General features: G+C 61.9%; 6 protein-coding genes and 1 non-coding gene across 15 annotated transcripts; 3 read left to right on the top strand and 4 right to left on the bottom strand.

Annotated features, from left to right (window-relative positions):
- The first annotated feature begins 2,803 nt into the window (after positions 1-2,803).
- On the top strand, positions 2,804-2,942 carry LOC119239700 (U4 spliceosomal RNA). The gene has a single exon (XR_005123966.1). It is a non-coding gene; the product is annotated as a U4 spliceosomal RNA (small nuclear RNA).
- Positions 2,943-17,288: 14,346 nt separating this feature from the next.
- LOC119238363 (ras-related protein Rap-2c-like) lies at positions 17,289-17,924 on the top strand. The gene has a single exon (XM_037502024.1). The coding sequence runs from the start codon at positions 17,297-17,299 to the stop codon at positions 17,897-17,899; it is 603 nt and encodes a 200-aa protein (XP_037357921.1). The 5' UTR covers positions 17,289-17,296; the 3' UTR covers positions 17,900-17,924.
- Positions 17,925-46,030: 28,106 nt separating this feature from the next.
- Positions 46,031-54,193, bottom strand: TNFAIP2 (TNF alpha induced protein 2). Of its 4 annotated transcripts, none has more exons than XM_037504054.2 (12): positions 54,118-54,193; positions 51,461-51,828; positions 50,636-51,266; positions 49,863-49,977; positions 49,613-49,735; positions 49,414-49,514; positions 48,944-49,042; positions 48,513-48,633; positions 47,743-47,865; positions 47,491-47,646; positions 47,274-47,395; positions 46,031-46,175 (listed from the first exon to the last, which is right to left on the bottom strand). In XM_037504054.2, the coding sequence occupies exons 2-12, from the start codon at positions 51,816-51,818 to the stop codon at positions 46,034-46,036; spliced, it is 2,091 nt and encodes a 696-aa protein (XP_037359951.1). In that variant the 5' UTR covers positions 51,819-51,828; positions 54,118-54,193; the 3' UTR covers positions 46,031-46,033. The 4 variants fall into 4 exon arrangements, with proteins under 4 accessions (XP_037359951.1, XP_037359952.1, XP_037359953.1 ...); XM_037504055.2 differs by lacking the exon at positions 54,118-54,193 and adding an exon at positions 53,874-54,107; XM_037504056.2 differs by lacking the exon at positions 54,118-54,193 and adding an exon at positions 53,556-53,773.
- A 7,387-nt stretch (positions 54,194-61,580) lies between these two features.
- EXOC3L4 (exocyst complex component 3 like 4) lies at positions 61,581-70,357 on the bottom strand. The gene is made up of 12 exons (XM_037502022.2): positions 70,248-70,357; positions 69,376-69,803; positions 67,981-68,632; positions 67,035-67,146; positions 66,655-66,777; positions 66,262-66,362; positions 65,969-66,049; positions 64,511-64,625; positions 63,889-64,008; positions 63,656-63,808; positions 62,796-62,917; positions 61,581-62,047 (listed from the first exon to the last, which is right to left on the bottom strand). Exons 2-12 carry the CDS (start codon positions 69,785-69,787, stop codon positions 61,855-61,857), a joined length of 2,184 nt encoding a protein of 727 aa, XP_037357919.1. The 5' UTR covers positions 69,788-69,803; positions 70,248-70,357; the 3' UTR covers positions 61,581-61,854.
- Positions 70,358-96,893: 26,536 nt separating this feature from the next.
- On the top strand, positions 96,894-161,809 carry CDC42BPB (CDC42 binding protein kinase beta). Of its 3 annotated transcripts, XM_054692823.1 has the most exons (38): positions 96,894-97,068; positions 118,291-118,382; positions 122,346-122,429; positions 124,153-124,248; positions 126,775-126,923; positions 131,387-131,480; positions 132,567-132,767; positions 134,033-134,281; positions 135,522-135,601; positions 137,035-137,201; positions 137,282-137,401; positions 138,431-138,564; positions 139,555-139,797; positions 141,744-141,854; positions 142,883-143,127; positions 143,211-143,316; positions 143,607-143,731; positions 144,042-144,147; positions 145,656-145,804; positions 146,853-146,947; positions 148,044-148,123; positions 151,019-151,102; positions 151,441-151,518; positions 152,008-152,113; positions 152,637-152,773; positions 153,178-153,317; positions 154,055-154,136; positions 154,867-155,083; positions 155,184-155,246; positions 155,923-156,519; positions 158,143-158,240; positions 158,325-158,409; positions 158,487-158,604; positions 158,686-158,803; positions 159,139-159,244; positions 159,329-159,399; positions 160,034-160,121; positions 161,638-161,671. In XM_054692823.1, the coding sequence occupies exons 1-38, from the start codon at positions 96,894-96,896 to the stop codon at positions 161,640-161,642; spliced, it is 5,094 nt and encodes a 1,697-aa protein (XP_054548798.1). In that variant the 3' UTR covers positions 161,643-161,671. The 3 variants fall into 3 exon arrangements, with proteins under 3 accessions (XP_054548798.1, XP_037359950.2, XP_054548799.1); XM_037504053.2 differs by lacking the exon at positions 160,034-160,121 and having other exon boundaries at positions 161,638-161,809; XM_054692824.1 differs by lacking the exons at positions 151,441-151,518; positions 160,034-160,121 and having other exon boundaries at positions 161,638-161,809.
- A 4,690-nt stretch (positions 161,810-166,499) lies between these two features.
- Positions 166,500-173,423, bottom strand: AMN (amnion associated transmembrane protein). Its single transcript, XM_037502021.1, has 12 exons — positions 173,381-173,423; positions 172,723-172,841; positions 172,604-172,648; positions 168,640-168,727; positions 168,346-168,563; positions 167,871-168,008; positions 167,671-167,779; positions 167,527-167,609; positions 167,270-167,447; positions 167,002-167,194; positions 166,769-166,850; positions 166,500-166,686 (listed from the first exon to the last, which is right to left on the bottom strand). The coding sequence occupies exons 1-12, from the start codon at positions 173,421-173,423 to the stop codon at positions 166,603-166,605; spliced, it is 1,380 nt and encodes a 459-aa protein (XP_037357918.1). The 3' UTR covers positions 166,500-166,602.
- Positions 173,424-178,097: 4,674 nt separating this feature from the next.
- TRAF3 (TNF receptor associated factor 3) lies at positions 178,098-257,680 on the bottom strand. Of its 4 annotated transcripts, XM_037504052.2 has the most exons (14): positions 257,631-257,680; positions 229,798-229,918; positions 217,541-217,642; positions 206,698-206,772; positions 201,936-202,195; positions 200,547-200,598; positions 198,346-198,450; positions 197,349-197,516; positions 193,190-193,270; positions 189,570-189,644; positions 188,077-188,169; positions 185,341-185,481; positions 181,595-181,769; positions 178,098-181,058 (listed from the first exon to the last, which is right to left on the bottom strand). In XM_037504052.2, the coding sequence occupies exons 5-14, from the start codon at positions 202,181-202,183 to the stop codon at positions 180,487-180,489; spliced, it is 1,710 nt and encodes a 569-aa protein (XP_037359949.1). In that variant the 5' UTR covers positions 202,184-202,195; positions 206,698-206,772; positions 217,541-217,642; positions 229,798-229,918; positions 257,631-257,680; the 3' UTR covers positions 178,098-180,486. The 4 variants fall into 4 exon arrangements, with proteins under 4 accessions (XP_037359949.1, XP_037359948.1, XP_054548796.1 ...); XM_037504051.2 differs by lacking the exon at positions 206,698-206,772; XM_054692821.1 differs by lacking the exon at positions 217,541-217,642.
- Between the last annotated feature and the right edge of the window lie 16,995 nt (positions 257,681-274,675).

Below are 274,675 nucleotides of genomic sequence, written 5' to 3'. Positions count from 1 at the left end.
CCCCTTTGCAGGCACCTGAGATGCCGTGATGGGCTAGACAGACGTGGCTACATGCAGACAGATGGGCATGGTGGACAGAGGCCAACAGGAGGCCAGATGGGCACGATGGGCAGTGAAAAGGGAAGCCCAGGGGCTGGCCTAGGGGGTCAGGAAAATGACCATTACACGAAGCCTAACTTCTGAGCAGGAAGTGGCCGGATGAACAGAGTGGGGTGGGCAGGGCTGCAGGCTTGAGAAGTGGTGTCACCAGGATGACGGTAGGGGTGCCACAGCTCGCTCCACAGAGGGGCGCACGCTGAGGAGGGCATTCTGGGGCTCTGAACAGTGACCCTCGGGAGCAGTGGCCTGGGTAGGTGGCACATCAGATGGCAGGCGGAGGCACAGGTGTCCCGGCAGGACTTTGAGCTGCTCTCTAGCTGCTTTTGCATGGTGTCCCCTAAATGTTGGCCCAGGACCAGGCACTGGCACCTCCTGGCCAGCCCCTGCAGGCCTCTCTACTCCGTGGGGGACTCTGAAGTATGGAGGTGTGGCCCTGGGAATGAGGGGGGAGGCCCTGCGGGCACTGCAAGGCCCCTTGGCCGCAGCTAACCTTGTTTCTGTGGCCTGCTGTGGCCGGCTGTGGCCATCCTGCTCGGGATGGGGCGTCCCTTGGCTCCTGTCCAGTGCTCCCCACCCCACGGGCCCAGGCTGCTTCAACAGGAGGGTGTGGTCAGCGTCGCGGCACCGTGCTGGTCAGGAGGACCTCCTCTCTGGCTACAGGCTGCCTGCCTGGCTGGTGCGGGTGGCTTCCTCGGGCCGGAGTGCATGGTCACCCTGTGCGCGGCCTTAGGTTTGCATGTCGTTGGCAAATAGCATCTGTCTTGATTTTTTTTAAAAAACCCATGAATTGGTGTTTGTCCTTTTGCTGGTCGATTTATCCATTTTCTTCACCGTCGCTCTTGGTTCGCTGGGACGCGCCGGCCGCCTCTGGTGGGCGAGCTTGTCCCGCTTTTTCTTTTTTCCCCATCTGTCCTTCAAATTTGCTCTTTTATGAAGTTCTTTTTTTTTAATTCATTTTTTAATATCTTTTCCATCACCATGTGCTCCTGTAAAACCCCCGCCACCGATCCCCCCGGGAGCGGACCCCCCGGGCCCTGAGCTTTCCCCTCCCTCGCAGGAGGCTCTGCCTCGTGGCTGCCGGCTGGTCTGGTGTCCTCGTTGTTGTTCTCCCCGATCCCGTATTTGGTTCCCCTATGTTCCTCCTACGAGCGAAACCATCTGATATTTTTCTTTTTCCTTCTGGTGTATCTCGCTGAGCGTGATCCCTCCCAGCTCCGTCCATGTTGCTGCGAATGGCCTGTCCCACGGCCTGTCCCGCCGTTTGAGCTGGAGCCGTCCTTTCTGCGTTTCATGCCTGTCCACGTCCCTTGCCGGGTGCGGGGCGCGGCGCCACGATCTCCGGGGTCCGTGGGGCTCCCGCGGGCTCCTCGGCTCTGCAGTCCCGCTGCCAGATCTGCTTTCCCCGTCAGCAGGCGGCCGTGCGGGCCTTGGTCGTCCTGTCATCCTGCCTTTCAGGCACAGGCCTGTCTTTCTAGACCTGGGAAGCTGATTCCCGCTTCCGTTGGGATATTTCTCTGTCGGGTAAGGAAAAAAGTCAGGCTTTTCTGCCCTCCTGCCATCAGGAGAGATGACGGACCCTGCGGTCCTGAGTGCATGCCTGATGGCGGCACCTGGAGTGGGGTGTGGGCCTAGGGAGATGGGGTTCACCTGGGCTGAGACTGGGCTTTTAAGGGCGGCGTCACGGGGACGCCAGCAGAAGCCGAAAGAGAAGCAAGAGAAGCAGAAGCCGAGAGAAGGCCGGAGAGCCCAGAGTGGAGACTTGCTGGGGGCTGGGAGGCCTGCCAGCCTGCCGGCCCCCCAGCGCCCCTGCCTGCCGTGTACCTGGTCAATCCCAATAAAACCTGCAAAACCACTGAGGGCTCTGACTCCTCCTTCACCCGGTCTGCTGGATCCTGGAAAACCTGCCCTGTGGCCAGTCCCGCCCCACATTCTCTCTACCGCTTTTTGGGTCTCCTCTGCCCGGTGGTGTCCTCTGATGGCTGCTTGTCTGGGCGTCCCCCTGCTCGCCCCACTCTGAGGCCCCGAGGTGCCTCCCGCCCCTCGCCCTTTGCCTCGGTGTCTGCCCCCACTGGGCGCTGGGTTTCGGGGTTCGCGGAGAGTGAGTCTGCTGCTGGCCTGCGGGTCCCCGGGGAGAGGGCAGCCTGGCCACAAGCCTGGGAAAGAATGCGCCGTGGCAGGAGGCCCCAGGGCAGGCTTCTGGGACCCGAGCGATGGGTGAAGGAGCGTGCTGGCGCTCCTGGCTTTCTCAGGGATTTTATTGGGATTGACCCGGGCCGGGCAGGCAGGGGTGCGGGGGGCCTGGAGGCGAATCTTCCCTCTCTCTGGGCTCTCCGGCTTCCCTCGTGGCCGCTGCTCCTCTTTCACTCGCTTGTTCGCCTGGCTCCCTGCCGCGCTCTCTACCGCTCCGCTGGGTCCCAAGACGCTGCCCTTGTAAGCCCAGCCTCAGCCCAGGGGAACCCACCTCCCCGAGCCCACACCCCCTCCAGGCCCGCCCTCAGGCACGCGTTTACTCTGAAGGCGAGAGGGCAGAGGAGCCTGACACTTTACCCTACAACGTGGGTGACTTAAAATTTGAATGCGGCGTTTTGGGGGAGTCAGCCGCAAGCTGGGAAGGGGGCTGTGGCTCAGGACACGGGGCCCAGTTTCCACTGTGGAGGGTGCCGTCTGCTCCCCAGCTTCCAAGCAGCATTGAAATTCACCCTGTAGCTGGGCGCAGTGGCAGCATCGTAGCCAATGAGGTTTATCCGAGGCGCGACTATTGCTGATTAAATTCGTCCTGTAAACCCTCAACTGCCCGGGAAACGTCCTCGTTCAAGCCGAGAATCTGGGTCAGCTGTTTACAAGAACGGTGCCTGTTGGCGGGAGCTGGGGGCCCGACGGCGGGGGGCTTCTTGGGGGGCCCAACGGGGTCAGGGGTCTGGCTGGGAGCCCACACATCCGACGCTGCTCTGGCTGCCCCTGGCGTTCACCTCCCGGGCGGTGCTGGTCCCGGCCTCAGCCCCACCGCTGCCAGGGTGGCCGCCGCCCGCGCTCTGTGCGCACGTGTGTGACCGCACGGGGCTTGTTCGTGCACCTGGCTGGGGTTTCTCCGCAGCGGTTTTGGGCAAGGGGCAGGGCTGCTGGCTGGGCCTTGGGGGTTCCTGTGTGCACGCTTCCCGCACCCTGAGCTCCCGGGGCCCCGAGACTATGTTTGCCTTTTTAAAGCTCCAACATCTATGTTATGGGCTGTCGCGGCAGGAAGGGCCGGAGCAGGCTCTCTGTGACCCGAGCAGACGGGTGAAGGGGTTGTGCTTGGAGCCCCCGGTGGCTTCTGCAGGCTTTTATTGGGATTTACCAGGCACACGGCGGGGGCGGGGGTGGGGGCAGGCCTCCCAGCCCCCAGCAAGTCCTCACTCTGGGCTCCCCGGCGTTCTCTTGTGGCCTTGTTCTCTGCTCCTTTCGCTCTGCTGTTCCGGCCTCTTCTCTCTTTTGTCTGCTCTTCTGTTCCGCTCTTCCACCTCGCCAAGGGCGAGACGCCGGGAGGGGCAGGAGCCCACGGCAGGCGCGCCCCTTGGCCTGCACCTCGGGGCCTCGGAGCCGGGGGAAGTCTCAGCCGCTGGACCTGTGCGGTCACCAGGCATCCCCATGACACCGCCCTTATAAGCCCAGTCTCAGCCCAGGTGAACCCACTCACGCAGGCCCACACCCCACTCCAGGTGCCACCCTCAGGCACGCATGCAGAACTGCAGATCCATCGTCAATCTCAATGGCGGGAGCGCAGAAAAGCCTGGTAATTTTTTACCTTACCCAACATGGGCTGATTGTGCCCTGCCCCCCGTTTACATGTTGGAGGCTTCACCCCAACATCTCAGATGTGATCCATGGGGCTCCATGCGCTTGGTGTCTGTAGGGTAAGGAAAAAACGTCAGGCTTTCCTGCCCTCCCGCCATCAGGATAGATGACGGATCCTGCGGTCCTGAACGCATGTCTGATGGCGGCACCTGGAGAGGGGTGTGGGCCTAGGGAGATGGGGTTCACCTGGGCTGAGACTGGGCTTGTAAGGGCGGCGTCACTGGGACGCCAGTAGACGCCAAAAGAGAAGCCGAGGTAGAAAGAGAGAAGGCCGGAGAGCCCAGAGAGAGTGGAGACTTGCTGGGGGCTGGGAGGCCTGCCAGCCTCCCGGCCCCCCAGCACCCCTGCCTGCTGTGTACCTGGTAAACCCCAATAAAAGCCTGCAAAAAGCCACTGAGGGCTCTGACTCCTGCTTTACCCGGTCTGCTGGATCCTAGAAAACCTGCTCAGTGGCCAGTCCTGCCCCTACAGTGTCAAACTCCCTAACCGAGGCCAGTCACCAAGCAGTATAGACAAGACCCGTCTAAAATGGCCTCCCAGGACTGTCCTTGTCCCCCTCAGACCCGGGGCCTGGGCTCCCGGTGGTGCCCACTGAGGAGGTGAACCCCTTGCGCTAGGCCTAGCTGGGGCGTACTTGGCTCCAGGCTGTGTGGAGTGAGGTCCCTGTGTGAAGTGCCCCATTCCTGTCCTGGGGAAGATTGTTCTCCACGAAGTGCCTACCGCCCTCTGCAGCCAGCAGGCAGTGGCCTCAGCTGCATGGCCCATCCCTCCAGCTGCCTGGCTGATTGCATGTTGGTGTCACAGAGCCCTGGACCTGACCCCTGGCCTGGCTGCTCGGCCTGGTCACTGTGCAGCTCGAGAGAGGGCCGCATCTCGGGTGGCCCTGGTGCTGCCCGCCTGCCCGGTCACGTTGGTCCTTCCTCAACATCGCGGCCGTACGGCCTGACGCACACATCACAGTTTCTGAAGCTTAAGTCACCATGCAAGTAACTTGCCGAGGTCTGTAAGACGAGGGGCGCGGCCTCAGGGTGCAGCGGGGCCTCTCCCGGTCTGTGTGCTCCTGGACCGCACCGTGGAAACGCCCCGTTGTCCGGGTTTTCCATCCCAGGGTGCCAGCCTGCCACCGCTCTGTCCTCCAGCCTGTTGTTACATGCAAGCTCTGGAAGGAACTTCACAGTTTTTTTTTTTTTATTTTAATTTTTTAAAGCTTCATTTATTTATGTACACAAGAGCTGGGGTGCAGGCTAGAGTTATGGGAGGGTGAGAAGATTCACCAGAGACAGAGTGGGGAGCAGAACAGGCAGACTGACTGAAATACACTGCTGAGGAGAGCCGCGGGGAGACAGAAGAGGTCCGCTGCACCATGTGGGTTGCTCCCGGGCTGGACGGGGATCGAACTCGTGCAGCAGAGGCTGAGGATTGCTTGGGAGTGCTGCGTCTTAACCCTGTGTGCCACCAGGGAGGCCCACTTCACAGTCTGTTTGATGGAGATAGCCTTGTCCACGACAGCCTGGTCTCGTTCTCCACTTCCTGATGACCCTGGTGTCCACGGAGCCGTTAACGCCCATTGGAAGGGCCGATTTCTCAATTCCGCCTCCTGTCTCCTCCCCGCAGCTTGGGTGCACCTGTCTTCAGTGACTCAGGGACCGCAGCAGACTTTGTTCACAAAGGCCAAGAAATGTGTGAGAATTCTGTCACGTGTCCATGGAAGGGACGGGCGGAGCTCTGGCCACGAGCCCTGGGCGGCTCTCTCCGTGGGCCGGCTGGGAGCGCGTTCCTTTTTTCCTTGGGAACCTGGAGCTGAGAAAACTCACGCAGGAAGGAGCAGCTCCTGGGCTCCCGGGGTCTCAACCCCCCCCCCCCGCCAAACCCCCCCCCCAGTGGGCATGGCCCCTGCCCCTGCAGACACCCCCTGCTTGGGGATGGCGTTGCAACGTTTCTCTTCTCCTTAGCGTCATGAGTGGGAAATGGAAGACTCTGAACCCTCAGCTGTGCTCAACAAAGCGGGGGGCTGGGAGAAAAGCGAGGGGGGGAGAAAAGCGGAGGGGGAGAAAAGCCTGCTCTGACGCCTGCATGACTTATTTTATTTATTTATTTTTAAATATTTATTTATGCATACAAGATCTGGGGTACAGGCCAGCGGTGTGGGGGGTGAGAGGACTCCCCAGAGACAGAGTGGGGAGCAGAGCAGGCAGATCCACTGAAACACATTGTTGAGGGGAGCAGTGGGGAGACAGGAGAGGTCTGCTGCGCCCTGTGGGTTGACTCCCTGGCTGGGGATAGAACTCAGGCCATGGCAGTGACAGCCTGAGACGGAACCCAAGGCCCCAGGGGAGGCTCTCCCTTAACACCTTAGTCTCCTCCCTGTAACTGGGAGGATTGGGGGAGTAATGATGAAGCTGTTCTCAGAATGATGACCATTTTAAGAGCAGGAAACCAGAACCTGATGCCACAGAGAGCTTGGGTTTGGAGAGGCCTGAGTGGGCCCGCGGGGTGGTGGAAGGGCAAAGTGGCTTTGATCCTGGTTGAGAGCAATAAGTGGGGCCCATGGGGGTGGGGCGGGGAGGTCTTGATCTGGACACCTCTGAATGAGCAGGGTCCAGGGGACACCAGGGGCTTGGTCCATTTCCCGGGCAGTGCTGGATGGACGTGGGAGGGGGCAGCTGGGGACCAGGAGCATGTCTGTGGGGAAGCCCTGGGCACACGGGCAGGCCTTTCTGCCGCGAGGTCCGCCCCGGCCGTGGACGTGCTCTCATAGCACTTTTTTTTTTTTTAATTTTTTAAAGATTTATTTATTTATTTATACAAGCACTGGGTACAGTCAGAAGCGCGGGAGGGTGAGAGAATTCACCAGAGCCAGAGCGGGGAGCAGAGCAGGCAGAAGGACCGAAGGACACTGCTGAGGGGAGCAGCGGGCGGCAGGAGAGGTCTGCGCGCCATGTGGGACCCTCACCCAGAGGGCCGGGGATCGAACCGGCACTGCAGAGGCTGCGGGCAGCTTCACAACCCAGCGCTCAATCGCTGCGCCACCGGGGAGGCCCTGTTAAATAGTCTTTGTGACAGAGAGGCCCTCTCTGATGTTCTGAACAAAGAAAATAGAGTATTAACACTTATTCTAATTTTTCCCATCAAAACCGGTTCCCGTCTGAGTCCGCTTGTTCAGAGGTGCGAGTATTGCGAGCGGAGCCCCGCGGCGGCCCTGGGCCTCTCTGCCCACCTCACCGGGCCGGATGAAGGCTGCCACAGCGCGTCTTTGGAAACGTGGCCTGCAGCCGTCAGCTCCGGGGCCGCGGGACGGCCACTTCCCGAGCCCCGGTTCGCAGGAAGTGACACAGCAGCTGTTTGTTTTGAACATGATTGGGGAAAAAACGGAGTAGAAATGGCTCTCCAGGGAAAATAAAACAAATTAGCAACGGGCAACATTTTTTCCTTTGCTCTTTGAGAGACCTCAGAGGAACGGTCACCAGCGTCAGGTCTCCCGTGTCAGCCCGCCGGGGCAGCCCGACGCCCAGGGCCTGGCCTCTGCGTGGAATGGCCCAGGGGCCCTCTTGGCAGTGGGCGCTTAAGTCAGGATGGGGCAGGATGGAGTTCGGGGTCCAGGTCTTCGAGTCCCTCAGTCTAGAGCATCACCCTCCTTAGTGTGAGGCGTGGACCCGCCTTAGGGACGGGGTCTCGTCCTCGGCGTGCCCCCACTTGGTGTCCTCCATTGGGGGGCCTCGGGCTGGCCCCATTTCCCCTGGTGTTGGGCTGGCACCCAGGCCTTGGTGGTGCTGGCACTTGGGGGTGTGGGGGGGCTCCCCTCTGTGTGGAGCTCTGCCGATGCCCCAGGGCCCTCCCATGGCGGGAAGCCGGGGGCTCTGGGCTCCAGCCCCAGTCACTCCTTACTGGTGTGTACTGCTGGGAGCCTTTGCCACAGACGGGGACGAGGGGCACTGCCTGTGGCCCTCAGAGTTCTCATGGGGGCCCAGCTGTCAGGACAGTTTGAGGCTGTGGCCATGGAGGGGTCCAGAGAGGTCACAGGGGTGTCAGGGCTCCCCCTTGGTCTGTCAATCAGGACGCCTGTGACTATGAATTCTTGGAAGCACCAACATTTGGCTCCAGGTGATGGAGATACCGCCCCATGTCGGGTTCCCCCACAGTGCCTCATTCAGTTTCCAAAATTTTTGGAGTCTCTTAAGTGTCGGCAGAACAGAGATGTCCACTTAGCGGGACTTGGGGGCTCCTGGGAAGTGAATAAGGATGGGCTGGTGGCCAGGAACCACCCCCAGCGGGTGCTTGCTGCTGGGTGCGGCCTTGGGGCACAGCTCTGGGGCGCAGCTAAGAAGGCATGTGGGGGGAGGGGAGCATGCCCAGGAAGTGCAAAGCATTTCCTGGCTTTTTGTATCAAAGTGTGATGGGCTTAGAGTCCCTGTGAGAGCAGCCCAGGGAGGGAGCAGCCTCACCCTACACCCAGAGCCTCCCTCTGGATGCCCGACCTGGAGCCTGGCTCCCAGCCGGTCCTGCCTCCGCTGGGTCGCCACGCCATCCTGCCCGGAATCCCCGTGGCGTCTCGAATGTCACCGGAGCCATCACAGCTGGATTGCACGGTCCGTCTGGACCTGCCTGCGGAGAAGCCTTCCCGCGGCCTCTGAAAGCACTATGGCTCCTCTCCGCATCCGTGTCTGCTGGGCAGTGACGGATGCTGCCCTGAGGGCTCCATGGTTTACCATTTTAGCATGTGCTTAAAGAAAGGAAGAGTGGGGCCTCCGTTGGGGCGTAAGGGGTTAAGATGCAACCTATGAAGCTGTCTGCAGCCTCTGCAGCACGAGTTCTTTGCCTGGCAGGGGAGCTGCCCCCAGGGCGCAGCAGACCTCCCCAGTCTCCCCGCTGCTCCCCTCAGCAGTGGGTTTCAGTCCATCCGCCTGTTCTGCTCCCCACTCTGTCTCTGGTGGATCCTCTTACCCCCCACACCTCTGGCCTGTACCCCAGCTCTTGTGTGCATAAATAAATGAATCTTAAAAAAAAAAAAAAAGAGAAGTCCCAAATCCCTACGGGGGAAAGGAGGGACTCTCTCAGGGCTGTGTGTGGTGTCGGGGAGACGCATAGCTGGGCATTGAGACCGGGAGTCCAGCAGGAGCAGGCCCGTGGGGCCCCTTAACCTAGAGCCGTTGCCCTCCTTAGCTCGGGATAGGGACAGACATGAGCAGGGCCTGAGGACACGTAGGGGTCCTGACATAGACGACACTCCAGGCCGGGGCAGGACACAGCATGGCATTTGGAACAGGAAGCGCTTCTAAGCCCGCTCCCCCGGCTGCGGGGCCCAGCGGTGGCCTCTGGGTGGAGAGGACACTGTGAAGCGGGGAGCCCCCGACTCCCAGAAGAGTGTAGTCAAGCAGTCTGTGTCAGCTGGCCCATGGCTCGAACAGCGGGAATCAGGGACTGGGGGGGGGGACGGGGCCCCCTCTGAGGGTCCTGGTGGCCCCACAGGACCGTAATGCTTGGCTTGGGAGGACGTGGCGACTGCAGCCCACGCGGACACAGCCAGACACCCCCATGCTCGTATCCCCTGACACTCACCTCCCAGCTCCTCGCGGCTGTGGGAAAGCTGCCTGGGCTGCCCTTAACTCGGCTCTGGCCGCCAGTAGCCCTGACCGGCAGCCACAAGCCCCTCCTGGAAGGCCGCCCGATTTCAAAGGCCAAGGTGGATGTTTTCATTTGGCCTTCTGATTTTTCCTTGGAACTTCAATTTTTCCCCAGCTCTGTTGAGGTGTAATCGACATATAACATCACCTAAGGTTTTTTTTTTTTTTTTAAGATTTATTTATTTATTTATACAAGCACTGGGTACAGTCAGAAGCGCGGGAGGGTGAGAGAATTCACCAGAGCCAGAGCGGGGAGCAGAGCAGGCAGAAGGACCGAAGCACACTGCTGAGGGGAGCAGCGGGCGGCAGGAGAGGTCTGCGCGCCATGTGGGACTCTCCTCCCGTGGCCGGGGAGCAGCCGGGGATTGAACCGGTGCTGCAGAGGCTGAGGGCAGCTTCGCAACCCAGTGCTCAACCGCTGCGCCACCGGGGAGGCCCCACCTAAGTTTTTTTAAACTATTTTTTAAAAAGATTTATTTATTTATTTATACAAGAACCGGGGTACAGGTCAGAGGTACGGGAGGGTGAGAGGATTCACCAGAGACAGAGCAGGGAGCAGAACAAGCAGACAGACTGAAGACACTGCTGAGGGGAGCAGCGGGGGAGACAGGAGGTGTCTGCCGTGCCATGTGGGAATCTCCCTGGCTGGCTGGGATCAAACCAGCACTGCAGCGGCTGCGGACAGCTTCACAGCGCTGCGCTCAACCCGCTGCGGCACCAGGAAGGCCCAATATCACGTAAGTTTAGGGTACGCAAGTACATTGTGAAATGATGGGGATGGGGCCAGGTCCTGCCTCCAGGGCTCACAGCGTCCCCCCCTCCCTGCAGTGACAGCAGCTACCCTTGGGGCGCAGGCACGCGGGTCTCTGTCACCAGGGCCCTGTTGGCTTCTGTACAATATGAAGGTGTGAGGGAAGGGATGGCCTCCAAGGGCTGGAGGCCCGCGGCTGACCGGGCGGTGGTCTGCCTTGCCAGCTGGAGTATTTCAAGCAATTACATACAGTCTTAAGGGTTTAAGCGATTTCACTGAAACTATTTTGTAAACCAGACTGACCATCAACCAAAGGCCCCTTTGAAACTATTGTTAAAATAGTTTGGCTATTTTATTAATTGGATTTTAAAATAGTACATATTTTAACATTGAATTTGAAGCTTATTTAGAAAAAAAAAAAAGAGGGCCTCCCCTGTGGTGCAGTGGTTGAGCGCTGGGCTGTGAAACTGCCCGCAGCCTCTGCAGCGCCAGTTCGATCCCCGGCTGCTGGCGAGGGTCCCACATGGCGCGCAGACCTCTCCTGCCGCCCGCTGCTCCCCTCAGCAGTGTCCTTCGGTCCTTCTGCCTGCTCTGCTCCCCGCTCTGGCTCTGGTGAATTCTCTCACCCTCCCGCACCTCTGACTGTACCCAGTGCTTGTATAAATAAATGAATAAATCTTAAAAAAAAAAAAAAGACAGAATAGCTACCACTTGTCACATATGCACAAGAGCCTTTGAAGAACCCCAAGACTCTGCGGTGAGAGGAAGAGGCTCCAGACATCCGGGATGCAGGGGGGGCAGTGGGGAGAATGACCTACTGGGATTCAGATTCCTCCACTGACCTTTCACTGTAGGAGATGCTGTTTCCCCTGTGAGCCCCACTGATAGCTACAAGTTTGCTTTGGGGGTTGTGGGCAACATTTTTCTTAAAGATTTATTTTTATTTATTTATGCACACAAGAGCTAGGGTGCAGGCCAGAGGTGTGGTGCGGAGGGCAAGAGGACTCACCAGAGACAGAGTGGGGAGCAGAACAGGTGGATCCACAGAAACACGCTGCTAAGGGGAGCAGCAGGGAGACGGGAGAGGTCTGCTGCGACCTGTGGGCTGCTCCCTGGCTGGGGGTCGAACTCAGGCCTCAGTGGCTGTGGATAGCTTGATAGCACTGAAACTTAACCCCTGCGCCACCAGGGAGGCTCCGGAGCCCTGTGTCTTTAATGACAGGTGCATCTGAACTCAAGTCATTGGTTATGGCCACTAGACAAGGGAGAGTATCTGGGCCCCCGAGTCCCATCCCACCCTCCAACAGCACAGGTGGGTAAGCTGGGAGCAAACCAGCGCTGCCCCTGCTTCACCTGCTGGACACTGGGAGGGCTCAGGGGTCCTGCTTCCAAGCCTGGGAGAGGCCCTTTAGACCTTCTGGGCGAGATAGACGAGTCCTCCACAGCCCCTGAGAGCTGGGCAGAGTGTCGGGTTGGTGGTGAGCTGCAGAGCGAGGAAAGGGCTCCGGAGACCTTGGGGTCTGAGAGAGCCAGCCTGAAGCACGGGCTGGGGTCTGTGTGGCCTCAGAGCTGGGGCAGGAAGGCAGACGTGGCCTTTACTGACCACGTCTGCCTTCCTGCCCGTGGACGCACAGGCCATGGCCTCCGCAGCGCCCAGAGCAAACCAGGCCTCCAGCCACCGAGCGCGGGGAGCCGCGCGCGCCCCGCCGGCACCGCCACCCACGGCCACCAGGGGGCTCCCGCGGGCCCCTTTCTCCCGCGGTGCCTGTGCGCGCCCCATTCTGCGGGGGAGTCAGGCCGCCCCGCGGCCGGCCGCAGAGCGAGGGTCGCAGGGCCACCCCCGCCCCCGCTGCCCCGGCGGCGGTCACCCCAGCCCAGAGGGGCTGCCCCGCGGGCAGAGGCACCTCGCAGCCGCAGGCACACCGGACCCCGCTCCAGATGGAACCTTTGACCCAGTGGGTCCCGGGCCGCCCCCTGGGGGCCAGGAGCAGGAGGTCGGCACAGCTGGCGGGAAAGCGCGGGTGGCAGAGCGGCCATGCGGGGGACCCCTGCCTCCCCAGCGCTGGCGGCCCTGGCCCTGGCCTCTGGCTTGGGGGACCCTCGGGGGCCACCAGCCAATGTCAGGTCACAGCCTCCGCCCCAGCCCGCGTCCAGCAGCACCTCGTCTGGGCTTGGCGCGCATCTCGGTCACCAGCAAACTCAGGCGGTGCCCCCCGGGCTGTCCGCCGGCGCTGGCCTGACAGGAAAGCGTGGCCGGCAGCCCCTCCCAGCCCCTGGTCAGCAGCTGCAGGGGGACCCGAGGCGGCAGCGGCCCGGGCTGGGCTGTCCGGGGCACTGGGGCCAGTGTGTGGGCCTGAGCTGAATGTCCACGGGCAGCAAGGGGGTAGGCCAGGAGCCCCGGGGCCCCCCAGATCGGAACTCTAGTTACAGACGGGTCCCTGCCCGCTCTGCGGCCCTCACTTGCAAAGGCCGCATTTTAATTCCGTTTCCCCTTTGCCTCCCGCCCTCCAGTCCAGGCTCTGGTCGTCTCCACGGCGCATTTGCTGCGAGTTCTCGGGAGTATCGCTGTGTGACGCTGGCCGGGCGCAGCCGGTGCCCGCCGTGGTGCTGGCTCCCGCCCCGGCCCGTGCCCTGGGCGGTCAGCGTATCTGCGAGAGGAGGCCCGGGCCGGGCGGTGTCCGTGGAGAAGCCGCCTCTGTTGCAGCTGGGCTCTTGGGGGCCGCCCCGCCGCCCGTCACCGGGTTCTCTGCTGCTTTAGCACCGCCAAGGGGTGCTCAGTTTCGACCCCAGCCCCTGGCTGAGCACCAGTCCTGCTGGAGTCCTGCTGGGAGTTCGGTCCTGGAGCGCCGTGGGCAGGGCGGGTCGGCCCCTCCGGCGGCCTGCGCCCTCAGCGTCCCCTCCCTGCAGCACGGAGAGGCCCCGGCCCCATCTGGGAACTCAGTGGGCTCCCAGCCTCCTCTGTCCCCAGAGCCTCTGGGCAGATTCCAGGGGCAGCCACTGTCTCTGCCACTTACTGAACTGATTTCCAGCAACTTCTCTGTTTGGGGGATTTCCTTTTTCCGCAGTTGCAGCTTCGGGAGAAAGGGTTTGTCAGATTTCACGCAGAGTTTCTAACCAGACGGTCCTTTCCAGTGTGTCACCTTCCGTGTGGTCGGGTGTGGTGGCTTCCGGCTGCCGGCCCTGCCCGCCTGGCTCGCCCTGCGGCAGACGGACTGCTGGCTTGTTCTGGGGTGGCCGTAGCCAGTGCGTGACCCGTGTTAGCGGCTCCCAGGGGGGTTGCCCAGCTGTTCCCTGCAGATGCTGCGGCAGCTGCCACCTTCCAGGGAGTGCCGCTGGCAAAGTGCAGCTCCCCCTACTGGGAAGACACTCTCCGGCCTGGGGTCAAAGGCTCGCTGGCTCCCTGGCCTCGGTGAGGGGCAGGCCAGGAGATGGGTGGGGGCACCTGGAACTTGGTGTGATGTTTGCTACCTCAGTTCCTGGGCATGAATTTCAGGGGTGCTCCCAATGGGGGGTTGCCCCCCGCTGGGCAGGTGAGCCCCTGGGGTCCAGGACTAGGCTAGCTGCCAGCCACTGCAGCACAAGTTCGATCCCTGGCCAGAGAGCTGACCCACAGGGGGTAGCAGGCCCCTCCTGTCTCCCCACTGCTCCCCTTAGCAGTGGATTTCAGTAGATCTGCCTGTTCTGCTCCCCACTCTGTCTCTGGGGAGTTCTCTCACCCCCTGCATCTTTGGCCTGCACCCCAGCTCTTCTATGCAAAAATAAATAAAAACATTTTTTAAAGAAAGGAACATGGGGTAACTCAGGCTCTTTTTTGCCTCCCGCCACCAGCCTCTGCCGCCACCTGTGACGTTTCCTCCCAGGTCTCGCTGCCACGCGTGACGGCTGTTATTGCAGGAGGCGCCTGGGAGCTCAAGCCGGGGACGCGCAGCTCTGACATGCAGATGCCTGGGCCAAGAGGCAGAAGCTCGCGGGGGCTGGGGGCTTGGGTGCTGCCTGCTGGCCTCCCCGCCTGCTGGTCTGGCGGTGCCTGGTCCCTGCTTCAGCACCAAGGCCTGGCAGATACTCCGCAGGCTCCCAGATCCTTTTTCCATTTGTCCAAATCAACCATGAACTTGCCCGGCCTGGGACGGTGGCGCCACAGACTTCAACACAGGAACTGGGGGAGACCCCTTTATGGAAGTCACACGAGCAAGAGTGAGCATTGAGTGGAATGGGGTGGGCCACACAGGCGCCTGCAGGAACAGGGCGTGTGCCGGCAGGCGGGGGAGCGTGCGGGAGCAGAGGTGAGAAGCAGAAGGCTTCCTCACCAGGGAGAAGCAAAAATTGGAGGAGAAAATCCTGTGGAGCTTATCAGAGACTGAAAAGCCGAGGAGATGTTTCCAAGAGAACCTGTAAGGTACCCGTAGACTAACAGGCAGCCCGGGACGGTGCAGGTACAGGCCCCTCTGCTCATCAGAGCAGGTGCCAGCGACCCCTGCTGCGGTGCAGCAGTCACCCTGGGAGCCCAGGGCTGCAGTAAGCCGAGAAAGGACACCAGCCACACGCATGACGGTTTGCAGATACTGTGCCCTGTCGGGTATTCCCTAACCGGGCAGGCCACCATCCTCGCCCTCCTGGCATGGACCACGTCCCACTGGCCCCGCGCCCGCGCTGTCTCCACCACAGGGTGCCCCTGCAGCTCGGCCTCCTGGCCACACAGGCCTGGGGTGAGCTGGGAGAGGGGAGTGTGCACAGCGGCCCTGGAGCGAGGGCGGCGGCTGGCTGGCCGCTGTGTGCGGGTCAGCTGCCCAAGGTGGGCTCCCTGACGCGGCTCCCCCTCCCCTGCTCCGGTTCCCAGGACCTGTCGGTGACCCCTGAGACCATTTCCAAAGATACACTATTGCATCTGCACACAAGACCATGTCCCAGTTATAGATTCTGCTTTCGGGAGGAATCGGAGTTGGAGTTCGTGCTACTTCACCAACTTCAGGGCAGGACTCTGGGGCAGGCCAGCTGGAGGACCCTCATGCTGGGGGTTGGGGGTGCCTGGGCCTGGGCAAGTCGCCTGGACTCGGAATGGACAGGCGCCTGGGCAGTGGGGGAGATGCGCCGTTTGTGTGGTGGGGGCTTCTGGGCCGCCTTGTGACTGGCGCGAGCACGTGCGTCGGCTTCGTTTGGGTCTCTTAGGCGGGCACCTAGGCCTGGATGTGCACCACGGAAGTCTGAGGCCTGGGCGGCAGGCGGGGCCCGTCCGGCGGGGCCAGTCCTGTGTGTCTCCCCTCCTCGGCCACGTCCCGGCTGCTGCTGGGCCCAGCGCGGGTGTTTGTGTTCACTAGGACGGCAAATTGTAGTTCTCGTTTCCAGAAGGCTCTTTTCTTTCAGGGATCTCAAACGGCTTGACCACACCGTTGTTGCCTCTTTCTCCTTGCGCACAATTTCAAGCTGCTTTTAAAAAGCGCCTTAAAGCTCAAAACAGTCCCCTGTGGCTGACACGCCACCTGGCAGCTTCGGGGCAGTCTCGTAGCTGTGCCCGTGGGCCCCACAGGCGCTTTGTCCTGGTGGCCTGGAGGAAAGCGGGTCGCCTGTGTCCCTCGAGAGTGGCCCAGGGGCCCCGCCGGGCCTAGGGGAAAAGGCTGCCCCAAAGCAAATTCCATACAGGCTTTGTGGACTCCACCCCCCCCCAGGTCAAAGCCAAAGACACTGGGAACTCCACATCCCATCACCACTAAAGGGAAGGTGTCTGGGACCTGAGGGTGGGGTTCAGCAGCCAGGTGGATACAAAAGGCAGACACGTGGGCTTTGGGGCTCTCTCCATTTTGGGGCCCTCGGCCAGCTGCAGCGTCCAGCCAGCTCTGAGAGTGACTTTGGGTTTCCAGGTCGTCGGATCGGGTAGGACGCATTAAAGACTTTATTTCCCTATTTTCTCCCTGAGTTGTACCTTTTCCTTATTTCTTTTTCTCTTGTAAATAAACCTTTTATTAACCCTTTGGCGTGTGTCTGTAGTGGAGTATTCATAAGTCCCTTTAAAGCGCGCGGGTGAGGACCCACAGCCAGGAACCCGTTTAATATCGGGGTTGCTCTATAACAGCTGGGCGGCACCTGCCCCTCCCCAGAGGGCGTGTGTCACGGTCATCACCGCGGGGGACGCTTTTAGGGTTGGTGGCAAAGCCGGGGGCTGGGCAGGGGCTGTTACCCCTGAGCCTGAGCTGCCAGAGGCCCAGTCAGCGCGGGGCTGTCCCCCCACGGCTGTGGGGCGGGGGGCACTGGGGCCCAGCTCTCTCGCGCCCCTCGCCCGGCCCCGGCCAGCGCCGGCAAGAGGCTGTGCCGGGGCGCAGAAGCCTGGGGACCGGGGCCTCCGCGGGAGGGCGGCGGGCGCCTTCTCGGTCCAGCGAGCGGCGTGGGCGGCGGGGTTGAGGTCGCGCTTCATTTGGGGGCGGCAGACGGAGGGCTCGAGGGGGGCGGGCGTGACCGACCCTGGCCTCGCCTCAGCCACGAGGGGCCGGGCAGGCAGGGCCCCCCCGCTCCGACAGGGGCCCCGGCGGCCCGGCCCAGCCGGCCCCGACCCGGGGGCCCAGCCTGGCGCCCCTGCGGCGGCGGAGGAGCGCCCCCCGCCTTCCCCCGGCCGACGTGGACGGCGCAGATTCCAGGCGCGCAGGCCGCGGGCGCCCCTGGGGGGCGGGGAGCGGGGCCGGCGAGGGGCCGGCGAGGGGCCGGGGCGGGGCCGGCCGGGCCGGGGCGGGGCCGGGCCTGGGGCGCGGGGCTGCGGGGCGCGGGGGCGCGGGGCTGGGGGCGCGCGGGGCGCGCGGCGGGGCTCGGCCGCGGGTGAGCGGAGCCCGGGGCGCAGCCGGACCGGGGGAGCGGGTCGCGGCGCCCTCGGGGACCGGCGCCCCCCGCCCCCGCCGCCCTCCGGGGCCCCCGCGCGCCCGCCCCTCGCCGCCGCCCCTCACGTCCGCCCCGCCCCGCCCTCGGGCCCCCGCCCGCCGCCGCCATTGCTCCGACCTCCGCCCGCGCGGCCATGGCCGGCCTGGTGCCGCGGCCCGCCCGGGGCTACCGCGTGGTGCTGCTCGGGAGCGTGGCCGTGGGCAAGACCGCGCTGGCCACGCAGTTCGCCTGCGGCAGCTTCCCCGAGCGCTGCGAGCCGTCGGTGGAGGAGCTCTTCAGCAAGGTGATCGAGGTGAACGCGGCGCCCGCGCTGCTGGAGATCGTGGACACGGTGGGCGCCGAGCACCTGGTCACGCTCAAGGACCTGTACATCAGGAACAGCGACGGCTTCGTGGTGCTCTACAGCGTGTGCAGCGAGGCCTCCTTCGAGGCGGTGCGGCCGCTGCGGGAGCGCATGGGCCGGCTGCGCGGGCCCAAGCCGGTGCCGCTGGTGCTGGTGGGCAGCAAGGCCGACCTGGACGCCGAGCGCCAGGTGCTGACGGCGCGGGGCCGCGCGCTGGCCCGCGAGTGGCGGTGCCCGTTCCTGGAGGTCACGGCCAAGAGCAAACGGATGGTGGACCAGGTGTTCACGCAGGTGGTGCGCGAGATGGAGGCGCTGGCCCCGCGCGTGGTGGAGGTGCCGGCCGCCCCCCCGGCCCCCCCGGACACCTGGCCGTCGGAGAGGTTCATCGGCTGACGCGGGGGGGCGGGGGGGCGGGCGCGTCGGGCCCCCCGGCGCCCGCCGGCCGCGGCCCTGGTGCGCGGCAACGCGAAGCGGCCCCTGACTCTCTGCAGATCTCAGCAATTGGGGGGAACCTTGCAGCTTTTTTGCATCTGACGACGTAAGAAGAAGTTCAGAGCCCGCTGCTTTCTGGTGTGGCGCGAGGACTGTGCTTTGCTTGGAGTGGAATTGATGGCGGGGTGTTTTATTACCAAACCTTCCAAGTGGCATCCGACGTGTGAGCCCGACTGAGGAACTGACGGGCTGAACCCCCGCCGCGGGGCCCCTGCGCTGGCCGCCCTGGCAGCTGGGGCGGCGACAAGCCCCCCGCCTGTGTCTAAGCGCGCGCTGGCATGCCGCCACGTGGGGGGTGCTGCGGCGCGGCGTGGGTCCCCCAGCTCCAGCCCGACTCTGCCATCCGCGTCTAGTCGCTTTCTGTGTCTGAATTGAGTGACAATAAAACTGCTTTAGAAGTGGGTGGTTTTCCTGTTTGCCTTCCTCGCGTGCAAAGCTCCAGTTCCTGAGGTTTCCATGGCCTTTCTCTTGGTTTTCAGTTCTTTTCCAGGACGCGTGGGTACCTGGAAGGAGAGGGCCCGCCGCTGCGTGTTTGTTTAAAGCAGAGCCCAGCCCTCGGGAGAGTTCCCCTCCTGCCCACCCGCGGGCGATGCTGACCCTGTGCTGGGGAGGAGCAAAGCACCGTGGACTCTGTTCAGTTTTCACGAAATGATACGGGATTTATCTTGGGGGGGCTTAAAACTACTAGTGTTCTTTTAAAAAATGGTGTTTTCTGTGACTTGCTGATGTGTGGGCACAGGTTAACCTCTTAACCTTGTCCACTATCACTAGTTCTTCAGGTTTAGAAACCCAGCTCCGTCTCCTTAACATCCTGAAAGCTTCTAGAGCTCAGAACTCTGCCTGTGTGCAGACTCGTCCCTTAGGGGAACAAAAAGTCATCCACAAGGGGCGGTGACACGGGAGTTTTATTGTAGGTGATGTCTGACCAGAAGGATGGCTCTTATTTATTAAAAAAAAAATTTTTTTTTGGTTAAAGATTTATTTATTTACTTATACAAGCACTGGGCACAGTCAGAAGCACGGGAGGGTGAGAGGATTCACCAGAGCCAGAGCGGGGAGCAGAGCAGGCAGAAGGACCGAAGTCCACTGCTGAGGGGAGCAGCGGGCGGCAGGAGAGGTCTGCGCGCCATGCGGGACCCTCGCCCATGTGGGACCCTCGCCCAGCGGCCGGGGATCGAAATGGCACTGCAGAGGCTGCGGGCAGCTTCACAACCCAGTGCTCAACCGCTGAGCCACCGGGGAGGCCCTGGATGGCTCTTATTTTAACATAAGATAGAAAATAGATAAGAACAGGGGCCTCCCCTGGTGGTGCAGTGGTTGAGCACTGGGTTGTGAAGCTGCCTGCAGCCTCTGCAGTGCCAGTTCGATCCCCGGCCACTGGGCGAGGGTCCTGCATGGCGCGCAGACCTCTCCTGCCGCCCGCTGCTCCCCTCAGCAGTGTCCTTCGGTCCTTCTGCCTGCTCTGCTCCCCGCTCTGGCTCTGGTGAATTCTCTCACCCTCCCGCGCTTCTGACTGTACCCAGTGTTTGTATAAATAAATAAATAAATAAATCTTAAAAAAAAAAAAAGAAAATAGATAAGAAGCAACAGGTGCCTGGCGGCCAGCCCATCGCAGACAAGGGCAGGCTAGGCCTCCCTGCCGCCTCTCCCTCTCCCTGGGACAGGGGCACATGGTGGGGGGAGGTGTCCCTCCTGGCAGTGTCTGCTGCTCATGCCCATTCAGGAGTTCAGGGGCCCTCATTTCTCCCTGGGACATTTCCAACAGTGGGGAGCAGGAAGGGGCTGGGAAGCACTTTCCATCCTCAGCTGTCTGTCCAGAGTTGCCCCCTCCTACAGACTCCTTGGGCCACTTGGGCATGCCCGCTCAGGTCCAAGCTTCCACTTGGGGGGCCGGGTCCTGGCTGGTCAGCTGCGGAGTGATCAGGCCATGTGGTCCAGTCCCGGGGTCTCGAGCGCTGGTCCCAAGTGACGGTCTGGGGTGTACACTCACGCACGCATCACGTACGCCTGGAGGACTCACTAGTTCCCTTCTCTTCCCGCGGTTCTCACGTCTCTCTGTTGCACACAAGTGGCCTGAGGCCCCTCCGGAGTCCAGTGAGGCCTACAGAAGTGCACTTGCAAACAGCAAATGTAACCATGTGGCCGAGGGCCAACATGCCCGAGCGCTGTGCCCAGCCGGGGTTCAAGAGATTGGCCATCCCCTGTGTGAGCTAGCGAATGGTGTCAGCACCCAAGCCCTTGGCACTGGACACTGGCAGAAGGCTGTGGGCAGGCTCAGCATGCCTGGACACGTGGGTGTGTTTGCAGTGCTGATAACGTCCACATGGGCAGCAGGAAATGTGAGCCTCGGCCTCTCAGCCCCTGGCCCCCTGCTCCCTAGGCCCTGGTCCCGGACCCCATATCCAGGGCTGAGAGGTTGTTTCCTTGTGATCAATGTGTTATGCCTTCAATTTGTGTCACTCAGATTGCTGGTGGCATTGAGAAATCTTGTGTGTGTGTGTGTTTTATTTTAAAGATTTTATTTATACAAGAGCTGGGGTACAGGCCAGAGGTGTGGGGGGTAAGAGGATTCACCAGAGACAGAGCGGGGAGCAGAACAGGCAGATAGAGCAAAGTACACTGCTGAGGGGAGCAGCGGGCAGGACAGGAGAGGTCTGTGCCAGGTGGGTATCTCCCTGGCCGGCCGGGAATTGAACCTGTGCTGCAGAGGCTGCGGACAGCCTCACAGCGCTGTGCTCAATGCACTGAGCCACCATGGAGGCCCACGTTGAGAAATCTTTTGGAGGTTTAAAATGATGTTGATTTCCTCTTCCAAGAAATGCCACCTTTAAAAACGGTGGGACCTGTCCTTTCCCTCTTGGCTCTTGAAGAGTCACTTTGTGGTGGGCAATCTCATTGGGGTCCCTATGACCCCCCCCCTTCTGCTACTTATGTCCTTGTGTGATTCCTTCTGCTCAGGTACAGAAAGGGCCAGTGACTCTCCTCCAGAGGACAGGTCAACTCAAAGATGAAAAATGTTGAAGTCTTTCGTTTTGGTTTTTGGTCCATTTTGAGTTAATTTTTGGTGTATGATGTTAGGTCAGGGTCTGTGTGGGTGTCCACTGTTTGCAGAATCATTGATGGACAATCATCCTTTCTCCCTCTGAATGGTCTTGGCACCTCACCAAAAACCATGTGATCCCATGTGTGAGGGCTAGTTTCTGGGGTCCCTATTCACCCTGCTGGTCTCTCTTCATGCCGGTGCCACACTGTTTTGATTGCTGTTGCTTCATCATCTGTTTTGAAATCAGAAGTGAGCACTCAACATTTGTTGTTCATTTTCAAAATTGCTCTGGCTATTCAGGATCCCTTGAAATGCCATATGAATTTTCGGGTGGGTTTTTCTATTTCTGCAAAAAAATGCCATTAGGATTTATAGAGATTTCAATGAATCTGTAGATGCTTTGGGGATTTTTTTTTTTTTTAAGATTTATTTATTTATCTACTTACGCAAGCACTGGGTACAGTCAGAAGAGCAGGAGGGCGAGAGAATTCACCAGAGCCAGAGCAGGGAGCAGAGCAGGCAGAAGGACCGAAGTCCACTGCTGAGGGGAGCAGCGGGCGGCAGGAGAGGTCTGCGCGCCATGTGGGACCCTCCTCCAGTGGCCGGGGGAGCAGCCGGGGATTGAACCGACACTGCAGAGGCTGCACGCAGCTTCTCAACCCAGCGCTCAACCGCTGCACCACCATGGAGGCCCGCTTTGGGGATTTCTTTTTTTAAAAGATTTATTTATTTATGCATATAAGAGCTGGGGTACAGGCCAGAGATGAAGGGGGTGAGAGGATTCACCAGAGACAGAGTGGGGAGCAGAACAGGCAGACTGACTGATGTACACTGCTGAGGGTAGCAGCGGGCGAGTCAGGAGAGGGCTGCTGTGCCATGTGGGTTGCTCCCTGGCCGGCCAGGGATTGAACTGGTGCTGCAGAGGCTGCGGATTGCTTCATGGTGCGGTACTTAACCCCTTGCGCCACCAGGGAGGCCCCACTTTTTTTTTTTAAGATTTATTGTTATTTATTTGTGCATACAAGAACTAGGGTGTAGGCCAGAGGTGCAGGGGTATTCACCAGCGACAGAGTGGGGGGTAGAACAGGCAGATTCACTGATACACATTGCTGAGGGGACCACCGGGTGAGAAAGGAGAGGTCTGGTGCACTATGTGGGTTGCTCCCTGGCCAGAGATTGAGCTCAGGCCATGGCAGTGATAGCACTGAGCCTAACCCCTGAGCCACCAGGAAGGTCTTGGCTTTGGGGATTCTTGACATTTTTTTTAAAATTTTTTTTTAATGATTTATTCATTTATACAAGCACTGGGTACAGTTAGAAGCATGGGAGGGCAAGAGAATTCACCAGAGCCAGAGCAGGGGGCAGAGCAGGCAGAAGGACCGAAGTACACTGCTGAGGGGAGCAGCAGGCGGCAGGAGAGGTCTGCGCGCCATGTGGAACCCTCCTCCAGTGGCCGGGGAGCAGCTGTGGATCGAACCGGCGCTGCAGAGGCCGCAGGCAGCTTCGCAACCCAGCGCTCAACTGCTGCGCCACCGGGGAGGCCCGATTCTTGACATTTAAATAATAAACTTTCCAATCCATGAACACGGATCCCTTTATTTGTGTCTTTAATTTTTTTCAGCACTGTTTTGTGATCTGTATTGTACAAGTCTTTCACCTCCTTGGCTAAGTTTATTCCTAGTATTTTATTTTTCAGATGTAATTGTAAATGCATTATTTTTCTTAATTTCCTTTTTGGATTGTTCATCATTAGTGTGTAGAAATGCAACTGATTCGTGTGTGTTGCTTTTATATCTTGCAACTCTGCTGGATTTATTAACCCTAATACTGAGTGTGTGTGCATGAGCATGTGAGATCTGCAGGGGGTTGCCATGTAGGGTCATGCCATCTGCAGACAGGATCATTTACATCTTTCTTCCCTATTTGGATGCCCTTTATTTACTTTTTCTGCCAAATGGCCCAGATAGGACAACCGGTACAAAGCTGAATACAGGTGGTGAAGTCGGCCTCCAGCCTTGTTGCCTATCTTCCAGGGAAACATTGTGCTCTCACCCATGAGCATGGGGCTTGCTGTGGGTTTTCATGTAGAGTTTTATTATGTTTAAGTAGTTTCCTTCTATTCCTCATTTTTTGGGTGGGTGGTTTTTTTCTTTTTTTCCTCACGAAGGGGTGTGGAATTTTATAAAAAAATTTTTGCATCAATTAGGTGATCAACAATTAGGTTTTTTCTTTATTAATGTGATGCATTACACAGTCAGTTTTGTATGTTAAGCCATTGTTGCATTCCAGAAATCAGTCCCACTTGGTCGTGGCGTACAAGCCTTTTAACAGGCTGCTGGATTCCGTGTGTAGTGTTCTCTTGAGGACATGGTTGATTTCCCCTTCCTTGATATAGAATTGACATTACCGAAATGGAAGGCTTACCAGAGATGGTTTGATACAAGTAGCTGTTAACAAATGAATATGAAAATAAGATTATTTAACATATCCTTCACTCCACACGATCACTGTTTGTCGTTGTTGTGATGAGAACATTTAAGATCCACTCTCTTGATTCAAGGGTGATTTTTATAATGTTCTTCTACGGTGTGGTCCAGGTCTCCGGCCCTCACCCAGGGGCTGGGGCTCTCACCCTCTAGTCATCAGACAACTCTTTCCAAAGCGTCCCAACCCTCAGCAGTTTTCTTCCATCCTCTGGCAGAGCTTGGTTCCCATAACACCTTGCTGTTGCTTGAAAGCGCCATAGGTGTCCGGAGGCACCAGCTTGGTCCCTGGGGTAATAGGGGAGGTGGGTCCCTCTCTCAGCTTGGCACCCTGGCCGTGGGCACAGCAGCGCCATCTACCTGTCACTGACGGAGATTAGGTCACCGCCAGCAGGGTGGAGCGGGGGGGGGGGGGGGGGTGGCAGTGCCCTCCCCAGTGGGTCCAGGCGGGTCTCCTGGTGAGTGAACAGAGATGCCCATAGAGTCGCACGGGAGCCTGCCATTCGCTCCCCTGGCTGTCACATCAATCCCTTGATCAAGGGAATGTTCTGGGGCACACAATGCCTGCAAGGCACACCGTGAATCTGTGACGAGCATTACATGAGGGGGGAACCCAGACCCAGACCACGGCCCATGCCGGCTTCCATGCTGGGGTCGCGTTCTGTCTCCCCCAGAAAGAGCCGCTTCTGAGGACAAGGTTCTAGCGGTGATGCGCAGGCCTGTGACCTCCCTCCATGGTGATCGGCCTGAGGGTGGGCCGCGCCGTGCAGAGCCGTGGGCGGTAGCTGTGCTGCGGGGGCCTCCTGGGTATGAGGCCAGTCATGCCCGCCCCACCCCAGGCAGGACCCCTGGAGGTCGGGTGCAGGAAACACGCTGTAGGGTCATCTGACCCCAGATGTTTATGGGGGTCGGCAGGGCTTGGCCTCTGAGCGTGACTTCCAGAGAGACCTGCGTGGGCGGCTCTGGGGTGGGTTCGTGCCAGCAGCGGGTCCAGGCTCTCTGGCGCCCGGGCGGGAACACTCATTGGGTGGGAAGGCGCCGGCCCAGATGACTGCTGCAGAAATGGCTCTTGGGATTGCGTATGACAGGGGGGCTGGGATGGGCAGGAGGACGCCTGTAGCGTGGCTGCTGGGCCGAGGGGCGTGGGCGGCCGCCTGGGCCCAGGGACCCGGGGTGTGGGTGCGGCCCCTGCGCCAGAGAGGGGGCTAAAGCACGGTGCCCTCGGGGCAAGAGCAGGAGAGGAGGGTGCCAGAGAGCCCAGGGAGGGAGTGCACAGCTTCCTGGGAGGCCGGTTGCCTCCCTGTGCCCCCATCCCGGGGTGCCTGTGCGCCTGGCCCCCGAGAGCTCAACCACCGAGGGCCTGGACCCTGCCCATCTGCCCGGGTGGACGGCGAGCTGCCCTGTGCATATTTGCGCGACAGCGCCCCAAACCAAGGGGGCCTCATAAGCAATGGGCACAGATATTCAGTCCCAGAGGCTTACAAGCCGCCCCCCCCCCACCCGGTGCCCAAGGGCATCTTGGGGAGGGAAGGAGGGCAGCACCAAGGAACGCACAGGCCTGTTTCCGGGCAGAGCTGGGTGGTGGGGCCGGGCCCCTGGTCAGGGCTCAGGGGGCAGCGGTGACTTGAGGCTCAGCTGGAAGGTCCACGCCTTCCAGGGGCCGAGACCCTTGAGCTGGACCCGCCCAGGTGCTGACCCTCTTGTGCCCAGCAGAATAGCAGCGGGGTTGCGGGTCCCTGGGAGGGGAGGGGCGCACTCCTGAGACAGGCAGACACCGCCCCCATCCCCGCGCCCCTCAGCCCCCTCTGAGAAACAGCTGACTTAGAAATGTGTTTGGACCCAAGTCTGCTGCCCCAGAGGCGGGACCTAGAACTCTGGCAGCCACAGCCAGGCAGGCCCCCGGGACAGCCCCACGATGGCCACGTGGCGTTCGTGTTCCCCAGGGAGGGGCAGGTTGGGACAGAGGCAGGAGCAAGGTGGCCGGCTGGACCCCCGCTGCTGACCAGGGCTCCTGGGGCGGCTTGCAGGGAGGGCGCCCACTCCCCAGGTGACCCGCGCCCTGAAGGGGAGGCCCGCGGTGAGCAGGAGGCACCGCTGGTACCTGGTGCTGATGAGAAAATATATTATTGAGCAAATGAATACAATAAAGACTCCAGCAGGACTTCCAGCCCAGGTGCAAGGAACCCGCCAACGCAGGCACCCGGCAAGTGCGCTTCCTTACAGCTCCTCCCTCTCAGGACCCATGGCCGCGGCCTCAGCACCCTTATCCACAAGGCCGGGCAGCTGGCCAAGCTGGTCCCTCTCTCCAAGGCCATCCCCAAGGCCTGCGTCTTCCCGCCTTGCCTGGCCCCCTTGTCTGGGGACTGTGCCGCAGATGCTGGTGCCTGCTGGAAAGCGATGCTGTCCCTGCAGCAGATCTGGGCCCAGTGGTGCATGAAAGGACCCCTTGGGCTTTACCGGCGCTCAGACCTCACGGGGCTCCCCAGGTCTGGGACCTCGTGCCTGAGTCATACAGCTTCTCCGGACCTCACCGTTCCTGAAGCACCGCTTCTTCTTCCCCGGCCTGGGGACAAGGCTAAAATTTATTTCTACAACATGCCGCCCTCCTGCCCGGGCTGAGAATTCCTTCTGGCTCGGGTTTCTGTTTTCCATGGAGTAGGTAAAAGCCACGGCTGTCTACGCCTTATCTGAAACTTTTCCTACCAGGGTACAGCGGTTAAAGACCCATTCCTGGCCAGGCCTTTGGGGGTTGGTTCTTAGCAAGCTGGTGACTGAGAGGGGCCTTGCTATGGAGCCCCACAAGCCCCACAAGCCGACTTTTTAAAAACGAGTTAAGGGGCCTCCCTGGTGGTGCAAGGGGTTAAAGCTGTCCGCAGCCTCTGCAGCATGAGTTTGATCCCTGGCCAGGGAGCTACCCACAGGGCGCAGCAGACCTCTCCTGTCTCCCCACTGCTCCCCTCTACAGTGTACTTCAGTCCGTCTGCCTCTTCTGCTCCCTGCTCTGTCTCTGGTGAATCCTCTCACCCCTGCACTTCTGACCTGTACCCCAATTCTTGTATGCATAAAACAAATAAATCTTTAAAAAAATAAATAAAGGGTCTCCCCGGTGGCGCAGCGGTTGAGCGCTGGGTTGCGAAGCTGCCCGCAGCCTCTGCAGCGCTGGTTCGGTCCCAGGATGCTCCCCGGCCACCAGAGGAGGGTCCCACATGGCGCGCAGACCTCTCCTGCCGCCCGCTGCTCCCCTCAGCAGTGTACTTCAGTCCTTCTGCCTGCTCTGCTCCCCGCTCTGGCTCTGGTGAATTCTCTCACCCTCCCGCGCTTCTGACTGTACCCAGTGCATGTATAAATAAATAAATTAAATAAATAAATAAATAAATAAATAAAAATAAATCTTTAAAAAAAATAAATAAAAATAAAAAATAAATAAATAAAAACGAGCTAAAAAGAAATCCTGCCCAAAGTCACAAGAGGCAAATCCTCCAGGAAGGACAGGAAGGAGCCTCCGGGGCAACCACGCTGCAGGCGCCTGTTTCACAGGCCGCTCCCTGCCGTTCTGCTGGTGCGACTTTCAGATATTCAAGAATGAAAATACTGAGGCAGCAAACGGCTTCTAAGGCACATTTGCAAAACTTGGGGCTACTTGTTTTTCGAAATGCCTATTTTGTTTCCCAGAACAGAACTCCCGGGAAAGTTAAAATGCTCTTCAGAAAGCACGAGAAAAAGTTAGCACACTTTTCATATAAAATTCCTACAAAGGTGTGAGCCCTTTATTTGCGGTGAAATAACCGATGCAGATGCTGACTAAAACTAAAGAGGACAAAACTGTCAGACAGAACTGCGCCCAGGTTGGCTGGACGGTCACTATTGCGGGGACACAGGCGCTCCAGGGGCGACTACCTAGAAAGACGCAGAAAGTGCCACGGGGCAGCTCGGGGTGCACACGGACGCTGAAGGCGCGGTGCCTTGTAGCATGAGGCTCTGGCTGAGCCAGTGGAGTGGCGGGAGCGCGAGCTCTGAGGACACATCCAGGAAGCACCCCATGTGTCCAGGACGCCCTTCGAGGCGTCGACACCCCTTCCCCAGAGGGAGCTGTCTCAGCGAAGCACAGTCACCTTGGTAACAACCTTAGTCAGTCCCTGGTCTGCACCTCGGCCCCTGCTATGAATCCTGCCTCACATTAGACCACGCACCGCACGAGGTTAGAATTGACCTGGGGGTTCCGTGACTGCTGACCTTTGACTCACTCCTTGGTGTGCAACTATACGACTCTCCTCTCGGTATGTAGCCACGTCACATCTGACCATGTACAGCTGCCGGTGCAAACCCACCCGTAACCTTGTAGAAACTGAAGGTGTACCCGCCTGCCTCCCCACGGGGCTCAGCGTTGGGAGGCGAATCTGCTGAGCCAGCGCCAGTGCAATCAACCTGCCTCCAGGAGCCCTGGTGTCCCAGTTTCCCTTCTGCCATATGACATCAGTGTCCAAGGGCACCACCCGGGGGGGGGGGATTTGCAAAGTGACCCCAGGTTGGAGGCTCAGTTCTCCATTTTTATTTTGTTTAAAGACTAATTAGCAGAGCTCAAATATTTTCTCCTTACAAGTGCTGAATGCACTTAAAGTCAATTGAAGCAGGAATCTAGAAAATTTAAATAAGGGACCAGGAAAATGAATATAAGAAAGTGAAAATCAAAATCAACAAAAAACTATGAACCAGAGACACTTTTTGAGGGGTGGGGGCGGGAGGGGAGGGATTGGGGTCAGAATGGGGCATTTGCAATTGTATGGGGGAATATAAAATTTATTATTTAAAAAAAAAAAAGTCAATTGAGGGCCTCCCCGGTGGCGCAGTGGGTTGAGCGCAGCGCTGTGAAGCTGTCCACAGCCTCTGCAGCGCAGGTTCGATCCCCGGCCGGCCAGGGAGAAACCCACATGGCACGCAGACCTCTCCTGCCTCGCCCTCTCCTCCCCTCAGCAGTGTCTTTGGTCCGTCTGCCTGTTCTGCTCCCCATTCTGGCTTTGGTGAATCCTCTCACCCTCCTGTCTCTGACCTGTATCCCACTTTTTGTATAAATAAATAAATCTTTAAAAAAAAAAAAAAAAAAGAGGGGCCTCCCCGGTGGCGCAGCGGTTGAGCACTGGGTTGCGAAGCTGCCCGCAGCCTCTGCGACGCCAGTTCGATCTCCGGCTGCTCCCCGGCCACCAGAGGAGGGTCCCACATGGCACGCAGACCTCTCCTGCCGCCCGCTGCTCCCCTCAGCAGTGTACTTCGGTCCTTCTGCCTGATCTGCTCCCCGCTCTGGCTCTGGTGAATCCTCTCACCCTCCCGCGCTTCTGACTGTACCCAGTGCATGTATAAACAAAACAAACAAACAAATAAATAAATAAAAATACATGCCTCTTAAAAAAAAAAAAAAAAAAAAAAGAAAGTCAATTGATTTTTAAAAAATTGCCCCTTGCATTTTGGGCTTTGCTAACTCAGAAAGCTCAAAGGCCAACTGATAAGGCCCAGTATCAATATGGGGAAACTGAGGGCCCTGCTCTCTGCCGAAAGACCGTGGGCCCAAGGCCTCTGCAGGAGGCTGACCCCTACCCAGCCAGCATGCAGGGGCGGCTGGGACCTCTGAGCTCTCCAGGCAGGCCTGCATCTTCCCCCGGAAGGACAGTAACTGACACGAAACCCCACACAGGACGCAGAGGAGAGTCAGGCGGCGGGAGGGAGCCCGTGGCTGGAGGCCAGGACTGTGGAGAGGCTGACGTCTGCAGAGCAGCTGAGGGCCCAGGGCCAAGGCGCTGTGGACACCGTGGTGGGCAGCTGCCCCGGGCTGGCCCAGGAGAATGTCTTCTCCACGACAGGGAGGAAGGCAGAAATGAACAGGAGGCAGACTGAAAATTCACAAAGCCGGGCCTGAAAACTTACCCCAAAATGACCTGGGGCCAGAAAGTCAAAGCGAAATGAGAAATTCCAACTTATGGGGTGCTGAGGAAACTAAGGGGGCTCTGCTGCTATAAATCCCTCCACTAGGACGTGTCCCTCCTAGAAAACTGGGTGGGGGGCGGGGCACAGAGCAGAGTGAAACCAGCAGCTGGAGCACAGAGCCGTTTTTTTTTTTTTTTTAAGATTTATTTATTGAGCAGAAGAACTGGGGTGTAGGCCAGAGGTGCGGGGGTGAGAGGACTCACCAGAGACAGAGTGAAGAGCAGAGCAGGCGGATCCACTGAAACCCACTGCTGAGGGGAGCAGCGAGAGACAGGAGAGGTCTGCCGCGCCCTGTGGGTAGCTCCCTGGCTGGGGATTGGACGCAGGCCATTGCGGTGACAGCCTGAGACTGACCCCTGGGCTACCGGGGAGGCCCGCAGAGCCCTTCTGAAGTGTTTATTCCAGTTTCTGCAAGCAGGGCTTGCTCTGTCAGGATGGCCGATGGAGAAAGCAGCTGGTCATGGCTCAGGACGGGAAGAGGCCAGAGCCCTCCTGCTTCCTTTCAGCCGGCTCTTGTTTCTAGAGCAAAGCCAGGCGCCTGGGCTCAGCTGCCTGTGCTGGGGACTGTGGCGCTGATCGCAGTGCAGGCTCCCTTTCCGGGCGCTTCGGCGCTAGGGACACTGGTGCTAGGGACACTGGTGCTGGCGTCGGAGGTGCGCCAGCGCTTCCTTCCGGAAGATTCCAATTCTGACCTGTAGCTTGACTCAGCTTGACAGATCTTTCGGGAAGAGCGAGGGCGTGACAGAAAACCCTCTGATGAGCGGCTGGCCGAGGCTGTCCTGCCCCTGGAGAGCGGGAGAGCTGGGGCCACCTGCCGGCACTCACCTGGAGCCGCCCGGAGACCGGAGACCATGCGCAGCTCACTGCGACTGGCTGGTTCCCCCGCAGCACCCCAGAGGCGGCTCCCCGAGCCACGCCCCCCCCACCCCGCCACAGGGCCAGCTCCACACAGGCTCATCTCACCCCCGCCCTGCCCCCTCGGGCCTCGCAGCCCCGTGTCGCTGCCCGCATGGGACCGCATGTCGCGGCAGAAAGCACGAGGAGCGTGGGCACGGGGCTCACACCCCCGTGACTACAGACACCAGCAGGGAAGGTGCAGGGGCTTTGGGCTCCCTGCGGGCTGGGGGACGCGTCTATCAGCTCCTGGAGGGGGTGTCCAGGCTCTCATCACACCCGAGCACCCAGCCTGCCCTCCCCCACGCAGCCCTTATCTTTCTAATCGTGGACAGACCCGAGTCTGGTGGACGGGGGGTGTGACCCCAGAGTCCCTTCCCTCTGAGCTGCTGCTGCTGACATGGGGTGTCCCGCCCTGGGCCTGGGGTACAGTGCCCCAGGGAAGGAGCCTCAGGCAGGACTCAGCCCTCACCGGTCGCTGCTCCCTCACGGGCCAGGCCCCTCTGGGCTTGCTCCGCAGGCTGGACGCCCGGCTGGAGAAGCGTCCTCACAGCCCGCTGCAGGCACGTCCACCCCGGCTTCTGCGAAGTCACCTCAGACTCCACATCTAGAGGCTGGTTTGCAGTGAAGTCTGCTCGTCGAGCTGCTTCCAAGTGCCACATGGCCTGGACCCTGCGCCCGGAGCCCCCAGGCGCTTAGCCTCTCGCCGTCATGGCCCTGCGCTTCCGGCAGCTGAGGGTGGGAGGGGAGAGCAGATGGCGGGCCTGCTCCTCGCGGAGACCCAGTCCAGCCCTCCTGGTTTTCCTTCCACTGGTTGTCAGTCCACAGCCAGGGACACGCGCTGAGCCGTCCGCCAAGGGGCCCTGCTGGGGAGCGGGAGGGCGCCGCCCCGCCACTTGGGCCAGGGGCCGCGCCTGGGAGGGCAGCAGCGCCCGCCTGGGGAGCAGGTGCGAGGCTCTTCCGAAGCAGGCGCCCAGCTGCCCCTGGGTGTCTGTCTCCCCGTGGTCACCCTGCCCCGGCAGCTCTTCCCTCAGGCTCCATCCCCCAAACTGTGCCACAGAACCGGGGCGTCGGCCTGCGGCTTCCAAGCAGAGAATGCCGCTGAAGAAACAGACAGGCGCGCAGAGCCCTGGCCCCTCCTGTGCGAGCCTCGGGCCCTGGGCGCCCCGCTGCCCCGCCCCAGTCCTGGTAGCTCAACCCGCAGCCGCCATGAGTGCCTGGGGCGACCCCGTGGCTCCCCAGATGGCAGGAGTCCGTGCCCCTCGTGGCCGATGGCCCTCGGCGGGTCCGGGCGGACGGTTTGCTCGGCTGGGCTCCCTCAGGGCCTCCCACCTCCCCCGGGCTCGGGCCAGCCAGGGCCACCCTCGGGCTTCCGGGTTCACCCCAGGCAGTGCCCTTGTCTCCAGGGGCGCCAAGGCCGAGACTGCGCCTCTGCTTGTTGACCGCTGGGCTGTGCCCGACATCCTCGAGGCCCACGCAGCTTTCCACAGTGACCTCAGAACCTGCGGGGCCGGAGTGGAAGGGGAGAGAGAATGCAGGAATCTCCTGGAATTCGGTGGCGCCTTTCAGGCCTAAGAGTGAATTTTCAGGGGCCTCGCTGGTGGCGCAGGCGGTTGAGCGCCATGCTGTGAAGCTGTCCGCAGCCTCTGCAGCGCGGGTGTGATCCCGGCCGGCCGCGAGGGTCCCACGTGGCGCGGCAGACCTCTCCTGTCTCCCCGCGGCTCCCCTCAGCAGTGGATTTCAGTCAGTCTGCCTGTTCTGCTCCCCACTCTGTCTCTGGTGAATCCTCTCACCAACCCCCCGCACCTCTGGCCTGTACCCCAGCTCTTGTATGCATAAATAAATCTTAAAAAAAAAGAGGGCCATTTCTGGGTCTGCAGAGGGGAAGTGACCCTCTATGGGAGGGCCCTGCATTGTAAACCTTGCTAGATAGAACCTTCTCCAGGAGAAGAGGGCACAGGGGTCACCAAGCTCCATGAAGCCAGGACAGGGGCCCCGCAGTCAGAGGAGCAGACCTGCCTCCGGTTCAGAGCCCAAGATGTTGCTCGAGGAACTCAGAGAACCTCCAGGGAGGGGACCGTGCCCTGAGGCCTTCCCAGCAGGTGCCTGGGCCAGCCAGGGGCTCCGTGGGTGTAGCCGTCCTGCCACCCCATCCGGCGGTTTCTGGGGTTCCATCCGTGTTGTCCACGCTGTTGGGGTGCGCTGCTTGTCCATCTCACTGCTGGGACGGCCAGGACGGCTGACCAACCGCTGCAGCCTGGCCCCAGCGGGCGGGGTCAGGAGTGAGTGCCCAGCTGCTCCGGCCATTGTGTCTCGTTTTGCTCATGTGCAGGGCCACGCCTCCAACCATGCAGGGGGTCGGGAGCAGAGGGACGAGGGGAGCGGGGTGAGGGCCTGGGCAAGGCGAGGGCTGACTGCATGACCTGGGGTCACTGCAGTGGCCCTGGGATCTGCTCCTGCTCTAGGGGGGCTGCGGCAGGGCCGGGCCAGGGCCATAGGCCCAGGCCAGAGGCCAGGGTGTAGGCTCCAGGGCAGGCAGTTGGCCTTGTGGGGCCTGCTCTGGGTTCCTGTCTAAACCTAGGAGCCTGCGACTCCGGGGTGGCAGTCCCTCTAAGTCAGCAAGTCCCCAAAATGCCAAAGCACCAAGTGCAGAGTGTGGCAACCCCGTGACTTCACCGCCCCTGGCCTCTGGGGTCCCGCCAGGACCAGGCAGCCCCAAGACCGAAGTCAAGGCCAGGGAGGGGAATGGCCCCAGGCGCAGGGGACGGCCCACCTCTCCAGAGTCAGGGCAGGCCGTCCCTCCTCGGCCGCCTCGCCCAGTGCATGGGTGCTGTGGCTTGTTCCGGCTGGGGCGGGCCTGGCGAAGCCGCAGCAGTGGCCAGGGATGCGTGGACCAGCTGGCTTCCCGGTCGCCTCCGTGTGTGCGGCCTAGCCCCTGCGCCGGCTCCTTTCTGTTTTTGCCAGTGGGGTTCTCCCTTTATCAGGGCCCGGCAAAGAACTGTTGTAGTTCCCCAACATTTCCAGGTGTTTACTCTCAGGAAAGAAATCAACCTCAACTCAGAAAAGCCAGTTTCACTCTCGTGGCAACGGCGTCTTCCACTGCGCGGGCCAGGCCCTTGGGCCAGCTGTGCGTGGGAGGGGTCGGGCGAGGACAGCGGGGAGCCCCACCCCTGCCGGCCGCTCCCCCCCCCCCAGGCCTGTGTGGCTTCCTGCTGGCTGTGCGTCTGGAGAGTCTCGGGAACGGGCTGGAAACCACTTCCTCTGGTGAGACCGCAGCCCAGCTAGGCGCTGCCTGCCCGGTCCCCGCCTTGCCCCGGGGGAGCCCCTGCGGGCCCATGGGGGTTTGTTCTTAGGTGAGGCCGCAGTAGAGCAGGACCTGGTGTGTGGGGGTGTGTGGGGGTGTGGGGGTGTGGAGGTGAGGGGTGGGGGTGTGGGGGGGGTGGGGGTGAGGAGGGTGGGGGTGGAAACCTGGGGCAGGGGAGGGACCTGGTGCAGGGAGGGACCTGGCACTGGGGGGTGCCAGCCCCAGATGGGGCGGTGACCTGGCTGGTGTCTGGGGTCTGTGATTTGCCCTCCAGGCTGGGGCCTCACTCCGACTGAGGATCGATACCGGTGCAGGCACAGGTGTGGTGGGTCCTGGTTCCTTGGCAGGGCTGTTCTGAGTGGGTGGGACCTGGCCCAGGTGTGGGCTCTTGAGCACTCCCACTGGGTCGTGACCTCCAGCCCAGCACAGGATCCTGCATCTATGAGCAGGCCCTGGGCTGTTTCTGAGGGCTCAGGGTGAGTGCTCAAGCTGACTGAAGTCGCTCTGAATGGCTGGTTGCCGCCCCCCACCAGCCCCCAGTCCTGAGAACGCAGCAGAGTCTCCTGCCCTGTGTCCTCACCCCAGTGGCGGGTTGGGTTTCAGCCACGACCTGGGTCTGTCCTCAGAGCCACAGCACCCATGACTGGTGAGTAGCAGAATTCTTCCTGCTCCCCTTCCTGAGCAACAGAGCCCCAGATTCCTGCCAGCCAAGCAAGCAGGCGCCGGAAGCCAGGTGCCCAGACTGTGGGACAGCCAGGGAGGGGCTGTGCTGCCCTGGGGATGGTGCAGGACAGGCAGCCCCCACCAAGAGCTCAGCAAGAACACCCGGCCTCAGCGCCCGGTTAACTGCAGGTTAGATGTTACTTAGAAGGTTTTGAATTGGAAGACTTAGGAATGGAATTTATCCAAAGTAAAACAGTGAGGACAAAAGGCTGGCGGTACCGGGAAGAACCTCTCGGAAGGACAGGGTGCAGGGGCAGAGCTCACCGGCAGGAGGAACCGGGCTGCCGCTGTCAGCCCAGGGGACGCTCATGACGCCCCAGCCGGGCCTCGGCACAGGAGCTGAGACTTGTCCCACTTGACTGCAAGACCCGAGGACGAGCCGGTGCCCAGGTCACTTACAGACAGTGACCAGAGACTCCGCGGACCCCAGCCCCGCCAGCCGGGCAGCTGTCCTCATGTGCTGTCCCGGGAGCAGTGCCAGGCGCCGGACAAGGGGACACAGGGCCCGTCCCAGGGGAAGATGCTAAACAGACCCCCAGGGCCTCCCCTGGTGGCACAGTGGTTGAGCGCTGGGTTGCGAGGCTGCCCTCAGCCTCTGCAGCACCAGTTCGATCCCTGGCCACCGGCGAGTGTCCCACCAAAAAAAAAAAAATATATATATATATAAATAAAAATAAACAGAGCCCCAGATGGAGCAGGCGAGACCGGCTAGGCAGGACTCGTGGTGGTGGCTGGCCGAGTCCCCAGGAAGCGGGAGGCCCTAGCGAGGTCAGGAGCCCCGGTGGGCTGCAGAGCCACTCGCGTGCCGGCCCCACCGCAGCAGCCTGCCGGGCGTGCCTCACAGCTAGGTCTGCCGTCCCCCACCCACGGGCGTGTCTGCGGCAGCTGTTGCTGACCGTCTCTCGCTGGAAGCCAAGCGGCCACCAAAAGCCTGAGAGTGAACGAAGGCCACGTGACAGGACAACCCAAGATGTGGGAGCAATGAGCCGGGGACACCGCAGCCAAAGGGCATGTCCCCGTGGCCCTGGGCAGAGGGTCAGACACGGGCAGCGCTGGTGGGAGGCACCGGGCACGGCGCGGGGGGTCCAGAACTCCCTGTGGCTCAAGGGGTTGCGCCAGGGCCCGGGCAGGTGTGAGGCGCGCTGGGTGGGACGCTGACCTCCTGGCAGACAAAAAGGAGGCCAGCGGGGACCCATGGACTCACGCCCTGCCTGCCACGCCTGTCCCTGCGCGGTGTCTGGGTTTTCCGGTGCATTTCAAAGCGCAGTGTGAGTTGTATTTTCAGATGTCACACTGGCAGCGTCCCAGCATGCCATTCTAGACACAGCTGCAGTTGCACTTTTCATTTTAATTTTTTTTATAGATTTATTTATTTTTATACAAGAACCGGGGTGCAGGCCAGATGCACAGGAGGGTGAGAAGATTCACCAGAGACAGAGCGGGGAGCAGAACAGGCAGACTGATGAAACACACTGCTGAGGGGAGCAGCGGGCGAGACAGGAGAGGTCTGTGCGCCATGTGGGTTGCTCCCCAGCCGGTGGGGATTGAACCCGCGCTGCAGAGGCTGCGGACATCTTCACAGCGTGGTGCTCATCCGCCTGCACCACCAGGGAGGCCCCAGAAGTCGCGTTTTTTAAACAAAGATCCTGTTCAGGTAGAAAGATGCGAGACTGTTCGCCGATCTCAAGACCGTTTCCGAGTGCTCCAGCCAAAAGGCCCCTCTCGTTTCCCTCGCACTGATTCCCCAGCGTCGGGCGGTGCTGCGCTGCTGGGGCTGTGCAGAGACGGGGCCTCCATGGCTGACTCCAGGAGTCGCCCGGCTACAGGCAGGGGCGGGGCAGGGCCGCAGCCTCGAGGCGGCCACAAGGGGGCGGAAGCAGCCCAGTGGAAGAGCATCAGGGTGTAAGATGGGTGCTCCAGAGGCCGCAGGAACCCTCCAAAGCATGGGCGCAGGGCCCCGCCGGCTCCCTGGAGGCAGGGTCCCCAGAACTTTCTCAGCCCTGGCACCCGCTGCCCTGCTGTGGGCCCGGCTCTCTGCAGGTCCTGGGCAGGCTGGGCTGTGCCAGGCCACCTGCCCTCCCCAGGTTGCCGGCCTTTGGGGGCTGGGGGCTGCCGCTCCTCCCAGCCACAGGAGGGGTGGGCAGTCGGGTCCTGCTGCCCCATGCCCAGGCCGGGATCTGAGGGCTGAGCAGTGTGAGCAGGTGGACATAGGGCATCTGCCCCAGGACAGCACAGGGGCGCTCAGGGCGACAGTCAGGACTGGTGGGGCATTGGCCCTGCCGGTAGGGAGGGCCCAGTCCTCTCCAAAGCCCCCTGAGCCAGGGGCTTCCGCCTGCCTGTCTGCCAAGAGGACGCAGAAGGCAGGCCTGGCCCACTCCTGCCCTGGGTCCACCTCCCTGGGCTCCCCATGCCTGACCCCCTTGGGCGGGGGTGCTCCTCTCTCCAGGGCACAGAGGCCCTGCCCGTGCCCACCTGACTCTCCTTCCAGCCGAGCCCTGCCCCTCAGTGTCTCGCACACCTGCCCAACTCTTTAGATCAGCCTAGGAAGGGGCTCAGCCCTCACCAGAGACTCTGGAACAATCCTCAGGTGGCTTTGGAAAAAGCAAGCCCTGCCTCTCCCATTCCGATGCATATGCGGGTCTCTATGTGGGAACCCCGGGGGGCATGTGGACGTGTGTCTCTGTGTCAGGGAGCCTGGGGGGGCATGTGGACGTGTGTCTCTGTGTCAGGGAGCCTGGGGGGGGGCATGTGGATGTGTGTCTCTGTGTCGTGGAGTCTGGGGGGGCATGTGGATGTGTGTCTCTGTGTCGTGGAGTCTGGGGGGGCATGTGGATGTGTGTCTCTGTGTCGTGGAGTCTGGGGGAGCATATGGATGTGTGTTTCTGTGTCGGGGAGCCTGGGGGGCATGTGGATGTGTGTCTCTGTGTTGGGGAGCCCCAGGGGCAGGGGCATCGACAGGTCTGCTCGCATCCTCACATGGCGTCCGGGGAGCTGAGGCAGGAGCCATGTGACTACAGCAGGACTCCCGAGCTCCTGGCTGGCTGGGTGGTCCCACGGCTCCCCATGCAAGAGGGCCAGGCCCTCTCGGGGAGCAGGTTAGGGTGATGGGGCTGGGCCTGGGGGAGCCATCCCCAGGGAAACAGCTCTGTGGGCTGAGCCTGACTAGCTGTTTTTCACTCCCGGACCTGAAGGCCAACAGCCCCGGAGACTTGAAGACAGGAGCCAGCTGCTGCTTCTAGAGGGTTCTTTTTTTCCCCGCAAGATGTATTTATTTATGCATACAAGAGATGGGGTACAGGCCAGAGGTGTGGGAGGTGAGAGGATTCACCAGAGACAGAGTTCGGTCAACAGGCAGATTGACCGAAGTACACTGCTGAGGGGAGCAGCGGGCGAGACAGGAGAGGTCTGCGCGCCATGTGGGCAGCTCCCTGGCCGGCCGGGGTTTGGTTTGAACTCGTGCTGCAGAGGCTGCAAATTGCTTCATAGTGCGGTGCTTAACCCCTTGCGCCACCAGGTGGGCCCTAATTCCAGAGGGTTCTTAACCCCCACGGAAGGGCCACAACCAGGCAAAGAGAGCAACTGGGTCTCCTTTAGGGTTGGGGCGGTGGAGGGGAGGGATCCAGAGGACACAGGGCGCTGGGGCCAGCCTGTCCTGGGGGCCTGGGCTGCCCTCCCCACGCCTCCCGTGGTTCTCCGGGAAGGGGAGAGGCCGGTGTCTTCCCCTCCGCTGACCCTTGGCCCCGGCCTCAGCCTGAGCCTCCAGCCAGCCGCCCACGGAATCACAGACAGAAGGTCTGACCCATCCCGTCAGGGCACCCCAGCCCGACCCGTGGGGGTGGCCCCACTCCCAGCCTAACCACACCCAATGCCAGGGCAGCGAGCTCACTTTTAAGTGAAATCCACCTCTTACATCGATTTTCATTTAAGGAACATTCATTTTCTAGTTCCAGAGCTCTTTCCTTGCAGAAACTGTCCAAACTAAACAAAATATCAGAACAAGGCAGTGTAAGTCCCTCACTGCCCCACCGGCTGCAGCACCACGCGCGGGGGGTTTCATCAACTGTCCTTCGTGCGCCCACAAGACGCTGCCTGTTCCCTCGAATCTGAGCAGGGAGTCTCCGCCCCAGATGCCGGAGAGGGTTCTGTGACCCCTAGCCTGCCAGGCCCCAGCCCCAGGCGAGGCCTCCTCGGTGCTCAGCGCAGAGGCTCCCCACTCCAGCGCCCCCACGGTCCATTTCTCCTGCTGTCATGTCACAGGCGCCCCCACCCCTGCCCTGGGGAAAATGGCCCACGTCTCTGTTTGCATTTGGCATTATTTCGTGAGCCTCGTAGGGGACACCCCCCCCCTGGTCGGCCAAAGTCCAGCTCCTAAAGGCTGCGTCAGAATGTCTTGGTCTGCAAAGAACAGACTGACCCCCCCCCATCCCCATCCCCCGGCCAGCGCGATGGAGAGCAAGAGACAATGACAGGGGCGCTCTGGCATGGGTGTGGCACTCTGGCACTGGTGTGGTCACAGACCCCGGCCTGGACTTGGCTGCCCCGCCAACAGGACCGCAGCTGGCCACCTGGGACGCAGATGGCCCCTCAGACACAGCAGGGAGGACCTGACTAGCAAGGCCGGAACTCAGCAACAGCTGAGACGCGCGCCCCTGGGTGCAGACACCACATGCTGTGAGCAGAGGGAGCGTGAGGGCCCAGGTACCCATCTGTGCATGCCCTGGTGCGGGCTCCCCAGGGCCCATGGCCATGCGGCCCTGCTGCGGGGAGCCAAGGCACCCATGCGGGCACAGCACCTGCTTGGGCATCTCACACTGGGCCTCACTGGGTGCCAGCGCCAGTGCCAGGCCTCACCCTTGTTTGCCACTTTCCTGCCCAAGCCAGAACTGCCCAGGTCAGCCCCAAGATCCTGCTTCGTTTTGTGAACAGCCAACCTGTCTTGTTTCCCTCTTGCTGGACATTTTGGGGTTTTCCGGTCTCCCTACAATGAGAACCATTGTATTTGCAGCCCGTGTATCCAGCATGTGCTTCCTGATGCCGCCACCCCTGCCGATCCCCAGAGCCCCGCCAAAGGTGAGAGCGGGCTCCAGCGCTACCAAGGGCAGAGGGCAGCGAGGATGCAGGCCGCTGTTGGGCAGGCCCCGGGCCGCCGTGCAGGATGGGGAACGCTGTGACGGGGCGCCAAGCGTGGCGGCCAGGCCAGGTCTTGTCTGAATTTATTTTCAAAAGCCACAGAAACATGTCCTAGAGCCTGGGAAGCGCCGGCAGCCCCTCTAGCAGGCAGCAGGCTCGTGACAGCATCGAGGAGACGTTCACCCGGGTCTCGGTTTTGCACAAGATTTTCACTCCGATGGCCTGAATTCGCCACTTTCCGGATCAAATTCTTTGCCCTAGTGCCGTGATTCATGACCGCTCCCCTTGTGAACTCGGGGTGGGGGTGGATGTCCAACTCCGCCTTGGGCTCCGTCTGTGGCACGCGTGCCTTTCCTTGTGAGCCAGGACCTGAACTCGTTCGGTGTCAGTGACAAAGCAGACAGTGAGCGCGGTTCACCAGGACAGAGGAGAAAGAAATTAGTAAGATCTTAATGACAACTGAGTAAGACGCGGGCTCGTTTTCTCCCTCCGAGAATAGACGCACTTTCAGGGGCACCGCCAAGGTGGACTCCAGCGCGACAGGCTGCTGCATCCTCCCTCGGGGAAGAAGCCCCTTCCTCACAGTTTTGTCAGAACTGCGGGCGATTATCTTGCTCATTTTTTGGCAGTCTGATGCGACAGAACATTAGCAGGTCTTCATGCTCTTAAAACATGCCTTTATGGAGATGCAATCAGCACGTAGCGAGCTGCATGCATTTGAAGCGCACAGTTGAATAACTTCACACTCGCATATACTCGCGAAACCACCACGCAGTGGAGACACCCCGGCCCGCCCCAGCCTGCCCCGGCCTGCCCCGGCTCGCCCCGGCCCTCCCTCGCTGCGTTGCTGTCCTGCAGGTTGGCCAGCGTGTCCAGCGACTCTTATCTCTGCTCGAGTCTTGCTGTGTCCTCCCTTCTGCTCCCTCTGGGTCTGGCCTGTCCTGCCCTTTCTAGTTCCACTGGTTCAGTGGCTTCCCCTGTGAGCTGTTCCCGGTTCTGCGGCACCTCTCGCCCGCCGCGGGCGCCCACCCGGCCAGCAGAGGGCGACGGCGGGACCGTGGCGTGCGGCCCCCTGCCTGCGGGGCTGCCCCAGAAGGGCCCCCCCCAAGGCTCTGCAGCCAGTTCCCAGCGCAGCGGCTGCCTGTGCCGCCAAAGTGACTTTCCAGAAGCTTCTACCAGGAGAGAGATTCGGTTTTGTGGGTGACAACTCCCAGAATGGTGAATCCCAGGCTCGACCCTGGAGCTGAGCCCGGGCCCTGGGGCAGCTCCGCGCAAAGCCCTCACCTGTGTCCCCTCACACCACCTGCCCCTCACACAGCCGCTGGCCAGTTGGTATGTGGCCCCCACCCCGACCGGGGCTGCAGACGTGGCCCGTGCTGGCCAGGAAGTCCCCTCGGGCTATCAGCCCCGCGGGAGAACACCCAGTTGGACCGAGCGTGGACTCGTCTCTGCTTTCTGCAGTCCCTGCGGACCGCTGTCCCCGCCTGACCCTTGCCCAGAGTGCCCCTCTGGCTGGTCCAGGAGCCCAGGTCGCTGCCCGCTGCGTTGTGGGAGAAATAGTGGGCGAGGCTGGGGGGGTGGTGAATGAACTCCCCAGAGGCAGTGGGCGGGCGCCCCGTGGGAGGAGGGTCTGCGCCCCCGGGGGGCTTGAGCTCTCCCGCACTCTGCTCCAGGGGCGCCAGCCTGCCCAGTTCCCTGCTGGGCTGTCTGGTCCCGGTGCCGACCTTTGGCACAGAAACAGGTCCTGGCCCAGCCTCCGCGTCCCGGAGTGGGCATTCCCGGTCATCGCGGCCCGTCTCACGGCTCGTCCCTGGGCGGCCTGGCCGGGTCCCTCGTCTGTCCAGCCGCCCAGCCCGCCTGCCGGCCGGGAGTAAAACTAAACTTTTCACCTCACTAAATTGCCCCCTGACACCGTCCGCACAGCCCCACCGGGAGCCTGCGGCGCGCGGCCCCCCGCACGGGACTCGGGGCGGGGCCGGGAGTTTCTATGCCGGGGACGCCGGTCACCGCACACGGTGGGGAAAGGGCTGCGGCGCTGTCCTCGGCCCAGGGAGCCTCTCCCTGCAGCCCGGCACTGGGGATCCCCGCCGAGCTGGACCCTGGGCCCAGGGCTGCCACCAAGGACCTCCTGGGGGTCTCCTGGCGGGGGTGGCAGCAGCTGTCCACACCGGAGGCCAGCCCCAGAGGGACCGAGGTCCTCGAGGCAGGTGCAGCGTCTGCATCACCACCCAGAGGCTCAGAGAACCCCCGTCCCACAGCGCCTCACTTCTGGGTCACCCAAGGCAGATGACCCCCCACCCCCAGTGAGGCTCTGGCACAAACCACCTGCACCTGCCCCCGGGGGAGGCAGCAGCCAGGGCCCACCCGAGCACACAGTGTGCTCCCCCTCCCGTCCCCTCCCTGCCCTTCCCCCTCCCCACCTCCTCCCTGCCCTCTGCCCCTTCCCGCCCCTCCCCCTCCCTTCCCTGCCCCTCCCACACACGCCCTGCAGGTGGCTCCCACCCGCCCCTACGAGCAGCCACTGAGCATCTTCCCTGCTTCTCCACACCCAGGTTGGGGCCAGGTGGGGCCAGGGCCCACCCCTTCCCTGCCCCCCCTCACTGTGCCCCATTCTATGCTGGGCCCGCCCCCTCTGTGTGCCTAGACACCGGAGGGAGTATCAGAGTGCCCACCCAGGGCAGCCTGTGGAGATGCAGGTGCTCCCGGGGGCTGTCAGGCTGCACTGGGCAGACTCCCACACTCCCTCCCCGGGTCTCTCGGCTCTGCACTCCCCTCAAGGCCATCCCCTCTGGGTGCCTTCTGGCTTGGGCTTGGTGGGGGTCCTGTGGGTGACCCGGGAACGGCCCCTCACGCCCCCTCTTGGAACCAGGACCCCAGCCAGCCGCTCCCCCAGAGCCCACCCGCTGCCCACACGCCCAGCCCCAGACCGACCTCACTGACCTCTCTCCCAGACAGCCCCCACCCTTGGGGGTCCCCTGGCCTCCCCACTGCCCGCCCCCCTGCTCCAAGTGGCAGCAGCTGGGCATTTCCCAGACTCACAAGACAGCCGCTCCCAAATCGCCCTCAGAGCCCTCAGGGGTTTTCCCTCACCGGGAAAATGTGCCCAGCCCAGCTCCCACCCTCCCTCCCCCAATTCTCCCGGCCCCTGGGCCTGGCTCTACCGGCTCCCTGGGTTTATGGCAGCCCCTGCCCACCCCCCCAACGGCGGCCCAGGGTGACCGGCAGGGTGGGGCAGAGAGAGGGTGGGGGTGGGACCTAGTGCACCGAGGCCCTTTCTGTCCACAGGGGTTTGTGCCCCTGGCCAGGCCCCTCCTCTGTCCCCCCCCCCCCCCCCCGTGACTCACCCGTTCTGGGACAAACCCTCCCCTAGTGGGAGTTTCCTGCAGGCCATGGGCAGTGAGGGGCATGGAGCCCTCTGTGACTGGGCTGCTGCTCCAGGCAGGACCCGGCGTCGCCCGGTTGCGGCCCCACCCAGTGTCAGGAGCAGCGGGCACCACCGAGGCGCCGCCTGCGTCCTCTGGCCGTGGGGTCCCCCCCCCCAGCTCCAAGGGCCCAGCCCCTCCCAACTCCCAACTGCAGCGACCTTGGGGCTTGGGGGACCATGGCCTCCCTCCTCCCTGCCCCAGGTGCTAGTGTTGTGGTTTTTGGAGTCTGTGGGTTTGCAGAGCGGGGTCTTTGGGGTCACGCTGGGGAAGGTGTCCCCAGAGCTCCCGTTTCAGCGGCTCGCGGCGAGTTCAAGGCGAGTTTCTCCACGAGACAGAGACGGTCGTTAGAGTTAAAGGGCAGGTTTATTAGGGCAAGGCACAGAAAAGGAAAGTACACTTGCATAGACGCCAGCGGGCAGGAAGCGCTGCTGAGAGGCCTGCAGGGTCGCAGGCGGGCGGCCTGAGGAGGGCAGCCTCCGCTGAGGGGGTCCTGGCAGGGACAGAGCACGGGCAGGCAGGAGGCTGCTGCCCTGCAGAGGAGAGTTGGAGAAAAGCACCTGCACAGGCACAGGTGGGCACAGGGAGTGCTGCCCCGGCCAGGGCGGAGACCGCCCCGCTGTAGCTGTCAGTTGGTTGCTAATTTTGTTTTTGATTTTAAAGATTGATTTATGCATACAAGAGCTGGGGTACAGGTCAGAGGTGCGGGGGGCGGGGGCAGTGGTGAGAGGATCCACCAGAGACAGAGTGGGGAGCAGCAGAACAGGCAGACTGACTGAAACCCACTGCTGGGGGGAGCGGCGGGGAGACAGGAGAGGTCTGCCGCGCCATGTGGGTCGCTCCCTGGCCAGCGATCGCGCTGCAGTGGCTGCAGTTGTGTCTCAACCCCTTGCGCCACCAGGGAGGCCCTGGTTGCTCATTTTGGATCACTATGTAGAATCTGAGAGGGACTGGAGAGTCTACGGTGGGCTCAATCTCCGTGTCTTTGCCTTTGGATGTGCAGCGCAGCTCGAATACCTGCTTGGGTGTCATGCTTTGTAATCGAGGCGTCTGAGCCCAAGGATACTAGTTTCCGCAACTGTGTGGCCTGCACCTGAGGATCTTGGTTCCCACAGCTGTGTCAATGGCTGTGCTGGTCTCTTCTACCCCCACCTCCTTGTGAGCCAGCCTTCTGGTCTTGTGGCGCCTCCTTTTCAGTTTTGTTTTTTTCTATTCTTGTCCTCCATCAATAGCAGGCCAGGTGCCCCGCTGTGCCTCCTTCCTTGTCCACCGCTGGTGCTCTGGGAGGACAGCCAGGGCGCCCACCCAGCGCCCGGGGGGTGGGGTGGGGTGCTCACCTGCACCCAGAGCTGCAGGAACGGGCAGGCCCAGTCCAGCCCCAGGGCACCCTGGACGGGTCTCCTGGGACCACCCCCACCTCCCCATCCTTCGCCCCCACTGCCAGTGTCAAGCCTGGGAGGCAACAGCAGGCCAGGAGACACTTTAAGGGGTGCTGGGGTTGCTGGGTGAGGGCTGCAGTGTGGAGGGAGAGGGTGATGCTAGGAAGGGGCTGGGAATGAGGCCCCCTCCCAGCCCCTCTGTCCCTCAACCCTTCCTGTGAGTGAACCGGCTTCTCCAGGTCCCCGTCCCTGCCCCAGGAACCCTGTCCGGACAGACATGCCGAGGACCGGGCCTTCCTGGCAGGCCATCTCCGACCCAGTGGTTCCCAGCCCTGAGCTTGGCTTTCCAAGTAGCAGAGAGGCCCGTGCACAGGGGTAAGGGGTGCTCAGCGCCCCCCAGGGTGCCCTCAGGAAGGACGCGGGCTCCCCCTCACCAGCCCCTACTTCCAGGAGAGGAAACAGGCACAGAGTAGGCAGCCCCACCGCCACAGGCCAGGCCCCGAGCTGGACTCCAGGCCACTGCGGCCCAGCCCGCTCCCCAGAGAAACCCTTCACAGCCACTTCTGAGATCAGCTTTATGTCAGGCTAGAAAGCCCCGGGTCTCGTCCTGGGTACAACAGCAGTGCCATCAAAACCAACAACACCCATGCTCTGCAGAGGCACGAAGGCCTCCGTGCCCCATGCACACGCCGGCTCCTGGCCACAGTACCTGTGCAAGGCCCGGACCTCATCTCGGCCCTTCAGAGGCGCAGAGACTGAGTCGCACCAGGGCCTGGAGGAGCCCCTCGTGCTGAGGGTCTGGGGCCAGCAGAGACTAGGAAGGTAATGGAACCCCTAGAACAGGGCGATGCGCCCCACAGGGCAGAGGGTGGATGGAGGCAAAAGAATGACCCCCCCCATGTCCACGTCCTGGTCCTTGGGCCCCTGGCAAGGGCCGGTTCCGTGGCCAAGGGCAGTTATGCTGCCGGTGGGATGAAGGCCGCTGGTCAGTCCCGTGACAGAGGGGGAGGTACAGGCCTCCGGGTGGACACACGGCCAGAGGGTCGGAGAGCGCGGGGCCCGGTGCAGGAGGCAGGCGCAGCGTGCGCGGCGTGGGGGCTGCGGCCGCCGGCCAAGGGAGGGCCACCAGGCTCGGGCAGCCGTGGGAGCGGAATGGCCAGCAAGTCTCCCCGGAGCCCAGCGCAGCCTGCCTGGCCTGTGACCTGCAGGACCCGAGGGGTGACGAGCGCGGGTTGGAAATCTTTGTGGAACCCTTGAGGGTGGCGCCGGGGACCACTTCCTGGCCGGGCCCCGCCTGGGGCTGAGGGAGGCTGGGGTGTGACGTGGGTCTGGGCCCCCTGCCCTTCCAGGCCCTGCCTTCCCAGCAGCTCCGCCTTCCATCTGGCCGGGCAGAGTCCAGCAGTGGGCAGCGAGGCCCGGGGCTGCCCGGCGTGAAGAGGCCGCTCTGGCGCACGCGACGGCTCGGGGCCTCTCCCTCCGTCAGTGCCCTCGGGCAACCGGCGTCTGCAGCTGCTCGGGGCGCCCCGTGGGTGCCCTGTCCCCACAGGCGGATCACCGGGCCAGGGCTGTCCAAGGCCAGCTGCTCAGCCTGGGCCTCAGCAGGGCTGGGCGGCGGCGGCTCTGCCAGGCGGGTGAGGTGGGTCCAGGGCTGGGCGCACACGGCAGGCAGGCGCAGGCAGAGCTAGCTGACCTTTATCAGTGAGAACAGGGGCACGGAGGGCTCCTGCCCTCCGACGCTGACGTCCAGGATGCTCCGGATGCTCCTGGCGTCGCTGCTCGACAGGTTCCCCTTGATGGCCAAGATGGCGCTCAGGTGCCCTTTGCTGGCGAGGGGAGGTCCGGTCAGTCTGACCTGGTGCCCAGGCCCCGCAGCCACCCCTGCCCACATGGGGCCCTCGCTCCCCTGGCCGCCCATCCACCGGAGCCCGCCGAGCCCCTGCCCATGCAGGCCTTCTGCTGGTCCCTCCTCCTGGAACGCGTGAGCCCGCGCTGGCGCCGACCAGCTCCTCTGCCCTGCGGGTCTCGGCTGGGATGTCACCCCCCCATGAGCCTTCCCACCCCCAAAGTCAGCAGCTTTCATCACTGCCGAGCTTCCCGGCCTGTCCTCTGGTGACTTGTCCTGCTGCTCGTGCTCAGCCCACCACAGCGGGCAGGGAGGAAGGCTGGGCGGGTCTGCCTGGTGCCTCGAGTGTCCTGTACCCCGGGCAGACCCTGGCACCCTCCAGGGACGAGAGATGGCTGCTGGGATAATGGTGGGCGGCAGGGGAACAAGTGGGGTAGATGGTGGATGTGTATGTGGGTGGGTGGTGGGTGGGAGGTTGGCTGGGTGGGTGAGGGGTACACAGGTGGGTGGTGGGTGAGCAGACGGATGGATAACTCGGTCCCTGGGAAGATGAGCAGGTTGGGGGCTGGAGTGGTGTGGGAGGGTGGGCGGCTGGGTGTGCTGGTAACCAGGTGGGGGGTAGGGGTGGAGGGGGCCGGCGGGGCTGGCCAGGCTGAAGCGGGCAATCTAACTCAAGGCTGCTCGTGCCTCCCTGCCACGTGAGGCTCAGCGCAGAGCAGCCACGTCCCTGGCTCCCCAGATAGAGGCGGCCGGGGCCCCGGAGCCCCAGGCTGAGGCCCCAACTCCACATGGCCCTGCATAGCCGCGCAGACTCGGGACTCTGGCCCACGCCGGGCAGGGCAGTGCCCTGACACCAGAGCCGGCTGCAGGGCTGACTGCCGCCTCCCTCTGAGACGGTGGGCCTGTGTCCTAGGACGTGTGGAGGTGCCCTGCGGGAGGGGCTGCCCGGCTCCACGAGGGCCGGAGTGAGCCGCAGTCGGGGGTGCTGGCGCACTGGGGCCCACGCAGGCATGGCCAGCACCCCACGCCCACGGGGCTCCAGCGGCCAAGCTGCTGCCAGGTCCGGGTCTGCTCTCACCTGAAGTCGGGATACTGCGCGGCATAAGCGGCCACCGAGATCTTGATGGCGTTGGGGTCCTGCAGGCGAATGATCTCGGCCAGCGCGGGGAGGGCGTGCCGCAGCCAGCCGGCGTGGGAGCCCTGTGGGCAGAGCGGCTTGAAGGGCGTCGCCCCGATCCCATGCCCGAAGGGCCGGACCCAGAGAGGCGCAGGCGGGCACTGTGGGGTGGGCTCACGTGCTGCGTGCAGAAGTCCCAGATGGCCTCTGCGTTGGCATCGATGTGCCCGGCCAGCTGCTGCTGCTGCTCCGCCGTCCTGAGCACCAGGCGCCGCTTGCTGAGGCGGCCGATGTACTCCCGGACCAGGTGCAGGTGCACAGCCTCCATGAGCTCCTGTGGGGAGCAGCAGGCTGGGCGTGGCCACGGGCCCTCGCCCCCACCTGTGGGCACCGCGTGCCCGGCAGCCCATGCGCGGCACGTCCCCCTCACCTCGCGGAAGCAGCCACGCAGCGCCGAGAAGCCCGGCAGCGTGGCCTGCACGGCGGCCAGGATCCCCTCCAGGGTCTGCTCCGGGGTTGCCCAGCGCGTCTGCGTCAACTGCCGGAACAGCGGCTGCGAGGGCGGGCGGGCGTGTGGTCACCCGCGTGTGGACACGCACCGGCCGGGGCAGGGCGGGGCTCCAGGACCCCAGGGCCGGCACAGTTAGCGGGGCGGCCTCCGCGCCCTCCGGCAAGGTTGCCCGCTGTGGCTCAGCGCAGACCTCAGACCTGCAGGCCCTGCTGCCTTCCCCACCGCCCCCTAGTAAATAAATTCCTGCACAAACAGGGCCTGCAGCCAGGGCGTCCGGGCCGGGCCTCCACAGCGGCAGGGCGCCCCTCTTCTCTCCACGAGGCCCCGCCTCACCCTCTGCTAAAGGAACCAGGGGCTCTGAGGCTTTCCTGGCCCACAGCCCACGTGGCCGCCGCCTCCCCACAGGCTTGGGACAGGGCGGGGAGCCAGAGGAAAGTGAGGACACTCTCGGGGGGCTGGGCGCAGCATGAGTGGGGGAGGGTGCTGGGGCTTCCTCTCCTTCCCCTCAGCCCCCTGCTGCCCCTCTGAGGCCACCCCTGGCTGGGCCCCCCCTCCAGGGCCCCTCACCAGGGCAGCTCCAGCCGCACCACAACTGGCCCCCAGCCTCCCCGGCCCGGTCTTGCCTGCCAGTCCTCCCTGCCCCTCCTGTGCTGCCTCAGCCCACACCCCAGGGGAGAGGCCCCCGCTACCTTCAGGGCCCCAAACAGGTCCTGGAGCAGGGCGTCCAGGCCGCGAGCCTTGAGCTCCTTCAGCGGGGCCAGCAGGTAGCTCGGGACGTCCTGGCGCATCTGCCACTTCTCCACAGACGACCTGGAGGCCGGGGCTGCGGTCACTGCCTGCCCAGCCTAGGCCGTGCCCAGGCCAGGCGACCGCGGGGCATGCCCAGACAATCTCTTCGCCCCGACCCTCGATGGCTCCCACGGCGGTGGGACACGGGCCTCTCTGCGCGGGGGCCGCCTCCCGAGGATTGCTCTCCAGGCAGCGGGAGCAGGTGCAAGCAGGGCCGCACCTCCGGGCCGGCCGCCCCCAGCCCTGTCCTCCCAGCTCGCTGCTGCGGCATCTCCCCTCCCGCCACACCCCTGCCCAGCTACAGCGGCAGCCCCCGCCTGGTAGCCCTCACCAGAACAGCTGGCAGCTGTTGATGTTGGCCATGACGTTGGCCCTGTAGTTTGTCAGATGTTTGCTTCTCTCCAGAAATTCCTCAAAGGAGCGCTGGTAGCTGGTGAGGTGGAAGGGCATGTGGGAGCACACGCAAGACGGGGGTGGGGGGTGGGGGGTGGGGGGTGGGGTGCCAGTGAGCAGCTTCCCACCAGGGCCCAGGCCAGGCCCTGGGAGCACTGAGAGTGAGAGCCGGAGGAGGGACCGAGGTTGGCGGGCGCGTCCTCAGAGGAAGCAGGGGAGACCGGGGTTGCTAGAGGGGGCAGGCCTCAGCCCCCCACAAGCAGCCCCTGTGCCACAGAGGCTGCTCCCAGGCCTGGCTGAATGGGGGGGTCTGCTCCCCTGGGGCTCAGCAGGAAGGTGCAGCAGGAAGGCTCCCTGGGGGGCACTGACCTGATGGGATGCCCCCGGCCCGCACACGCAGACACCCACCTCCTCAGGAACATGAACAGCTCGGCCTGCAGCACCGGCCTGGTCTGCGCGCCCAGCTCCAGGGTGATGCCCTCGGCCTTGGCCTGGCTCTGGGAGAGGATCTGTGGGGGGGGTGGGGGGGCTGAGCTGAGCAGCAGCCCTAGGGCTGGCTGGGTGCTGGTGCCGGCGCCAGGCAGGGGCCCGAGGGGCAGGCTGCTACCTGGATGACGTCGATGGCCAGCTCGCTGTGGCAGTGGCCGTCCAGGCTCTGGGGGGCCTCGTCCTGGGCCCAGCGCTTTGCCTCCAGCTCCAGGGCTCGGCCCATCAGCTCCCGCACGCTGGCCTGGGGCGGGCAGGGGGAGGGCAGCACTGAGCCCACCATCCTGACCACGTGCAGTGCTGGGGCGCCCCCCCCCCCTTCTGCTGCCCCCTCCCCGCCCTCCGCCTGCCTGGGCTGGAGCTGGACTCACCGCCTCATTGGACAGGAACGTGGCCTCCAGCAGCCGGATCTGGCTGGGGGGCAAGAGGCTTCCCAGTTTGGCCCCCTGCAGCTCGGCTGCCAGCTTGGGGCTGTTGATGATGTCGCTGTGGGCAGAGGGTGGCCTGAGGGAGGTGTGCCTGGCACTGCCCCTCAGCAGGGCACTTCCTTCAGTGCCTTGTCTGGCTGCCCCAGAGTCCCGCTGGCTCCTCGCCCTCGCCTTGCCTCCCCATCTCAGGTGAGCCCCCCATCAGCTCAGCTGGGTGGAATCGTTGCGCTGGCTCTTACTCCGTCACCCCGGCTCCTGCTCCAAACAGCCCCCAAACTGACAGCCCAGGTCCTCCTACCCCCACCTGGCCACCAGCGGCTCTGCATGAGGCCTCCCCCCGACTCCTGTGTCCACCCTTGCCCCCAAGGACCCCACCTCACCCACCGCTCAAGTCTAGGCTCCTCCCTTTCAAGACCCCTCACCCCGATCATCGCGAGGGGCTCCGGGGCAGGCGGACATCCTGGGCTGACCCAGGCGGTGGTCAGGACCCCTGCTCTGGGCTCCCACCATCCCTGGCCTCCTGGCTCATCCCTCCCCGCCATGGTCACTGTCTGCGGCCCGGGAGCACAGGAGCCGCGGGTCCCAGCTCTCCCGGCCTGTTTCTTCCCCGCAGAATGTGACGGGGCCGGGAAACTAGAGCCGCCCGGGGGGCATCCCCGGGGCCAGGCCTCCTCCCCGCCCCTCGGTCCTGCAGCCCAGGCCGGCGCGGGGCTCACTTGGGGTAGAGGTTCTGCACCCAGAGCAGCAGCATGTAGGTGTCGCGCTCGCACAGCTCGAACTCCGCCATGGCCCCCAGCTGGGCCGCCAGGTGCTGGTGGTAGCTCTCGGCGTAGGCGGCCACGACGCCCAGCTCGGCGGGGCACACGGGCTTCAGCCGCTCCACCACGGCCTCCAGGTCCTCCCGCATGGTGCGGCCCATGTGCAGGAAGGCGCGCTCCAGCTCCGAGCGGCCGGCGGCGGCCTCGCCGGGCGGCCGGGCCAGGCGCTCCTCCGCGGCGCGCGCCACGTCCCGCCGCCACAGGCGCAGCCAGCCCCGCGGGCGCGTGGGCGCCAGCGCCGAGGGCCCGGGCCCGGCCTCCGCCGCGCGCCGGTCCTCGCGCTCCTGCTCGGCCAGCACGGCCAGCGCCTGGCGCAGCCGCTCGGGCGCCGCCTCCAGCGGCCGCCGCAGCAGGCCCAGCACCTGGTCGCGCAGCAGCGCGTACAGCGCCTCCACCTTGCTCTGGCGCCGCACCAGCTCCTCGGCGCTCGCGCCCTCCAAGGCCGCCGCGCCCAGCGCGCGCTCCAGCGCCAGCAGCGGCCCCGCCGCCTCCAGCCGCCCCTGCTCCAGGTCCGCCTTCAGCTCCTCCACTGCGCCCAGAAACCCGCGTCAGCGCGGCGGGGGCCCCGGGGAGAGGCGCGCGCCCCCAGAGGCTGACCCGCCCGCGCGCCAGGCGCCCCAGCGCGTCTGCCCTGCCGGCTCTGGGCCCTCGGGGAGGGCGGCCCACCCCGGAAGCCCCACTCCGGCCAGCGGGGGCCCCCAGCCCCCCGCGCCCCCAGCCTACCTGTGGGCAGCCGGCCATCCTGCCCTGCGCGCACCTCCGCCTGCGGCGGGCCCGGGGGCTCTGCCGCGCTGGGCTTTCCCTTCTTCTTCCACCGTTTGTTGAAGATGTGGAGCACGTCGGGGAGTCCTTTCGACTTCTTCTTCTTTTTCCCCTTCTCAGGGTCTTCCTCTTCCCTCTCCAGGGGGGCCGCGTCCACGGCGACCTCAGCGTCCAGCGGCAGCTCCGGGTCCTCAGAGGCCTCCGACTCTGCCTCCCACGAGGACGGCAGCTTCTCGGGGCTTGCAGGGAAGTCGGGGGGCCCTGGCACCGGCTGCCGGCCCGGAAGACCTTGGAAGAACATCTTCACCTTCAGCCTCATTGGCCCAGACCTGCAGGCCGGCGGGGGCCGGGACAGTGGTGGGGTCAGCGGTCACAGTGGACAGTCCCGCACACGCCCTGCAGTCAGGCACCAACAGCGCAGCCTCCCCGGCCCCAGGTTCCCAGCACCCTCAGCTCCTCTTCCCCTCCCGGCATCGCCCCAGGCGGGGAGAAGCAGGGTGCCAGCCCCTCAGGCAAGAGACCTGCCTCATCTTGGTTCTGGCAAGTCCTTCCTCGACAGCCCACCCTCTGGATGGCCGGAGGGACTGTAGGGCCTGAGCCCACCCTGGGTCCCGCGCGGCCGTGCTGCTGCCCCTGGACAGACCCAGAAGTGAGGTCCAGCGAGATGACTGAGCACCAGGCCGGGCAGGCAGGACTCAAACTCAGCCCCACCTTGCCAGGCGCTTCTGGTCTGGGGTCGGGTTGGGTCACCATGCAGAGACACGGCTGCTGGGCTGGGAGCACGGGGCAACCCCCTGCCTCGGGGCTCCAGTGTGCAGTAACCGTAGTGCCCCCTAAGTGCATGGGTGGGGCAGGACCTGGAGAGGCTTCCATGTGGGGGCAGAGGCCTGCGGGGCCCACGGGCTGCGGGGTCACACCATCACTCAGAACAGGAACCCAGGCTTCCTGGCTCCCACCTCATCCGCCTGTTCCCAAAAAGGGTGACATCACCACCACAAAAGCCTCCACCTGGCTGCCCGCCCCGCCCCCTCCTCGCTGCCATCCACAGTTCTTGTCCTCGTCTTGCAGAACCGACCAGGGGAATGCCGCATGTGCCTCTGGCCAACCCCTGGGCTTGGAAAGCAACTTGCCGGCTCCAGTCCCCCAGCCTCCGCGGCCCCCCCTTGCAAACCACATTCACAGAAACATCGCCCCCTGCACCCACCGCCCCTCCCATCGTCACAGCAAGGCCGGGATGGTGGGCAGGAGCCTGGCTGCCCCAAGGGGGTGTCCGGCAGTCTGAGGATGGGGCACACTCAGGGCAGGGCCTCCCTGGCCAGTGGAGTGACCTGTCCCACAGTGCCTGCCCCACCACCCAAAGGGAATGTGCCAGTGGCTCGTGCGAGAGGCGGCTTCCCTCGGCCCCGCAGCGCCCTCTGGCCTGACAGGCAGCTGGGGTGATCATCATCCGGGGGGAGATACTGAGGCAGGGGCTGGGCTGGGTGTGGAAGGCACTGGGCAGCTGGTGTGAAGGCTCAGCTCACGCCTGCCAGATGTGCCCAAGGCCCTGCTGCTCCCCCACCAGCCCAGCCCCCCATCCCAACCCCCGGTGCGGTTGAGCCACTTGGAGGCCAGAAAGGTTGGTTCCCCCACACACACTGGATTCACCAAATGCCCTGGCAGGGTCCGTCACTGCTGAGCCTCCATTGCCACCCCGATCCATTTGGGCTCCAGGACCAAGCAGGGGGTGCTCTGGGGCACCTCAAAACCAAGACCCCAGGCACAAGGCCACTGGGCACACGGCCCTGCCTCCTCATGCCCTGACTTCCCCTCACCGGCCCTGCCCTCCGCATGGCACAGCTGCTCAGCCCCACCCTGGTGACCGGCCCCCCTCTTCTGCCAGGTCGCTGGGGTGAGGGAAGGGCCACCCCGATGGCGCAGCTGCCTACTGACCTTGCCTGTCCTCACCACCCACGCCCCCAGCCCCCACAGATGCCAGGGTGTCCCGCCCCAGCCCCTGCAGTTACCGCACGACTTGGCCACCCCCACCCTTCAGGCTGGCAGCACCGGGACCCACCAGGCAGCTCCCCAGAGGTGCCCGGCACAGTGGGAGGTACCGCTGTGGGCTCAGCCTATGGCCAGACACCTCCTTCCATCGCAGGCTCCAGTCACCCCATCTGTGAAAGGGGGTGAGGACCCCCAATTCCCAGTACTGCCGAGAGGATGTGGCAGAACCCCACAGCCAAGGGCCGGCGCTGGCTGGGCTCGGGGCGGGTGGGGTCTGGGCCCGGGTCTGTTGGCCCCTCATGGCCCGGGGCCGCGGCCACTTCCTTCAAGCCCAGCTCTAGGCTGGCGCCCCACGGGAAGAGGCTGCCCAGGCACTGCAGGCGCTCACCCCAGCTTCTCCAGAGGCCCACGCCTCCTCACTCTCTTTCCGAGGCCGGGGTCCGGGTGCCACCTCCTGCAGCCTCCAGCCCGGCCCCTCTTCCTGCAGCCACAGGTGGGTGCCCGTCCCCGCTGAGGACACCCGGACACCGCAGGCGGGGGCCTGGCCTTGGTCTGACAGCCACCCCGCCCGGCCCCGGCCACCCCTGCCGGCCTGCCTTTCTCCCAGGGCGGAGCCCTGCGCCGGACCCCACCTCGGCTGCTGCGCCCGGGCTCACTTTCCTGCGGGGGGTCTCTGGGCGGCCGCGGGCGGGACCGGCGGGGCGCGGGGCGAGGTGTCTTCTGTGCCGCGCCGCGCGCTGCTGCCCGGCGAGCCCGGGGCGGCCTCAAATAGTCCCCGCGCCCCGCCCCGCCCCGCCCCGCCCCGCGCGGCCGCCCCGCCCGCCCCGCCCGCCGCAAGCGCGGAAAACCCGCGGGCAGAGGCCCAGGCCCCCCCCCCCCCCCGCCCGGCCCCGCCACCGCGCACCAGGCCGGGAGCTGAGGGGCGGCGGGGCCACGGGCGCGAGGCCGCCCGGGAGGGGTGGGCGCCCCGTCAGCCTCGCGCGGACCCACGGTCGCTCTGATTGGCTGCCTGGCAGCCCCTTCAGCCCTGCCTTCCCGCGTCACAGAGCCCGCGCTCCCCAGGGCCCCGGCCCCCATGGGGTGCTAGGGATGCCCCCCCCCAGAACCCAGGATCCCCCTCCTGGCAGCGCTTCCCCTCTGGGCATCAACATGGATGTTTAGAGGCAGGGGAGGGGCCTTCCTGGAGGAGGCTGCTGGGGGGCCCAGGGCTGCTGGGGGGCACTGTCCCCTCGGGAGGGGCGGAGCACCCGCCCTGGACTTGATCACCCTCAGCCCTGGGCTGTGCCCTCCCCGGGACCTTGGGCAGGCCGTGCCCCTTCCGGGGCCTCAGTTTCTCCTCCGAAGACCCGTTGCTCTGGGTCTGACACGCCAAGAGCCGGTGCTGGTGAAGAGGACCCGCCAACAACCCCCTTCCCTGCCGCATACCCTGGGAGGCCAGAGCCACTCAGGAATTCCCCCTGGGCATGTCCCGGAGCACAGACCCAGGAGGGCCAGACGAGTGGGCAGGGGAAGCTGAGAACTTCCTTTTCCTCCAGGGGAGTGGTGGCCAAGTGCCAGGATGGGGGCACCATCACCTACTCTGTCCTGGGGTGCGGGGGGCCTCAGGAGGTGGCCTTACCTGGAGCCCATCTGTCTTCCTCTCCCTGAGGCCCCAGGGGGCAGAGCCCCCCACCCCAGGCTGGGAGAGGCATCGCCCCACCTGCTCCCCAGTGCAGTGCACAGGTGGGAGACCTAGGGCCGGGCCCCCTGCAGTCAGGCCCTCCAGGCCAAGAAGGGAGGGCAGGTCTTGGCTGGCAGCCTCGCGGCCCCTCTGTGCAAGTCCCCTCACTCCTGCTGGCTCCCTGCTCACCCCAAACCGGCTGGGAATCTGCTGCAGAATCCAAGACAATGGCGGGGGACTGTCAGCTGTGCAGGACCCACCACCCCTTCAGCAGGGGCCAGACTAACAGCTCACAGGGCAGGTTCTGGGTCCCCATCTGGTCCCCAGCTGCTCCAGGCCCCTCTCCAGAGCCCCAGCCGTCTTGCCCCTGTGGGCTGGCCTCAGCCAATTCCCCTTTCATGGGGTTCAGGGTTACAGGCCTGGAGCCCCCAACACAGGCCAGGCTGGCAGGCAGGAGCTGTTCCCACCCTCTCTGGACAGAGGAGGAAACAGCCCCCAGAGGCAGATGCTTCCCTGGGAAGCCACAGAGCAGCAAACACCCCGCTGTGGAGGCACACCTGAGGCTGGCAGGGTGCTCCTGGCCAGCTCCGGCCCCGCCCCGCCCACGGAGATGCACAGGGAGGAGAGTGGGCTCCTGGGCGGGAGGGCAGCAGCAGGCTGGCAGAAGACTCCCAGTCCAGCCAGGGCCCAGCAGCTGGCTGGGAGCCACGGGCAGCTCCTCGCTGGCCCCCAGGCCTTCAGTCACAGGCCGCTCTGGACCCACTTCCCTTCCCTTGGCTGGGCAACCACACTCGACTGTTCCAAGATGGCTGTGGCGTGCGTGGCCAGCGCACCATGGCGCTGTGCACAGGTCAGGGGCGTCAGCGCACTCACGGTCTCTGCTGCCCCCGCCCAGGACTCCCTCCTGCCCTGTGCACCCAGCCTCTGTCAGCATCACCTCCAGCCCAGCCCCGCCCTGCCGCTCCATGCCTCTAGGCTGGCCCCCCTCAGGCCTCGGGGAAGCTGACCGCCGAGAGGGCCTATTTCACGCAATGCAGTGTCCTCAGTGTCCAGGCTGAGTCCATTCAGAATTCTCTTTCTCTTTAAGACTAACTGGGGCTTGTTTATTCATTCAAATGTTGTGGGCACCACCCTGTGGCTGTGGTCAGCAGAGCTGCTGTGACTGTTCACAGCTGCCAAGGAAACTACCCAGGTGCCCCACGACAGATGCGTGGACAGAGAAGCGACGTGGACTCATGGAACACTACTCAGCCATGAAAAAGATGAACTCTTGCCATTTGTGATGGCTTGACTGGGACGGGGGATGGAGCTGCGTGAGATATGTCAGAGGAGAAAGTCGAATATGGAACGATTCCACTCATGTCAAGAAAAAAGGAAAAGGCAAACAAAACAAAGCTCTGACAACAGGCCTAGGAAATGGGTGCCTCTGCATTGCCCCTCACAGATGAGGACACTGAGGCCCGGGAGGGGCTGCCTGGCAGGGCTGGGTGGTCACTACTCCCGTGGGGACCCGCTCCCAAATCAGCTTGGTGCATGTCAGCCAGACACAGAGGACAGCCGGCCAGGGAGCTTCCATGCAGAGAGCAGAGGTGGAGTCCTCCTGGCCTCACACTGCTCCATCTTTGGGGGGAAAGACTTCTTTGCCTCCTGATGCCCTTGTTCTGGCAGGAGGGGTGGGCCCGGTGCTGGCAGCCTCTCAGCTGGAGCTGGGACCCAGGCTCAGTCCTGCGTGAGGCGAGTAGCGTGAGGTGAGTAGCGGTGGTGACACCCCCCACCCCATGAGAGCCGCAGGGGAGAGGCTGCTGGGAGAGGGGAGAAGGCAGAGGGAGGGCATTCTGTTGTCCCTGGGCCCATGGGTGCAAGTGGCTCATACACTGAGGAAAAGACCAGGCTGGGGAGGCTGCCCCAGGAGGACTAGGGTGGCGGCTCTGCTGGTGGTAGAGAGTCACAGGCAGTGCTCACCATGGGTAGCGCCCCGGGCCTGGGAAGCCAGGGCATTCCAGGATGCACCCTTCCCCCGCGGAGGCCCACTTCCCTCTGCCGGATGACTTGCACTTCCCACTGCTTTCACCCCAGCCCCTGCTGCTCCCTACTTCTCAGGGGACCCCTGACCTAGGACCCTTCCTGGGGCCTCTTGCTCCCTGGAGACACCCCCCACTCACTTGCCGGGCAGCACTGCCTGCCCAGTCCCCAGCGGTGGCCTCAGGCAAGTGGGCACAAAGTTCGGGGCCTGCACTCTGTGCTGTGGTTTCTGTTGTCACCCAGGAGGGGAAGTGACTTGCTCAGGGTCATCTGCGGCTGCACCTGACCTGGGCAGGAGTCTGCTGACCTCCCGGGATGGCCAGGACAGCTGACCTGCCAACCACCCATGGGGGGGGCCCAGGAAGGAGCCCCGGGGGTGCTCGCCAGGCCAGGTGTTCACCCACAGGCCCAGAAGCTGTCTGCGTCTTTTCACTAGTTGAGCAGCTCCCCCCTCCCCTCTGGTGGGAGGCCAGGCCACACACACTACTGTGCCAGGATCCACCTCCTGTGCTGGAGACGGGTGAAAAGGCCCCAGGGGCAGCAGGCCCATCGCTGAGGCCTTCCCGGGAGAGCAGTGCAGGAGGGCTTCCTGGAGAAGTTGCCTCCGGGCCATCAGGAATTTCCCAGCCAGACCTATGGTCCAGCTCCTCCCCTAGCGGACTTTGCAAGGGAAACAGGCCCTTTGCAACATTCTCCCGTGATGATGAAAGATGGTCAATTTTTGCTCTTGTCCCTTTGGGCCTGCTTTATGCTCTGCAGCGTGATTTCCAGGAAAACACCCGGGGAGGCCAGCTCCCCTCGGGCTCCACCCAGTGATGGAGGCAGGCCCCCGTGGCAGGGGCTCTGTGTGGGAGGGGCGGGGGGCAGGGAGAGGGGAGGAGCTGGGGGAGGGAAGCCTCGGCCCACATGTGTCTAGGCCTGAGGCTGATTCTGAAGCCCCAGCCAGCAGGAAAAGCTGCACTCAAGGCAGGAGGCCCAGATGACAGGACCCCCCCCCCCCACCAGGCGTCCCATTCCGCAGATCTGTTCCCTGCAGCAGGACCCCAACACTGCCCACCCCGCACCCCACCTTCCGGCAAGCCGGCCTTTCAGTGCCTGAAAGGTCACTGCGGGGCCGGGGGTGGGGGTGCGGCAAGCTGTGCGTTCTTCAAACTCCTGTTCTGTGGGGAGCTGCTTGCTTCTGGGCTGGGGTGCAGGGGAGACAGAGCAACCTTTCGGTACTGCTCTGATTTTGAACAATGTGACCTATCCCCCCATTGAAGTAAAAATATGAAACATCTAGCAACTAAAAGGCACTGGAGGTTGAGGGTACGTGTGGGGACAGGAGGGCGTGCTGGATGAGGCGGCCCTCGGAAGGACTCATCCGAGCCCCCGGGGCCCCAGGAGCGGAGAAAGTTCCAGTTTTGCCAAGCAATTCACAAGGTGGGGGCCTGGGCTGAGACCCTGGGGGTTCTCCCCATGGGCCCCCATATGGTGTGGGGGCTGCAGAGCACATCACAGGGCCTGACTTCCTGGCCTAGGGCTCCGAGGCACTGTAGCCTCCTCCTTCCAGCCTCAAGCCCAGCGCGACGGGGCCCGGCTGGGGAGGTGCAGAGAGGGCCTGGGGATGGACTGCGGGCAGCCAGCCCTGCTGGGGCCCAAGCCGCCGGGTCCCCAAAGAGACTTCTCTGTGGTAGCAAAGGACGGAAGTGAGATTGGGGAGCAAGGGTGGCCCTGGGAGCACTTCCCAGGCAGTGAGGGGCCCAGAGAGAGCCTCTGGAGGTGCTGCTCACACACGCGCGCACACACATAGAGACACATGCACGTGCACGCACACACAGGCACATGCACACACAGACACGTGCCCCCCACACACCCCGGCCATGTACAGGGTCCCTTCCAGGAAGGAAGGGGCAGGGGTCACCAGCAAGGAAGGAAGAGGGAGAGGCCGGCAGGCATGGCGGTGACACGCCGAGGGCAGCGAGGCTGCTGCCAGCGCCTGGGCGGCTCCACTCCCTGCCTCTCCCCACGCTCCTCCCGCATGCTCGGTGCCGCGCCACAGGGGAGCAGCTGCGGGTCCTCTCAGAGCAAAGGGCCAGTGACTGCCGGGGACGGCCAGAGCCGGCACCTGCCCAGCCTGCACTGCGTGGCCTCTCCTGGCCCCACCTTGTGAGGGGCATCGGGCCCCACATCAGGGCCCAGCCGGGAGCCGTGCCCCAGAGGGCGCGGGGCAGGGGCGTGTGGGGGTGGACACTCCATCCCCAAGGGACTGTCCTCAGGCCAGCCGGCTGGGGCTCACCTACTACAGCTGCACCTCCAGCCTCCTCACTGCCCCCTGCAGGCCTGGGCGGGAGCCCCAAAAATCTCTCAGAGCTGGCCCTGTCCCGAAGACCCTCAGCTCAGAGCTCAGAGGTGGAGACCAGGGGCCGCTCTCAGCCCCCGAGAGAGCCCGGCGTGCACGCCAGCAGAGCCCAGGGAGGGAAGGAGAGCGGGGCCGGGCAGCGGGAGGAGGGGCCGGGCGGGGGTCACTGCCTGGCCGGCCCCAGGCTGCCCGGCTCCATGAGAGGCGTGTGGACAGCACATGGCCACCCAGCCCGGGTGGCAGCACACGCCGCACACGCCCGCACGAGCTTCCTCAGCAGACAGGCTGGTTGACAGCTCCGGAAGTTGCTTCCCACCCCACCCCGGATGCCAGGATGGCCAGATATTCCAGACGCTTCGAGAGGCCTCGGGGGCCTGGCGTGGCGTGGTGGGACCATCGCGAGTCTGGCAGAACCAGCCTAGGACTCCGGTCTCGGCCACCCTCTGGCCCCGGCCCCTGGACTCCAGGGCTGCCCTGCAGCCTCCTGCTCATCCCGACCTAGACTTGGGGAGCTGAGCCTCACCCCCAGACACGCTGGGCCCACGGGAACTCACGTCGGGGCCGCCTGGCCGATGGGGCTCCGGCCGGGAAAAGCGCGTCCTGTCCCCAGACCTGGAGGACGGCCTAGGAGCCGCCTGTGGGGCTCAGCCTGACTCAGCCCCTGCGCCGCCTCCAGGGCCTTCCCCACCCACCACCACAGGCGTGGCCACCCCTGAGTCCAGGGCCTCGGCTTCTTCTAGCAGCCAGGCCGGGCCAGGCCCCTGGGCACGGGCCAGAGGGGGCAGGGGCTGGCTTTATGGCCGGGAGGTGGGGGATTGCCCGCAGCCCCCCACTGGGGACCCACCCTCCCCCGCCCCCTCACCCCCCGCAGCCTGGCCCGGAAATTCAGCCCCAGGACCTCAGTGCCCAGGCAGGGCCCAGGGTAGAGGCTTCAGGGGCTCCCAGGGGAAGCCTGGCCAGGACCAGAGGGGATTAGGATCCATCCCTACCCCACCCTATCACCCCTCCCTGCCTGAGGCTCCCAGGCCAGTGTCAGCACCACCCACCCTGCCTCCCCCCAGCCCCGCAGTCTGGGAACCCCAACCTGTTTCCTCATTCCTGCCCCACCCTCCTGCCACCTAGATTCCCATCAGGGCCTCTGGGCACTCCCTTGGCCTCAGCTGCTCCCCCCCCCCCGCCCCCCTCCCTGCCCACCCCCCACTGCGGGGTACCCAGAAGGGTGCTCTCCTGGCAGCCGCTCTCCTTTACCGGTCCCCAAATTCACCCCAGCCAGACTCAGGCTGGCCCCGCTTCACACAGCCTCCGCGGAGGGAGTGGGGCAGGGCCGCGGGCAGCGGGCAGGCAGATCAGGGCAGCGCCCCGGTCACCACATGTCAGGAGGTGCCCAGAGGAACGAAAACACGGGCCCTCCACCCCTGGCCCACCAGCACCCTTTCAGGACCCTCACCCTGACCTGGGGAGACGCCACTTCCTTGGGCTCTTCGAACCTTTGCTCACCTGGAGTCCCCTGGCCCCAGGTCAAGGTCAGGCCCAGAGACCGGGCTCCTGGCGCTGCAGGTCGCAGCCTCCCGGCCGGCCGATCTCTGGTTCAGCCCCCGGCACAGCCCAGGCTTCGCGGGAACGTTCCCAGCAGTCTCAGCTCTGGCTTTCATGGGGGGAGGGCAGGACAGGGGTGCATAAGGGGGTCACTGCAGTCCCACTTCCAGGTACTCAGCACCCCCAAACACACACACCATGCCTGAGCCTGCCCTGCAGCCCCACCTTCACTTCTAACCAAATATCTCAGGCTTGACTTGTCTCCCAGGGACCCAGGCCTGCCAGGCTCACCCGCCACTGAGCGTGGTGGACCCAGCACCCCAGCGGGGACACGTCTCTGCAGCCACCAGCCTGGGCCTTCCCAGCTCTGGACCCCCTCAGTCTCCCCACTGGTGCCATGGGCAAGAAAGGGCTCCCCACTCAACAGAGCCCCTCCAGAAGCCCCCTCCCCCACCCCCAGGGCACAGGCACCGCCTACTCCCAAACAACTTGGCCCTGCCCCTCCCTAGGGAGGCACCATTTTAATTCACATTTATTTAAAAAATAAATACTGTACTTTCAAACTAGTGGTGATGCCGGGCAGCTGGGCAGGGAGGCAGTCCTGATGGGTGGCAGGAGGGGCCCTCTGCTCCGCCCCCCAGATGCCTGTCATGCCTGTCCCAGATGTTCCTTGTGGCCCAGCCAGCAGCCCTGCTGAGCTGGAGACAAAATCCCTGGACCGAGGACTTCGGGCTGGGCAGGGCAGAGAGTGCCTCAGCAGCTGGGGGCTGCGCCTTCCCAGACCCCTAGGAGAAGCCCAGGGCCAGGCGGCTAGATGCAGGTGATCAGCAGGTCCATGGAGTTGGGCACCTCGATCTCCTCGAAAAGCACGTGGCTCTCCAGGGCCTCGGCACCCCTGGACTTGGCGGCGGCCCTTAGCAGGTCCTGGGCGCGCTGCAGGAGCTCGTGGTTCCGCCGGCGGCCCAGGCGGCGTAGGGCCAGGATGGCCAGCACGTGGTCTCGCCTGCAGAGACAGAGGGATGTCACTGCCCACCCAGCCCCCTGGAGACCCCGCTAACCCGGTGAGGGAAGCCCTGGACTCAGGCTTGGGAGTCCAGCCAGCCCGGTGATTCCCAGGCCAGTCTGCAAAAGGCCAGGCCAGGAGACGGTGCACCCCAGGGGTGGCAGGTGGACCCAGGTCTGGGAAGCCATGGGAGGGGTGAGGCAAGCTGGCAGGGTCCAGCCAAAGTGGCCGCAGGCTGGGCAACTATCAGGCCGGCTCCTGACACAGTGCAGGGGAGGGCCCGGTGGCGCGCGACCGGAGCTGAGCGACAGTCCTGCGGGGGCAGGCAACTGTCCGGGTGGGGGTGCCGTGGACCGGGCAGGGACTGAGCCCGGGGCTTTTTCCAGGAATCCCCAATTCAGGCTGGGAATTCCACAGGTTTATGACTCACCATTCCCCCCAACACACACCCAGGGATCAAAGTCTCCTTTCTCCTGGCCGGGCCTCAAGAATCTCCGGGCTTCCAGGCGGTGGGGGGCCCCACCTCCCTGCAAACTCTGGGGGCCACCATCACACTGGGAGGAGGGACCCGACCACCCTCCGACTGCAGGGGTCTCTCCACCCCACCACGGGACTGACAGGACTGACCGAGGGTGGCGCGGTTGCCCGGAGGAGGGCCAGTACCCTCGCGCACAGGGGCCCACTTGCTGGCCTGGCTTGAGCACCCCACCCCTCCCTCCCGTGGAGCCGGAGCAGGTAGGGTGCGGACCTGATGTCGGGGTAGCTCCCGATCAGTTTCTCCAGGTGCTTCTGGATGTTGGCTTTGTGAGTCTCGCCTAGTATGTCCGCCACGCGCGGGATGGCCTGGCCCAGCCAGGCGGCCTCAGATCCCTGCGGAGACAGGAAGGCGCTGCTGGGCTGGCAACGCCCCCAGGAGCCCCCAGACCCCAACCTGAAGCCCCTCCACTCGTGCCAGCCCTTCAGCACTCCAACCCCCACGCCCCCACTCCAGCCACAGCACAGCGGTGCCCACCCCCCACCGCCCCCACACCCCCATCTCCCCACACCCCGACATCCCCCACGCCCCCACCTCCAGCCACAGCACGGCGGTGCCCACCCCCACCTCCCGAATATCCCCCCATCCACAGCGCGCGGTGCCTACCCCCACCTCCCCCACGCCCCCGTCAGTCACAGCACCACAGCGCTCACCCCCACCTCCCTCATGCCCGCCCCGTCACAGCAAGGCGGTGCTCACCGCCCCCCATACAGCACACAGGTGTCTCCCCATCTCTGCACAGAACGAGAAACCGAGGCCGAGGGGAGGTTCTGCCTGGAGCCAGGCAGTGGACACCGCAGCCAGATGAGGCGCAGGGAGGGGCCTGGGGGGCCAGGCGGCAGGGGCAAATGGCAGAGAGGCCTCCCGGCAGGTGGGATCCTCACCCCTCCCCTACTGGCCCCACGGGCTGCATGCAGATACACACAGAGCCGCGCCCCGCCTGCCTCCCGCCCAGCCCAGGGCTCTTGCAGAGGCTGAGCTGAAATGAGAATGGGGGTGCTGGTGGGTCCCCCTCCCCCAGGTCACAGTCTGTCTCCGAGGAGGCCACTCCTGGCTCGGCCGCGCCCGCCTACCAAGCCCTGGAAGGTGTTGTGGATGGCCTGGGCCTCCTGGCCCATCTTCTGGGAGCCGGCCACTCGCGCGGGGCCTCGGAAGCGCTCGCGCGGCTTCAGCACCTGCGCCAGGTACTCGCGGACCACGTATCGGTGCGCCTCCTGCAGAATCTCCTGGGGTTCGGGTCAGGGCATGGTCAGGGTAACCACTTGGCCCTGGGGGTGCCACCCCGGCCTCCACCCCCTCGAGATACCTGTCCCCGCGGCGGGACGACGTGCTCGAGATGGCGGGCAAAGGCCACCACCTTGTCCATGAGGGGCGTTAGCGGGTCCTGCGTCAGCCAGTCCTTGGTGCACACGGCGCTGAAGAGCGGCTGGGCAGAGGGATGGGGGGAATCTTTGGCCCATCCTCCCCATCCACTGCAGCCCTCCTCCACGGGCCCAGACAGTCTTTAAGGCTAAGGAACATTCTGTCGCCTGGAAGATACTCTGGGGGGCGATGTGACCCCTTCTTTACCAGATGCTCTGGGGGCTTCTCATCTACCCCGAATTTTGTCTCTAGGCCTTTCCCTGGCAGGAGCTCCCTGCAGGATGTGCCTTTGGGCCTCAGGCCAGTTTGCCAAAGGTGGGGAGCTGGGTCAGGGGCCTGGACCCACAGTGGGGGCTTGGGTCTTTCCATTGGGAGGTGGGGGCCAAAGTAAGGAGGTAGGTGTTACCTGATCATCCCCGCTCGGTAGAAAACTTGCCCGGGTGGCGCATCCACCACAGCACCCCACCCCTGGAACTGCCCCTGGGGTGTCTGTGCTGTGCCTGGGAAAGCCAGGCTCCGGGCACCGGCACCTGCTGGGCATGGTGAGAAGGGCCCTTCCCATTCACCTGCACATCACGCTGCAAGCCCTGGAGCAGGTGCTTCTGGAAGGTGCCGGTGGCAGCCACCAGGGGCTTCTGCAGCCCCTCAAAAGTTCCTGGGAACTTGGCCGGAAGACTGGTCCTGGGGAGGGGCCAGGGCAGGTGGCAGAGTGGACAGGGGAGCAGAGAGGAGGACAAGAGCAGCATACAGCCCACAAACTAGGCACTACACGGCCTCCACGCACTTAGACTAAAATGTGAGGCCACCCCTGGGGCTGCAATGTTTCTGAGACAAGGAGGACAGAGCACCAAGGCCAAGTGATTGCAGAGGGGCAGCTCAGCAGGTGGGGTAGCCCCACCGCCTGGCAGTTTCCCTGGGGCAAACCTCCACCCCTCTTGGTGACGGGATGGTGCCTGGCAGGGGGGCCTCCTGGGAAGGTAACAATGTCTCCATGTCACTGTTGACAAAACTCAGGGCGAGGCTCTGTCCCATGCCCAGCTCAGGGACAAGAAGGACAAGCCAGAGTTCATGGCGGGGGCCAGGGGCTGCCTACAAGGGTCAGAAAACACTTCCCGGGGCAGAACCCCAGGGCCCCCACGCCCCGGGGGGCCCTGCACAGATCAGGGACACTGTCCAAGCAGTGGAGCCCCAAGGTGCTCACACCCATGCTCGGGCTCCAGTCCAGGCCCAGCACTGGGCTGTGTGACCTCGGACACGCGTGGGGCCTTCCCGAGCCCCTGCTTTCCCTCGCGTGAGGATGCGGCACTTGGCTGACTGTCCCCAGCGGAGGGGGCGCTCGGCCTGGCACACCACAGGTGCCGCAGAGAGCAAATGTGCGCGGAGTCCTCCACGGCAGAGGGCGAGGGAGCAGGCGCCGGGTCTGCGTGGGGCAGGTAAGGAAGGGCCCCCGGGGGACAGGGGCTGGGATCCCAGGCCAGACAGCCGGGTCTGGCTTGCTGACGGGCCCCTGCCTGCCCCCCACTTCCGCCTTTCCCTGTCCCCTCCCTCCCCTGCTTCTCCCCCTTCCCCACCTGGCCCTCTGGAGTCCCCCCTCGCCGCCCCCCTCAGTCTCTGTCTCCGGTGCTGCAGGGGCCCAGGGCCCACCCACAGCCCAGCCCTAAGTCAGGGGGTGCTCCTGAGAGGAGGAGGTCTCCCCAGAAGGGAAGAAGCTGGCTGGGAGGACGTGCGGGGAGAGGGACGCGGCCGGAGAACTCGGGCCCCTGCGGCGCAACAGGCAGGGTCTGGGGCAGCTGGACATTCTCAGCCTCCGCCCAGCCTCCGCCGCCCGCACCCCTTCCGGGGCCAACGGAGGACGCCGCGCAGGCGGGGTGGGGGTGGGGTGGGGGTGGGGGTGGGGTGGGGGCGCAGTCCCGGGAGGCCGCCTGTCCGCCCTGGGGAGGCCCAGCGCCCTCCCCGCCTCCCGGACTCGCGCGCCCCCTGCTGGCCGCGGCGGGCAGCGCCCCCAGGAGCCGCCGGGCGCTCACCTGAGCTCCTCCAGGGCGTTGATGCTGGCGCCCAGGTGCGGTGCGCTCACCTCCCCCGACGCCAGAAAAGCCTTTTCGAAGCTGGGGGCGCGGTACGCAGAGGCCGTCGGGACCCTTCTGGAACGTGCTGTGACCCGGAGCCCGCCCTCCCCTCAGGGCGCCCCCAGGCGTCGGGCCTTAAGAGGTGGGTCCCCTCCCCCCTGTCGCGGGATCGCAAACCCCAAGTTCCCAGACCGCCCGTGCCACCCCGCCCGCCTGGCCACGCCTCCCGCCCCACCCCGCGGCCGCCGCACCTGGGCAGGAAGAGGCCCAGTGCGCGGGCACAGATTCCCTGGGTGGTGGCCTCCAGCTCTGGGGAGATGGCCCCGGCCGCCTTCACGTGCTCCGCCACGAGCTGCCCGCAGAGCCGCAAACTGAGCGTGTGTGAGCCCCAGTGCAGGGCCCCAAGCCTCCAGCGCCCCATCTCCAGCCTGGGGCCAACCTCCCCACCCCCACGCAGAGGGCCACGCTGGGAGATGTGCCCTGGGGGTCCCGCCTCTGCGTGCAGCTGGCTGGGGGTGTGTCCAGTCTGCCCCTGTGGGACCTCAGGTCTGAGGGGTGGGGGGTCAGGCTGGCATCTACAGCTCTGGGTGTCCACGCAGCCCTGCCTGCGGCCAGATACAGCCTGTGTGCCCTGCTCAGCGCACCATGTGAACGTCGAGGGACAGCGGCGTGTGGTAGTGGCCCTGCAGCACCTCGGGGGTCTCGGGGTCCCCCCAGCGGCTCCGCTCCAGCTCTAAGATGTTCTCGAAGCAGCTCCAGATCTTGGTCTGGAAGGGTGGGAGGGGCTGTCGCGAGAGCTCCCCAGGAAGGAGGGCAGGGGTCCCCTGCCTCCTCAGCCCCTGTGCACCCCTGGAGACAAGGGGCCGAGGTCTGCCGGAAGTCAGGCCAGGTCTGAGGCACACTCAGCTGCCCCCAGGCCCTCCGGGGCGCCAACCTGCAGGCCACTGGGTGAGGAGTGGCTGAGGCCTGAACCCCGGCCAGCTTGGCCGAGGACACCCCCTGCCCCCGTCCCCACCCGCCTCACCTCAAGGAAGCTGGTGTAGTCGCTCTCCAGCCGGGCCCACACCTCAGGGGCCAGGAGTGGGGGCAGCGGCTCTGCGGGCAAAGCCAGGTCTGGGGCACCCAGGAAATCAGGACTGGAAGGCAGGGCGGGGGGCTGAAGGCCTGAATGGGGGCCTGGTGCCCTCCCCTCACCCCCAGCCAGGCTCGAAGCCAGCGCCTGGCCGCAGGCAGAACCTGGGCTTCTGCTCACACACTTGCCTCCCCCACCGCATCCTCCGTCTTCCCGGCCCACCCTGTCCCTCCCAGCAGCCTCCCCAGGCGCCCGGCTGCCAGCTGTGCCGCCCAGGATGCGCAAGGACCTCAGCCTGGCTGCCTCAGTAGTGGCCACTACCCTCGAGGTCGGGGCACAACCAAGCCCGGGCCCTAAGCACCCTGGAGCCATACAGCTCACTTCCCAGCCCACATCAGGAAAGCCAGGTTGGGGGTTACCTGCCTGAGGACACCCTGCAAATGCAGTAGCGAGCCCAGGGCTGTAGGCACCGCCTCCAGTCCAGAGAGGGGATCCGCCCCATCACCCAGAACAGTCGGAGGTGGAAGCTCCCGATGGGGAGACAGGTGAACCCCAACTCCACCCACTGCGAGCCCCGGGGTGCTGCCTGGAGGGGTGCTATTTCCCTTCTCTCAAGGTGGCTGGCAGACGGGCCCCTGACTGCGCTCCCTCCCTCCCCTTCACACCTTCCAGCTCTGGGAATGGAGAACGGGGACCCCTTAAAAACACCCCATCAGAGTGCACGGGGCCTGGGACTCAGGAAAGAATGTCGAAGCCTCTGCCCCCCCCCAGGATCTTGGGCCCCCAGTCCACAGCCTTCCCCCAGGGAGCAACGGCCCTGCCCTTGGTGGTCGCTCTGAGGTCGGGGGGCAGTGCCAGGTGAGTGGAGCAGCCCCTGGCGGGCGCTGGCCGGCCTCACCTGCTGTACACGTTGGCGGCCCAGTCCAGCAGCAGGTAGAGCTGCTCGCAGCCGCGCGCGTCCGTGGCGAGCTCCTGCAGGCGCTGGGCCACGGCGCCGTGGAAGGCGCGCAGGTAGACCTCCCAGGCGGGAAAGCCCGCGGCCGCGTAGGTCGGCTGCACCTCCAGCTGCACCTTCTGCAGGTCCCGGCGGACCACGGCGCCGAGGTCCGCCAGCAGCCGGGCCAGGTTCGAGGCGCCCTCGGCCGCCCCGGGGCTCTCCGGCGCGCCGGCCTGCAGGACGCGCTCCTGTGCGCTCTGGCGGACGGCTTCCTCCCAGAGCTGGCGCCAGCGGCGCGGCGTGCGCAGGAAGTCGCCGTCGGCGGGGGGCGCGGGGTGGGCCGCCTCCTCGGCGCACACCACGCGGGTCAGCTCGGCCAGCGCGGCCGCGTCCACGCCGTCGGGGCCCAGCGTCTCGCGCACGATGGCGCCAATCTGGGCAGCCAGCGCGTCGTAGTGCAGACACACGTCCATGGCCTGGCGCGCGAAGCCCGTGGGGTCCTGCTGGAAGGTGTGTGAGTTTCTGCGGGTCACCAGCTGCGACTCCACGTCCTGCAGCTGCTGGAAGGCCACCAAGAGCTGCCGCTCCGTGATGAGGTCAGCCACGGATTTGTCTTTTGCAAAGACGCGGGGAAGAAGGGTGTGAGGGGTGTAAGTAAGGTCGGTGGGGGTCTGACCCTGGGGGGGAGGGGGCAGCCTCCAAGCTCCCGCCGAGGCCCGCCCCAGGAACTGCCGCCGCGTCACCCCTGTGAGCCAGAAACCAAACCTGGCTGGAGGAGCCACGGGGGTCATTCCCTGCCTTCCCCTTGCCTCATCCCTGCTCCCACCCGCAGCTCTGCTGGCCGGACCTGGGGGCCCCCAGGGCAGTCCTGGCCACTCGTCCAAAGGGTCAGAGCTCAGGTATGTCCGGCTCCTGCCCCAGGGCCCACATTCAGCATGTGCTGCCGGTCCCTGCCTGCTGCCTGCCCCACGCCAGAAATCCCCTGCCTGCACCCCACCCTGGCCCCGCTCTGGGGATGGTCCCCTGGGCAGGCCCCTCACCCCTCCGGAGAGCTCCCCGTCCCTCTGCAAGCCCAGGCCTGGCCAGCGCTCTGTCCCTCCGGGAGCGGGCTGTGGGGGAGCTCGGGCCCTGGAGCCGTGTGGATCTGGGTTCAAATCCCAGCTCTCTGCTTCCCAGAGGGGGACCGAGGCCAGTCACCTCACCGCTGAGCCCCCCTCTGCCCCTCTGCCCGGTGGGCACTCCTTACTGGAAAGCTGGAAAAGCTTAACTGCAGGTGTGGGGTGGGGCTTGGGGGGCTTGGGGGCGCTCCGGCCCCTTTCCTTCCACATGGCGCCGCTGCTTCCACGTGGTCCTCACCTGTCTCGGGGCCTGCGTCCTCCGGCCTGGCGCCCAGGGATGACTGCCTGCTCACTCCGCCGCCGACCTTGGCGGGCACCCCGGGGCCCGGGGCCGCCCCTGGTGCGGAGGCGACCTGGGTCTGGTCAGCAGTCGGCTTGCTGGTCAGGGGACGCCGGATGGACCGCATCAGGAAGCGGGAGCTGCGCCGCAGCAGGCCCACGCTGTCCTCAGGGCTCTGCGCCAGCGCCTGGGGGCTCACTCGGGAGAAGGCCCGCCGCAAGGTGCCGAAGCCGGGCTTGGAGTCCTCCCGGGGGGTGCTGGGCACATCCTTGCTGTTGGACTTCCTGGACTGCCCAGGGGTCTGTGGCCCCTTGGGCTTCTCCGGACTGTGCGGCTCCGGCCCAGAGGACGCTGACCGTGATGATGGCATCTAGGCTGCGGGAGAGCTGCGGGCGACAGATGCTCAGGGGATGGGGGCCGCCTAGCCCCGGACTCCAGGCCCAGAAGCTGGAGAGAGCCCGTGGGGCTGGCAGGGCCCGGCAGCTTTTGATGAGAAGCTTGCCCCAGGAGGCGACCCTGGGCTGGCTCAGAGGAAGTGTCACCAGCAGCCTCCAGTCCCGAGGCAGGCGGCAGCTGGAGCTGAGATGCAGACAGCAATCCCTTCCTCGGCCTCCCTGGCTCCACCCCCGCCCCGCCCGCCCAGGACCTGTCCCCACCGGGCTGCCAGGTCAGACCCTCCCAGCAGAATAGGGCACAGGGCACGGGCCCCCACAGCTCTAGCCCCAGGGCTGCCCCGACAACACAGCCAGGGCCGCCTGGATCTGAGGCCCTGATGCCGCAAATGTCCGCCAGCACCCGCCCCTGCGTCCCGCTCCCAGAGCCGGGCTCACCCCCATTCAGCTCATCAGGCCTAACTGCTTCTGCTCAGAGGGGCACTTGGGGCCGCCGTGGGAGGCCACCTCCTCCCCTGAGCGTCTCAGAACCGCAGGAGGCAGGAAGGGCTGAGGGTACTGACCAAAGGCACTGGCAGGGGCTTATCAGGGCCTGCAGCCTGGGTGGGAGGGGCCAAGGGTCTATATTTAACCAGGGCCGGGGGGGGGGGGGGGGGGTCCCTCTGCTGCTTCTCACGGTGCCTCTCCTTCCCACCCACCCCAAGGTGTGCTCTGGTCCCTTCCCTGGGGTGGGGAGGGGCCCCTGAGGCCTGGGGGTGCGGCACAGGCCCCCACCCTGGACCCCTGGGGCATGGGCCCTGTGAGTCTGGCCCAGCCAGCTGGGCTCTTTCTTCTCTGTGGGTTAAGCTGGGGGGCGGGGGCATCTTATGGGGGCCACCCTCCCACCGCCGTGCACAGGGGCGGAAAGTGGCCAGCAAGCTCTCATTTTGACCTTGAGAGTGTGGGCTGGAGAGAGCTGGACCGACAAAGTCAAGCTAGAGCAGAGCCCTCAGCCTTCTCCAGGGCGCCCCCACCCAGGCCAAAGGCCAGGCTGGAGCCGGCGCCTGACCCTGACCCTGGGGTGACATTGGGCAGCAGCGGCCCCTCCCCAAATCTGTTTGCCAGGGGCAGTGACACTAGAGTCCACAGAGGCCAGACCCTCACCCCACACACCCTCCAGCAAGCTGTCCAGAGGTCAGACGTGGGGGCCTCCTCTCTGTGCCGGAGGCCGCGGGCTCAGGAGGGACAGGCCAGGTGATTGATGGGGCCTTATCAGCCCCGCCCGGCCACAGGTCACCGTCCTCCCCGGGTCCAGCACTCGGGAGCCCTGCCCTCACTTGATGGGCCTGTGCTGGCAGGCGCATTGCCGCGGAGCTCCTTGTGCCTCCTGCACTCTCCCCTTGCCGGTGACCCTCAGAGCCCTGCCCTGCCAGTGCGGGAGCCGGGAGAAAGAGAACATTCCAGACTGCCTCACGCTGTCCCGGGGGGTGCGGGGAAGGCTGAGCCGGGTCCTGTCTTGGTTGGGGCGGACTCATGATGAGCTAGCCCTGCTGTGTGCCCAGCCCCATGCCTGGCACACATGGGATCCCAGGACAACGAAGACCCTGGGAGTGGGGCCTGGACCTGCCAGGTCTGTCTGGAATCCTGGTAGGGGCTGGGCTGGTGCCAGGGAGCCCAGCTGGGTGATTCCCCGATGCCAGGAGTGGGCTGGACTTGGAGGCCCTTTTCCAGGAACCTGGAGGTAGGTTCTGGGGGTGGCACCAGCAGTTGGAGATGGGTCTCCAGGGAGGTTGCACAGGCAGAGACTTGGGGCCACCCAGGCGACTCAGCCACCTTTGTCCCAACCCAGGGCTGCACCAAAGGCTCAATGAGTCCCCGTGGACGCCTCGGCCTCCCGACTCTGCTCACAGCGGCTCCCCAGCTGCGCTTGACCGTCCCGAATCTCAGGTCCCACCAGGTACCCCCTCCAACCCCAGACCCATCCACGACTCCCCACAGCCTTCCATTCGCACCCCCGGCCGCCTTGCCCCGGCTTCACCACATCCAGGCCCCTCGCCAGCCTCCCCCAGCCCCGCGCCCAGCCTGGCTCCGTGCTGGTGGCTGCCCCTCGAAGCCCGTCTTTGCTCTGCAAACCTAACCTGGACCTGAGGGCACACTGCGGGGCACCGTGAGAGTCCCCGGGCACCACTGACCTCCGCTAGGGCGGGTCCCGCAGGCTGGTGTGACAGGGTGTGGGCAGTGCCCGCTGGGCTGAGCTGCAGGCTCCCTGCTGTCTCTACCTTGGCCCCTGTCCCACACCTGCCGCCCCACACCCACGGGCCTGTCCCTGGGGCTGTGTGTGTGTATGTGTGTGTGTGCACACGCACGCGCACCCGGGCCTTTCTGCCCCTCCGCCGCCTTGAGTGTCCAGAGCAGCCCTGCTGAGCTTCAAGGCCCGGAGACCCAGGCTTGCCCTGAGTCCCAGGCCACCCTCATCCGGGGGTACCCCTCAGAAGACATGGTCATCAGGCACCCCACCTGGAGCCGCACTCTCTGGTCTGGGCTCAGCTTCTGCCCATCCTCCTAGACCTCATTCCACATCCCCCCAGGCAGCACCCAGTGCCCACCCCACCCCCAGTCTCCCCACCTCCCGGCGCCTGGGTCATCACCCCTACTCTGGTGCCCCCTCACCTCCCACCCACCATCCCCATCACAGGTCCTGACTGTGCCTTTCCCAGACCCCTTGGGTCCCACCTCCTGGGTACACTGGGGGGTCGCCAACCCTCACCCCACTCCAAACCCTTCCTGCCAGCTGGGTGTCCTCCCCGAAAACAAGGGAGGTGACAGACAAGTGTGTTCTCACCATCCTGTCCCACATTCGCCCGGAAGGGCTAGTGAAGGCAAGAGCCAGGGAGCCCGATCACCAGGCTCGGAAGAGGTGCTGCTTCCCCACACTGGGGCAAGCCCTTCTGGGCACCAGGCCACCCCTCAGCATTGGGCCCCTCTGGGCACCCAGCCACTCCCTCTCCCCCCCACCTCCTGCTCACCACTCAGACGCTCTCCCTCCACGCGCCTGCGCCTTGGTGCAAGCTGTTCTTCTGTCAATGGTGACCCGGCTCCCACCCTCTGCCATCGGCTAGGAAGTTCTGGAGAAGTGGCTCCTCCTCCAAGGAGCCTTCCCTGACCAGCTGAGCTCTGGACCCAGCCAGCACTTCCTGCTCTGGGCCTGGGCACACCTTCTCCAGTGATGGAGGAACAGTTACAGGGTCTGGGGCACTGGCCTCTTACCCAGTGCCCTTGCCCTAAGGCGGGCGTGGGCCCCACCCAGCCCCCGGCCAGGGCACATACACAGCAGGTGCCCGAGGAGAGCAGATGAGCCCGGGGGTGTGCGTGCACACCAGCACGGCGCCCACATTCGTGTGCATGGGCTTCGCAAGCCAGCGTGTGGCCTGAGTGTGGCTCTGTGCACGTGGGTGCCTCCCAGGGTCTGCCGGCGGCCCTCCCCCGTCCGAGTGTCTGCATGATTGTCTTTACATCTGTGTCTGTCTGCTTTTGGGCTGTGCGTGTGTGCACGCATGTGTGTGTGTGTATGTGTGTGTGCACGCATGTGTCCACTGTGGTTTCAGCTGGCTCTGGCTCAGGGTCCAAGCAGAGGCCCAGGGCCCAGGGCCACTAGCACAAGGTCTGTTGTCCTCTGTCCTCCAGGGCCCCACCCACTTCCCTTAGGCGTCCAGCCCTCCCACCCCACCTGCAGGAACATACCTGTTGGCACGGAGATGTTGGGCCTCCGGCAGAGGGGCGCCGGGCGGGCCGGCCAGCAGTGTCCCCACAGCCAGGCCGGAGCCGAGGGAGCAGTCAGCGAGTGGCCAGCAGCTGGGACTTCCCAGCGGTGGTCAGCCTGCCAGGGTCCACCGCCCCGCCCCCAGTCCCACCCTCCTCCCTGACCTGCTTTCACTTTCAGCTCTGGTCCATCCTCCCCTTCAGAAGAGGTCCATCCTCTGCTTCAACCTTTGCCTCCTGGCAGCCTGGCTCAAGCTGGGCCAGGGCAGGGGAGGGAGGAGCAGAGGGTGGCGGTGGGGTGGGCCCTGTCCTGGGGAGACCCCTCTGGCAGCCGGTCCCTCCTGGGGCAACACTGAGGCAGACGACCAGGCGAAGGCTGTGGGGGCAGCACCCGTGCCCTCACTTAGAGCAGGGGGCTGCTTCCAGGCCTCCTGTCCACCCAGCTCGTCCTGAGGACCAGGGGAGTAGAAAGGGATCTAGAGGGGATGGCCTCAGGCCAGCAAAGGGGACAGCGAGCCCCAGGCCATCCAGAGGGCTCTGGGGGAGAGGGCTCTTAAAGGCAGGCAGGTCCCCTGGTGGTGCGGGCAGGTGAGTGCAGTGCTGTGAAGCTGTCCGCAGCCTCTGCAGCGCTGGTTTGATCCTGGCCGGCCGGCGAGGGTCCCACATGGCGCGGTAGACCTCTCCTGTCTTGCCCGCTGCTCCCCTCAGCAGTGTATTTCGTCAGTCTGCCTGTTCTGCTCCCCACTCTGTCTCTGGTGAATCCGCTCACCCTCCTGGTCAGCTGGCCTGTACCCCGGTTCTTGCATAAATAAATAAATCTTAAAAAAAAAAAAAAAGGCAGGCAGGGACCCACTCAGGCCAGGTGAGGGTGCTCAGAACTGGGGTCATCCTGAGGGCAAGGTGACGTGGGGCCTGGACGCCATGGATGGATTGGGCATTAAACCCCACCCCCATGGGTCAGGCTGGAGGCATTTTGGGGGAGGCTTGCTGAGACTTTGCGGTAGATGCAGCCCCACTCCTGCACAGGGGATTTGCGGCTAGCATCAGGAAGAAGCCCTGTGGGGGCCTGCAGGTGCTACTGGGGTGCTCTGCACAGGGCACGGGGGTGCAGAGAGCAGGGTGCATGAGCTAAGCCACTGGACACAGCCTGCAGTTGGGGCGCAAACTAGACGCTTATTTTTCATAGTCCCGGGGCCAGGCCTTGCGCCTGGGCCTGCAGGCCCATCCTCCTCCGGGGCACAGGCGCTCTGCGCTGCCGGTGCCCCCTCGTCACGGGGAGCCCGGTCAGGTGGGTGAGACCCAGGCGGCTGCTCTTTATCCAGTCAACTTCTTGAAGGCCCTCCCTCCAAACACAGGCTCAGCCCAAAGTGAGGGTTTTTTAAGTACAAGCATAACAGACTGTGAGGTCCCTGAGAGACCTCCACGCTGCTGCCATTTGCCCACCCAGGTGCCAGTGCCACCTCCAGGAAGCCCTCTGGCTTGCCCGCCGAGTCTTCTGTGAAGTGGGGTCACGAGAGCCCCTGACTTCTGGGCAGACGCTTCCCCCTCAGGCTGGACTCCTCAGGCAGACAAACAGGTGGGACAAGCAGACCTCAAGCGAAGGGGCAGGGCCCAAAGTGACTGCCTAGGGCTCCTGCCATGGGGCCCCTGTGAGGGAGACGCCCTCCATTGTGCTCCTTTGACGCAAAGGCACAGCACTGCCTGGCACAGCCTGGCTTTCCCCAGGGCCGGGCTCCCAGTTTGAACACCTGGTCCACAGCTCCGGGAGCAGGTCAGGATGCTGGGCCTTCAACTGTGGGTCACTCCAGAGACTGGCCTCTGAAAAGCTGGGGTCCTCAGGGCCCGTGCATTGCTTCTGGACCACTCCCCAACTCCCGCTGCACCCACCCAGGACCACACCCACTTTTCAGCCTGAGGAAGGGACCTTCCTTCTACTCCATTTCCACATTGTTTTCCCCCAACTTTCTCAGTAAAATTCCTGCAGGAAAGCCCCAGTCCTGGCTCCGAGGCAGCACTGGCACAGGCTGGCCTGAGGGGCCTGAGAGGGCCAGGCGGGGGCTGTGGGGGCAGGAGGCCTGCTGGGCCAGCACAGTTCAGCTCCCCACCTGGGGATGCACAGGCTGGGAGGGGCATCTCTGACCTGAGCCTCAGTTTACACCGTCATAAATGGGGATTTTGTTGTCGGTGTCCCTCAGCTCAGAGTGGACCGTCCACCCAAAGAGCTTGGCTGTCCGGAACATGAGGTGCGTCCCTGGGCAAGCAGCCCTGGCTCTCCTCCCCCCACCCCTTGTTTCTCAGGGGCCCAGTTCCCAAGGCCCGGCCTTCACATCTGGGGTTACGTAAAGGCCCCATGGGACCCAGCGGCTGGCTCAGAACTGCCCTCTCTGCAGACGCCTGGGCTGTACTGGGCAGGTCCACTGCATGGCCAGGTCCACTGCACTGTGAAGCCCCGGCCGGGTGAGCCCATGGCGGGGCCACGTGGCTGAGCCTGAGAGGGGAGACGGTGGGGGCAGCCTGGCCCGGGCCACGGTGCTGCGTCCTCCACCTCTGGGAACTAGGGGCTCCTGGGAAACCAGTGTCCCCCCCAAAAAAAGTGGATGGCCCTGGTATCAAATGCCACCCACACCGCCGCAGGGGGTGGCAGGGAGACCATGTGACCTGTGGGCCGGCGGGGCCGCCAGAGCTGCGCGGGCTCCGCAGGGACAGGCTTTGCTGAGCCTCCATCTCTGAAGCAAATGTTGCAGTTTAGGGGGAGCGTCTGGGAAGTGCAGGGGGCCTTTCTTGGGGAGTCCAGCTCCCGCTGCTATGGAGTGGGGCTCCTGCTGGCACCACCCTCTCCACCCCACCCTTTGGTTCCTACTGGGCCTGAGGCCTTGGGGCCCACGGGTCTTAGAGGGGTAGGGCCGCAGGCTCAGGATCTCTCGGAGGCCAGCGAGCAGCTGGACACAGGGACACGGTGCTGCTGGCCCCACTGGGCCACCTCCCTGGGTCTGCCCACTCCCTGGACACGTCAGGGTCCCGGGAGCTCTGATTAAGGGTCCAGGTCCTGCCACCCAAGGCCAGTCCTGTCAGATGGTGACCTCAAGCTGGGTCACAGATCCGGCCTGCTGTGGTCTCGGGTGGACCTGAGATTCCACCCCAGAGTAACTACTCGCCAGCTGGGGGACCTCAGGGAGAGCCGGGCATAAGGGGTGTCACCCTCTGTTGGAAAGATCAGGATGAAGTCTCAGTGAATGTCAGCATTGCCTGTCCCACACCGGGAACCCAGAAATCACCCCTGCTTGCTGGGGTCCCCCACCCCGCCAGCAAGTCCTGGCCAGCCTGCTGTGAAGTGCCGGCCCCTATTCCCCATCTCCCCCATCCTGGTCCCCACCTGATCCCAGCCTCTTCCTCCGGGGCCTGGTCCTGCTGCCCCCGCGCCAGAGTGCGCCGTCTGAAATCAGGTCTCAAAGCCCATGGGCTTCTGGTGCCCCCAGCATGAAGTCCAGGCCTCTGTGACCCACAGCCCCCACCCACTCTCTCCCCCGTTCCATGCCCTGTCCTGAGAGGTTCCTCTGCGCCCACAGAGCCCTGGGCTGGGGACACTGAGCAGGCCAGCCCCGGCCTGTCCCCGGGGAGTCTTCTGCCTCCCCGGTGGCCCCCCGGCCAGAGCGCCTGGGGCTGCGTGGGTGGGACGTCTGTCTTCCCAGGGACCCTATCTGCCTCCTGCGGCCTGCCACTGTGGCTGGCACCTGAAAACACTTGTTCAACCCACTTAGAAATAATGAAAAAATGAACAAAAGCCCGAGACAGCGAATCTGTCAACTCAGAGCAGAGTGGCCCAGGCGGCCTGCGCGGGTGTGTGCCTGGACTTGGGCACTTCTGTCACCGTGGAAGGGCCACCCCCAGCCTGGGCCCTGGGGCCCCAGCGAGCTCCTTTCCGGGCAGGTGCGGGAGAGACGTTCCAGAGTGCCCGCGGCAGGCGAGGAAGGGCTGCCACCCGCGGGTGGATGGGGTGAGGCCCACTCCAGCCTGCAAGGCCCTGTGGAACCACCAGAGAGGGCTGAGGGAGGGCGCAAGGACAAGAAGGACCTGGAAGGACAGCCATGTCTCCCAGCTGCCGACGGGGTGGGGGCTCAGGGGGACATCCTGGCCTGTGTCGGGGTCTTGGGGCCACGGGGTCAAGTGAAAGCAGCCTCCTGGGCTGCCAGGCCGACTTCCATGCTTCTGCCTCCCACCTCCCTGCCTTTGGGGCTGGGGAGCTATTTCTAAATCGAAGGTGGGTTGGAGAAAGTGCCTTATTCATCCTGGAGGTTAGTGAAGCCTCCAGAAAGAACAGAGGGACCTGTGTCCCCCTGCACCCCCCCATGTCTGCCCACCTGGGCCTGAGGGGGCTGTTCAGTGGCCAGTGCAACTCCCTCTGATGGCTGCGTCAGGCTGGCAGGGGACAGGGACCAGGTGGGAGGAGCAGGAGGGGGTGTGGGCTCCCCCCTGCCAGCCCCGACCAACAACAATGTCGCTGGACCCCACAGGCAAAGGACTCCCACGTGCAGGCCGGTGTCCTGGTCACGGGGCCGCTCCCCAGCCCTGCAGGGCCATGGGCACCTCACGCCATACTCGGTCACGTGCCCCGGAGACTGGGCCTTTTGCCAGGACTGAAGGAGAGCCAGCCTGGAGTGGGCACCCACCCCACTGCTGCTCCTGTGCCTGCTGCACCCAGGCTTGAGGGCACCAGCCAGAATGCCTCCTGCCCTCAGGGTCCAGCCAGGGCTGGAGGCCCCGGGGGGGCAGAGGCCACCTGGAGAAAGTTGGCCAGCCTGGGCAGCCGGGGCAGGGGCACCACAGCAGCAAGCACTGCAGGCCCCGACAGCCTCCCCAGCCCCTTCATTCCCAGTGGAGAGCCCACAAGTAGCCACTCACTTGGCACTCTGGCCTGGTCAGCCTGGGATCTGAGCCCGGGCCCTTGCCTAGGAGGTCACTGGCTGAACAAGAGTCGTCCTCAGTCCTTCAGTCCTCACCAAGCGGGCCCAGTGGCAGGAGAGCCTTTATTTGTGCTTCAGACCTCAGGAGAGGAGGGGTTGACCAGACCCCGGCAGTGGGCAGAGAGGGCAGAGGCTGCAGGCCCGGCCAGACCCTCCAGGCAGGAGGCGGTGACTCCATCTGCCCTCTGGGTCCCGGCTCAGCCCTTTCTCGTCATGCTTGACTGGTCACAGCACCTGGGGGGCCTGGTCCTCAGAGCTGCCAGCACCCCCCAGAGCCTTCCCTCGCGCTACTGGCAGACGTAGTGTAACAGGGGGGTCCCCAGGAAAGGGGGAGGTTCCAGGTTCCCTGCCCCACCCAAGGAAGGGTGGAGCTGAGCAGGAAGAGGAGAAGCTGCAGAAGAGACTGAGGAAGAAGCAGGATGGAGCCAGGAGACCTGGAGGAGGCGCATGGAGCCTAGAGACACGTGAAGAAGCTGCGCTTGTCTTTTGGTCGTGGACGGGGTGACACAGATGTGGGTGAGACCCGTGGGGAGGGGACCATGGCAGCTTTTATCTTGATGTTGATTTTGCTCTTTTCCTTCCGGGCTTGTCCGGTTGTTTGTGACCCTTTGCTGTGGGTCCCCACTGGAAGATGCTTTAGACTTGGGGCAGGCTTTGGGGCCTTGTTCTGGGCCGATCCCATATGGATGGAGTTTTACCCACGAGGGGATGGGTAACTGTGGATGCTTCATTTAGAAACTAGACTCTTTGCCTTACCTGTATTGTTTCCTAGTTTTATTAAAGTTCCTTCCCATTAAAGTCTCCTATGTTTTGTGTTGATGCGGCGGATGGCAGAACCCATTTAGAATAGGCAGGTGTGCGGGGCTTGGGCTGCCCCTCTCCCTGTTCTATAACAGTAGGGCAGGGGCTGCAGAGACATAAAAGCTCCAAGTCGGGGGCTGCGTTTATGGCCGCTGCTGCACCCCATCTGGGCTGGGGCTGGACCGGGCAGGAGAGGGGCTCTAGGCCAGGAAGAAAGGAGGCCAGACCCCAGGAGCAGGAGAGCCCCCTCCCCTGTGCATGGACCAGCATAAGGGGGTGGCAAGTTGGGGGCAGGTCCAGAGCAGACCTGGGCCCCCCCAGAACCAAACCACCAGAGGCTAGCCCAGGGGCTCCCTGGGGCTTTTCTGGACCCTCAGAAGAACCTGGCAGGCTGAGGAGGTTTGGAGCGGGGTACGGTACAAACAGGCCCCTCCTGGGCCCGGGCTGCTGCAGGGGTGGGGTGTATGGCTGACACTGAGGTGGGGAGAGGCAGGGCCCTCAGAGGCCCCAGCTCAGGCAAAATTAATCTCCTGGCATGCCCTCGGGGGACGCGCTGGCTCCTGGGTCCAGATGCTGTCTCCGTGCCCGGGCCCGGCCCCGCTCCTGCCCAAACTCCCCTCCCAGAGGCCCCCCGGACCCCGCCTCAGCAACCCTGCAGACCGTGACCCCAGCACCCACCCCGGGATGGGAGCCTGCCGCCCTCAGCCCGTCTCCCGCCGCGCTGGCCCTGGGCTGCCCAGCACCGGCCCCTCCTCCGCCATGTGGGCAGCGCCACGTCCAGGCACATACCCCAGCCCTGGGAGAGGTGGGCTGGAAGTGGGGGAGAAGGGGGTGGCGCCTGCATCATTCATCCCCAGAGGCCGACTTGCCCCCAGGACCAGCAGTGGGCAGGAGAGGAGGGTCAAGGCCAGGCGGCCCCCCACAGGGGCTGGGGCACAGAGGGTAGGGTGCGAGCAGGCAGCAGGGTCAGGACCCACGGGGGTCAGGCCAGCGTCTGACCCAGGCAGCACTGGCTGCCCCTCCTCTACCTCAGCAGCCCCCAGGCAGCCCCCCCTCACTCACCAGCAGCAGCCTGGCCTTGGGGGCACCCCTCCTCTGGCCACTTTCCGAGGGCCAGCACAGCTCTCCGCTCTCCACAGCGCCCACCTCGCTGGGCTGCTCTCCACAGCGCTCCCCTCCACCACGCTCGAGGACAGCGCTGGCCCAGCAGGGACAGGGCAAAGGTCGGGTGAGGCCAGGCACGGGGTCCCTGCTGCCCGCCCCTGTCCTGCTCTCTGCTCAAAGGGGGCCTCCCATCTAGTCTCCAGGGCAGGAGGGGGGGCCTGTTCCTCGCCCCAGCCCAGCCCTCCACCAGCAGGGGGTGCAGCCCCAGCCCATTTCACAGACAGAAGCCTGAGGCCAGACAAGCCAAGGTCACAAAGTGAGGGGGGGTGCTGTGTGCCCCTCACTGCCCTTCCTGGGGTCGCCCTGCTGGGTCCTTGGCCTCCTCCCGGCTCAGAGGGACTGGCAGTGGTTGCCAAGGTACTGGAGCAGCTTGCTCTAGGCTCATTGTTCAGCACCCACAGTGTGCGGGGGCACCCTACCAACCCCCTGGTGTCCTCAGCATCTTTGGCCACAGCACCCAGCAACCCCCACTTGCCTGCGCTGTCCCGTCCCTGTGCCTTTGCCCGAGGGCCCCTTGTTGGGGCTCCCCCTTGTTGGAGCCCCACCTCCGGTCTGACCTACGACACTGCTTGAGGCCTGTGGGGGTGCTTCGAGGGTGCCCGGCTCACAGCTTGGCCAGGTACGCACAGCTGGGCACGCACGCACGCTCCTGGGCTACACAGACTTCCCGGGGGGAGGGGCCGGGAGCAGGTATTGTAGCAAGTGCTGCAGGTTGGCTGCCGAGTCAGAGGAACAGCAGGTCGGGATCTCCCGCCACGCCCGAACTCAGGACCCTCCTGGGGCCTCCTGCTGGCACTGCCAGCATGGGGCCACCCGCTCTTTTCTTTCTTGCCCTCCTCCTGGAAGCTCTGCCAGAGGCGTGCCGCTCCCCTGCACTCTGTGGGGCGGTGTCTGCAGCCCAGCCTCTGATGTGTAGCTTGGGGGTCCCCTCTGGGGCCCCACTGTCCCCCAACAGTGCTGACAATGTGGATGACCCGACTCTAGAACTTGGGACTCACCCACTAAGTCCACACCCCTTGGCTTGGGGCCTCATGTTTTAGCTGCCTCAGCGCCTCCCCAGGAAGCCAGAGTTGAGGCCGGGACCCTGGAGTGGCCCTTTGCAGCAGGGAGCCGACCATGCCTTGGGGAGCAACCCCCGAGGTCAGGGGGTGCTGAGCAAGCCAGGGCAGCTCTCCCTCCCACTCTGTCCACAACGCAGTGGCCTCCCCCAGGAGGGTGCGCCCAGGAGCCCCCGAGAGACACGCCGTGCTGGGGATGGCTCCTGTCCTCCAGGGCCCAGCACACAAGCTGCTATCCTTAGCGAGCATCACCCACTCATGTCCCCAGCCACACACTGCCCACCCATACCATGCGCTTGCCCACCACTCATCGTCCGCTCACCGTCACCCATGCACGGTTATCTAGCGCCTGTCCACCCGCTCTCCAGGGACAAGCCGTCGCGACCATCCACCCACTATTTTCCCACCATCCTTCCCTACTTCCTTGCATCATCCACCCATCAAGCGTCCACTGGCCACCACCTAGTACCTGGAATTCATGCACTAGAGATTCTGTTTTCATCAATCCATCAATTTAGTGTCCACATGCATCCATCGGTCCAGCGCCCTTCAACCTAGATGACCCGCTGCCTTCCGTCTTCCATCCACCCAGCAGCTGTCACGCCATCGAGTGTGCTCCCAGCACCACGCGCATGTTCTGCACACACAGGCCCCCTACTCCGCCTCCTGACCCGTCCGTCATCCCCACCGGCCACCCACTCACTGAGTAAGCCACCCGCGGGTCATCACATGCACGAACATTGCTCTGTGCCCACCCCATCTCCCTGCCACCCACCCCATCATCGACCGCCATTCTCCTGCCCATTCACGCGTAAACTGAACACTGATTTGCTTTTCTTTTAAGATTTATTTATGCAAGCACCGGGTACAGTCAGAAGCGCAGGGAGTGAGAGAATTCACCAGAGCCAGAGCGGGGAGCAGAGCAGGCAGACTGACGAAGTACACTGCTGAGGGGAGCAGCGGGCGGCAGGAGAGGTCTGCGCACCATGTGGGACCCTTCTTGGTGGCCGGGGATCGAACTGGTGCTGCAGAGGCTGCGGGCAGCTTCGCAACCCAGCGCTCAACCGCTGTGCCACTGGGGAGGCCCCCGATTTGTTTTTTTAAAGATTTGTTTGTTCATGCCTACAAGAGCTGGGGTGTAGGCCAGAGGTGTCAGGGAGTGTGTGTGTGTATGTGTGTGTGTGTGTGAGAGAGAGGACTCCCCAGAGACAGAGCAGGGAACAGAAAAGGCGGATCCACTGAAACACACTGCTGAGGGGAGCAACAGGGAGACAGGAGAGGTTGCTGCGCCATGTGGGCAGCTCCCTGGCCGGGGATCGAACTTGTGCTGCAGAGGCTGCGGATAGTGTCATAGCACTGAGACTTAACCCCTGTGCCCCCAGGGAGGCAGTGCCACGCAGGGTTCTAGGACCAAGAAGAGCAAGATTGCCCCAGAGTTCCAGCTGGTGAATTCATGGTCCCAGGGAGAACAGGGTCAGATAGAGAGAAGGCGGGTGGGGTCCAAGTCGCATCACCCTCCCCGGCTATGGTGGCTGGGCCTTTGCTGGTTTCCCTGGAGGAGGCATGGGCAGGGCCTCCCCAGGGGCAGCATGGCCGGGGCCCCCAGAGGGCTGACCTGGGCCTGGGGCTGCCCCGTGGAAGATCTGGCAATAAGGGTGCAAAGTGGTGAAAATGGAAATCAAGAGGTTGGCAGAGATCACACCAGGCCGGGGCTCCCTGGCTGAGGGGATCCCACATGCCCGCCACTCCGGAGCAGCTGAGCTGAGCAGTGCCAGAGGGGTGTCTGCAGCTGGGGTCTAGACACCTTTGTGTCTGTGCCAGCCTGCTCCCCCGCCCTACTGGCCCCCCTCTTTCCACTTGACAGGAAGTGCTCTCCCAACTTGCTAAGGAGGGTGCCAGCTGCCACCTAAGGTGCTGGGTGTCATCCAAGGTGCTAGCTGGCAAGGGCGTCGCAGCTCCTGAGGGTTGTTCCCCATGGGCCCAGGGGGAGCACTGGGGGCTGCTCAGCCATAAAGCTGTGGTGGGGGCAGCAGGCTGGGGACAGAAGCGTCTTCAAAGACAGGCCTGGAGTCAGCCTTGGGCTCCCTCTCTGCCTCCAGCCTGATCTGGCTTCTCCCTCTCCCTCCCACACCATCGTCCCTCTTCACCCAGCCTTTGGGGGGCGTGTCCCGAGGCCCTGCCCCTCTCCGGGCTGGAGGCCCTGCCCATGCCCGGGGAGCAGCGGAGGAGATGAAGAGGAAGGACCAGGCTTTCTGGAGCTCCCCGGTCCCAGGGAGGCCTGAGCTGTCCCTCCCCGACCTTCCCACCCACTGGGTGCTCCCAGGTTTGAATGGAGGTGCAGGCCACCGGCCCGGGTGGGGAGCTGGGGTGGAGGGATCGGCCGAGGCCGGACCGTTAGCTCTGGGCGCCCTCCTGCGGCCATGCCACCCGGGTGACTGCGGCTGAGCGGTGGGAAACATTAACTATGTCACGTGCCCACAGCTCTGGCCCCCTCCTCTGCCCTCCTGTGCTGACCCTCCGTGAGAGCGGGTGCAGCACGGAGCCCTCTGCCCTTGTGGGGGTGGGGGCCGCGGCAGGGGGCCTGCATTGACCCAGGAGGAGGGAGGTCAGCAGGAGGACACCTCCTCGCCCCTCACCCAGCAGCGGCCCCGAGGCAAGGGTTTTCAGCTGTCTGGCCCCATCCCTAAGTCCCCAGCCGACTGCGCGTCTAGACTCTCCTCTCCAGATCCACGGCCAGATCGCGGGCCGGCGAGCAGGGTCCAGGGCCCGAGAGCCAGTGAGCACCTGGACGCCCGCGATGCCCCCACCGCCTCCCCCTGCTGAGCCCGGAGGCTGGAGACAGGTGTGACCCCCCTCCCCCGGCCACTCTGGGGGGGCCCCTCCCCGGGCCCGAAGTAGACCCGAGGGAGGAGACCCAGGCCGGCCCCCAGCCCCGACCCGCCCTCCGCGACCTGCGCTCCGCGGGTGGCTTTGGGGAGCGGGGCAGAGGCGGGGCGCTCGGGCTCCAGGCTGGGGCTCTGGCGCCCCCCTCGGCCTCGGACACACACGCCCGCTCACCTCTTCCCCGCGGCCGCTGCGCCCCGGGACGGCGCCCTGCGCGGCCAGGAGCCCCGGCAGCCGCCGCGGGGCGCACGGAAGCCTGGGGCGCAGCCCGGAGACTGAGCCCCCAGGGGCGCAACGAGGCCAGCCGCGGGTGTGGGGTCTCCCACCGCCGGCCGTGGGGTCGTGGGCGCAGAATCCCGAGAGCCTCCCGGCCCGCCCCGCCCGCGGCCCCGGCCCCCCAACCCCGGCCCCGGCCCCCCCTTGGGCCTGGGCGGCGCGGAGTCTCCAGGATCAGTTTTTCCGAGGCCCTGCGCCCCTTCTTCCCTCGGGGGCCCGCGGGGCTTCCCAGCTACACCAGGCAGAAAAGGGGGCGGGTTGACGCGCCTCGCCCACCCGGCACCCGGGAAACTGAGGCCGGGGGGGGGGGGCGCCGAGAACGCGAGACGCAGCCGCCCGCGCTCAGGGCGCCCCGCGCCGACCCCCTGCGCACCCCAGGAGGGCGCGGCCGCTCGCCACGTCACAGGCCGGGACCTCGCGGGCTCCCCGGGGGCGAGAGGGGGATGGGGGCTCGGGCTCCGCAGGACGCGGGTCTGGGGCGCCCTCCCAGCCCTCCGGGCCCCGAAGCCCAGGAGTCTGGGGCGGGCGGGGCTGGGTGTCCGGCTCGCGCGACGGGGCCGGGGGCCGGGGGCCGGGGGCCGGGGGCGGGCGCGACGAGGCGGGTACGCGGGCGCGGGGGGCTCCCGGGACGCCGGCCGCCCCACCCGGGCCCCGCCCGCCGGCGCAGCGCCCGCAGCCCCGCCCCGCCCCGGCCCGCCCCCGCGGGAGCCCCAGGCGGGGAGGGGGCGCCGGGGGGCTGGGGTGCTGCCGCCGCGGCCTCAGCCCAGGCCCTTCCCGGCGCCCGAGAGACCGAGCCCCGCGGGCGGGGTCCGTGGAGCCGGGAGCGCGCCCGGGCCGGCGGGGGCGGGGGGCGCCCGGGGACCCCCCCCAAGCTGCGCTCCTGCTCACTGAGGGGTGCGGGCCCTGGGCGGGCCCTGTGCGTGGAGATTGTCGCAAACCGCCTTCCGGGGCAGGAGCGCAGACCCGCGGCCAGGGCCGCCCGCGCGTGCTGGGGCGCTGTGCTCGCGTTCCAGGGGCGCCAGGCGCGCAGAGGCCGGGCGCGCACGGACGGGCGCGGCTGCCCCTGGCCTGGGCCTCGGGGGCCGGGAGGCGCACCTTTCCCGGTGCCCTCCTCGGACTCGGGGCACCGCGCCGCGGCTGGGGCCAGTCAGCGGGCCGGGTCCTGCAGCCCCGGGGAGCGGCCCTGGGGGGGGGCGTGTAACCCAGCTGGGCGCGGGCTCAGCCACCAGGACAACCAGAGGGTTGCACCGAGGGCTCGCCCCACAGAACCGGTGGTCCCGCCCCTCCAGGGCGCCCCAGGCTGGGCGGCAGGGCGGACTGTGACCGGGACAGTCACAACTGGGAGGTGGGGCCAAGCACCCTGCTCGGGCCTGGACCCCTCACCCCACCCCCGACCTTGGGCTGGTTGGTCAGTGGCCTGGTTCCCATGGTCCCGCTGGACTCCCCCCCCCCAAGGCACGCCCTGCGCTGGGCACAGAGGCCTCCCCATCTCTGCACTCCAGGGGTGTGCGCTCTCGGCTGGGGTCCTTGGGCCAGTAGTGAATGGGGGTGGTGTCAGGTCTGGTCCAGGCTGCAGACTGCACTCCAGAGAGGCCAGGGGATCCCCACCTTCTGGGTGCCATGCAGCCAGTAGGAGGCTGGCTGATGGAGAACTCTAAGCTCTGGGAGGGGCCAGGCTAGACCCCTGCCAGTACTCTGATGACCATGAGGAGGCAGGTTGTGCCCCCCCCATAGCCTCAGTCCTTCAGCCAGGCAGGTGCAGACCATTGGACCCGTGGCAGGTGAGGGGGAACCTGCTAATGGGCCCAACCCCTTCCCCAGTCCAGGAAAGCAGCAGACCAGCCACAGCTGTGTCCAGAATAGAGGACCCCTGAAGGCACCACACCCTGTGTTCTCACCAGGTGGGGGTATGGGGGGTGCCCATCAGGACCCAGAGGGAGACCCTGCGGGGCAACCTTCTGAAGCCACAGCGTGCTTCCCAGCAGGAGCCAAGGTCCAGCCCCAGGGGTTCCGGGTCAATGTGTCTGGGGTGCAGTTCTAACAAGTTCCCAGAGCTAGGCTCCCAGTGGGGCTCAGGACCGCCTTGAAGACCATGGACGGAAGGGGTGGTCAGAGACAGGAGAGTCCCCAGGGAGGACCTGTCAGCCTTCCAGCCTCTGTGCCCAGGGGTGTGACCGGCCCTGCTCTTCCTGACTGGCCCTGTGTCCCCCGGGGCCTCTGCCCACTCTCAGCGTTAGTTTCCGTTTCTGCAGGGTGGGGAGGGCCAGGTGGGCAGTGTCAAGGCTGCGTGGGAAGCACTAGGCGCCGACCGGCCTCTGGGTCAGCATTGCCCGTGGGCCGTTCCTCCTTTCTCTAAGAGGCCTCCTCCCAGCAGCCCCACACTCCCAGGAGGCCGGGCTGGCCTGAGCACGGCCACTGCGCCTGGGGCCGAGGCACGCCCTGCCATGCCCAGCATTACTTCACTTCCCCTCCTCTCAGTCTGCTGTTTTGAAAAAGGGGGTGGTTCCTGCCCCTCCCTTACGGGGGTCTCAGCAGGTCGACCTGCCAAAGGCTGGGCGCAGGACACTCGAGGGCCTGCCGGGAGATTGTGAAGTTGTGGGTGCTCTCAGGGCCCCCATTAGGATGCCTCTTCCCTGGCTTCCTGGTCCAGCCTCCACACAGCCCCTGCTGGGCAGCAATTCCCTCAGTAGTCCCTAGAGGCTCTGGGAGGGGAGATCCTAGATCAGGGGCTCAGGAAAACCCCTTTATCCCCTCCTCAGGCAGTGGGGAGCCATGGAAGACCTCAGAGCCAGAGATGTGGTCAGAACCAGCCTTGAAGGATGGGTGAGGCTGCCCAGGTAGGAAGTGCAGCAGGGATGAGGTTGCCCAGGCAGAGTTGATCTTGGGTTCTAGTCTCTCACCTCATCACAACTGTCGTCAGGGGTTGACGCAGGGGAGGCCATGCTGCGTTCAGTAACATGCCCGTGTGACTGCAGGCTGTGTCCTTAGAGAGCTGCGGTCAGAGTTGCCAGACTCCTCCAGCCTACTCGCCCTACCCAGCTGCAGGGCAGCTCACGTGCGCACTGGTTTCATGTTTTGAATGCAGGGAACATTCTGGTGGCAATGGGGTATTTCCTGCCAGGACCTGAGTGTGGGGATTAGGAGGGCAGGGCTGGCCAGCTGGCCAGGTCCACCCCAGCGCCAAGGAACCAAGAGGCAGTGTGCAGTGCAGGGCTATGCCACCCTCACCCCTGCCGCCTGCCTCTGGCTCCCGCCTCCTTTCTTGGGGCACAAATACCACCGCTGGCCCTTCCTTTGTTTGCTCTTGGCAGGTATTGGCTTGTGCCCCTGACCTTCAAACTCTCTGTGGGAGCTCTGACAAGGAGTGAGAGGAACACCCTCAGGGAGGGCCTTGGCCCTGAGAGTCAGTAGCAGAAAAGCTGGGGAGCCACTGGTGAGGCCCGCAAGGGCGAGGGGGATATGAGGACCCCGTTGACAAGTTCCAGGGCTCCCTGCCACCCTGCACACGTCCCCTCTACCCAGAGAGCCTCACCTGGCTGCTTCCTTCTTGCGACACCTCAGCTGAAAGTCCCGGCCAGAGGAGTCCCCTGTCCCAGGCACGGCTTCCTCTCTGTCCCACTACTGTCACTTTTCTTGATGGCCCCACAGCAATGAAATGCTTTTTTAACCCTCTGCCCCCTGCCCTGCGGTCTGCCCTGGACTAGAGTGGCTGGCGGGCATTGTCCTGGATGTTGCTGTACCCTGGGCACTGAGATCTGAGCTGCGGGCAGGTTTTGCGAGGCCGGGTGAGCGGCTGCACAGCCCAGTGTCAGCGGACATGGAACCCCGTGTTATCATCTGTCAGCTGACAGATGCCAAGGCTCCCTGATGCCCGCTGCAGGTGACCTGATGACGACGGTCACTCTAGGTGTGACAGATGGCGGGCACTCCCTACCCACCCCACCCCGGCCAGGTACAGAGCAGAAATTGAGGTTGGTGTAGAAAGGGGCCTGGTTCCGGGGAGTGAGCAGGCTCCAAGGCAGTGGGGCAGGGTTGGGGCAGACCCAGGACCTTGGGGTCTTCCAGGGACAGGAGGGGGGAGAGACCTGGGGACATTGGTTCAAGGACAGGGGCTGTGACTGCAGCAACCCAGGGAGGGGGTCTGGGGAGGCCCCTATCTCTCGTACTCCAGCTACCCGTCCACAGACACAGCCTATTTGGGGACAAAACAGACAGGAGAGGGTGGACATTGGATCTGGAGGGGCAGAGGCACACCGCCCCTCCCCCGCCAGACTCTGACCCTGCCTGCTGTGTGAGGTGTGGGGGAACAGCCCTTGAGGTGTGGGGGAACAGCCCAAGGGCGCGGCCTGCTTCCCGCTCCCAGGCCACCCTGTCCCCGCCCCTCCGCCGGGGCAGCTTCAGCCTAACACATCAGGCTGTGCTTCCTGATGGAAGTTTTCCTTTCTTGGACAGGGACCCAAGGTCACAGGAAGGAAAGAAAAACTTCCTCCAGCGGGCCCCGCCCACCTCCAGTGCTGGCTTCTTGGACTCCTGCCATTGGGTTGTGGGGGCAGGGCAGGGCCGCCCTGAGGAGCCCAGCGCCCCTCTGGAGAACAGCACTTTACCCCTCGGTCTGTGGGTTCCCGGTCAGCACCCTCACTAGTCTTCTGCGGACCCTTTCAACATTCTCTCCAGGCAGCTGCTTCTGAGAAACAGGGCACATGGCAAGTCCAGGGAATACTGTGCCGCCTTCCTTCACCATAGACGAGCCCTTCAACCCAAGGCAATGTTGATTGAGTTACCATGGTGATGGATAAATAAAGCCTTCTCCCAGTCCGCAAATGGTGTGCTTGGAAAGGCAAGTCCCCACCAGATGACTGACGCAAGGGCACGTCCCTGGTCCCTGCCTTGCCCACTAAGGAGGGTCCGACATTATCAACCAGCCACCTGCCTGGTCCCCCCCCCCCACCGGAGTGGCACCATTTGGGGCACAGTGTGGGTCCCTGCTGTTGCCCAGGTGGGTCCTCAGCCCTCATGGGAGCCAAGTCAGCCTCATGAGCAAAGTCTCGGTAGTTGAGGCCCCGTGAAACCCCCCCCCACCCCCTCCCTGCCATGGCTTCCCCTGCCACTTGACTGGGCTATTGAGCAAGGAGGGAAGAACCTGACGTTCCCATCTGGGCCACCCAACCCACAGAGCCTCCCCATCCCACTATATGCCCACTTGGAGCCAGCCTTCACTTGCCTTTGCCCCAGATTTCCTAGAAAAATGTCATTCTTTCCAAGTCTTTGGCTGGCCGGCCTGGTAGCCACTGCCCATGAATCAGTGTAGAAGCATTGACTCCTGGGGGTATTTCTCTTCACTTCCCATCACTTCCCATGAGGTCACAGCTGGGGGTTAAGAAGCACCGATACCATGGAATCTAAGTCACCTACTCATAAAGTTGGTTTCTTCCAGGTCTGTTTGGCCCAGATTCATTTTACCAAGGAATTTCATGTATACACTAAGTGTTTTGTTTTTTTTTTAAAGATTTATTTTTTTATTTATTTATACAAGCACTAGGTACAGTCAGAAGTACGGGAGGGTGAGAGAATTCACCAGAGCCAGAGCGGGGAACAAAACAGGCAGAGTGACGAAACACACTGCTGAGGGGAGCAGCGGGCATGGCAGAAGAGGTCTGCGTGCCATGTGGGACCGTCACCAGTGGCCGGGGATGGAACCAGGGCTGCAGAGGCTGCGGGCAGCTTCGCAGCCCAGCACTCAACCATTGCGCCACCAGGGAGGCCCCACACCGAGTTTTATGATTCAGTAGCTAACATAATGTCTAATTTGTGATGGACAGTTTGGGCTGAGGTCTCTTGGTATCCATGTCCAGCCATTAATTCTCTTCTAAGATGCAGGAGCAAGCCGAGAACAGCTTTTGAATAGGGGAAGTGTTGTTGGCAGAAAAAGGAATGCCTTTCTTCAAATGCCAGAGGCACAGTTCCTGACTGAAGACCACACTCACTCATTAGGTACTGGGTGAACTTCCTACTGAGACCTGCTCCTATTGGGACCTGTGTCCCACTGACATTAAGAACCATAGAGTCTGCTGGTTCTTAAGGCCCAACTGACAGGGCAGCTTGAGTTCATTGGGCTCTGGGTCCCACTCAAACTTGGCAGTCTTAGAAAATGAACCAAAAGGGGCCTCCCCTGGTGGCGCAGCTGCTGAGCGCTGGGTTGCGAAGATGCCTGCAGCCTCTGCAGCGCCAGTTCGATCCCTGGCCACTGGCGAGGGTCCCACATGGCGCACAGACCTCTCCTGCCGTGCCCGCTGCTCCCCTCAGCAGTGTACTTCGTCAGTCTGCCTGTTCTGTTCCCCGCTCTGGCTCTGGTGAATTCTCTCACCCTCCCGCGTTTCTGACTGTACCCAATGTATAAATAAATAAATAAATCTTTAAAAAAAAAGAAAAAAAAATGAACAAAAACTCACCTATTTTGTGACTTTCATCTGTGAAATCTAAAGAGGCCAACCAGGCACTGCCTTCACAGTGGGCCTCTATATTTCTGAAAATGTATTTATTCTCACCTTCATCTTTTGGAAGATATTTTTGATGGGTATAGAACTTGAGGCTGGCAATATTTTCTCTTGTGGTATTTTATTTTATTTTTTAAAGATTTATTTATTTATGCATACAAGAGATGGGGTGTAGGCCAGAGGTACAGGGGATGGAGAGAGGATTCACCAGAGACAGAGTGGGGAGCAGAACAGGCAGATCTACAGGGAGACAGGAGAGATCCCTGGCTGGGGATTGAACTCAGGCTGTAGCAGTGATTGCTCTGAGACTTAATCCCTTAATCCCTTGGCTACAAGGGAGACCCTCTCATTTACATCATTTTCAATGAGAAAGCTGATATCATCTATATCTTTGTTCCTCTGCATGTGAGATCTTCTTTTTCTCTGGTTACTCCTTTTTTTTTTTTTTTTAAAGATTTATTTATTTATACAAGAACCGGGGTACAGGCCAGAGGTGTGGGAGGGTGAGAGAATTCACCAGAGTCAGAGCAAGGAGCACAACAGGCAGAAGGACTGAAAATATTGCTGAGGGGAGTAGGGGGCGAGACAGGAGAGGTCTGTTGCGCCATGTGGGTAGCTCCCTGGCCGGCCAGGAATTGAACCCGTACTGGAGAGGCTGTGGACAGCTTCACAGTGCTGCGCTCAACCCGCAGTGCCACTGGGCAAGCCCGGGTTACTCTATCGTTTTAAGCACTAGTTTTGGGCAATTTGAATGTGGTATGCCTTAAAGTACCTTTTTTTTTTTTCCTATTTCTTATGCTTGAGGTTCATCGAAACTCTGGATTTGTGAATCATGGTTTTCACAGAGGTTGGAAAATTTTTAGCCGTTATTTCTTCAAATACTTTTTTTTGTTCTTTTTCTTGTTGTTCTCCTTCAGGACCCCAGTCATCCACATATGAGTTCAGCTGTGTTCATGTTTTCGGGTTCTTTCTTTCCTCACTGTTTTATTTATTTATTTATTTTTTTAAATTTTATTGTTATATTCACCATACAATTGCAGCCCCCCCATTCTGACCCCAATCCCTCCCCTCCCGCCCCCGCCCCCCTAAAAGTGTCTCTGGTTCATAGTTTTTTGTTGATTTTGATTTTCACTTTCTTATAGTTATTCATTTTCCTGGTCCCTTATTTAAGTTTTCTAGATTCCTGCTATGAGTGAGACCATCCGGTATTTTTCTTTTTCTTTTTGGCTTATTTCGCTGAGCATGATCCCTTCCAGCGCCATCCATGTTGCTGCAAATGGCACGGGTTTATCTTTTTTGAATGCTGAGTAATATTCCATGGTATATATGTACCACATCTTCTTGATCCAGTCATCTACTTTTGGGCATTTGGGTTGTTTCCAAAGCTTAGCTATTGTAAACAGTGCTGCTATAAACATAGGGGTGCAGGTGCTCTTTGGAATTGATGTTTCTGTGTCCTTTGGGTAAATACCTAGGAGTGGAATTGCTGGATCATATGGAAGCTCTATGTTTAGTAGGTCCAGAAATCTCCACACAGCTCTCCACAGTGGTTGGACCAGTTTGCACTCCCACCAACAGTGCAGAAGAGTTCCTTTTTCTCCACACCCTCGCCAGCATTTGTTGTTGCTAGTTTTTTTAATATGTGCCATTCTCACTGGTGTGAGATGGTATCTCATGGTAGTTTTGATTTGTATTTCCCTGATGGCAAGTGATGTTGAACATTTTTTCATATGCCTGTTGGCCATTTGCATTTCCTCTTCAGAGAAGTTTCTTTTTAGCTCTTCTGCCCATTTTTTGACTGGATTATTTTCTTTGTTGTTGCTGAGTCTCATCAGCTCTTTGCAGATTTTTGTGATCAGTCCTTTATCATTAGTGTTGGGTGCAAAAATGTTCTCCCAGTTGGTGGGGTTTCTCTTTGTTTTTGTTATTGTCTCTTTTGCTGTGCAGAAGCTCTTTAATTTGATGTAGTCCCAGCTGTTTATCTTTGCTTTCACTATCACTGCTTTGGGTGATGTGTCTGTAAAGATGTCTTTGATGTGCAGATCACGTAGTGTTTCGCCTATATTTCCTTCTATATATTTTATGGTTTCAGGTCTTATGTCTAGTTCTTTAATCCATTTTGAGTTGATTTTTGTGTATGGTGTCCTCACTGTTTTATTTTGGATACATTCTATTCCTAATCTTTCAAATTAGAAAATCTTTTCTTATGTAATATGTAATCTGCCATTAATATCACTTAATTTTCATAACAAAAATTGTAGGCTTCATCTTGAAAAGTTCTATTACTGTTTTGAAAATATCTTTCATCATTCTACTATCTTTTTCAGGTTTTGAAAATGCATTTCAGAGATTTACTGACACGTGGCCATGCTTTTTTTTTTACTTACCTAGGGTCCACAGTTGCTATGTTAGCATTCTTCTCTGCTAATTCTAACATCTGTTCTGGGTTGGTTTTGATAAACTGATCATTCTCTTCATTTTGACTCTGTTGTCTTGCCTGTGTGCATGCCGTCCAGTCTGTGATTGGAGGCCAGGCATGATTTCACCTTTTTGGATGCTGGGTATATTTATATTTCTGTGCATTGTCTTGAGCTTTGTTCTGGGATGCCGTTGAATTACTTGAAAACAGTTCAACACTAGGGCCTTGTTTCATGCTTTTTTAGGCTGATCGGGGGCAGTGCTCAGTCTAGGTCTGATTCCCACTACTAAGGCACACACATCTTGAGAATTCTACCCAATGCCCATGATTCATGAGTTCTAGTATGCCTAGTGGGGACAACACTATTTTTAACCTATGTGATACCAGGCACTGTGTCCTCTGACTTTTGAATGGTCCTTTCCCCAGTCTGGAGTCATTTCCTCTCACAGTATGCTGCCACGTACTTGGGGGCCCTCTGCAGACCTCCAGGGTTCTCTGTTTACATACCTGCTTGTTTAAGGGGCATCAGGAGAGGGGGGTCAGCTTTACATTTTGCCAGACCAGAGGAGACAGCAGTGCCCCTCAGAAGCTCTGCCTTCCTCCCTGTTTGTAGCAGCCCCAGGTGGGTGGGAGTGGGGGGCTAAGCTAACTGACAAGGGACTGGGCCAGGAACGTGGGAGATGCCCAGCACAGCCCTTTCCCAGCGCTCAGTTAGGTCCTGAGGGGCTCCAGTGGGCGATGTCAGGTTAAATCAACCTCAGACATTTCACTTGACAAACCTAGGCGTTTTAATTTTGGGGCCAAGTCATCATTGCAGCTTGAAGTTAAGGTGTAGTATATACCGCCGGTGCTGGGGCTAAGGTGAGGCATGGTACTGCTTGCTGGGCAGCAAAGACCAGAAACGAATGGAGCCAGCCCAAGAGAGGTAATTATAGGGATGCTGTTATGGACTAATGTTTGTGTGCCCCACATCCATACACTGAAATACTAATGCCCAATGTGATGTATTCGGGGGCGTGGGGCCTTTGGGAGGTGATGCATTCACGGGGGTGGAGCCCTCATGAATGGGATTAGTGCCATATAAGAGGCCAGGGAGTTACTTCTTTCTACCATGGGAGGGCACGGTAAAGGCAGGCCTCTGTAAAACAGGATCAGGGCACTCACTCACACAGACCCTGGCCACACAGGCAGCCCATCGATTTCCAGCCTCCAGAGCTGTGATAAATAAATGTCTGTTGTTTGCAGCTACCCAGACTGGTGCTTTGTTATAGCAGCCAGAAGTGACGAAGACAGATCGAGACCTGTGGGTGCCCGATAACAGCGCCAGTCTCTGGTCTGGTCTGGAGCACTCAGGACTGCTCCTTCCACCAGCCGGTGCAAGGGGTCTGGTCTTTGAAATAGTACTACTAGCTTCTAGAGCACGGACACTTGTGAGCCAGGTGCTGTTCAAGATGTTCGATGGGTGTTGAAAAGCATTTAATCCTCTGGGAAACTTGCTGAAATACTAGGGTATTTCACTTTTTATACTTGAAGGATTTGAGATACAGAAAGATTTCTTGCTTCCAGACTAGTGTGCAAGACCCCTGGGCACCCACGGAGCCCTGTGCTGGGACGGAAGCTGTGGGTGACCCAGCCTAGGAGTGAGGCAAGGCAGCCCTGGAGGTAAGGTGGGGGCGCATTTGTGACCAGACAAGTGCAGGTGGCTGTAGGGGGGCACCCAGGGTGGGGACTTGGCAAATGCAAAGGCCCCGCAGCAGGAGGGAGCGAGGTCAGCAAGAACGGAGTGCGAGGCCCGAGGGCAGAGGGTAAGGGCAGGGCTGCCAGCTGGGCAGGGCCAGGCTGAACCTGCTGGGTCTGTAATGAGCAACGTGCTGCCCACAGGGGGACGCCGGGGAAGGCCGAGGTCACGCACTGGGACAGAGACAGAAAAGGGGCGAGGCACGGGCCGATTTCCAGGGCTGGTCCCCCTACCTGAGACACCAAAGCAGAGCGTCGCCCCAGCAGGGGGAAGCCCGGGGTGCAGCCAGGCGCCCCCCAGCCCCTGCTCCCGCGGCCTCGGGCCTCTCGGCCCGACAGGCCCCACCTCAGCGAGCGCCCTGGCGCGGCGTCTCCCCGGCTCCCCTCGCCCACGCCGGCCACGCTGCCCCAACGGGCCCCCGGCGCGGGCCTCTAAAACGAACGATTTTTTTTCTTTTCGGGAATTCGGGTTGGTCCAGCCCCGCCGGGCGCCCCGCAGACACCCCGGGGCCCGAGCGCGCGGCGGGCGCTGGACGCGGCCCCCGGCTCAGCCCGGCGCGTCCCGCGCCCCCCGCCCGGGCGCCCCTGCAGCCGGGACGCGGTCGCCCGCTCGGGCCGGGGCTGCGGGCTCGCCCCCCGCTCCCCGACACCCCGACCAACGCGGGCGCCCGGCGGGGGCGCGGGCCCGCTCCCCGCGACAGCGCACCCCGAGGCGTCGGCGTCGGGGCGGGCCGGGGGCGGCGGCGGGCGGTGGCCTCGGCGTCGCCGGAGCTGCGGCGCGCGTCCCTCGACGCCCCGGCAGGCCCGCGAGCGCCGGGCCCGGAGCGGGCGCCCGGCGGGTCGCGGGCGTGGGGCGCCGACCCCGGGGCGCGCCGACCCCCGGGCGCGCGCACGAGGAGGGCGGGTCCCGCAGCGCGGGCGCGCGCCGCCCGGCCGCCCTGTGCGCACGCGCCGGCGCCGCAATCTCGGCGGCGCTCTGCAGGCCCCGCCCCCGCAGGGCGGGGCTCCCGGAGGCCCCGCCCAGCCCGCCGGCCTCCCTACGGCGCGCGGCGAGGTCCGATCCCGCCGGGCGCCGGGCGCCGGGCGCCGGGAGCCGCCGCGCAGGGGCGGGGCGGCGCGCTGAGGTCAGCGCGACGGCGGCCGGCCCCGCAGCGGTTGGCTGCGCCCGCGCCGGCCGCGCCCTGGTTGGCTGCGGGCCGCGGGCTGGGCGCGGCGCGGGGCGGGGCGGGGCGGGGCGGGCGGCGCGCGGGCGGGCGGGCGCCGGCCGGGCTTGCGCAGCGCTGGGCTCCGCGCCGCTCGGGTCGGCGGCGGCGGGCGGCGGCGAGGGCGCGGCGAGGCCCGGCGGGCGCGGGCGCGGGGCGGCGCGGGGCGGCGAGCCCCATGGACCCGCGGGCCCCGGCGCCCCAGACGCAGCGCCGCCGCGAGCGGGCCCCCGGGGCGGCCTAGGCCGGGGCGCGCCGGCGCGCGCGGGCGGGCGAGCGGGCGCCGCGGCCCCCGGGGGCGCGCCCTGACGGGCGGCCGCCGGGCGGGTCCCGCGCGGGAGCGGCGCCGCCATGTCGGCCAAGGTGCGGCTCAAGAAGCTGGAGCAGCTGCTGCTGGACGGGCCGCGCCGCCGCGAGGGCGCCCTGAGCGTGGAGGCGCTGCTCGACGTGCTGCTCTGCCTGTGCACCGAGTGCGGCCACGCGGGCCTGCGCCGCGACAAGTACGTGGCCGACTTCCTCGAGTGGGGTGAGTGCCCGCGCCCGCGCCCCCGCGCCCCCCGCCCGGCCGGCCCGCCCGAGGCTGGAGCGCGTTTCCTGCCGCCCTCCCGGGATATCCGCCCCCGCCCCGCCGGCGGGCCCGGCCGGCCCTGGGCGCCCCACCCGGCGGCCGGTGACAGCCCGCGCGGCCCCGCTGGGTCCGGCCCGGCCCGGCCCGGGGCCCTGGCGCCGGCGAGGCGGCTTCGAGGCCGAAGGCCTGGTCGCCGGCGGTCGTGCGCGAGCCCGCGGCCCGGCCGCATTGTGCTCGCCCCGCGCCCGCGCTGTTGGGGGCGGCCGGGCCGAGAGAAACTTTGCTCGCCTGACCTGCGAGCCCTGCCCTGCCGGCGGGACCGCGCTCGGCCTCCTCTGCTTGCCCGCGAAAGGCCATCAAGTCGCTTAGTGGCGTTTCGGGGCTGGAGACCGAGGGCCCCGCGAGGCCCGGCGGCCGTCCGAGCCCTCGGACTCACCCGCGGAGAGGCGGTGCCCCCTCGGGCCGAGCCTGGGGACCTGCCGCGGGCGTTGGCCGCGCAGTCGTTTCTGATCTTGGGCTTGATAAGGCTGATATTTACTCGGAGAAGCAAACCGACGAGCTTGCCGGAATGGGAGCTGCAATGTGGAATTTTGTCTCCAAATTAAACCTTAAGTTGCCATGTTCTTCCCAGGGCTGCTGTGTTGCTCTTGGGTGAGCCCGGGAGAGCACCGCCCGGGTGTCCTGCAGGGTGGGACTCGGTGCGGGGGTGACGCCGCCCTCAGAAGACGCAGGGAGTTGGCTCTCTGGGGTCCTTTATCCCTGGCCGGTTTTCCGACTGAATACCCAGCCCCCTGCACAGTTGCTCACAGAGCGAGGTCTTCCTTGCCTGGGACATGGGAGGCTCCCAGGAGCTGCCTGCCCTTCTTTTCTGAGCTTTAGGTTTTGCAACCACAGACCTGAGCCACAGTCGGGTTCATCTCGGAGCGCGTCTGTGAGAGGGAGGAGGAAGCGGCAGAGGTTGGGTTAGCTGGCAAGGTGTGGCCGGCTGGCCTCTGGCCCGGGGACCGCAGCCCCTGGGTGGGGAGGAGCGTGTAGCTGGGTGCCCTGGGTGAGGGTCCCTGTGCTGCCCGCGGCCCAGCTCCGGCAGCTGGAGGGCTTAGGGGGGAAGATCTTCTTAGCATGCGTGCAGGCCTTGGTCGGTGAGATTTGACTTTCCCAAATCCAAACGGAAGCTGTGTGCTCTAATGTAGAAGTATTTTCAAAATTTTGTGTTGGCTCTTTAGAAATGATTACGAATAAATCAAGCTATCCTAAGAACTCAGTTGGCACAGAAGCATAAACTTTAAATAATGAAAGAGATTGCAGTTTTGAAGGTGGCATTTTAATGAACTCTTAATCCACTTTGGAAGTGGCATTCAGCCCCCTGGCAGTGGCGTGCACGGCGGTGGCATGGTGCCAGCGAGCTAGGGGTGCAGCCATTGCTCGGTGTTAGTGGGGTGTTGGGTTATTTCCATTGGAAGGCAAAGAGTGACCTTTCAAATGGGTGATATTTGGAGCATTATCGGTACCCTGACTCCTTGAAGGAATTACTTCTGCTTGGAAAATAAATGTGAGATACAGGTGCCCACCCCGCCCGCTGGGTTTGGGGTCACCCTGCAGGACCTGTTGCTGCCATATTTGCTGTGTGGCGCTGCTCACAGAGCCTGCTCAGGGTCTGGTGACAGGTGTGTGGACTCTGACTCTCCATTCAGAGAAGTAGCTGGTGCAGCTCAGTTTTTGAGACTTTCGGGGAATCTGAGAAAATTCGCTAAGTGTAGGTAATTAAGTCTTAGGTTTTGAAAGAGAACCCCTTCCACCTCTTGTTTCCTTATTGCTGTGGTGGGCACATGAACCGGCCGTCTTAGCTCTTCAGGTAGGTTTTGTCTTTAATTTTCCCTTGACTGTGTTCATAGTTTGAGCTTCTGTGTAAGATCTTGTATCTTAATTAAAAGTTGAAAATTCCCTATTTGGCTTGTGTAGTTCCTTAAGCGATTTTAATATAAATTTGATACCTTTCGAGGCGGGGGACCAAACACTAAATTTTTCCAAGTAAATAGCAACTAAGATGGACACGAGGCCAGTTTGTGGAGTGGCTGGCGCCCCTGTGGACAGTGCTGAGTTTTGAAGCCCCAGTTTGTTGGCCTTGGGGGGATCACAGTGGCTCTGCTCTGGCCCCCCAGTCGCCTGCCTTCCTGGGAGACAGACCTGAACTGGGCAGGCCTGAACTGGGCTTCTCTCCCTGGGACCAGTATGTCTTCCTTAATGCATGGAGTTCACCTGCCAGCTCTCTGGAGGTGTCCTAGCTCAGGGCCTTTCTCACGACGAGCACTGCTGTGCCGCCTCGAGTTGTCCTTCATCCGTGTGCCCCAAAGTGGTTGCCCCGCAGCCAGGCCCTGGAGACCCCTGGCTGTGAGCGCCTTGCTCAGTGGACCCAGTGCGGGCAGCCTGGTAACTCCACACTGCACAGAGGACGCCAGAGCAGCCGAACGGACGTAGCTTTTGAGTTGAATGACCGAAGAGGCCAAATCAAGACGTTCACCTGTTTTCTTTTCCTATCGTTGGAACGGGGATAACATAAAACTAAAGAAAAATTTGAATTACCACACAACCCAAATAAAACCCCTGCGTCTCATCCTGCAGCACAGCATCTTGTCTCGAGTCTCAGGCTCTCGCGCAACAGGTGGCGCTTGCTTGGGCGGCAGCGGGACGGGAGGGCACAGGTGCTGGCGGTGCGAGCGCCGTGGCGATTTGGGGAAGGCTTTGTTCGTGCTTGAGAGCTGCCAGAGAAACTTCACTTTTTTAAAACCAACACTTTCTGCAGGGTGAGTTAAGGCCGCAGTTGACAGCGTGGCTTTAAGTCATCTGTGTTGCTCGGGGCTTTTGGTCGGTCTTATTGACCGGGAGGTAATTGGCGGCAAAATTGGTTTTGGATTCAATATTGCAAAGTGAGTCAATTATATAATAGGAGACTTTGGGTTTTGTATCTGCAGGCAAGAATCACGTTCAGAGGGAATTTGGAGTGGAGTCACTTAGTCTCAGCCAGTCTCTGCCCTTGTCTAGCGCTTCCTGCAAACACGGGGAACTTGCTCTTATCAGGGGGCTGCTGGGGTGGCGGGGCCTCCAGAATCACAGTCCCAGGTCTGACACCGTGGGCCGGGGATCTCACTCAGGCCTCGGCGGTGATAGTGCTGAGATTTACCCTCTAGGCCGCCAGGGAGGCAAGTCTGACGCCATTGGGATGGCGATGGCTCCAGAACTCAGCCTCGGGTACGAAACCTAGAAACAGGAATGATGGTGACCTGCCGTTCGCGCCCTCTCCACGCGCCCGTGTGCTCAGCCAGCCTGAGGGTCCCTCCGGATCACTCCTGGGCCAGCAGCCCCCCAGCCTGGGTTTTCTCTCCTCCTAAGACCAGTCAGGGACCTGTTAACACGGGGCCCCCTCGCTGGCATCGGCCTGGAAGTAGCCGGTTTTAGAGCAGCCTTTCTTTCCACGTCCATTGTCCCCGCCCTGGCCGGAGCCCTCAAGCCGCAGGCCTGCGTGGGAGCCTTTCTCACGGGAAGACGTGGCTGCCCCGCCGGACCCGTCTCATGCGTGTCTCATTTCATGCTCCCCCTTCGGAAAAGTCTCCGGTGACTTCGGATTCTGTCGCCTTGAAAGACGCCATGTGCAATCCACATCCAGGGTCAGAATTGACTCCAGAGACACACCTGATCTTAGTTTTAGGGGTTGCAAGGCGCAGCCCTTCTGACCAGACCTGCGGGGGGTTTCCTTGAGCTGTAGCGCTTCCTTTGTCAAAGTAGCGCGTTGACTTCGTTTCACAAGTCGGGTAGTCGTGGGAGCCGTGGTGGGACGCAGCAGAGTCCCCCTGCCCTGTGTGGCTCTCCCTCCGGGGGGCGGCCCCTCTCAGCCCCTCTGCTTCTGCCAGGAACGGTCTCCCTGGAAACAGCCAGAGCACAGAGGCTTAAAATAAGGCACATTAAGTGGGGTCTCAGAGTCCAGGGCTGGTAAGACGGCCTCGGGCCAAGAAGCCCTGGGCGGCCCCTCCTCACCCTCAGCTCGGTGGCCGCTGCACCTCACTGGCGGCGGGTGTCTGTTGCCACGGAAGGCGGGGAAGCCAGGGTGCTGGCGGCTACTCAGCGGTTTCTGCCTCAGATTTCATTTTTCTATGTAGCAGGCTTGTTCTGCTCGTTTCTGGTTTTTCCATTTTAGATGTTTTCTGTGGATTTCCTACTGTGGAGAAGGTTCTAGAACCCTTACATCTCTTTTTCCCAAAACACTTCCCCCTCCCTTTTTCAAATATGACTGTAGAATGGTTTTTGTTTACATGGCTATGTCTGTCGGTCTCTGTTCTTGTTGTCAGGCTGATTCCTTCGCAGCTGAGCCACGTGTCTTTAAGGGACAGCTCGGCCTGCCCGCAGGGCGCGCCCAGCCTCTCCCCCTCAGACTGTGTCCAGGCCTCCCTCCAGGCCTGCGCCTCACAGTCGCCTGGGGTTCCCCAGCGGGAATTCCTTCTGTCTCCTCTGTCGAATCCCCCCTCAGAGACCTGTGTTTTTCTCCTTTTGCTGAAATACGTTTTCCGAGGCTTCCTGACAAAGCTCACCAGTGATACAGCTTGGAGGCCTGGCCTGCCTGTGTCTTCGCTTCCCTCAGCCTTCGGTGAGGTGCGCTCGGGCATCGAAGGCCTGTTGCCGCCTGGCTCCCGGGCGCCGGGGCGCCGCAGCCCGCCTGTGAGGGGCTGGGATTTCCCGGGGCTCGTGTGTCCCTCTTCCAGGAAACTTTCCGGGGTTGCTTCTCCGTTCTCTCTCCCTGAGGAGCCTGCCCGGCCCCTCTCACCTGCTTTCCCCCTTTGCGTGTCCCCCACGTTCCTGGGCAAGCCCTCAGCTTCATCTTCTGGGCGTGTGACCTGCCAGCCTGGCTTTCGTTTCTGCGTCTTGCTCTGGGTATTCCTGCCCCTGGCATCCTGTTCTGTCTCGTCCGGGCAGCCCGTCTGCCGGCAACCTCCTCGAGGGGCGCACACGCCTTTCAGTTGGAGACATTTATTGTGTCTTTGTCCTGCCCTCGGGGTCCTCGTCCTCTGCCGGCCTTCACCTCAGCTGTCAGGGCCTTTGTCGGGGTGTGGGGTATCAGTGGCTGTCTTCCTTAGCAGGGCGCGCTGGGCGGGGGTGACCTGTGTGCCTGGATGCAGCAGCAACGAGGACAGGCGCTTGCTGTTTGAGGGGTGCCGTCAGAAGTGGCCAGAGGGGTCTTTCTTGGCCCTGTGAGTCTCCCCAGAGTGGGGTCTCTCTGCGCCGCATGAGGAGGTGGTGGGTGAGGGTGGTGGGGAGGCGGGGTGTTGCTGCTTCTCCCGCAGGCTCGAGGCTGGCCGCGTCTGTCCATGTGGGCTCATCCTCACCTGCCCTGCACGTACCTTCTGGTTTTCTGGCTTTGCTGACCATTTGCCTGTCCCCCGGGCAGGGTCACGCCGGCCATTCTCTGCTGTCATCTGCCATTCGTGCGACCTGGGGCTCCAGGCCCCCGCCTTGTCTGCGCTGCCCCGGCCCTGTGGTTAGAGCCCCAGCGTAGAAGGCAGAGGTGGGGCTGGGGGGGGTGGTGAGGCCGGCTGTGGCGGCAGAGTGGTGCCCAGGTGTGCTGAGCCACCCGGGTGCCTGTGGAGGTCCCGGAGCTCCGTGTTGTGACTCGGGGACTGTCTTTCTCCGATTGACAGGGACGGATTCTCTTCAGTGCCAAAGACTGAGGTTTGTGGGACAAAATTAACCAACTTAGGAGATGGTCTTGCCCCTCGCAGTCTTCTGGGGACAGAAGTCACAGCGGAAGTGGAAGGACGAGGCCCTTGCCTGGCCCAGATACGGCTCAGGCAGTCGCTCTGTGGCCCTGGGCACAGTCACTTTGTTCGAAGAGTTTAAGTTGGGGCTGAGCCTTATAGTTTTACCTGCTGAGGTGAGAGGCGGCTCTTGCACCGGCTCTCCACCGGGGCGCTGTGGCCGGCGCAGCTGACGGGCGTGCGGCAGGCCGAGGAGGCAGTTCTGTAGCTCGGTGACAGGTGGGCTTTTTATTTTATTTTCTTTTTTCTTTTTTTTTTTTTTCTTCTAAGATTTATTCATTTATACAAGCACTGGGTACAGTCAGAAGCGCAGGACGGTGAGAGGATTCGCCAGAGCCAGAGCGGGGAGCAGAACCCGCAGACTGATGAAATACACTGCTGAGGGGAGCAGCGGGCGGCAGGAGAGGTCTGCGCACCATGTGGGACCCTCGCCTGGAGGCCGGGGATTGAACCGGCGCTGCAGAGGCTGCGGGCAGCTTTGCAGCCCAGCGCTCAACCGCAGCGCCACCAGGGGAGGCCCCAGGTGGGCTTTTTAACCAAAAGTTTTTGAAATCAGATCGATTAGTGTGTTACCAGCTCCCTTTCCCGAAGCCCTGGACCGGGAGGGCCGGGAGGGGGTGGTGGACGCTGCCCTGGGGCGCGGGGTGTGGCTGCCGCCAGCACCGGTGCAGGCCACAGCATCCATCCACCTGTGGGGACAGGCGTGCTGTGGCCGCGCGGATATGCCTGGTGTCTCCTGCGGCGTTTAATTTTTAAAAAAAGAAGATTTGGCTTTATGAAGTTTTGGTAACCCTTAAGAATAGCAGGAGAGGCCCAGAGGGCCATTGACTGAGAGCACTTGAGAGACTGAAAGTGAACGACCGGCAGGTTGGACGGACTTACTGTGGCAAGACAAAAAGGTTTGTCTGCCATTTTCAGTTACCAGGTATTTTCTCTTTTTGGTGACACTTTATTGAGACCCACGCACGGTTCCCAGCGTGCACGGCCACCTCGACGCTTGACCCCAGCACGGCTGCCCCAGCCCCTCCCCGCAGCACCAGCCTCGTCTCCCGCCTGTCTGCCTGCGCCGCCCCTTCCCCGCACCACACGCGATGCTCTCGTCGTTGCCACCTCTGCCTGTCTCTTTGCCCTTGGGGTGCTGCCCTTCCCCCTCGGGTGGGCCTTGGGGCTCTTTCGGACTCTGGGCTGAGCCTTCGTCCTCTAGGTGGTGGCCGGGGCGGCTGCTGGGCCGCCTGGTGGCTGTGCGGCTTCTCCAGGCCAGGTGGTCCCCAGCTCCCCTCCGGGCCACAGCACCTGCGGCTTCGCCCCCTGCCCACGATGGCATCCCTTGGCTCAGCCGCGAGCAGGGTAGCTTGGTGACTTGCTTCTGCTGCAGGCCGAAGGTGCCTGGCTTCTTCACATCTGTGCATCTTTGTGGGAGAAAGGTCCACACAAGCCCATTTCTCAGCCATGCCGTCCTCTGGCCGTCGTCTGGGGCGTCCTCAGGGGTGTGTGCCCCACGCAGTCTCGGTGCCTCTCATAGGCGTCATGTCGCTCTCTCCACAGATCCCTGGGAAGCACAAAGGGTTTTTTTTTTTTAAGATGTAATGTATTTATTTATGCATATAAGAGCTGGGGTGCAGGCCAGAGGTGCGGGGGTGAGAGGACTCCCAAGAGACAGAGTGGGGAGCAGAACAGGTGGAACCACTGAAATCGACTGCTGAGGGGGCAGCGAGGAGACAGGAGAGGTCTGCAGCGCCCTGGGGTCAGCTCCCTGGCCGGGGACTGAACTCAGGCTGCAGGGGCTGCGGACAACTTGACAGGATCCCTGCGCCCCCAGGGAGGCCCTCATTGAATTCTTGATCTCATGTTCACATTGTTCACTGCGCCATGAGCAGTCACAGTTGATCTCTACGTGGCCCTGCAGAATCGCTGAGCTTGCTCATTGATACTAATCATTTTTGAGTGGGTTTCCTGGGGTTTTATATATAAAACCATACCACCTTCCAGTAGGACTCGTGTTGCTCCTTTCTTTCCAGTTTACTTCTCTTTGTTGCCAACTATTGCTGTGTCAGTGCCGCCAGCCCCAGTGCCAGGCGACGGTGGCAAAGTGGGAGTTACCATCTTACAGCTGGCTTTAGGAGAGGGCATCGTCGTGCCCGCTCAGGTTGGGGAATCCCTTTGCTCCCGGCACGCTGAGTGCTGTTGTCAACGACTTCTGTGTCTACGAGGTGCTCTCGTGGCTTCTGCTCTTGCTAGATGCGTTGGGTGCTGGGTGCTCAGGGCCGCCTCGCCCGCAGGCAGGCCAACGTGGTTCCGGGCCTCTTTCTGTTGCTGCCTTGGCTCTGCTGGCACTTGGTTGAAGATTCCTGCATGTGTCCATAGTGTTTCTTAGTGATCTTTCATTTCTATAGGGCTAGTAGCGACATCCCCTTTTTCATTTCAGTTCTGGTAACCTAAGTCCCTTTTTTGGGACCAAACTTAAAAACTGTTAAAATGGCAAATTTGGCCCTCCCTGGGGGCACAGCGGTTAAGTCTCAGCACTGTCAAGCTGTCCGCGGCCACTGCGGTCTGATGCGATCCCTGGCCAGGCAGCTGACCCACAGCGCGCGGCAGACCTCTCCTGTCTCCCCTCAGCAGCGGATTCCAGTGGATCCGCCTGTTCTGCTTCCCACTCTGTCTCTGGTGAACCCTCTCACCCCACACCTCTGGCCTGTACCCCAGCTCTTGTATGCATACATAAGTAAATCTTTTAAAAGATGGCAAATTTTATATAATACCTGTTTTATCGCAGTAAAAAAGTAATTGCAAGTGAGAGTCATTGAGACATGTGTATTGTGTGTGAGGGACCTGGTTCTGCCTGGCTCCTGGGGTGTCCACTGTGCTCATGTTCCATCACCCTCAGCCACGCCAGTGACCCCTAGGCTGCCCAATTTGGGGCTAGACATGAGTGCAGAAATTGCTCTGTTCTAAAAACTCTGCAGAGGCAATAATGATGTCTCTGGATCTAGCACACCCACCACTTCTCAGTTGTTCTTAGATGCTTTCTCTGCAGACACCTCCTAGTCACGCCTAGGCCCTGTCCTCGCTGGGGGAGCGTAGGTACGGGCCCGGCTCCCTGGGGCTTCCTCTTACCAAGTACTGAAAACATTGACGTAAACCCAGGCATTTCAGGTCACATTAGGGCAGCGCGTTGTAATTTTAAATAGTTTTTTTTTTTTTTTAAAGATTTTTTTTTTTTTTTTTAATTTATACAAGCACTGGGTACAGTCAGAAGCACAGGAGGGTGATAGAATTCATCAGAGCCAGAGCGGGGAGCAGAGCAGGCAGAAGGACCAAAGTACACTGCTGAGGGGAGCAGCGGGCGGCAGGAGAGGTCTGCGCGCCATGTGGGACCCTTGCCGGAGGCCGGGGATCGAACCAGCGCTGCAGAGGCTGCGGGCAGCTTTGCAGCCCAGTGCTCAACTGCTGCGCCACCCGGGAGGCCCTAATTTTAAGTAGTTTTAAAGTTACCAGAGTCCTGTGTACTCATGACTGTAGAACTCCAGGGGTTCCCGGGGCCCCACGTCCTCAACCCAACTGTGCCACCAAGTCTTTTTCATTTTAGAGCTTACTCTGGACTTTACATTAAAATTGAATATTGCTTTAAAAACTTTTTTGATACCAAACGATATGTTCCTAGTTGTCATCGTTTAAAAGTGTTCATGAGATGGAATATTACTCAGCATTCAAAAAAGATAAACACATGCAATTTGCAGCAACATGGATGGTGCTGGAAGGGATCATGCTCAGCGAAATAAGCCAGAAAGAAAAAGAAAAATACCAGATGGTCTCACTCATAGCAGGAATCTAGAAAACTTAAATAAGGGGCCAGGAAAATGAATAACTATAAGAAAGTGAAAATCAAAATCAACAAACAACTATGAACCAGAGACACTCTACGGGGGGTTGGGGGTGGGGAAAGGAGGGATTGGGGTCAAAATAAGGGGGTTGTAATTGTATGGGGAATGTAAAAATAAAATTTAAATTAAAAAAAAATAAAAAAATGTTCATGAGAAGCTAGCGGGGACCCGGCTGTTCCTCGTGTCCGAGCACTGTGACGTCTCTCCATGGTGGGGGTCGCTTCGGGGCTGACAGGCGTCACTCCGCCCTCGGAGGGGCCCCCAGCTGGGCGCCCCTCTGTCCCCTGCCTGTGCAGTTCAGCCCGCGAGCTCACGTTCTGTTGACTTTTAATGTATATTCCCAATGGAGGGGAAACCTGTGGTTTGTCCTTTTCTGTATGTTTTTGGATTATTTTGATGTTAGACACGGTAGTGTTCTATGGACAATGTCTGCAGCCTCGGCCTGTACCGAGCACTGCTCTGCAGAGCGGCGTGTTCATCCTGAGACACCCGAGGGCAGTGCTGTTCCCGGGGCCTGCCGTCCCAGGCGCCCACGCCGCGGTGGCTGCTGCCTCTGTCAGTGCTGTTCCCGTGGACGCGCCCTCCGTTTCGTGGGCACTTTCTAATGGATCAACGTAAAATCATTTCATTACATTAGCTTTCTTTTTGTTTGTGGCTGGGTCATGTTTAAGTTTATTTCCACTCGCGGTCGTGGAACTGACCAGCGTGGGCGCGTGGAGTGCGTCTGTGCTGTAGCGACGCCGGCCCGCTGGGCACGCGAGCGCGGTGAGGGGACGAGCGGCACTTACGACGACAGCGATTTCATAACAATCGACTTGTAATATAAATAAAATTTCATTTAATAGGAAAATAAGACTCTGGAAGTCCAAGCCCTTCGCGTGACCCTCTTCGTGTTCCCATGGACATCCTTTTCCTTGCAGTTTGTTTTTTCCTCCTGCTCGTAATTCTCGTGGCTCGTGCTGCCTCAGGCATCGGTGTGAAGCCTGACACGTGCTGCTGTCGCTGCCGGAGCAGCGCGGCCCAGCCTGGGCGTGCGACGTGGGCGTGCTCTCGTGTGCTGCTGCCGAGACTTCCTTTTTAATTAACCTTATTTTAAAAAAAAAACAACCACCTTAAAATAACTTACAAATGTTTTTTAAAATAAAGCTTGCTGTGGAGAAGTGGAGCGGCTGGCGGAGCAGGTGCTCCCTGGCTCGGCAGCCGCGAGGGCGCCGTTGGCACTGGGAGTGGCCCCTGCCGCGGAGGGCGTGCGGGTGCGGGCAGGGGCCCGCGCAGCCTCTGCCTGCTGCGCCGAAGCCCGGCCCTCGCCAGCCTCGCGGAGTTCGTGCAGGATTCTTCCCAGCTCGTGAAACTGTTTCATGATCCAGAAGGAACGCCAGCAACAAAACAACACGCTCCTAGCTAATTAACTGGGCTCGGGCTGCTCCCCAAGCCCGAGGTGCTTCCAGTCAGGAAAACGAGCTGCTGCATGGTTTGCAGGACTTGGCGTCAAGCTTCCTGCTTGGAGTATTTGCTCAGGAAGCTTGTTTACGAGCTCCTTCTAGCTGGTCCTGCGAGCGTCCTCAGCTGCCCCCCGGCTGTGGGGCACGGATGCCCCGGCTGAAAACGCCCTGGCCACCCCAGGGCCGGCGTCTTCAAGTCCCGGTTTTCTTTATCTTCCTCATCAGTGGTAATTAAGTCATAGCAACTGATCACATTGGCTACACGAAATTCAGTTTTCTGTCACGGGCGGGACAGTCAAACCAGATGGCAGCACGAGCAGCCTGAGGACCGCCAGTCGCTGGCCGCGGTGGTTGTCAGACGAGGGCCGCCTCCTTCACCCCGCTCCCCGCAGAGCGCCATTTTGAGGCCATCCCAGACACCTGCCACCTCATTTGTAGACGTTTCCAGATGCACCTCAGAGGGGTAGGGTCGGCTTTCTCTTGAGAAGCCCCATCGGGCAGTGTTGTGGCCCCGGCCCTCAGGCGGCGCCGACTCCTCCTTGTCTCCAGGGTGGTTTCCCAGACGCTGGCCGAGGCCCCAACTCCCCTTGGGCCTCTGGACCCTCCCTCCTCCTGTGTGCCCAGGGGCCCTGCCCTGCCCTGCCGGCCGCCTCTGTTGGCACTACTAGTGTTTTCCTTGATGGACACATTTGACTTTGGACGTATCATTCCTGTGTATTTGCCCAGTATGTTCTGTGGGGGCTAATTGATGTGAAAGCCTGGGAGTTTCTCCCTTTGCTTGAAGTGTCGCGGAGGCATGTTCTCCAGCGGCCCCGGCTGCTTGAGCTGGGTGTGGCAGGCTGTGGGCCCTCTGTCCCCGGTGCCCGGGCTGGGCCCCCACCCCGTGTGAACACCCTGGTCTGCCCGCCTCATCTCCACAGCATCCTGCACGGCTTCCCCTCCCACTTCCCAGGACTCCGTTCTGGGTCTGGCCCAGCCTCGCTCTGTGCTCGTGATGGTTTTTATTAGCTGGCGTTTCATCAGCCGCGGCTGGTGTGGTGTTCTCTGTTTACTACTGTAAGTCGAAGCCCAGGGCACCAGGCCTGAGCTCTCCAGTGTGCCCCCCTTTCTGTGCTGGAGGCCCCCACCCCATACTGCATGGTGGCAGTGAGTCTCAGTGGAGATGAAGGGCCGCCTGGTCTCAGAGTTGGGTGGAGCTTGCTGGCTGGAGGGGTGGGCAGAGGCCTGGCTGAGTAACCAGACAGCCCCCGTGCTGGAGGGGTGGGGGCACCCTCGGGCCTGGGGAAGTCTTCCAGGCTGGCGCCGTCCTCAGAGGGGAGCCCAGAGCTCACTTGGGAGTTGCCCCCAAGTCTTTCCTGAGTGTTCGTGGGCTCGGGAGCAGGAGGTGCCCTGCAGGTCGGTACAAGCTGCCTTCCTGTCCTGTCTCCTCAAAGACGCGCTGCCCCTGTGTGCACCCTCCTGCTGTGTGCCCAGCGCCTGCTCCCACCTCTCAGCCTGACCTGACCCCGCTCCTCCGGCGAGCCCCTTCCTTACAAAGGCCCTTCCATGGTGGCATGGGCCCTTGTCCCCGTGGCTTCCCCTGCACACAGCCCCGCAGCTCCAGAGGCTCCTGCGTGTGGTAGGGTGGGTGACTGGACCGGGCTGGGTACAGGTGGAGCAGGGATGTGCTGGCAGAGGAGGGGGCAGACCTGCCTACAGGCCCAGGGCTTGGGGTTCAGGCTGGGAGATTTGCGCCCAACTGCACAGCTGGGAGCTTCTGGCTGCCCCACCTGGGAGCTCCGGTGGCTGTCCCTGCTAGAGCTCGCGCCCCTCTTCCTTCCTGGCCCGTCTGCGGTCCCGTGCCCGACCTGGGCTTTGCTGCATGGCCCCGTCCTTGCAGCGGGTCTCAGGGATTCAGTTTGCCTTTTGAAGGGGGTTTGCCTGAGGCCTCGAGGCCAGGTTGGGGTGAGTGTGGTCAGCCCTGCAGGAAGCCTGGCCCTGGGTTAGGTGGAGGCCTGAGAGATTGGCGGGCCCAGCAGAAGTGAAAGAGGGGTGTGGCCCGTCCAGCGCCGGGCTGCAGATAGCCTCATGGCCATCCCCTTCCTGGCCCTGCCACCACACATGTCCACGCGCCGCCGGCCTGGGCTGTAGGAAGTGGCTCGGAGGAGACTTTGCTGACACCGTCCCCTTCCCGGCCGTCGTGCACGCGCCGTGGAGCTGTTCACTGGCTCTCGGGAGCTGCTGCGGAGCAGCCCGGCAGAGGCCGCCTCCTCCCGGAGCACTCAGGAGGGGGCGGGGGGCGGGGGTGTGCATCCCCCCTCCCCGTGAAGACCAGGACGTGGACCTTTATGAGGCGCCGCCTGCACTTTCTCTGGCGTTTCCCTCTGGCCTATTGCCGGTGACAGGTGGCGAGAGGCCACCGCGCCCACCCACGTGATGTCTCAGCGGTGCTTCCAGACGGCAGCAGCTCTCGGTAGTTATGTTTTGGGGGAGTCAAAAGTTATTCATGGCTTTTCCATTGGGGGCTGCCCCTACTCCCCGCCTTGTGCCTACTCACGAGTCAGCGGTGAGGAGGGGCCGAGGGCATGGTTGCGGCCTGACCTAAAACGCCGCGCCCCCGCCTGCCTCGCAGTAGCGTGGCGCGTTCTGGACGGCCTTTGCCGCCTGCCTGCCTCAGCCCTCGTGGGAAGGGGGACACTGAGCAGGCGTCGCGGAAGCGCTGCAGAGCAACCCCGATGTAAAACGGGGGGCCTGGTCCTCACCCGCGCGCTTCAAGGGGACTTGCGAATGCTGAGCTGCAGGCGCACGCGAAAGGTTGAGAGAGGGTTTCTTTCCAAGGGAGGGGAAATGAGTAACTCGGGGAGAAAAGAGGGAGATAAGTTCGTAAATGCGTCCTGTCCGTTCCACGGACCTGGACTCCCAGTGACCCGCCGAGCTGGCGAAAAGCGTCCCCGGCCACACGGCCAGTTAAATACCCAAACCGAGGGCCTCGTTGCTTAACTCCGCCCTCAGGGCCTCGCCACCTCCCTTTGGTGGTCGTGGCACTCGCGGCTCCCGGTGTCTTGATGGAGTGGGGGTGCGGGCCACAGAGCCTGCGCGGAGTTTGCTCAGGACGTCCTCCCCCCTAACAGAAGCAGCAGCTTCCTGCCTCCCTGCTCACCCGGCGCAGCAGCGTTGCGCTCGGCAGGGTAAAGACAGAGGGCGCGGCCTCCGCCGGGTCTGCGTTCTTTCCCTCTGGCGTCTCCCTGATGCCGGTGTGTTCACGTTGCTGCACACGCAAGTGCTGAGGGGCTTGCATGGAGGAGGAGGCTCAGAAGCGTGTGAGTTTAGCAGGGTGCTCAGGCGTGAGGGCCGGTCCTGCCTGGCAGCCCCAGGGCCTGCGGGTAAGAGGGCTGCCGGGAGGGACAGGCGCGCTGGGAGGGAGGGCCTGTGTCCCGGGAGCGCCGCTGAGGCCTGGCCTGACCTGACCCTGCCGGGAGCCAACGGCCGCCCCAGGTGGGTGTGTCCCTGTGAGGCCGTCGGTGGGCGCATGGGGTCCTGACTGGGACAGGACAGTTTGTATTTTAGCAGGGAAACGCCTCAGCGTGGTCGGTGGTGTCCCCTAGGCTGCCACTTCTCTCTAGGCCCCCCTGGGGTCTCCACAGGCGAAAGCCGGTAGTTGACCCCAGTCCTCACCCCCCTGCAGGACAGAAGCCTGGCTTCTGCTCCCCGTGCTGTCCTCCGGGGCCCAGGCACGCGCGCCCCTCTTCTCCCCACGCGCCCCAGCTCAGGCCTGGACCCCTCCTTGCTCTCTGCTCACTCCCCGTGGGGCCGCCCCGCTTGAGCCTCCTCATACTTCACCGAGTCCCCCTTGGCCCCCAGCTCACTTGCTGGCCACTGCGCTGTCCTGCTTGCCCAGGCCTGGCCGGCCTAGCTCGGCAGGAAGTCCTGCTCCACCTTCAAAAGAGAGGGAGAACCTTGCCGCCCCCGTGCCTCTGTCTAGACCCTTGTCTGCGCACGCTGCACTCGCCCCCCAGCTGTCCTCTGCTCGCTGTCCTCTGCTGCTCCTCGCTGGGCAGTGGCTGGAGGTCCGGGCGGGAGGTGGGAGCCGGTCCGGGAGGCACCGATGGGAGGGGGCGACTCACCTCTTGCTCCACGCAGACTCTGCCCTGGGCCTGTGTGGTTCTCGCCAGCCAAACGAGGCGGAAAGAGAACTAAACCTACCTTCAAAAGTTACTGCAGAAAGTATGTGCTTTTGCGCAAGGGGCCTCCTGTTGTCCCCGGCAGCCGCACTGCTCTGGCCGCGGCTCCGCCCTGGCGCCTGGGCCCGCAGCCTGGCGGGCAGTGCGGTCTCTGCCCCAGGCGGACTCCTCAGCGCCCGGTTTAGAGGAAATTCCAGAACTGGCCTTTGCAGAGGAAAGCGGCCTCCTGGGGCTGCCTCTGCCCCTCACCCCTGTGTCCCTCTCCCCCACCGCCCCCTCCGTCTGGTGCAGGACTGGGGGGGGTGTTGTGCGGGAGTGGACGTGGCGAGTACAATGTCCTTGCTTCCCCCGGCCGGCCCGCGTCCAGTACTCTGGGCAGCCCGTCTCTTTATGCTCTAATTTCCCTTTTTCTTACATCGGGAGCGTCTGTGTGCCCTCTCGCGTGCCCCACCTTCCTGGTCGCCCTTCTGGGAGGGAGCCCTTCACCCCTGTCCTTCGCACAGCGGGTGTCATGTTGCTGGCGGCTACCCTGAGGGGCAGCAGGGCGTTGTGAAGAGGCCGGTCGCGGGGACACGGGAGCACGGCCTCCGAGGGTGCTTGGCTCTTTCCGGCGAGTGCTTGGGTCATTGATGGGAAGATCCTGGATGCGGGTCCTGGTCCAGACAGCAGCCTGGGGTGGGCACTGGCCTTGCCCAGGGGTCTCTCGGGAAAGGGCCTTGCAAGGGTCGCGTGGGAGCCTGGGGGGCTGAGTGCAGCTGAGAGGCTTGGGGTGACTTGCAGTGAGCAGGGAGGAGACTGGCTAGGAGCGGGGGGGGGGGGGGGGCGGAGCTGTGCTTTGACGGGATCTGCGGTGAGGGGCTGACAAGGCAGTGGACCTGCAGGTAAGCGGTGGGGGCTGGACTCCGGCGCAGGGGTTCCTGTCTGTCCTGCGGGGTGGTCCTTGAATATTTGCTGACAGCAGCTTTTGGTATGTGTTGCTGGAATGTGAAAGGTAATTTCACTTTTTCTAAACGCTGGAATAGAAAAAGGGGTGAGGGAGCCCTTCACCCCTGTCCTTCGCACAGCGGGTGTCATGTTGCTGGCGGCTGCCCTGAGGGGCAGCAGGGAGTTGTGTGGTGTCCTCAGTGTCCACGTGCTCACTGTGGCCAGGACCCGGCCTCTCTCCAGGGCTGGTGGGCGGGTGTTCCCAGAGTTATTGACTGTCTCCTGAGGGAAGGGGCGCTGAGACGCTGCCTGGCCTGGCCAGCTCTGGCTTCACTCGTGCCCTGAATGTCTGAGTGGGCGCCCGGCTCGGGACCAGCTCCTCTCCCACCTTGCCCCCCAATCCCGGCCGTGGGCAGCGCCCTTGCCCCCCTACTCCGGGGCCCTTTCTGGCGAGGGTGAGGAGGGCCAGCCTGCCTTGGGCTCTCCCCCGTGGCCCGGCCAGGTAGCTGTGGTGGCCAGTGTCTGGACGCCATGTCTCACGTTGTCAGGTGCATGGAGCCTCAGTGCAGCCCGGGTGCCGGCTTCCTGTGCCGCCTGGCGCTTCGCACTGCCGGCCGTGTGGCGCCCGGCACTCTGGGCCAGCTCCAAGCCCATGGCAGAGCTGGCTCTGGTGCTGGAGGGCAGCGTCCCGCAGACAGCACCAGGGCTCTGTGGGCACCACAGGCACCTGTGTCGCCCCTCTGCTCGCGCATGGGAGCTCTGCCTTCACCCTGGCCTCTGCACCCCTCTGGTACTGCAGTGTGCTTTTCTTTTCTTTCCTTTTCTTTTTAAGATTTTTTATTTATGCATACAAGAGCTGGGCTACAGGCCAGATGTGTGGGAGGGTGAGAGGACTCACCAGAGACAGAGCGGGGAGCAGAACAGACGGACTGACTGAAACACACTGCTGAGGGGAGCAGCGGGCGAGACAGGAGAGGTCTGCTGCGCCATGTGGGTTGCTCCCTGGCCGGCCGGGGATCGAACTTGTGCTGCAGAGGCTGAGGATTGCTTCATAGTGCGGTGATTAACAACCCTTGCACCACCAGGGATGCCCCACGACCGTGTGGTTTTCTTTCCTGTTAACCTCTCCTCTGCCTACTCACGGGAGCCGTCCTGTGTGTACCAACACTCCCCGCTGCCTCCTACCTGCTTGGGGGTCCTCACCCCAGCACCACGCCATTTGGGCCCTGGCCTTGCTCCCTGATGGACTCTGCCTAATGGGGCGCTCAGGGAGACAGCGGGACCTGAGGCGGGAGTGGAGCCAGCTGCCTGTCTGCCCCTCATCCTGGGGTGGCGCCCCGGCAGCCCTTCCTCCTCCTTCCAGCCGGGCACAGCAGGTCCAGCAGGTCCAGCCTGGCCGCGTCCCACACGTGCAGGGACCCTGGCTGGCGGGCTCCCCCAGCCTGCCATCAGCGTCTGCGTTCAGCTCTGCAGAGCCCAGGCTTCCAGAATCCCTTCCAGTGCCTCCTTTGGGCGCTGGTCCTCAGGCTCCCGAAGCTGCTGTCTCCATCGTAATGGTGTCCCCCTTTGCTTACTTTTGCTACCTAGTTAATAGTTCCTGCTGCTCGCGTTTCTGTGTGCAGAGAGCTGGACCACAGCTGTGGGTCTGTCTCTGGGCTCTGCCGCAGGTTCTGCGGGGACACGGAGTGACACCACCTGCCATGTCACTGCGCTCCACCAGGCGAGCTGTCGGCTCTCAGCCTCTCCTGCCATCCCGGCCTCCCCGGCCTGCGCGCCAGGCCCCTCCACGGGAGGTCACGCTCTGGTGGTGCTTGTGCTGTGTCCCCAGAGGGCCGAGACATCGGGGCCTGGAAACAAAGTCTTTCCCTTCCGGGTCCTCTGGCGCCCTCTGCTTTTGGACGTCCGCCTTCACGCGCATAGTGGGATCCCCGCCGCCCGCGCTCTCACTGTTGTCTTCCCAGCCGCTCCCGTGGGTCTGTTTCCATAGTTCCCCGTTGATCAGACTGACCCCGACGAACCCGTGTCCGTCCACTTCCAGGGAGCGTGGACAGAACTACGTAAAATGCACAAGGAACAAAATGTTTTATCTGGACGAGTAGGTGGAAACAGGACGGAGCAGCTTCCGGATAATCGCCGTGGAATGAGAGATGGGGGGGGGGGGCGCACGGCCTGGCTGCTGCTGACGCCCGGGAGGAGCCCTTTAGCCTATTTCCTGGGGAAGAAGTTCAGCCACCGGGGGTGGAGGGCTGTCTCGGCGGGCACGACTGAGCACAGAGCCCCGGGCCTCCCGTCCCGAGCGGCGTGGCCTCTTCTTGCCCAGTGGTGAGGAGACAGGTTAGCGGAGAGAAGGTCCCCTGTCAGCTCTTAGGGTTGATAGAAGTGGAAAGTGAGTTCGGGTTTCCTGAGCAGGGACGCTCTTGTGAGGAGGGTTATTTCCTATAACATAAAAACAGCAGCAGGGAGGGGTTTACGGCCGTTAGGTCCCACAAGCCAGAGTAAAATGCCTCTGCAGTGGCGAGTGGATGTCCCGACTGGGTGACCACAGGCCAGGCCTCAGGGACTGTCCCTCTCAAAGGAGCGGAGCTCGCCGTGGAGCAGGGAGAGGGGGGCACAGGGAGGCCGGGACCGCGTGGGTGTGACCCCGGAGATGCGGTTTTGAGGACAATTTTAGGGTGCCCGTGGGAGATCCCTAGAACTTCATCCTAAAATTAATTTAAAATAGTACAAAGGCTGGGGCCTCCCCTGGTGGTGCAGGGAGTTGAGCACCGTGCTGCAGTGTGAAAGCTGTCCGCAGTCTCTGCAGCGCCGGTTCTATCCCAGCCGGCTGGGGGGGGAGGTCCCACATGGCGCGCAGACCTCTCCTGCCGCCCGCTGCTCCCCTCAGCAGTGTACTTCGGTCCTTCTGCCTGCTCTGCTCCCCGCTCTGGCTCTGGTGAATTCTCTCACCCTCCTGCGCTTCTGACTGTACCCAGTGCATGTATAAACAAAACAAACAAACAAACAAATAAATAAATAAAAACATGCCTCTATTAAAAAAAAAAAAAATCTTTAAAAAAAAAAAAAAAGAAAATGGTCACTGCAGACTGTTCACTGTAGGAAAGTCAGGTTTAAAGTTAACCTTTTAAGCTTGGCGTTCAGTAGACGTGTGCTTTGGGATGGCTGGCGTGCGTGGCGTGGCGTGGGGTGGGGCGGAGCGTGGGGGGTGAGACGTGGCGGCACAGGAGGGAAAGCAGAGCCCCCGTGGCCGGGAACCGGGAGGGTGGCCCCAGAGGGCTGTGTGGGGGCCTCCCTCCGTCGTGCGCATGCCCATTGGGCTTGCACGCCTGAGACGGTGGCCAGCAAGGTGGCGTGTCCGGGCGTTGTCAAGGGGACACTGTGAGCGGTCGGCCCAGGTCCATGTGGTTGCGGCCACGGTCAGGTCCGTCCCGACTCCTGGTGAAATGGGACAGCGCGGCTTGTTGGGACGATTTTTCTCTGTAGTAAAACAAAAAGTTCCCCCAAAAGATATCGAGAGAGCTTGGTCTTCAGTGGCTGTTTAAAGTACACACTGCCATTAGGAATTTGGGGAATGTTTATTTTTGGTGATATTTGAAACAGAGATGAACCACAGATTTCCTTTAAGCTAGCTCCAGGGTTTTCTTGAGCCTGACCTTTGTAAAAAGTACATATTTTTGGAGCGCCTGGGCCCCGTGTGGCTGCCCACGTCTGTGCTGGTGGGTGCTTGTCGCGCGGCGACTGCCGGTCCTCGGCTCGGGGGTCCAGCACCGGTGTCCGGAGGGAAAGTCCAGAGTGGGAGCGTCGTGCAGAGCATGGTTAGAAGCCCAGGAGAGGTCAGACTGCAGGAGTTTTTTGGAGAAAAGTGTGGAGTCCACGTCATTTACGATGTGCACAGGGAGGCCCTTGTACACTTCACCCGGTTTCCTCAAAGGGGACATTTTCGCCAAACTGATCGCGGGAGGTTTGGACAAGAGCCGAGTAGAACAAATGCGGGCAAATACGAGCATATGGGTTAGGGCTGACGGTAAAACTAGAAACGGGGTACAGGGCACTGAAAGGGTGCTGGGCTCGGGCAGGCGGGCAGTGTCAGGAGAGCTGGTCGTGGCGAGCCTGGTCCTGGCCCTGCGACTGCTTCCAGGGCCTGGAAAGGCACCAGCCCCCGCCTGCAGCAGCTTTCAGGGCTGTGCCAGCACGGTGCCAACACACTGCACCAATGGGCCCTGGTCCAGATGGGCGCTGGGACCAGGTGCCCCCGTGGGCAGGACCATGCTTCCTCTGCCACGGCCTGCCTGGGCCCATGGCTGGACCTTGCCAGGCCAAGCCTTTGTCTCCGCAGGACATGCTCCCTGCTACGTGCTGCATCCCGGTCCTGTTGGGGTGAGCGCCTGCCCCGGTCTTGCTTGTGACCACATCTGACCTTGCTTACGTCTGCAAGGACCCCATCTCCGAGTAATGTCAGTTTCCGGGTGGACATGAATTTGGGGAACAGTGGTCAGCCAGGTACATGCTCCAGTGAGGTCACCTTTGTGAAGTATGTCTAGAAACAGGGCTGCTCTCCTGCGGGCGTGCGGAGGCTGAGCGGGATGGTGACAGGGGCTCAGAAACCCTGGTCGTCCGGGAGACCCCCCCTACCCCCAGCGGCCCCGGGCCCGGGCCGTGCCGGCAGCGGGCTCTGAGCCGCGTTGTGTGGCCCAGAGTCATGGGGGCAGCCGCTGCCCCATAGCTGCTCACTCAGTGGGCCAGGCTTGCACTCAAGGCGCTGCCTGGAACTTCGCGCGGGGGCGCCAAGGGCAGGCACTGAGGACCGGGCTGCGGTGCTTGGGGCGAGGGCCCACTTCTCCCCAGTGGACATTTTAAAATGAACTCGCTGAAAGAGAAACTGACGGTAAACTCTGGAATGCCCCGGTCAGTTAAGGTTTTACACGGTGTCAATTTATCAGAGCAGAGTGTTGATTTTGCCTTTTTGTATTTGCAGCCAAGCCCTTCACGCAGCTGGTGAAGGAGATGCAGCTTCACAGAGAAGACTTCGAGATCATCAAGGTCATCGGGAGAGGCGCCTTTGGGGAGGTGAGCGCCCTCCCGCCGGTGTGCCGGGTGGGGTCAGGGCAGCCCCCGGCCTTACCCGGCTCCCTGCACCGACAGCGGGCGAGGCGGGTCCGAGCCGGGTCCTAGCCGCGCGTGGGGGTTCTCGGGCGCAGTCTGACAGGTGGAGTGGGCGGAGAAGCAAAAGTTCGCTTGACGGGCGAATTAGCCTGAATTTTGCCTGGGCCAGCAGAGTTTCTCAGAGACAAAGAGGTTTCAACAGGAAATGTGTGAGTTGTGAAGTCCTGCACCAGTCGTTTTCTAAAACACGCAAGGAGGCGTGTAGGGTCTTTTCCCGGTCGCGGCCTGGGGTGAGCCGGCAGCCGCCTTCCTGGACTCCGCAGCGGTTTCCCACGGGTCCCTCATGAGGGCCTCCAGCCTGGGGCCCGGGGTCCTTCCTGCCTGGCAGCTCTTCAGGGAGCCGTGGCCTCTGCAGACGGCAGGCCCCCCAGAGCCCCCCAGCCGGGGCCCAGCCAGGCTCGGGTCCGCTGGAGGGCTCTGCCTCCCAGGTTTCCAGACCCACCGACTTCTGCCCTTTGGTTTTCCCTCTGACTCCTCTCAGGCTGGGGATCTGTGCGCGGCGGTTACTGTGGGGAGCCAGTGTGTAGTCCCCAGTGTGTAGAAGTGACCTGCTGGGCAGCCAGCAGCGTGCAGAGTGCGAGCCGGCTTGGTGTGCAGTGTCCAGCATCAGTGACCACAGCCGTGGTTGAGCCCGTAGCTTTGCTCTCACGTGGCTCATCTGGCCACCGAGCAGAATCATGGCCTGTCATTGTCTTAGCATACATCTGTTTCTTGGTGTTTCTTCTGCTGCCTGAGGACACCCTGTCTGTCTGTCGGGCTTCAGTAAAATGCACTAGAAGAAAACGCCCCCCTGTGGGACTGCAGAGAGAGGAGGGAGGGGGGCCCTGTGCTGCCCAGTCGAGAGTCGGGGTGCCTGCGTCCTCCTCCTTCCTGGGAGACGGCCCTGGCCTCACCAACCCCAGCCGAGTCTGTGGTGGACCTGCACCTTGGTCCTCAGACCTGTCCTCTGCTCCTGCCCCGTCCTGGCATCCCCTCCTCCAGCCCTGAGAGTGACTCGCAGCACGGGGTGGGGTGTTGGTGGCAGCCTTGTCATCAGGGATGATAGCACCTCCCAGGTCACTGGGTTTGCCTCCAAACAACCCTGCACCCAGGACTCCTGAGCCAAATTCAACTTATGGTGGGCTGGGAAGGGCCAGGCCGCTCTGAGGATAACCACACGCAGAGCATGGCGGCGGTGCAGCTGGGGTGACAGGTGTGTGTGTTCCTGTGTGGCCAGCACCGTGTCAGCATGGACCATTTCTGCCCCCAAGAAAGTTCCTTCCTCACGTCCAGGTGGCGGGGCTCCTGATGGCCCTCCTCCAGGAACGCTGGCTACTGTTGGCTACTGGAGATTTGCACAGAAAGAGCAGCCCTCGGGGTGGTAGCAGGACAGGATGGAGGCGCCATCTTGGCCCCGAATGAGCAGGAGGAGAGCTTCTCAGGGCCAGTCCGACTCCATTCGCATGCACTTGTGCAGGTTGCCAGCCTCCAGAACCTGGCCTGGCCAGCCGCAGAGCCCTGTGCCTCACATGGTGGGGGTGGGTAGCAGGAGGGAGCAAGATGGAAGAAGGTAGCCCAGGCCCCTCCCAGCTTCCTCCCAAACTGAGAGTAGCTCCTTCCAGCCCGCTGCAGCCCAGCCCCCGCCCTCTCGCCCAGGGCTCCCCCGCTTCCCCAGCTGTGCTGTGCCGTGTACTCTGCGCGTGGTGTGGCTGTGTCCCGGGTGCTCAGACCGCGGGGTTGCTACCCCTGGGCAGGTGGGTGCAGTCTGGGACTCGCTGGGCAGCAGAGCTGGACACTGTCGGCAGTGAGCACTCGAACTGGCCTCCATTGCAGACTTGCCCCTGCGCAGACACAATTCTAGATGGTGACTGTGACAAAGGTCGCCCTTTATCTGGAGCACACCTGCTTTGAGGACACCATCTTCCCTGCACCGGGCCCGGCCGGTCTGCCAAGTTCCTGCCTAGATGGCCCCTCCTAGCAACTCCCGCAGCAGTGCATGTGTGGCCTGCTGTGTGTGGCGGTGGCCGGGCTCCCTGCTGGATAGCAGTGGGGTGTGCCTGGTCCCTGAACCACCTGCTGACCATCCTGCCCTGCTGGCTGTCGCTCTGGTTTCTAGAATTGCTTAAAACAAGAAACAACTTGGGCGCACTTTCAAACAAACAATGGCTGCGTGCGTGGAAGGGTTCAAAGAACACCAGCCTGACCTGCTACCCAGCTCTGCCCAGCTGGCCTCTGACAGACAGCACGCGCTCTTCCTGCCCCATGCCTGTGCTCTCCTGGGGGCCGCTCTGCCCTGCGTTTCCTCTGAACCAGGCCCTGCCTGGGCCCTTCGTCCCTTGCCCACTGCCCGCGGCCTGCCCCGTCTGTTTCCGGGCTGCTCCTCTCGCGCCACCCTCCTCCCTTCCCTGTGCTCGGGTGGCCTGTCCCAGAGTTGCTTTTGACGCTTGGTGAAGTCACTTGTGTTTGTATTTCTTCACCACGAGGCCTGATTTGGGAGGTAATTGTCCCACCACTGTCTCTGAACTGAGGCTGAGTTTTTAACCAGGAGAAGGTTCTTGTAAACCAGACACGCTTTCCCGCCACCTATTTGTTTCCTGGGCTGTGAGTGGCGAGAGCTTCTTGGCTACGCAGGGCTTGCTGGCTGTGCGTGTTACATTGAGGTTTATGCCTGCGTTTTCTTCTACGTGTTCTTGATCCATCGAGTATTTTCTTTGTATTATTTCTAGATACGTTTTTTCTTCAGACACGTTACTTGCTTTCTGGCCTTGGTCTGTACTCCAAGGGGCCGCTTCCAGAAAATCAGGCCTTAGGCCAGAGTGGGTACAGCCAGGCCTGGTCGTGCCCGAAGAGTGTGCAGTGTTGCTTCCCCCCAGGTGTCAAGTCTGTCTTCCTCTCTGAGTTAGACCGTTTCAGTGGTAACGGCTTGGAGCCCTCCTCAGGCCCAGGGAGGACTCTGCCTGGACCATCATCATCTTGCAGTTCTTAAAAGCAGGCACCTCAAGCCCGCCGCTTCTAGGCCCGTGGCCTGACCTCTGAGCCCACACTCGCGCCTCCCAGCATCGTGAGACACGGACGCCGGACCCGACGTGCAGTCTTGGCGAGGGTGGGCCAGCCTGACGCTGTTGTGTGTTGTTGGAAGGAAGGGAAATAAGAATTCATTGAGGAACTTTTGTTTCGTGTCTGCCTTTGGCAGCAAAAAGGTAGAGAAGTTAGTGTCACTGCTGACACGTAGGTTCTGGTTGTATAACGGGTGCGTGGGCCAATTAGTGATTCTATAGGGTGGATGGGGCCATGCGATGGTGCGAGCCGCACAACTGCCGCGGGAAGAGCCCGCTGGGGACCGGTAGAGAGGGCTTCCTGGAAGAGGGGTCCTTTGCATTGTACCTGAGTGCTGCCCAGGAGCCCAGCGTGGCCCAGGATCGCTCCTGTGTCGCCTCGCTCTGCCCTTCACCAGCCTCAGACGGTCCTGCTGTGAGCCCTGTGGAAACTGAGGCACAAAGGAGTGAGGTGCTCGCATCACACTGCAGAGCCCAGTCTCCGCCCCTGTGATACGAAGAGCTGCAGGCACGGGCCGGCTGTGGCGGGGAGCACGGGCACCCGACCTGGTGTTAAGTTTGTGATGAAGCCTCTGGAGAACACCCAACGTTGAGGCAGTGAGCCCCCAGCATCCCCTTCACTTGGTAGTGAAGACTTTTGAACTGAGCAGATGAGTGTTGGCTAAATACTAAGTGTTGATACTGAAAAGGGCGAAGCTTTACCAAGCTTTACCAGGCAAGTTTTACCAGCTTGCCCTCCCCACAGGTCGTCCCAGGCCTTCTATGATCAGGCGGCCAGCGCCAGCCTCTGCTGCCTGTGCGGGGCTTCGGCTCACCTCTCTCTGTGTTCTAGGTCGCCGTTGTCAGGATGAAGAACACGGAGCGGATCTATGCCATGAAAATCCTCAACAAGTGGGAGATGCTCAAACGGGCAGAGGTGAGCTGGCGCTGCTGTGTGCCCCCATGGGCAGGCTCCCCTCCGGGCAGCAGGGGGCCCTCCTGTCCACGGCCGTACTCCTCAACATCCACTGCGCCTGCTCTCTGGCAGGGCAAATCCACACCTCCCGAGCCTGCAGGCCTGTCCGCCACTGTGAGCGCCTCTTGGAGGAGAGGCCGCGGATCTGCCCTCCCAGCACTGCCAGCGAGCCCGCGGTGGTCCAGGGCAGCACTGCCCTGCGCTTTGTCTCAGGAGCAGACGCCCTCGGCCCCCGGCCCCACTCAGCTGTCCATCCTGTGCTGGGGCGCTGGTGGTGTTTGCCCGAGAGCAGTGTCTGCGCCGCGTCCTTGTCGCATCTGCTGGTCGTGTTGTTCACGCAGAACTGCGTGCCCTGGGTGTGTGCGTGTGAGTGATGTGAAAGTGCCTGTGTTGGCGTGTGTTCTGCGGGACAGTGACTCCTGCTTCTGTTTGAGGAGTTTGTTTAAAGTGCCTGAGCACACGGAGAGCACCAGGTGACGAGGTCGTCCGTGCTCGCTGCTCCCTGGGCCCGTCTGCACCCGTCAGACGTGCGGTCCTGCTCGAGCATGGCGTGGCGGGCATGGGCGGAGAAGGGCTGTCTGTGCCTGGTCGCAGTGGGCCAGGCTGGGCTGTTCGTTCCCACTTCTCTGCTCTTCAGAGCGCGTGCGCATGCGCTTCACGCCTAGGGGGACGGTCGCAGTCCCGGCGGCTCCTTCAGAGCCCATAGGCCCCGGGTCAGGACACTGTGGGCTTCTCCGCAGTAGGTCAGGACACGCCCACCTCAGCCACGCAGACGTTTAGCAGGGAGTGGGGGCGCCGAGGAGGGGCCCGGTGGCCATGGGCAAAGGGCAGTGGGACTTGCATGGTGGTGGGTGTGGAGACAGACTTCTGAGGAGATGTGAACCTGCGCCCCTAAGTTGTACACATTGTGACCAATGTGAGCCCAATAAAAACACTAGAAGAGAAAGCTGGGGAGCAAACAAGTCCCAAGGTCACCGTTGGCGGAGCCAGGCCCCCAGGCCTGCCAGGCGGGTGCTGCTGTTTTTGTGGCTTGTTAGTGTCAGGCATGAGGAGTGACAGCCTCATACCATGGGGTGAGGAGGGGTTGCACTGTGATCACGCCAGAGACCCACTGCAGGGTCTCTTACGCACAGGTACCCTGGGTGCTAACACGCTTTTTTAAAAAAGGAAACAAATCTGCGCCCCCTGAAGGGAAGCCTCTCACCCTCCGTAGCTGACCACAACCCCCTGTGGGGGAGGCGGCCACCGCATGCAGGAGCACTGGTCCTGAGTGGCTGCCGCCATGCCCTCCCATGGCCCCCACAGAGAGGGAAGGCACCCCCGGGAGGGCGGCTGTGCTGGGTGGAGGGCCCTGCTTGCAAGCTGCTGCTGAAACCCAGGGCGAGCCGGGGCCACCCTGAGGAGTGGTTGCTGAGCTGGTTGTGTACATTGTGTGGGGACGTGTGAGCTGAGTGTGACGTGCAGGGTGTGTTTGGGGGGTGGGGAGGGGGATGAGGCCTGCCAGAGGGAGTCCCCACAGTGTGGGGCAGCAGTGAGGCCTCTGCCTTTCGGTCGGCGCCAGCTGGGGCTGAGCTGATGCTGTGTCTGGCTGCATGTGAGGGGACGCTATGGTGGCGGGGGAGGCGAGGGTGCTACCCCAGCAGGGCCAGCTCACCCTCACCGGCCCACTGTCCTGCCCTTGCAGACAGCGTGCTTCCGGGAGGAGCGGGACGTGCTGGTGAACGGGGACTGCCAGTGGATCACCACGCTGCACTACGCCTTCCAGGACGAGAACTACCTGGTGAGTGGGGTGCGCGGGCGCTCCCGGGCTTCTGTGGGGCTGCACAGAAACGTCGTGTGTGGAGGTGACCAGGCTGGCTTGCAGGAGTCTCCACAGCAGGGCCTTCCAGGCAGATGCGTGGAATGGGCTGTTTTCCTCCCATCTTCCCAGCGGCGTCAGCAGTCCCAGGTCCCCCGTGGCTCAGTCACCAGGCTCTGTCATGCTGAAACAGGGCAGGCTCCAGCACCTGCTGTCTCGAGTCGCGTGTCCGGGTGGGGGTGCTGGGGGGAGGCTTGAAGACTGCTTCTACCTGTCCCTCTGGTGGCGGCCACGACCCTGGGTGCCGCATCACCTGTGGCCAGGCTGGCCTCATGGCTGGGGTGGCTTCTGGGCGCTTTAGGCGCCCCTGGTCTTGCCACATCTTTCTCCAGACTGGAGCGGGCTTGCCCCACACATGCAGGTGATCAGGACAGCCAGGTGGGTGTGACAGGGCCACCCCCTAATTGAGGCAGTTTCCAGTGTGGTCCCCGCTCTTCCTCCATCCAAACTGCACACCCTGGGGCCCTGGTGGACAGGGCCCGGCAGGCCCCAGAGGAGCTGTCTGCTGTGGCCACAGGGTCCAGCGGACAGCCGTGGCCGAGATGTGCTTTGTGGCCACCACAGCCTCAGCAGGCAGCTGCGTCCCCTTCTCGGCCACAGCTCAGAAGCCCCGTCTCAGTACGCGGCTCCGCCTCTTCACTGCGCTTGGCGTGACTAGGACTCCCTTCCTCACCCCGAGAGTACCTCGTTCAGTGGGGAGATCCCGTAACTTGCACGTCTCAGCTTAGGGGAGGTACTGCACGTGCTATTTAGAATTTAAAAAATAGGCGTTTGGGGCCTCCCTGATGGCGCAAGGGGTTGAGCACCGCACTCTGAAGCTGTCGCAGCCTCCGCAGCACGACTTCCGTCCCCAGCCAGGGAGCTGCCCACAGGGTGCCCCAGACCTCTTCTGTCTCCCTGCTGCCCCCTCAGCAGTGGGTTTCAGTAGATCTGCCTGCTCTGCTCCCTGCTTTGTCTCTGGTGAATCCTCTCACCCCCTCATCTCTGGCCTGCACCCCAACTCTTACATGCATTAAAAAAAAATAAAAATAGGTATTTGGACAGATGGGATGCTGGCGTGTGTGAGCTCGGGCCTTGGGGCCACTCTCTGCCCTCCCAGCAACCAGCAAGGTGACCTTCATGAGACCCACACTTGGTGCAGGCCTTTCAGGGGGGCCCTGCCAGGCCCGCGGCTGGCGGCAGTGTGGGGCCGGCCCAGTGGACAGCCTGCGGGCTTCCCTGTTTGGTGAGAGCTGAACGAGGCTGTCAGGCGGAGCAGGCCCGTGGGTCTGCGCGTGAGGAAAGCTGTCGTCTCCAGCGTTGTTCTCAGTGTGGGTGTGACCTGTCGTCATCGTGAGCATCCTGGGGAAGCCTCTTCTTGTGGCCAGTCAAGCACACCGGGGACGTCCACAAGAGACAGGCAGGCCCAGCTTGCGCCATGTGTCGAGTCTCGGCTGGGCTGCTTGGCACCCCAGGGGTGGGCACCCTGTCTGCCCGCCGTGAATGGTGCGTTCAGGCAAGTCCCTCACTCCTCAGGAGAGTGACCGCAGCTGCCATGCCTGGGAAGGAGGAAGGTCACCGGCCCAGTGCGAGGGTGGCCGTGTGGTTGCCCTGCAGAGTCTCAGGGCCTGTGTCCTGTTGATGTGCTCTGACCACGACACCTGTCCCTGCCCAGAGATGGTCAGTGCCATGCCCCTGGCTCACCACCCTCGGGTGCGCCTCCCGGGCTCCTCAGCCTGCCCAGGGCACCCTGCAGATCACTGTGCATTCCCGGTGGACGTGGGAATGTGCTGGGTCGGAGGACACAGAGCTTGACTCATTTTTGCTGATTCTTTAGGGCCCATGAGCTTGACGACTCGGTGGGCCCCTCCCCCCGCCCCTCTGCTATCTGCCCACCGTCTGCCACGCTCTTGTCCCCTGGCCACTGCATCTGGACCCACATGCTGCTCCCAGCACACCTCCCTGGCTCCGCGGGTCTGGGGGCATCTGAACCCCCTCCAGGCCATTTCCCATTTCCCCAGCTGGTCACCTGAGCCTCTCTGCTTGTGTCCCTTTGTCCGGGATGCCACCCCTGACCTGGGCCCAGTGTCTCTGCCGTCAGTACCTCGGAGGTTGCTATGGTCACTCTCCCCCCACCCAGGATCAGCTGCACCAAGGAGGGACAGTCGGGGTCCAGAGAAGTCGTCTTCTCTGGTGCAGTGTCCTCTGGTGGCGTGAGGGCCAGAGGGTTCGCCCCTCTGTGGCTGCCCATCGTGCTCCCCCACGCACCCTCTCTGACGTCAGGCCATCCTCTGTCTCTTCCGCCGGTGACAGGTTCTATTTATTGCTGGGGGCATAGGGCACCGTCTGTGGGTGTCAAGGGCTGTCCAGGTGCCTGCTCCGAGGGCGACAGCCCGGAGCCTCACGGCTGCAGTCGAAGCGCCTCGAGGAGGTGGGCTGCTGAGCGGTGTTGTCCCCCTCCATCTGTAGTACCTGGTCATGGATTACTACGTGGGAGGCGACTTACTGACGCTGCTCAGCAAATTTGAAGACAAGCTCCCAGAAGACATGGCGAGATTCTACATTGGCGAGATGGTGCTGGCCATCGACTCCATCCATCAGCTTCACTACGTGCACAGGTAACCGCTGCCCCCTGCCACACGGAAGCCACGTGTCCCTTGTTGGAGGGTCCTTTGGGGTCCCCTGGGGTCTGCCCAGACGCTGCTGCCGAAGAGGCCCTGCGCGGGTGCCCTGCCCCACATCCTGCCTCCACACCCACCCTGTCCTCCTGCTGGCTGAGGCTACCTGGTCTCTGATGCTGGCTCACCCTCCCCTGCCCATGCCCCCCAGAAGCCTGCCTGCCTCCACCCCCTTGTCTCTGCTCCACGCAACCCCATCAGGCCACGGCCTCAATTATCCCACAAAACACCACAGAAGGAAGGGTGCGTTGAGAAGAGGGGCTCAGTTTTAGCAACACCAGGGCCTGGAACTGGTGAGCGTGGCCATGTGAGGGGCAGGAGACCAGCCTGCCTGCCTGCCTAGCCCTGGCGCTTGCCCTCGAGGTGTGAGGCGGCCCTGTGGGGCTGTGGCTTCGAGGAGTTTGTCTACTGACGTGAGTCCATGGTCCTGGCTTCACATCTTCAGTTGGCGCTCACCGTCCGGCCCTGGCCCTAGGGGCCGCGTGTCTGTCTGTGCCTTCCTCTTTCATCGTGGTCGTGTTCCTGGGTGACGGGCCTCTGTGGGGGAGAGGGGTGTACATGGTGCCCCTCAGCGTGGAGACCTTGGGCCCCGCCCCCTGCCCTGTGCGGGCCCCCTCCCCTCCCCAGCCGCGGCGGCGACACCTGTGGCCGTGTCGCTGTTTGTGTGCATGGGGGCGACCATGTGTGTCCCTTGCGCCTGGCCTCCAGCAGCAGGGGCTTCCCGTGTAGACGTCTTTCTCCCGGAGTTAATCGTCGCCTTGGTTTCTATTGGCACCACGGAGGGCCCCAGATACAGCACTGGATCGGAAGGTCTGGACGCCCAGGGTTAGGGCAGCGTCCGTCCACTGTCCTCACCGCCGCCCCCCACCTCCCGTTGCTTCTGCCGCGGTGGTTCCGGGGCTCTCTGCGCTGCCCTCCTGCCGGGGCCTCCTTGCAGGTGGAGGGGGCCTTCCCTCCCCGGGACTGGGCCCTTTGTTATCTGAGTCACGTGTCTTCCTCTATTTTTCGGCGTGTTCTTTTGATTCGGTAGCGGTAACCGCCACGGTTCCAGAAAGGGAGGCGTGTGAGGGAATTCTCTTGGATCAGAGCCTGCACCACCCACCTGCTTAGTGAAGGTTGTCCGGCCCGGAGCGAAGGTTGTCTGGCCTGGATGTGGAGCGTAGGCTGGAAGCCGCCCTCTCAGGCATGGGGGCGTCACCACCCTGCACTCCCGCTTTGGCATAGACCGGCGGCCTGAGCCCCGTGCAGACCCTGCGTGGGGAGCGAGCCCTGCTCCTCCAGCGCTTTTCCAGCCGGGCCCAAGCTGCCTCGCTGCTCAGGGAGGACACGGAGGCCCCGGGGCAGAGCTTGCCCTGCTTTGCCCAGGGCCCCAGGCACACCAGGGAGCTGCCCAAAGGGACACTGTCCACCTTTGTAACAATTACTGTAGTTTGTGGCATTTCTCTTCCATACTGTCTTCCTGACCCATTCACAGTGGAGCCGCCCACCTCCTCTGTTGCAGGTCTTTTGGGACCTTGGTGTGATCACCCTTGGAGCAGTTTATGCTTTCCCTGCTTCTCCTGGTCAGAAAGCTCTCCCTCGTGCTCTGAACTGGCCGTGTGGAGATACCTGTCGTTCGGCCTCTAAGCACAGCAGGAAGTACCAAAGTACATAGTTCTCAGCCTTTTCTCCCCAGGTGACATCATTGTGCGGGTGAGGTGCTTGAATGTCCCCGTCCAAAACAGAGAGCTCAGTCGGGTTTTCTAGCAGGCCAGACCCAGCTCAGGTGGGTGCGGCCTGGTGAACTGAAGGGACACCAGGCACCAGGCTGATGCCACATAGATGCCACGTCCCTGTTGCATTGGCCAGCGTGGCCCGGGCCATCAGTGGGCCCCACCCAGTGCCCGGGTGGGACTTTACCTGCTGGAGCCTCAGGAGCTCCTGAGCACCGGGCCAGGGGAGATGCCAGGGCCAGGGCGCCTCCTCCTGAGCATCAGCCCAGGCCGCTCGCAGCAAGGCAGGTGCAGGCTGCGGTGGGGACTGCCCGGCCCAGGAGCAGGAACCCACAGGGCCTACCTTTAGGGGAAGGACTAAAGAGAACAAAAGAGTTACAGAAAAGAAAAACTCAAAAACAGAAAATGGAGTAGAAGATAAAGTGGAGGGAACGTGCCCATAGAAGACCCCGTGAAAGCAGGCGGTTGGGGCACTAGGGCAGGTCCTCAGGCTGTGTGCAGACGCACACGCGCTCGAGCACGTCCTGGGCGCCGGCTGCCTCAGCTGAGAGGGGCTGGCTGTGGTCCTGCAGCAGGAGGCCCAGGAGGACAGGCTGCTGGTGAGCACTGACATGTCTCTGCCGGGACCAGGCCACAGGCCTCCCTGCTCCAGAAGAGCAGGAGGGGCTGGCAGCTCGCCTGTGGTTGTAAACTCGTCCCCCGAATCTGCTCCACAGCCAGTCACTGCAGCCGAGACTGGGGGTGACTGAAGCTGCCACTCAGCGCATGCCTGGCTCCCTAAAGCATGGTCCCCATGGGAGCGTGCCAAGACACGTGATGATGGGCGCCCTGGCCACAGGGCCTTCCTCTGCACCTCGCTGCGCGGGTCATGCTGTTGGTGCACACGGCTGGCTTTACCCGCTGCACAAATGAGGAATAGGGCACAGTGGCAGCACTTGAGTGCCTGGCACTGGCCGGCCTGGAGGACACGAACCACCTTCCTCAGGAGCCCCCACCGTCTTTTCAGCACCCCAGTGTTTCCCCCTTCCCTCCAATCCAATCCCGGGAACCCCACCTCATGCCCTTCCTGATGTGTGCGCGCTCCCGCCTCCCAGACCCTGCGGGAGGGTGTGAGAAAGCGCGCTGTTGCTTCGCATGTTTCTGCATCTGATCACCTTTCCATGTCCCTTCATTGTCCTGCCTTCGTGCCAAGCAGAGTCCAAGCCTGAAGCAGAGACTGGGCGGGAGAAAGGCCTGTGGGCTCTCGCCTCGCGCTGCCACCTTATACTCCTGCTCTGCCCGCTGCTTCCTGCAGTCAGGTGTGGAGCTTGCTTGGGCATGGCCAGCTTCCCTGCTGCGGACACTGGGCCTGGGGGCCCGAGTGTGCACTTCGGTTTTCCTTAACCACTGTGGAGAATCAGCGAGGTGGCTCTTGTTGCTCTGGTGCCGGTAGCCTCGGGCGGGGCCTCACCTCCAGTGTGTGAGTGGTGTGACCACTGCCGCCACGTGGTGTTGTTCAGAGGCCCCACGTCTCAGGGCCTGGCCACACTCGCCTGTGTGAGGACATCCATCAGGGCTGCTGGGCCGCGGCGCTCGCAGTGAGGCTGGCCAGTGCCTGACCGTCGTGAGCACGGGCCTCCTATGTGTTTGTTTCGATTTTAAATGTTTAAAGTAACTTTAAACTTAAAGAAGCTGCAAGAACAGTTCAAAGCACATCACATCCCTTTATCCAGATTCACCTGTTGCTGAGATTGTTCCTGTTTTGCCCGGTCTCTGCTCCTCCACACATGCACACATGCGCGCACACATGTGCACACACATGCATCCACACATGTCCTTCCTGAGCATGAACACACGGGCCCTGCGCCTTGCTCCCGCCTCCTGAGGTGTAGACACTCTCTCCTGTGGCCGCAGCTGGCCGCAGGATATCAGGCTGGCTCCTCCTGCCCAGCCGCCTGTCAGTGGCCTGTGGCCTCTCCTGAGGGTCTTCCCCATGGGGGACTCGTCTCCCATCCTGTCTCCCCTCTCTCCATCTGGAACGCATGATGGGGGTCATGCTCAGCCTTTCTTCTCTTTCATGGAGCTGGTATTTGAAGATACCCCCACCCCACCCTCCCGCTGCCCCCTGGCTGCCACTGCTCACGGGACAGCAAGGGGTCAGACCTGGCCTTGTGGGGCCGGCTTACCACCGGCTGCTGTGCCCCGGACGGATTCCTAGGGACTCTTGAGGCTCGGTGTCTGTAAAGTAGTCTGGGGGCACCTGGTCGGGAGTCCTGCAGCGGCCTTGGCCTGAGTCTTCCCCCGCCCTGCCACCAGCTCTCTGCTCAAGGCTGAGGGCCGCCTGCTGGCTGCTGGCTTCCACACTGCCCCTCGCCCCTTTCCTGTCTGTGTGCAGCTGTGCTACACGTGTGCTTGGGCCACGCCCTCACCTCCCCTCCTCGCAGGCCTGGGGCTCTGAGGCGGGGCAGCGGCGGGGTCAGGAGCTGTGCCTGGCGCTGTGGATGTGCTTCCAGCTCAAGCTGGCACAGCAGGGACCCCTGGTAATCTGGGGTCGACTGCGCTCGTTGGGAAGCCCTGCCACTGCATCCCCACGTCCTCCCAGGAGGCGGCTGGGTTAGCAGCTGAGAGGACTTGCTCCCCAGCTGGCTCAGGGCTTTGGCCGCTGTGTGTGATGCTGGGAATGGTCAATCCGTGTCTTTATTTCACCAACAGAGACATCAAACCCGACAACGTGCTCTTGGACGTGAACGGCCACATCCGCCTGGCTGACTTTGGGTCGTGCTTGAAGATGAATGATGACGGAACTGTAGGTATTTCCCTTGGAGATGTTCCGTTTGGATTTGGGTGCTGCTTACAACTAGAAGGGGTGTACGTCTTCAATTTAAGATACAGTTAAACTAAGTTTATTATTTGAATTAAGAAAATGGACCTATTTAGGAAACAGTTGAAATAGTCTATTTAAGTTAAAAACTTCTCGTGTGTGTGTGCGCGCACGCGTGGGCTTACAGAAGTAGTAATCCGCATGTCTTCTACAACGGGAGGGGGTATCTGGTCTCCTCATTCCCAGCCACCTAGGAGCCAACACTGCCGTGGACGAGGTGGCCCTTGGGTCTGTGTGCCTGGCCCAGGCTGGCCAGGTGATGGACCTTAGCCCAGTTACCTGTCCCACCTGCACGGCACTCCAGGCGTGGGACACGCCAGCCTTCCCGCAGCCTGCAGTCCCACTGGACTGCAAGCGGGTGCTGCCTTGCACCTTGTGCTTCCTTCTCAGAGGTGACCCAAAGGGACAGGCCATCTTGATGTTGCCATGTCCTGCCCCCCCCCCCCCAGGCCCCCAGTCTTGTAGCCACAGACACCTCAGGCCACCCGAGCTCGCCGTGTGCCTGAGACGTGTCTGTGATGGGGTGAGTGTGTCCTGACTAGTCACAGCTTCCCGTCGAGGTGTCCCTGTGTTCAGGCCCAAGCCAGGGGACTGCTCCTTCCCTTCCAGGGTGTTAACGTCCCTGTCTAGACCCCACTCGTGCCTGGGCCTCCTCCCAGTTCCTCTCGTTGGAGAGATCGGAGCGTGAGCAGCTGCAGCTGCTGGGCCACCCTCCAGGGCCAGGTGGCGTCCGTGTGTGAAAGTCTGGGAGGGGCCTGGATACGCAGCAGTGACCGTGGGGAAAGGCCCCCGTAGGGACCTCTGTCCTGTGGGGCTGGGGTGGACATGTGGGCATTGAGACCCCTGCGCCTGGGCCTCCCATTCTGGGCTCTGCTCCGTGTGTACTGCGGCGAAGGGCACCGTGCGCGGGCCAGCTTCACTTCGCATGCACGTTGTTCCTCTTCTAGAGAAAATAGAAACGTCTGGTTTGAGGCGTCCTGGGGCTCCCACCCACCGCGCCCTCTCCCCCAGGTCCAGTCCTCCGTGGCCGTGGGCACCCCCGACTACATCTCCCCGGAGATCCTGCAGGCCATGGAGGACGGCAGGGGCCGGTACGGCCCCGAGTGCGACTGGTGGTCGCTGGGCGTGTGCATGTACGAGATGCTGTACGGGGAGACGCCCTTCTACGCCGAGTCCCTCGTGGAGACCTACGGGAAGATCATGAACCACGAGGTGAGGCGTAGGGCGGGGCAGCCTGGGCTGCGGGGCCAGGAGGGATGTGGCTGGGCCGGCCGGTGTCCATGGGGGCCAGTGGCGGTCATGGCCTCCCATCCCGGGAGAGATGAGGATCTGGGGCCTGTGGGCGGACCCATGTGCTCTCTGACCGTGAGCCGGCAGCTCTGTTGTCTGAGTGCTGTCCCGCAGAGGCCACGCCTCGCACTGGACGGCCGCGCACCTCTCGCGGTGTCTCCTGACCCCTCCCCCATCCCTGGCGCCCATGCGCCACGCTCTCTGCCTTCCCTTCGTTTTCTCCTCCTCGTTTCCTTTTCCAGCTGACGTTTTGGCCGTCTACTTCCCCTTTATCCTCCTCAGTCTGTAAGTCTCCTGGGCCAGGCCTGCTCTCTGCCCGGGGGCCAGCACTGCCCGGCCCTCCGCGTGTACTGGCTCCAGCTGCTGCTCAGGCCGGGAGCGAGTGACCTCCTGCTTAATGCCAAACCAGAGCAGGCTGAATTTTGGGCAAGCACTTTTCCCAAAGTAGAAATAGATTTTCCACCTATAAATTAAAATACACTCGCCACAGAAACTGACAGGGCTGGAGTGCTTGCCGGGGGTGTGGAGACCACCCACCCACTTCTCCGTGCCGAGTGCTGTCGTGGCCTTGGGGGCGCCTTGGCGAGGGCCTGGCTGACACGGGCCAAGGTCAGCTCTGTGAAGTCGCTGCTGACGGGAGGCTGGGCGGTGTGGTGGTCAGTGCTCAGCCTGCTCCCAGAGCCATGTGGGCTTGCTGGCCGAGGCGTGGGGGCTGAGGGGAGCAGGCACACGCATGGCGTCACAGCAGCTCGTCAGCATATTCCTGGCATCTCTTTCCAGTGCCAGAGGCGGCCCCTTCTCTGTGCGTGCCGCCTTTCTCAGACGAGCCCCTTTTGGTTGGAATGTAGTTACTGCGGTCTTCCGGGTCAGAATGCCTGACGCCCCGTGGAGCTCTGGAGTGGAGCTCTGTGGGCTGCGGCAGTGTGCTCCCGAGAGGGCTGTGCCTGCCCATCCCACCCGCCAGCATCTGCGTCCCTCGCCGCTTTGCTGGAGAAGCCGTGCCGTAGGCGGACGGCCGGGAGCGGGACGCGCGGGGCTCGGCTTTCCTTTCTCACCTCCGGGGCCCGGGCTCACGGCCTTGGCTGGCATCTGTCACCAGAGAGATGAAGGGGCTGGGCTGCTGCTGCCAGTGACTTCCGGCGATGCCTGTGACCTTTGCCTTTTTTTCATCTCCACCCCTGCCCCAGGAGCGGTTTCAGTTCCCTGCCCACATCACCGATGTGTCTGAGGAAGCGAAGGACCTCATCCAGCGGCTCATCTGCAGCCGGGAGCACCGGCTGGGCCAGAATGGGATTGAAGACTTCAAAAAGCACGCCTTCTTCCAAGGTCTGAACTGGGAGGACATCCGCAACCTCGAGGCGCCTTACATCCCCGACGTGAGCAGCCCTTCCGACACGTCCAACTTCGACGTGGATGACGACGTTCTGAGAAACGCTGTGAGTGCCCCGCCCCCAGCGAGAGCCCCAAACCACCACCACCCCCGCCCCTCCCCGAGCGAGTGTGGGCTTAGTCAGGTGACCAGAGTGAGGACTCTGGTGTCTGAGGAAGACACCGCCAGCCTTTAGCTCAGCCCTTCAGGTCCTTCTCAGCATGGTGGACAGGTTAGCAGATTGAGGAAAATCAAGTCAAGTGGCCCTTTTGTTTGGGGACTCCTCAGAAATGCTTTTGCTGTCACTTTTGTGCATTTATGCCTTTCCACAGTGGGGTGCCTCGGTCGTCAGGTGGTGCTTAGCCTGACACCGCTGGGGCTGCGGGTTGGGAGGAGCCTGCGTACAGCCAGGCGGCCTGTGGGCCTGGTCTCCCGCCCTGCTGGCTGTGTCCCTGGTGGGGCCATGTGTCCTTCAGCTGGGGCCCTCTGTGTCAGTCTTGGTCATGGGGCCCCAGTGAGCGCCTCTGACCCCAAAGCTGGCTCCATGTTAGATTGTTCTGGTCTCATCAGACCCAGCTTCTTACCCACACACACGATGTGTTCGGGAATAAAAAAACTGAGGTTTGAACAAGTGGGAAATGACCTTGTGCTAAATGACCTAAATGCTCCTTAGTGTAGAGAAGGACTGTGCTTTAGGGGGAGAAACGATAGGAAACTATCACCATGGAGAGGACTTCTCCTGGTTTCCCCACACCGAGGTCCCAGGTTGTCGAGCTCTGCTTTTGTTTTTTTTTTTTTTTTAAAGATTTATTTATTTATACAAGAACCGGGGTATAGGTCAGAGGCGCGGGAGGGTGAAAGGATTCACCCAAGACAGAGCCGGAAGCAGAACAGGCAGAGTGACTCAAATACACTGCCGAGGGGAGCAGCGGGGAGACAGAAGAGGTCTGCCGCGCCATGTGGGAATCTCCCTGGCCAGCCGGGAATCGAACCCGTGCTGCAGAGGCTGCAGACAGCTTCACAGCGCGGCGCTCAACCCGCTACGCCACCCGGGAGGCCTTCTGCTTTTGTTTTGAATAACGATGACAGGCTGAGCGGAGGTTATAACAAACGGACCTAAAGGAGTTTTTCTTTGGGCTCAACCCTCCTTCCTGCCCAAGCACCTGCGCGCTGTGGTTCTGCCCATGCCCCTGCTGGGTGCTGTGGCCATGGTGGACAGTTCGTGCAGGGGCGGGGCCCGGTGCCCTCCTGGGGAGGGGGTGGTCTGTCCTCCGTGCTTGCCTGACCGTGGCTTTGTGCCTGCACAGGAGATGCTGCCCCCTGGCTCTCACGCAGGCTTTTCCGGGTTGCACCTGCCCTTCGTCGGCTTTACGTTCACCACAGAGAGGTACGTCTGTGGCCTTGCCCTGCAGTGCTCCTTGCCCGCTGGGTGCAGGAGGGTCTCTGTGCGCCGGGCCCGGGGGAGGGGCTGGCTGTGGGATGCCCCATGGGCAGGCTCCCCCGAAGGGCCGACAGCATGGTCTCTGTCTTGCCTTCTTTTTTTTAAACAAAGCTTTAGATAACGTAAAATCCATTCTTGGTTCGTGGATGGTACAGAGTCCGACTTTGGGGACTTGGCCACGGCCATGCACAGCCCTGGCCTCTCCTGGGAACCGCCCGCTGCCCCAAGGGTGCCTTCAAGGGCTGGTGTGAGCAGGCGTCTGGGGGCCAGTGTCAGGCCCACACATGCTCTCAGCCTCACCAGTACCTGTTGTGCGTGCGTGTCCGGCCCTGTCCTCGTGGACCTCAGTGAGGTGGCGTTGTCCGCAGCTCTCCACCTTGCTTTCCAGGGGACACGGGTCAGGGAGAGGGCTAGGAGGAAAGGCGGGTGAATGACACAAGTGCAGCTCCTTGGGGCCTGCAGGAAGGTCCCGCTATAGCTGTGTGTCTCCCAGAGTGGCTTCCCACGTTGATGGACCCTGGCCTGTGCCAGCAGTGGTGGGTGTCCCAACATCTGGATGCCTGGTGTGCTGCTGCCCACTGGGCACTGGTCACACTTGCAGGCCCCTGGTCTCCTGGAACAGACCCCACAGTGCTGGGCGGCAGGGCCGGGCTCTGCACACGCGTGTGTGGGGGGCTCACCATTTCCCCCAACATCACTGCCCTGTGAAAAGCAGGAGGGACAAAGTAACTCGTGAAATGGTCCAAGAAAAAGCTCTGAATGAGCTTGGCCGTGACCCATGGGCGGCAGGGCCTGGTCGAGAGGTGCATGTGGAATGGCCAACGTGGCGGCTGTGAGTGTGCTGCTTGGCTGTGCCAAGATGTGGGGCCTGGAGGGGAACCTCGTGGTTGTTCAGTTTCAGGGAAAGTGAACCCCAATGTCTGAAGGCTCTGCCCCCACCACTGCCCCAAAGGTTCAGCCAGTGGGTGTGGAGCTGTGGACGGGCCAGTTGTCCTGGCCATGCTGCAGCTGTCCGAGCCCTTGGGTGGGGTCTCTGCCAGCAGCCCAGTGGGGCCTGAGCTCCCAGCTTCTCGTGTGAGATGCCTCCCGTTGTTGCCGCCCCTGCCCGGGTAAGCGGCTCTGTAGGAACGCTGTTCACCCACCTCTGCAGAGCCGGTTTCTGTGACCACCTCTGAGCCGGTCCTTGGCCGCTGTTGTTCAGCCGGTCATTTGCAGTAAGAAGACTCTTGTGTAATTTTGGCTCCATAAACAGTAGTTTCTGCACAGGTATTTTAGTTTGCCAGTTTACAAAGACTTCTCTGTTGCCTTAAGAGGTTTTAAGCGCTAGTGAAGCCACCGCAGCTTCAGCAGACCAGAAAGCCCTGTCGCCTTGCTTGCAGCTGCTTTTCCGATCGTGGCTCTCTGAAGAGTGTCACACAGGCCAGCACCCTGGCCAAGGACGAGGGCGTGCAGCGGGACCTGGAAAACAGCCTACAGGCTGAAGCGTATGAGCGGAGGATCCGGAGGCTGGAACAGGAGAAACTGGAGCTGAGCAGGAAGCTGCAAGGTGCGTGCGGCAACCTCTGTGGCCTCGCTCCGCTGCCCAGCGCAGCCTGCAGGTCGCACTCATGCTGTCCCCGTCCCCAGAGTCCACCCAGACTGTGCAGTCCCTTCATGGCGCCTCTCGGGCCCAGGGCAGCGCCGCCCGGGATGGAGAGATCAGAAGGCTGAATGAAGAGATTGAGCACTTGAAGAACAGGATAGCAGGTAAGAGCTGTGAAGTATGGCTGCACAGTCCATTCTTGGGCAGTAATCATTTCAAAGAAAACTTTCAGAGCCCTTTTCATGAGGCTAAAAGCAGGAATAACAGCATCACCAAGCTCTGTAGAGCACAGGTTTGGGGTGCCAACCCCTCGCACAGTCTGCGGATGACTTTCAGCTCTTCAGAACCCTGATTATTAAAAACCTGCTGCTGACGGCACTCCTCACCCACAACATATACGGTCAATTAAGAAGTTTTCTGTGTTGTGTGCGTTCTATGCGGTAGTCTTACACACAGCAAGCTAGGGCAGAAACCACAAGGAGGAGGTGCTTCGCGGGGCTAGGCCATGGCTAGCAGTACTGTAAGTTTGTGTCTTTCTGCCACAAGAGTGTGTCCATGGACCCCTTGTGGCGTGAGCCTGTGCTGTTCAGGAGCAGCTGTGTAATGTATAGTCACAGCCAGGATGGGTTCCTGACACTCTCCACGCTCCATGCTGCAGGTGCATGGAGAATCCCAGTTCTTTGGGGCAGGGCGCCAGCCGCAGGTCTCTGCAGAGCCTTCCCAGGAAGGCCTTGCCACAGCCTCTCAGGTGCTTGACCTGCACCCACCATGTGGCCCCTGTGGCGCTGGGTCAGCAGCTCTTGCACAGATGCAGCCCCTGGTGTCCTGGCCTGGCATCCGGCACTGGGGCTGCAATTGGCTCTCACCTCCACATCAGCCCTCGGGTCAGTCACCTGCTCCAGCCATCTGGGGCCCTGGAGAAAGGCTTCCATGGAGTCCATGTTCGCAGAGACCTTGTGCCCAGGGGGACACGCCTGAGCTCGGGCAGGTCAGTGAGGCTGGGCTGGACCAGTGGCGCCCCCCAGTCGCCCCAAGAGCATTGACACCGCTAAGGCGCGGGAGTCCGTGGGGACATGTGGCTGAGCATGTGTGAGAAGGCCTAGCTCCTCGTGGCACAGAGCGAGGGTCTTCAAGGCAGCACCTCCAGCAGGTCGGCGAGGCTTCACCCGCAAAAGGACCGTGTTTTCTGCTAGATTCAAACAGGCCCGAGCGACAGCATGAGGACGTGGCGACGCTGCGCCAGGAGCGGGAGGATGCCGTGCTCCGCCTGAGGGGCCTGGAGAAGCAGTGCCGTGTGGCACGGCAGGAGCGGGAGGACTTCCACAAGGTGTGGCCAGCGCCTCGCGCCTCAGGTGTGGGTGGGGGTGCGGCCACCACAACCTCCCAGGGCGTCCTGGCCTTGTCTGTGTGCCCGGGGGCAGCACTCAGGATCTGCTAGGCCATAGGGCACCTTGTGCCTTGCAGGCGTCAGCATTCGTCTCCATTACAGGCCTGCTGAGCTGCCATCTCTCCTGGGCGATGGGGTGTCAGGGGCTCCCTCAGCTCCACGTCTATGGAACTGGGCACATGGGTTCCCCAGGCTTCAGGCTGCCTCTGAGTGGCCTTGGCCCCTCTGCACGTCAGAAGGCAGAGCCTAGGTCCCCACAGGTGCTCCCCGCCAGCCCATCCAAGTTCTTTCAGGACTGATTGACAGTGAGCCGTGCCCGGCTGAGCTGGACGCTCGGTTGCACGGGCTGCAGTCTGGCTTGTGCTTCCCCAGTGCGCCATCTGCACCTACCCGGTGGTGTGGGTGCCTGCACCCTGTCCTCCAGAAATGGCAGGATTTTCAGTCTCAGTGGTCAGGCCATGGTGTCAGGCCATATGCACAGCAAGGATCCTGGAGGCCCCTGCATCATGGGGCTCCCCCTGGGCGGGCTGAGGGCCTGGCCAAGGCACCCTGTTGTGGGGAGCGGGACTGCCCATGTGGTCAGTGCAGCTCTGTACCCACTGGCAGCCTTGAGCATCTCCTGTCAGGGTGGGGTATGGGTTCCTGGAGGGCCCAGTCTCGGGCTTTGTCCCCATTCGTGGCTGGGGGGGGGGGGGGTCGCTGGGCCAGACCTGCTGGTGTGCTGACTCCTGGCCTGGCGGCAGGGCCTTTCCTCACAGGCCACATGGGCGCTGGGCAGGGCCAGGGCTTTCCAGGAAGGGGCTTCCTGGATCTGCGGCCATAAGGGAGCAAGCTGACTGTCACGGGCCTGCGGTGCTGGGACACAGCGGCACATCCGCCTGCAGGCCTTTGATAAGCCAACTTCAAACAGCCAGAATTCTCATTATGCAGCAACTGGTTGAGGCTTCAGAGAGACTGAAATCCCAGGCCAGAGAGCTCAAAGATGCCCACCAGCAGCGAAAGCTGGCCCTGCAGGAGCTCTCGGAACTTGGCGAGCGCATGGCGGAGCTCCGCTCCCAGAAGCAGAAGGTGTCCCGGCAGCTCCGGGACCGCGAGGAGGAGGTGGAGGTGGCCGTGCAGAAAGTCGACTCGATGCGCCAGGAAATGCGGAAGGCCGAGAAGTTCAGGAAAGAGGTGACCTTTTAGGTGTCTTGGGGATTGACCGGTTAGACTTCTTATGATCTTAATTAAACGCCTTTGATACTGTGGGCTACTTTGAGTAAGTGAAATTGGAGGTTATTTATGTGAAGCCAAGGAAGTTGATCTGCAGGCATTTATGTTGTGGTCTCAGCCTCCATATCTATTGTGAAATTTTTACAAGAGACTCTGGTAGGACTGAATTTTTATTTTTTTAATTTTTTTTAGAGATCTATTTATTTGTGCATACAAGAACTGGGGTATAAGCCAGAGGTGGCTAGGGTGAGAGGATTCACCAGAGACAGAGTGCGGAACAGAACAGGTGGAATGACTGAAACACTCTGCTGAGGGGAGCAGCAGGCAAGACTGGAGGAGGGGTCTGCTGGTGCCCTGTGGGCAGCTCCCTGGCTGGGGATCGAACTTGTGCTGCAGATGCTGGGGACAGCCTCACAGGGCTGTGCTTAACCCCTTGCGTCACCAGGGAGGCCCAGAACTAATTTTTTAAAATTCCCTTTCAAAGCAAAAGGCATTCAGGCCCAACAGGTAGTATAAATGCCACAGTGTGGCAGGGCTGCCTCGGGATGTGGGTGCCTGACCCCTCAGCAAGGGCAGGTGGCACTGCCCAGCGCTCAGCCTCTCCCCACTCCTGTGCCTCCCCCACCTCCCTTCCCCCTCTGCCACCCCATGCCTCCCCTTCAACCGTCTGTGCCTCTATGGCTCTCTGGTCTACACCTCCTTTGTCAAAACTGAAAGACTTTTTTCAATGTGGAAGTGAGTCCATTACATGTTAACGGAACATTTTCCATGAAAAGTAACTTCTTCAAAACAAGAAAGTGACTTTTTACACTTTGTACTTTTCTTTAATAACTTGATTAATAGAGAATACTTGAGATTCTTATATCTAGCTCTGCATTCAATCTATGGTGGTAATAATGCTGTTTTGAGCAAGGAGTGTAAGAAACCCAGCTCCCGCAGGTAGGTGACCAGCAGGGAGGGCCTCGGGCCCATGCGGGGACTCCACCCTAGATATGCCAAGCGTGCTGCGGCTGCCCAGAAGCACGTTTCTCCAGCACCCGTGGGACGCTGTTAACAGCAACCAGGTGTTTGCCTGTCAGGGCCTGGAAGGGGGTGCTCGTGACCCTCCACAATCACACTCTGTCCTCGGACCTCAGAATGGCCATTTTTCTTAGTTTGCTCACAGTCCAGCTGCACGTGTGATTGGGGCCGAGTATGACTCGAGAGAGCAGGGCCCTTGCTGAGCCCTGTGGGTCCAGCACCACACGCCTCTTGCGCCTGCCTGGCATCAGCAGGGCATTGCCCAGACCCTCCCGTGTCCTCACGCCTCTGCCTTCTGTGTGTTTTGAGATTGTCCATTTAAAAAACCTGAATCCGGGCCTCCCTGGTGGTGCGAGGGGTTAAGACGCAACCTACGAAGCTAACCGCAGCCTCTGCAGCACGAGTTTGATCCCCAGCCAGCCAGGGAGCTGCCCACATGGCGCAGCAGACCTCTCCTGACTCGCCCGCTGCTCTCCCAAAGGTGTACTTCTGTCAATCTGCCTGTTCTGTGCCCCGCTCTGTCTCTGGTGAATCCTCTCACCCCCCACACCTCTGGCCTGTACCCCAGCTCTTGTATGCATAAATAAATAAATCTTTTAAAAAACAAACAAAAAACCTGAATCCGTGTTCTAAAGCCAGAGATGCCTAAATCAGTCTTTTTCTTGACGTTTAATCTGACGTCATCAATTTAAATCTGCATTTCAACATGCTTCATTACGAACTAGGCCTGGAGTATATTTCTCAGCCTTTAGCTTGTGATAAAATCTGGCGACGAGGGGAGGGTGACGAACATTTTTCAAGACTGTGCTGGCCTGGGGTTCCTTTAGAGTAAAGAGTGAAGGGTGCGACGGGGCCTTCTTTGGGTAACGATGGATGTGCCCTTGTAGCTGGAAGCCCAGCTTGAGGATGCCGTGGCCGAGGCCTCCAGGGAGCGCAAGCTTCGTGAGCACAGCGAGAACTTCTCCAAGCAAATGGAAAGTGAGCTTGAGGCCCTCAAGGTAGTGCATGGTCAGGGTCTGTGTTCTTACCAAGGGTGCCCGTTCGTGCTTGGCAAGGATCTCGTGGAGCCATGTGAGCCTGGGCCTGTGGCGGGCGCCCCCAGAAGAGACACTCAGGGCCCCGGGGGTGTGGCTCCACCCTGTCTCGTGGTGCTCTTCACCTTTGACACCTTCTTTCCTCACACAGAGGCGTTGGGCCTTTCTAGAAGGCCCCATAAACTGACACCTAAGGTTCCCATAAACCTGGTTTCTAGAGTGAGTGGAGTCCAGTTCTGGGAAAGGTCATTAGAGTTTGTGCCCTGCTGCCGCCAGGCGAGGCAAGCTGGTTGTTGTGGCGAGACGGCGTGAGAACTCCCCTTGGTGGCTGGGTTTCCTGCCCGCGGTGGAGACAGCTGGAGTGCTGCTCCCTGCGTTGGCGCAGGCTCCCTGTCCTGTGCTGGTGGCCACCTCGCGTGGCCCTTTGCTTCACCCTTCTCAGACACAGCAAGCTTGTTAAACCACAGTCTACCCCACCATGCCCTTAGTCAGGGCCTCCCTGCTCCCTCCTGGCCCCTGCTCCTGCCCTTAACAGCCTCCCGGCTCAGGGGTCTCCCCTGCCCCCCACCTCACCCTGCTGCCCAGCCCCTGCTGGCGTCTCACTGGGAACTGCCCAGTGATGCCATCCTCATTTCTTTGGTGGGGGTCCTGCCCTGCCTGCCTGGTGATGGCCCCGCTGCTCATTTGCCAGCCTCGCCCCTGTCCCATGCAAGCAGAGAACAGAAGAGCCCCTGGCAGCGGGCAGCCCTCAGAAGAACACTGCTCCGCATGAGGGCAGGGCTGGTGGCCTGGAGGACTGCTCGTGTCTAGCTGTCTAGCGTGAGATGGAGCCTCTGGGCGCCGAGCACGTCCTCTCAGTGAGGCAGACGCTGTTGCCCCACCCTACCCCACTGTACCATGGGCCCGCGCCTGCACGAGGTGTTGGGTGCCGGACAGCCTGGGCCTGCAGGGCGGTCGCAGAGGCGGTTAATTCCCTCACCCTTTCTCTTCAGGTGAAGCAAGGAGGCCGGGGACCAGGCGCCACCTTAGAACATCAGCAGGAGATTTCCAAAATAAAGTCTGAACTGGAGAAGAAAGTCTTATTTTACGAAGAAGAACTGGTCCGGCGTGAGGCCTCCCACGCACTGGAGGTAAAAAATGTGAAAAAGGAGGCACAGGACTCTGAGAGCCAGCAGCTGGGCCTGCAGAGGGAGGTCCTGATGTTGACGGACAAGCTGGAGAAGTGCAGGCGGGAGCGGTGAGTCCGGTGCGCCTCGTGGGCTGCTGCCAGGTGGGGACGGTGGTGAAGCCGCGGTCCTCAGACCCCTGTCCCCTCCCCAGGCACAGTGAGGTGGAGGAGGCTGTGGGCACAGTGAGAGAGAAGTACGAGCGGGAACGCACGCTGCTGTTTGAGGAGAACAGGAAGCTGACGGCTGAGAACGAAAGGGTGATTGGAGATCCCGCTGCGGGGGGCTGAGTTGTTCTCATGATCAAGTCTTGAAAGTTTTGTATTTTAACTTTGAAAGTGAAGTAAGGTGTTTGAGCTTCACTTTTAAATTTTAAATGGGATGCTTGTCGTTCAGAGAAAATTCCAGTCAAAATGTCCACATCAGAAACCAGCGTGAACAGATCTCACAGTGTTGGATTAAAACCTTTAACATCTTTGCAAGAGCACATGCTCCTGGTAGCACTAACATCTCGCCAGGGCTCATGGGGGGCTCTGTTGTTTGATCGCAGCTTTGTTCCTTTGTGGATAAACTCACGGCCCAGAACAGACAGCTGGAGGACGAGCTGCAGGACCTGGCCGCCAAGAAGGAGTCGGTTGCCCACTGGGAGGCCCAGATCGCTGAAATCATCCAGTGGTGCGTGCTGTCCTGTGCCCTGGGGGCACAGGGCGCCCCTCCTGCTTCTGTTTCCTCCACCTGGAGCCAGTTTTCTGAGGCCCGGTCTCCAGGACCAACCTGCTGGGCCGTAGGTGTCTCTGGAGGGGCGTCAGACTGCAGCCCCCCATCCTTGGGGACAGAGGCAGATCCCGCCAATTGCTGCTGGGGACAGATGCCCCACAAGCGGGTGGGGACCAGCCTCTGCTAATAACAGGTGGGAGAACCAGGCCGGCGGTGTGTGGGTGTCTCAGAGAAGGCACCTCCCTCCCACTCCTCTGCTCCTCCCCAGGGTGAGCGACGAGAAGGACGCCCGGGGCTACCTTCAGGCTCTTGCTTCCAAGATGACAGAAGAGCTGGAGACGCTGCGGAGCTCCAGCCTGGGCGCCAGGACGCTGGTGGGTGGGCTTGCGGCCCGGGGCGGCCTGGGCAGGTGGGGCGCCGGCTGGGACTCAGGCCTTGGGAGGGTTTGGTGGACGTGGTGGCCGTTCAGCCGGGTGTCTGCTCAGCTTTGTCCGGAGTGTGATGAGCCCAGGCTGGGGCTGCCCGCGGCATGTTCCGGGCGGCGGCCACAGCCTCCCTCCATTCCTCTGGGTCCAGTGGACCCTTTTAAAAATGCCCATGTAAGTTCTTTCGTGACAACACGAGGAAGTGAGAGAGAAGGCCCCCCGCAGCAACCGGACTCGGGTTTTACTCAGAACTTAAACTCCGCAAACCCGAATTCTCGGTCTACGTTTTCCTGATGTGAGGGAACAGCACCTTCGAATGTGGTTGACTGCTCCTCCCGGTCCCCCAAGGCCGGATGCACCCGCCCTGCCCTGCCGGCTCTGGTCCCATTCGTACCACAGAACAGACACCGCAGGTGTCAGCGGCCTGTAGTTTCACGGAAGGAAAGAGCACAGCCGTGGCCTTAGCTGCGTGATTGGAAAACATTTTCAGTTTTAGATTTTAGGTTTATAAATACCAGTTAGAAAGACCGATGACCTTTTTCAATTCAGCATTGTCTCTTCTCACCATCACCGTTTTGCATGTTGCACTGGCACTTAGGAGCTGCGGGAAGTAAGTTTCGTCCAAACCTCCTAAGAGAGCACGCCGTGTTTTAATGGTTCCTTTCAGCCAGCCAGGCAGGCCGGGGTCTCGTGGCCAGCCTCGTGGCAAAGGGCCGAGTGCCGGGATGCACCTCCGTCCTGTGCCCGGGGTGTGGGCATGTGAACCCACCTGGATTTCCTCTTGGGGTCATTTCATGCATTCATTGGCATCTAGTGAGAGCGTGCTCTGCCCTCTGTGCCCACTTCTGATTAGCCGCTGACTGTCAGGCACCCCTAAGGCCCACTCTTATTTACTGTTAAGCGAGGACAATGGGAAAATCTTGGCTGTGTTCAAGGAATTAACCTTTTAGAAAGCATCTGTGAAGATAGCACCTCCAGATTCCTTTCATGCCTCACAGAAGTGGACGGTTCCCGGGCACACCACAGGAAGAAGGGCGACACTGTTGTCACCCGTTTTCTCAGCCCCCTGCTTTGCCCTCCCCGCCCTACATCCCTCTCTCCTTACCACGCCAGTCCTTGGGCCCAGGCAGGAGTTGCATGATGACACGACTCCGAGGGCGGTGACCTGGCCAAACACTCCACAACCTGTGTCGACCGGGGCCCCCAGGGTTTATGAGTCTAGCAACCCACGTGCAGTGATGCTTAGCATCAGCTTTGCAGTTGGAAAAGTAAGCTTGATTCTTGGGAAGACCTCCGAGGACGCTAAAATCAGCTCAGTGGGCTTGAATAGCATCTGAGGACTGATACTCAAACATAAAAGCTTAAGATTGGAAAGAGCTGAATTTCTTATTTCTTAGCATGGATTTTCATTAAATACCTTTAAAATTTTGTTTTAACACCTGAACCTCTGTCAACAGGATCCCCTTTGGAAAGTTCGCCGTAGCCAGAAGCTGGACATGTCTGCCCGGCTGGAGCTGCAGTCTGCTCTCGAGGCCGAGATCCGGGCCAAGCAGGTGGTTCAGGAGGAGCTGAGGAAAGTCAAAGATGTCAACCTCTCCTTCGAAAGGTACAGGCGCTGTGCAGTGAGGGCGCCAAGAGGGTGACGTGTCTGCAGCTTGTAGGTGCCCGGTGAGCCTGGCTGGCGACCAGCCTTGCTGTGGTGATGAGAACCGGGTCTCTGGCCTGTAGCCCCCTTTGTGTGCTTGTCACCCGCTCTGCACACCTCCTGCTAAAGTGCGGGTGTCAGCCGAGGGCTTTTTCTTCTCTGGAGAGAGGCTGAAGTTGGCGCACCTATTTGAAAACAAGGATGCCATTTTCGCCAGGGGTAAATTAACCACCTTTCAAGATGTGGCTGCTGTCTGTGGATGGTTTCTCACACACTCAGGCCTAGCGACGACGCAGCCCCATAGAAACGGGGCCTGCCCGCCTGCACAGGCAGCTGGGGAGTGGAAGCCAAGGGCAAGTCCTGGCACCTGCCTGGAAGGAGGTGGGCCCCCAGCTGGGCTGCTGTGTCCCAGTCCTGTTGGTCTGAACTAAGGGCGTGATGACAACGGTGTCTGCGTTTAGACAGACACCTTCTGTGTCAGGAGCTGCTGTGCATGTGTTCTTCAAACGGTGTGACCCTCAGCAGCTCCGTGAGGTGGGCGCCCCCACTGTTCCCGTCCCACAGACATGGCCTGCCTGCTCGCCCCAGCTCCGGTGCAGCCTGGCTGGACTCTGTCACTGCATGAGTGCGCGGGACGCTGCTTTGGGTGGCTGTGGCTCTGCTTCACCATGTGGGCCGTGGGAGCGACGCTTGCAGGCCTGACAGCTGAGTGACCAGGCTGTGTCCTTGAGGACAGATGATTAGATCAGAGGGGGTTAAGAATGTCATCAGCGCCACTGGGGCGTCGTGCAGACACCTCCAGAAAGCACAACTGCAAATTGTGTTTGTTTCCAACTGCAAAGTGCCTTCACGGGGGCTCAAGTAGAGGCCAGGCTGCGTGGTCCAATAGCGTGTGGGGTGTCTGCCTGGCGCTAGGTGCCGCCAGCACTGAGCTCTGCCGCCCTCGGGCCTCACACACCTGAGCCAGCGCATGCAGGGCTGGTCTTAGTGCATTTACTTCTCTTTTCAGTAAACTAAAGGATTCTGAAGCCAGAAATAGAGAATTATTAGAAGAAATGGAAATTTTGAAGAAAAAGATGGAGGAAAAATTTCGAGCAGATACAGGTAAATTAAAATCATAAACTTCTGGACTATGGAAATGTTTCTTAATAAAATGGTTAATTTTCTACTAGATTTAATAGTTTTTATATATAAAAGTACTTACATAACGCAAAGCTAAAATCCCAAAATTGGCATGTTCGACGATCTCTCCGGTAACCAGTTTTTAGTTAATTCTTCCTTTGATGCATCTTGAAAACACAAGGAAGGCAGGCCCCCCGCGGCGCCCAGGTGGGCACAGCCCTGCTCTGCGGGGTGCTCCTGCACCGCCAGGGAACATCTCTTGGCGCGGCTCCTGGCCCTGTCCTGGTGCGCTGCACGGGCGTCTCTCCGGGTGTCTAAGTGCTATGATTTCTCACTCTGTGATTTCTATATTTGTGCTTTGTGACATTTTTAAAAAACCCTAGTTGAGCCATCGTCTTTTCTTTTAGAAACTGCGTCAGCTCCTTTGGTTTAGTGCAGCTGAAAGGGCTTTTCCTGACTTGTTTTCTTCCTATTTGGCTTGTGATTTTTTGGTTTGCTTTGTTTTCTTGGCAAGCATAAAGCTTTTTGAAAGGTTTTGTGTGTCATATTTATTAGTCTTTTCTCCTGTTTTTAAGCCATAGAGGAACAGCCCGGCGCCGTGACCGCCCCGGCAGTCCTCATGCATTTCTCTGGGGCCTGTGCAGCCCGTTCCTTAGACTCAGGCACCCTGGGGCCCTGCGTACGCCTGGTGGGTGGGGTGGGGTCTGGGTCTGTTCCTGCAGTGGATGCTGGTGTCAGAGCCCCTCTCCCTGCTGGTTTCCTGTCACTCCTTCCTGCGTGACACGCCACAGGCTCGTGCTCTGTGTCTGGGATTTCTGCCCAGCCCTGTGCCCATGGGTGAGCCCACACGGCTCTGTCATGGGGGCAGTAGCGGGTGTGTGGGTGCCCGGCCCGACCTCTCATGCAGAGATTTCGTAGAGTCCTGTTACTCTCTGGAGTGAGCTTCCTCTTCACCTTGCTGTACTGGGGTCCCCTCAGCCCGACCAATTCATGAAGGCGGCAGTGACACCTGGGGAGTGCCGCCCGCCTATGCCCAGCAGTGTCCAGACCCACCCTAACGGCCTCTGTTCTCTCCCAGGGCTCAAGCTCCCCGGCTTCCAGGACTCTATTTTTGAATATTTCAACTCTGCGCCTCTTGCACATGACCTGCCTTTCAGGGTAAGTGACGTCTTCCTCACCGTAAGCCCCCAACGCCAGCCAGTGAGTTGCGTGTCCCTCAGCCTTTCTCAGTCACACTGGCCCAGGACTGACCAGAGGTTAGATGCAGAGGCGGAAGGAATGTGCACTGTCTTCAAGAAGCGGCTTAAGTTCAGGGAAGTTCATGCAGAAAGGGCCTGGGTCCTTGGGCAGGGGCTTCCGGCACGTCCTCACAGGTGAACAGGCCGGTCATGCTGCCTCTCGGAGACGTCTGTGACCCCAGTGGGCTCCGGCGATTGTCCGGGGGCAGCACCATGGTGGCCCTGGTGCTGGAGTTCAGGCGGCAGCCTGGGCTAGCGCTGACCCTAGCCCCCACCCAAAAGAGCCCCACCTTCGGGGAAGCCCCATCCACAGCCTGGACCAGGCTCCTTGCCCTCCCGCGCCACTCAGGCAGCAGAAAGGCCTATGCTCAAGGGTGGGGCGTCTGAGGGGCTGGTCCGTGTTTTTCTTGGTTCCAACTTGTTCCTCAGAAGGTCTTAAGCCTGCCGGGCAGCTGAGGGGCGGTGCTGAGCCCTGGCGTGTCACGCAGATGCCTTTGCCCTGAGCTATTCGAAAGAAGTCGCAGGTGGCGGTGGCCCCTGAGTACTAGAGCGTTGGTTCTCTCCTGGGCTCCAGTAGCCACCGTGTCGCTGTCACACAAGTGTGCACGGGCTGAGGCACCTGGCCAGCCCCCGCGGACCTCCAGGCCAGAGCAGGGCCCCTCCTTGCCCCCTTATTCCAACAGCATTGGTGCTTTCGTAGCTAGGGCCGTTGTCCTGTGGAACATCTATCATTGCTCTCGATGGGACACGCGCATCCCCCCACAGAGGCCCATTTGCCGCCTGCTCACGCCAGGTTCACCGTGAGGTTGAGCAGGCATCTGCCAGACCGCATCCTTGAAAGGGCCTTCCTGCCCAGTAGCCAGCACCCAGACAGGGGCCGTTGGCTGTCTGTCCACCAGCAACCGTCCATCCGTGGGCTGTCGGCCCTTGGTGGCCGCGCTGGGTGAGCCACCACAAGCCCCAGTGGCCCCGGTGTTGGGGGCACACCTGAGTCTGACCCCTGTTGGCGTCCTCCAGGGAAGAGCTCGTCCTCCCTGGAGCCCTGCTTTGAGAAGCAGGTGTCAGAACTGTCGCCCACAGGCCGGTTCCTCCTCGAGTCTGAAGCGGCACAAGAGCTGCCTGTGGTTGTAGCCGTGCTGGAGGCTTGGGTGCTGGAACCAGACGGGAGGGAGCCAGGAGAGCAAGGCTTTGTTCTGCTGTGGATAGAGCATCCACCCAGCAGCAGGCTCCCAGTGGGGCCTCTGCTCGCTCTGAGGCAGGGGGTGTCTGCGGGCCCCTGCCTTCTTAGTGTTTCGCTCTCGCCCCTGCCCCCACCCAGTGCCTCTGGGCACTGGGAAGGACGTCTGCTGGTGGACAGAAAAGAATCCGCGGTCAGAACCTGTGTCTGTTAGCCTTTCCAGACGTACTCTGCATCTTCTAGAAGCTTCGCTACCTTGTCCTATGTTAAACGCGGCGGCTGAAGCAGTGTTTTCATGCTCGCTGTTACTGGGCAGGAAGTGACGGTTTCTGTCCTCTGTCTGTCACACCAAGGACTCTGTCTCCTCCACCTCCTCTCTGCTAACCTCTGGGGAAGAAGTAAGTCCTGTGGTGCCCGCTGCCCGCCTCCCACTCTGCCGGAGCCCTAACCCTGGCCGTCCCTGCCTTAATCGCATCCTTTTATTAATTAACCAACTAAACAAAACTAGAGGGGCTGTTCCGTGGCTAAATTTAAGTGGCTTAGTAACCTCTTGCACCTCACTCACCTAAAGGCGGGTTCTAACTCATGGGCCCATCTCCACGAGGGTGGGCTTAGGCCGCGGCCTGTGTCCCGGTCCTGCCGCCACCTGTAGGCCGCTCCCTGCACCGCGGCCTGATGGCCTGAACTGCCACTTCTTTTCTTTTATTTTTTTAAAGATTTATTTATTTATTTATTTATTTATATAAGAACCGGGGTACAGGCCAGAAGTTGCGGGAGGGTGAGAGAATTTGGCAGAGCCAGAGTAGGGAACAGAACAGGCAGACTGATGAAATACACTGCTGAGGGGAGCAGCGGGCGAGACAGGAGAGGTCTGCTTGCCATGTGGGACCCTCGCCAGACGGCCGGGATTGAAGCGGCGCTGCAGAGGCTGAGGGCCGCTTCACAGTGCGGTGCTCAACCACCTGCGCCACCAGGGGAGGCCCTGAACTGTCAGCTTCTGCTTTGTCGGGTCAGTGGGGTTTTGATGTGGACACAAGCTCCGCTACAAGCTCCGTGCGGGAGGCGCGGCCTTGACTGGCAGGACCCTCATGAAGACCAGGCCCTTTTCAGGTGGTTTTGGGAGCGGCTTGAGCCACAAACTAGCCTGAGAGCTTTAGCCTGTTTCAGATGGTGAGGTTGACTTGGGAACCACAAGCGGTTAGAACATTGCTTCCCTGTGCGGTGAAACTTTCAGGGAAGTGCGCCTTTGTGGTCACAGGCCACAGACCTTTCGATGTCAGACTTTCTTCTTGGTCTCTGAAATGGGGCTAAGCAGCATTTGGCCACCCCAGGTGTAGATGAAATGGCTTCTGACACATTTGATTCCTGCCCCATTGTCAGGCTGCGGGTGGGAGAGCGTGTATCAGGCTACCCCTAAGAGGCGGGGTGGCCCCTCTGCTGCTCACCGGGATGCCAGTGCCCGGGGAAGTCACTCTCAGCCTCAGGGAAGCAGGACAGCTGCGTGTGAAGTGGGTCCGTGACAGGATATCTCGGGGGAGGGGGTTCCCGGTGGCCTGGCTGTGTGAACCCAGTGCACGCCTTGCAGCGCCCAGGTCTCGTGGACCACGCTCATCTGTTTCTCTGCCCTTGTTTTCACAGACCAGCTCAGCCAGTGAGCAGGACACACACGCCTCAAAACCGGAAGTGTCCCCTGCTGTGGCTGCAAGCACAGGGCAGCAAGAGGTAAGGCCTGTCACCCTGTTGACACCCTGGGCCTGCAGGGACGTCCCGTCTGCTGTCCTGGGTGTGCAGAGCTAGCCGCTGCCTGCCCCAGCCTGCTCCCGGCCAGCTGGGAGGCCTCTTTCCAGGCTCAGACCCGGCTGGTATTCTGGAGTTGCTGTCAGTGCATGGGCTCGCTGGGTGAGCACCGCTTCGACAGGTGTCTCAACAATGCAGGCATTTAAGAGTGCAGAACTGCCCACTATCAGCCAGTCCTGGAGGGAAGCGAATGGTGAGCAGGGCCTGGCACCGGAGCAGTGCTGGGCCAGGGCCATGCTCACATGTCCCTGCTTACCTCCCAGGACGGGACTCGGCACCCCCAGAGGCCGCCTGCCGGGTCGCATCCCACCACCCAAGCCCTCACTCTGGCTGGACCAAAGGTGAGAGCTCCAGCGCCGCCCGCTCAGAAGGTGGCTGGTATTAGGGCTGCACTGCTGGCCTGCATCATGGGAGCCGGGCGCGTTGGGCCCTGCTGTGCGTAAGCACCGCTCCCTGGGGCAGGGGCTCAAGTCCCGCCCCAGTCCTGCCCTCGCCTCCTGTGGTGGCCTGTGACAGCCCCTCCGCAGTCTCCTCTGTGTCCTGTCTGCCAGGCGGGTGGAGGCGGCACCTCCCAGCGTGATGGGGCTGGTTGACATGCAGCTGCGCGGCCTGTGTCCCAGACGGTGTCTGGCGAGCTGCGGTTCAGCCCAGGCGGCCCGGCCCTGTGTGTGCCAGCTCATGACCCTCAGGCAGCGCCTGTCGGTTTGTTTTCTGGCTCAGGCTCTGATGGTGCTTGGTGCTACAGGGAGGGTGCGTGCCTCCCAGAGAGGCGGCGGGCACACAGGCCGCCCATCCCTTACAGCCTGTGGCCTCCTGTGTCCCACCTGCAGCCCAAGGCCCACCAGCTGAGCGTCAAGTCCTTCTCCAGCCCCACGCAATGCAGCCACTGCACCTCCCTGATGGTGGGGCTCATCCGGCAGGGCTACGCCTGCGAGGGTGAGTGTGGGCCCGGCCCGCACAGGGCCTGAGGGGCAGGTTCTCTGTGCTCAGGCAGGCCTGGGAGTGGACCCCGTGACCCCTACTGTGTTGGGAGAGTCCCGGCTGTGGGCTGAGCTGGCTGAATTTTGAGAGTCAGTCCCCCAGGACTTGGCCACTCAAGGGGCCGCGTCGGCCAGTGCCCACTGGCTGCTCACCCTAGGCTGCACGCACGGCAGTCTCAGGTTCCCAGTGGCTGCTCTGGCCTGTCCTCATGCCCCCTGAGGCAGAAGCCGCTCCCTTGCGCTGGTTAGCCAGGACCTCCCATCAGGAGAAGGCGTGGGGTGCCTGTGGTGGGCAAAGCGGCTTCAGGAGCGCAGGAAGCATGGTACTGCGGCCACTCGCTCCACCCGCGGGGCCCCCACAGTGCCCCAGCAGTGTCAGCCACCTTCCTGCGCTGCCCGGGAGCCGTATCTGGGGACCTTGTGGGCTGCCAGCGAGTACCCGGCAGCTTCTGCTCTGCTGACCTGCCCTTGCTTTCCAGTGTGCTCCTTCGCCTGCCACTCCTCCTGCCGGGACAGCGCCCCCCAGGTGTGCCCCATCCCCGCCGAGCAGGCCAAGCGGCCCCTGGGCGTGGACGTGCAGCGGGGCATAGGCACCGCCTATAAGGGCTACGTCAAGGTAGGTGTCTTATAGGTCCTGCTGCATGCGGGGGCCTCCCACCCCAGGAGACGGGGCACCGGGAAGCAGGCTCCCAGAAACAGAACCGTCCTGCCCCCATCCTGGCCCAAGCGTGGAGCACGGGACTCCACGCCCAGCGTGGTGACACCCCCCTCACCTGCTGGGCCGCTGAGGGCCTGACCACCACCCACTGAGGCCCCGGCTCCTCGTCCCTGGCACAAGCTCTGTCGTGTGCCAGACCCACCCCCACAGGTGCCCTGGCCCAGCTCTGGTCCTGCCTGGCCAGGGTTGTGATGGGCTGTGCCTGCCGAGGGGGCCGTGGGCACAGGTCTCTGAGAGGCCTCCCAGAACCCGCAGCCACTAGGTCCTGCTGGCCGGTGGGACACAGCTGCTGTCGCCTACAGGTTCCGAAGCCCACCGGGGTGAAGAAAGGGTGGCAGCGGGCGTACGCGGTGGTCTGCGACTGCAAGCTCTTCCTGTACGACCTGCCGGAGGGGAAGTCCACACAGCCCGGCGTGGTAGCCAGCCAGGTCCTGGACCTCAGGTCTGCGTCTTCCTTTCCTCTCGTGCCCTGAGGTGTCCCATCACATGTGCCTGCAGGCCCATGAGCCCCGCTGTGCTCGGACTCTGCAGCCTGTGGGCGCTGGTCATCGCCTGCATGAGGCGGTCTTGAGCGCCGGCACCTGAGCGTGGTGACAACATTCACAGGGTCGGGTGTGGTGAGGGTGCGGGACAGGCAGGATGCTCCGCCTCACAGCCCCTCCTTGGCGCCTGGGGCCCGGCCCCCACCATAGCACCATGCGCTGCGCCTGCCCCACGGGGCTGGCCCGGGGCCCCACATCCCCAGCCAGCACTGGCGCGGGCAGGGCCGGGGCTGCAGCGGGTGCCCTTGCCGTTGGCCTCATCTCCACCTGGTCTGGTCCCCTGGCGTCACCCGCCCCTGGCCCCACATCAACTGAGCCAGCCCCTGGCCGCCTCAGCACAGTGGTCCCTGACTTAAAGTGACACCAGGGGACAGCCTGGGGGCAGCCAAGTTGGTGTGCTGGTGCCTGTAGGGCAGGGTGTGCGCCAGGTGTGGGGGCTTCCTCTCGCCCTCTGGGGTACGCAGTGGGTCTCCAGCTGCCCGCGGGCTTGTTGGTGCCGCGTGTTCTCATCACGTGGAGGCAAAGGGCCTGCAAGATGTCCTAGACGGCAGACTCAAGCAAGTGCTGTCCTTGTGAGACCGCGTGGAAAAGGGTGCACATGTCGCCCCGATGTTCTGACTCTTGCGTGTCTCCCCAGAGACAACGCGTTCTCGGTGAGCTCCGTCCTGTCTTCAGACGTCATACACGCCACACGCCGAGACATCCCGTGCATATTCAAGGTCTGCTTTTAGGGACGTTTACTCAGTCACTTAAAATCCCACGGTTAAGATAAAACGGTTCCTGTGCCACGTGCACCTGCTCCCTGCCCCAGCGTGGGCCGCACGTCGTGTGCCCTGCAAGCTCCTGTCAGCGCTGGGCTGCGGTACTGGCCCGGCCTGGTGCTGCCCCTCGGGTGCCCGACCGTCTCCTGCACCAGACAGGAGGAAACAAGGGCTTGCTCAGCAGTAGCAGCAGCATGTGGGGCAGCTGGGTGGAGGGCCCGAGCCCAGCACAGGGTTAGGAAGCTTCTGGAAAGTCAGGCCACCCACTCCGTCCCACTGGGAATTGTGTACAGCAGGGGCGACACAAAGTGAGCCTGGGCCCTCCCGCAAATTCTCTCTCCATGTGACAGGGCGAGTGGCCCGTGGCGGGTTGGTGCCCTGGGCTCCTGGGGCGGGGCTCGGCCGCCCCGTGCTGTTGAGCCTGTTTTCCCGGGACATGGGCTGAGAATCTTTTAGTGAGGGCGTTGGAGCAAGTGGCTTTAGCGTGGGCTAAAGTATGGGCAAGGTCAGGGCTGGCCGAGCTCCAGCAGCAAGGGGCTGTGGCTCCGGGAGCCGGGACCCAGACCTGATGGCCGCCACTGCCCACCTGCCTGCACTGCGCGGCAGGCGGCCTCTCGGGGCGCGGTGCTGCCCGCCGGGGCCTGCATCTAATGGCTCTTGTTTCTGTCTGTCCTGTTCTGTCCTGAAGGTGACAGCCTCTCTCTTAGGTAGCCCTTCTAAGACCAGCTCACTGCTCATTCTGACGGAGAATGAGAATGAGAAGAGGAAGTGGGTGGGCATCCTAGAGGGGCTGCAGTCCATCCTGCACAAGAACCAGCTGCGTGGCCAGGTGGTGCACGTGCCGCAGGAGGCCTACGACAGCTCGTTGCCCCTCATCAAGGCTGTGGTGGCAGCCGCCGTCCTGGGTACGCAGCCGGGGGCGGGACTTCCAGGCATTGGGGGCCGCCTGCTGGAGCCATCAGCTGCCCACTGCCCTGACACGCTCACACCCATTCTGCCCTGTAGATGGGGACAGGATCGCGCTGGGCTTGGAAGAAGGGCTGTACGTCATCGAGCTGGCCCACGACGGTAAGCGGGGGTAGCAGCGGGAGCCCAGCGGGGTGCAGTTCAGCGCCCGCCCCAGGACGTAGGCGAGGGTAGCACACACTGAGAGCGCAGCAAGGCACACGAGGCATGCCCTCGGATGCTCTGAGCCTGGCCACTTCGGCAATCAGTGGCCGGGAGGCCCGCACTCCGTGCTGCCCTCCAGGAGGGGTCTGGAAGGCCGGGAAGGGGGTGGCCCGGGCAGAGCTGTGCATCTCTACTCCTGCATCTGCTGAGGCTACGCTTCCAGCCAGTGTAGGCGACCGACCTCCACGTGGCCTCCCATCCTGGCTGCCTCTGAAAATGGAAAGGACTCTCGGCGTGGCCCTAGGCCCTGCGCCTCCCTGGCTGACGGGCCCGTGTGTCAGAGCCCCATGGAGGCAGGGTGGGGGGGCGCCAGTGAGGGTGGACATGGTCCTTTTCCCCAAATGCAACCCAAGGGTGGTTGGGGTAAAGGATGAGCCACGAGGGGTCCACACCCACCCCACAGAGCCTCACCGGCCTGGGCAGTGCCGGGGGTAGTTGCTGAGCGAGGCCCTGCCTGTGCGTCCCAGGCTGGGAGGCTGGTGGTCGGGGCCTGCTCAGAGGAGGCTGGGGAGGGAGCCGCGGGCTGGCCAGCTAGCTGCTGGGCGAGGCTGACGCGCCCCTCTCTGTCCTGCAGTAATCATCCGCGCCGCTGACTACAAGAAAGTGTCCCAGATCGAGCTCGCACCCAAAGAGAAAGTCGCCATCCTCCGCTGCGGTCGCAACCACCACGTCCACCTCTGCCCGTGGTCTTGCTTTGACGGGATAGAGAGCAACGTTGATGTCAAGCTTCCAGAGACCAAGGGCTGCCAGCTCATCACCACTGCCACCCTGAAGCAGAGCCCGTCCACCTGCCTGTTTGTGGCCGTGAAGCGGCTGATCCTGTGCTATGAGCTGCAGAGAACTAGGCCTTTCCACCGCAAGTTCAACGAGCTCATGGCCCCCGGCAATGTGCAGTGGATGGCTGCGGTGCAGGACAAGCTCTGTGTCGGCTACCCCTCTGGGTTCTCACTCTTGAGCCCCCAGGGCGATGGGCAGGCCCTGAGCCTGGTGAATGCCGCCGACCCCTCGCTCAGCTTCCTCGCACAGCAGCCCTTTGATGCCCTCTGTGCCGTGCCTCTCCACAGTGACGAGTTCCTGCTGTGCTTCAGCCACATGGGGCTGTATGTGGACCCACAGGGCCGCAGGGCGCGCGTGCAGGAGCTCATGTGGCCCGCGGTGCCCGTCGCCTGCAGTATGTATCCGTTGCGCTGCCGCCCCACGTCCACTGCGCCCCACTGCACTGGGGTGGCCTCCGTCCCTGCCACGTCCTCAGGGCAGGCTCCCTGGCTTTCTGTGGGAGGTGTGGGGTCAGCCCGCCGGTGGCCGGGCCACGGTGGCGGTGGCCACGGGTGGGCCCAGGTACCCAGGTACCCCAGCCTCCCTGGGCAGAGGGCACTGCCGGAGAGACCCCCACCTCATCTGTACATTCCCACTTATAGAAACCCATCTCGAGGTTTCAGTGGCCGGAAAAACTGGGCTCTGAAGTCCAGGTCAGTCCTTAGAGCTCAGTGAGCAAGGCCCAGGCGGCGGCTCCCGGTGGCTCGCAGTAGACCCCGGTCCTCAAAGCCCACCCGCTGGCAGGCGGATGGGCTGCACAGGGCGGGGGCACAGGTGGGCCGAGGGCGGCCTGTGAGGGGCACACAGGTGAGGTGGCAGGGGCACAGGGTGCCCACCCTGCACTCCTCCATGTGTCCTGCCGGCACGGGGCAGCTTCGGAGCCACAGCATCCCCGTGTGCCGGGCATCGCCCCCGTGACGAGGATACAGGTTGTGAGTGCGAGGTGTTGGTGGCCGTGGCCAGGTTGGTGGCCGCTGTCCGTGCACTGAGCCCAGCTCCTGCCCTTACCCCAAGCATCACGAGCCGTTCAAGCTGCTGGGAGGCAGCTGCTGCCCAGTGAAGTTGGAGCCGCAGAGCCCCTGGAGCCTGCGTGTGGGCGGTGGGTCCGCAGCCCTCCTGGGCCCTCCAGGGCACCAGGCGGTTGCGGGCAGAGCTGCACCCGGGCTCCCACCACCCCGCAGTGGACACCCGCCTGCCCTGCCAGCCGGTTTCCCAGCTTTGCCCACATGCCCAAGGGAGCCCCAGCTGAGGCACCCTGCGTTCACGCAAGCCTGCTGGGCAGGGGCGGCATTCCCACAGGGTGCCTCCCGCACGTCACTTTCAGGCGTCTGGTGACTGGGTCGGCACTTGCCGTCTACTTCCTGGACCCTGTTTTGTTTTTTATTCAAAAGCAAGGGCTGGCCGTGCGGTCAGCAATCTGAACCTCCCTGGGAACGAGGGTGCACCTTGGGCCCGGGAGGGTGGGGCCACCCAGAGCCGGGCTGAGCCGCTCGCATCTGCACCCTGTGATGCAGCCCGGCCCGCTCAGGAGGATCAGCCTAGGCCAGGGGCGCGCAGGGTCTTCCCACTGAGGCCTGGAGCTTCCAGCTCCCGCTGCCACGGCCTGGCCTGAGGTCTTGAAGGTGGGCCGGCTGCTACGCCCCAATGGCTGTTCCAACCAGAGGCGCAGACCCAGCCTCCCTGCACGTGTGGTCACCGAGGGCTGAGGGCACCAGAGAGGGCCAGCTCGAGCAGGCGCGGGTGTCTGCCTGCTGCGGGGTGGGCGGAGCCGCGCCCAGTTTGTGTTGGGGTTTTAAGTGTTTGCCGAGACCAGATGCTGTCCCCGAGTTTGCCTGGGCAGCAGCGCCTGTGATCATGCGCTCCCGCGTCTGGTCTCGAAAACCTGCCCCACCCGTCCAGCTGCTCCCCAGAAAGGCCTTCAGCAGCCGCGCGGCGCCTGGGCCGCGGGGGCAGGTGCTGACACTCCGCCCGCCGCCAGGTTGCAGCCCCTCACACGTCACGGTGTACAGCGAGTATGGCGTGGACGTCTTCGACGCCTGCACCGCCGAGTGGGTGCAGACCATCGGCCTGCGTAGGGTAAGGCCGGGCCGAGTGGCGCCCCCCCTCCCCCCCCTGCCAGTGCCGCGGGTGCTCAGCGACGTGCGCCCCGGCTCCCCACAGATCCGCCCGCTGAACGCGGAAGGCACCCTCAACCTGCTGGGCTGTGAGCCCCCGCGCCTCATCTACTTTCGGAGCGCGTTCTCGGGTGAGCCGGGGGGCTGGGTCCGCGGCGGGGCCTGCGCTGCCACCCCGGGCTGCGTCACTGGCTGCCCGTCCCCGCAGGAGTGGCGCTCAACGTGCCCGACACCTCAGACAACAGCAAGAAGCAGATGCTGCGGACCCGGAGCAAGCGGCGCTTCGTCTTCAAGGTGCCGGAGGAGGAGAGGCTGCAGCAGCGGCGGTGAGCGGGGCGGGGCGGGGGCGGGCTGCGTGGGGCAGGGGCTGGGCCATGCCGGGTGACCTCGGTGTCTTCTCTCCCCAGGGAGATGCTTAGAGACCCGGAACTGAGGTCCAAGATGATCTCCAACCCCACCAACTTCAACCACGTGGCCCACATGGGCCCGGGCGACGGGATGCAGGTGCTCATGGACCTGCCTCTGGTGAGCGCGCTGTCCCCGCTGCCGCCACCCTGCGGGCCAGCTGCCCCTGGGCCTGCGCCTCCCGGGCTGCTCCGCCCGCGCCACTTCTCCTGGGCTCCTCACATCCGCTGTCGGCAGCCATGTCCGACTAGCTCGTTCCTAAGAGCAGGCGACAGTTTCTTCCTGTTCGCCCAGAGCTTGCCGTGGGATTCCAGTAGGGCTGAAATTGCTCGTGCTGACTCTTAGCTCAAAACTGGCCGGGGACTGCTGCCCAGACGGGGGCCTGGGGTGCAGACTGGGGTCTGCCTGCGCTCCTAGCCGGGTGCCCGAGCTGCTCACTTGTGGGTGTCCCCCAGAGCGCTGCGCCCCCCGCCCAGGAGGAGAGGCCCGGCCCGGCCCCCACCAGCCTGTCCCGCCAGCCCCCATCCCGGAGCAAGCCCTACATCTCCTGGCCCTCTGCAGGTATGTGGGCGCCAGGGTGGGGCCTGGGGTGCTGGGCCCCCCTTTCATTCAGCTCCCTGAGACGACGGCCGTCTGCTTCCCTAGGTGGGCCGGAGCCCGGTGTGGCCATGCCTCTGAGAAGCATGTCGGACCCCGACCAGGACCTGGACAAAGAGGTATGACCCGCTGCCGGGCACCCGCCTGGCCACCGGTGGCCCCGCGCCACACGCCTGGGGGTCCTCTGCCCTGTAGCGCCCCCAGGACCCTGTGGGGTGTGCAGAGGGGGACGACGCGATGGGCTCTCGGACCCTGACCCCGCAGGAGAAAGGTGAGGGGCCCCACTCTGGGGCCTCCTTGCAGCTCCCCCTCCCCGCCAGGTGCTGTTGAGGGGCGTGGACTGGGCAGGGAAGGCCTTCCTGTGACATGCAGCCCACTTCTAGACCTTGCCCCTCGCTGTACGAACACGTAGCTGTGGTCTTTGTCCGGCACAGCCGGCCTCGGCTGTCATGGGGAGCCGCTGGCCCCACTGGCCCCCCTCCCTGTCCTCTGCCCACCATTTGGGTTCAGAGACGTGGGCGGCTGCCCCCTGCTCGGGCTGTTCTTAGCCTGTTCCAGGCCCTGCTCCAGTTCACCACGTCCTTATGCACTTGGGGGTGCGCCCCTCTGTGCCTCGGTTTCCCCTCTGAGGTGGGGTGGGCCTGCTTCTGCCTGGGGTCAGCACAGGCAGCAAGCTCTCGGTGGGGGCAGGCACCCTCCGCCCACCCGGACTGCAGCCTGCAGCCAGGTCAATGCCCTGGGCCATCTCTCCAGGCCGGCGGCCGCCCCTGCCCAAGTCACCGGTCTGCGGGCCACCCCTGCCTTCTTGCTGCTTGCGGGAATCCCCGAGCTGCTCTCGCAGGTACCTTCCCGGTGTCCGCCTCGCCGTCTCGTCCTCCACCTGGAAGGGCGTCTGCCACACTGAGCTGGCTCCGCGGGCGCTCGCTCGGCCGTGCAGGGCGAGGGCCACCCATGCTTGCGGGTGGAGCAGGGTCCCCCTTCGGCAGTTTCTTTGCAGTGTTTCATTTTCTTCTTCTAATCAGTCCCGCAGCCGGCTTGGGCAGCGTGACGGAGGAGTAGACGCAGGGCTTGTATTTCACCAAGGTTACGCGAGCTCGGAGGTGATGTCAGGGTGTCCGCCACCGTGACCTTTCCTGGGAGGACATTGGGCCTCTCCCTGCTTGACGGGCCCCTCCTGGGTCACGTGGGGCTCATGCGCTGCCGTGTGTCTGGGACGCGCTTCTTTTACATTTCCGGCGGCTGCGGCTGGTGCCCCCGCAGCTGGTGTTGGAATGTTCTGGGTCCAGCCCCCCCGCGCTCCGCTGGTTCTGGTGTTCAGTGGCTGGCTTTGTGCTTGTTTGATCCTGGTGTATGGGTGGCATGTCTGGGGCGTCACCCCCGCACGTGGTGGGGCTCCCTTTGTGACGTCACAGTCCTGCCACCGGCCGGGATCGTGAGACGGACGTGGTCCTTTCTGCGGGCACCTCTCACCTGGCTGAAGAGGCGCTTCTCTACCCGGCCCCTCTCACGCCCACGGGTGGATCCCACGGACGGCGCCGCCTCCGTGTCTGGGGCTGGCCTGTGCCCTCACGCCTCACCCCAGCCCGCGAGTTGGTTGGCGGCTGCCTGGTGCAGGGCTTCCTTTTCTGGAAGGTCCCGAGACCCGTCCTGTGACCGCTGAGGTCATGCTTTTGAAGGTCTTTGTTCTCCCTCTTTGCTTTCTTCTCCTCACCCGGCTGTTCTGAAATTTTTCAAGCCCCAGCAGTCGCACGAGTGGTGGCGTGGAAGCGCCCCACTTCCTCTGACACCTGTGGGCACAGCTAGGGGACAGCGAGCCACGGTCCACGGCCCCCGGTGCCCTGCGGTTCCCCAAGCCGCGTGCCCAGGGCGCATCCTCAGTCAGCACAGCTTTCAACCCCCGGCGCTGGTGATGCCGCGGGGGGCGCCGAGTCCGCCCGCCCCTGGGAGCAGGTTGCGCTCGTCTCCATGTGGCGCCGTCTGAGCTGGCTGCCCTGTCCTCGCCTGCGGCTCGCGTGGGGTGCCCGTCCGTGTGCGCTGGCATGGGGGGGGGGGCCGGCGCCTCGGGCCGCTCTTTAGGGGAAGCCCCACGGGCCTTTCCCAGGTGCTCTGCGGCCCGGGGTCCCCCGTTTCTGCTTTACCACGACGTCACCTCGGTGGCGACTGCCGGGCGCTGCCTCCGTCGGCCCCCAGGAGGGGGCGGGGCTCTCCCCAGCCGGCGCGGGCGCAGACGCGTGCAGACGCGTGCAGAGCGTGACCGGTCTCGTGCCGAGAAAGGCGCGAGCGGCGCCCCCTGCCCCGCGCCGACACGGTGCCCGGCCCGGGGCAGCGGTGCTTACGCGGCCTTCTTGTGTTGACAGCCTGACTCCGACTCCACCAAACACTCGACCCCCTCCAACAGCTCCAACCCCAGCGGCCCGCCCAGCCCCAACTCCCCCCACCGGAGCCAGCTCCCCCTCGAAGGCCTGGAGCCACCAGAGTACGACGCCTGAAGCCTGGCCGCCCGCCGTGGGCCGGGGAGCAGCGCGGTCGGCCCCACGTCAGTGCCAAGACCGAGCTCTCTTCCAGCGTGGTCCGAGGAAATGTAGAATCGATTTGTAGATATGAAGACAAAGAAAAATCTTTTATTATTATAATGATGGGTCTTATGCCGCAGACAGTCACTCATTTGCACATGAAGGGCCCCCACGCGCTCAGGGAGTGACACCCGGCACGGCCTCAGCACATGGGCCCCAGCGCCAGGGCCTTGGGAGGGTGGTGGGGAGTCGTGGGTCATTCCCAGGGTCGCTGGAGTCTTGTAGACAAGAAAGTGGGGGTTAGTTTGTGGTCTTCCTGTCCATGCAGCCACCCCCGTCAGCTGCAGGCAGCCTGCCAGTCCTCGTGTGTCGTCCCAGCCACAGCCGGGGCGCTGCCGCCGCTACCTTGAAGCCAGCAGCGCCCACTCGCACCCAGGGTCCTCTGTAGCCTTCCGAGGCCCGCCGGTTGACGAGGCTGGAGCCCCAGGACGCTGCACCCGCCTCACTCTGCGTGGAGCCTGGCTGGGCCCCGTACCCCACATCCAGCCCGTCACGCCAAAAGCTCTGTATGACTGGCCGGCGGACGGAGCATGCCCTTGGCCCAGGGCAGCTGCGCCGCCTCCCTGCCAGCGCCCTGGCTGCACTGCTGAGGCCAGGCCTTCCGCGGGGCCCTGGGTTTCACTTTCTACTGTCAGTCTGAGTCTGTAATTACTGAGGCGTGAGGACATGTGAGCCACTTCCCTGTCAGTAAAGCGGAGACAGCAGCCTGAGGGTCTCGGTGGCTTGTCTGAACGTGGTGCCCATCCTGGGAACCCCCGTGGGCGCAGACGGCCGTCTGCATGCAGGCCGGCTCCCACCGTGACGTCCAGTCCGCGTCGGGGGCCGAGCAGAAGGGCCCGTGTCCACGAGGCCGGAGCCAGTCTGCACGGCGGAGACCTCACTGCCCAGGCGGCCCGGCGCCGTGAGGGTGGGGGGGCCAGTGTGGGCAGGGGGTCTGTGCTCCATCCGCCCCCCAGGAGCAGTGGGGCTCAGCCTCGGTTGGGAGCAGGGTGCCTGCCCGGGTGCCCAGCGCTGGGTGGGAGAGGGTGGAAGAGGCGGGGGCGGCCGGTTGGACACCCACATTCTCCGTCCTGTGACTGTCCTGAGGGCCGCGCTCGAGAAGCCAGGAGGCCGCCCGCAGACAGGAGCTGCTGTCTGGGTGCTGCTTCGGGGCCGCCTGCCCGGGCATACCCCCTCCTCCCTCTCAGCGAGACGTCGGGAAGGGCGGCCAACAGGCCCCACCACCCATCGCCACAACACGGCCTCAGCCCTCGAGGCCGCGTCCGCCCAATGAGACGCGTGCCGTCCCGGCCGCAGGACAGCAGTGCGGGGGCGCGTCTGTAGAGACCGTGCCGTGCGTGTCGCCCCGCGGGGAGCCGCATCGAGGCCGCGGAGCCGCAGGGGAGTTTCACTGGGCCATCAGGAGTCATTAGGATTGTGGCCGCGTGGGCGCTGTCCGGCTGACGTGCCGAGGAGGCCCAAAGACGAAGGTGGGTCTCAGCCAGGCTGTGGAAAGCTACACCTAAGCCAAGTACCGCCAGCCTGCCTGACCACATACTAGCTGCGACCCCAAAACGCCGCCAGCTTGGCCCGCACCCCAAAGGGCCGGCACAGCCTCACTCCCCCAGCGCTCCGCGGGCTGACGCTAGAGGGCCTGGTGGCGTGGTTCCCCTCGAGGAACCTGTTCCCTGCCGCCCCCAGGGGCCCTGCACCCAGAACACGGCCCAGGCCTGGCTGTGGGGCACACGGTGACTCTGCCCGTCGTAGGAGCACTTGGCACCCCCTGAAGGTCTATAAAGCGAAGAAGGGAAGCTCAGCCGGGGTGTGGGGAAGAGCCGGTGCACCCGGTGGTGCACCCACAGCCAGCCCTGCGGGGACCGCCACCCCAGGGCAGCCCTCCCACGAGTTGACCCCCACGGCTGAGAGTGGGCGGGACCCCTGGCACTGCCCACTGTTGCCTCACAGGTAGGAAGCTTGACCCCCATCAGGCACCTGACCCTTGGGAGCTGTACCCTAGAGACCAAGAACCCCACACGCCCTGAGTCAGCGGGGCTTGTGGCCAGGAGGCTCCCGAGGCGGCGCATCTGCTGGGGCTGTGCAGGCCAAGCCTATTTCCTGCCAGAGCGCGGCCCCCAGCCCTGGCAGCACCCCTGCCCATCTCCCCAGAGGGCACCGCAGCTGTTCCGGGCACACATCCGCACTCAAGGCTGCACCCTCAGCACCATGCTGCTGGTTTAAAAGCCACTACCTGATCCCTGCGCCCTATCAGCCTGAAGTGAGGTGCTGACAGGGACCACCCCCCGCAGGGCCAGCCGCACACCCCCCATGCGGCCCAGGGACACACAGGCTGCCAGGGGCCAGTGAGGCTCCATGGGGGGCAGACATGCCCTCAAAACCCCATGGAAGCAGGCCTGGCCCACACCTGGCGCCACACCAGAGTGGGAAGGCAGGGCTGCACCCTGACTGGGGATGTCCGTGGGTACTGTCTGGGGGTGGAGACGGTCGCCACCATGGGACCACTTTGCAGGGCTGAAGGGCTCACGCATTCAGGGACTTCTAGCCACCAGCCTGTGTGGGGTGGGGGCAGAGCCAGACATGGGAAATGGACTCGAATGGGACGGACAGTGAAGCCCCACAGGGTGACTGTCCACTGAGGCCAAGGCCCAGATGGGCTGAGCAAGGAACTGGATGGTGGGGGCCCTGTGTCTCCACACTGGGGAGCTTTCTCTCTCCACTGGCTGTGGTGTCGGGACAGCCCCTGTCGGCCCCGCCCAGGGCACTGCCGGGACAACCTCCACCTGCGCCTGCTACCTCTGGTCAGAGCGTCAGGGGCCTGAGCCCTGGGAACAAGCTTGCGCTGCGCGGGAGGCTTGAGGTGTGGAAGCCCCCGCGCACAGGCCCGTCCAAGCGCTATCCCAGCCGAGGCCCCTTCCCAGGGCCACCGCCCCGAGGGCGGGCAGCAGGGAGGCCGAGTGCCAAGACACAGCTGCCCCTCCTCCGCTGTGATTGCCGTCGGGCCGGGGGCCTCTCTGTGCGAGCCCGCGGCTCCCCGTCACTTTTCTCCGGCCCCACCCTGAAAACCAGGGCTGAGCCCCTGCTGTGGGGCAGTCCGAGGCCTGGGGGAAGCTCAGCCTGAGGAGCCGTTCTGGGCTCAGACCCCCTCCGCTAAAGCCCCGCAGCTCGATAAGGGCCCCGCAGCCGTCCCACCCCGGCCCCAGCCGCTGCCCCAGCACTGGCGCCCCCCAGTCAGCACAGCGCGCAGACACCAGGGCCCCGGCAGGCCAGACGCCGTCTCGGCGCAAAACCAGGCACCAAGAGGAGGAAAGAGCCTTCGCTTCTAGCCACGAACCTTGAAAACGAAGGGGGAGGGAGGCCACAGGGGCTGGGATGAAAAACCTTGGAAAAGATCAGGATGCAGCGCGACGATGCCCTTTACCGGAGGGAGCCCGCGACGGCAGCCGCGGCTGTGCCTCTGGAGATACGGAAAGCGACTGACCCGCAAGGTGGCGCCGAGCACGGACCGCGGCGCACAGGAGCCCTGCCGCCCGGCTGACACGCAGGGCCGGCCGCGAGGGCCGAGACGCGCGCAGGCCACGCGCGAGAAAACAAAAACGGCTCTTCTGGGACGACGGGGAGAGCTGTCCGCGCCCCAGAGGTCCCTGAAGGGGATGGAAAGAGAAAGGGGTAGAAAAAATGATAGAAATAAATAATAGCCAAGAATTCCTCTCACCTTTGGGAAAAGGACACAGATACTTGATTCCAGAGGCCCGAGAGCCCTGAGCAAACAAATCCAGATGCGCAGCCCAAGACCTCACTGCGCTGTCGACACCTGCTGACACAGGAAAGGCTCCAAAGCAGAGTGGGCGCCCGGGAGGCTGCGGGGCCTCTGCCGAAACACTCGCTCAGGCCTGAGGCGGAAACGCCTCGCGGGAAAACCAAGACTCGCCGCCACTGAGTGGGAAGAGACACTGGCGGGCCCGGTGTAAGAGCGAGAAATCCCACTGGACGTGGCGGACGCCACATCACGACCGGGCGGCCGAGGGCCTCGAGCAGCTGACCCGGAAAGCAAGCCAGGCCCGCCGCCCCACCGCAGCCTGAGTGACCCCAACACACCCACAGAACAGCAGCACCTGACAGCAGGAAGGCCCCGGAAAGCCAGTCGTCAACCCAAGTGGGGGCACGTCATAAAAACGCCGCAAACCAAGTGGCAACACGCACCCCGTCTTGCTGCCTCTTGGATGTTTCCCCTAAAGACAGTGTCCCCCTCGACCTCCAGGGCTGAAACCAGGCGAGCCAGGGCCTGTGGACAGGGGGGTGACCGGGAGCCAGTCTAAGACCAGCCTGGGCACCGTGGGCATGGGGACGCCGCCATGGCCCAGAGCAGCAGCTAAGACCGTTCCGGCTGGAGCGAGCCGGAACCCCAGGGTGGGTCAGTCCGCTCCCTCCGGAAGCGTGTGCGTAACGGGTAACAAGAGCTCCTTGAGTAAGCGCAGGGCGGGGCGAACAGCCACTGCCGGTCTTGGAACACGTTTGGCCTAGTAATTAGCATCGACTGCTAACAGGAGGCGCCCGGGCAGGCCCAGGAGCGCCTGCTAGACAGGCTCTGAGGACCCTGGCCCATGCTCCAGCTATGTGCCCCTCAGGGCCGGCGAAGGGGCAGGGGAGAGGGGGTGTCCACGACCACCAGACAGTGCAGGAAACGCCTTTATTGGGTTCCACGGCTCCCCTCCCTGACAGGGAGGAGCAGGGGCGGGTGGGTTGGTCACACTGCTAGGCCTCGGCCTCTGTGCCCTCGAATAACGGGTTAACGAAGCAGCTCTGGCTGGTGCTCCTGGTGTCCACCGGCTCCGGGGGCTGTGGGATGCAGAGTCCCGGGGTCACGCACCTGCCCTGCCCCGGAAAGGCCCCAGCACCCCCACTCCTGCTGCCCACTCACCAGTCCCCAGGAGCTGGCCACCTCGAACACGGGGTTGTGGAACCCCAGGGGTGGGTCTGGGCTGGCCTCATCCCGCCTCCACCTGGGGGCAGCCAGGTGCGTGAAGGCTGCGGGGCTTGCACACCACGACGCCCTCCCATTCGCGTCACCGAGCCCCGCACACCGAGTCCCAGCGCGCACCTGCAATGCCCCTACATGCCCCCAGCGCACGGCATCCCCGAGCCCCCTCGTACCTGAGCCCCCGCGCGCGGCGCAGCAGCAGCAGCAGCAGCAGCGCCCCGGCCGGCAGCGCCAGCAGCAGCGCCGCCGCCAGGCCGCCCACGAGCGCGGCGCTCGGCCCCCGCCCGTCCAGTCCCGCCGCGGAGCCGCCCCCGACGGGCGCGCCCGACTCCCGGGCGGCGGCCGACAGCAGCCCGAGGGCCCGGCCTGCAACGAGGGCGCGGGGTCAGCGGGCGCGGCGCGGGGGCGGCGCGGGGGCGGCGCGGGGGCGGGCGGCGGTACCCTGCTCCGCGACGTCCGCCAGCAGCGCCCGGGCCAGGCGCCTCGCGCCGCCCGCCGCGGGCCGGGTCTCCAGCAGCACCACCTGGATCTCCGTGGCGGGCTCCGGGCCGGCGGGCTCGCGGGCCCCCGGCGAGCGCGGCACCTTGGACACGGCCACCTGCAGCCCCTGGTACTGGGGCTGGGGGGAGGCAGGTGAGCGGCGGCCGCGGGGGGCCGGGGCGGGCGGCGGGCGGGGCGGGGCGGGGCGGGGGCGGCACCTGGGCCAGGAAGTCGCGCCGCAGCCGCGCCCGGTACCGCTCCAGGTCGAAGGTGGCGTCGTGCGTCAGCGACACGATGGCCCCTGCGGAGAGCCGGTCAGCGCGCGCCGGCCCCGGGCCCCGGCCGGCCGGGCGGGCGCTCACCGCAGAGGTCGCAGCACTGGCCCGCGGGCCGCAGGGCGTCGCGGCAGGCGGCGGCGGGGCAGCGGCCGCCGCGGGGCCGGAGCAGGGCCGCGCAGATCCAGGGCAGCGCCTGCGGGGGCAGCGGGTCACGCGGGCCGCGGCGCCCCCCGCCCGCGGCGCGCCCCGCCCCGCCCCGCCCCGCCCCGCCCCGCCCGGCTCACCTGGGCGTTGCCGCAGACGCAGCCCGACGGGTCCGCGCAGGCCTCGGGGACCACGCGCAGCGCGCCCGGGCCGTGGAAGCGCAGGCGGCCGGCGCGGGACGCCAGGAAGGCCGCCAGGTCGTCCTCGCGCTCGAAGGTCTGCGGCGGCAGCGCCCGGGACAGCCCGAGCAGTAGGTGAGCAGGTGAGCAGGTGAGCAGGGGAGCGCGTGCCGGAGCCCCAGGGCCCGCCCCGCCCGCCCCGCCCGCCCCGTCCGCCCAACCAGGGCCCGCCCCGCCCCCCCAACCAGGGCCCGCCCCGCCCACCCCGCCCGCCCAACCAGGGCTCACCCCGCCCGCCCAACCAGGGCCCGCCCCGCCCACCCCGCCCGGCCCGCCCAACCAGGGCTCACCCCGCCCGCCCAACCAGGGCCCGCCCCCCAACCAGGGCCCGCCCCGCCCACCCCGCCGCCCAACCAGGGCCCGCCCCGCGGCTCACCTGGCCCAGCACCGTGACGCTGCGCACGCGCACTGCGCTCGCGCCCGGGCCCAGCCCCACCCGGAAGGAGGCGTCGGGCGGGAAGACCACGTGGTCGTGGCGGCAGGGCACGCGCTCGGCGTCCACGGAGAAGAGCCCGGGCGCCGCGGCCCCGGCGCGCCACAGGTGCGGGTCGTGCCACGAGAAGCGGTCGGGGTCGAGGAAGAGCGCGGGCGCACCTAGGCGGGCGGGGCTTGGTGTCCGGCCCCGCCCGCCCGCCCGCCCGCCCGCCGGCCCGCCCGGGGCCCCCCTCACCTGCGCTGCAGTCGGGGTGCGAGCCGGCGTCCGCGGCGCTGAACCCCGCGCCCGGGGCCAGCACGAGCTCCGCGTCCAGGGGCAGGCGCTGCGGGAAGGCGGGCGGGACGTGAGGCCGCACCCCGGGAGCGGCCAGGACGCGGCCCGCCCCCGCGCGCAGCCCTGGCCGGGGGGCGCCTCGGGAGCGGGGTGGGGGGCACAGCCCTGGCCGGGGGGCGCCTCGGGAGCGGGGTGGGGGGCACAGCCCTGGCCGGGGGGCGCCTCGGGAGCGGGGTGGGGGCACAGCCCTGGCCGGGGGGCGCCTCAGGAGCGGGGTGGGGGCACAGCCCTGGCCGGGGGGCGCCTCGGGAGCCGGGGGGGGGGCGCCTCGGGAGCCGGGGGGGGGCACAGCCCTGGCGGGGGGGGGCGCCTCGGGAGCCGGGGGGCGGGCACAGCCCTGGCCGGGGGACGCCTCGGGAGCCGGGGGCACAGCCCGGGAGCTGGGGGGCGCCTCAGGAGCCGGGGGGCACAGCCCTGGCCGGGGGGCGCCTCAGGAGCCGGGGGGTGCACAGCCCTGGCGGGGGGCGCCTCAGGAGCCAGGGGGCGCCTCAGGAACCGGGGGACACAGCCCTGGCCTGGGGGCGCCTCGGGAGCGGGGGTGGGGCACAGCCCTGGCGGGGGGCGCCTCAGGAGCCGGGGGGCACAGCCCTGGCCGGGGGGCGCCTCAGGAGCCGGGGGGTGCACAGCCCTGGCGGGGGGCGCCTCAGGAGCCAGGGGGCGCCTCAGGAACGGGGGGACACAGCCCTGGCCTGGGGGCGCCTCGGGAGCGGGGGTGGGGCACAGCCCTGGCGGGGGGCGCCTCAGGAGCCGGGGGGCACAGCCCGGGAGCGGGGGGCGCCTCAGGAGCGGGGGGGGGGCACAGCCCTGGCGGGGGCACAGCCCGGCGGGCCGCGGTCCCGGGACAGCCGAAGGGAAGAGCACGGGCGGCGGCGGGAGGACGCAGCCCCCGCGGGCCGGGGCGCGGAGATCGGGCTCTGGCCCCGGGCGGGCGCTGGGCAGGACGCGGCCCGCACCCCGGGCGGCGGCGGCGTGTCCAGGAGAACGTTCCGGCCGGGAAGTTACGCCCCAGGCGCCGCCCCCAGGCGCCCGGGGCGGGCGGTGACGGCAATGCCCCCCTCAAGCCTGGGAGCCGGGAGGATCTGCACCCCAGGCCTGCGCCGCGCCTCGCGGGGGGAGGTGGGGTCGGGGGATCCCGAGCCGCGGGTGAGGGCGTCGGCGTCCTCCTGGCGCAGAGACTCGAGGACAGCCCGGCCGTGGCGCACCCCGAGGCCCGCGGCCCGAGCGAGGACGGGGGAGCAGGACCCGGCGCCCATCGCGAAGCCGGAAACCCTGGTGCGCTCCCGGTCCCCTGGAAGTTTTAAAATGTCGAAATGGACACCAGCAGCAGCAGAAAGTTTGAATCGACCGACGGGCAACAAGTCATTGCAAAGGCCAGTGCCCTGTTTCCCAGTCCCCAGGCCAAGGGCTTTCCAGGGGAGGCCGCGGCGCTCCCGGACACTGTTCCCGCCGTCCCTGGTCTGGAAAACAGAACACGGCGCAAGTCTGGGCCCTCCCGCTTGGCCAGCCCGAACCTCAGGCGCTGCCAGGCTGTCGCAGCCCCTGCGGCCGGGGGCCATCCCCGCCGGAGCTGCCCACAGGGCGCGGCAGACGTGGACCCGCCTGTTCTGCTCCCCGCTCTTTCTGGTGAAGCGTCCCCCCTGCACCTCCTCTCTGACCTGCACCCCAGCTCTTGTGAGCATCAATAAATCCTCTTGTAAAAAGTGAGACTTCCCGCCCATTTTACGAGGCCAGTAAAATCTTGAATCCCAGAATCAGATGAAGCACGAGATGAAAAGTTCAGGTTTCTCTTACTCATAAGCGCGGAAGCAAATATCCTAAACAAACACGAGCCGACCGGAGCCAATGGTGTCTCGGAACAACTCACGCGAGCTCGGGGCTCGGGTCCCGAGAATGCAGGCGGGAAGGAGGGGCCGGCCACCCGCAGGCCGGGAGGGGTGTGTGCCGGCTTCCAGCAGAAGGCAGTGGAGGGTCTGGTGCCCAGAACCAGAATGTGGTGACGGGGAGCCCCGCGCCCTGCCATAGTGGGGTGATGGGGAGCCCCGCACCCTGCCTTTGTGGGGTCCCACCTCTCCTGCAGGGGGCGGGGGCCGGGCCTGCAGGTTTGGCTCAGACTCAGAAAACCTCATGGTCTGTCCAGGCGGGAGGGGAGGAACTGCGTCGTGCCACGCAGGAGGAAACAGCACCTGCTCCTGATTTCCCGGAGCGCTGCGGCCAGTGGGCCACAGGCCAGGCCAGGAGCAGAGGACGAGCTTCCCCCAGCGGGGAGCGGGGCCAGCACCCCGGGGCACCTGCCTGTTTAACAGACGTGCCCGGAGGCAAGAGAAAGAAAGAAAACCTGCCAGGACTGACAGGAGGGGAACCGCTCTTGGCCAAACACCCGCTGACGTCGCCCCCGCCTGGGCACACCCACAGGGCCAGGGCCGGCTGCAGCCACTTGCTGCCTGGCGACTCTGGGGCGCTCGGCAGTGCCGGGAGGGGAGGCCGTGCTCCCGACGCGCCAGCCCAGAATGGCCGCTCCCGGTGGAAGCCCCAGTCTTGGTGCTGCCCCCTGGCAGACCGCCCTCCGCACTGTGGGCAGCCGGCCAGAGCCTGTGTCCTTGTCAGCGGAGAGCGAGGGGCCCGGAACGCCCCAGCAGCCAGTGACAGAGCAGAGGGACAGGGGTGCTTGAGACTCCCCCATGCACCCCATCCACCGTGCTGACAGCACCCACAAACTGGGAGGCACGGCTGGGGGTTCCGAGGAGGACGTGGGCGACGGGGGTGCTGGCTGGGCCGGGCCAAGGGGGAGGGCGGGACACGCCGGGTCGTGAGCAGGAGGCAGGTGGCAGGGCCTGCGGCCAGGGTGCTCAGCCGCGTTCCCGCCAGGACAACCGTGGCCTCTCAGGACAAGGCCAGGCTGATGGAGGGAACCCCCAAACAGGGAAACCGGGCAGAGGCCGACAGAGCAGGGAGGGGAGCCGGGAGAGCAGCATCCCGAGGAGACCCTGCACCCCTGGGAGACGCCGACTCAAACAAGCTGCCCCTGCCCCCCACCGGGGCCCCCACCAGGCCCGCTCTGTCCCGGCTGTAGGTCCACGCTCCGCTGGGGCTGGTGGAGGAAGGGACCCCGTGTAGCTGTGGTTGGGGGGCAAAACCGGGGGGGGGGGGCCAGGACCCCAGACCCCTTCCAGTCCCTGGGCACCCAGCAGCTCCCACTTCGGCTCTCAGGGGTTGCAGAGCAGAGGACGGTGAGGTGTGGAGGACGCCCCTGAGTCAAGCCCCCTTGGCGGCGGGCCCGGGGTGCGGGGAGAGTGGGCAAGGACTGCTGTCCATTGCAAGAGCTGGAGCTTGTGCCAAAGAGAAGATCACCAGGGTAGGGAAGTTGGGGGGGAGCGGCCCTGCCCGACCCCCTCCCTGTGCCACCTCTGCCCACCAGACCTGCCAGCAATCAGGCTCCCTGCGGGCTCCTGCCAAGGCCTGGTTGCCAAGGTTACGCCTAAGCTGTGGGGGCAGGGCGCCTCCTCCCTGTCCCCCAATCCGCCCCCCATCTTCGTCTTTGGGCTGTACAGATGCTGGGAGGGCATCCCAGCCTCTGCCCGATGCCCCCGGCCCCAAGATGGGGAGTCCCGGGTCACAGGTGAGGACTGGGACCCCCTGGATGCCCAGCCCTGCCAGCCTGGGGGCTCCCAGAATTAACTGCTTTGAAGCCATCAATTACCCAGCTGCCTCCAGGTGGAAGTAAGACCCCGGGTCCCACACCCCATGTCTGGGCGAGAGGCTGGGCAGGGGGCACCCCCTGGGCACCCCCATGAATCCCAGGGGTGAGTCCCCTGACCCCGGAACCAGTGCTGGCCTGGAACCCACAGGGGCCACACGCCGGGCCTACCGCGTCCGAAAGGCTGTGACTTCCTCGCACCAGGACGGACACCACCTGCAGGAAGAGCAGCGTAGCAGGCAGCGGCCCCGGCCCCACCGGCCGCCCCAGCCCTGCCCCAGGGCCCGCACCTTGTCAGCAGGGAAGGCCACGGCGGCTCCTGGGCACGGGGTCCGATTCTGGCTCCAGTTGGCCGCGGTGTCGAAGTCGGTGTTGGGGACCCAGAGTTTATAATCGGCCCCGGCCAGCGCTGGGAGGGGGCAACGCAGGCCTATGGGGCCTCGGCCTGGGGCTCGGCCCCCACGCCCGGCGCAGGGGGTGCGCGGCGTCCAGGCCCCGCTCCGGGCTGTGGGATGGCCCGCGGGCCTGCGGAGCTGCTCACGTGCCTCCCGGGGCCGGGCCGGGCACAGACCGTGGCGCAGGGCCGCGGTGAAGGGGGCGGCAGGCCCTGCCGGGTGAGGGGGCAGCAGGCACGGCCAGGTGGTGCTGCAGGGAGGGTCGTGCGGGAGCTGAGGGGCTCTGGAGAGGGGGCGCCTGCAGTTCCGAGCGCCGGCCACGGTGGGCGGCCCCTGAGGACACGCACCGGCCACGGCGTGATGGGGAGGTCAGCAGTGCCCTGGGGGAGGCCCGGGCAGGCTGGGCGCGGACCTGGGGCGTAGGGGGCCCTGGCTGCTCCGCTGGGCACCCGAGGGGCTGGAGCCGGGCCTGGGCTCGCAGCCACCCCAGCTCTCACGGGCCTCCGGGACCGGACCCCTGGGCCGCGGTGGGGCCCCACCCCGCCTCACTTACCGCACAGCTGCAGCCACAGCAGGCCCCGGCCCAGCGCCCCCATCCTGCCTGCGCCCCGGTCTCTTGCAGACTTTGCCCGGCCCCGGCGCAGGCCAGAGGGGCGCGGGCCTGGAGGTTACACATTAGCCCAGACCCGGGGCGGCCCCGCCCGCAGCGCCGGCCCTTGTGCCGGGGAGGGGCGCGCACCAGCCTGCCCCATACATGGGAGTGTTGGGGGGCCAGCGACCTCTGGGTGGGGTGCCCCAGGCTGGCGCAGCCCGTGGGAGGGCGGCCGTGTGCGTGGGAGGGTCTCTGTGGGGGTCGCCGGGCGGCGAGCGGGCAGGGAAGGAGGCACGGGGCGGGCGGGCCCCAGCAGGTATGTGGACAGCGGAGGGCAGGGGCGGGGCAGGGGCGGGGCAGGAGGCGGAGGAGGCCGTGGAGCAGGCGGAGCTGAGCTGGGCGAGGGCGGGAGGGAAGGGACGAGGGGCTGCCCGGCGGGCATGGGAAGCCTGTGGGCACGGGCGCTGGGCGCCCCTCGGGCTGTGGTGTCCTTGGGGACCGGTCGGGCGGGGCAGAGGGCGGGCCTGGGGTGTGGCTTGGTTGAATCAGAGAGGGGTGCTTGGCGCAGGCGGGACGGTGGTGGGGAGCAGGGGGGTGGGCCGGTGGTCAATGAGGTGCCAGACACAGCAGGGCCTGCAGGTGGTGAGTGTCTGCGGGGTCTGGCTGGAGGGGAGCGTGGTGAAAAGGGAGTTAGGGGGACCGGGATTGGAGGGGTGCATGGGGGGCTGTGGCAGGGACCCCACCTTGGGGGCTCCCTGGGCTCCTCTCTGCCTCTGGCCTCCGCGCCGCGCCCTGCGCCTGCCGCATCTCCGCCCCTGCACTTGCAGCTCTTGACCGGGTCTCCTTGGAGCTCCCCAGGGGTCTGCTCTGCTCCCCGCCACCACCCACCGCCCGCTCTGTCAACGCAGACAGCTGGGGGCGCAGCGAGCTTCACCGGGGGGTGCTGACCCTCAGTGCCACCCGGGCAGTCAGAGGCTCCTGGGAAGAGGCCGGTGAGAGCCGGAGCCGGTGGGTGGGGTCACCGCCGCGGCAGGCCAGGCTGCACTGCAGCGGCAGGAGGGGAGCTGGCCGGTGGCTGTGGGGTGTTGGCATCCATCCGCCCCCCTGAAAGGGGCATCCTTGAGCAGAGCCTGCAGGGCTCGAGCGGAGCACGCCCAGCAGGTGGTGGGCGCCCGCCTGGGTCCAGAGCAGCCGGTGTGTCCCCTGAATGGCCCAAGGCAAAGGCGTGAGGCAGCGAATGGCCAGGCCGGTGTTCCTGCGGGCACAGGTGCCTGGGACGCCAGGGGCACACACCTCTGTAACCAGCAGGACCTCAGTGGGCGGTGGGAGAGGCGTCTCCTCAGGCAGAGGAAGTGGCCGGAGCTGCTGCATCAGGCGCGGCGGCCTCCGTCTCCCTCTGTGAGCGGACGTGTGTGCAGGCCCCAAGCAGCCCGGGCCCTGGGAACGAGGCCCAGGCTCGCACAGCGGCCGTGCTGCCCAGGCCTCTGGCCCTCTGCTGCTGGGGCTGGGGACAGCTCTCGGGATTTGGGTCACGCAGCTGTCCGGGTCCAGAGACCGGATCCCTGCTGCCCACGCTTCCCAGCAAGAGCACAGCCTGGCCGGGCCCGTAGCAGCTGGGTGCTGCTGGACCTGGAGCCCAGTTCAGTGCCGTGGGCTGCAGGCCCAGCCCAGGCCCCGTGAACTCGGCCTTCTGGAGGCACCGCCGCAGCCACCCGGGGCAAGTCTCTGCCCGGCTGGTGGGGACCTGAGCAAGTGCCTGCGCCTTGCTCCACAGTGGGCCCAGCAGCGGGCCCGAGGCACCTGGCTGGGCTTGGAGGCACCTCCCTGTGGCTGCCCGCCCCGTGCCCAGCCGGCAGACCCTGTGCTCCCGCCCCCTGGCAGAGCCGCGCCCGAGGGCCTGGGGTGCTGTGGGGTGCCGGCCCATCTCACTTGCTGCCGGGGACGGCCATGTGGCTGGGGCAGGTCTGGCTGCTCTGGGGGTGCCCGTCGGCCGAGCAGGTCAGCATGCTCTCCTGTGCCCCCGGGCCACTTCCTGTCCCACACAACTCCGGAAAAGACTCCAAAACGCAGAAGGGACCAGCTCTTGGGACTGGCTGCGCGGCCCTGGGTGGTGGGGGCTCCCCATGTGCACACGGTGCCAGCGAATGGGCCGGAGAACTGTGCCAGGACTCAGGGACCCTGCAGGGGCCAGCATGGCCAAGGCCCTGGGTGGAGCCCCGGGGCTTGTTCTGGGCCTGTCCCTTCCCGCTGCCCTGCGGCCACCTATGGTGGGTGGCCATGAGGCCGCAGCGACCTGGAGCAAGTCTCTGCCCGGCCGGTAGGGGCCTGAGCAAGCGCCTGTGCCATGGCCACCCACTCATGGCCCCTCCTCTCAGGCCTGGTCAGAGCTGTGATTGAAGGGGCACAGCTGGGCAGCGGGACAGGGGCAGGTGCGGTGGGGCTGAGCAGAGCCCCGGGGGCCTCCCACTCCCGGCCCAACGTCCCGGAAACCTGAGACCAGACCCAGGCCCCGCCAGCACCACCTGCCCAAGCCCAGGCCAGCGCCGCCCGGTGAGGAAAGGCAGGCGGGCCATTCCCCCATCTGAGCCGTGAGCCAAGGGGCCCCACCACTGACCCAGGAGGGCTGGTGGGGCCTGCTGGGGGCCACCTGTCTTGCTCCCCGGAGCCGCCATGGCCGGTCTCGGCAGGAGGAGGTGGCCACGTGGTGGGGACAGCACAGCACAGGGCCCAGGGGACAGCAAGCAGGCAGGTGCCACTTGACAAAAACTCAGGCTTCCATGGCAGCGACAGAGGCTGAGCCAGGCCTGGTCTTTGGGGTGTGGCCAAGACCACCGCCCACCTGGGGCACTCAGCAGGGAGGGCCCCCCGGGGCACAGGCCGCTGCCAGGCCATCCCCAGCCCCTGAGACAGCGCGATAAAGAAACCAAGACTCCTTAATCAGATTTATTCCCTCTGCTAGGACAGGTGAGCGTTTCAAAGCTTGCATTCTACACTCTTACAAACTCAGTTATTAGCATCAGAACACAAAACATCGCAAGACCTCAAAACACAAATAAATACCAAATAAAACCACACAATGCACAGTAAACAAAATATGAAACAGGGCGAGGCTGTCAGGAAACTACGCGTGTTGTTGGCGCCTATGAACAACGTGATTATTGCTGAGCAATAACTTACACTGTCTTTGCTGTTTTTCTTAGAAGAGCAGAGAAACACAGGACACATCACTGGTGACGGCCACCTGCACAGTCGAGATGGGTCCTCACGGCCAGCGGCCACCACAGACGGCGAGTTTGAAAACAGGCGATTAAAAATACAGTCAAATGAGAGATTGGCCTTCTTTGGTCTTTGTTTTTTGGGTAATAGAACTGAACAGAGAAGGGACGGGGTTCTAGAAAGGTCACGAATTGTCTACGTGGGCTCACGCTTCCGTCATCACAGACACCGCTCTAGGATGCGTGCGGGCCCTGGCCGGGCTCCGGTGAGGGCGACCTGCTGTCTGTGGGGCGGGGTGGAGAGTCTGCCCGTGGGGCAGCTACGGCGGGTGAGACGTGAGCCTGCTCTTGCCCCGGCCCCTGCCGCCCCACGGCGCCTTGGCCGACACATCCACGCCGCGGCGCTTCCCAGCCTCCCTCCTGCCCCACCCACGGGTGACAACCAGCCGCGGCCGGACAGATGGGCCGAGGCCTAAGTCCCTGGCTGCCCTGGCGCCTGTCTGCTCTGGAGGACACGGAACCCCCGAGGCCTGCAAACTGAAGACAGGGCCGTCCTCGGTCTGGGATCAAGCAGCAGATTCAGGCGGCAGACCCCTCCCTCACCTCAGAGCCTCATGCGCGCAAAGGCCCCAGGCCCCCTCCCCGGCGGCCCCCAAGTGAAGATCAGGCCCGGGGCTGCCAGACCAGAGGGGGTGACTTGGAGGCGAGCCCCGCGGGAGCCTGGCTCCCGGCCTGGCTGTGGGGGTCTCGGCAGTGCTGGGGGCTGGAAGCACCTGTGAGGGGCCACAGGGCAGCAGCGCCGCCCCTGCTTGTGCGGGGGGCAGGGCGGGGGTCGGCCGCGCAGGGCTGCTGCTGTGGGAGCTGGGTCCTGCCTCTCGGGCTGCCAAGGACCCGCCTTGGGACCCCACGGCCGTTCCAGGGGCCTTCCGGGGCCCCTCACCTCTGCCTCTGCTGCAGGGTGCCGGCCCGCCTGGTGACCACCCATCGTCGGGGTAAAGGGTGCTGCTGACCGCAAAGGCCCCTGGGACGCCTGGCCCCAGACCTGGGGCAGAGGGCCCTGAGGACAGGGGCCGTGTGGGAGGCTGTCCCGTCCTCCAGGGGTCACAGTGATCTCGGGCAGCCTCGGGGAGACGCCAGTCAGCTCCGGGCGCAGGGCTGAGGGGCCTGGGGAGGCCCAGGGGGCCTGTGACATGGGCCTTCGCATGGCCGTCCTCATGCCCCCGCCTGTCCACGCACCCGACGTGCGGGGCCCGACCCTCATCTGACACGTGACGACGACACGTGGGCTGAGAGGACCCTGGTCTGACCCTGGCCGCCTGCAGACCAGGCTGGTTCCAGGCCCCAGGCCCTCACTGGCCCCCGCCCTGTGGGAAGGCCCTGACTCATGCTCCCGGCCGTTGGGACTTCTGGGTGGGAGGGGCGGGGGGGGCGGGCTCCCCAGCGGAGCCCAGGCCCAGCCCGCCCGCCGCCCCCACAGCAACTGGGCCCTGGGCAGGACGCAGGCGACGTCGGGAGCCGTTTCCAGCATGAGGCGGACGAGGAAGAGGCCGGCCTCATCCTGCAAGAGGCTGGGTCCCATTTCTTTAAAGTTCTGGACAGCTCTGTCCTGTGGGGAGTCGCGTCTCTTTTCTACCAGCAGGAAAGGGCCCCGCACACGCAGCTGCCCCTCCACAGCCACCGGGGCCCCGCGGAGGGACCAGCCTAGCACCAAGCAAGGCGGCGTTGCGCCCGCCTCCCCGAGGCCAGGCCAGGGCAGTGTAGCCGCAGCGGCCGTCGGCAGGCGCCCCCCCACCCCCGCCCACCGGACTCGCAGAACTGCCCTGCAAGGGACGGGTGCATCCTCGGGGCCACCACTGCGACCCCGCCCCAGGTGGGGACGAGCCCCACTTCCCTGGACCAAGCAGTTGCTCATCCTGGACAAACCGTCAGTTCCTTTGCTGAAGGGGCAGGAGGCCGCAGGGACGTCCCTGGAGGTGACGGGTTTCAGGGAGCTGCCGGGTCAGAAGCCCCTTCTCCGAGCGGGGACACTCACCTGTCCTGGGCCCTCAGAGCACCGCCGGGGAGCAAAGGGAGGGAGCGAGATGAAGACAATGGAGCCTCAGAACTGGGGGCCTGGCACGTGGTCACAATGGAAGCTGCGGGGAGGGCACTGCCAGGAGGCACTGGGGCGAAGGCACACCCAGGGCAGATGGAGCACCAGACACACGTGGACCACCGGCGCCGCCCAGTGCAGCCAAAGGCAGCAGTCGGCGGTCGCGGCCCGCTGGCCGGTCGTGGGCGGTCTTTTGGGGGGCGGCACAGATGCGGTGGTTCACACGCATTGGTTGAGCCGAGGAAGCACCCGTCACGTGTAGCACCCATCGGTGGAAAGAGCACCCAGGGAGCGCGGTGCATAGCAGGGCACGGGAGGCAGCTCCGAATCACAGCTGGGCCACGGCGAAGGTAAACAGTGAGTTGAGAACCACGCTGGGCCCCAGCCGAGCGCCCTTCCAGGGAGGGGCGGGCCTGGAGGCCAGCGGCTGGGGCCCGAGCGTGTCTCTGGAATGCTCGGAGGGTTCTGCTTGGGGGCAGGCCTGCGCCCGGGTGGGGGTGGGTGGCTGGAGCTCCTGTCCACACCTACCTTGGGGCGGGCGCAGGACCCAGCCCGGCCTCTGGGGCCCCCGGGCCGTGAGGGCCGTGACGACGTGACAACCGGGGCCCAGCAGCTGGCAATGGGCCCTGCCCTCAGCGGGCCCAGAGCTGGCTGAGGCCCTCGGTGAGACAAAGGTCTGGGGGTCGGGAGCAGAGTCTGGTCAAGCTACCTGGAAGCACAGTGAACACAAAGCAAGGCTGAGAAGCAGCGTCCCGAGGGCCCGGAAGGCCGCGGCCTGCAGCGCCGCTCACGCTCGCGGCCAGACAGGTCCCCGCCGCCTGGGCCCGAGGCCAGAGGCCGGGTTGTCACTGTCTGGACACGGGGCAGAATCCTAGGGACCTACGGGGTTTTGTTTAGAACTCCAAAGTTCAACTAATGCCCTATTTTAGGGTGAAAACAATTATAATCTGAGCTGATGCACAGCATCGAAGAGCGTCCCTCCCAGCGGCCGTGGGGCAGTGTCGTCGACGGCGGCGGGTGCCGAAGGTTACATTTCTAACGAGAAATAACAACAGATTGAATATTTTCTTTCCTATCACAAGTGATAACCAGTGTTTGATATTTTACATTTTCTTCCAAGAAATATCAGTCTATCGACGTTTTAAAATAAAATGTCTGCAGTAACAGTTATCTGTAGAACTTTAAATTAAAAAAATGATTTTGGATTTAGAGACTTTCAAAAAAGACCTAGGTATACTTCAGGGTCTTCTGACAAACAAATTATTAAAACAGAGACCAGATGAGGCCTTAAAAATAGACAATATACTATATTTAAAACAAGATTGCACTGAATATATCAGAATTGCATTATCAGCTCATAAATTCTTCTTTTACTAAACATGCTGCCATGTCCAGCTATCCCCAGATGTGAGTGAGTGTGTTTTTCTTTTTGGCGTTCAAATTTAAGGAAGAAAATCATGGTCCTTTGGGTTAGCATCTATGTTTTCCACCTTAGTTAACTAGCTCTTTGAAAATGGAAATGGAAACCTTCTCTGACAGCAGAATTTATCTGGCAGAAGGATAAATAATTCTCCAGAGTGAAGTGTTGCTAGTCTATTAGGAGACGTGCCAGGTGTGACCTCACGCATGGCTCCTCCGCCGGCCCGTGACCACCGTCTGCCGCTCCTCCGCCCCCCGGGCCTCCCCTGAGCGCGAGGACCCTCGGCGGGGAACGGCTCCGCCCCCGGGAGCTGCCTTCTGCGCGCGCCGCTCTGGGCTCCTCAGGGGTCGGGCAGGTCCGAAGTATCCACTATGACTTTAATAAAGATGGTGTCGTCTTTGATATAGGTCCCGTTCTCCAGCACGGTCTGGGCCACGAAGACCGGGCAGCCGGAGGCGATGTTCATCTCCCCGGTGGGCTTCTTGAAGCTGCTGCTGTTGGGGTCCGGCTTGAAGGCGTCGCCCAGGTGGCGCCGGGAGGAGCCCTGGTCCATCAGCATGAGCGTCACCTTCTGCTTGAAGGGCCAGGGCAGCAGCGCGTCGTACTCGCCGCGCATGATGACGAAGAAGAGCGACAGGTGCGTGCCCTTGCCCATGCCGTCCCCGTTCAGGTAGACGCGGGCGCACATCTTGTAGCCGAAGTAGCCCGTGTAGAAGGGCTGGCTGTAGAGGGACAGCGTCTTCCCCATGACGGCCTCCTGCTTCCGCCGCTTGTAGTCGCGGATCTTCCAGATGAGCACGCCGTTGTAGCTGGCGGTCTCCAGCACCTGGAAGCGCAGGTCCATGTCGGCCAGGCGGATGTCGTGCACGCTCAGCATCTGGTCGTGCCGGCTCAGCTGGGACTCCAGCAGGCCTGCGCCGGGGAGAGGGGATGCGCGTCAGCGCCGCCGCCCAGGGCGAGCCCAGGGGAGCACGTGGTGCCAGGCGGGGAGCGGGAGGCCAGCGCGGCGCTGCCCGGCCCCTCCGGGCTCAGGTCCTGGGCTGTGCCGGCCACACCTGGGCACCGGGGCCCCTCGGGGCAGGACCAGGACAGGGCGCGACCCCAGGCTGTCCCGGAGCCTGCTAGGGGCAGGGATGGCCGCCCTTGTGTTCGCAACCTCTGCCTCCAGGCTGAGGCAGCAGTGCCCTGCCCGGGAGAGCAGTGTCTGTCCATCTTGCGTCGCCAGCCCGCTGCCTCCAGCCCCAGGCGACAAAGTGCTCCCGTCCCCGTGAGGGCTCCCCCGCCAACACACTGAGAAGACTCCGAGGCCGGCGGCCCAGGGCCTCCAGGCAGCAGAAGCCCACCGGCTGGCGTGCTGGGTCTCCTGCTTGTCCCGCAGTCCCCGGGGACATGAGGGCGGGCGGCCGGGAGCAGCCCACCAGCAGGCCCTGCCCGCTGCTCCCGCTCACCTGTGTTCCTGGCGGCCTGCCCCGCAGTCTTGTCCACGCTCTCCAGCTCGGTCACCCGGTTCTGCAGGGACTCCACGCTGCTCTTCATGCTGTCGGCCTCCTCCCAGTTCTGCCGGAAGGGGCGGATCTCCTTGTCCAGCTCTTTCAGCTTCTCCGCCTGGCTGTCTATCACTCGCTTCCAAGCCAAGGGCATCAGAAGGCAAGACACAGTTAGGACGCGGGCAGCGCCGCCCAGGGTGCTCAGGGGGCGCCTGGCTGCGGCCGCGCCCTCCTGGGCAGGTGGGTCCAGGCTCGCAGCCCGGCAGGAAGGGGCCTAAGGGGCCCACCTGAGGGGGGTGCCTGGCACTCGGCCGACCACCCGCAGGGCCTCGCCAGGCTTTCGGCCGCGCACTGTGGGAAGAGGAGCCCCCAGCCCTGGGGCCCGCCTCCCACCTGGGCCCTGGCCCCCTGCTCTCCGACACAGCGGCCCGACCAAGCGTATCTCCTGGCTCCCTGAGGCGGCTCTGCTCTCTCTGCAAGGCTGGCCAGGCCACCAGGGCCCCTATTTAAGGCCCGCGGGTACCTCAGAGGCACAGGAGCCTGGGTCACCTGTCTTGCCTGGTCTCGGGGCCTCAAGTCCAGGACATTGAGCCACGTATCCTGGTATCCTGAGGGCCTGGCCAAGGGTGCCCTGAACTCTGTCTGGGTCCCAGGAGAGAGCTGTCCGCCCTGGCCCTGCCTGCTGCGTGGGGGTGGCCTCCCCGCCTGCACACGGCCGCGGCCACAGCTGGACCCCTGCCGGCGGATGCAGGGCTGAGCCCAGAGCTACTTCATGCTGCCTGGCCCAGTAATTCAGAGAACGCTTCTCCAGAACGCAAGGCCCTTGGCGCCGTGGCAGAAACTGGGGCGGAGACGCGGCCTGGGGGACTGGCCCTGCCCGCTGGTTACCGCGAGCGGGGCTGGAGGGTTTCCACTCCTGAAGAAGATTTGCATTTTGACAGAGAGCTCTTGAAGGCTGGGGGGTTTGGTCCCCGGTGAAGCTGGGGGTGGTGGGGTGCCCCAGGGCTGCACGGCTCGGGTTGGGGAGCCCCAGAGGCCTGCCCTGTTTACTTTTCCTTTTGGAAGCCTATATTTAAACTCAGCCCCTTTGCTAGCTGTTAGCAGCCAGGAAGAAAGACATTTGGGTCACTCTCCGGGGGCAAAGCACAGTGTCCTGTCTCTCCTGTCACGAAACCCTGCCACCAGCAAGTGTCCAGGGGTCCTCTCTAAAGTGTGACTCTTTCCACACTGATGACGCTTCATTTTATTTTTGATTTTCATTTAAAAATTTCCCCTCTTGGGCCTCCCTGGTGGCGCAAGGGATTAAGACGCAACCTATGAAGCTGTGCGCAGCCTCTGCAGCACGAGTTCCATCCCCGGCCAGGGAGCTACCCACAGGGCGCAGCAGACCTCTCCTGTCTCCCCGCTGCTCCCCTCAGCAGTGTTTTCAGTCCGTCTGCCTGTTCTGTTCCCCACTCTGTCTCTGGTGAACGCTGTCACACCCACCCCCCACACTCCTGCACCTCTGGCCTGTACCCCAGCTCTCGTATGCATAAATAAATCTTAAAAAAAAAATAAAAATAAAGATTTTCCCTCTTAACGTGGAGACCTCATTTTATCTACCAAGGTCCACTATGTAAAAGTCCAGTATCTGCCTCTGTCCTGAGCCTATAGCACGCTCACCTCCTGCGGGGGGTGAGTCCCTTCTCCCTTGGGCATGCAGGTCTTCCCACGGGGGACACACTGAGCTGGGCATGGTGGTGGCTGCCCAAAGTGGACAGAGGGCAGCACTGGCTTGGCACCACTGTCCCCTCCCAGCTCCGGGTGCTCGGGCCATGGGGCCAGGCCCACACGTGCCAGGGCCACAGTGCCAGGCCTGTCCCGCCAGGCCCATGCACCAGCACCACAGTGCACTGAGTTCCCGGGGACATGGGCGTAGCTGACAGCAAGACTGACTTTTTAATGAAGAAAAAGAGGTTCTTCAAAAAGTGAAGTTTGGAGACTGCCCTTTCGGGGTCACCAAGGGCAAGCCCCGCCACCACGTCCAGCTGCTGGGGCGCTGTACCCAGTGTCTGGATTTGAGGGTGTCCTGAGAATCAGACAGGAAAGGAGGGGAGCCAGCAGCTGCCATCCAGCCTCTGTGCGGGGCCACGGCACAGCTGGGGGAGCTGTAGGGTGGGAGGCTCCCTGGAGGTGGTGCTGATGCTGAGGGGAGCTGCTGGAGCGTCTGGGCCACTTGGATTAACTCTTTCCAGGCCTCTAGCAGGTCCCCCACTGAGGGAGACCTCAGGAGGGAGTCAGCTGTGAGGTGCCAAGGCCTGGAGGGCCCAGAGCAAGGCTCCCCACATGCGCCCGGGATGCCCCTCATGTCACCCACCAGATGTCACCAGCCACAGCGACAAAAGATGAGACCACACCTCGCTGCCCCAGACACTGGGCAGCTGGCAGCTCCATGCCAGCCCTCATGAAGTGGGCGCATCCTTGGGGTGCAGCGCCCAGGACCCAGCTGGAGTGCGGTGGGACCCAGGCCCTGGAGGAGGGACGCGAGTCCTACGGCCCTGTCCCCCGGCTTTCTCACTTAGCCCTGCTGCTGCTCTGCTTAGTCACGGTGGGGTGGTTAAACACTCCCCAAACATGAGGTGACTCAAGCTTTTCCCGCTGGGCACAGGGGACGTGGAAGAGATGGACACACAGGAGGTCCGGGAGGCTCGAACTGGCCAGTGACCTCGTGGGGCACGTTCTGTGGTTTGTCACACACGCTCCCGCCACTAGTTGGCGCTCCCTGCCGCTACCTTTAACAAGTGGTTTTCTGGCGAACAATCTCCTTGGCCTTGCCCTCTCTTGAGCCCTGGGCCAACACAGGCCAGCTGGCAGTGAGGCCTGCTCCCTGGGTGACATGGGGGCCACGGTGGGTGTGGGGGGGGGTCCCTGGGCATCCTGACCAGCACTTCGGGGGTCTGTAGGAAGCACCTGGAGGCTAACTCTGTGCCAGTGAGAGGCATTTGTCCTGGCACAAGCTCATGCTTCTCTGCTCCTTTCCCTGGCACTGGGCAACCACGAAGTTCAGTGCAAAAGAAGTGAAGTTTAAGAGTCCCAGGGCAATCTGAGGCTCTGTGACGAGCCTCTGACGTCATAACGGGAGGATGGAATCACAGGTGGGGCGACTGCTCGACAGACACCTGCTCTTCCAGGTGACTCAGGACGCACGTGAGGGCCAGCGCTGGAGGCCGGGGGCGCCCGCCGGCATGGTGGGCCCGAGCGGGTGGACGCGTTGGGCGCACGCCGCAGGCTCACACAGCCCAGGGACGGCGGCCCCGGGCGCCTCTCTAATGGAGCCTACGGACGCACCCCCCTCACAGCAGCAAAGGTCTCCGTTTGCTTTGGAGGCGCCTCTGGGTCACTCTGGTGAAATGAAGTGGGGTGGTCTCTGTGTCACTCGGAAATTCACAACAAAGTAGTCTGGCTTCGCTTCACTTTAGGAAGTGAAACTTTACACATGACCACTCGAAAACAGGACGAGCTCTCAAGGAATAATAAAAACGGGTCATTCTTAAAACACGGAATTTAAGTCTTACTTCACCAACAGTGATCCCAAGCCCGGGGGTGCTCGGTGCGGGGGCGCGGGAGGCAGGCCAGGGGGGTCTTCACTCGGCCTCTGCAGAAGACCTGAGCTGCCCCACAGGGTGGGTGCGGGGGGCCCCCCACCCGCCTCAGCCTGCGGCCCTGACCTGTAGGTGAAGTATTTTGGCCTCGTTGTTGCGCAGCGTCTCCTTCTGCCTCTCGATCTCGACCTCAAAGCTGCAGATCTGGTTGTGCAGGCTCTGGATGCTCTTATTCTTCTCCGCGCTCTCGTTCTGCAGCAGGGAGACCTGGGAAAGATTCCCCAGTCAGCCAGCGGAAAGCGGCTTTAATACCAACGGCCACGACACCTCGCAGCACTGGCTCCCACGGGACCACGCCAGAGACTCCCTTCACAACCGGCGCGTCCCGGCCGCTGCGCGGGGAGCCCGCAGGCTGGCTCGCAGACTCAGTCTCGGTAACTAGGGAAAACGAGGCCCAGCGCAGCAGCTGACAGAGAAGCAACGGGCGCTTTTTTAAGTTTTTGCTGAAAACAAATCGTTGACCAGAATGGCTTCAGACTCTGGCCGGGAAACACGGGAGAACTCGCTCTCACCTCTCACCCCCCAACAGGTGCACACACCCCTGAAAGGGGGCCCGCAGGTCCCACGAGCCCTCACCACCCACGCTGCACCCCACGGCTCCTCGCTGCTCCGTGTCACTTTCAGCAGGGTCAGCTGCAGGCCGCTGACTTCTTTCCCGTCCACCAACGGGCCGCACCCATGCGTGGAAAGCTCTCCCGACAGTAAGAAGCGGGTGACACACGTGCCTCAGTCAGCCTCTGCGGCCAACATGCCACTGTGCAGACAGAACCACTGCCTGGGGACTCAGCCATCCCCCACAAAGCTCCACAGGTCTGCCTGCAAGCGCTGCCCCGCCCACGGGGGCCGGCTGGGTCAGCATTTCCGATCCCACCTTTGACTTTTTAAAATCTCCAAAAAAAATAGTACCCAAGAGCCAGTTTGCCCTGGCTGGTCTAGCAGCTCCTGGGCGAGGGGTCCGCAGGGCCTGATGCCCCGCCTGGGCAGGGCGCACTGGAGTGTTTTAAGGGCCACCCCAAGCGCAGCAGCAGGCCTCCCCAAGGCCTTCCAGCCTCCTCAAGGCCCCGCGAGAACACCCTTTTCTGCGCCGGTGTGGCTGAGGCATCCCAAGCCCAGATTTCACAAAACAGCTTTGCTTATTTGACCGTGACCATGACAACTGGCCCTTTCGGAACCTTTCCCATCACAGGTGCCCCAACCATAGTGAGAAACAGGCCCCGCCTCAAGAAGAGGCAGCTCTGCCCAGTCACTGCCCTTAGCCGAATGAAGGGAGAGAAGCCTCTTCTCATGGGCACCCGCAAAGGGGCACAGCTTGGCCACCACTGGGGTGGGCGCACGCTGTGCGTCCAGGAGGCCAACTTTGAGCAGCTCCATGAGGGCAAACACACAGGGCCTGTGGGAGGGGGCCAGGAGCCCTGTGGCTCCTGTGTGCGTGTGGCGGGTGCCCATCCTGGCTCCACAGAACAGATGGGAGTATGAGGAAAGGCTCAGCCTGGGCGCCTACATGGCTCCAGAACTCTCTATGACCGTCGCACTAGACAGCCAACACCTCAGACCCGCCTAGCAGCGATGGAACCAGCCCAGCTGCAGCAAAGCAACTCACGTTAACGGGAAGGAAGGGCCGTGGAAGCAGACAAAGAACAGTACTGACTGGGAACCAGAGGCCCCAGAGCTACACGACCATCTGAAGAAGGCGGGAGAAGCGCGTCCTTCTCAAAGCAGGGAGAAGCAGATGCAGCGGCTCTGAGCCAGAGCCCCTAGGCCTGATGACCACTGGCCAGACCGCCTCAGGGTGCCCGTACTCCACACCCAGGCCTGATACCGGGCCTCCCTGGCTCTCAGCTCTGGCATCAGCATTTACAGTAAAAACTAGTTGTTTTTGCTAAATTCTAATTAAATCTTGAGATTGACACTTTTAGACTCAACTCCAAGTAAATTTACAGCTTCACCCGCTCACGCTCTCACTGAACAACCATCAAACCTTCAGGAGCAGATGTGGACCCACTGCAGCCCAGATTGGGCCGGGCACCCAGCAGCTGAACTCCCAGGACACATCTGCCAAGCGCCACCCTGAGTCTCCTAGGCACAGCCCACAGGTGGACGCCATGCCGCCGCCCACTAGCACCTGAGACCTCCCCCTTCCCTTTGCAAGGCCCCACTGGGCTGAGCGTCACAGAACCAGCTACCCCAGAGAGACATGTCTCTGGGAAGAGGCCTGCACAGGGGTCCACCGGCTGGGGCATGGCCTGTGCCAACGCTTAGGGTCAGCCAAGAAATCAACAGGCCACGACTGACAGGGACAGGGGACCCTCCCACGACCAGCCAAATAAGCTGCTCTTATTGGTCCCAGAAGAGACACGCTGAGCTCTGCCTTGGCGCCTCCCAGACACCAGCTCTTCCCAGAGGAGCCTACACGGGGCCATGCGGACCCGGGCTTCTGCCTCGTGGCCTCAGCTCTGCAGGTGTTGGCCAGAGTGCCGTGGGTGACAGACGTGAGGGAGGACGGCCACGTTCTAATGAGACTTTATTCACAGCAGGACAGGGCTGGGAGGAGAGAAGGGAGGCCTGGAGGGCCAAGAACCCCTGTCCCGGACCAACACAGAGGGGACCACAGGAGAGGACAGTGGAAGGCAGGGCCTTCTGGCAACTGAGCGCGAAGGACAAACGACCCCTTCACGGATCAGCCCGAGCACATCTGGAGAGGACGGACTCTTGGGCGCTCTGTGTCATCCACAGACCCTAGGTCAGGAGAAATTTTCTGGACACGCTAGGACGGGCGGCCCGGCGGGACAGGAGGCGGCCCACCTTCTTCTCCAGGGAGCTGCTCCACTCCTTCAGCAGGTTGACGTGCTGCACGGCAGAGCTGGCCTCATGGGCCTTGATCTGCTGGTTGGTCCCCTGCAAACAAAGACGCAGCATGTCAGGCCAGCTCTGCCCAGGCCAGGGACACACACAGAAGGCACCACGAAGCGTACCGAGAAGCCGCAGGGGCGTGCTCGGCGGCTGCGGGGCAGGGCACTGGTGAGGAGGCCGGGAGAACCGAGCGTTCAAAGACCAGATGCTCGGTCACTCACAGCCTCTCACCAGGCCGCTCCCCACACCTCACGCATCTCATCTGGTGCCTTCTTACTTCTGCTTCACACTTGTGTATTAAGAAATTAAATTTTAGACCTGTCCTCGTTCTTTATACGTATTTTTCATTAAGAATGACAGAAAATGCTCAGACACTGGCAGTCACAGCCAGCCCCCGGGACGGGAACCCAGTGCACACGCCGTCGAAACAGGCGCTCCCGACTTGTTAGCTATTAGTTTACCAGTGAGGAACAGGGTCGGAGGACACAGTGCTCCTCACTGGTCTGCGCGCACTCAGGAAGCCACATACAGACGTAACGACCTACAGAGTACATCAGATGCAGACCACGCTGGCATCGGCCGGAGCCCTCGCCGTCCTATTCAAGTACTGGAGAAAACAATTGGTTTGAAAGGTTTGTTTGGATGTTGGCAAATTAAGAAGCAAAGAGTGCTTCCGCATGGTCTCCAAAACATGTACCCTGCACACAGGGCCTCCGTATATATATGCTGGCGCGGCCCTGCACGTGCGGACATATATATACACACACAGAACGGCGCCGCAGGGCGGACGGGGTGCCGCCTCGCCGGGGACTGCAGCCGGCTGGCGCGCAGGCGTCACTTTCTAAGCAGACTGCGCAGGCGCCACCTAGGTCCCCACTTCACAGAAACGTGCTGCTGACACGTACGTCAACAGCAAAGGGCTTCAGCTGTCGGATACTTGTGTGACGCTTGTGTGATGGCTGGAGATAAACATTCAAGGGAGCCCCAGCTCAGACTCACTACCACTCAGGCGTGTTTGGAACCCCCAGACCAGACACAGGTGCCCCACGCATGGGGCGCACACAGGGCGCTGGCGGCGGCGTCCAACCACCCGGCTCAACCTGTGTCTGGCCTGGGGCTCACATTCACTGGCGGCAAAGCGCCCGTCTGCCTAGAACCCCTCCGAGCGTCGCTGCTGCCCATGACGAGCTGGCTTTCGCTGCGGCGCTTCTCCTGAGGTCCTGCCTCCCTCCTCCACACGGGTGCTGCCCGAGGCTTCAGGGCACACGGGAACAGACACTAAGCACCCATACCCGCTGCATGCGGCTTCCGTCACCCAGGAGCAGGGTGACTGGCTTCAAGACAAAGACTAAAAGTCCAGAACTTGCATGTTAAAATGTTAATAGAATAACTTTCTATCACGGCAGAATGCCAGCGACTGGGAAGGACAAATGTTGAATACTGACCTGAAAAACGCAGCCATAGCGCTTAAAACTACAGGTGCTGGGGGCATTGACACACTCTGACAAGTGTGCACTCAACTGCAACGGGAAAGAGACGTGAGTTGTGGCACAAACGTTTGCATGAAAATGTTCAAACACATCAAGGGCACAGCGAGGTCTGGGGCGCACTGAGGGGAGGTCTTGTCCACTATGGGGGCACACGCCTGCTTCCTGGCGGCTCTGCAGTAACAGGCCCTGTCACGTGTGTACACACAGAGACACCAGTATACAGAAATACGCTCACTGTAACATTTCTTGGACTGGCAGTTTCTCTAGAACAAACTGTCCAAAATGTAACATGCCACCTGCAGTGCCAGAATGTTTAAAAGAAAAATAAGTGAACTGAAATGCACATTTAAAGACTATAAACAAAAATTGCATGAAACACAAGAAATAGCATTGGGGATGCAACAGGGCCACACAAATGGAACCCACAAAACACAGAAGTCTGTCATCACGGCAAGCCTGCACATGGCCGGTGCTCCCAGGGACTCGGACAGAGCGTGCACCTTCCTGCTTTAGGAAAGACACCCCCCACCCGCCACGGTCATATGTTCATATAGGTTTTTAAAAACCTCTAAGGTCATTCTACGATGTGGACCTAATACTGACCCTCTTAATGATGGAAGAACATAGTGGAGGGGGGAGAGGCCTGTGCAGGCCTCTTGCAAGCAAAAATTCCTTCATTCAGCTTAAATGCTGGCAGATGAGCAAATAAAAGCCACTTATGAGGTCTTCTTAAGAGAAGAGAATGGAAATGTCTGTTTTTGTAGCGTTATGCATTTGACTAACACCACTGAAGGGACGTTTCCTCCTTTGCTGAATAGTCTCAACAGGGAACTGGAGGAGTAGATCTTCTTTAGAGAAAACCAGCAGAGAGCCAGGAGCACTGGGCCAGGAGCTCATTGAAGGCCGTTGGGCAGGTGGAGCGTTTCTCTTCTGTCTCTGGGACAAAATCCGCCCTCCTGGCAAGTAGTATTAGGATTGAGAGGAAAGTGGGTGGCAGGATGGCCACCCACAGTTAAAGAACGAGCTGGTGTGGTGGGGATGGCCCTCTGACCACCACCAGGCCAACTACGTGAGGGCTTCTGAGTCAAGGCAGGGCAAGGGGCTGCAGACCCAGCATCCTAGTGTACTCCCAGCTGGGAGATAGCCTGCACCTGGAGGTGACTGGCAAAGAAACGCAGCATGGACATGGGCAGGGCACTGAAATCATTCTGGACCAAATTCTTTCATTGTCATCCACACAGTAGTTCCACTGGCCAGCTACTACCACTAACATGACCAGCTACCACAGCCAAAGTGACCAGCTACCACAGCTGATGTGGCCAGTTACCACAGCTAAGATGACCAGCTACCACAGCTAAGGTGAACAGTTACCACAGCTGAGGTGGCCAATTACCACAGCTGAGGTGACCAGCTACCACAGCTAAGGTGACCAGTTACCACTGCTGATGTGACCAGCTACTACAGCTAAGGTGACCAGCTACCACAGTGAAGATGACCAGCTATCACAGCTAAGGTGACCAGTTACCACTGCTGATGTGACCAGCTACTACAGCTAAGGTGACCAGCTACCACAGTGAAGATGACCAGCTATCACAGCTAAGGTGACCAGTTACCACTGCTGATGTGACCAGCTACTACAGCTAACATAACCAGCTACCATAGCTAAGGTGACCAGCTACTACAGCTAAGGTGACCAGTTACCACAGCCAAGGTGACCAACTACCACAGCTAAGGTGACAAGCTACCACAGCTGACATGACTGGCTACCATGGCTGATGTGACCAGTTACCACTAACATGACCAGTTAACACTGCTGCCATGACCAGCTACCATAGCTAAAGTGACCAGCTACCACTGCTGATGTGACCTGCTACCATAGCTAACGTGACCAGCTACCACAGCTAAGGTGACCAGTTACAACTGCTTATGTGTCCAGCTGCTATAGCTAACATGACCAGTTACCACAGCTAAGGTGACCAGTTACCACAGCTAAGGGACCAGCTGCCACAGCTAAGGGGACCAGTTACCACAGCTGAGGGGACCAATTACCACAGCTAATGTGACCAGTTACCACAGCTGATGTGGCCAGTTACCATAACTGAGGTGACCAGCTACCACAGCCAAGCTGTCTAGTTACCACTGCTGACATGACCAGTTACCACTGCTGACATTACCGGCTACCACTGCTAAAGTGACCAGTTGCCATTGCTAAGGTGACCAGTTACCACAGCAACATAACCGGTTACCACACTAAGGTCACCAGCTATCACAGCTAAAGTGATTAGCTACCACTGCTGACATGATCAGCTACTACTGCTGACATGACCAGCTACCACTGCTGACGTGACCTGCTACTACAGCTAACATGACTAGCCACCACAGCTAAGGTGGCCAGTTACCACTGCTGACGTGTCCAGCTACTACAGCTAATGTGACCAGCTACCACAGCTAAGGTGGCCAGTTACCACAGCTGACATTACCAGCTACCACAGCTGACGTGACCAGCTACCACAGCTAACATGACCAGTTACCACAGCTGAGATGACCAATTACCACAGCTAATGTGACCAGTTACCACAGGTAACGTGACCAGCTGCCACAGCTAAGGTGACCATTACCAGTGTTGACATGACCAGTTACCACTGCTGACATGACCAGCTACCACTGCTGAGGTGACCAGTTACCACAACTAAGGTGGCCAGTTATCACTGCTGACATGACCAGCTACCACAGCTAAGGTGACCAGTTACCACTAGCTGATGTGACCAGCTACCACAGCTGATGTTAAAATCAGGGACAGGGTGGGACTGACATTATACCCAGTGGACACGACACATTCAGGGTTACCCTTTTTCCTAAACTGGTTTTAGTTGGTTCCTCTCAGAGCCCAACAGAACTTACAGGAGTTCTGCAGCAGAGGTAGGAAGAACCCACAGGCCAATGGGCTTTCACCAGAAACCCAGGATGCACAAAGGTTTGAAGATTTTTTAAATAAAAATAATGCTGAGGCAAATGAATGCAGCTTCTGTCCCTAATTCAGATGCCTGAGTGGGTAAAATAGGTAAGTGTATGAAAGAGGCAAATTGGTCCCACAGTACAGAGGGACTTTCGAGTTGTGCAAAATCCAGGTGCATTTCCTCAGTTGCCCCTTGAGGCACGTTTGCGGCCTGGAGACCCTGCGCCCACTTCTTCCACAGCAGTGCCCCCAGGCAGCAGGCGCGGCCACATGGATCTGGAGCATCTGAGTTAAGTGAATTTTCGGTGATCTGAGAGTCCCTGCTACCTCACAGACCTTAGAACAGCTTTTCAAAGAAAACCTGAAAAGCCGGCACAGCAAGCTTGTGCTTTCCTCCTCTCTCCCCCGCTCTCCAGCGTCCTGCTGTGAACACAGACGCTCTAACTGCCTGCTCTGGAATTTCGGGTTTTCAGAAGAGGCATGAGGTCCCTCCTGTTTCCCTACCACCACTCACTACGGTACCTGCGAACACCCCGGGTTTCAGCTGCTAGCGAGGAGGAGTCTGAGGCACGCTGTCCCGAAGGCCCCCAACCTCCCGGAGGCCTGGCCAGCCCCTTACCTCGCGCCTCAGGAGCGTCTGGACGCTGCACTTGTGAGGGCAGGACACCACCACGCAGGGACACTCGGTGTCCTCGTGTTTCTGGAGGAGAGAAAGAAGCAGCTGTCAGCATTGCAGACACAGCCTGTCCTCCTTCAGACCCACCCCCTCCCAGGCCCGCGTGGCCCAGGCAGCGCTCTGTCACGCTGGGCAGGACCCCCAGTGGGAGTGCCACAGACACCTCAGGCCAACAGTGCAAACCTGGCCAGTCAGGCAGCTGGCGGGCACAGCGCCTGGAGGTGGTGCGCCCACAGCAGGGCCCTCGGAGCAGAACCCCTGCCCCGCCTGCCCCTCCAAGCAGGGATGAGGGGTTGGGATACACGCTGTGTCCAGAATTTACTGGTTGAAGAAGGACAGTCTGGAGGCTGGAAATGATGTTTCTGAAGAGGCCGAGAAGGCCCACTGGGCATCTGTCAGTGACCACAGAGAAAGAGGCCGGGGGCAGTGGGTTGGCCACCGGGCAGCAGCCACAGGAAGACAGGAAGGGGCCAATGGGGCCTTCTCTGGAATGGCTGGATGGCTTGGCCCCAGCATGGGACTTTCGGTCTCCAGAACATCCCTCTCTGCCATTTGAAGCCAACTCTGTGCAGCTTTGTTGCTGGCGGCAGAGGCAGGCAATACGCCCACTAACCAGGGCTCACTAGTGACGCACAGGGGCTATGCGAGCCAAGACTCGCCTGTGCACATGGTGAAGGGTCACTGACACGCGCACAAGAGCAGACATAACGCTGTGGCAGGTACACTGAGGTGCTGCCCTCCCCTCCCCACCTGGAGCAGCCCCTGACTCACTTCGTCGTCCCCCAGGAAGTAGCTTCTAAAGCCAGATGCTTGGAACCAGCGTTTCTACTTCCTTTGCCGGAAAATACTTTGTCACACGCATGTGTGTGCTGGACAAAACGCTGTTTAACCGCTCTGGAGTTCTATCAAGATGGAGCCCACCATGCACGGCCCCCGCCCCCTGGCCACTCGCTCCCACAAGAGGTGGCCCCTCCAGCTGATGGATGTCCAGCTGCTTCCAGGCCTCCACGCTGTTCACACCTGGCCCTAGGCCCGTTGTGGACTCCTAGTGCATCACGCATCCGGGGAGGAAGTGCCAGTTGGCCGGCGTGTAGACGTTCACCCCAATGACATATGGCCAAGCTGTTTTCTGCAGCTGCCGCGCTCGCTCCCGTTACAGTGTGTGCAGTTTCGCCACAAAACGCAACCTTCATGCAGCAGAGGCCGCTGCCAGACCCCGAGTGCACAAAGGGAAAGGAAAACGCATCTCAACTTCCCTTTGCCACTTCACCCACAGACAGCAGAGCTGGGCCTTGTCTGACCCAGCAGAGCAAGCAGCCGCCAACAACAGAGCTGAGCCCCAGGCCGCAGGAGGCTGAGGAGGCAGAGCGGCCCCAGCTGGAGCGCCAAACTCGGCACCCGGAGGAAGGCCTCTCCACACACGGGCGCTGCCCGGGAGCAGCCGCGAGCATCGCAAGTCCACATTTCTTTGCCACTAACCTACTTTTCAGCCAATAAAAGTTACCACCTTTGCTCCCGCTCCCACTCCCCAAACCCGGCACGCCCCTCCCCAGACGCAGAGGGAGGCAGACCCTGGTATTTGCTTCCTCCTACCTCCTTGCTTGTCACCTGCAATGACCTTTCTCTGCTCCACAGGCACCTCAGCTCTGCTCTGAGCATAGGAGAGACCCACGACTAACAGCGACGGCTCTGGTTTTCACAACTTAACAGCACTGTGCAAAGAAACTAATATTCGATAATGTCTAAACTAAATGCAAAAGGGTTTTTCCCCCAACGCTGTAAATTGTGCCCGTTTGTAGATCAAAACAACTGAGACCAGCTGATGTGCCACCACATGGTCTCACCATAGAGCCCTCGGAGGGACTGCGGGGGCTGCCCAGAGGCCTGCCACCTCATCAGCCCCAACACCCCAGAGGGCGCGGAAGATGTGGGACCCTCAGGGCCTCGGCATGGTCTTAAAAATAAAATGAAGGCCTAACAAGGTGACACTGATGTGCCAGAGCTGGAAGGTCAGACAGCATTGCTGAAGGTCTGCGAGAAGCGAGTGGGCCACCGTTGGCTCGTCATGGGCCGGGCCCCACCTCACAAAGGCCCCAGGAAGCAACCCGCTCCCAGAGAGACGTGGCACAGTGGGATGTGTAGGGGCTTTTATTTGCCTGGGCTGGCCCCAAACTTGCCAGCTCCACCTCCTGACACTGCACCTGCTGGGTCCTCTCTCCCGTTTGCACCAAATTTAGAACTGAGCCCAAACCAAGGGAGCCCTCTTGCATACCTCCCTCTAGACTGGGGTGGCCAGCCCCTCCTCCGAGTTGCCCACCCCTCCTGGTGCCAGGTGCTAGTCCCCCTTGGCAGCGCTTACTTGTGCACCGGGCTGCTCCCTCCCAGAGGCCAACTGAAGGTGCTATGCTGTTTTTCGGAACCCTCTCCTCCCAGCCTCCCAGTCTGATCGGCGTCAGCTGCGTTGAGTACGCGGTATCTACAATTCTTTCTCAAGTGAAAAATTAATTCTTGGCTCCTCTGATGCAAATAAAGGACCCCAATTTTTGCAAAAGCAGAGCGTGCCCTGGACAGCAGCCAAGAAACAGGTGTGCGGTCAGGAGCACCGCGCTCCAGGCCAGAGTCTCCCTCCTCGAATTTAATTCAATCACAGCAAATACTACTGCTACTTGCCAGAGGGGAGGACACAACTCTTAACTGGGAGCTTCTAGAATCAAACAGGAAAGAGACTCCACCCGGAGGAAGTAGTCCAAGGGAACATGAGGACAGAGACCAGAAAGGACAGCGCAGCTCATTGCGAATCCAGAGACAAAAGCTTGCCGCCATTTCGGTGTCCAGCCCTGTGGCCCCCAACCCATCCTCCCAAGAGGCCCCTCCTGCTAGATGACTCCTCCATGAGCCTCCATGTCCTCTCCACTCACTCTGGTCTCCCAGCAGCAAGGATCCGCTGCTCGTCTGCTCCCTCCCCCCCACCCCAGGTAGACTCATGCCTTCAACTCCGCATCTAAGCCACCACTGACCCCACCTGGCTCTACTCCCTCCCTCTGCTACTCTGCCTGTCCAGGCCAAGCTGGGCCTCACCCCTGCTTTCCCTCCTGCCCGCCTGCCAGAGCAGGGCACCTAAGGTGTAACTCCCAAGGCAGCCCCTTGCTCAAGGCTGCCAGTGCCAGCCCCCGCCCTCTAGTTAGCCTCCCATGGCCTTCACACCTGGCCTCTGCTCCCAGCTCTCCCAGGCCTGAAATCCACTGCCAAGTTGGCTCCATCCTTGCTTCCCCTCAGCCCACCCACCTTGGGCCCCTTCCACCTATTGCCTCAGTGAACACAGCCCTGGTCCCTAGACGCCGGACTATTTTTCTTCACAGTATTAATCATGACCCCGTCTACTAGATGGCAAGCTTCTCCGCTCCTCCAGATCTAGAACAGTGCCCTGCACACAGTAGGTGCACAGCACACACCAGGCACTCGGGCTGTTCATCAACGTACAAGCTTCTGCGGGTGCCATGGCACCGATGGTTTTAAGCCTGTCTACCATCCTCAACGTCCATCTCTTTAATTCACACGAGAGCGATCCCACCCCAGAGTGCCCCGCACAGCCCGAGCCAGGGCAGCGAGGCACAGCAGGCCTCCCGCCCCTCCACGGCGGCACACGCCCGTGGCAGCGCAGCACAGCGCAGCACAGCCCAGCCCAGCATGGCTGCGGCAACATGAACGGCTGACAGGAGTGAGACTATTCCCTGGGACGAGAGAAAAATTCTGCTTGTTAAGTGATTTGTTTTCACTTTTCTCAACACCCCAAATGGCAGTCAACTAAGGCAAAGGAAAACGCTAGTTACATAAATCAAAACAGGCAAAACAAATAAAGCTTAGCTCTGAAATAAAGTGAGATGAAAATTGCTATTCACGTCTGTCTTCTCTTTATTCACACGGACCAGTCACGGAGACGCTACTCTGCGGGCGCTGCCCACCCGGGGGTACTGCCCACAAAGGGATACTGCCCACCCAGGGGTGCTGCCCACCGAAGGACGCTGCCTGCCCAGGGGTACTGCCCCAACCTGGGGCGCTGCCCATCAAGGGTACTGCCTGGCAGGGGTGGCCGCGTCCGCACCTGCAGCGTGACCATGGGGACCTGGCTTTTGCAGTGCGTGCACGTGGCCTCTCGGTACTTGCAGGCCTTGTCCACGTGGTCGCGCAGGTCTCTCCGCAGCACCCTCTCCTTGCAGTCGGCACGGACACATGGAAGCTCTTCAAACTGGCAGTCGTTCTTTAAATGCACCTGAAAGAGAAACAACTGCAAGTTCTTAACTGGCCAAAAAGCCAACCTGAAATGCCAGCATCACCTGGGGGCCTGCATTTCACAGAGGACAGTGCCCACATGCCCAGAGAGGCCGAGCTTTGTCCTGCTTAGTGACCAGATAGCACCACTTTTCAGGAGTGAGGCTCTCCACCTCCGGGGTAGGCAAGTGGCCACCTGCCCAGGACTCTGCTCTATGCCAATTCAGATACCCGGGTAGGGTGATGCATAGTGCTGATCTAAAAGGCATAAGAAGGGCCTCCCCGGTGGCGCAGCGGTTGAGCGCTGGGTTGCGAAACTCCCCGCGGCCTCTGCGGCGCCGGTTCGATCCCCGGCTGCTCCCCGGCCACCGGAGGAGGGTCCCACATGGCGCGCAGACCTCTCCTGCCGCCCGCTGCTCCCCTCAGCAGTGTCCTTCGGTCCTTCTGCCTGCTCTGCTCCCCGCTCTGGCTCTGGTGAATTCTCTCACCCTCCCGCGCTTCTGACTGTACCCAGTGCATGTATAAACAAACAAACAAACAAACCAGCAAACAAATAAATAAAGCATGCCTCTATCAAAAAAAAAAAAAAAAGGAAAGAAAAAGAAAAAAAAAAATAAAAGGCATAAGAAGTTCTATGTGATGTCATCATTTGGGAAAAAAAAAGCTTTCAATGGGCCTTCCAAATTGAAAATCAACTGAGAATTCTTTCTATTCTTAATGGTGGGGAGAGAGGGGGTTGAGGTGCTTAACCCCTATTCTGCCCACTGCGGACTGTGATCATGGTCCTCGCCTGCGGCTGCCCGGCCACTGCCAGCGCCTCGGGGACATACCAGCAGTTGCCCCAGCGTGAGCTGCTCTGCGCAGCCTCGACTCTCGTTCCTGCAAAATATCTGAAGCGCCAGAATCTCTCTCTTGCAGCAATTATCTTTAAACACCTGAAATTGAAAGGAAGTTATTTTAGATGATTAATGTTTCTTAATCTCCACATGCTGCTGCCATAGACAAGGCAAGGCCGCTTTTAAGAAACCACGAGAGTGTCTCTTAAGTGGACCCTGGAAGCACGAAGGGCCGTGATGGCAACCAAAGGACAGTGAAGGAGCTGGCCCACCAGCAGACGCCATCAGACCGCAGACCCTGAGCTGCCGTCTTTTATTAAAACAAGTTCACACCGAGGAACCTGAGTTCCACCTGGGGGCACCTGAGCATTCTGGGCCAACCTGGACAGACACTCAGGACAAGGGCACCCCAGGGCCGTGCTCACACCTGGACCTCGGGCCTTCAGAAGCGGCACCGCAGAGAGGCTGGGAGGGACACCCTGCAAGAGCGCACTTCCCCGACAGGTCCAAAACATTTATTTTGGCCCCTCCTTTAAGGTTCTGTCACTTCCTAAGTCATTTCTCATCACAAAGGAGGCATGACTTTGCCATTAAACAAAAACAGAAAACCAAACACAACCTTTGCTAGACATATGCTGCCGAGACTGGTGTTAATCCAGTGACAGAAGTGTTCCCTTTAGAAACGAAAGCTGTGCCTTTCTCTGATTCTCTCCCCCAGAAAACAAGTGTGCTGACTCCTCTAACAACACACCGCGGCACCTTCGTCCTCGGCTACTTCTAAAAAACGCTCGGCTACTTCTAAGAAACGCCCACGTGCTGACTCTGCCACAGCGACGATCAGCTGGGCCTGACACGCCCTCGGCCGGCAAGGACAGAGACTCGACACCATTAAGAGTTAGAAACAGGGCCTCCCCGGTGGCGCAGCGGTTGAGCGCTGGGTTGCGAAGCTCCCCGCGGCCTCTGCGGCGCCGGTTCGATCCCCGGCTGCTCCCCGGCCACCGGAGGAGGGTCCCCCATGGCGCGCAGACCTCTCCTGCCGCCCGCTGCTCCCCTCAGCAGTGTCCTTCGGTCCCTCTGCCTGCTCTGCTCTCCCCTCTGGCTCTGGTGAATCCTCTCACCCTCCCGCGCTTCTGACTGTACCCAGTGCTTGTATAAACAAACAAATAAATAAACAAACAAATAAATAAATAATATGTGCCTCTTTAAAAAAATAATAAAAAAAAAAGAGTTAAAAATAAACTAACTGGAAGTCAAATCTAATCTTTTATGAACAAAACTTTTCCAAAATGTGGCAACTTGAGGTACTGGAGCCGACAGGACAGGCTCTTACCCATCAAGAAATAAGCCCTTGACGCACCATGAGGCTGCTGACGCCTTTGGAGTTTCACTTTGTGAACAAACCACAGAACCGAGGACGCGAGGCCTGGCCAGGGACGCCTGCCTGCCGCCCCGCCGCCGGGTCGGCCTCACTCAGCAACGCACAGACAGAGTCGCTCTCCTTCCGCGACCAATGCTGCTGAAGAGAAGGTCGCTGCACTGGCCTGAGCACCTGGCGGGGTCTGGCCCCTGCGCCGAGGAGCAGGTGTCCACATTGACAGCCTCAGCCGCTGGGACAGGGGAACCATGCTGTTGCCAGCCACAGTCCTCAGGCAGCCAAGGAAGAGGCGCTCCAGGGACACCGGCGGCTCTGTCTCAGGACCCTGATAGGGCCATGTCCTGGCGACCCAGGGGCCCCCTCAGTCACCTGGGCAACATGCCATCCTGCTGAGGGCTTTAGACATGCAACCCCACAGCAGAATCTGACTGTACAAGGTAGTGACCCATAGCTGAACAACTGTGAGGGTCCCGAGCCCAAGCACCAGCCACCCAGATTCTTACTGACACTCTAAGCGCCTGAAGGATGAGCTGCCTCTGACTGGAAGCATGCCTGGTAGTTGCAGTGGAGGCGGAGATGCCGCTGAGGCCCCAGCGGGGCAGGCTCGGGGGACCAGGTGGCTCCTGCACCAGGTGCAGGGACACACAGCCGTGCCCTCAGCCTCTAGCACAGTCAAGGGGAACAGAAGCACCTGAGGCCACTGAGCTGCTGGCTGGGCTGCCTGTTCTGGGGTGCACAGGCCCTACCCCCACCCCCAGCACTGGGCTCACTCACACCCCACAAGGGACCCCACAACACCAAGCCCCAGAAGCCGAACTACCTTGTCTTTAACGATGCATTCTTGACATGCTGAGCACTTGGGGCTGGAGGAGCTGAGGGAAAGAAAAGGAAAAGGTTAGTCTTGGAGCCCCCTCCAGCCGGGCCAGAGGACCCCACAGGGACCCCTGGAATGCGGAGCCACAGGAAAAAAGGCTCAGTCACTTTGGTGGCAATTTCTCATGAGGAAGTTTGCAGCAGAACAGCTGAGTTTCATTCCACTTGGAAAGCCCCTTTCAGTTAAAAGTGAAATTTTATTTCAGAAACCAAAAGGGTCTGTGGAGGGCTCCTCTGTGGGTGTCCACAGTGGGGAGGAGCGGCCTTAAAGCGCGGTCTCACCGCAGGAGAACAGGCAGCGCTTTCCCCATGGCCACTCTGCCCCAGGCAGTGAGAGGCAGCTCCAGGGCAGCGCAGGGCATATGCAGACACCACAACCGGCCTCCTGGGCCAGGCCCATGCCCAGGCTCCATACGCAAGCCCTGCTCCCGGTGCCCCTCAGTAGACGGGTCCTTGCCCATCCAGGCAACCACCCCAGGAGATGAAAAACAGAAAGGAAGCAGGAGCCTCCTGCTTGAACAGCCCCAGGCTGGACCCCTCGGCCAGGTGTGAGGAGGAGCGTGGCCCCACGGCCAGGGCATCGCAGCAGGACAGCTAAGGGCTGACGGGAGGAAGTGGACGCATTTTAAAATAAAAGCTCTCATGCAGACTAACAGACATGGAGCCTGTGCTAGACTATTCTCATCACGAGTATCTGCCCCAGTCTTAGGTCCCAGGGCTGAGCAACATCTGGGAGGGATTCGATACCTGGAATCCCACGGCAGGAGAATGGGGAGCAGAAGAGGGGCAGAAACCAGGGGAGTTCGGAACGACCTTGGGACCCCTGTCCTTGCCCAGGTCCCTGTGACCAGCAGCCCCTGCCCCAGGTCCAGGCCCCATGAGCAGGGAGCTGCGGCTCCACGTCCACACCACCGCCACCAAGCTCGACTCAGGGTTGCCTGCCCACAGGCGGGGGTTGAACTAGGCCAGGACCGGTAGATAGGACCACAGTGCCCATGGTGGCCTGCCCGGCCGATTCCCTGCCTGCCTCTAAAACGGCACCGACACCCGCTGGCGAGGCCCCCAGGGCGGGTGCGTGTCCACTGACTGGCTGCCCACCCAGGTCGGGGTGTGTCCGGCCGTCCTGTGCATCACAGGGGCCACGGCCTGTGAGGGTGCAGCTCCGCCTCCAAGCCGGCAGAAAGAGAGCAACGACATGGCACCCTGGGACGGAGGGCGCCACGGACCACGGGCAGGCCAGGGCGGAGGCCTCTGCACACGGGTGGGGCCCACCTGCTCTCCCCAGCAGATGTGGGCTTTGGGATCCCGCGGCGCTCCCCTCCCCCAGGGGCGCTACCTCAGCAGGGCGGCCATGCAGGTCTCGCAGAAGCGGTGTCCGCACTCGGTCTGCCTGGGGCTGCACAGCACCAGGCGGCACTTCTCGCACTTGTACTTGTCCTCCACCGTCTTCACGAACCTCTCCTTGTAGCCTCCCTGCTCCGGGACGAGCACGGCCGCGCTGGCCGCACCCCGGTCGGGGCGCAGCTGCAGCGGGGGGTTGGCCTGCAGGGTGCCAGCGGGGTCCATCTTTTTACTCGACTCCATCGTGAAGAGACGCTGTCGGGGAGAGTAACAGGGAGTGAAGCAGGAGCTGCCTGACCTGGCGACACGCCCCCGTGGGAGGGAGCGGCCGGCTCGGCTGGTGACCCCCAGGCCCAGCCCGCACCCGGCTCAGGCCTGGCTCCCACTGGTGGGGGTGCGGCTCTCAAGACTGAGCAGCAGAGCTCGCCCGCCCGGGGGGAAGCACCAGGGCCTTTCTCCACGAATCTCAGCCCCACTGCCCAGGGAACCTCGAGGGCCCAGCAGGCGGCAGCCACATGGAAGCGTTCCCGCTGAGGCAGGCTCACACCACGGTCCCGCAATGCTGTCTGGTGGTGTTTGCGGGGCTGGCCCCACACACCCGCCGTGCCCCACCAGCATGCCTCTTCCAGGCCTGATGACACTGGTACTCACACGCCCCACGGTGCCCGGGGCCACCTCACCCCAGCACCCCGCAACACCGCACATAGCAGAGCCTCACGCCTCACGCCCCACAGCTAAATTTTGGGGTCTGTTGGTGCTGGGACGGAGCTAGTGGTGGGGACACAAGCACAGAGGGCCAGTGCCCCCAAGTTCCCATCAATGCAAGCAGCTCAAGGGCAGAGCTAGGCAGTTCTGCAGTGCCCAGGGCCCCAGAGAGGTGGCTTCTTCCAGAGCTCACCGGGCCCCACAGAACAAGGGTGCTCTTGCTCAGCCTTTCTGCTTGCTGAGCAAGAGGTCTGCTCCTGGGGCCTCCCTGGGGGCGCCGGGGTTAAGTCTCAGCTTTATCAAGCTATTGGCAGTCACTGTGGCCTGAGTGTGACCCCCTGCCAGGGAGCTGACCCACAGGCACAGCGGACCTCTCGTCTCCCTGCTGCTTCCCTCAGCAGTGGGTTTCAGTGGATCTGCCTGTTCTGCTCCCCACTCTGTCTCTGGGGAGTCCTCTCACCCCCGCACCTCTGGCCTGTACCCCAGCTCTTATATGCATAAATTAACAAAATAATTTTTTTTAATTTTAAAATTTTTTTTATTTATACAAGCACTGGGTACAGTCAGAAGTGTGGGAGGGTGAGAGAATTCACCAGAGCCAGAGCGGGGAACAGAACAGGCAGACTGACGAAACACACTGCTGAAGGGAGCAGCGGGCGCAGGAGAGGTCTGCGCGCCATGTGGGACCCTCGCCGGCAGCCGGGGATCTAACTGGTGCTGCAGAAGCCGCAGGCAGCTTCACAGCCCAGCACTCAACCGCTGCACCACCAGGGAGGCCCCCCAATTTTTTTTTTTTAAAAAAGAAGTCTGCTCCTGAGGCACAGGCCAGCCTATAGCCCTCCCTCGGTGATGTCGGATGGGAGCAGGCCTGTGCTGGCCTCTGCAAGGTGGGAGGGGAATGTCTCACAGCTGGGCCCCAGCCCCAGGACCCGTGGTGCACCCAGCCAGTGCTGTCAATGGGACACGCCGTGGCAGAGGAGCCTCATTGACACCCAACAGTTTTCAGGCTCACCCCAAAAGGCCAGCGCCCTTTAAGAGCATATGACTTGGGGCCTCCCTGGTGGTGCAAGGGGTTAAGATGCAACCTATGAAGCTGTCGACAGCCACTGCAGCATGAGGTCGATCCCCGGCCAGGGAGCAACCCACGGCAACAGAGCCTGTTCCCGTCCTTGGTGGCTCGAGGCCTCTGCAAAGGCCTGTTCTTGGCAATTAGATAAGAAAAAGAAATAAAGGGCTTTCAGACTGAACAGGGCACAGTAAAACTTTCTGTTTTCGGACATAATCTCATTAACAGAACATACTATGGAGATGATTAAAAACTAGGTGAATAAACCTTGGCAAAGTTGCAGAATACAAGATCAACAGATGAAAGTTAGTTGTGTTTCTGTCTACCAGCAATGAACAATACAAATTGAAATTAAGAAAATCCATTTATACGATCATCAAGAACGAAACGCCCAGGGATAAATGTAACCAGAAGCAAAGATGCATACACTGAAAGTTGGAAGACATGAAAGTTCTAGACAGAGGGAAGAGCCCCGTGCTTGGGGTCAGAAGACTGCAGCGATGAGACGCAGCAGCACGCACACGGAGCGACACATTCGCCCCAGCTACCATCAAAAGCTCAACTATCTTTCATTTTTGCAGAAATTAATAACCTGAACCTAAAATTCACAAAAAGGCAGGGGACCCAGAACAGATGCACAATCTGGAAATAGAATAAAGTTGGAAGATTCATCCTCCCTTGTTCAAAATGGCACTGGACACACGTCCAGCAAGAACCCTCAGCGGGCACCGGGCCCTCAGTGGGGGAGCAGCAGGACGCACTCAGCCCCAGGGCCCCAGAGGCGCCACTCTTCTCATGCGGCTCTCCTGGCTGGGCTGGAGGCTGCCACCGCAGCTGCTTATTTCGCCCCACCCTACCAGGCCAGCGGCTCGGCCGAGCACCGCCTACACCAGCGTTTAGCCAAGACATCCCTGGCTGGCATCTGCTTTGTGCTGCAAAAAAGTGCACGAGGTGGGATCTGACACACACTAAGACTATGTGCAAAATGTGTGCAATGTGCAAACACAAGAAAACACCGACGGCAGGTGCCAGACAGCTCCCTGTGTGTGCCTTCCTCCGCCACCCTCTGCCTTTCTCCAAATGAAAGGCAGCCACTATTTTATATTCATGATTTATAAACTGTAATTTCTAATTCTCTTGCTATCACATCTTTTTCTTAATTTTTTTTTAGGGCTTTCCCAGTGGCACAGCGGTTGAGCGCTGGGTTGTGAAGCTGCCTGCAGCCTCTGAAGCGCCGGTTCAATCCCCGGCCGCCAGCAAGGGTCCCACATGGCGCGCAGACCTCTCCCGCCACCCGCTGCTCCCCTGAGCAGTGTACTTTGGTCCTTCTGCCTGTTCTGCTCCCCACTCTGGCTCTGGGGAGCAGCAGGCGAGGCAGGAGAGGTCTGTCGCGCCATGTGGGACCCTCACCTGTGGCCAGGGATTGAACCGGTGCTGCAGAGGCTGCAGACAGTTTTGTAGCCCCGCTGTGCCACCAGGGGAGGCCCTTTTTCTTAATATTTTAACAAAATCTTGCCAATTTTTGAACTTCATAAAAAATGCTCATACCATAGAATAGCCCTTTGAGTACATTCCTATGTGTTTGTTGTGTTTAGTAGATACAGTGCATCCATTTTCACTGCTATATAATAGTCCAGTGTACTTACCCGTGTTCTTATTGCAGGTTCCAGTTTTTGCCACTGCAAGCATTCTGGCGAGTCTTCTCTGGGGCACTAGTGTCAGTTTCCCTAGGCATCTGCTCTACACCAGGAGGTCAGTGTTTAGCCAATCACAGGCTATGGTAAAAATCTGGCCAATACCTTTTTTTTGTTAGGCCCTGCAGAGAAGAATGCTTTTTGGTCTTTCAAAGGGCTGAAAACACACTCAACTATGTGCCAAGGCCACAAAGCCAAAACACTCACTGTTTTGCCCTTTACAGAAAGCATCTGTCCAGCGCTGGCCTGCCCTGAGCCCAGAGTGCACATGGCCGCCTTCTCTCCAGAGCAAGCAGCGCAAGCGTCATCTACACCCCTAGCAACACCTGTGGCTGCCCTGGCCCCGGCCCTGGCCCCTCCGTGGCTCCCTAGCACTGCCCCCAGGGCTGGCTGGTGTGTCAGGGACCTCACACTGTCCCAGCCGCAGGGCCACGGGGGTGGCAGTCATTACTCAAGACCGTCACAGGCACGCATGCCCGGGACAACTGATCATAGGAACAACAGACCACCCTACAGCTGCAAGGACACGTTGGGATCAGATGCCCTGGGAGGGAAGGCGCGGGGGGCTCTGAGTGTGCCCTGGCCAGGGCCTGCGGCATTCACCCACATCCCAGCCCCCACGGGCCCACGAGCAGACCTCTGTGCACCGCTCACTGCCCACCAAGATGTGCAGGGGCCAGGGTGACCACCCGGCACAAAAACCAGCTCCAAAGAGCAGCACCAGCAATAGCTGTGCCTGCAGCAGCAACGCGGGAAGGGAGGATGTCCTTCTTGGTCTGCCACACGGTCACACTCAGAACAGCCAGGTTCTAACCAAATCCGCAGGCACGGAAAGGAAGCAGGGCTCTCACGGAGGAAGGCAGCGGGCAGACCCCGTGCAGGGCCCCCCAGACGCCGACTCCCTGGCCAGCCTGCACCTCAGCTGCCGGCATGCTCGCGAAGAAACACATGAAGAATCATCCAACAAGCAAAAGAAACCATGAGAACATCATCTCAGCAAACCAAGAATATCAAGAAAGAGAAATGTTTTAGATGAACCAAGATGAAACTCTGCAGCTGAACGGGAAATACCTGGGGCGGAGACCCCGCAAGGCCTGGCTGCAGGAGCGAGCAGGGGGAAGAAAGGATTCGTGAACCCACAGACACTCAACGCAGACGGAAGAAAAGCCAATTCCATCTGTCCAGTAGAAGCAATAAAAGGCAAAAGTAGTAAAGAAAGCGCAACCGCCGGGTGCGGCCGCCTGCGGCACCAGCACTCAGCATGCAGCCCCCCACCTGGTGAAGACACTAACCTGCGCATTCGGGGTACAAGGAGCCCCAGCAGCGTGAAGGTGAAGAGCCCAACGCTGATGCTGATGATAATGTGACTGTTGAAAGACAAAGAAAACAGCTTTGAAAGCAGCGAAAGAGAAGTGACTCTTCAGATGCCAGGGCGCCCTCAGCAGCTGACGTGCATCTGAGCCACAGAGCAATACAGCCAGTGGCGCGGGCCCAGGGCTGCCACGGGAGGGTCGCTGGCCAGGAGCGCACATCCAGCAGGGGTGAGAGGCGAGGAAACCACCGAGAGGCGGGAGGTAGGCACCAGCACGTCACGGGTGGGGCGGGCCCCGATGGCCGGGTGTTGCAGGTGGCTGCCGCGCCAGGCAGATGGTCCCCATTAGGGGGCTCCTCCGGTCAGCTAAGGGCCTGAGAAGAGGTGCAGGCTGACCCTGCCCCAAATGTGGAGGTGCCACCCCACCTGGGCACCCCCCACGGAGTTGTGGGCCTCTCCCTGTCGGCAGAATCAGAATGACACACTGAACCCACTGGGCAACGAGGCTGTGCTGGGGCGAGGGGCTGGCTCTCCTGGCGCTTCCACTCGCCAAAGCCTTGGGTCTTGCCTGCCCCCAAAAGCGAGAGCTGACCTTGTGGTGGACATCTTCTCTGCACACACGCACCCCGAGGGGTGCAGTTTCTCTGGAAAACACACTGCCTGAAGCAAAGTACAGAATCGGCGTGACCCCTATCAAAGTTCCAGCGGCGCGTCTTTTCCAAAAATGAAAATTCTAGTCCTCAATGGACCCAAGCAGACAAAACAATACCAACAAAGCTGGGAGACTCACACTTCTCAAACTTACTACTTCAAAACTTAATCTAAAGCTATCCTAGTCGAAACAGGAACACCGCCTGCACAGACACGTGGGCCAAAGAGGCAGGACCCACACCCCAGGATGCGCACCCCAGCAACGGCCACGCGACTTTTGACAAGCATGCCAAGACCACCCAGCGGGAAAGAAACCACCTCTGAGAGGCGGCAGAGGGATGGGCTGGGGCCCCTCACTCCAGACACCAACAGGCAGAAACGCTGATGGGCCACTGAAACGAACGCGCTAAAACCACAAAACTCTTAGAAGAAAACAGGATTCATGCTTTAAACATCGAATTCAACAAAGGATTCTTAGCTATGACTCCAAAAGCACAAGAGACAAAAGAAATGACTTCACCAAATTTTAAAACTTTGTACATAAGAGGGTATTATCGAAAATACGAAAAGGCAACAAAAATGGGAGGAAATAGCTACAGATCACACATACCATCAAGGTCTGGTAGCCACAGAGTAGCTGAAGAACTGCGGAAACTCGACAACAACGAGAAACAAGACAATTAAAGATGGGCAAAGGATCTGAGTAAACACTCCCCCCAGGAAGATATAAATAGGGAGCGTCAACCAGCACATGAGCGGACGCTCACGCCATTAGTCATAAGGGAAACACCAAAACCACAAAGAGCCGCTAACACCTCAAGGACGGCAGGAATCCAGGAAGATAACAGGCCAAACAGCCAGCGCTGGCGAGGGCGTGGCGAAGCCGCGCCTCACGTATTGCTGGTGGCAACACGGAACGTGCAGACGCTACAGAAACTGGCAACTGCTCAGAACGTGAGGCGTGGAAGGACCACGGAGCCGGCGGTCCACCCCAGGCGCTCGCTCCGCGGGCTGCACACAGGCGTCCCGACAGGCAGCGCTTACACTCACAGCAGCTCTCTGGCAGCGGGCGAGACGCGGCAGCAAGCAAAGCCCACGCGGCGGACGTCCACTGGTGACGACGCGTGGCCGAGCTGCGCGCCGGCGGAGTCCGTGGCGGTAGGAAGGAAGGAAGGATGCACTGCCAGGCCCAGCACAGATGCCTGGAGGCGGCGGTAAGGGGAGGGTGCGAGGCAGGCGGCCGCCCACGTGGCTCCTATTTACACCAAACACGCAGGACGGGTGACGCCACAGAGGCAGAGAGTGGGCCGCTGGCTGCAGGGACTGGGCGCGGGGATGAGAGCCCACTCTTCAGCTGGAATGGGCGTTCCCCATGGGCCAATGAAAATGCTTGGCGCCCCACAGGTTCCGGGTATAGCGCGCCACGAGTTGTGTGCCACAGAAGGGCACTGGGTCACACCAGTGGTCCCCAAATTCCTGCCACCTGGTGAAGTCACGGCACAAACCCACTGCCAAGTGCATGACGGGCGGCGGCGAGGAGCCATTGCCGGCCAGGCCTGCACGGCAAAGTGGAGCGTGTCGTCTGGAGAGGGGCAGACACATGACGTGGCACAGCCACGCTCTCTCAGAACTCAGCGCCCAGTGGCGTGCTGACCTGTACTCAGTGCCGCCCGACTGTCTTTCCAAAGTGGTTCACTTGACAACAATGTCACAGAGCTGCCCTCACATGCTGCTCCCAGCATGAGGAGGCTGCCAGCGTGGTGTACCCAGGTGCAATGAGGACCTGCACCAGCCCCTCGAGCTCTGCGGGCACGCGGAGTGGCAGGCATGGTGGGCGCGGCAACAGTCAGACCCTGAAGCTCCGCCCCCAGTGCACACCCACGCGCACCACGAATGTGCACACCAGGCAGCACAAGCCCCACAGCGCAGCGGTGACACTCACAGCCGCAGGCGGAGTGCAGGCCCAGCCACACAGGAGGGCGGCTCAGCACAAGGGTGGAAGCAGGAGACACGCCATGCGTGGAGACGCAGTCCCGGGGGCTGGGAATGGCCGGGAGCCAGAGCAGCGATGGCGGAACAGCCTGGAGGGTATGCGGGAAACCACTGAATGGTACACTTTAGATGGTGCGATTATACATTTTTTCTAAATAAAACAATTTTTTTTACTGAAAAATAAAGTCAGAAGGGGCTAGACACCCAACCTCTGTCTAGCGACCCTTCCTCCCCAGGCCACAGGACGGTGACAGCAGCTCATTTCAAACGGCTCAGCACGCCTGAGCCCAACAGAACCTGGTTCTGACCACGTTCAGGGCCATAGATGGGCACAGTACCGTGTAGTAACAGGAAAACTGAAAGGCAAGAGGCGTGAGGATACCAGAAGGCAAGGGAAAGCCAGGCTTGAGGAAACAACGTCCCAAATTGCATGCAGAGAAATGGACGCAGGGCAGCAAGGACACTGCCCAAATAGTTTATCAGCCCCCGTCTGACTTCTTCATTCATGTGCAATTGCAAGACCATTCGGGCTCAGAGAACAACGATGGGATTTATTTAGCAAACCAGGGAAATATAAAGAGCTACTGAGGCCAAAAATGGCCATGACCTCACCCGAAACACTGTCCAGTGTTTATAAACCCTAAACACAAATGCTCCCAAAATGGCGTCTTCCCACCACTAAGGCCTGGAGCACACGGCAGCCAGACTACAGGCTGGGATCCAGCTCATGAAGACAACAGAAGACACAACAGGAGATGCTCCCAGAGCTGCCGAGATGCCCCAGCACAGCACCAGACAAGCGACACTCAAAAGAGCAGCTGCAGCGGCTGAAGGACCCGACAAACGGCCACACTCACAGCTCGGTGAGGCCCGGCTCCGGGTCTCCGCCTTCCCTGCCAGGCTGTGACAGCAGCCAAACCGGGAACAGTTTCAGTCGCTCGGCTACTTGCAAAGCCTCCAAACTCTTCCTCTCTGAGGTTGGCAGCTGGAGGCATCTCCACATCCTTCAGAAGCCGCAACAGCCTCTGGAAGGTCGGCACTGGGGGGGCCGGAATCGCTGACCCGGGAATTGCTGAATATCTGAAAACGCTGAATCCCAACACCAAATCCTGGCAAGCTTATCAGCCGCTCCATTCCAAAATGTGGTACTTTGCTTGCATTTTCCCTGGGGCTCTCTAACCTCACCAGCACTCCCTCCAGGGGGCACCACCTGTAACAGTCTTTGGTTTCAGCCCCCCCCACCCCCACCCCCCATGTTACAAAACAAGGAGAAAAGCCAGAGAACTGCAGCCCGGCCGGCCCCAGGGCCCCGCGGATGCCAGCTAGTGCCAGGCGGCCGCACAGCAGGTGGCAGCACAGGGACACCAGTGCCACGCACTGGGGAAAAGGCTCCTTGGTTCTTACAGTTCCTGAAACATAAACAGGATGTCGGTTCTTTAGGATCTCTGCGGAGATCCAACCTGGCAGCTCCGGCCACGCGGGACCCCCTCACCCATGGCTCCGTGGAGACGCGGCGGTGGCAAAGCAAAGCTGCATATTTGGAACCTTCTCCAACAGAAGGCTGCGAAGACCCTTGCCTGGGTTTCTTGATTTAACTATAAGGACCTTTGTTTCGCTTGCTGACATGGAGGTATAAAAACACTTCAAATCTATTTCAAGGGGCCTCCCTGGTGGCGCAAGGGGTTAAGCCCCGCACTATGAAGTAATCCGCAGCCTCTGCAGCATGGGTTTGATCCCCAGCAGGCCAAGGAGCAACCCACATGGCACGGCAGACCTCTCCTGTCACCCGCTACTCCCCTCAGCAGTGTATTTCATCAGTCTGCCTGTTCTGTTCCCCACTCTGTCTCTGGTGAGTCCTCTCACCCCCCGCATCTCTGGCCTGCACCTCAGCTCTTGTATGCATAAATAAATAAATCTTAAAAAAAAATCTATTTTAGATGTGTAATAACTACAGATCAATGAAAGTGTGTATTTATGACAACTATAATTTTCGAAACATTGTTTTTGGTTTTTTGCACAAGGAGCCAGCGCGGCTCCTTGCTGTGAGGCAGGTCTTCGATGACACATTCGAGCGAGGCCACTCAGGCCGATGTAACGAGGCTCTGTCCTTGGTGGCGGTGCTGGTGGCACACAGTGAGGCCGGGTTTCCAGGCCAGGCCCTGCTAGCCTGAGCAGACGTGGCAAGAGCGAGAGCCCAGGCCGAGGCTTCGGGACTGCTGCTGGCCTGTCTTGCCTTCTCGGATGCAAAAGGATAATTACTGTGCAGATGAGAAATTACAGGAACTCAGTCAAAAGCATCAAAGAGGCGGTGACATCGTGGGGTGACGTCTGATGGACTGACATGGGCAAGCGGCTGGGGTGCCCACACCTGGGCCTAGGTGCGCAGCACCTGGCGAGTCTGGGCTGGGACCTGCATCACTGCCAGGTCTCCCCTCCCTGTCCTCCTGGAGCTTCACCCCTCCCCCAAAAGCAAGGTCCTGCAGGGCCGTAAGGAGATTCCCACTAAGTGCAAGGACCTGGCAGGGCTGGGGGGCATGAGCCGCGACCCAAGCGGGGGTCCTGGCCCGAGCGCTGGGGCTCCGGGTCCAGGCGCCTCCATTCCCTTAGAGCAGCGTGCTTAGTCTCTGACCACGTGTGTTACCGATTACTGTACTTTTGGTCTTAAATTTATTTTGGGGCTGTATTTTTACTCACATGGAAAAAAATCTAATTGCTTCGGAGAACAGTGGGGTAGGACTAGTCCCCAGTCAGCTGCCCGGGAAGCCCCGCGTGGGCGAAGGGGCCGCCTGTGCCAAGGGACTCCGGCCTCTCCTCTGGGCAATGAGGCCCTGTGATTTGTTTTACGTTCCGTACTTTCTGCGGACGTAAGGGGAGCTACATTTTAGCTGGAGATTAGAAACTGGAAACGAACATGCATCTGCTGACAAAAGGCAGTTCCAAGAACTGGAAAGCCCGGGGAAAACCAGAAAAGGGAAGCATCAGACAAACAAAGGCAGCCCTTGCCAGCCCTGTGCAATGCGGCAGGCGCAGGCCAGGCGCAGCCTCTGTCCAGCGGGAAAGTGAAAGTAAGCCAGGTGAAGCGGGCACAGGGAGGCGGGAGAAGCAGACAGCGAGCCTCGCGGGACCAGCTCTCACCACCCGCATCCTTGCGGACATCCACCTGCCAAACTCCATGCCACGGGCCGCCCGTGCTCACCAGGAGGGCCTGTGGTCACACACTGGCAGAGACAGACGGGAGACTGGCCGCCATCACATGGGAAAAGCCCTGCTTCCGGAGGGGCAGCCTGACCGTGCAGGGGCGCAGCTGGACAAGAACACGACTAGCCAGAGCTGAAACTGGTCTGAACCCCTTCAGGGAAACAACACTATCTGAGGCCCAGCACCGTCACCATCCCTTGGTGCATATGATTTAGAGTTTTTAAAAAGCATTCATCCAGCCCCCGCTACGTGCAAAGACACCGAGCCTCCGGCTGGCCTGGAGCCAGAGTCCTGCCATCTGGACAGGAAGGAGGGAGAAAACCCAGGGCTCAGCCCGCAGAACGAGCAACGGGAGGGGCCACTCTCCAGGACGTGGAGCTGCCTGGGCCCAAAGGGGCAGCAGGGTGGCCCGCACTGAGGCCTGCTTCCTGGAGCGTCGCCTTTGCCTGGACAGAGGGGTGTGCAGCAGTAAGTGTGGCCATTTCAAGGAGTGGATTACAATACTTAAGTCCACTTTGAATAAAGCATGGGAGTGAAAACCACTGGCTCTATCTCCGTGCAGCTGCCGCTGCTGCCCAGCTCCCATCGCCACCCGGGGCGTTAAGACGGGGCTGTTCAGGTGATGACCTGGACCCTCTCTTCTCCTGCCACACCTGTGCTGGGTCACCATGCCTCCCCAGGACTCACCTGCGAGATGGAAACAAACACACCCCGGCTCAGACACCACACACTGGACTCTTGGACGCCTGCCCGCTCTGCCACACTGCACTGGGACCTCGTGTTCAGCACCGCTGAGAAGGGGTCTGTCACCTCCAGGGCATCCCTTCTTACCCCTAAAACAACTTGCTCCCACCTCAGAGAGTGACTCCCCACCCAGCCAGCTGCCCGAGGCAGAACTGTCCTCACCTCCCTGAGCATGCAGTCCAATCATCAGCCGAGACCGGCTGATTCTGTTGCCTCAAATCTAAATCCCCGTCACCCCACCCCGCTGGGGACAGGGTGCGCCTTCTGGCGCTAGCGAGAGGCTCTCGTCAGGTTCCAGCTAAGTGAGCCCCTCTCACGCTTCGCAATTCAAGTCTCATCTCACATATAGGGGATCTGGGCTCGCCAGGTCCCACACCACCAAGAAATTTGCAAATGGACAAAGTGTAAAATTAATGATCTTTATATGCAAACACATACTGATTCATCAACGTATTTTTAAAAAGTTTTTATTTACAGTATTGCCAGCACAGCGGATTACTGCACAGCGCGGGAAAGCGTGAGGATGCTCCCTAAGCTCATGACAAGAGCTCCATGACGTGCTGTCCACTCCAGGATGGACAAAAGGCTGTGCCATATGCGATCATTCTCTAAGAAAGAGGGCCGAGTGCATGCGTGGGTGTGCGCCCGTGCACGCGCACACACGCACACACACACACACACGACAGAAAAGTAAACCAAAACAGAAAGACGGGTTACTTATGGAAGAAGGAAGAAAAACAGTGGAAAGCCAGAAATGGAAGCTAGGCTTTTGAGAATATTTACTTATTGAGAAAGCATGTTTTGACCTGCAATCACAGATGTTTTATAACCTTAAAACACAAAACGTAAAAGGAAGGTATTCCTTAAAATGGAAATGAAAATGAAATCAATCTAACTGTCCAGTGAGTTGCGGGCTGTGGTGGCAAATGAGGCACAGGGCCGGGCAGGGGGCAGGGACGCTGGCGCGAGGAGGGGGTGCCGGGAGGCAGGCAGCAACAGACCCTTTGCCCAGCACTCTCCGCGCTCCCCCGGCTTCTTCTCCGGTCTCCCTTGCATTTGCTCTCTGGCCCGGCGTCCACACCTGCAGGCGCGCGAGCCCGTGCCCTCCGGCTTCCCGGCCGGTGTCCACAGTCATGGGTGCGCGAGCCCTGTGCTCACGCCCTGCGCGCTTTCCCCAGCGATGTGCTGTCACGTGCGGGCCGCGAGACCAGGAAGTGAGGCCGCGGGGCCAGCGGCGGGAGGCAGGGAAGAGCCTGAGCAACTCCATTTTCCCTCAAGGCACACTGACAAACTGGCGCAGGGACTTGAAACTTAATTATGTGGCAGGAAATCACTAGGCTATGCTCCAAGGACAGACAGAACTGCAGAAACTCTTAGCTGCTTTCAGTAACCACATCGCTGGCGCTGCTCTAAAACCCACATACTTCACAGGTTAAAACACGGAGGTGATGATGCTGAGACTATTAGGAACCAAGATATTCCACTTGAGAGAAAAGACCTATCAATCTTGAAACCAGAGACCCCCCCCACCGACCCACCCGGTCGCCAGCACTTGGCCCCAGAAGCTGCTTGGGGACAGCGCAGGCGGCAGCAGGGGGTGAGCCTCTCCCCACCCGTCACCAGGGGCTCAGGAGGCAGGCAGGGGCCCCAGCAGCGATGGCTGACGGCAGTGGTTCCCCTTTCGCACCCGGGGCTGGCAGAGAGAAGTGGGGCCCCGCAGGCCAGCTCAGCACAAGGCTCCTCCAGTTGCAGGCCTTGGAGAGGCTGTGGAGGTGCCTGAGCATGGAGGGGCCATCAGGTGCGCGTGGTGAGTGCTTGGGAGCTCATGGCCCAGACACGCGAGGGCCCTGAAAAGGGGTACAGCAGGCCCGAGCCAGCCTGGGGCTCTGACCTGGCCCCAGAGGAGAGACGCTCAGACCCTGCTCCTGCCCTCCCAGGAACAAAGCAGCAGCAGCAGCCACCGCCGACCTGGCAAAGACACTGAAGAGCTTCTCCGAGGCCAGGGCTGCACCTGTGCCAGCCTGCCCTGCCTCTGCCTGAGAGGGGCAGCGGGCCTCGGGCCTGGCGTCTCAGCCAATGGCTGGTGGTGAGGGCCAGCCTCTCACAGAGCTGTGTGCCGCTCAGCACTGCTGACGGGTGACCAGCGCTCTATGTCCGGGTCACCTATGGGGGCTATCCTCGTCCGGCACCGCCTCCCCTCTGCTACCTGTTGCTGTCTGGCCCAGTGTCCACTGTCCGTCCCGGCCCTCAGACTGTGGCTGGGGCTGCTGCAGGGAGTGTCGCCTCTCCCCCCTCCTCAATGCGAGCACCTCCAGCTGCTGTGAGTTGGGTCCCGGCCGCCACTCCAGGCCCTCGTAGGCAGGATGGCGCCATTTTGGCCTTTTGTTAAAGCCTCATGGAAGCTGTGGACACTCTCTGGGGTGAGGTGGCCAGTGGTCTGGAGGACTCCTGGTTTCCCCTGTTTGTTAAATAAACCCCACCGCTGTTGTTCCCTGGTCTTGCAATTGTGCACGTGACCAGCCCTCCACTGGGCACTGCCCTTCTGACCTGCGACATTCCCTACGATACTCTCAACGTGAAATCAAAGAGGTAAAAACCATACACTCCTACATTAGAAATACAAACAGTGGGCCTCCCCTGGTGGCACAGGGGGTTGAGCGCCGCACTATGAAGCTGTCCGCAGTCTCTGCAGAGCGGGTTTGATCCCGGCCGGCCGGCCGGCGAGGATCCTACATGGCATGGCAGACCTCTCCCGTCCTGCCTGCTGCTCCCCTCAGCAGTGTGTTATGTCAGTTTGTCTGTTCTGCTCCCCGCTCTGTTTCTGGTGAATCCTCTCACCCTCCCGCACATCTGGCCTGTACCCTGGTTCTTGTATAAATGAATAAATAAATCTTCTAAAAAAAGAAAATACAAACAGTATGCGTTCATGATGCACGTTTACCTAAGAAGTCTATCTCCTCGCTGTGCACCATAAAAGGACTGGACACACCATCAGCTTGGGCAGTGAGCAGCCCCGACACCCGGACACCACTTCCACCGAGGGAACGGAGCTGCTCAGAGAACGGAAATCCCATAGCCGGGAGCAGGGACAGGACAAAATCAGCCAGGCCGCCATACCACCCACATAGCAAGGACAGGAAGACAAAGCCCACACCAAAGGCTGGCGTCAGCCCCAAGAGGGACCTGGCGGAGAATGACGGCGACACGGCTAACATGCATGTCTAGATTCGCGTGCTTGTAACGGGACAGCGCAGTCACGGGCACCGGTGGAGAAGCTCTGGGGCCGCCTCGTCTTCTGAGGCTGATGAACCAACATCTCGCAGCATCTCCTACCCCAGCTGCCCCCGGCAGTGAGCAAGGGCAGGTTCTGGAGGCGGCCGGCTCACAAGGCAGAACACACGCTGCAGCCGCTGGACCCTGAGTGCAGGCCCTGACCCCCGGGCCCAGCCTCCAGACCCACCTGCCACTTCACAGCCAGACAGGCAGGGGGACGCGTCTGGTGGGACCCCCCTCACAGTGAGACCGGAAAAGCCTCTGACTACAGGACAGTCAGCTTGGATTTTCCAGTGAGGAAAAAGGGGCTGTGAGGAGTGACGGTGAAGAAAGGAGAGCTAAGGGACAAGCAGCTGATGGCAACTGTCTGGTGTCGCTCCCAGAAACTAAAAAACACCGTTGAGGGAAACTGAGCAGCACCGTCTTATAAACAAAATCTTCTACACGAATTTCTCCAAGTGAGCTATGTATTAAATCTCACTTTGAACGCCCACATTTCAACCGCACTTTTACATTCTAACTTGTTACAGAGTTCTAACATACTGAGTATAAAACGCACCCAGTCACAAGTGAGAGCTTAAAATAGAGGGTATTTCGTTTCCTTTCACACTCCCGGAGAAAGATGGCCAAGGAGCAAAGGCCATGGCAGGCGGTGAGGTGGCCCCGCCACACCCCGCGCAGGGGCGCCCTCCTTGGCGGGGGCCAGGAGGCCAAGACTCCTGTGCCAGCAGCTGTGTCTATTATTCTTAAAGTTTAATGCTGGCTCTCCAAAATGAAAAGTAAAAATGAGACCAGAATACAGAGGCCTGCCTGGAGGCAAGACTCAAATCCACCTACTGGAGAATGAATCTGCTACACAAAAATGAGTAAATTCAGGAGGTTTTCGAACTTTATTTTTATGCAAAGCGAACAGCAAAAGCCTGGTGAAAGCAACCTGTGGGAACTGACCTCCTCGGGGGACGTACCTGTGTGTCCTAAGCTGCCAGAAGACACAGCGATGCCGGGGGGGCTCCAACAGGGAGAGCGGGGACGGGTCAGCCCCACCCCAGGGTGCAGAGGGCCCTCACCTAGAACACAAGAACAGCACGTGGTCAGTTCCCTCCTGGGAGACTTTAAAAGCTTTCAAAAAACCAATATCACAAACAGAAATGTGTATGAAATGCTCACACAAGAAGTTTAAGTAAGACACCTAAGCCTCTACGCAAGCGCGGGCTTTGGATTTCCTACATTTTTTGAGCTGGACACAAATTACAGTCTGGGCATTTTCTGATCATCTTCGAATCACTTTTATTAGAAGTGCCACAGTCTCAGCAAAGCAGCGGACAGGTACGTACAGGCTGACAAGGCCAAGCAATGAGGACCAGGGATCCCCGAGGCCCTGGTGGCCCCTTTGGTGTCCCAGATCCTCTCTTCCTCCTCCAAGTGATCGTCACCCTAGCTCTTTAAATTTTTATTTAGGGCCTCCCTGGTGGCACAAGGGGTTAAGACGCAACCTATGAAGCTGTCCGCAGCCACTGCAGCATGAGTTCAATGCCCGGCCAGGCAGCAACCCACATGGCGCAGGCAGACCTCTCCTGTCTCCCCGCTGCTCCCCCTCGGCAGTGAATTTCAGTCGATCTGTGTGTTCTGCTCCCCACTCTGTCTCTGGTGAATCCTCTCATCCCCCGCACCTCTGGCCTGTACCCCAGCTCTTGTATGCATAAATAAATATATCTTAAAAAAAAAATTTTCCATTTCTTACTTTTAGTAAGTTATATTTTTCAAGAAATTTGTCTGTATCATCTGTATTTTCAAATTTACTGACATTATGCAATTTCTAATAACATTTTATATTTTTAGAGTCTATTGAATCCATAGTGGTGCCCTGCCCTGCCCTGCCCTGGATTGTGCCTCCTTTTCCCCCTTCTGAGTCTCACCAAAAGTTTGTCAATTTTACTATATTTGAAGAACCAGTTTTTGGATTGGTTGATTTTTCCCAATAAATTTTCCATTTGATTAATTATGTTCACTCCCCCCGCTTAAGCTTTTTTTTTCTGTTATTCCTTTAATTTTTAATTAGAATAATGCTTAGTCTATTGATTTTCAGTCTTTCTACCTTTTTAAGGCTATAAATCTTTCTCTAGGTACAGCTTTGGCTGTATTGTACACATTTTGATATATAGTATTACCAGCTAAAAATCTTTTCTTGCTTCCTTTTTCAACTTTCAGGGATTTTTTTAAATTAATTTATTTATTTATACAAGCACTGGGTACAGTCAGAAGCGCGGGAGGGTGAGAGAATTCACCAGAGCCAGAGCGGGGAGCAGAACAGGCAGACTGACGAAGTACAATGCTGAGGGGAGCAGCGGGTGAGGCAGGAGAGGTCTGCGAACCATGTGGGACCCTCACCAGTGACCGGGGATCGAACTGGCGCTGCAGAGGCTGTGGGCAGCTTCACAGCCCAGCGCTCAACCGCTGCGTCACCGGGGAGGCCCAACTTTCAGGGATTTTTGTAATTATCTTTTTATCACTGAGATATAGCTTAATCTGACTGAGGTCTAAGATTATGATCTCTATTATACAATACTTTGAAAGGTATTGAGACTTGCCCTAGGCACAGCACTGGTCATATATGCCCCATATGTGTGCCTAGAAATAAAGTTTTTGGATGGAAATTTGCATGTATGTACATCAGACCAATGGTACTAATCCTTATTTAAACATCTTATAGATTTTTTTAGTCTACTTATTCTATCAATTTACTCAGACCTATGTTGAAATCTCCACTGCAATTATGTATTTGTCTATTTTTCTTTGTACTTATTGACATAAGTACATTCTTGTATATTCTTAAGTCACATTATTAGATTTAGAATCATTTTGATTTCCTGTTGGATTGATCCTTTTATCATCATATACTATGGCAGGACTACATGCTAACCAAAATCATTTCTTTGGCCTCCTGAGCACACAGCTACATTGTATTTTCCAGCCTCCCTGCAGTTAAGCTTGGTTATAAGACCTGGGCTGGCCCCATGGAATATAACCTGCCTTCCCTCTCCCCCAAATACAGAGGGTGCGCTGCAGTGTCCCCAGTCCCAGAAAGTGGCAGAGTCACAAGAAAGAAGCAACACCAATCCCTAAGTGATCATGTGGGAAGCAATCTGAGGACAAGAGCTTTGTGTGAGCAGCAAACCACCCTTTTATGGCAGGCTACTCAATGTCTTATTACAGGGCAAACTGTTTTGTCATATGAATGCAGTATTATTATCCATATGAAATGGCTTTCATATCAAGTACTGCTTTTTGCCTTAAAGTGTATTTTATCAGACACCTTACAATCTTTTTTTTAAATGATTTATTTTATTTATTTATGCATACAAGAACTGAGGTGTAGGCCAGAAGTGTGGAGGGGTAAGAGGATTCACTAAAGACAGAGTAGGGAGCAGAACAGGCCGATCCACTGAAATCCACTGCTGAGGGGAGCAGCGGGGAGACAGGAGAGGTCTGCTGTGCCCTGTGGGTGCAGCTCCCTGGCCGGGGATCAAACTCAGGCTACAGTGGCTGGCAATAGCTTGATAGCGCTGAGACTTTAACCCCTGTCAACCAGGGAGGCCCTGATACCTTACAATCTTGCTTTTGGTTAGTATCTGCATAGTTTATTTTTTCAGCATTTTATTTTCAACACTTCTTAATCCTTATGTTTTAAATGAAAACTCTTAAACAGAATATTTGATCTTTACTTTTTTTTTTTTTTTTTTGGTGAGACCCTCGCCGGCGGCCAGGGAATGAACCGGCGCTGCAGAGGCTGCAGGCAGCCTCGCAGCCCAGCGCTCAACTGCCGCACCACCAGGGGAGGCCCTACTTTTTTTTTTTTAAGATTTATTTATTTATTTATACAAGCACTGGGTACAGTCAGAAGCGCGGGAGGGTGAGAGGATTCACCAGAGCCAGAGCGGGGAGCAGAACAGGCAGAATGACGAAGTACACTGCTGAGGGGAGCAGCGGGTGGCAGGAGAGGTCTGTGTGCCATGTGGGAACCTCACCCGGTGGCTGGGGATCGAACCGGCGCTGCAAAAGCTGCGGGCAGCTTCGCAACCCAGCGCCCAACCGCTGCGCCACCAGGGAGGCCCATTTGATCTTTACTTTTAATTAGAACATTTAAAATCTATTACACTGAATTCAACTACTCATATTTAGGTTTAATTCTATTTTACCAGGAGCTTCCAATGTGCCTTCTGGATTGTTTGTTACTCTAGTAACCACTCCTTGTTAACCTGAAATTTACACATTACTTCTTTTTTTTTTTTATTTACACTTTTTTTTTTATAGAGGCGTGTTTTATTTATTTATTTGTTTGTTTGTTTTTTTTTGTTTGTACATGCACTGGGTACAGCCAGAAGCGCGGGAGGGTGAGAGAATTCACCAGAGCCAGAGCAGGGAGCAGAGCAGGCAGAAGGACCAAAGTACACTGCTGAGGGGAGCAGCGGGTGGCAAGAGAGGTCTGCGCACCATGCGGGACCCTCCTCTGGTGGCCGGGGAGCGGCCGGGGATCGAACAAGCGCCGCAGAGGCCGCGGGCGGCTTCGCAACCCAGCGCTCAACCGCTGCACCACCGGGGAGGCCCTACACATTACTTCTTTGAATAATTACTTTAGAAAATAAAATATGCAGGTTCTTACCAAAATCCAATGTTAGTATCTTTTCTCTTCTCTTGAACAGCATCCCATTTACCTATTTCCAAGTTAAATCCTCCTGTCGTGGATATACATGGTCATTACTGCTTTAAAACAAGAACCATTCTTTTTTCTTCTTTTTTTTTGAGGCACAGAATTATTCTTCCTTGTAGTCTCCTGAAGCTATCACGCCAGTCTTCCTGCTTTCGCTGCGGTGTTGAGAAGCCAAATGATCTGTCTCTTTGCAGGTGATATTTTTCCAATGACTTTAAGGTTTTCTCTTCTCACTGGTGTCCTGCCACTTCACCATCCCCTGGGTGTGGAGTTTTATTATCCTGTGAGTCATTTATTGAACATCTGAATCTGTGGTTTGGCACCTTTCATAGTTTCTGGAAAATCTTCGGTCATTATCTTTTCAAATATTGCGTCTGCATCCCCACCTTTCCCTCTTCACCTCAGAGCCCAGCCCCGTGGTGGCGGCCTCACTGCCCACCGCCCCCCTCGCCCCCCCCTTCCCTCTGCATTTCCTGGATTCCCAGCTCTGCTTCATCCTCATCTTTCTTTCTGCCCTATTGCTAGGGCGGCCTATAGTGAGTTTCCAGTGTCACGGGATCTTTCATTCCCCAGATACCTGGTCACCATGCCGTGTCCTTGTTAGATGTCCTGCGTGTGTCCTACCTGCCAAATTTATGGAGGTGTTTGGAGTGTATGTCAAATATTGCCTGGTAGTTTTCCTTTATGGTAGCTTTGGTTCTGATTTCAGGCTTTTGCAGGTGTCACAGAAATGTTCCTCTTCCACATTCTGAAAGTTTCTGTCAGGTGGGCATTCCATCTTCCCTAAGTACCGGACACAATTTACCAGTGAAGCCATTAGGGCCTGGAGTTTCTTTGAGGTCAGGATTGTAACTACACATTCAACTTGTTAATAGAAAGCCACCTAAGTGACTTATTACTTCTTGAGTGAGCTTTGGAATGCATGTCTTTCAAAATATTAGCTCATCTGTCATATTCATTGGCATAGTCATTCATGATACTCCCTATTATCCTTCAATGTCTGTGGGGTCTGCAGTGAAATTCTCTTCACATCCCTGGTGCCGGCAATTCATGTTTCTTTTTTCCCCCAGGGATAAGATTTTTCTGGATACATCTTCAATTTACCGGTTTACCTTCACACTCCAAACATAGTGACACCATCTTCACTTCTCCTCGTCCAGCCTTAGTATGTTGTCATTTACCCGCCTCTGTTCTCAATCCCACAACACGCTGTTGGTTCTTCTTTAATCAGTCAATTTTAAAAAGACAAAAAGTGAGAATATTTATCCCTCTACTGACCATTTCAGGTTCTCTTCGTTCCTGGCAGCTCGCCCCATCTACAGTCTCGTGGTGCGACTCTGCAGGCGATGAGCTCAGCTCTTCTTGGTGTAGAAACGTGCACTCATGTTCACTTCTGAAAGGCTTTTACTGGGCACAGTGCTCTCCTGGCCAGGCCTGCATTTTGCCACTGAAGTGTGTCACCCGAGGTCTCCTGACCCCAGCGCCTCTGGCGGGAGCCTGCTGCGTCTTTGCTCCTCTGTGATGTGTCCTGTCGTCTCGCTGCTATTAGTGCACTTTTCAGCGCCTGGATGGCGCAGTACCTTGGTACGGTTTATTTACTCTTTGGGGGTTTTCGTCTTCATGGTTTATGGTTTTCATCAAATTTGGATATGTTCAGTGACTCATCTGAAAATACTGTTTCCAGTGCCCCCTCTTCTGGAACTCTAGTCATGCGCACCTGAGGGTGGTGGGTTCTGGCTCACAGGTCATGTGCTATTAATTTTGTCTTTATTCTCTGTGCTGTAGTTTGGATGGTTTCTATTCCTGTGTCTTCTTCTGTAGTGCTGCTTTGCTATTAATCTCTACTGCATTTTTCATTTCAGAGATTGTATTTTTCATCTCTAGAAGTTCTACTTCAGTATTTTGTATCTTTTATTTCACGCTTTCCTCAATGTTCTCACATATGTGCACCATATTTATAGCAGCTATTTTCAAGTCTGCGTGTGCTAATCCCATCATTTCTGTTATTGCAGGGACTGCTTCTATTGACTGCCTTTCCTCCTGGATAATATTGTAATTTCTTGTCCTTCCAATGTCTGGTAATTTTTATTAGATGCTGGACAATGGAATTTGAAAATTTTTTCACTTTATTGAGTGCTGAATTTTAAACATCCTTATTTTAGGTATAACTGGAGCTGCATTGGGAAGTGCATTTAAGTTACTTGGGGTCAAGTGATCCAAACCTATAGTAGCCTTTTAATTGAGGGCTAATTCAGCCCCACCTCTAAGGGGACACCTTTCTGAAGCCCCTAGCGGATGTCCTAAAAATTAAACAAGCCTTTAAAAGATCTAATGCCACCCTGGGTAGTGGCCACAAGCCCTGTCAGTTCGCTTCTTTCTGGCAGTGGGTCACCTGATATGGAAGTTTTCCTCTCAGGTACATGAGATCAGTGGAGAATGCCTCAGGGGTCATCTCAGGCTTCTGGAGTTTGGGTTATAGCTCCCTCCTCTCCTACACCTGCCCTCAAATTCTTGCTGCTTCATTGTCCCCAAACTCTGGCCTCTATTTTGTCCCGTTAGTGGGCTCTAGCTGGCTTCTCTCTCCATGCCCTCTAATGTGGAAACTGTCTCCAGGCCAGGGCCAAATCTAACCTGCTACCTGTTTTTATAAATAAAGTTATGGGAACAAATCCACACCCATTCATTTATGTGCCTAATAAGAAAGCAACCACACACAAAGGCAGAGTTGAACTAGTTGTGACAGTGACTGACAGTGTGGAAAGCCTAAATATTTACTATCTGGCCTTTTTTTTCTTAAAGGTTTATTTATTTATACAAGAACCAGGGTACAGGCCAGATGTGCGGGAGGGTGAGAGGATTCACCAGAGACAAAGCGGGGAGCAGAACAGGCAGACTGACTGAAATCCACTGCTGAGGGAGCAGCGGGGAGACAGGAGAGGTCTGCTGCACCATGTGGGGTTCTCGCCAGCCAACCAGATTGAACCCGTGCTGCAGAGGCTGCGGACAGCTTCACAGTGCAGCACTCAACCGCCTGCGCCACCAGGAGGCCCCTATCTGGCCTTTTATGGAAAATGTCTGTGGAGCCCTCCTCTAGAAAATCTATTAGAATTTTCATAGGGCTCATTTTATTTGTTTTCTTTAACTCAGGGAACACCATCCTAACCTACCAGGAGGCCAATGTTTGGAAACTGTCATTCCATGTCTGGTTTTTGAGTTGTTTAAGACGGGCGTCAGTTTTGGGCCCAGGGGAAGGTGAGTGAGATGCCTGCTGCCAGGCACAAATTTTAGAGGCGTGCCGAAAACCTCAGAGAAATAATTAATGCAGAAAAGTTGCACGAGAAGTAAAATTTGAAAATTTTCAATCAAGACAGTATCCGTAACAGTACTGACCTGAGCCACTCTGAAGCCTGAGGCAAAAGGAAAAATCACTAATAATGATCCTGCCTTCATTTAAAATTTGATTTCTTTCATGATAGGCTTTTTGCACCAAACTGAATTTTTTTTTAAAGGATTGCAGTAAAATAGAATTAATCTCAGTTCCTGAGCTCTTCTGGTGCTCCCTTAAGACTGCAGTTGAGGCCAGAGCCCCTCCCCCCCAGACCTGCAGAGAGCAGTTCTCCAGCCTGTCAGTGCCCCACGGCAGACGCAGGCTCCAGGAAAACTTCTGACTAAGCAGAATCACACCAAAGTATTAAAACCACGAGACAGTATCCGGGCTCAGACTGAATGTTTTTTCCCAGAGATATCTTAGAAACAGCCAGCGCTTTGGCGTGACACACTGAGCCCTTATCACTTCTGCTGCGCGTTTCACACTTCCCACACACACCCACTTCGTGGACGGAGCGCTGCAACGGAAAAATTCTCTTACAACTCCTGCGTGAGTATACACACACGGGACGCTCTGACCAGCAGACCGCACCGTGATCACACACTGGCCAGGGAGAGGCCAGCACAGGGTGCCAAGACCGCCAGCCGCAGCCACTGTCACCAAGTCAGCTCACTGATTAGGGAGAGGTGGTGTCCAGGCTCCGAGAACATGCACTCATGTAAGAGCGAATCAACCAACAGGCTGCTGTCCCCGGCTCTGCAGGATGACCGTCCTCCTGAAACTAGCCAGCCGGCTCTGAGCCCGCCAGTGCGGAGCACGGCACCGGGCGAGGGGAAGCACCACCTCATTGGCACGAGTGTGAGAAGCCGACTTCTCTGCACAGTTTACCTCCTTTTCCAAGGCACCGGTGCAGGGAAATATATTTAAATATAATGACCAAAAACCTTTTCCTCTTAAATATTTTATGGCACGAAGTTTAGTAGAAAAACAAAGACTACGAAATTGAAAGTTAGCATTTTTACAAACAATCCAGAATCACGAAGCGCAATTAACAATCAGCTGCCATTCGGGTTCACGAACAGCCCCCTCCACCGGGCACCCACCTCGGTGCCCAGGCCCACCTGGCCCTCGGGCGGGAGGTTCTGCCCTGGCAAGACCCGCCTCCCGCAGCAGGGGCGGCGCCCACATTCCTGCGCCCCTCTGCCCTCTGTGAGCTTCTCCCCACAGCCTCCACTGTCTGGCGATCACTACATCCCCAAGTCTCGGCTCCCACACCTTGACAGCAGCCACTTAACCAAACACACAACTTTCCCGGGAACGCAGGGCAGGGAGACAGCAGGCCTGCCCCGGGGCCCACGCGGGCCGCTCAGCAGGCTCTGTCTCCTGGAGCGATTTTCTGTGGATCTCAGATCCAAGTGGCCCCCTAAACCCTGGCCCACAGCACAAAGACACCATCATGGCCCCTGGCCTCGCTGCTGCCCTCACGCCTGGTGGTGACCTCGCTGAAGACAAACGCATCCCGCTCCGGTTTGAGCCCCAGCACCCAGGGGACACACAGCAAACCTCCCTGGACACACCCCAGTCAGAGCACCGGGTGTCACTCACTCCCGTAGTCACCGTGGACGCCTCGGACCTCTAAGTACAGTCTCCCCTCCATGGGAAGGGCAAGGAGACAGCACTGGCCCGGCTTGCATGGCGCCAGCTGCAACCGAGTCCACTGCACCAGCGCAGGCGCCAGCGACCAGGCCTGGGAATCAGCGTCTTCACCGTGGTGCTATCTGCCACCTGCCTGGCCGAGTTTCCTGTAGAGACCCCAGGGCCCAGGTGCCTGCTCTCGGAAATGGCCCCTCCGGCGGGCGCCTGTCATGAGGCAGTGAACACGGCCTGCAAATCTAAGCACCAAAAGCGCTAGGGTGGATTTACTGGCTCTTAGAAACTATGCCTGTCTCTTGAAGTTCCTACCCTTGACTCGGAAGGCCCCCTCTGAGCCGCCCTCACACGGAGTCGGTGGACTTACAAGGAAAAGGAGAGGGGAAAGCAGGAGAAAGACCCACTCGGGACAAAAGAGTCATCTATTCTGAGGGCTGCCCGCTGCCCAGAAGGGGACGGAGGAGAGGCAGTCAGTCATTTGACAAAAATACCGAGTAATGGAAAAAAGACTGCTTGCTTGAGAGAGGAAACACTCCGGGGGTTCTGAGACAGCTGTAACAGCCCCAGCCAGCTCGAGGAAACGCTGGTGTCCATCGTTCACACACGCAGCTCGGACGCTGGGTGACCAGGGGCAGCGGAAGGTGCGAGCGGATCCTGTGTGGGCGGCGGGGGTGGGGGAGGCCTTCCTGAGAAATAGTTTAAGCTAATCTGAGGGGTCACAAGAAGTGAGCTATTTCTGAAATTCTCAGATTTTAAGATTGTAAATAAGTAACTATAAGAAGAAAATCCAGGGCCTTCCTGGCGGCACAGGGATTAGTCTCAGCGCTATCAATCTATCGCCGGCCTGAGATCGATCCCCTTCTAGGGTGGTGACCCACAGGGCGCAGCAGACCTCTCCTGACTCGCCCACTGCTCCCCTCAGCAGTGTATTTCAGTCAGTCGGCCTGTTCTGTTCCCCACTCTGGCTCTGGTGAGTCCTCTTACCCCCGCACCTCTGGCCTGTACCCCATCTCTTGTATGCATAACTAAAAGATACAAATCTTTATAAAAAAGAATTTCAGTTCCTGCATGTGTCTGTGAGACGCCACTGTGTGCACGCGGCACTTCCACAAGGCTGAGAACTGGTCATTTTTGACTGATTATATCTCTTGACAAACCCTGATACTCCCTCCCTTCAATTCATGACAGAGCAGCTTCCACAAGATCGTGCTGCTGGACTCGCTGCTTGTGTGGCACAGTGTGGGAACAGCGCCCCAATCACTGCCGTGACTCAGTAATCGCCTCCCCTGGACGTCACCGCAAAGGGTCAACAGGGTAATGGTTTGCCCTTGGGTTTTAGGGAACCCAAGGGCCATGCAGTCTGCTGAGGTGCCGCCTCAGAGGCCCGATGCGGTAGCCTCCTGGGGAGAGCCCTGGGCACACAAGGCGTCGTCGTGAGAAGAGCCAGCCCAAAATGGCAACGTGGACTCCTCCTCGCTTGCAGGTGTCCTTCCCGACGCGCACCGCTCTCTCGGCTGGGTGAAGCTGCGCATCCGCCCTGGCCAAGGGAAACGGCTGGAGAACCTCGGTCTCCTTCTCACTGTTCCCGATGGCCCCGTCTCCCCACGTCTACCAGACTGCCCCTGGCCTTCCTTCCCGTCAGCGTCGCTCACCGTTCCCCAATCTGCAGCAGCCCTACTACTTCTGGGGAGCCCCAAAGTCATTCAGATGTTGACCAGCTGGTGGCTGCAGCCTGTGCTCTAGGCTAGGCCCTGCTTCCACCTATGACATCAGCCTTGGCACGTGACTGAGAACGAAACCAAGGGGGAGACAGGAGCAGGAGCACCTGTGCTTGTGGCAGGGGAGATGGCCACACACATCCCGCGCCTGAACATGCCCTGCTCACAAACCTGTCGCCTTTCTCATCCAAGTGGAAGGCCAGCGCGGGGGTGGCCCCCCAACGCCCTCCCCCATTCCCTCTGCACGAACGCTGTCACCAGTTCACTTCGAGTTAGAGATGGAGCCTGGACTCCTGCACACACAGCGGACACTTCAGAAGTGCTGCAACCAGGTCCAGCTTCACCTTGTGCCCTCAACATGATCCCCCAATGCACGTGGTCGAGGGCCCATTGGGCCCAACACCGTCGCCGCCCCCGACAGTCCAGCAATCACACCTTTCGATTTTACTTGTCCGTTGAGTAAACTAGATTAAGAATATGGTTATCACTTGGGAGTAATGAAAACATCTGGGTGTACAACGAGGAATTTCCTGGGAAGTACTGAATTGTGCACTATTACAGGGCAGAGCGTATGGCAAGCACGCTATCTCAAAAAAAAAAAAAAACAAAACTGCAATTAAAAAATAAATTTAGGGGCCTCCCCGGTGGCGCAGCGGTTGAGCGCTGGGCTGCAAAGCTGCCCGCAGCCTCTGCAGCGCCGGTTCGATCCCCGGCCGCTGGAGAGGGTCCCACATGGCACCAGACCTCTCCTGCCACGCCAGCTGCTCCCCTCAGCAGTGTATTTCATCAGTCTGCCTATTCTGTTCCCTGCTCTGGCTCTGGTGAATTCTCTCACCCTCCCGCACTTCTGACTGTACCCAGTGCTTGTATAAATAATCTTTAAAAAAAATAAAATAAAATAATAAATTTAAAAAAGACTGGTTATCAAAAGCTCCCATTAACTTTTAATGCTTCCTAACTCTAGCACGTGACAACTGTCATGTCTAGTTTGGAGTACGAAAATACAACGGATTCCAGCGACTGCTGCATCATAACCACAAAGCGCAGGTTGTGGAGGCGCTGCGCAGGGGCACCGCGCGCGGCATGGGGGGGCACCTGGGACTTCACACCCTGTGGTCTCGCTGCCAGAGCTGATGGAGCGTCCTCCCAGCACGGCGCCGCCTGAGGGCCGGGAGAGGGTGCCCTCCTGCAGGCCTCCTGGAGGTCAGAGCACGGCCTCTGCCCACTGTCGTGTAAGCAGCGCACAGAGCCCAGGCCTGTGAGGAAGAACAGGCCTTACTTGGCACCCCTACAGGCCATGAGGCGATACAGTCCTTACAGCAAAGAAGTTCTACCACAAAATTCCCATCTTCTTGGAAACTAACAAATTAAAACTCTGGGTTCACTAGCATCTGGCTAAAAACCCACTTGTATTTTGAAGTCTGGTGAGGGAACCTCTCACGGCCTGTATCGAGCAGGTCAGATCTGGGAGCTGCCCAACAGCAGCTGCTTTGCCTGAGGGGATACAGTGGCACAAGCCTGAGGGGGTGACCCTTCTCGGAGGGCACCACGGACGGGCCTGATGAGGCTGTGGGGCCAGCTGGGTGTCCACGCACAGGCCAGGGCTCCCAGTGCTGGTTCTTGCCACCGACCCGCTCATGGACGCGGGGCCCCCCCATGTCCTCTCCGTGGAGCCACCAACTCTGAGTACGTGTCGCATGGTCAGCAAAAAACAGGGGAGGAGGGTGAGAAGTCGGAGTTCTTGACTTCGTACACCAGAGAGTGCGCCTCCTGTTCCTGTGATCAAAGGGAAGCAAAACAGAAGAACCAAGTGCAAACCTCTTGTCGGGAAGAGTCCTTCGGGGGACAGAGGGGAGCGGGTTTCTGCCCTGGACCTGCTGCTGGCCGGCTCTGGGCCTCAACCACGTGGCATGACTTCTCAGGGTCTCAGCTCCTTCATCTGAAAAATAAAGAGTTGAAGCAGATGAGCATTTTCACGAGTGCAGGCGAGTCCTGCAGTGTCCAAGTCACAGCCTGAAAGGTCAGCACCACCTTCTATGCCAAAGTCTCCGCTGAGTGGCCTGGGGTGCGGACGAAGCCCACGCAGGGCTGCCCAGCACCTGGCACCGCTGCTCCCGGGCCTTGCCCAGGCTGTCAGGAGCTGCTCACACAGCACTAGCAACCGTTCTTCCCTTGCCCTTGGCCCAGAAGCAGATGCAGCTTGAATGAGCAGAGAGAATTGGTTTTTCAAAGAACCACAGTACCCTCGACTCTACCCAACTCCAATGGTCTCTGCTGCAGCCCCGGGCCGCCCCTCCAGCCTGCGCCTGGACCGGCCATCGTGGCTTCATGGAGACAGAAAGGGCAGCACTGCCTCCCGAAGCCAGGCTCACTGAGAGCCCTGGGGTGCCCCTGGGAGGCCCGCGCCCACACAAGGCTGTGGCTGCCCCATCCCGTGCGCCCAGGCCACTGTGCCCAGACTGGGCATGGGCTGCTGCTCACACGCAGGGCAGCGCCCCAACCCTCAACCAGTCTGCGTCCAGGGACCCAGGGACCCCCAGCACGACGTTAGTGTGGCGCGGCGGAGCAGCATCGGCCTCCCCGAGACATGGGCCGCCTGACCTGACTCAGGTGCTCAGCTGTACCTCGGGTAAGTGCCAGAAGGCCACTCACAAGCCCTGCAGAAGGCATGCAGTTGCCACGGTAACCTGGCATTACATTTCTTGGCATCAGACATGGAAATTACCACCCCGAATGCATTTAACACAGCCCGGGTTCTGATTCCCAGCCTTCCGCTTAGCTAAACAAAAGGGGGTGTGGGAGGTGGTAGCCTGCTCACCCCAGGAGGACCCCGAGCCCCCACACCTCAGAGGCTCGTAGCAGGCGGAGAGCTGAGGGAGTGAGACTCCACCACAGCCCATTGCCACGTGGCCGAGCCCCCCGCCGAGCAGATGCCACTGCCACTACCCAGGCCTGGAGACAGGCGCACCGCACACGCGCACACAGCAAGTCGGAGGGAAAGCAGATCCTCGACAGAAGACCCCCGCTGACTTATCAGAGGGCATCTGTCAACACCAAGCAAGACGGACTCACATGTCCAAACCATCCTTACGGAGAAATGGAAGTTGTGTATCTTGGGTTCCGAAGAGGCCGGCTCAGTCACAATTCCTCACCTCATGGGGAGGCAGACGCAGCCAAAACACCCTCACCTGCGCGGCGCACCCTCACCACCGGCCGGCCTGCGCCCGCTGCAGCTGCAGCTGCCCTTCCTGTGCCAGGCTGCTGCGGGACGCCAGGGAGGGGGCTGGCCCGCACCCCCATCTTCAGACTGCAGGCCGGATCAGATTGCAGCTGCCAAGGGGAGCGGGAGGCCTCGCCTCCACTGCTGTCTCCACCAGGTGGGGACTCTGGCGTGCTGCACTGCGGTCCCCCAGGCAGCCACCGGGCTCGGAAGCCAGAGAGGAGACTCCAGCTCTGGAGGCGAGGCGGCATCCTGAATCACAAAGGTTTCCTGGGAAGCTGCAGGCTCGGGGGCGGGGGCCCTGCTCGCTCGCCAACGGGCTGCTGGCTGGGGTCTCTCCTAGAGCCAGCTGTGGCCAGCTGTGCACTGGGGGGCAGAAAGGCGCACAGAGGCTGGGTGACATGCCTCCCCGCACACCTGGCGCACCCACCAGCAGACCCCAGGGAGCCCCCGACCGGAGCCCCACTCGGGGTCCAGAACACGCAAATGCAGCAGCCCCGTGGCAGCCATGGCCCTCCACAACCAGCCCCCCAGTCAGGGCTATCATGTGACCTGGGCACTTAAAATATTAGCGCACTGACGGCACAGCCCACTCCCAGCAGAGACTCCGGCCAGCCTACGACGGCGAGCCCTCTGGTCTCCTTCCATTCGCCCAGCGCCGCTCGTGGGACGACCAGGCACCACCTGCCCTATGTCACTATGCCCGCCTGGGGACGACCAGGGAGAGTCAGCCCCTCCCAGGGGAGGCCGGGGCAGGGAGAGCCGCAGAGCTGCCAGGCCCCCAGGGCGGGAGCTGGGAGGAGGGCTCAGGCGGGGGGAGCCCCCTCCCCGTGCGGTTGCCAGCCCTGCACACGGGGCTCTATCTGGAGGCCCACCCCACCCTCCTAGCACCCTGAGCAGAGCCGCCATCCCCAATACGCCCGACACCAAGGTCCCGAGTGGAGGGGGCAGGTGGGGGCCACAGCACCACCAGCTGGACCCCTGACTACCTTTGGCGGGTGATGGCTGTTAGGCAGGCACTTTGGGGGGGGAGGGTGGGTGCCAGGGGCGGGGGGCCTGGTGATCTGACCTGCGAGCCCTGAGGGCCGGCCTGACTTGTCTGCATCTGACAGCTGAGGACACTGAGGTATGTGCATACCAGGCCCCTCTCCGGTCACCCTCGCCCTGCGTTCCAGGGGCCCCATGCCAGCTGGGAAGACGCTGCCTGCCGGGGGCGCTCTCTGCAGGGACAGGGGCTCAGGCCCAGGGACCTGTAAGGGAACACCACAGCCTCCCTTCTCTGTGGGAAGAAGCGGGGGGACTGTGCACAGGCGCAGCCAGCCCGGCGCAGACTCCAGCGGACTGGATGACTCCAGTGGACTGGATGCGCCCAGCGCGGGCCGGTTGATCAGAAGGGACAGAGAAAGAGGCAGCGGGGGACGTTCCTTTATTGAGACTATCCGGAGTGGTTCAAAGTCTCAGAGGAGTTCTCATCAAATGTTCTGGGCACACCTCGGAGCCAGCCTGGCACTCCCCACAAAGGATGGCCTGTGGGCTCTGCCTCCCCAATCAAGGATCAAGGCTGCTTCTCTGCGGCAGCCCCGTCCCCGGCAGCGCGGGTTAACAGGCCCGTCCCCGCAGCCCCGCAGTCCAGCCCCGAGCACTGGCAGGCAGCGAGCGGGGCTCCCGCCAAGGCCCCGCGCCTCCTGGAACAGACAGGCAGGAGGAAGCCAAGACGCCCGTCTCCGCTCTGGGTAGTGTGCCCGGGAAGGGGTCTCGCCACGGAGCCACGATCGGAGCAGGGGTGAGGAGACGCGCTCCGGGCTGTCAGACGGCCGCCCAGGTTAGCCACTGGCGCGCGGGACCAACAGCCAGTACTGGGTCTGCTTCTCCGCTCCCCAGCAGGAGGCAGAGGCCCAGACAGGACGAGTGCCTGCCCAGAGCACCTCCCGCACTGGGCAGAGTCTCTTGGCAGGGGGACGGGGGGGCCATGTCCCCCACAGCCTGTCTCCCTCTGCCTCAGCGGGGCCAAGCAGAGAGGGCGCGCCGTGCCCCTGACCTGGCCTCTGCAGGCCCACCCTGCGACACGCCTGCCCTGACTGGGCTGTTGAGGATGAGATGCAGGTTCCAGAAGCTACAACTGCCACCGGCAGGCGGGGAGTGGCTCCTGTGCTGCCTGCAGCGCTGGGCATGTTGTGAGACTCCGCCGGCGGCTGACAGGGTCCACGCACATTTGCCAGCCGACCCCGCCAGAGACGTCCCTGCAGATGTTGCCTGGACATGCAGCAAAACGCTCAGGCATATCACGGCTACTTAAGGTGCCGACTATTTCAAAACCAGGCAGGGTGGTTATCACACCCCCGCGAAACCCGCAGGAGGGAGCATGCAGCGCCAGAGGGACCCCAGACAAGTGCTCACAGTCACCCTAGAGCCACAGGGCCAAGGGGCAAAAGGTGTCCCCAGGAAGAAGTGGCGTGGACGTGGGGGGAACAAAATGCAGGCACGACTTCTCTGTCCTGGACACCGAGCAGACTTAGTCATTGCCCCAAATGGAGCAGGACGCTTGTCTGAAGGGCCCACGAGCAGCAGATGTGGCCTGGGGGAGGGGGTGTGTAATTTTAGCTGCTTCTCCAGGCGACGGGGGCCAGGTCTCGCCGTGAAACAGGAGCCGCCAGGTACCTACAGGCCGAAGGAGCTCAGCCGGCACAGGAAAGCCTCTCTGTGCAGGGGCGAGGGCGGGGCAGCGCCCGTGGTGGACACTGAGCCCACGCAGGCCCCTGCACACGACAGAGCACGATCTGGCAGCAAAAGTCACCGGGTGCTGGTCATGCTGCCCAGCAGGGTCAGGGAACAGGCAACGGGGGAAGCAGACACCGGCCCCCACGGCAGCTGCACCTCGAGGGTCCCAATAGGCCCAGGCCACGCAGCCCAGGGGCTCACTGGCACCCTGGCCCGGGCACGGCAGGGGCAGCCCACGCAGGGGATGGACCCGGGCACCTGCTGCCAGCCCCTGACCAGGGAAACGAAGACGGCCATGGGACAACAGAGGCTCCGCTCTGTCAGGCGTGCTGTTTTGGGGGTGCCCTTCCACGGAAGTTTAAATTAGCTGTCTGCGCTCAAAACAGCTCATAACTGCTTTGCAACTTTCCTCCCCAAAATCTCAGAGTCCAACAATTTCCAAGAAAAAAACTTGATCTTGATGTCAATGAAAAGTACAAATCACACACATATGCAAATGAAGAACTTTCTGACTTGAGGGGGCAGCGTCATGGGGGGGGGTGGCCACGGCTTGGCTCATGCCCGAGTGAGGGGGACCCAAAGGTCTCACCAGATGGCAGCCAACCAGCCAGAGGACACGCACTCGGGGATGGACCTGAGCCTGGGAAGGCAGCCAGGGCACCCAGAAAGGCCACCCCGGTCCCAGAGCCGTCAGGGCACAGGCCCTGCCGCGGCGTCGCACGGCCACGCGCTCCTATTTTCCGCAGGAAGAGAATCTGTCTCTGCACAATTCGCAATGAGTCAACCAGTGTGTAAAGTATTTTACATAGTGGGAAAATTCATTATGACCCAAAAGTTCATTGTGTTCTCACTAAGTTACCAGAAATTACAGATGCGAAGACACTGCTGTCAACTTAACCAAAATCAAGAAAAGAAACGACTTCAGATACACGCATGTTTTCGGCCTGGAAGCCCTGATTCTCCGTGCTGCTGCATTTCAAACCCCTTGACTGGCATCCGTAGCCTGGATGTCAGGGGCCGGTGCAGGCAGCCTCGGTGCCGCTCTGGCGCCGCCTCCTGCCACCTGCACGGCGCCGCGGGGGCGGGGGCTCCGGTTCTCACTACACCCCTACGGCCACCGGCCAGCAGCGCCTCTCCGCCTCAGTCCGTGAAGATCCTGTGCAGAAAGCTCAGAGTTGCCCCCGGAGCATCTCGCCACGTCACACTCAGTGAAAAAAGAGACTGAGCCACTGAAGGGCGAAGACCTCGCCCCAGGCCACTGGGCCCCTCCTGCGCCAGCTGTATGCCTGTGGCTGGGCTCACCCCAGGGGTCCCCAAGCCCACAAACGTGGCCCATTTAGAGTCCCCCTGGTACCTCTTAAACTGCAGGAGACTCATTTAAGCCCCATTAAAGATATTGTTTCCCGATAATCAGCCCCAAACTCAGGCTATGGTACCCTGATCTGCCACCACAAGTCCCAAGAGCCCAGAGAGTGCAGGCCCCATCCTCAAGTATTGCAAAACACCCTCAGGGTGGCTCTAGCTGCGGGCACATTGGTGAGGTGTGGGGCCCTGGCCAGGCTGGTGGGCTGCCCCCCACTCCCGCCCCATCTCAGTCTCGGGCCTGGACCACCACGTGCTGCCTGCACGGGGCTGGAGTTGGCCCAGGAGGACCGGGCCAGGTGCTCTGTGCAGGGGCGAGCACCGCTCTCCTTTTGAAGTGCTCGGCCCGCGGCCAGCCCCTCACGGTGCTGTATGAAGGGCAACGATCTTGCCACCTGGCAACCAAGGCTTTTTTTTCAAAATGCACCACTTCAGAGAGCAGGTAAAAAAAAAAAAAAATTAATTAAAGATGTCTCTTTTTTAAGTGAAAGATTTTGATCTACATCCAAAACACATTCATATTTAAAGGTCAGGAAACATGCACTAAATCCATCCCACGCTGGCGGCTCTTGCCCCAGGCAGGCCCAGAGCAAGAGCTGCAGAGCAGGAATCCAGGCTGAGACCTCCCGAGCCCCCCCTCCCTACTGCCAGTACCGTGGACAAGGGGTGCCGAGGGGCAGGGGCATCTGCCAGGGTCCCCAGGGTATTAGCAGCCCCTTCCTGCTGGGGTTCCAGACAGCACTGGGGGCACAGGTGGGGGGTGGCAGAACTAGCACCCTGCAGGCCCCTCAGCACACTCTTCCCCTGTACCTGAGCGCGACCCCACCCCACAGACTCGGCCAGCAGGGCAACGGCCTAGTGGCCGCTTGGGGCCTCCAGCAACACACATGCTGCGCAAATCTCAGCGTGCCTGATGTAAGGTGCTCCCCACTCCCCCACACATGTGGTGTGGCCCGATTTACCCTAAACCTCAAGATTCCTACCACCTCTGGCCAAGAATAGTGAAAGACCGTTCAGCGACAGGACAAGCAGAGGCTCCCTGGACAGCCAGGAGGCCCAGAGTCTGGAGGTGATCCCATGCAGCCCGCCCGCCGCCCTGCACACTTGCAGCAGACGCGGCCACCAGGCAGCAGGGCCCGCTGGGGGGTGGGGCCAGGCGGCAGCCAAGAGGCGACCCTCACAACCACCACCCCCAGCACAGGCGTGGTGACCCTGTGCCAGGGGACCCTGCGTGTGCTGGGGGGACACCCTGCTCTCTGGAGCTCGGGCCAGGCGGGGAAGGAGGGCACTGAGGACGGAGCAGGGAAAGGGACACCAAGGGCAGCACTGGGCACGCCCGGGCTCCCTGCAGGCGTTGCCCCTCACTGGCCGCCACAAGGGCCGAGGTCCTGACTTCTCAGCCACGTCCATTTTGTGAAGCGACTCTGGGGCAAATAAAAATGCTTGATGGCACCTTCCCTTCTACTAAGCTGAGGAACCCAATGGGGTTCTAAATCCTGTAATCCCGTGCAGGGGGCAGCGCAGAGGGTGACAGAGACAGGCTAAGGACGGCCTCTCTGCCCCCAGGCCCGCCCTCCACCATCGCTGCCACCACAGGAGGCGCGGTGCTGGGTCTTCTGGGGCCCCCAGACAACGGCAAAGTTCGGCTAGGCCTGAGGGAAACAAAATGGGTGAGTGACTCTCACGCTCCTTGAGGTCCCACACGCGCTTGGGTGCAGCTAACAGCACGACAGTCGCAGGGGTGAAGCGCTTCTAGCCCTCTCGGCCCGATGCCCCGGGCAGAGGGGAGCCGTGCGGTGTGTCCTGTGAAGCCATTCGATTTCTAGGAAGGCCTGTGTTTTGTAGTAAACATCTGTGCAAATTTTACCTTTAACTCCATCGCGAAGCCTACAACAGCCTCCACGCCCCATCTCAGCCTCTGGGAACAGCGCAGGCGAACGTCCCGGCCACTCGTGTGCTCTCCAAAGCCTCTGAGCGAGGCCCCACTCCCACAGAGCAACCTGTCCACCCAGCCCCGCCACATCCTGTCCCTTTCACAGCAAATTCTTTCGCAGAAATGTGCAAACACACAGCCCATGGCCCCCAAGGACTTTCGGCCGCCTCAGCCTCTGGACACCGCGCCCCCGAGACCCCGAGAGCTCCGTGCTCTTCCGGTGCTGGCTCCACCTCGCCCTGCTTCCCACCCGGGGGGTCCTCCAGCCCCACCTCGCCAGAGCCTGGGAATTACCACCTGAGCACCCCAAAGGCAGTCCAGACTCAACAGGTCTAAGTGAGGGTCTTGGTGTCCCCCCCACCTCCGTCCTCCAGCACAGCCTAGCTCAGCAAACGGCACCTCCCCTTCCTGACAGCCCCTCCCACAGCCGTCCAGCGGCAACGCGTGTCAGCTGCACCTTCATGTGCACCCAATCCAAGCGCCTCTGGCCCAGTGCCAGCCACATGGGCTCCTAAAATGAGGCAGTGTCGAAAGCCACCAGCCCGCTGCACCAGCCGCTTCCCTGCATGGCGCCAGCGTCATATTCCCCATCAGAATATAAATATCCAGAAGGTCTGGACTCCAGCACCACTGTCTCCCCAAGTCCTGGACCATGGGGGGGGGGGGCGGCTCACAACCTTGTTCACAGCCGCGCTCACCACGCTGTGCACCCTTAACTGGCAGCACAGCACACGTGCCCGAGGCCTTCGAGGGAGAGCACCCCGCACCAGCGCCAGGGCGCCAGCACCCGCGGGAAGAGGCCGGAAGCCGCCGCCACGCCTGACGATGGAGAAGCTCACACATGGCACGGACAGCAGGCCGCCGCTCCACTGCAGACACTTCCGCCCAGCACAGAGTCCCGGGAAAGACTTCAGGTCTCCCAGTGGCCACATTACAACGGCACAAACAGGCAAAAGGACATCCAGTGTCATTTAGCCCGTTACAAAACGCCATCATTTCGGGTGGAATCGGCGGGAGAGCTGCACTGACGAGGCGTGTTCTCTTCCCTACACTCAGGCCGCCCGTCACCACCGACAGCTGGTGAGGTCGAGGCAGGAACAGTCTTTAAGGCGCGCTTTAATCAGGCAGCAGCGATCCGGGCCATGGGGCTAGAGCCCTAAAGAAACCGCTGTAATTCTTCATTCCAGCCGGCTCTGTAGTGAGCTGAACACAGACGCTCAGCAGCAGGTGGGCCCTCACCGCTGCCCGGGCCCGTGACGTCCAGCCTGGACGCCTGGCCTCACGCTGGCCCACGTGCTGAGGCGCGTCTGCAGACAGCACCACTCCCTGCGCTCCTCCAGATGTGACTTGGGCTGGAAAGTTCGCTCACAGCAGACAGGCCATAGGCTACGTGTGCAGACCCCTGCCACGCCACACACTGGGTCCGGCCCGCCCCCCGCCCCAGCCTCTGTCAGGTCTGCGGCTGGGTCACGCTGACAGCCCGCCCCAGTCCGGAGAGGCCTCCCCCCGGGAGGGGCATGTGGCTCAGGCCGCTGTGCGGGGCAGCACCTTACAGACAGAAAGGAAAACGCGGTGCAGAGAGTGGACAAGGAGCGGACACTCTGCAGAGTGACAGCTGGACCCGGAGAGCGTCCAGCTGAATGCCATGGCGTCTGGAGAGACAAGCGTCTTGGAAAAGAACAGGCTGAGGACTCGCCGTTCCTGGTCGAGACCCACCACGAGGCCGAGGCGTCAAGGCAGCGCCGGTGCGGCTCGTCACAGAAACGCAGGAGGCCAGAGCCGGAAGCAAAGGCTTACATGGTGGGCGAGTGCCTTCTGCCCAGGGCGCCGAGACCATTCATTCAATGGCAGAAAGATTCATCTTTCCAACAAAGAGCTGCTGGACCTCCACATGCAAACAAGTGAAGCCAGACCCAACCTCACCCGCACTGAGGGAGCACAAGCTGCAGGCCAAGGCTGAAGCTGACCAGCTCTGGAAGGGCACGGGACCAGGGGGCGGAGGTGGCTCCTCGGGGAGGTCTGGAGTGCGAGCAACCAAGGGAAACAGCAAAGTGACCGTCCCAGAAGAACTTTCACGCATCAAAGGACACCAAAGGAAGTGAAAAGACACCCACAAAATGGAAGAAAATTCTGAAAAATCACAGTTGATAGAGGAATTGTAGCCAGAGTAGGAACTCTAATAATTCAACAACAAACAGATAAACAAGCCAACTTTTCATACAGGCCAAAGACAGAGTGTAAATTAAGTGAAAAAACAAGCTCACGACAGACACTGGTTCAGTGCTGGAAGGAATCAGCCAGCAACACCACAAAGAGATGCCTGAGCAGATGCTGTGTCTGGCGACAGAATGCAGTAAAAGTCAGAAAGGCCATGAGCAGACCTTTCCGGGAAGACAGGTCCTGGCCAGGGAGCGAGGGTGGGGGCCTCAGGGAGGGAAAGCAAAGCAGGGGTGTCACGCCCACCCTCCAGGCCAAGAGGAGGGAGACTTGAAGAGGCGAGAAGGCCAAGCTCAGTTACCTCCTGGTGGCTTCAAGAAACAGTCCCCAAAATGGTGCCTGCGGAGCTAGTGAAGGGCCCAGCGAAGACCCCAGGAGCGAAGACCAGGCCCTCAAGGACACGCGGGCCCCGCGCCCAGGCAGGGGCGGACATGCACCAGCCACAGCAGGAGCAGCAGGGTGGGCGAGTGGATGGAGAGGGTCACGGAACCTTGAAAATAAGAACGAACCCCCACAAAAGACCACACATGATAGAGCTCCATTTTTATGAAATTTCCAGAAATGGCAAATCTATGAGAGACAGAGAACAGACTGATGGTTACCTGGGGGGGGAGGGGCGGGAACAGGAAGCCACGACTAAGGTTTCTTTGGGGAAAGGTAGAAAGATTCTAAAATTAGAAAGTGGCAACCTGTGAAATACACTGAAAGGTACTGGGAGGTATGATTTACATGGTGGACACCTGAGTTACAGCTCGATAAAGCTATTTTTTAAAAAGCAATTATGAGGTGCAGCCTACAGACAAGCCGCTTCTCATCGGTCGGTGCCCACGTGGCCCGAGGCGCCCGCGAGCAGGCCGCGCTTGTGTTTTCCACCTTGACTTGCCTATTACGGCAATTTTCCTGCAGTTGAAGGGGCACTGGTTTTCTCATTTTAATTTTAAAATTATGTTTTTTAAAATGAAAAACTATGTATATTCCCAGTTTTTTAGAGATTTAGTTTTTTATGCATACAAGAGTTGGGGTACAGGCCAGAGGTGCAGGGGGTGAGAGGATTCCCCAGGGACAGAGTGGGGAGCAGAACAGGTGGATCTAGTGAAATCCACTACTGAGGGGAGCAGCGGGGAGACAGGAGAGGCCTGCTACGCCTATAGTCCCATTTTTTTTTTTTATAAATTCCCATTTATATAGAAACACATGATTATGCCCCCAGAAGGATGATAACACACACCAAGACCACAGTGGTGAGGTGAAGGGAAACGTGCATGTTCTGAATGTCCCACATAACTACATAACTACACTGACTTTAAAAAAAACAAGCAGCAAAAGCCATGGCCACACGCTTCCCGGCGCAACACGGGGTTCTGGCAGGACAGTGTGGCCCTGGAAGCCCAGCAAGAGGCCTGGCAGGCCGCGCCTGGCCATTGCCCTTTGGCGCACGTGCGCAGAGCCCTGTGCTCACACGCAGCATGGTGGGGCCATCTCTGGGCCACGCCCTGGGTGGGGGGACTTAGTCACAGGCCCCTCTGCAGGCTGAGGCTGTGTCTGGAGACCACGGACAGCCTCGGGGCCGCCACCCGGGTGCAAACAAGGCCTTTGTGAAGGGTCCCCATGGCCGGACGTGTCCTCTTCACCGTGCAGTCCCTCCGAGCTATGGAGGAGGCCAGGAGTGTCGAGGGTGAGAAAAGCGACCCCATGGCCTTGCAAGGCAGATGGGAGCAGACTGCACAACCCTGGGCCGAGGGTCCTGCCGCCCAGACGCCCACCCGAATAGCAGGCACAAGGCTGGGGAGCCACCCCACTGGGCACACAGCCGCAGCAAACCCACACCCCCACCGCAGGGCAGGCCTCTCGGGTGCAGCACGCGGGCCTCGCAGTGGGGCCCAAAGGCTCCCACATGGAGTGAACACACACAGGATCACAGCGGCCTCTATGCCCCTCGTGCATCCTCCGGGGCTGCCACACCTCCGAAGCAGGACACCTTCACCCGCCTCTTCCTGGACACCCTGTCCTGGGAAGCGTGACTGGGATCCTGTCCCAGGGCCTCTGTCACTGGGAACCCAAAAGGGCCAGCATTGCCAGGAGCTGCCTTCACAGTCACCCACAGAGATAACGGCAGGAACGGGGGCACAGAACACACAGGAACCCCCACGCGGCGTGCCTCCCGGCGGCCCCGAGCCCTCCACCGAGACGCCGGGGAGATGGCCGCAGCAGGCGAGCAGTGCTCGAGGGAGCCCAAGAGGGCCACAGCCTGGCAGAGCACGACCGCCCCAGACCCGCTCACCGCGAGGCCGGCACGTCTTAGGAGACGGGGAACGTGTGCTGGACTCCTCACGGCCAGCTCTGGCCGCGACCTTGACGGTCCACTGCAAACTACTGATGGTGGAGGAGTCACTTCAGAACCAAGCTCAGGCCGCCGGTGTTTCAGACGAGCCAAGCAGGCCTTTGCCCTGGACACCCGCCCCTCCCCAGCCCCACCGGGGGCTCCCTCACCTCGGCCCCCACAGCACCACGACACCCCTGCAGCCCAAACCCCGGAACGGCTCTGGTCCTGCAGAAGTCCTGCCCGAGCCTCACTTCACAGCCAGCAGCGTCGGCCCCTTCAGCCTCAGTCAGCAACTTTTCCTAGTAAAGGCCAAATAAACATTCTAGGCTTCGAGGGCCCGCGGGGTCTGCACGTGCTCTCTGCTGACTGTCTAACCCTTTAAACCCACGAGAAGCATCTCAGACATGCGGCTGCCAGCCCCAGGCTGTGCCTGCAGCTCCGGGACCCTCCCCGGCGCCCACCCCAGGAGGGACAGCAGCCCCACGGCCCCCATGTCCCAGGCCATGCGGTGCTCAGTCACTACTCTTGCAAATGACTGCTTCTAGCGTAGAGGACGTGGAATTTAAATCACGTATGGAAGCATCTTTCCTCACAAGAAGCTAAAAACTTGTTTTTCGTAAAGCGGATTTCTGACCAGCTCCTGGAGTCAGACGAGGTGACCTTCCCCGCCTTAATGTCGGCTGGATGACCTTGTAAGCCAGACCAAAGTTTCCCCGCAAAAGATCTGTTCCTGTCCACGTGGGTCTTTAAAATTCTACCCTGCAAAAGGTTTACTGAAAACCTGAAACAACCCTCACGTGGAGTATGTGGAGTTCCAGGACAGGCAGATGCTTTACAAAAACTCTTATTGTAACGGGGTCCCCAGAGGACGGGAGGGCCCCGGCCCCTGCCCCGCCCAGGGAGGGTGAGCCCAGCAGCAGGAGACGGCGGGAGCAGCAGGACGGGAGCAGGAGGAGCTGAGGCGGCGCGTGGAGCGGCAGAGACGTGTGAAGAAGCCGCCGCGCTGGCCTCTCGCCTGGACCGGACGGGGGCCTGAGGGCCGGGGAGGGACGCTGGGGAGAGACAGAGACGCGGGGGCGAGACCGAGGGGAGGCGGCAGCGGCAGCTGCCATCTTGGTCTTGATTTTGCTCCCTTCCCTCCAGACCAGCCCCGCCTTCCCGCCCCTTTCCCGGGGTCCCCACCAGGAGGGGCCTTACACGCGGCAGCTCTCGGGCCTCAGCGGCCCTGCTTTGGGCCAACCCCGTCCGGCTGGACGGTCGCCCTCGAGGGGGTGGCCTTGGGCGTCTGAGCTGGGAACCGTTTTCCTTCCGTCCCGCCTCACCCCGGCCGTACTCCAGCCCCTTCCACGACAGGGCTCGCGTGCAAGAGTGTGTCTGTCTCGATGCGGCGGACGGCAGAGCCCATTCAGAGCGGGCAAGTTTGGGGGGCCCAGGCTGCCCCTCACCTGCTCAGTAACAATATCAACTGGCTCAAAACAATCAAAACTGAGACTGGGACTCAAAATTTTCTAGAAACAATCAGCCCCCAGAGGACATATTCCTCGCTGGGAGCTGCATCAAGCACCTCCAGCTCGGCAGCCTGCAAGGTGGCGGTGTCTGGGCCACCTGCAGGACCCAGAGCAGCACCAGGGTCCCTAGCAGGCCACAGTCACCAGCCCTGGGAGGTCGCAGGACGCCCTCTCGCGCCCACCCTGCCCTGTGCTGACTCTGCCCTAGCAACTTAAGAATCTCCAATGTCAGCCTGGGGCGCACAGGGACTGGCCCAAGGAGCCCTCTGTGTCCACGCCCCAGATCCTGTTTCTGCAGCCCAGCGCCACTGTGTCCCAACCATGGGCCCCCCAAGGAACCCCTCACAGCGGCTGAGGCCCGAGCAAGGCCCGTGGCCCGCGAGCCGGCACCGACACGGGCGCCCTGGCAGCCCTGCGGCCCTGGCTTACCACTTCACTTCCTCTCTGCAGGACGGAGACGCCCTGCTCACCCTCTCCCGTGCCGCGGACCCCCGGCAGCGGGGTGCCTTTCTGTGCTGTGACAACAGGGTGCGGTACAGGCCAGGGAGGGGGCCAGAGGTTCCCAGGAGGCACAGTCACTGCCGCCACCCCCACCTCAGCTCTCTTAACCCTCCAAAGGTGAGGGAAAAAAATAACTACAGAAAAATCCCCTATGCAAAAACCCCATCTCTGCGGGGAGGAGGGTGGCCCCAGTGAGTCAGCCGCCCCGCCTCTCCCTGGTGCAGCCAGGTAAGTGGCTGCTCCCGCCACGAGGTCCCTGGCTGACGACAGTAGTCAGGGAGGCCAGAGTGACCCGCGCGCGGCACAGGTCCCCCAGGAGCCAACAAGGGATTTCTGGGAAGGCCCCTCCAGCAGCTGCGTGGAGAAAGGCCAGGGTGGGCGAGGCGGACAAGTCGGGCCAGCAGCCTGGGCAAGACTAGAGGAAAGCAGGGCTGAGAGCCGCAGGAGGGAAGGCAAAGGGGCCCAGGGTGAGCCGAGACCAGGGCGACAGCAGCAGCCTGTGGGGCCCAGCACCCCCTCTCTATGCAGGACGAGAGGCCCCTCCCCTGCAGCCCCTGCCCAAGCTGAGCCATGAGGGCACTGGCCCCCATCGACAGCTGTCACATACGCACGGGGGGCTGATGCACAGAGACCAAGTTTGGGGAACTTGGGAACCACAGCTGGAAAATTATTTTCTTTTTCTAATGGTCCCTACTCACAAATTCCCACTCTGCCAGCCCAGAGCAGGTCTCTGAGTGTGTCCTGGCAAGTTTCTCTGGAGTGACCTGGACGCTGGGGTGCTCGCGAGGCGGCCCCTGCTCCCACTGCCAGTGGCCACACACCCGCCTGGCAAGGCTCAGTGTCCCAAAAAGATTTTTTTTAAAGATTTATTTATGCATACAAGAACTGGGGTGCAGGCCAAAGGTGCAGGGAGTGGTGAGAGGACTCCCCAGAGACAGAGTGGGGAGCAGAGGAGGTGGATCCACTGAAATCCACTGCTGAGGGGAGCAGCGGGGAGATGGGAGAGGTCTGCTGCGCCCTGTGGGTCAGCTCCCTGCCTGGGGACTGAACTCATGCTGCAGAGGCTGCGGGTGGCTTCACACTTAACACTTTGCACCAACAGGGAGGCCCCCCAAAAGATTTTTTAATCTTAAGGTTTCATTTAATGACTAAACGCCAAGTTTCTGTAGAGAACAGCTCACCTCACCAGAAGAGTTAACAGTTTACATGTTCACCAGAAATTAAACAAGAAGAGAATGGAAAAATCACGCTAAAGCCCGGCCCTGGCACACTGACCGGGGCACTGGCCCTGTCCTGTCACTAGGGGCAGAGTCTGCCCAGTGCCCAGCATATTTCCAGACACTGCCAAGTGTCCCCTGGGACAAAGCTGCAGACCCCTGCCCCCGCAGAGAAATACCCCGAGACCAAGGGTCTGTTCTTATTACTGTGCCCGAGGAGATGGCTGGGGCCTTTCGGTCTGAAATGCTTGCTCAACTCCAGGCCCAAATCACAGCCTCTGGGGAAACTGAAAGCAAAACAGGTCTTGACACTGCAGCCACCGGGCTAGGAACCCTTCAGAGACAGTCAGGGCCTGATGTCAGAGCCTTGGCAAGGACAGGCTCCGCGCTAGGAGCAGGTGGGGCCGCCGAGCCCCCACGCAGCAGCACCCAGGAGCTGAGTAGGCGGCCCCTGTGTCCTCTTGGCCCTGGGGCAGCGGCCTCAGCAGCTGTGGTCTCAAGGCTGCAGTAGCCCCAAGGAGGGCCTGCCAGAGTCTGGGGGGGAGCCTTTGTTGGGGGGTTCCTGCAGGCAGCCGCACGAGGCATCTGCTGCCGTCCTCGTGTGCACAGGGAGGCAGAAGGGCACAGTGTCACGCCTTCAGTCACTCTAGACGCCGCGGTGTCAGGTCCCCCAACAGCTCCCCAAAGCGTTTGAGGTCTGACCCTCCCCATCTCTCGAGAGCAGTCACACTGGAGCGTGGGGTGGGGCCGGGCTCCCCATCACCCTGGGGTGGAACCAGGTGGTGGCCTCCAGGCAAACTTTTTGATAAGATCAAAACTAGTGGGAATTACCTAAACAGCTAAAGCAGGGGCTGGAGGTGCATCAGAGCAAACCCCTCCCTAAGGGCCAGAAGGAAAGAAAACTGAAGACCGATGAGTCAAGGATGACAGACTGACAGACCCGTGATCTCCCCTCTGGGCCTTCCCGGCTCCCCAGGGCGCAGCAGCCCACGGGTGCAGGGTCAGTTTTCACACACAGAAAGGTTTCCAGAGGTCTGGCGTATTAGCATGCGGGTCGTATAGCAAAAGAGAAAACCGCCATGAATTTCAATAAAACAGACCACAAAACCTGTGCTGAGAACAGGCTGCTTCGGGGTACAACGCCCCCACTCCCAAAGGGCCCACGGCCCAGCCCACCCGTCGGCCGCCGGCACAGGACAGTTAGGGTCGCTGAGATGCTGCCCAGGCCCCGGGCTGGCTGCTGCAGCCAGCACTGGCCCTGCCAGGTGCTGGTCACAGGACCCAGGGAACCAGGGGACACTTCACTGAAGTGAGAAGGCTTTGCGGCGGGACCACCTTCCTGACCCTGCGGCCTTTCTCTCCCAACCTCAGGGGTCTCCGCCTCGAAGCCCAAGGGCACGCAGGCTGCAGCCAGGAGCTGGGCAGGCCATGGCCCAGCCAGACCCTTCTCACACTCGCCGCCCCTCCCGAGCTAACTTCGGCAGGCTCTGTGGACAGGCCGCAACCGAGGGCCCATGTGCAGAATGGACGCAGAGGCGATGGCAGGCAGCACCGCCCGAGGGGTAGAGTCCAGCAAATGTAAAGGTGCCGAAGCAAAGGAGCCAGTGGGGAACGTGCAAAGCGGCGGGGTTCTCGCCGGCCCCCACCTCACACTGCCCTGGCGCGAACAAGCCACTAGCACGCTGGCCCCTGCCCCCAGCAAATGCATGGAGCCGCCTCCAGGGGAAGGACAAGGACAGTCACTCTACAAGGGATGGTGACCGGAAGGAGCATCGCGTCAGGTCAGGTCTTGGCACCAAATGTACGACCCACCACCCAAGTGAGATGCTCCAGGGCTTCGGGGCTGGGGCTTCAGAGCTGGGACTGGGGGGCTGAGTTTGGGGCTCCGGGGCTGAGGGGCTGGGGGGCTGGGGGGCTGGGTACCTCACGTGCGGGGCAGGGGCCCAAGACACCAACAGGGCAAGTGTTACAGAGCAGAGAGAGGGTCACCCCAGACCCCACAGACCTGCCTGCTCTAAATAGGTTCTGCCATCCGCCGCATCAACACAAAACATGAGACCTTAATAAAAAGGAACTTTAATACAATGAGTAAATACAGGAAAGGCAAAGAACACAGTTTTTAAGTCAAGTACCCAAATTTACCCATTTTCTCATGGGTAAAAGTCCAGCCAAACAGGATTGGCCCAGAGCAAGGCCCGAAAGCCTGCCACAAGTTTGAAGCAACTTCCAGCGGGGACCCACAGAAAAGGGTCAGAAACAACCAGACAAGTTTGGGAGCAAAAGAGCAAAATCAAGATAGAAACTGTCACTGTCACCTGCCCACAGGTCTCACCCACATCAGTGTCGCCCCGTCCACGACCAGAAGGCAAGCGCAGTGTTCCTGTGTGGGCTTCATTTCATTCTCCTCCAGCTCTCCTTCAGGCTCTCCATCCTGCTGCTTTTTTTTAAGTCCCTTTTGGAGTTTTGTTTTGTTTTTTTTGGCTTGGACAGGGCAAGGACTTGGGGAGAAGAGGCTTCAGTTCCACCTCCCAGGCAGGGGCAAGCTGGGGGTCAGCAGGTGGGGCCTGTGGTCCCAGCGCTCCCAGACCCCTGGGCAGGTGCTGCCGATGGAACCTCCTTTGGGGGGCTGGGGGACTCCCTCCCCCACCCCCTGGCTGGGCGGCGGCGTGGCGAGTTTCAAGGATGCACCTGGATCTGACTCGGGTCTCGGTCGGACCAAGCAGCGTGGCACGAAGCCGGCTCCCGCAGCTCCTGGCCGCAGCGGGAGAGGTGGCGCCGCAAAGGAAACGAATGCCTGCGCTGGCCCAGGCAGGGCACACCAGGCCTCGGGGACAGCAGGGCTGGCAGCCCTCGCGGCCCACCCACTCCAGGTCCTGTGGGTCACACGCATCAGTCCCTCAAGGACACCCGAGACAGGCCTCGCTGAGGTCGCATCCAATCAGTCGCGCAGACACAGCATCGGTCGGGAGGGTGGCCCCAGCGCACGAGCAAGGCCGAGGGACCGTCACACATGGCACGGATGGGAGTGAGGAGGGGCCCGCGGGCTGGGCCCGGGCAAGGAAGCCCAGGCTCAGGGACCCTGGCCCCCCACTGAGAGGCAGGCAGACTGGCCGCTGCTCAACACCGTCTGCCAGAGGCGGCCTCCAGCCTCCGCCCACCCCCCCAACTAGAGCTCTGCTTTCAAAGCGCGCGGCAGGCAGCATTTGGGCGATGCTCTGGCCTCACTGACAGAGGTGGGTGCAGGCCCACCCCCCCACCACCCCAGGTCACTCTTGGCAGCAGTTCCCTGGGGAAAATTCCTCAGAGAAACCTAGTGGGGGCCCGGGGGTGACTCACAGGCCCTGCTGCAGGCTGCCCCCCTTTACTCTGTGTTAGTGTAGTGGGGTCCCCAGAGGACGGGAGGGCCCCGGCCCCTGCCCCGCCCAGGGAGGGTGAGCCCAGCAGCAGGAGACGCGGGAGCAGCAGGACGGGAGCAGGAGGAGCTGAGGCGGCGCGTGGAGCGGCAGAGGCGTGTGAAGAAGCCGCCGCGCTGGCCTCTCGCCTGGACCGGACGGGGGCCTGAGGGCCGGGGAGGGACGCTGGGGAGAGACAGAGACGCGGGGGCGAGACCGAGGGGAGGCGGCAGCGGCAGCTGCCATCTTGGTCTTGATTTTGCTCCCTTCCCTCCAGACCAGCCCCGCCTTCCCGCCCCTTTCCCGGGGTCCCCACCAGGAGGGGCCTTACACGCGGCAGCTCTCGGGCCTCAGCGGCCCTGCTTTGGGCCAACCCCGTCCGGCTGGACGGTCGCCCTCGAGGGGGTGGCCTTGGGCGTCTGAGCTGGGAACCGTTTTCCTTCCGTCCCGCCTCACCCCGGCCGTACTCCAGCCCCTTCCACGACAGGGCTCGTGCCCAGGAAGGGCACAGCGCCCAGGAAGGACAGCCCTCCCGGCCCAGCCTGGCGCTTCATGCCCAGCACCCAGCCCCGTCGCCCTCTCTCTGCCAGGAGAGGGCCAGGACCCCGGGCAGGGGCACCACCCGTTCCACAAGGCCTAAGCCACGGGCTGGGGTGCTGAGCCTGCCTCCACGAGGGCTGGATACATGGTGGGGTCTGTGCTCAACCACTGGGGTGACCCCCGCTGGGGTGACCCCCGCTTAACTCAGACCCATGCGAGGTAGTCGGAAGAGGGGCACTGCCTGCCTCCCAGCTGCTCCGGGGCCTGACTGCCTGCTGTGGGTCCTCGTCTAGAAGGACGTGCCGTGGCCGACGTGGACGTGCAGCCGGGGAGGAGTCAGCGCAGTCCGAGCAGGGGTGAGGGTAGCTGGTGGATGGAGGGGTGCTGGGCGGGCCGGACCAAAGGGAGCAATCACTGCACAAAGGTGACTGCCGATGCCAGGAAAGAAATCAAAGACAAGACCCTTGCAGAGAGCAGCTCTTTCTTCCCGGCCACATGCCACAGGTCAGAACCCTGGAATCCATGAAAAGAACAGGACCAGGCACGGGCATGCCGGTAGCCGAGTGCCCACAGAGAAATGCAGTGTGACAACGAGAGATGCCAGCCTGGGCAGGGGTCTGGCCCCTGGCAACACTGTCTTCAGGCCCAGGACCCTGGAACGCCCTCCGCATCTCAGCTGCTGCCTGTGGCCACCAGTCCCTCATAGCTGGCCTGGCAACAGGTTAGATGCCCAGCCATACGGGCATCTGGGGACACAGGCGGAGTGTGCTGGGGAACCACAGGGCCGGGCAGTGGTGCCATACGGGCTCCGGCCAGGGCAGCCGCACCCGCAGCGCTGCGCACGGCCTGCCGCACCGTCCCGCGCCCCAGGCTCCACAGGCGCCAAAGACGCAGCCTCTGTCTCCCTGTTAAACCGCTGCCCAACACCCCAGGGGCCCCGTGACACCCACTCGATGCGGCCCACCAGCCGAGGGGCGGGGGTTACAGAAGCGAGAGTCCATGTCAGAGCAAACGCACACGCACCTCCGCACCCCACTTTTACAGAGTCAGGTCTCTCACTGCTACGTGTAGGGGCTTTACTAGGATGACCCAGCGTGGGGGCTGGGAGTTTAAGACACGCAGCTCGCGACCATTTTCCCACTGAAGCTCTTTTTCAAGAATGGAGAGAAAGAGCTTAAACCCCACCACACCTTTCAAAAGAAAAGTGAAGCTTTCAGATCATTTTTAAATGGACTAAGAAGAAGGGAAATGCAAGGACCCAAGTTATACTTGAGCTCCTGACGGAAATGACCAAGGACGCCTGCTAACCAATTAAATAAGATGCAACTGTGCAGGCATGAGCGTCTGGCCCAGAGGCCCGTCTAACCAGGACATGGGGGGCCTGTGGGCGGCTCCGGGCAGCCTGACCACCAGCACCAGCTGCCAGCACCCCACCCCTCCGCAGACCTGGCGGCTGTGGCCAAGGACCATGCAGCAATGGCCCGCGCACCACGGCCTCTGCGTCCCCTTCTATAACAATCGCTCCAAGGGGTCCTTCCTGCCACAGAAGACGCCCCTCCTCAGGTAGAGAGGCCACCGGCAAGGCCCTGAGTAACACGCAGAGAGGAGGAGCCACTGAGTCCAGCCTCTCCTGGCCATCCAGGCACGCGGCTGCAGCCGTCTCGGGCCATCCAACCTCCCCGGTGGCCAGAGAAATGCCAGTGGGTGCCCTCAGCCACTGTGCGTGGAGTGGGAGAATCACCCACTGGGTGCTGCCTGCTCAGCCTCAGCCACTGCTGCTCAGGGTGGTGTGTGACTCGGCGAGCATCGCCCACAATCATCTGACTTCTCCAGGGCCCCCGCGCAGGTGGCAGTGTCAGCCAGACTTCCCACCTAGAAGCCATGAGGGGCAGCTTGTATCTGGGAGCAGTGAGGTACGTGGTATGGCCATCTGGAGCTCTCTGGTCTACTTTGTGACCCTCCTGGATTTTCAAGACGCTGCTAAGTTAAGGGAGGACAGCTTTCCAGACCAAAGGAGCGGAGGTATAGCTGAAATGCAGTCGGCACCCAATACCACAGTCGGACGAAGACACGACACAACTGAAGACCAATGTCCTGATGGCGCAGACGTAACCACGCTCAACAAACAGGAGCAAACCAAATGCAACAACATGTTTCAAGGATTATACACCATGACAGCTGAGATGCATCCCAGGAAAGTAAGGGTGGTTCAATACATGAAAATCAGTAGGATAACACACCATGTCAAGGGACTCCCTAGTGGCACAGGGAGTCAGCACCATGAAGCAGTCCGCAGCCACTGCGGCCTGAGTTTGATCCCCAGCCAGGGAGCTACCCACAGGGCTCAGCAGACCTCTCCTGTCTCCCCGCTGCTCCCCTCAGCAGTGGGTTTCAGTGGATCCGCCTGTTCTGCTCCCCACTCTGTCTCCGGTAAATCCTCTCACCCCCCACCCATTCCTCTGGCCTGTACCCCAGTTCTTGATGCATAAATAAATCTTTTCTAAAAAAGAAAAGAAAAAAACAAACTGTGGGGATGGATGTTGGCTCAAAACAACCACTTTGCAATATGCAGAAAAAGCAAATCACTCTGTGGTTCGTGTAGGTTATACCTCCACATAAAACCAGTCAAAATAGGGGTCTCCTTGGTGGCGCAGGGGTTAAGTCTCAGCACTATGAAGATATCCACAGCCACCGTGGCCTGAGTTCAACCCGCAGGGTGCAGCAGACCTCTCCTGTCTCCCCACTGCTCCCCTCTGCAGTGCATTTCAGTGGATCCACCTGTTCTGCTTCCCACTCTGTCTCTGGTGGATCCACTCACTCCCATACCTCTGGCCTGCGCCCCAGTTCTTCTATGAAAAATAAATTAAAAAAAAAAAAAACAAACACAAAACAGCTGGGTGCCTCAATCCAAGACGACAAGGCTGAGCTGCCGTCTGCTGACAGGGCACACTTGTGACCCACCGCCCAGCCATCGCCCCCAGCACACGGGAAGGTGAGAACAAGACTTTTCTGCTACAAATTTTCAAAGCCAGAAGTGCGACGGGGCTATTCGAGCAGAGGCGAGAGCAAACCGAAGAGTGTTATTCTGCCCACGGAAGGAACTAGTGTAGTAGATATAAATTTAAGTTGTAGAAAATCATCATATGCAAAAACTGCTTCTCTAGAAAAGCAAGAGCATCAAAATACAGATATTTTGTACAGTGCAAAATAAAGTACAGTGATTCCCAGGCATTTTATTCCATTACAAATAGTTTGGTTAAGTCCAATGTGGGCCTGTCTCCCGCCCTGCAGGCCGCGGGCGCACTGCCTCCCGGGTGAGCAAGGCGAGTTTTTCTTCGATGAAGTAACCCAGGAAAGGAAAGAGGAAGAGGAATCACCACACATGACACGCTGGGCTCTTACACTCCCTCACATTGTCACTTCAATCCTCACAATTACCTGTCTGCAGACGAGGAGACCGAGCTTCAGGGAAAAGCACAAGCTAAGGAAAGGCTGGGCTTTAGATCGGCGCAGACCCAAACCCAAGCCTCCTCAGGACATGAGTTCAGCCACTTCTCCTGAGCCCAGCTCAGGTCAGAGGGCAAAGACAGCGGCAGCCCTCTTCTTAAAGCGTGGTCTTGACACCAGAAGCCCAAGGCACGCAGGCCACCCCCCACTGGAGGAGGCCGAGGCCCCAGGCCCGCACAGTCTCGTGCCTGCTCCACCCCCAAAGGGCCCATCTGTCAACGAACAAACAAATCCACCGCAGCCGTCACTCCAGGAACCTGGCCTTGGGCCCAGTGTCCAGTCAAGCCCCTCTTCTCAAGCCAGTCACCACGGCCCTGCCGGGTTCCTCGGCCGGAATCCACGCGGTGCGAGCAGCGAGTCACACAGAAGCATCTCCGGAACAGCCAGCGTCACTCTGCTGGCCGCGGGGAGCGCCTCGCCAGCAGCTTACATTCCCGGGAGCGGTCTGGAGTGATAATTAAATTCCAGATGAATGGGTAGAAATTCGACTGCGCTGGGCTGTGCCCATTATGCTCCTACAGGGACCAGGCCTCGGGGACCTGTTCACCACCAACAGCTAATGTTTGTAAAACCCTGTAAAGACATAATGACTCGACGCCATCATTACAACAAGGCTGCTGGCTGGGAAGCAAACCAGGAGCGAGAGCGGGTGTGCACAGCGGGGCGCCCTGAGAGGAGCCAGAGCCTTCCCTGAGCCTGCTGGGGGTGCTCGTGCAACTGCCCGAGCACCCGGGGCTGGAGGCAGGAGACGCCGAGAGGAGCCACGCTAAGATTTCTGGAACACGGGGCAGACTGGGCACCTACGCTCCAAACAAAGCCAGCATGAGGTGGCAACTCCCCTTGACTGGCTGCAGCCCTTGGGTGGCCAGGCGCTACCTTCACTGTGAGAGGGGGTGGTTCCCAGCGCAGAAGTCAGGCTGCCACAAAGGCCCCTCCCAGCCTCTCCCGGGGCGCTGGCCTGCACCTCCACAGAAGTTCAACCCCCTTTCTCTGGCTTGTGCCCACAAAATGCTCCCTAGCCCCTGGCCAAGTCACCAGCACCCCTGTTCTGTTGCCCTGGCACCCACATCTCACACTGCTCCCGAGGAGGGTGACCAAGGAGCTTCCTGGTGGCCTCATGACTCCTAAGCCAGAGCAAGGTCTGCAGAGGCGCGTGGTGACTCGCGAGCACTCCAGGTTGGCATGAGAGACCAAGGGGTTTCCCCAGGGGGCAAGTCTAGTAAAAATGAAGAAAGCAGGAAAACTCCACCCTGGGTGCACAGTCCCTGACTGGGGGAGTGCTGCCCCCAAGCCCTCTGGGGATGTGCCAGCAGGGGACACCAGCATCAGACCCACAGTCCTGGACACCAGAAGCTGGTGCACCCCGTCTACCCCAAGGTGTCCCCCCGACCCCACCTAACCCTGTCCCCCATGAGGTCAGTACATGTGCACAGTCCCCTCGGCCTCTCCCTTGCCAAACAGGGGCGCGTCAGCCCCACTTTCCAAAGCAGGAAACCAGCCCAGAAAGGCCCAGATCGTGCCCGGGGGCTCCTGCTCCAGGCGCTGAAGGCAGGCCTGAGGTTCGGCTCTTAAAGTGGTGCCCTCCACCAGGCCCACCCTCCCAAGCCGGAGGGTGGCGACGAGTCCCAGGGGACCAAAAACCTGAGGAAAGCCACAGACAAACACCGCATCATTTGGAGAGTCACCTGCACTCAAAAATGGGGAGAGCCGAGGGTCTATACTGTGAACGCCAGCTGCACCGCTGGGCACAAGGAGGCATTCAGGTCACGTGTTCCGCTAGACCGGGCCGGGCTTGGGCTCCTGTGAGGGTTAGACGGCCTGGCATGCATGCCCGAGCTCTGCAGAAGCTCTCTGAGACCCACACACTTAATTTGCTCCGTAACAAGGTTTCAAACATCAGGCTGTATTAATCCAAAAGGACAGAATTTAATTTCTAGAACAAAGTTGTGACTTCCGGGCATTACTGGGTGAGGAAGGACTCAAGGGAACTAATTTCCCTGTTCTTCTTTTAAGTCATTAGAAACCCCCAAGAAACAAGGGCAGAGCCAGTCTCCTGTCACACGAGCCCCCGGCGCCACACACCCAGGAGCCGAGGCAGCAAGAACACCCGCAGGAGGCAGCAGGGCACCCCGACTCAGACTCCTGGGTCAGGCCGGGCAGCCTGAGCGCACCTCAGTCGCCCTGCTGTGCACGCTCCTTCCGGACCCCTCTGAGGGCGAACCTGCGCTGCCATGACCATGACTCCTTCAGACTCAAGCTGCCGCTCCGGCAAGACTGCTGTCCACTCAGGGGATAAACTCAGCCTTGTCCTCCCTCAAGGAAACCAAGTTTCCCATAAACGTTTTGGGGTTTTGTCACCAGATCAGTGCATGATCAGAAAGGAAACAAAAAGTCAGCGTAGCAGACATGACCCTTTCCTGAGCTACTGGCCTCGTGAGAAAAGGGCCCGCGTTACGCGCACGCACTTTGTATAGGTGGCGTCGAGAGCAGGGAGAAGAGCCGTGAAATAGAACGGGAGGAGCAACTTTTACTTTATGAGAATAAAAGACGTTCACCTCCCATGAGCATGGATTAGAGAGGAGTGGGAGCTCCCGGGGGAAGGGATTTTTAACATTTACATGCCTCCCCGCAGCACCCCCTTATGGGAATCCCTCCCGGCAATGAGAAACGGTTGAGCCAGTCATGTGCTGCCACCCCGCTGGGTCACCACGTGTCCCCACCACCACCCAGGCCCTTCACAGGCCAACCCACAAGCATGCTGACCAGCGGCACCGCCTGCCCGGCACAGCCCACCGTGCCCATGGGAGAAACCCTCCGGCTGCAAGAGGCCCCCTGCTGCCACAGCAGCCCTCACCCTGGTGGCGCACACCTCTTCCTGGAAGGCTTCCTCGACGACCCCAGCAGCCAAGAGCTTTGCCTACACAATCTACTAGATCGCTGCAGCCTGTATTTTATGACCTGCTAGAATCTGCCTAGCAGGACCGCTAGGTACTCAGTGGGCAGGGTGTCGAGTGTTCCTTCTTGGTCGGTTATTTTCGCGGCAGTCGCTTACCCGCTCTCTTGGCACCTCACTGTGCACAGGGCCAAGATGCTCTAAACGCGTGCGCATCAAGGCCTGGGAGGTGGCCCGCACCTGGCAGAGGTGGGGTTCAAGGCACACTAGCTGGTCGCTCAGTGAGGAAAAGACTCCTGCGGCCCAGTTCCATGATCCCCTGATCTCAAGAAATGCAGAACTTAGAAAAATTCCAACCTGAATTCTGGAGTTAACAAAAACCCAGAGGCACCTGCATCTACACCATCGCCCCACCGCTGGCCCAGCCCCAGACGTCTGCACAGGGCGACAGAAGTTTCCTCCAGTCAAGGTCGCCCAGCCTGCCTGGCCCAAGAGAGTACGGCACAGACACGGGGTGACAGAGCCCCCCGAGGCTGGGGCAGCCGCTGGGCATGTCAGGCAGTTATGACTCAGACGTGACACGGTGCATGCGAGGCCTTCAGTTTTCCTTTTTGCTTAAAACGGCATTTTCTTCCCTCTCCGCGCTCCTCTGGGCCCCGCTGGCCGACAAGCAGCTGCTAAGCCACAGTCCCCTCTGGCTCTGCCCCCTGCGCGCTGCCCTGGCCGGCGGCTCAGGAGTCCCGCGCTCCAGCCTCGGCTGCCCGGGTCTGGTCGCCCTCCAGGTCCTCTGCCCTCACCTCGCCCTCCCCCGAGCTCTCTCCTGGGCCCCGTTCCTGAAACAGGTATCATGCCCCCCCATCTTCTTCCCCTACCAGCACTTGCGCAGGAGCACACGGGGGTCCTGAGCGCAGGGGCCCGGCGGGCGGCGCGTCCTGGGTACAGGCGCCCCCAGGTGAGCGGAGCCCCCGGAGTGGACCCGGGGAGCCCAGCTGTTGCATAATCTCGGGGTTCGCTCACTCGCTGTGCAGGGCGCGCGGCACGACCAGCATACCGAGCCGGGCGAATTTAACGCAATTTCCTTTGTCTGCCGGAGCCAGCCCAGACCCGCCACGCTCTGCGAGTTCTCGCCCCCCAGCGCAGCTGTCACCCCCAAAATGGGACTCGCAGGCCACGGCAGGCCCTTCCCGCCGCCCGCGCGGGCCCGTCCCGACGCCGGCGAGGTCCTGCTCGCGGGACGCGAGGCCTCGGCTGCGGCGTCTGCCGGGTCTGAGCCGGCGGGAGGCGCGGCGCCCGGAGAGGGGCGAGCAGGCCGGGGGCGGGCGCGGGGCGCGGCGGCCCAGCCCCCGCCGGGCGGGCGTCTCTTTCCCCTGGGACGAACGGGGGGGGCGTCGGGGGGAGAACGGGGGGCGTCGGGGAGAGAACGGCGCCCGGCCCCGGCGGGGTCCGCGCGGGCGTCGTGCGGGGGCTCGAGCCCGACCCGCCGCTCCGGCTCCCCCCGCGGCCGCGGCTGCTGCAGTGAGACCGCGGCTGCGCCCGCCGGACCCGCGCCGAGCAGGCCCCGCCGCGCCGAACCCCGCGCCAAACCCCGCCGAGCGGGCCCGCTGCCCCGAACCCCCGCCGAGCGGGGCCCCCAGCCCCGAACCCCAGCCGAGCAGGGCCCAGCCGCCCCGAACCCCGCCCCGCAGAACCCCCCCCCCCCCCGCCGCCGCGAGCCCCACGCCCCCAGCCCGCAGCGCATCGCAGCGCCCGTTCCCCCCCGCGCTCTCCCCCCCCCGTCCCGCCGTCCCCACCACCCCCGTCCCCCGTGCCCGTAACCCTGGCCCGCCGTCCCCCCCCCCGTCCCCGTTCCTCCCCCGTCTCGCCGTCCCCCCGTCCCCCACCCCGTCCCCGTTCCTCCCCCGTCCCGCCGTCCCCCCGTCCCCGTTCCCTCCCCCCGTCTCGCCGTCCCCCCCCCCGTCTCCGTCCCCGTTCCCCGTCCCCGTCCCGCCGTCTCCTCGCGCGGCGGCCGCGGCTCCTTACGCTCCAGCCACGTCCGGCCCGCGGCGCCCCGGCCCGCGGCGCCGCCCCGGGCGAAGGACCGGCCGGGCCCTCGGCGGCCCCGGGACCGCGACGCGCACCCGCGGGGCCGCGTGGGCGCCGGCCCGGCCCAGCCCGTCCCGCGCGCGGCCGCGAGGCCACTGCGGCTCCGGGCCCCGCGCGATGACTCAGGCGAACTTCGCGCCGCCGCCCGCGCCCCCGCCCGCCGCGCCGCCAAAGTTGCCGAAGTTGCGGCGCGGCCGGCGGCGGGGGGAGGCGGCGCCCGCGCCCGCGCCCCGCTCACCCGCCTCCGCGCTCGCCGTCAGGGGCGCCGGGCGCGTCCTCCGCCGCGGCCCGCAGCGTCCGGCTCCCCGGGCGGCCCCATGTCGGGGGGCGGGGAAGGGCCGGCGGCCGCCGGCGCCGCCGCCGGATGGAAAGTCCCGGCTGGGCTGCCACCCGGCTCGCGCACGCGGCGGCCGCGCCGCCCCGCGCTCCCCGCGCTCCCCGCGCCGGCACTTCCTCCCGGCGCTGGAAATCCCCGCGCGCGCCCCGCCCCGGCCCCGCCCCCGCGCCGCCCCCGCGCGCCCGCGCCGCGCCGGCCGCCGCCGCCACCGCGCCGGCGCGGCCCGCCCCCGCGCGCCCCCGCCCCGCGCGCCCCGCCCCCGCGCGCGCCCCCGCCCCGCGCGCGCCCCCGCCCGTTCTCCGGGTCACCGCCGCGCCGCCGCGCCGGCGGGCGTCCTGGGGTCGCCGGTGGCGTCACCCCCGCGCGCCCGCTGCCCCCGCGCGCCCTCGCCCGGTCGCGCGCCCTCGCCCGGCCGCGCGCGGACACACGCTCCCCCCACCCCCGCGGACTCACACCCCCAGCGCGGGCGCACACACTCGCCACACGCGCAGACACACGCTCACCCCCCCCCTCACACCCCCAGCGCGGGCGCACACACTCGCCACACGCGCAGACACGCGCTCACACCACCCCCCAGCACGGCCTCCACACGCCCGAGCGTGGACCCACACACTCACCACATACACACACATTCACCCCCCCAGCACGCACAGACACACTCACCACACATGGACACACTCACCCCCTCCCCAAGCGTGGACACCACACACTCACCACACATGAACACACACTCACCCCCCCAGCACACACACCACATACTCACCACACACGGTAACACACTCACCCCTCCAAGCACAGACACTACACACTCACCACACCCAGACACACGCTCACCCACACACCACACTCACCCACACATGGACACAGTCACCCCCCCTCCCCAAGCATGGACACCACACACTCACCACATATGAACACACACTAACCCCCCCCCGTGGACTCACCCCCCCAGCACGGGCTCACACACTCGCCACACGCGTGGACACACGCTCACCCCCCCATGGACTCACACCCCCAGCGCGGACTCACACTCGCCACACCCGTGAACACACGCTCACCCCCACCCCAGCACGGACTCCACACACCCGAGCGTGGGCTCACACACTCACCACATACACACACATTCACCCCCCCAGCACGCACAGACACACTCACCACACATGGACACACCCCCCGCCCCGAGCATGGACACCACACACTCACCACACATAAACACACACTCACCCCCCCAGCACACACACCTCATACTCACCACACACGGACACCCACTCACCCCTCCCAGCACGGACACTACACACTCACCACACCCAGACACACGCTCACCCACACACCACACTCACCCACACATGGACACACACTCACCCCTGAGCACGGACACCACACATCCACGCATGGACACACGTTCACCCCAGCACGGACACCCACTCACCCCAACCACAGAACACACTCATCCCCCCCAGCACAGACTCCACACATGGACACACACTCATGTGAGCACAGACACCACACACTCACACACGGACACACAACCACACATGGACACGCGCTCACCCCAGCACGGACATACACCTGCAATAGACACACAGACATACACTCAACCCCCCACAGACACACACCTGCACATGTACATGACAAACCTATGCACAGACCCGCATATGAACACACACCCCAATCACGGACACCACACACTCACCCACACACAGACACACAACCGAGCATGGATACCACACACTCACCACACCCAGACACACGCTCACCCCCAGCACAGACACCACATTCACCCAAACATAGACGTGCTCACCCCAGCATGGACACACACCTGCACACACACACACACACCCTGAGCATGGACACACACTCACTCCCCCACAGACACACACATGCACACAGACATGACACACCCATGCATGGACCTGCATATGGACACACACAGCAAGCACAGACACCACACACTCACCCACACATGGACTCACACCCACACACAGACACATGCTCACCCACAAATGTTCACACACTCACCCACACACGCTCGCATGCTCACCCTGAGCACACACACCCCCAGCATGGACATACTCACTGCACACGGACACACACCCACACATGCTCACACACACCTACACAGACACATACCTGCACATGGACATGTGCACCCACACATGGACTCACATTCACCCACATACATGCATGCACACCTACACACAGACACATACCCTGCACACAGACACATACTCTACACATGGACACACCCACACACAGATATGCTCACTGTGCACATACACCCGCACACACACTCATCCCCACAAACTCACACCAAGCACAGACACACACCTGCAGACATGCACTCACACATGGACATGTGCACACGCTCACACACCTGCACACAGACATGAGCACCGACACAGACACACTCACCACACACCGACACACTTACCTGCACACACATTCATCTGAACACAGACACACACCCACACAGACACACCCACACTCACATTCACCCCAGCATGGACACACACCCAGACACACTCACCAGCACACGGACACACACCCAAACAAACACACTCACTCACGGACACACACAAACACATTGGCAAACACACGCACCCTGCACACGATCACACCCACATACAGGGACACACCCACACATGCTCACACACTCACCTGCACACGTTCATAAATACGCTGTACACACTCTCCCTGCATATGCTCACATACTCACCCTGCACACGGACATAATTCACTCAAACACACTCACACTCCCCCCACACATGCTCACCCTGCACAAGGACACACTCACCTGAGTATGGACGCACACCCCGAGCCTGTATACACTCCCCCTGCACATGGACACACATACCTACACATGAACACACACACTGACCCTGCACACTCTCACACCTGCTCACATTCACTCACTCTGCACACACTCATGCATACCTTCACATACCCCACACACTTACACACTCACCCTGCACATGCTCACGCTCATCCCACACACAACACATGCTCTCACGCACCTGCTCACACTCACCCACACGTTGACACTCCCCCAACACATGTTTGCACACTCACTCTGCACACACTCACACTTATCTACACATGGTCCACATGGTCACACCCTCACCCTACATATACACACACCCAGCATGGTCTGACACAGCCTGCACCGTCTCGCCACACCCCCAAATAATCTTACACCCCACATAGTCTAACCCTCGATCCACTGTACAGTCACACACACACCACCTCACAACGCAGCGTACGGTCTCTCATGTGCAGCGCTCTCCTGCTGTCATTCACACTCAGGCAGATGCTCACGCTTGGCCACAGACACACACGCTCACTCTGACAGGCATATTCACACTGGCTGACACACATGTTCCCTCGCATGCAGGCACGCAGCACACGTGTGCACGCACACAAGCACACACAGGCGAGCCGGGGACTCAAGCCAGCGGGGCCGCTGCCCTCAGACATGGAGGGGCCTCCCCTTCCTCTCAGGCTCCTCCCACACCCAGGAAGTTGCCTTCGGTTCAGTGTAAACAGGGGCCAGGGTGCCAACAGCGCCCCCAGTTCTCATCTGTTCTGCTGCCCCAATGCCCCCATCCTCCCGAACTCCAGGTCTGCCGGGCACCTCCAGGCCAGGGGCTCCCATTTCTCCCTAGGTCTCGCCTGCTGCCCCCAAATCATCAATGTCTCCCGGAGGCCCTCCAAGCTGCCCCCCCGCAAGCCAGGCCTGGCGAGATGGGGAGCGCTGAGGGCCTGTCTCAGGCGCCAACCCCGAGGACGCAGAAGGGATCCTTCCCTCCCCTCTTCTTGAGGAGGCTCTAAGGCCCCAAAGCCAGAGCCGAGGCCCAGTGGCCAGCGCCAGGAGCCATCCTGGTGTTCCTCCAGCGACGTGTGAGCAGAGGCGGGACTCCAGCGTCCCCCCCTGCAGCTCCCCCGCGGAGCTGTCCAGAACCCCGGGCAGTCTGCCCAGGCTGCTGGCGCCAGGGCTCCCCCGCTCAGCAGGTGCTGTCCTCCGGCCGCCCAGGCCCAGCCAGGCTGCTTGGAGCCCGAAAGGGGCCCCCCGAAAGGGCCCAGCTCCTCAAGTTCAGGCCAGAGCGCCCCGGGCTGTTCCCAAAGGACTGCGTGGGCCGGGAGCCTGGGCTCTGGCTTGAACCTAGGACGCCGGAACCGGTTCCTCGGCCCTTCTGCCGGGCCCTCCAGAGCCGCGGGGGCCTGTGCTGCCTGTCACAAGTTATCACGACTCTGACCTCAAAGGATCGGGGCCCACTGCCTCCCGGACCCCGGCTCCGGACCCGCTGCACACTGCCCCGCCCTGGCTCGCAGGCCTGGGTCCTGGGACACCCCTCTGCACGACATCTCTTTACGACTTTGCCAAGTCAGGCTTTGCCCAACATTCTCTAGGCTAGACGAGTTCGGGCGACGAGGGAGAAGCTTCGGGGTTTTCTCGGGCGCCCCTTCTGCCCCCAGAAGCAGCATCAAGCAACACCCAGGAGGGCTGCCGGGTGGTCCGGGGCCCATGCTGGGCGCTGCCCCTTCTCTTCTGCCCCTTCCCCCTCATCCTCCCCCTCTTGCCTCAACTGCGGGTCTGGGCCCCCTATTCTGGGGAAGGAGGGCGCAGGGGGAGCGCTCGGGCGGGCGCTCAGGCCTCTGGCCCCCGCGGGCGGTGGTGGCAGGCAGCGAGGAGCGCCCGTCGCAGCGCTGCCCCCGCGGCAGCTCGCGGGCAGCTCCCGTTCCCTATGGCAACACGGCGGCCCCACGAGCTGCGCCAGCTCTGGACAAAGAAATTACTCGCCGGTATTTATGCAGCTCTCCGTGGCCCGGCGCCGTGGCCCATCGCCCGGGGACTGCGGGGCGTCGGCGACGCTCGGGGCTGTGGTGGGCGGCCCGCGCGGCCAGGCGGCCTCAGGCCTGTGAAGGGGGCTTTGCGCTGCCCGCCCCGGGTCCCCCTCAGTGCGGGGCCAGGGGTCGGCAGCGCAGGGGGCTTCGGCAGGGGCAGGGGCGTCAGCGGCGCAAGGCCAGGTCGAGAAGCAGCTACGGCCGCTCAGACGGGCCCTCCGGCCCCGGGCACATCTGACCCCGCGGCCACCGTCGCAGACAGAAACACGCTGGCGTCGCGGTCCCGCCTCCGCTCTCACTGCTGGTTGTGACCGTCTCAGCTCCGCTGGCTCGAGACTTGAACTTGGGAAACACGATTCTGATGCCTCAAAGGCGGCTGACGGGGGGGGGGGGGGGCCGTGCCAGCCCCCAGCACGTCCTTTAAGGCGCCCCAACAGCTGGGGTGCCCCCGAAGCAGCAGCTGCGAGCAGCCCTTCTCTGAACCAGACGCCTGAGAACACGTGCCGGGGGGGGGGGTTGTCGGGCACACGAGGCCCAAGATGGGGGTGCAAGCACAGCCTCGGGGGTGGCGCAAGCAGCAAGGCGCCAAGAGGCAGGAAGGGGGCGGCTTCATGTGACTGGCCACAGAGCCCCGGGTGCTCTCCTCTCTGCTGGCCGCTTCCAGAGGGAAGGCGACCTCATTCCACAGGGAAATCTGTCCTGGGGTCACACACACGCACCACCCACATGCACGGCCGCCGGCTCTGGCCCTCTTGCCTGTCCCTCGGGAGGACTTGGCCTGGGGTGAGACCGGCCTCCGCAGGCAGCCGGCCCAGGGCCCTCACCTCCCAAGGCCTTCAGCGCTTTCTGCAAAGTAGATTCTGCCCCCCAGGAAAGGGCAGACATCAGAAACAAGGAGGGAGGGGGCTGCTGGCCCCGAGGAGCCCGGGGCGGTGAGGAGGCTGTTTGAAAGGTCATTCTCCTCATCAGAATTACGCCCCGCCATCTCACACAGATGGGGTGCCCACGTGTCCCCCAGGGCTGAAGAGGGTGTGCAAACGTCACGTGACCCAGCCTCCCCACCCAGCTCATACAGCCCACTCGGTGGAGACTGGTCGCTGAGCGCGACCCCCACTCCTCTAACCCCCCACCCACACTTTGCCCTTCCAGAGCTGGGGGGGGACAGGAAATTAACAAGTCACAAGTTAATCTACAGTGACAGGAGCAGAGAAGCTGCAGCGAGAGGGGACGTGGGGGGCCTGGAGCAAGAGAAGGGAAGGCGGCAGATAAGGCGCCCCTCGAGGCCTGAAGAAGCAGCGTGAACGGCTGCGGGGAAAGCCCCCGGGAAGCAGGCACAGCATGGGCAAAGGTCCTGAGGTCAGCAAGCATGCGGGCATCGGTGTGGCTGGGGTCCAGGGACAGAAGAGAGTCACGGGGCGGGGGAGCCAGAGATGCAGGCCTGGGGGTCGCCAGAGGTGACCACGTGGAGGGGCAGCCACTCCCAGCCTGGCTGATGGCTCAGAGCCTCTCGCGGGGAGGCGGCTGTCGGGTGGCACTTCATCACCCTCAGCAACCCGCGCTGAGCCCCAGGCAGAGCCGACAACTCGGGCGGCGCCTTGGACGTCAGCACGAGATGGCCGGGGGGCAGCTGGGCCGCAGCTGGGGGCCATACAGGCGTCCCGCGAGGGAGAAGGGCTGAGTCCCTGGTGACCAGCGACCCACAGCTGGGCTCCCCAGGAAGCAGCCCCTGGAAAGCCCTGGGTGCTCCCACCTTAAGATGGTGGCCCCGCCGCAGCCTGGCCTGCTCACAGGCGGCTCCGCCACCGCAGGCTGCCCGCAGAGCACAGAGCGGCCTTTGTAGGAGCCCCAGAGCCCGTGGGGGTCGCCTCAGGGCCCAGGGCTCCCCTTGCTCCTGTGTCCCCCACCTGGTCCCCGGCAGCCTCGGGGAACCCACGCCAACTGGGCCCCGGGCCTCGCCCATGGCTGCCCTCGCCCCAGCGCGGGGGTCTGGGCTCTCCTTCCGTCCCAGCCTGCTGGGGTGGCTCCAGATGAGAGATGTTTCCAGGACGCCCGTGACCACCTCGGGGGTCCCCCGCCCGACACGGTGGCTTCCCGCCTCTAGCACGAGTGAGGGGTGCCTTGGGACGAGCCCCCAGCTCTTCCACCCAGGGGCCTCAAAACAGCGTCGTGACGGGTGCCCAGGAAAGGTGACGGGCGAGGAGCTCCCCCGAGCAGAGACGAGACCAGGAATTGAAAAAGCAGAACTCAACCCGTGACCGACTGCGGCTCCGGACGCGCTCACCTCCTCGGCCCGGCTTCCCCTTCTGCAGAGCGGAAACCGGACTGCGTGCCCCCACCCAGGGGCTGCGCGGGCGGCTGAGGCCGGGCCACTGCCCGAGGGCATGACACCGGGCAAAGGGGCAGGGCCGACCCACGCTGCTGCAGTTACTGCAGGTAAAGGGCCCCCGGCTTTCTCGGGGTGCTGAGTGTGGTGACCCATGCGCCCCAGTGCTGGGGGTCACTGCCACGGCTCTGGCGGCAGCTCTCGGGGTGCCAGCCACGGCCACATTACATGACACGCACACTGGCATCCGTTCCCCAGGGCATTTCTGAGCAACTGGGCCTCAGCCGCCACGCGGATGCACAGCTCTCAGGGCTGCCAGGCCCGACGCCCGCCCGGAGGCCACGTTTGTCACTGAGTTTGCAGCCCATTCATAGGCCGCGAAATCAGTTGTGTGGGTGTGGCAGGCGCCCTTCAAAAAATAGACAGCGCAGAATGCGCCTCACCCACGAGGGTGAGGGTTTTAGCTCGGGGTGCCCTCGTGGTGACTGCTGTCCTGAGGGCCAGGGCCTCCCCAGGGCTAGGGACACCCCACGCCGGGACACGCTGAAGGGCCACGGCCACTGAGCTGCAGCCGTCATTTGAAGGGTAGGTTTCTTCTCGCTCTGCCCACGTGTGTGTGTGCTCGTGTGTGTGTATTGTGCAAGGCGGAAGCTCCAGCCACCGTGGATGAAGCCATGAGGTCTGTGATGCTGACGACAGACATAAACGGTGGCCTCAGCTTGCAGAGCCCACCCGCCGCGCCGTGCCAGAGCGGCTGCACTGAGGGCCTGTCCTCCCTCTCCAGGGCAGCTGGGAAGCCGCTGGCACCTGCCGCAGTACAAAGCCCTGGGCAGCCCTTAAAACACCTGGCTGCTGAGGGGGGAGGGGGTGGGGGGAGGGGGAGGGGAAGGGAGGGGAGGGGAGGGGAGGGAGGGCGGGGTAGGGAGAGTGAATGGCTGAGAAAGTGGGGGAGTGAGCAGGTGTATAGGGCGCGAGGGGCCGGTCCGCCCCTGTCCACCTTCACCCTCCAATTTCACTTCCTCACTGAGCAGCCCCCACACTTAGCTGGGCCTCGGGGGATGGCCCAGGAATCTCCCCCCCACAGCTCTGGGGTGTGGCTGAGTCCAAGGCCTTCGCCTGAATCCTGGTTGCCGAGACCAGCTCGAGCTGCTTCTTCCGTCCCTGTTGCTGGGGACGTGGGTGGATGTGGGAGCCGTGGAAGATGGGGTCTCAGCCCAGCCCCGCCTCCCCGCTGAGCAGGCCCAAGCATGGGGAATCAAGCCTCTGCGGCTGCATCCCCAGGCCAGGCCCCGGGCTCTTGGGCTCTTTGGGGCAAGCTGAACCCCGAGGTGGGAGGGGCCGCCTAGGAAGCAGGTTCCGGGGTGTGGGTGTCGGAGGGCGTGGAGGTGACAGGGATCAACTAGCCCAGTAACCCCAGGTCCTGCGGGCAGGCCTGGAAATCTCGGCAGACTCCCAAACACCGGGCCCTGGCCTCAGCCGGCCCCTCATCCTAAGGTGTTTTTCCTTGAGTGATTTGCTAACGTCCACTTTGCCCAAAGACCCAGTTTGAATGTCCTTCTGCTGCGTCTCAGGGTGGACCCAGACACGCGCCTTCCCCAGGGACTGTGGGGTCGCCCTGTCCTGGCTCCAGAAAAGTCAGGGTCTCAGAGAAGCCTGACCTTGCTGGGACTCCATAGGCCCGGCCACCTCCGCTCGTTGCCAGTACTCCGAGGCCCTGAAGCGGACAGAGGCCAAGGAGTCTGAGGCCTGAGGCAAGAGACTGGGCGCCGGCAGGTAGGGCCGCTCCCTGCTGAGGCTGGGCCAGGCCTGGGGTCCTGTGCGTCCCACAGTGGCACCAGCAGGCACCCTGCAGGGCACTGGGGGGGCTGTCGGTGGGGCTGAGGATAGGGTGGCTGCCCTGGGAAGCTGCCACAGGAAACGGCCTTTCCTCCCTGGTTGTTTCTCTTTGACTGTGAGGCAGACTTCAGAATTCCCCCACAGATGTGAAGGAGGCGAAGTCGGGCTCTGACTTGGGCTTGGGGGTTTTGTTCTTCATTCCGCAGCCCCAGCGGCCAAGGCCTGTGAGCAGCTGCTGCCAGGCCGCTCCCCAGAAGGGGCAGCGTGGCCTCCTGAGCCGTCCTCAGCTGGGGGCCGGTGCCTCCCACACCGAGACTCTGAGACTCTGGAGCCCAAAACAAAAGTTCGAAAAGGACTAAGGTTGACCCTCCTCTGTCCAGGGCGCTGATACCATTTTCTCTCCCTTTTTAAGGATAAATGAGACTAACTTGGCCACAGGATCAAAAGTAACACCCACTGACAGCCTTTGACACCTTCCCCAGCGCCCTGCTGCCACGTAAATACCCCAAAGGGCTGCCTAGTAGGGGAGGGGCTCGGTGCTGCCCCTCCAGGGAGGCCCCCAGGAGCTGCCTAGAGGCTCCCCCCTCCCCCCACCCCGGGATTCAATAGGCCCGGCCACCGCTTACTACAGGGCTGGGGCTGTGGACACCAGCTCGCTGGAGGCCAGCGGGGCTGTAACCCTGCACCCCTGTGACCTGCCGGCTTCCTGGCCGGGGGAGGGACCGTGAAGAGGGGTGGCCGTGAACTTGCTGAGAGGGTCCGTGGAATCTCAAGTGCTGGGGTCCATGGACGAGGGTCCAGCTGCCACTGGGCTGCCCAAAGACCTGACCCTAGCAATGCAGTGGGATCTGCCACCCCACAGGACCTGAGGCTCCTTCCCCGCCGTTAGGACTGGGCAAAAGCCAGGGGCCGTGGGCGGCACCCATCAAAGTCAGGACCCTTTCAAAAGTGCTGGAATTTTCCTCAAGCCGTTCCCTGCCACCCACTCCCCTCCCTATCACTCCTTACTGCCACCCCCAGCCCCCCACAGGGCCTCGCCGGCGCCCCCCCCAGTTCTCTCCTCTTACCCCGCACCCTCCTTGTTCTCCCCACACACCCTCTGTCCCCCACGCCTGCCCGTCGTCCTCCTCCCCCTGCTCCGCCGCCCGCCGCCCCCGGCCCAGCGGGGCAGTGTGGGCACCTCTGACTTGCGTCCAAGCCCGGGGCCTCATCGCAGGGTCTTTCCTGCTCTGGAGTCCGAAGCCAGCTCCTCTCGCCGCCCCACGGGCCTGGGGATGAGCTGCAGCCCGGCAGGCACACGCAGCCTGAATGGGGCGTCATTTCCAGCACAGAGCGACCTTGAACCGACCCCACACGGTCCTTCCCGACTGCTCTGGAAGCTGCTCTCCAGGGTCCTCTGGTGGAAGGGAGGTGGGGGGCAGCGTGGCCCGCCTGGGGCCAGGACGGTCTGTCTGGACATGGGTGCCACCTTAGGAATCTTGGGTGACACCATGAGCCAGGCCCTTGGAGAGGCCCAAGGGGTGGGAAGAGAAACAGGGCGATGGGCCCGGTGCACGCAGGCGAGCCCCACCCACAGGGCAACCGCGCAGCGCGTGAGAACAGGGCGGCAGTGTGGACGCACCCAGGGCCGCGGGCAGCCCCGGCCCCCCCCCGCCACTGTGCTCCCTGGGACCGCAGGGAGACACTGCAGGGCCAGCAAACCCACAACAGACCGGACCAAACTCGGTGGCCTGACCAGCAACCGTCCCCTCGTTGCCCCAAGGTTTCTGCGGCCGGGGGTTTGGGAAAGCGGAGCTAGCTCAGGCCTCTCCTCCAGCCACGCCGCACGGGTGAAGTCAGAACAGCGGGGCCGCTCCGGGGCTCCTCGCCGCAGGCCGCCTCCGGCCGGCACCAGGCCCAGGCTTCCGGGCGGCCGCTCCTGCCCACGCAGCAAGAGCCACCTGGTGAAACCCTCCACACAGGACACTGTCAGCGTCCCCCGTGGTGGGCAGTCTGCCCAGATTCGGGGGGCAGCCCTCATCTCCCAACAGGTGCGACGTCCCGGAGCCAAGCCAAGGGGACAGGAAATACCAACGGGCCATCTGGGGGAGCCACAGTCTCCACGGCTGGGTTCCCCGAAGCAGAGCCTGAGCAGGGACTGGGGCTGGGGAGGGGCCGCCAAGGGTAAGGTTTCAACATAATTCTGGGGTGGGGGGACAGAGCCAAGCAAGGGTGTGGGCCAGGAGCACAGCCACGCCAGGGAGAGGGGAGAATGGAAGTTGGGGCAGCTCTGGCCACGCCCTGGAGAAGGCAGCTGTGAGCAGCCAGCACGCGTGGCAGGTGAAGGGGCACCGCTGCCCGCACAGGGGGTGCAGGGGCGCTCCGGGCAGACTGCAGGGCCCACCTCCCCTTGCAGCTGCCCCTTTGGGGCCTGACTATGATGCTCTCCCATCGAGCTGCTTCTCCCCATTCTCTGAGCCCGGGAACGCAAGGCCGCGCGGCGGGCTGCAGCCAGCGGGGCCTGAAGGAGCATGTGGGGGGGCCTGGTGGGCTCCGGCGTTTCTGCTCTCCCCGGGCACATGGAACCTCCAGACCTTCGCACAAGCTCAAGCTGGCCGCATCCCAGGGGAGGAGCCCAGGTGTCTCAGTCAACAGCGCCATCTGTTGAAGCGTTGGTGAGGGACCTCAGATCAGCCCGCGGCCCGCACCCCGCCCCCATCCCTGGGGCCACGAGAGCAATCCTAGGCGACACCAGCAGGGCCGGTGAGTGATTATTCTGAGTCGCTGCCTCTGGGGTGTTAGTCACACGGCCAAGTTAATTAATACAACGAACGAGGTGCGCAGGGGCCTAGGGAGGCCGAAGGCCACAAGCTCCAGAGCCTCGAGGGTGAGGACGAGCCGGCCTTTCCTCCGGGCCTGGCCCCTCTGAGCCTTGGCGCGCTGCTCGCACTGACCCCGGGAGACACCAAGACTGTCCCCTGAACAGCAGAGCCCCACGCCCAGGGTGAAGGAGAAGCCCCGGGCCCCCAGGGCTCTGAGGGCCAAGGGGAAGAAGGCCAGACAATGCCCCACCCAGGCCTCGCCCTTGGCCCTTAGGGCTCGGACCTCTGGGCCCCAGACTCGGGATCTGGGCGAGTGTCAGGGTCACTAGCTCATCCGTCAGCTGCCAGAGCCTCAGAGTAGAGACAGGGAGCTATGCCAGGGGATGCCAAGGTGCCTCTTGCAGCACAGTTTCGGGTCTCTTGGATGAAGATTTCACTATCAAACGTTAAGACTCTGCTCTGGCGGCCTCGCTGGGCGCGGGAAAGCTGGAGCCGCTTCTCAGTGCAGCATTTGAAAGGATTTAGTGATTTTCCATTAATTTTTTTTTAAATGTCAAGGGCATCTATCTTTCTTGGAGGACTCAGTCTGCGGCAAATTTCAGATTTTAAAAGACCTAGTGACGGACTGAAGAGACCGAGAAGGGGAGGTGCAAACCTACAATTCAACAATTATGAAACGGCTAAGTTTTCAGTTAATTCAAAAATCATCTCCGTGGAAAATTTTGTAAGCTCTCCATGCAGCATCCGAGGTCTGCTTTGGAAGTGCCCCCGGCGCGCACCCTGCAAGAGCTCGCTTCTGGAATAAGAGGACGGAGCGCGGAGCAGAGACACGGGCGAGCGGTCGGCTCTCCGCACAGACACGGCGAGTGGCGGGTCCGGCCGCCTCCTCGTCTCCAGCCTGCCTCCCTCTCCCCAGCCCTGCCCGCAGCTAAGCAAGCACGCCCACGGCGCGGCCTTCAATTTTATGAAGCGATAAGATTTGTAGTAAATATTTATTAGCTGCTTAGTAAATACAATTAGCTTCCTGGCTGGGCTGCGCACGGCTCTTCCACTGGAACTAGCTAAGGCTCATTCCCAGGCCACGCGGGCGCCACAGAACAAGCTGGTGCAGACAGCAAGGCGCAAACGCGAAATGGGCGCAGCAGGAGGGCACAGGCACACGGGAGCAGGCCAGGGAGCCACAGTCAGGGCTCCTCGGCGGCGCCGGCCCTGCCCTCTGTGGGCAGGCACCATCCTCTCCCCAGCGGAGTCCCAGAGACTTGGGCTCCTCCCCCTGGAAGGAAGCGCTTGCAGGTCCCCCTGGGGCCGGCAGTCCGCTCTGGCCCCTGGCCCACCGCACGCCCAAGGCCTGCAGCACGGAGCAACAGACGCCAGACGCACAGCAGGACCCACAGCAGGACCCCAGCCCCTCCGCCCGCTCCAGGGCTCAGGACTCAAGGGCTCCTTGACTTCCCCTTCTAGAACAGGCTCTCGCCCTGGCCCCCACACCCGAGTATCTACCCCAAGGAATGAAAACATCGATTCGCACAAACACCTGTACACGAGTGTTCACAGCTGCAACCTCCAACCCACGGGAACTGAGGCAGGAGCCACAGCTCCGGGCGGCGTCGGGGGGTGTTGTTTGGCAAGAGGAGTAAGGTGCTGAGATCCCCGCAACGTGGGGGACGCTGGCAGCCTCTGTGACCCCAGAGCCGCCCGCAGTGGTTCCCACTGGAGGAGCCCAGGAAGGTGACCGCGGGCGGTGGCCGGCGGAGGAAGCAGGGCTCATGCCGAGGGCAGCGTGGTTTCTCCTAAGGCTAATGAAGCTGCTCGAACACTGACGTGGCCAGGGGCGCACACCGGCCACCACCAAGCAGCCACTTTGCAGCGGCCTCTGTGGTGCGTGAGTCACATCTCCTGCTGAGCACGTGCTCTGTGTGACTGTGTTGGCCCTGGGTTCTAATCCCGGCCCCCCAGACACTCTGTGGGACTTTGGGGGACCTACCTCAGCCTCTGCCCTGCTTTCGCAGCGCCAGCACATGGCACCCTCTGAGGCTCGCGCCTCAGGTGGGGGTGCGGAGGCAGCACCGAGGCCAAAGAGGAAGAGGTGGCTCCTCCCACAGGCCCGCTGGGCCCCACTCCTGATCAGTCCCCGCTGGATCAAGGGCGACCTTGGGCCACACTCCATGGACTGTCTAGGTGGGGAGACCTTCTAGAAAGCAGCCTTCTCCCACAGGAACCTAACACTGACTCAGAACACTGCCAGAGCACAGTGACATCTAAGGGATTGTTAAGCCTGGAGGGCAGGCCGAGCCAGGGGACACGGGGACGGCCCGTGGGCCCTGGCCAGCAGACGTCCTCGCCGCCGAACTCCATCCTGGTCCTGGCAGTGCCAAGGCCAGGCCCCTGGCTCTCCCGGCCGGTGATTGGTGCAGCACAGGGCACATGACCCACCCTAGTCAATGAGATGCGCAGGACAGGGTACTGAGGAAAGCCGGGAAGGGCTTCCGGCTGGTGGAAGACCCCACGGCACGGCCGGCTTCTGCCCAGGTCACCTTAGCGGGCATCACGGAGCGGAGGCGGCCAGCAGCTCCGAGTGGACCCAGAGGCCACCGTCCCAGGAGGCACTGTGGTGGGACGAGGGGGTTTCTTCTCCAGCGCAACTGATTCTGGGCCGCGCCCCGCAATGCACACTAGACAAGGGAGCCTGCGCCGGACTGGGTGAAAACCTGCTGCTCACTTGCTGTGTTCCTGTGCCTTGGCCTGGACACTGAACAAGAGGCCATCAAAATTGACCAGCACTGGCCCCTCGGTCAGGCCCCTCAATCTTCATGGAGGTTCCCTCTGGGGTGGAAGTTTCGAGGGAGAATTCCCAGGGGCCTCCCAGGGGCCTTTGCTCACTGTTGAGCGAGGGGCGACAGGAGGGAGCTGTGGGCAGCGTGGCGCTGGGCGCCGGGCAGCGTGGGGCTGCTGTGACCTGCCAGCCTAGGACGTGGGTGCAGCAGGCGGCAGGAGGTCAGGGTGGGTCACCACGGACGATGGCCAGCTGGACAGGGGTGGAGGACCTGAAGTGGGAGACTCTCAGATGGCAGGGGGAGGACAGTGGGTCTGGGGAGAAAGGCTTGAAGGGTGCATTTGGGGGCCCCTGTCCTCCCTCCTTGGGAGAGAGGCCCCAGAGATATTGGGGGTGGGAGCCTTGGGAAGCCAGCGGACTGAAGAGAGGGGACCCCCCCACAGGGTGCATTCCTTTCCAGTAGGAAGCAACCTGTGGAGTGGGGGAGTCCTTGGGGCCCTGAGCACCCCTTGATTCCATGAGCACCTGGGAGGAGGGGGGGCAGTCGGGGGAGAAGAAACAGGCCTGGGTGCCACACAGGCCAGAGAACACGCATGGCTTAACTTGGGGTAGTAAAAATAACCCGGCCTCTCCCCTGGGGTGCTGAAAGTCCCCAGTTTTAGAACGGGCTCACCTCGCGAGCGTGACATCAAGCCAGCCTGCTGAGGAGTTCCGGGCGGCCTCGTGGTCCTGGCAGCTGGGTCCACCTCTGCCTCAGTTTCCCCACTATCAATTGCCATTGTGAGCATTGTGCCCTCTCAGCGCCTCATCCAGGAAGCAGCTCTCGCCCTTGAACTTGAGACCCCGGGGCGGAAGGTCAAGCCTGTCGAAGCCGCCCCTCCTCGGAGCTCGCGGCCCCCAACCCGGTCCCCTCCCAGCCGCCGGTGGAGTTTTAAAGATTCAGTAGCTCGGGGCTGCACTGAGAGCGCAGACTATTAAGATCTCATTTCTCTTTGGAAATAGCTGCGAAGAGTCCCTCCAACGACTGGAGCTGCACCTCTCCTATCGAAATAAGTGAAAAGGCGCCCCGGGCCCCTGGTGTCCTCGGGTGCCTCCTCGGGGCCGCCAGCTCTTCCGCGCCGTCCCTGGGCCGTTGGCTCTGGGTCCCTGTCCTTCTTGTCCTGGGCCAGCGCTGTCCATGCGACGCAGGTCGAGTTCCCGACCTGGCCGGAGCCACCGGGCAGGCAGAGGAGCCGCGCGGCCGGCCGGCGGGACGGCAGCCGACCGCCCGGAGGGGCCCCGGCCCGCCCAGGACCGCGGCCTGTCTGCACGGAGGCGAGCGGCCCGGCCCGCCAGGTGAGGGGCCAGCTCAGCAGCAGACCCTGGAGTAGGACCCGCACTGTGCGTCTGTGGGGCGTCGCCCGGCCTCGGTCCAGGGGCGCCCCAGTGACGGCTTGGGGGCCCCGCGGGTGCGACTGCAGCGATGGCGGAGAGGGGCCGGAAGGCCTGAGCGGGCCGGGCGCGCTCCTGCCCGCCCCGTCTGGCGTGTCCTGGTTTGGCTCCCGGCCTTCCAGAGCCTGTCTCCCCGCGCAGTGGCCCGGCGCCCGCCAGCCCCTCGGTGGTGACCGGGGCCAGGCTGGGCAGGGGCGGCGCGGGCAGGGCGAGCCTCACCCAGTGGGCCCTCACGGGGCCGAAGCACGGGCACAGCAGGGTGGGCACAGCAGGGCGGCCCCAGCGCCACCCGCAGCCCCGGGAGCGCGTGCCGGTGCCTGGCAGGCGGCCAGTGTCCCTGGGGCCGCCCTGGCGTCGGCTGTGACATTCCAGGGGCAGACGCGGTGAGCTGTTAGTTGGACTGTTGGTTTCATTTCTGTGGGTTTGCTGATTATTATTTGTGGATTCGGGGTTTGCACAGCCACAAACATGCACATCTCAGACCACATTCCTGCTGTTTCCAGGCTAATTCAAGCAAAACCCAGAACATTCTGCTTGGGTGCTGGGTGCCTGGCTGCCGTGGGAAAGGGACAGGGGTGCACCCTGCGCCCATCTGCTCTGGGAAACAGATTAGCCGGAGAGACCGGGCTGGGCAGCAGGGGCTGTGGGCTCGGCTGCCCTCAGCATGTCCAGGAGGCAAAGAGCAGCCGGGTGGGGTGGGGGGCGGTCACTCCTTGTAGGCGACACATTGGCCCTGGGGACAGGGGCTGATCTCCGTCCTCCCCTTCCACTGGGATCCAGCCAGGGAGCACCCAGCCCAGGGAGGACTCAGACTGGGGAGCACCCAGCCCAGGGAGCAGCCAGCCCTGGCCTGAGTGCCTGCAAGACAGTGCCTGCTGTGGGATGGCCGGTGAGACGCTGACACCTTGAGACCAGGCGCAGAGCAGGTGACTTGCGCTCT

The sequence above is a fragment of the Talpa occidentalis genome, unplaced genomic scaffold, assembly GCF_014898055.3.
Source record: "Talpa occidentalis isolate TD23 unplaced genomic scaffold, MPIMG_talOcc4v2.1 talOcc4.11, whole genome shotgun sequence".
Classification (NCBI taxonomy): Eukaryota; Metazoa; Chordata; class Mammalia; order Eulipotyphla; family Talpidae; genus Talpa; species Talpa occidentalis.
This window is presented reverse-complemented; position numbering and strand designations above follow the sequence as displayed.

What these genes read in the sequence shown, in the direction of transcription:
- LOC119238363 (XM_037502024.1), top strand. Translation starts at nt 17,297, where the DNA reads ATGGCCGGCCTGGTGCCGCGGCCCGCCCGGGGCTACCGCGTGGTGCTG.
- TNFAIP2 (XM_037504054.2), bottom strand. Translation starts at nt 51,818, where the DNA reads ATGAGGCTGAAGGTGAAGATGTTCTTCCAAGGTCTTCCGGGCCGGCAG. An exon ending in CGTTCCTGTCCAATGAGGCG is followed by an intron (nt 49,736 to 49,862) that starts GTGAGTCCAGCT and finishes TGCCCGCCCCAG; the next exon opens with GCCAGCGTGCGGGAGCTGAT. An exon ending in GGGACTTCTGCACGCAGCAC is followed by an intron (nt 47,396 to 47,490) that starts GTGAGCCCACCC and finishes CTCTGCCCACAG; the next exon opens with GGCTCCCACGCCGGCTGGCT.
- EXOC3L4 (XM_037502022.2), bottom strand. Translation starts at nt 69,787, where the DNA reads ATGCCATCATCACGGTCAGCGTCCTCTGGGCCGGAGCCGCACAGTCCG. An exon ending in AACGCCCTGGAGGAGCTCAG is followed by an intron (nt 64,626 to 65,968) that starts GTGAGCGCCCGG and finishes GCCCCTCCCCAG; the next exon opens with GACCAGTCTTCCGGCCAAGT. An exon ending in GCTTGCAGCGTGATGTGCAG is followed by an intron (nt 64,009 to 64,510) that starts GTGAATGGGAAG and finishes CCCTCTGCCCAG; the next exon opens with CCGCTCTTCAGCGCCGTGTG.
- CDC42BPB (XM_037504053.2), top strand. Translation starts at nt 96,894, where the DNA reads ATGTCGGCCAAGGTGCGGCTCAAGAAGCTGGAGCAGCTGCTGCTGGAC. An exon ending in GCCTGGGCGCCAGGACGCTG is followed by an intron (nt 144,148 to 145,655) that starts GTGGGTGGGCTT and finishes CTCTGTCAACAG; the next exon opens with GATCCCCTTTGGAAAGTTCG. An exon ending in CATCGAGCTGGCCCACGACG is followed by an intron (nt 155,247 to 155,922) that starts GTAAGCGGGGGT and finishes TCTGTCCTGCAG; the next exon opens with TAATCATCCGCGCCGCTGAC.
- AMN (XM_037502021.1), bottom strand. Translation starts at nt 173,423, where the DNA reads ATGGGGGCGCTGGGCCGGGGCCTGCTGTGGCTGCAGCTGTGCG. An exon ending in TGGCCTTCCCTGCTGACAAG is followed by an intron (nt 172,649 to 172,722) that starts GTGCGGGCCCTG and finishes CTCTTCCTGCAG; the next exon opens with GTGGTGTCCGTCCTGGTGCG. An exon ending in TGGCCAGCTCCTGGGGACTG is followed by an intron (nt 166,687 to 166,768) that starts GTGAGTGGGCAG and finishes TGCATCCCACAG; the next exon opens with CCCCCGGAGCCGGTGGACAC.
- TRAF3 (XM_037504052.2), bottom strand. Translation starts at nt 202,183, where the DNA reads ATGGAGTCGAGTAAAAAGATGGACCCCGCTGGCACCCTGCAGGCCAAC. An exon ending in TCCCCATGGTCACGCTGCAG is followed by an intron (nt 193,271 to 197,348) that starts GTGCGGACGCGG and finishes TCTCTCCTCCAG; the next exon opens with AAACACGAGGACACCGAGTG. An exon ending in CCAAAATACTTCACCTACAG is followed by an intron (nt 181,770 to 185,340) that starts GTCAGGGCCGCA and finishes TTGGCTTGGAAG; the next exon opens with CGAGTGATAGACAGCCAGGC.